Genomic DNA, 247,212 nt, shown 5'->3' on the forward strand with positions numbered 1-247,212 from the left:
ATGACAGTTGGTCTCCTAAAAGAGGAAACCAACGCCAGCTTCCATTTGTTTAAAACAACCATAGCAGAACCAGAAAGTTATTTAGAGCTCAAATGCTTTCACCCCTTTCCTCCTGGTTTAGCTGTTCCACGTGCAGGGTGAGGAGGAACCTATGATACAGTGAGATGAGTCCAGATTTTAGAAGCAGGGGCCTGTCCTATAACTCTACCACCACACCAGCAGTTACCTGGAGCGAGTCACTTAACGTCTCTGGTTCTCTCATCTCTGAAATGAGGCTGCCTGGAGCTAACCCATGAGCTCTGCTTCTCCTACAGCGAGTCCCTCAACCTCAGTCTCCTCATCTGTAAAATGGGTACAGTGCCTTCTTCACACAGCACGATGCTGGCCTGGAGCAGGCACACAGTTGTCTGTTTCCCTTTCCCACTTCCCGTCCCTGCTTTTCCCAGTGTGACGGTGCTCCTGACGCTGGTGTCCATTCCCTCCCTCCTCTTCCTGCCTGTCGGGAGCCTCCAAATGGAAACTCTGCAGGGGGTAGAAAAATACTGAGGAAAACTACACGCAAGCCTCCCCCCACCCTGCATTCCCAGAGGCTAGGATTCAGGAGAAAAGTCCCTGGGGACCTATTCATAGAGACACCCACCCCCCAGTGAGCTCCTTCCGCAGCCCCCGGCTGCATCATCGAAGCCCCATGACAGCCTCATACTCCAGACGGATGCTTTTCCCTCTCCTGTGGGTTCAGGGAGGTTGCGCAAGCCTTCAGTTATGGGGGCCGGATTCTGACCCAGGCGTGCTTGACTCCAAAGCCCACGTTCTTTCTTTGGCTCCCCAGCTACACAGCAAAGGTGGCTCTGCCTTTAAGCCAGGCCCCCAAATAAAAAAGCCCCCTCCGCCACTGAGCCGGCTGCTGGAAGGTGCGCTCTGACCCTGTGCGGGTCCCGTGGGGATGGCCAGCCCCCACCCCCGGCGGCCTCTCTGTCTCCCAAACACCCGGCAGGGGCAGCAGCGTCACGTGGGAACCGGTTGGAAATGCAGATTCTCAGCCCCATCCCAGACCTGCCGAATCAGAACCTCTGGGGTAGGCCCCAATCTGTCTTCACAACCCCCCAGGGGGCTCTGAGGGGCTCAGGTCTGAGAACCACGGGTGCATGACACCAGGCCCTGTGTAACTTAGCGCCAGGCTGTCGGAACAGGGACTTGAGCTCAGAAGCCTGACATTCTGAAACACCTCGGACCACCCACCTTGGTGGGGAGCCCTGACCATCGGCCTACGGTATGCATGGGGTTAGCAGGGCACAGGGGCCTGAGGACAAGCTTCTGTTCCCAGCAAGAAAAGACGTTGCCTCCCCCAGAATCAGTGCCCAGCCAGAGGGACCAGCCAAGCGAGGCCTGGTCCCTGGGGGAGGGTCAAACATGGGGAACTCATGGGCAAACACCAAATGCAGAGGACCAGAGAGGGTCAAGGTGAGAGCCACGGGCCATGAGAGCAGAGTGGAGGGGTCTAGAGGGGCCACGAGCACAGCTGGAGAGAGACCCCGGCCACCTGCTGCTTAGGAGGTGGACGCACGGCACACGGAGTGTCCGGAGCTGAGGTGGACCCCAGCTAGGCAGGCAGGACGCTTGCCAAGCTGGCTCAAGGCAGGAATGAGTGGCCAGGTGTCTCCTTGATTATTCTCCTGTCCAGTCCTTCCCTGGTCCAAGGTCAGCACACAGGTGGGGAGGGGCAGCGCTGGGCGGGGGAGTGGAGGTGGAGGTGAGGGATGAGTCCCTTTGTCAGAATTCCTCAAACCGGGATGATAATCAGAAATGTCACTTTCAGTGGACATAGCTGCTGGGATAATGAAACGCATGATATTTGCCGTGAGATGTAACGTTCAGATCAAACAATAAAACACACACGAGCATTTTTATTTCTCAGCATAACGCAGTGAAAGAAACCGTATTTTCAGCCGATGCTCATCATAAGCCAGAGGTCAACCAACCCCTTTCTATGCTTTTCTGGAATCACGTGATTCAGTCCACATCTCAGGCCAAGACAGGGGAGAGAGTGGTGACAGCCCTGGGATTAGGAGAGGAGGACGGTGCCGAAACCAACCGGAAAGCTTTTATCTGGGACTACCAATTCTTTGTCATTTCCCCCTTACAAAATGTGTCACCACGCAACGTGAGATTAGAGCAAAATTACAGATTACAATGAGAACATGGTCCAGGCAAGGAGTTTCTCACTGGCAATACTCTTCTTTTTCATTTTATGAAAAATAAAAATTTTTCATAAAATGAAAAAAAAGCCCTATATTAAGAAATTAAATTATTTTAATATTTGGTACCTCATTGCTATGTTAAATATCATTTATTAAAATGCTTTTAACTCAGGAAATGTTAAAATGAAACGTGAGCCCCCGTGCAAATCAAATTTAGATCATTAATTCTGACGTTAGTGGAGAAGCATTGCCAGGGAGACGGCGCTGCGGAATGCTTTTATCACAATAAGCGCAGCATCTGCGGGTGGAGGCAAGGAGGCCAAGAGAAGAGGCAGAAGACGGTCGGTAGAGGGGACACAAGGGGGTGGCCTCCGGGCACAGGGAAAGCGGGAGGGCTGACTGGAGTGAGGAAGCCAGTGGTGGAAGGTCTGAAGCCCCTTAGCGTCCCGAGTGACTCAAGGATGGTCCTGGGTGCCTAGAATGTTCCTTGGGGGGGCACTGCAGGGGACGAGGCTGGATGAGCAGAGAGCTGGAGGCCGAGCTGGTCTCCTCCCTCCTCCGAAGTGCTGCCCCCCAAACCACTCTCCACCCTCAGCCAGACCATCCTTCATCCCTACGTCCCTCCTCATGTCACGTCGAGGGTGACATCCTTCACGAGGCTGAATGGCCACTGACCTGGTCCAGACCTCTCTCCAGCCCCGTCTCCACCCACCCACTCCTCGGCTGCAGCCTCCCCGACTTCTCGAAGGACCACAGACCGTCCGCAGGCCTCCTGCCCCGGGAGCGCCTGGCCTGCAGCCTCCCTCCTCCCTTCCCCCTGTGCACTCTTCCTCCTCCGCAGCGGTCCGCTCAGACGCCCGCCCCTCCTCTAGAAAGCAGCTCCTCAGCGTGGGTCACACGCCCCCTGCCCTGTGCCCCGCTCCTCACGATTAGGGCGTGAAGTCCGTGTCTGTGGACCGAGGGCAGGAACCCGCCCCCGCCTTGCACCCCCTCACCCCCCAGGGTCCCAGCAGGTGCTCCATCTGTGGTGAAGGAAGCGGGGGAGGAACAGCGGAAGCCCCTTTGGTCCAGTCCCGGGATCTCCATCCTTCCACCCCCCAACCGGCCCATTACCACAGCCTCTCCTTCTGAGGCAGGTGCCGCCTCCATGACGAGCTCTGCTTCTGGGGTCAGAAGCCCGAGATTCAGACCGTCTGGCCCCACCTGCTACCAGGTGGCCTTGGGCTGGTAAATGAGTTCCTTCCAAACTCATCTCGCCATCTGTAAAATGGGCTCGCAACCCCTCCTCACTCACCCAGCTGTGGGGATTCTGTGAAGTGCGCTCCACCACGTGGACAGAAAATACTGACATTTATTGAGAATTTGCTATTTGCCAGGAACTATTGTGAGTTTTCTGCATGTATCGTCCCATTTAATTCCCACGGCAGCCTAACTTCCCCGGTGGGGAAACTGAGGCTCACAGTCACGGCAGCACGCGGGGGACAAGCACGACCCCAGCGGCCATTCTGCCCTCGGAGTCCTGAGCCCACGCGCTGTTTACAGAGTCAGGGAACTTCTTAGAATAACCACAAAATATGAAGATCAGCAACGCCCAGAGGAGTTTCCCGCTTCACTTCTCACGTCAAGGCGCCAGCTCCCTGGACGCCCGAATGACTGTGGGCACAGCTCCCGGGGGCTCCGAGAACAAGCGCTCCCCCTAAGAGGTGAGGAGACAGCCGTGGCTTCCCCACGCTCTAACCAGCCTCGGGGAACTGGTGTGCTCCTCAGAAAAGGCCAAGGAGGAACTCGGCCAGGCCAGCAGGAATGCCTTCCAAGGGAGGCTGTCCTAGTGCTTTTCTGGGACCTGCCTCTTCCCAGCAAGAGGGCCCAGACTTCATCCCACCATGTCCCTGCTGAGTGTCCGTGTGGGTGGCTGGGAGTGAGAGGCTCTGGAGGGACAAAGTAATTGGCGTATAGAAATCTATTCTTCAGCAATACTTGCTGGAGAATGAAAGAATGAACGGTCAGTCAGCTGAGAGCTGATCAGGGGACCATTTTTAACACGATGGAAACAACGAGATCGGATGCCTGTCCTGCTGCTGCATTTGGACGAGGCTCACAAGCACGTGAGTCTTTTCCACTTTCCTTTGTCTTTCTTTCTCCAGAGTTTCTTTTCAATACATCTAGACTGACCCAAATGTCACCTGTAAGCCAAATTCTAGTGACAATTTTTCTTATTTGCTTTATAGTTTATTATGATATTTCAACCCAGCATCACCAAGTGTATCAAGAGGAGAGCAGGCTTTTATTAAATAAGAATCTGTGTTGCCTATGGACACTTCGGTTACTTCCATGTCTTGACTACTGTAAACAGTGCTGCAATGAACATTGGGGCGCATGTATCTTTTCAAATTAGAGCTTCCATCCTTTCCAGAATATGCCCAGGAGTGGGATTGCTGGGTCATATGGTAACTCTATTTTTAGTTTTTAAAGGAACCTCCATACTGTTCTCCATAGTGGCTGCACCAGTTTACATTCCCACCAACAGTGTATCGACAGATGAGTGGATAAAGAAGATGTGGTACATATACACAATGGAATATTACTCAGACATAAAAAAGAATGAGATAATGTCATTTGCAGCAACATGGATGGACCTAGAGATGACCATACTAAGTAAGTCAGACAAAGACAAATATCATATGATATCGCTTATATGTGGAATCTAAAAGAAATGATACAAATGAACTTATTTACAAAACAGAAATAGAGTCACAGATGTAGAAAACAAACTTATGGTTACCAGGGGGGAAGGGAGGGAGGGATAAACTGGGAGATTGGGACTGACTTATACACACTACTACATATAAAATAGGTAACTAATAAGGACCTGCTATGTAGCACAGGGAACTCTACTCAGTATTCTGTAATGACCTATATGGGAAAAGAATCTAAAAAAGGGTGGATATAGGTATGCGTATTACTGATTCACTTTGCTATACAGCAGAAACTAACACAACATTGTAAATCAACTATACTCCAAAAAAAACTTTTTTAAATATGATACAAATGAACTTATTCACAAAACAGAAACAGACTCACAGACATAGAAAAAAAATTTATGGCTACCGAAGGGGAAAGGGGGCGATAAATTGGGAGTTTGGGATTAAAATATACACACTATTATATACAAAATAGGTAAACAACAAGGACCGACTGTATAGCACAGGGAACTATACTCAGTATTTTGTACTAACCTATAATGGAAGAGAATGTAAAAAGAATATATATATTTATATACATATGTATAACTGAATCACTTTGCTGTACATCTGAAACTAACACAACATTGTAAATCAACTATATTTCAATAAAATTTTTTAAAAAGGAATTTGTATTGCTCAGACTTGTCTTTTAAGCCTATTCTGGGAGGTAAAGTATGAATCAAGTAGAAGAAAGGTCAGTGTATTGTCATCTTTTCTAAAACATTAAATACTGAGACCTCATTTACCAAAAGTTATCCTTGCATATATAACTCCCAGTCATTTCTCATATAAAGTTTTATTAAACTCTATAATTCAGTGCCATTTTCTCTTGAAGGAAGATTTATATTTTTGTAGGCTGTGATGGATAAGGTAGTAGTTAAGAGACCCCGACGTCGCACGGTGCATTTATGACCTCAGGCAAGTTACTTTACTCCCTTAGTCTTGGGTCTCCATCACCATGAAATAAGGAAGAAAAATGAGTCCACCTCACAGCACAGTGTAGGGCATATTAGAAGCACACAATAAATGGTAGCTGCCATTATTTTTACTTCAACTTTATTTTTCTGTAAATTGGAAAACAGTGTGAAAAATGATGGGGAAGTTTTTATACCAAAATTTTTTTATACCTAAAAATACTTTTTTCTTCTGGTCTTGGGAATTAAGAACTCATGGAGAACAAATAAGTTAGGAGAGGAGACAACTTCTTCCTTCAAGTCTATAAATAAACAAATCCTTATTTAACGGCTGTTGAATTTAGATTTTTCATTCTTCCCAAGGAGTCCAACTTCAGTTTTCTGAGAATACAAAAGGCAAGGACTCACTATAAATCCATGTGGAATGACATGAGATGTAAATGTGAGGGTTATTCTCTGATGATGCCTTATCTTTCTGATGGTTTTTGAACAGAATCAGTGTCTATTATGGTTGTTAGGGAGGAAATAATCAGCTAGAGCCCATCTAGATCTTCCCCCAAACATTTAATTGTGTTCTATTTAGGCTCAAGCCTTACCTCATTAATATAAATGAAAACCATTGAAAAAATCAGAAAAATATTCTGCAGGATTTATTATGCTCATTAGGAAATATTTCTGATCATGCCTCATCCTCAGGAGTATTTTAATTCCAGCTTCTGTTGAGCGTCCAGCATCTGTCACCCACAGACCTCTCTGGGTACCTCCTACCTGAACAGACCTGTGCCACATACTGGGCATGAAAGGACGAGTATGAATCAGCCCCTCAGAGCAGGGTCATGGCAGTCAGGCTCCGAGGTGACCCCCCATGAAGCTGCCTCCTGGCATTCACATCCTTGTGTGCTCCTTCCCACACTCTGGCAGGGTTGGTCTGTGTGACCAAAAGTACAGAAGTGACGGTGAGTCCCCCAGAGTCCAGGGTATTAAAGTCATTGGCTCTGCCTTGCTCTCGTGGACCCTTCACTCACAGAAGGGGCTGCACGTTGTGCTGTGGAGACCCCCCACTCCGTCAGGAACGGGGAGGATCTGAGGCCGTGGCATCTCCCGACACAGCCCAGGGACTGAGCTTGGAAGCAGCTTCTCCAGCCTCAGTCATGCCTTCAGATGAGACAGTCTTGCTGACGGCTTGACTGCAACCTCGTGAGAGACCCTGGGCCAGACTCTCTTTGGAAAGAGAGAGAACTTTAAGTACTGATAACTTTCCTTCCCCAGAGCAGATCCCATGGGTTTCTTTTTGCGAATACATTTTAAGGCATCCTTTACTGGCCCTGCCTCCACGGCATATAGAATTAGACCGTGATTATAAACCTGAGAAACAAAAACTGTTTAAAAATGAGTGCTTAAAAACAAAACAAAACAACATCTGTCCCTCTGCCCGTCCCCCGTGGGGAAGGAGGGTGGATACAGGGTCACAATAGCACAGTTATGAAAATTTTGCTTTTTTACTGAAGGAAAGTTTGACCATGGAAAACAAATTACAAATTTCATCCCAAATCATTAAAACTATTAACTCTGAGCAATTAAAAACATTTTTTTAATTAAAAAGAAAAACACCTGCCCAAGGAGGACCACGTTGAGTTGCCTTCTCAAGAACTCCAATCCGAGTCCTAATCCTGATGCTCTCCGAGGTCCCTCTAAACAGCAGAGAATAGTAGGTTCTCATGAGCTGCCCGCAGCTCGGGTTGAGAAGGATGCCGAGACCACTTGTGGTTCATGGTCTCTGCGGTGGCAGAATAGCTCCTCCACCGAGAGGCAGAGGCTGCCGTAAGGACACCTGCTTGGGCTGCTCTGGCAGCATCACCCCTGCCTCATGTGACCTACAGCTTCTAACCTGCCATGGGAAACGGAATGACCATGTTTGCAACTAAAATGAGGGCAGGCAGGCTCTGGGTGAGGCCCTCCCATGGGTGAAATTCTTCGGTGCTTCCACATCTGTACTCTCTGGCCCCCAGAAATCCAGACAGGATTCCCACTTGTGCCAGAGCAGCCTTGACAGTGACCTTCCCACAGGCGGGGCCGTTTGTACACACGGCAGCCGGTCCCTGAGACCTCAGACAGTCTTCTCTGCACTGGTGACCAATCCTTCCCCCCACCTGCCTGCCCACCTGCTGTTCGATACATGGGAAGGTGATGCCAGGACCTCAGCCACGGAAGTCTACGACATGCTGGCGTTAGCAGTGAGATCTGGTAAGATCTAGGCCTGCCTCGGCATCACATTGTACAAAGTTATTTAATAAAAAGGCAGGGCTTCCCTGGTGGCGCAGTGGTTGAGAATCTGCCTGCTAATGCAGGGGACACGGGTTCGGGCCCTGGTCTGGGAAGATCCCACATGCCGCGGAGCGGCTGGGCCCGTGAGCCACAACTACTGAGCGTGCGCGTCTGGAGCCTGTGCTCCGCAACAAGAGAGGCCGCGACAGTGAGAGGCCCGTGCACCGTGATGAAGAGTGGCCCCCGCTCGCCGCAACTGGAGAAAGCCCTCGCACAGAAACGAAGACCCAACACAGCCAAAAATAAATATAAATAAATAAATAAATTTATTAAAAAAAAATAAATAAATAAAAAGGCAAAATTTCGCATTCATTCATTTGACAAATATCTGGTGACCACCTACTGTGTACAAATGCTTGAAGAGTAGGGACAAAATGAACCTGGAGCCCTTCCCAGAAAAACGACAAGATCAGCGTGAACTCCAATATTAGAACTGAAAAAATAAACGAGATAAAAGCAGATGAGACTCTGTTCCTTACACAGCCACACTCCGCCTGTCCTGGTCTTCGGTCGCTAACACAGACGTTGTGTCTATGTGCCCTGGGGGCCTTAGTCTCCTCCAAACCCACCTGCAGGAGCGAGGCGAGAGGCACCAGCCCCCGCTGTCAGGAGCCGGGAGTGCTCACTTGCTTCTTTTTAGACTTCAGGGTTTGTTTTATGAAACACACACGTACATACACACACTCACCACTTCTCTGAATAGCAGCTAAATCTATAGTCTGCTCCATTTGGGAAAAACAAGAAAATGCCAGGTTCGCTGGAGTTTGCAGATTACAGAGCAGGGCTAAAATAGCTGCTTTCACCACTAGAGCAAAGCTCGATGGGCCACCTGTGCTGTTCCCACAATGGAAGCCTTTAGCTTTCCAACAGCATGTGAAGCCTAGCGCCTGCAAGCTTAAAGTGTGTTGCCAGCAGCTGCAAGCTACCTTCAAGGCTGGGAAATATCTCTAAATACGGTTACCTGTGCTCTGCTGAGCAGGGAACGGTCACAGACAGAGGGACTGTGGAATTCAACATCAACATGTTTTTAAGGATGAGGATAAAGCAGACCACATTACAGGGAACAGGAGAGGCCTGCAAATTTCAGTACCGTGGAAATTAGATACCACAAAAATATAGGATTAAGAGCTAGAGCATAATGAGAGGAGACGGGCTTTCTCAAAACATAGCAAGAGGAGATGGGCTTTGAAATTTGCATGTGTCACCTTCCCTCCCCCGATTAATATTGATGGAGGAGTTTGTGAGGGAGAACCACGGGTCTAGATGGTACCAGTTGCAAGGGAGGTGCAGATTCTAGAGCTGTGTGGACAGCGTGGGAATCCTGACGCCACTACTTACTAACTGGGTGACATTCAAAAATGACATACATTCTCCATGACTCACGGTCCCCTGTAAAATGGGCATACTCGTCGTGTTATACTATTAGAGCGTTGGGAGAAGTAAATAATGCAGCTTCTGGCAAGCACAGTACTGTTTTGTCTCCTATGGTAGAATCAGAATCCTCCCCATTCTCCCAGGTCCTTCCCCTCACCTGGAAAGACCCTGCAGAAGATTGTGTTTCCAAAGACAGCTACACCATGTCTCCCCTTCCAAATGCTCTTTTGCACTGTGACCACATTACTAATTATTCCAGACAACCAAATCGCTCTTTCTAAACATTGTTTTGCAAAGCTACTATCATTCCAACTTGGGATGCCAGGAATACACTCACCCTGGTGCAGCCTCGGCAATAAATCCAGGACTCCCGCTGCCCGCCCGGGAACCCAGAGTGTGGGGAGGTAAGGGTAGAGGGGTGACCAGGTGTCCTAGGAGTTGCAAGAGGGGAGGGGATTTGCACGGCTTGGGCAGCTGTTCCCAGGTGGCAGGAATTTGTTCCGAGTGCCTCTAGAGGATTTGCGGGAGTCGATATGAAGTAAGTACTGTAACCAAATGTAGGGTAGAAAAACCATAGCAGGAAAAATTAAGATGTGTATACTTTCGAGATGGTGTCTGACAATCCATCAGGACTGTGTACCTAGTCACGTGGCTTATTTCTAACAGTAACCACAGTGTATCCCAATATGTGATGGCTGCAGGTCCGTGTCGAGGAAGGCGAAATCATCTTACTCCGTATTAGTAATGCCATCCTTGCTGTGGGTGTTCCCTAGACAAGCCCATGCCTTGACTGGATCACCCACCCTGCCCCGGCACGACTCCACCTTGAGTGTCCCAGCCTCCACCTGAGACGCAGGGAACTGCTGAGCTGGCCCTGCTTGGAATGATTGTTCCTGTTGCGTAATTGGAAATACATTTACATACAAATTAGCTTCTGAAGGCCATGTGTTACCTGTGGGAATCTGCATCACGATTGCCAGTGGCCATTTCTAACTCAAGAGCCATTGACTGGAAGAGCTTTGTGATGCAATTGCCAGCAACCAGGCGAAGCTGGGAGGGGCGCTGGCAGCAGTATCCCAGAGGTGGCTGGGGAGGGGACGGTGTCGTCACTCAGCTCATGTAGGGAGTAGTGAGCCGGCTGCCATTACTTTCCAATGGCGCTGTTTGGACCGGCCAGCAACTTAATTTAAATGGCCGTTGTGCCTTTAAATTTAAATATCATACTTGTGATGAATTATTAAGCAGGAATTCTTTCCAGTTACTGGTTTTCCTGGTCCTCCTCCACCCGCTCTTCCTCCTTCTCCTCCTTTTCCTCTTCTTCTTCTTTTAGTATTTTATTTTTATATTTGTGTGCATAGTTCCATATCTGGCTATGGATCCCTGTTGAATGAAGGAACGAGTAATCTTGGTGGGATGCAAGGTGTTTGAATAATCTACCTTCATTTAACAGATAAGAAAATTGAAACCGATTTCATGATTTCATGATTTCAGTCATTAAAAGGTATTTAAATATACAGAAAAGTACATTTAGTCTGTTAAAAATTTTGGGGAAACTTCTGAGAATGATAATGATATTGCCTATGATTTTAAAAAAAGAAAAGAAAAAAACCTCCCCAAAGGAATCTTAAGAGTTATAACTACACTGGAACTGAGGAAATCTTCTGTGTCATTTTTCCCAACTTGAAGAACTATCAGCGGGATTGAACACAGTTTGGGTTGAATTAAATGCCATCCTGATTCACTGAAAGACAACGATGTAATACGTTGAATGAATCTGCTGGGGGATGGGCTGGGGAGGGGGCCGGGAGCCATTGGGACCCCTCAAAGTCTCTCAAGCAAAGCAGCTGGTTGCCCTCCTCGATTCCAGAACATTCTCCGGTTAGCACCTTCCCTGGGTGGGAGCAGAAGTACAGACCAGCATGCTCTACTTTGGGATCGGGAATTACACATTAACCCATCCTAGACGCTGAGGGTGCCCTACCAGCCCCGACTGTAACTTATAAATACGATCACACAAAGGCAACTCACTAGACTCTGGAGGAAGATGAGGAATAGCACGAATGGCTCCCAATTAAAAAGATGCAGGAAACAGAAGAGAATCTTTTGTAGATTCTGATTCGTGTTCACAGTGACGTCCAAGAGGATAAAACCACCACCAAAGGCTCCCGTGGAAAAGAACACCCTAGAGACATGGAAAATAGTTGTAGAAAGAAAACAATAATTAAAGAAGTACAATATTTAATCCAGGAACCAAGCCGCAGAAAGAACACTGTTGAAAATACAATTCTGGAGTTGATCGAGGAACTGAAGAAGGTGCCCCCCAGGATAAAGAGGCAAAGGGGTAGAAACTGTGAGGGGGAGACAGGAAAAGAGCTCCGAGGATACGTCTCACAGAGTCAGCGTCCATCTCTTTGAAAGCAGCTGCAGAAACAAAAAGTATACACAACGAGCAAAGCCAGTATTCAGAAATACTGAACGATCGACAGTAAAAACTTTTATTTCCTTTGAGATGGCCCTACCCAACCCAAAACTTTATGTTCCATGCTCACGGGCCAGTGAAGACAATCCGAATTACCCACAGGGCTTTCTCCTGAACACCTGGGCATTCCACCCTAAAGAAACGTGTTGCGACAGCTCTGCTCCAAAACAGTTAGCTCTGTGTGCCAGGCCCAGTCACTCCTTCCATGTGACATGGAAAGGAAATCAGCGTCGCCCAAAACCCAAGCCATAGACCAACCGCGCCCTGAGCAAGCAGCCTGTAGGAAGAAGTCCGCATCCCCTGAGAACAAGCACTGGTCTCACCACGGGTCAGCCTTTATCCAGATTCACAAAAATTCACTATACTGAGCAAGACCCTTGACATCAGTCCGAAGCAGCTGCACTTGGGTTACTTTCCCCAGGTAGATGAGTAGATGCTTTTCTTACATGACAAAAGTGTTCACCGAAACGTACTTTCAAATAAAGAGCGGTGCACCCTCCCAAATCCTTTTCTTCTCCTTCCTAAAACATTGAAACTGCGGCAACTGCCAGTCTTCACCTTTACATGTAATGTTCACAATTAATGAGTTTGAAACTATTTTTGGATCTGTCTCTTTTTCAAATTTCTTTGGAAGTATAGTTGATTTACAATGTTGTGAGTTTTAAAGTATTTTTAAAGGAAAGAATGGGAGAGGGAGAAATGTGAAGAAAATTCCAGATTACTTAACAAAAACCAGGCGATAAGAGAGGGAAAAGGGAAGTAAATGCATGTTCAAAATCTTGACTATGTGAAGGCTGGTGGTTATGAATAATGTCAAATTCTTGGCTTTGAGAGAAGAAAGTAGGATAAAATATGTTTGTAATAATTTAAGGGTAACCACTATTGGGATAACATTTAGATGTAATTTTTCACACCACTAGAGGAGAAAAAAAGACATAAAATGATCAAACAAGGAAGAGGCAGGAAAGGTGGAAAAAAAGGAGGCAACACGACATCACAATGAACATAAAACATAAAATAAGATGGCAGGAGAAAGATTGAATGTATCATTAACACAGTAAATAATATGCATGGATAAAATTATTCTCCTTGCTCTGTCTTACATTTGAGAAGAAAAGAACAGATTAAGTGAAAGAGAAGAAAATCAGCTAGCTGCTATTTTTAAGGTGCATACCGACAACAAATGATAAAGGAAAAAGGTAGAAATAAAGAAGTGAGCAAGACTATATCAAGAAAATGCTAACAATGACAAATGGCAAAAATATTAACATGATACAAAGTACACTTTAAGGTCAAAACATCAAATAAGGCACAGAGGAATTTTAGTGATGAAAGATATTATCCCTAAAGAAATTGTAACAGCCATAAACATTTACACACTAAACTACATTGCATGGAAATACTTGAAACAAAAAAAATTTTAGGAATTCAAGAGTATTTTGACAAGATCACGATGAGCTTTAAGATTTTATATCAAAATTTAACAAATCTAGTAGAAAAAGGCTTAACATGATTAGAGTACTTGAATTACATAAGCTTTATTTAATACAAATACTATGTTTGTATAAAACAGAAAATCTTTTTTAAATGCTCCTGGACTGTTTATGAAAATTGTTTAGAGACTGTGTCATAAAGAAAATCTTGACAAATTCATGTTTTGTCCCCCTTTCCAGAATTCATGTTGACGTCCTAACCTTCAGTACCTCGAAATGTGACTGTGTTTGGATACAGGGCCTTTAGGAGTTAATTAAAGTTAAATGATGTCGTTAGGGTGGGTTTTAATCCATTCTGACTGGTGTCCCTAGAAGAAGAGGAGATTTATACACATGAAGAGTCTCCAGAGGGATGACCCTGTGAGGACACAGGCAGGAGGTGGTGTCCACAGCCCAGGAGAGAGGCCTCAGGAGAACCAGCCCCGTGACACCTTGATCTGGGACGTCCAGTCCCAGGGGCAGGGTCTTGGGTGACGTGAGGCTCTCCCTGAACCAGTGGGGTCTGATGTAAGGATGCATGTAGTTCACATGACTCTGCCCCCATAGAAGGCCATCCACTCCCCAGCACCCAAGCGGAAGCAAAGAGATGAGATCCAGCGACGGAAGAAAACGGTCTGTGTGGAGCTCACGGAGCCCAGCGCTCTGCACAGAGCACTTCATGGTCCAGTTCAGGCATTTTCTCCAGCAAGTTTGTCTACGCGCCATTTGAGCCCAAAAGGCTACTTTAGAGCTTAATCTTTACCTCAGCTGTTGCTCGACAGGACAGCCGGGGCGTCAGGTTTGGAGCTGACAGAGAAATGCACAGAAAGGTCCCCAGAAACAGAAATGAACGTGCGTGTGCGTGTGCGTGTGTGCGTGCACGTGTTCACTTTGTGGACTGAGAGTTCCCAGCCCCACAGCTCAGCCCTCCTACTTGGAGATTCCTCCCCCGACCCCCTAACTTACATCCAACAGCAAAAGAAGCAACAAAAAATTGCCATCAGTAATTGAGCAGGACGGGAGCTGGCCCTGCTGCCGGGGCTGTGCTGTCCGTGGAGTCTGCCTGACGGGTCCACACGGCCAGGGTCTACACGGCCGGGGTCCACACAGCCAGGGTCCGCACGGCTGGTGTCCACACGGCCAGGGTCTACACAGCCAGGGTCCGCACGGCTGGTGTCCACACGGCCAGGGTCTACACAGCCAGGGTCTACACGACCAGGGTCTACACAGCCAGGGTCTACACAGCCAGGGTCCACACAGCCAGGGTCCACACGGCCGGTGTCCACACAGCCAGGGTCTACACAGCCAGGGTCTACACGGCCGGGGTCCACACAGCCAGGGTCTACATGGCCGGGGTCTACACGGCCGGGGTCTACACAGCCAGGGTCTACACAGCCAGGGTCCACACGGCTGGTGTCCACACGGCCAGGGTCCACACGGCCAGGGTCCACACAGCCGGCGTCCACACAGCCAGGGTCTACACGACCAGGGTCTACACAGCCAGGGTCTACACTGCCAGGGTCCACACGGCCAGGGTCCACCTTAGCCAGGGTCTACACAGCCAGGGTCCACACGGCCGGGGTCCACACAGCTGGTGTCCACACAGCCAGGGTCCCCACGGTCGGCGTCCATACAGCCAGGGTCCACCTCAGCCAGGGTCCACACGGCCGGGGTCCACACAGCCGGGGTCCGCCTCAGCGACACGCAGACCTGGCCCCTGAGGGCCACCTGTGGGCTCTTGCCCCTCCCCGAGGATGCTGACCGACAGGGAGGCGAGGAGACGAGAGATGGGTCAGGAGCCCAGGAGGGAAGGGACAGGAGTGTCACCTACATGGCAGCGAGCCAAGGGATTGGCTTGAAGGAGGACCTTCTGCTGTTCCTGTCCCCTCAGAGCTGTCTTGCGTTGTGCAGAAGAGGCGCCTTTGCTTTCCCCCTACAGGGCCGAGCCCTGGGTTCGCTGGTGGGATGGGTGTGATGTGGGGGGGTGGCTTCGGCCCAGAGAAGACGAGGTGCTTTGGGTAAAGGAGGGAACACAGAGCACGGTGGGCTCTTGTTTCTGCTGCCTATCATCTCAGTCTCCGAAAAGCACTCCCGGCCTCGCTGCCACGGCCCACCTCGGGGTGGCCACCTCTACCTGCGGGACAGCCGGGCAGGGCAGAGGCGGCCCTGGGTGGCCGCCGTGTCAGAGGGGCGCGGACCCTGCATGCACGGACACCCTCGGGCCAGCCACAGGCCTGTCGTGGCCACTTGCAAGGACCCCACAGCAGAGCCCAGGGGAGCAGGTGAGGGGCCTGGATGCAGAGAGGGCTCTGGGGCCTGCAGCCGTGGCAGGCGAGGCTCCAGGGGGACACCAGTGGGAGGAGACCGACCCCAGCACAGCGTCCACTGCAAATGCCAGAGGACAGCGCCAGTGGGGGCGTGGGACGTCCCCCGGCAGATGACGCGGCCCAGGAGGGCCAGGTGGAGGGCCAAGGTCATTGACAGCCCCCATTTTCTACCTGTTGGACGAGGAGAGAGGCAGGAAGGGGGAGGGAAGTCAGTCTGAAAGTCTGGGCATACCTGCCCAGAGAAAGAGAATTATCCCAAGAAATCGTTTACATTTTCAGATCAAAACTGGAATCACACTGGACATTAATTTACATTTTTAATTTTAAAATATAGCTTAATTTTAAATGTTTCCCCTGCTAACCAGTGGGTAGGGCTCAGAAGGAAGACCAAATTAGATGTAGATAAAGACATGAACCTAATTTTCTCAGCACCACTGAGCCTCAGCGTGAGGTAAAGGTCTAATAAGATACCCAGACCTTTACCTCTGGGAAGCAGGCTGGGTCCCAGGGAATGGAGGCCCGAGGGCACGTGGGCTGAGGGATGTTTTTCCTCCTACTTTGTACACCCTTTACTCTTAAAATAATTGTTCAGATCTGGAGAGGCATAAAAAGAAACACCTGACAAATGCTTGGAAAGGCAATTTCTCTCTTTTGTACGTTTTCCTCATTCCACACTTCCTGGGGTCCCACCACCGTTTCCTTTCACAGGCCCTATAATTAACAACCAATGTTCAGTTTCTAACTTTTCTCTCAATAATCAGTCCAACAAGAAACTGAAACTTCAGTTTTCTTTTCTTTCTTTTTAATCTTTAAAGTCTCTTTTTTTTGAAAGTTTGTTTCTTTTAAAGTTCCTTTTGCACAAGGAACTCCCAGTTTTCCCTTCTTTTCCACCGCATTTCCTAAGATCTACCCATCGCTCTTCACCGGCAGCAAGTGACCACAAAGAAAAGCAGGGGAGTATTCCTGTGTTTGCTCCACTCAGCATTTTGCTCCTGGCAATTGTTTACTAGGAGGGAAATCTTATTTAAAAGATATTTGGGGTAAAGGGGCTTCCCTGGTGGCACAGTGGTTAAGAATCCCCCTGCCAGTGCAGGGGACATGGGTTCGAGCCCTGGTCTGGGAAGATTCCCACATGCCGTGGAGCAACTGAGCCCGTGCGCCACAACTACTGAGCCTGCACTCTAGAGCCTGCGAGCCACAACTACTGAGCCCACGTGCCACAACTACTGAGCCCATGCGCCACAACTATTGAGCCCATGTGCCACAACTACTGAAGCCCACGCACCTAGAGCCCCGTGCTCCACAACAAGAGAAGCCACCGCAATGAGAGGCACGCACACCACGACGAAGAGTGGCCCCCGCTCGCCGCAACTAGAGAAAGCCCGCGCGCAGCAGTGAAGACCCAACGCAGCCGAAAATAAAATAAATAAATAAATATTGGGGGTAAAGGACAAAAATAAACAAGCAGGCTCCCTGCGCCCCCCGCCCGCCTCGCCCTCCTGTCTTGGGTTTGGGCTTTGAGCCTGTGCACTGCTCACCACTTGCCCCGGGGGTCGGGTCTGGGAATCGCTGGGAATCACACAAGTCAGGGTGAACATGCGCCACCCTCCACACCTTGGGCTGCTGAGGGGCTAGGGAACCCGTGTCCCTCTGGGGAGGGCGTGGGGAGGGAGCGGAGGGAAGGCGAGGGGAAGGAGGAGAAGGAGATCTTCATTTAGCGCCGTCTACCTTGTACGTGCATGCCAGGTGTCACCCCAGGTAAGTGTTTTCACACAATGTATCTCAATTAATTTTTTAAGGTGGATTTTATTTTTTTATTTATTCCTTAGCAGCTCTACTGAGGTTTATCCCAAACGTTTACATCCCATCCCCAGAGCAGATAAATAAATGAGGTTCCAATTTTTTTAAAAAAGGAAATGAGGTTCAGAGAAGTTGAGCAACTTCCCCACTGTCACACAGCTTTTAACCCAGGAGCAGGGATTTGATGCAGTTCCCTGACTCCACCACTTCCGCCACCAGAGAGGGAAGGAAATGTGTTCCCAGCTGGATCCGAATGGCTTCTGTGGGAAAACCATTAACAGGAATGTGAGTAGGGCTCAGGCACACTGCTGCCTCCTTTTGATCAAAAACATAGTCAAACCATGTGATTTCCCTTCACACTGGATTAAAATCCTACCCCGCCTGACAGCTGCCTGCTTGGAACCCTTGTCCATAATCCGAACACTTTACTTCCTGAAAACAGTGGCCTGAAATAGCAAAGATCAAAGGGCACTCCTTCCGCCCTGTGTGTCCCCTGCATGTGCATTTCCCGTCTGACTGTACTGTCCCAGCAGCCCCCAGCCAGCATTCGTTTGGGGGCCTGCCCTGCTTTGGGGTCCCCTTCAGCAATCATGGCTTTGCGGCCACTTGCCTGGAGAACGTGAAACAAACACCCTTACCCTCTGCATCCACGTGGTCATGAATGCCCACGTCCCGCCACTGCCAGCCCGTGGGCTTGGACCCTCGGCACACCCTCGGGCGGGGTCCTGGAGACCCTCTGGACCATGGGATTTCCCACTCTTGTCTGGAAACTCATGGACACCTTTGGGGGACCATGTCACCCACCGGTCGTTCAGATGGCGGTTTGGGGTGATTCCACCTCCGTCCGAATGCCTCACTGATTCATTTATTCACCCACCCAGCACTTTAAACCCTTTATTCATCCAGCACAGATTCCTGGAGCCCCCATAATACACCTAGGTGCTCGTATCGATCTCTGCTCTCCGTAGATACTGCTCCAAGGCCAAGGGTTAGACGTCAAGGAGACGACAGATATAGAAAAATATAAAACAAAGTATTTCCTCGAAGAGTCCAGAAAAGACTTATACTGTAATAATTTGTACACACTCTGTAGTGAGAGTGAGGGGTGTTTTTCTTGCTCCTGCCTTTGAAACAAGGACCACAAAGGAGTGCAGACCGAGACTCGAGGTCAGAACGAGGTCGCCAGTCCAGCCCCCCGGTGCAGGCCGTGCCAGCTCCCCCGCGGCCGATGAGAACTGGGGATCTGGAGTCCCCAGGGGCACCTAAAATGGTAGTCTTCAGCATGGCCCCTGTTCTGAAGCCTCCACTAAATAGCACCTGTCACCCTCCACAGCGACAAGCAGAGCTCAGGAGCCCTGCTTTTTACAACAGTTGTGAAAACCACACATTGAAAATAAGAAAAGGTAATTCGCATGACCCCTGAGCTCAAAGGCTGAGTCTCTTTCTACAACTATTGTCTGGATCAGGGGCTGATACTGTAACCAACTCCCCTGATCCTGGGATATGCCGCCCCCCGCCCCGGGGTGGGTGGGAAATAGTAACAACAGCTAACTTTGTGGGTGCCCTACCGTGTACCGGTCCCTGAGTCCTCAGCATCCGATCCCTCGCTCACGACTCTGAGCTAGAAGCCACCGCTATTCCCGTGTCAGACAGGAGGCGCCTGAGGCACGGAGACGTGTGTTATCTTGCCTGCGGTCCCATAGCAGAGCCAGGATTCTAACCCAGGCTGCCGAGCACCGGAATCTATGTGCCTCTAAGAAAGAAAAACAGAGCACTGAATTCCCAGCTTTAGGCCCCTGAGAGATGCTCGTGTGCCCCAGCGACCTGTGAAGGTAGGTTAATGATAGAATAAGGGGGTTTATTCTGCAATTCAACCCATCTTCCTGACCTAAGAACTCAAAGAGTAGTCACTTTTCTTTAAATTTGTTTCCAAACTCAAATAGGGCCATCTTCTTTTGATATTAAACTTTGATCTTTTGTTCTGAATAATAAATTATAATCTCTTAGAATCATACAACCTGAGATATGGTTTCATCCTCCCACCCCCAAGGAATACCATGTGGTTACTGATTATTCAGATTCTGCTGCCTGCGTCCTCTCTTGGGTCTTGGAGGGCCGGGCAGTTTCTGGAGACAGTGGCGGGCATACATTTTGGGATATTCCACACTAAAGTGAAGAGGAGAAACTCTTTGGAATACTTGATAACTCCCTTCAAGGCTCTCTTGAATGTCTATTTTTTAATTGTATCTGAAAAGAAACATGATGATGAAGGTAGTAAATACACAGCCTAATCCTCCCAGATGGGAAACAGAGCTGAGCCCCGCCCTCCCTCAGTGGCCTGGCTTCCCCAGAGGCCACACTCCCACCACAGGTGCGCCCTCAGTGACTGCAGAAAGCAAAGGTGGACCCGGGGGACCCGACTCACCAGATCCCAGCAAGTGCAGCTTCCTGGAGAACCCAGCCCAAAGCCTGACCCCTTACACTAGAAATGGCTGTTTGGCTTTTCTTCCAGGATTGGAAGAAATTGCAAGAAATTGTCCACTCTGAGCTCCACGTTCACTCCTGGGAAATCAAAGCTGAAAAAGCCCTTTTCTGCACTTAGGGGTTGGTCAGAATGATGCTGTCATCACTTCGGGATGACTGATAAGACCCCGACAGATGATTAACGTTCAGCAAAGCCAGCTTGCCTCCTAGTTTTGGGCGGGGGGACCCATTGCGTTGCCGCCGTGGGAACCCTGGTGGCCTCCGCTACGACGCGCACCTTAGGGAGGGGAACAGGGCACAGGGACGTTAACACACCTCCACCAAGCTAATTGCCTCCCTAATCCTTGTTGCAATGCGGAAGTTCAGACAGATGGTATGAAGTCTAGGTATTTCTAACTAAAACGAAATGAAGACTGTAAATTTTAGGTCACTAAGTGTGGAGTCTGCTGGTAGAATTGGGACCTGACGTGACAGAGGGACACAAACCCACCAAGTTCACAGACACAGAGCAGGATGCAGGGCCGTGAGCCTTGTCTCTGGGCCTCTGCCAGCCTCCCGTCCCCGCAAGTATTGAAGATAAAATGACTTAACTCTGGACGTTCCTAAGCCGTGGCTGCTTTGGAGCTGGGCTACTGTTGGGAACTTGCCATTTGACGGGAAGGACCGATTCTCGGGCCTCAGATTCATAACCTTTGTCATCTGAATCCCCCCGACGACAGAGGCACGCATTTTCCCGGGTGGCCCTTGGCTGAGTCCCCTCCAGGAATTGCCCACCACCAAAGAGAGTCACTTGACTGAGGTCACACCACCGTCCTAGGGCGGCCACAGGCCACGGCTGGCCACACGTGCCACAGCTCCCGAGAGCCATCGGCTCCAGAGTCCCACGTGGCAACTGAGCGTCCTGTGGTGATGGACACTCCTTACCAAAGTCTGCCAGACTCCTCAGAGCCCTCTTCCCAGCCTGGCCTCGGCCTTGGCCTGAAAACACGTGAACAAACAGTGACATCATTTCTAACAGCTCAAGGCTGCATCCCCAGGGGACATGAGGCCCCCTCCAAGTGCCTGCCTCAGAAAACTCAAGTCCGCCAAAGAACTGACCCTTTGTTCCAGCCACACCTGAAGATGCATCCTGTCTCCCGGCCTCTGCGGGAACCTAACTTCTATAAGCGCCAATTAGCGACCCCAGGTGGTGTCACTTGGACCCACCCTCCCCTTGTAGATTTTCACTCCCCGACTCTGCTGAGCCCTATCACCCCTCCTTGTCCCCTACCTCTCCACGTGAAGCGCCACCCCCTCTGTCCACCTCTGTACAAAGTCGTGTTCATGCTGGACCCTTCTCCCTACGGCAATACTTATTCCTGATTAAAGGCCGTCCTTCCCACTTGAACTCGAGCCCGACTCTGTGTATCTTTGACAGTCACTGTGGCATCTCAGTTCAGCCTCCCCTGAACTGCCAGCCTCCCCGCTCTTGCCTGAGTACGTAATCATCAGCACCCTTCCATCACGGTCACCACCCCATCTCTCCACCCGGAATTCTCCAGGGTCCCTTTGAGCCTAAATCCAAGTTTAGCTCCAGGCCAACTCTTGTCGCCTCCCCGGCCTCAAACCCACATATTCCTCATCTAAGAAATAGCTGATCATCCATGTAGACTCCCTAGCGTCCACTATTTCAGCTCCTAAGTAACTAAAGTGCAGGTGCCTATCCCCACCTGCTCTGCAGCACTGCTCTGGTTGAGCTGCCATCCTCTCCGCTTGCCCCACGTCCTCCCTGGTGCTTTCTCTGCAGCGTTAGTGGACAGAGTCTTCTTTACAGGCAAATCTGATGATGTCACTTCTCCCTGTAGCCCTGGGGACAAAGTTCAGCCTCGGTTCCCTGGCTCCTGAGACCCTGTGTGGTTCACCCCCCACTTCTCTCCCGCTCACCCCTCACCCCTGGCCCCAGAATCTGATGCTTCAGGAATCAATGCTTCTTTTCTGTTGCTCAGATTCACACCGTTTCCTCTTCACTGGGATGGCCCCTTTCCTCCTCTGCAGCTCTCCTCCCTGGACAGCCTGGCCAATGTGTGCTTATCCTTCCAGCCACAGCTCTGAGGCCACTTCCTCCAGGAAGTCTTCCCTGATCTCTCAAGTCTGGGTGGAGAGTCCTCTGCTCTTGTCACCCCTTAGATGACCCCACTCAGGGCTTTTCATACAGGGTGTCCTGGCCTGTTCATTTCCCTGTATCCTCCACTAGACATGCCTGTAAACTACATGAAGAGAGGATTTGACTTTGATTCACTATGATACGTCCATGAAAACCTCAGTAATAGGCACTCAATAAAAATCTGCCAAATGAATCTGCCCATTGGGAGGACTCAATCAGGCAATTCAAAAAGAGAGTGTGTCTGAAAGAACCTGCCCCCACTTAAGACCCTGCAGGCCAAATCCGGCCCACGGCTTGTGTTTGTAAATAAAGTTTTATTGGCACATGGCCATACGCATAGGTTTACTATTGTCTGTGGCTGCTTTCCTGCTACAACGGCAGAGTTGAGCTGTTGTGACAGAGGCCATCTGGCCCATGAAGACTAAAATATTTACTATCAAGCCCTTCATGGAAAAAACTTGCCTCTCCCTGGTCTAGATCTCAGCGTAAATAAGCCTGATTCCAGAATGAGAAAAAATGTTTATTAGCCAGGGCTCTGCGTGGGGATCGAAGCACAATCCAGTTAATTCACCACCCTAACACGGGCTTCCTTTATCTGTATTATCCAGATAATCTTATCAACCACCCCCTTCTTAAGATCCTTGGCAATAAATCTCTCCCCTATGAAGAGTTAATTAACTCTTTCAGGCTCTGCAATGGCATTGAGAAGCCCCTTGTCTGGGGTCTAATTGCTCTCTGGGGGCCATAAAAGGTTTCATTCACCATTAAAAAGTAGAAAATTTTGACCTATTTCATTGTCAGCAGGTTCTGAATCACCAGGCCAGCTGTGTGGACTCACAGATTCAAAGCTAGTTCCTTAACTAGTGGCCCCTGGAGGCCTCTGGAACCTGTGGTGAACTCACAGCTGAGGGCGGGTTAAGAGCAGTTAACCTCATACCTGGGGCCCCAGGACCAGGTGCCCCAGGTGCGTCCTGTTTCTAGATTCACACTCACCCCTGCCATAGAACCACAAGGAGGGCGCATGTTCCCAGCCAGAGCCCTGGGTAGGTGTCCAAGTTTCCCTCCCGAGAAGTCCTGCCCTCGGGAAGTTTTGCTTTGTAATGTGAGCAAGTCCTCTTCAGCTGGGCAGTGACCTCTGAGTCCAGAAGGATTGCTTAGCAAATAGCCTCTGAAGTGAGGTCAGTAAATGTCACAGGCAAAGAGGAGCAAACGACGGTCCCCCATCGAGGCTTTGAGGAGCACGCATCCCGTTGATGCAAAGATAAAGGAGACCCCATGTGACCCCTGTGAGAAAAAGGACACACACCGAGGTGCAATTTCACTGTTACTGACACTCGGGAAGACAGGGTTTCCCAAGCCTGAGGGACGAGCATCACCCCTCACAGCAGAGCAGGTTACGTCCGGGTTCTAGGTGGGGAGGGAGAATTAACGTCCAAGTGCCAGCTCATTCCCGTAAGGATGCTTTTTGTTTGTTTGTTTGTTTTACTATTTGTCTGTTTCGTATTTCCCAAGACTATTCTTATTTTTTTGCAGTTGGTGTTTTTTCCCATGGATGGGCTCAGATAATCAAAATAGTGATTAAGGTACTGTTTCTGGGAATAACAAAATGTTAGGTGGCAGGAAAGCATATGTGGTCCCTTTAGCAAGTAGACAGCATCCTCTCAGTCAAATGGAAAGAAATGCTCGGTTAGGGCCCCCGCTGCGCGAAATGTGTTATAGGTGTCACCTCCTGGGGTCCTGTGAGCTGCCTGATGGTGACACACACACCCATAAAACAGATGAGAAAACCAAGGCCCAGGTAAGTGAGGTGCACAAGGTAACTTCCTTAGACTGGGCTCCCTCCCAAGCAGAGCCTGAGACAGACTTGGGTGCAAGTAGGTGACTTCGGCATCGGAGCCCAGGAATTCAGGCAGGGGACTGGGTAGGGAAGGAGGAAGTGAACGGAAGCTCATGTTGTTAACTGTTGAAATGCAGGCAGGATGCCTCCCAGAACCGAGCGGGGGGAAGTGTGACCTCTCCAGGGCAGAGAGCAAGCAGGCCTGCAGGACATGCCCAAGGCAAAACTTATCAGATGGTCCTGAGCTGTGATCAGGGGGCTAAGGGTGGGATTTGAGACCACAGGTGCCTGTTCTCGTAGCAAGCCAGGAAGAATCCACGTCTGGCGTCTCTGTCTGGAGATCACCCTCCACACCATCTTCCCACGCTGCAGGCCCTGGTCAGCAGAGTATCACCTGGGCTGTCAGGAGGACAGGGGCCTTGCCTGGCGTGGGCTGGCTGGCCACCTACCTCCTTGGTACCTCACTTCCCTGTGTCGTGAGGAAAGAGGCACACGGCCCTGCTGGCCTGCTGAAGGCATCCCGCCTGGATGAAACCAGACACACAGCAGCCCGAAGCCACGTGGGGTCCTGCGGGCTGAGCCCTGCGAGGCCCTGGAGAGCACGATTCCCGTGCGGCCTGAGCGCCTGGTGCCCCCGCTGGCGTGCAGAGGGAACCGGGTAATTGCGCTCAGCGGCCTGCACCCAGCACTTCCAGTGTCACCTGCTGTCAGGTGCTCTGGGCTACCCGCTCTCCAATGGGCCCGTTAGCCAGCTGACCACACACTTGCACCTTTGAGATCCTCAGCGCGTCCCTGCATCTCGTTGGCCCCGCTCCCCTTAGAGGCCGGTGCCCCCGTTCACCCCCCATGTGCTGAGGAGACCTGGTCACTTCTGAATGAAGGCCAAGTGACCACCTAACGCAGACGGGGACCCTCCGCTGAGGACCGTGAGGGTTTCCAGGCCCGGCAGGGTTGAGTCAGCTTCTCATGGGGAGGAGCCGCTGCCCCCTCCTCACTGCCAGCATTGGAAATGGGCTCCATTGTCGCAAAGCAGGGAGGGGGCGGGGAGGAGTCAGGGGACAGAACCCTGCTCTCCAGCGGCTGCACTTTCCTGCAACCCTGGTCTGAGACCACAGACCATCTGCCCTCTTCTGTCAGAAACACGATCAAGATGGTCCAGGACCCGTCCAGGGTTTCATAGGAACCTGAAAATTGCGCCCTGAATGCCAAGTTTTGTACTTTGAGTAAAAGACGTTCCTAAGAGATTTTTCTGAAAGAGAAAATTAAAAGCTCCTGCTAAAAACACTTCTGTGCTTTTTCTTTTTTCCTGCAAAATTGCAACTGAGCAATCTATGTGAGCTCGCTGGTAGGGAACAAATGTGCACTTCATGGAAGCCTAGAATTTGTGGGACTCGACTCTGCAGTCCATACAAACCTTCTCCTGGACACTCATGCCTCACAGATTAGCTGATCATCCTAAAAATATTCAGAGAAACTGTGGATATTCATTTTCATGTAAAAGGATATTCACTCGCCATTCCTCGAAGGCCTGGCACTGCCCTGATGCAAAGGTGAAGAGACCCAAGCCCTACCTTTAGGGGCTCACACCTGAGGGGCAGGGGGACGGGGGACAAACAGTATATAATAGTTACAACACAGTGGGGCAAGTACTATAACTGAAGAGAGTTTTGTTTTAAGTGAAGCACAGAGGAAGGGCCGTGCTAATCCCACCTGGGAAAAATCAGGAAAAGAATGAGTTACAGAGGGGACATTTCAGTTGGGTCTTGAAGGATGAGTATGAGTTTTCCAACAGGTGGGGTGGAAGGGGGCATGCCAAGCAGAGCAGGAAGTAGAGGCAAAAGTTTAGAGGTTTAAAGCATTGTGGCATATTCGGAGGGTTTAAATAGTTTTCTGTGACTGGAGTATGGGGTACAGGAGGCGAGGGATGAGAAATCAGGCTGCTGCATGAGCTGAGGCTGGAAAAGTCTGCTGGGACCCCACTACGATGATAGCTTTGGGATGCTTCTCCCAGGGATACTGCCGGCTGTGTTAATTATTATATGGAGACCAGGATTAAACTAAAGGAAGTGTTTAGATTAACCAAAAATGCAGTTTCTACCTCACCTCCCTAACAATAAAAGGAGGCAGAGATTTAAAAAGCAAGGGACTCTTTGCCCCAAATATCTTCTCTACCAACCTGACCCAAGACCGGAAATGTCACCATCTGAAGCCAACCCTTTGCGTCAGAAAGCTTTTTGGTTTTTGATATCCTTAATAAAAATGCAAGTATCCTGGAGGAGAAAGTACCTGAATCTTTGTGGTTTATTCTGCGTTTCCCTGATCACTGATCTGGGAGCATCTTGTTTTGTTATTGGCCATTCATGGTTCCACTTCTGAGAAATGCCTCTTCAGTGCACTTCCTAATTTTTCTGTTGGGTTGTTTCTCATTGATCTGAAGTCATTCTTTGTGTCCTCTGGTTGCTAATCCTTAACAGTTACACGAGTGGCCAGTATCTTCCCCCAGACCGGTGGCTCATCTTTCATGAACACCTGTATCTCTCCATTAACACCTCACCTGGGATCATGGACTTTTGTGCCTGACCGATGCTCAAAAGCTAGCTTAGGGCTCAAGACAGAGTCCCTGGCCTGGAGGGGAAGGCAGGCCTGGCAGAGAGAGGATAAAGCCCGGGAGCCTGATGCAGCCCTGCTCGCCACTTTGGGGCCTGGCATCTGCTCGCTCTCTGCCAGGCTCGGCTCCTGCGCCCGGAGGCTCAAGCCTCGGGAGCCTTTTCTGATCTCTGAATGCACCGCGCTCTCGCTGCCCCAGGGTTTCCCATGCTGTTCCCTTGCCAGAGCCCCTGTCCAACTCCGTCTCCAGCCCACTCTGCCGGAAGGTCCCACTGGTCCATCACTCCTCCCCCCGAGTCTCACCCCAACCCGGTTAGGGTCCCTCCCGTGGGCCCCTGGAGGAAACTGACTCACCCCTGCAGAGACTCTCACTTTTATTCCCTGCACGTTGATCTCCCCACATGGATTCTTCACTTCCGTGGGCAACGCCTTCTACCTCTTCTGCATCTCACACCATCTAGCACAGGACTCCGCAGGTGATAACTAGTTAATACATTTCTTTAAAGAACAGAATGACTCGATAAAGGTAATTTAGAATGTAATAATACTTTTTCATTAGGCTTCTCTGATCACTGCTTTAAATCAACGTTTGCATTGTAAGTCTAACATTTTTTATAAAGACCCAAGATAGTTTCAGTGGAAGTTGGAACTTTCATCATCCCTGTTTGACCCTGGAGGTGGCCTTCCGTCAGGGATGACCTGGGTGGTGCAGTGACAGAAGCAGCCCAGACCGAGTCGCCATTGGAAGAGAGCCACCCAGGACCCACACTGGACTTGGATGTGATTGCAAGACGAACCATTGTGGTGTTAAGCCTTTACGGCAGCCAGGGCTCACTTAATTTCCCTGGCCAAAGAAAATCTCGTTTTGGAATTGCCTTTGAAATTTACTTGGAATATTGTCACTGCTATCAAATCATCATCCTTTGAATATGAATGAATTCATTGATACAAGTCAGTTCAGCAAGTATGTACTGAGCACCTCATGTGTTTGGGAGAGAATGACGGGGCCAGAAAGACACCTCTGCAGCAGCTACACCTGGAAGGCCAGTGGAGGGCGTGGCCAGAAAGACATGGAGGAGAGGGCTGGAGTTTTAAGCCCTAAAGCTGTTTCCTTGGAAAACACCGTATGGAAATGAGAGCCATTCAAATCACAATGTCGAATAGCCTTATTCCCTGCTCGAGGGGTCCTGCTCCCCTGGCTTTGGGTGGGCGCCCACCCGACAGGCCGTGCAGCCTGCAAGGGAACTTGATGGCTTGAGACCCTTCCCATCCCAGGAGGGACATCTGCAGGTTGAGTTGTTCAGACATGCCGTTGTTGGGTGGCCACTGACCACTGTTGTGCCTCTGTTTCCCCACGGACGACCCAAAGAAGAGGATAGACCGCTTTCTGCTGTATCATCAGGCCACGTGAGGATAAGGAGGGAATGTCAGACGAGGGCTCTGGGCTCGGAAGGCTTGTTGTGATGAATAAATCATGGCAGGTATCGACGCGTGACTGATGATGGCCGGGCTCCCAACCCTTCCCAAACGGCTTTTTCAAAAACTTCCTCCCCCAAAGGTCGTATTTAGTAAGAGCGAAAGATAAAATTCATGGAGAAATGGGGGGATATGAAGACTGCTTCACAGGGGTAAATAAAACAGTTTACACAAATAGAATAACCCAACGATGAGTGACCTGAGATCCTCAGATCCTGGCAGCACGGCCGGCCCTGATAACTAGGGTCACTTGAGGAGGCCGTGCGGACTGGCCCAGCTCTCTGTCTCACAAAGTACCCTGCACGGTGGTGAGATCTATAACTTTGCTATAACAGATCTCATAATTCCATTCTGGACACACGCACAAATGCTATTACCCTACCCTCTCCTTGGAGGCGGGTAGGCTGAGCTTTTCTGGGATCCAGTTTCATTGTTCCATCTAATATATAAGAAAGGATCCGACTGACTCTGAGATACCTTCCAGCTCAAGCCTTCTAAAATTCCAGTCATAAAGCTCATAACTTTCACTTATTATCTCCTTTCAACCTCACAACTAGCCCTGGTGCTAGTTCTTTTCATTCCCATCTTACAGATGAGGAAACTATGGCACAGAGAGGTTAAGTAAGCTAAGAGAAGGCCACACAGCATGTGAATAGCAGAGCCAAAAATTCAAACCTGTGTCTTTCTGACCCCGGGATCTAAATTCTTAGCTATTCTGCTGAATACTGGCTGTCATGGTTCATCTGATGCGTCAACTTGACTGGGTTACAAGTCGCCCAGGTACCTGGTTAAATGTTATTCTGGGTATTTCTGTGAGGGTGTTTCCAGAAGAGGTTGGCATTTGAATCCATAAACTGAGTAAAGCAGATTGTCCTCCTCGGTGTGGGTGGGCCACATCCAATCCACTGAAGGCCTGAAGAGAAAAAATGGGGGGAAGGGGGAGTTCTCTATCTCTCTCTCTGCCTGACTGTTGAGCTGGGACATGGATCTTCTCCTGTCTTGGGCCTCAGAATGGGATTCACACCATTGATTTCTCTGGTTCTTGGGTCTTTGAGTTTATGGGACTTCTTGGCCTCCACCATCAGATGAGCTAATTTCTCATAATAAACCTCTCTGTAGGTGATAGAAAGAAGGAAGGAAGGAGGGAGGGAGGGAAGGAAGGAAGGGAGGCAGGGAGGGAGGAAGGAAAGAAAGAGAGAGAAAGAAAAAGAGACAAGGAAAGAAAGAAAGGAAGGAAGGAAGGAGGAAAAAGGTATAGAGAAAAATAGACAAATAGATATAGGTATAGATATGGATAAAGATATAGATACAGAGATATAGATATATAGACATAGATCCTATTGGTTCTGTTTCTCTGGAGAGCCCTAATATACTGCCTCTCAAACAAAAATCATCCCTGGTGGTCCTTTTCCTCTTCGCCAAGTCCCTAGGATAAGGATGATGGGATTAGAAGTGTGAGTAACCATACCTTCATCCATCTACCCAGTCAGCATTAGTTGCTGTTATTATTATATTAGCTGCTATTATGTCAAACATCAGTTCAATGTAAGTTCACTATTAAAAATGAGATGGCTTTACAGAATTTCCCATCCCAATTTTCAATAAAAATAAGAAAAAAAAATTTAAGCTGGCAAAAAAAAAAAAAAATAGAGAATTTCCCAGCAGCACCAAGGAGGAAAAGAGTATAACCAAAAAAGTACATTTAAAAAACTGGAAGCCAAGGAAGGGCGGCTTCCGGAGTGGAGCACAGGGCATAGACCCAGCGGGGCCATCGTCACAGCCCCCGTCCTGGAAGCCACACTGGAGGGTCCACCAAGCTGAGAGGAGGGCTGTCTCTCTCCTCTGAGCGGGTGGAATCAGTTGTGAGAGAGAAACGGGTAAAATAGGGAGGAGGGTGAGCGAGGGCTGCAGTCAGGCTGCAGGAGAGCACGCTGCCCGAGGGAAATGCCCTGAATCCTGGGGTGTTTCCCTATGGGAACAGGGCGTACTCTGCTGTGAGGTAGAGCAGGTCCCCTGGTTCATGAAGGAAAGTCCAGATAGTCCAACAAATATACCCGATCATGTCAATTCAAGCCCTTCCCTCCACCCATGCAATTCTCCAAGGCAACAGAAAGAGAAACAGACTTCAAACTGCTTGTAGAGAAAAACAACCTAGTCTCAGAGAAGGAAGGAGTCATGTCAAGTCACTGCTTTAATTCGGGGCAAACAGAATGTCTGGAGGGAGCTCCTCAAGCAGGTGTCAGATGAAAAGGACCCGCTGAGCAGCTATGCCAGCATCCAGCACAGAGGGAGGGAGGGAAGGGGGAGAGGGAGGGGGAGGATGGAAGGGGAGAGGGGGGACAGGGAGGGGGGAGGAAGCGGGGGGGGGGGGAAGGGAGGAGGGGAGGCAGGGGGAAGGAATTCACCAAGAGTCCAAAGATGAGGAGATAACTGCGGAGAGAAAAGGGAGAGCGCGCAGCTAAAGGCACAGGTGGTGAACAGTGAATCTGTCTAAAGATGTCACACACCATAAGAACTACCGTTACCAAACAGGCTGTGATTAATGTAAACCTGGACAATGTGAAAATGACTGTATTAGTCTCCCGGGGCTGCCATAGCAAAGTACCACGAACTGGGTACAACAGAAATTTCTTGTGTCACAGTCCTGGGTGCTAGAAGTCCAAGATCAAGGTGATGGCAGGGTTTGCTCCTTCTGGGGGCTCCAGGGGGATCTGTTCCAGGCCCCTCTCCCCGCTTCTGGTGGCTTCCTGCAGCCCCTGGCGTTCCAAGGCTTGTAAACGTCCTGCTGCGACCTCAGCGTCTGTCTCCACGCAGCTTTCTTTCCTCTGTGTCAAAATGTCCCTCTCGTTGTAAGGACACCAATCACTGGATTAGAGCCCACTACTTACAATCCAATATGACCTCATTTTAACGTGATTACATCTGCAAATACCCTATTTCCAAAGGAAATCACATTCACAGGTACCAGGGGTTAGGACTCAGACATGTCTTTTGGGGGAACTCAATTCAACCAACAATAATAATATATAATATATAATATAATAAATAATATTTATTATTTTCTTCAATAAAATGAAGAGGAAGAAGAGAGAAAATGGAAGCAGCATTTGGAAGGAGACGATCGATACTTCCTAAAGTCGAGACATACAGTATAGACCACTATAGATGTGTGTGCACGTGTGCTCAGTTTTCTGTAATCTCTTATACTAAGAGGAATAATCTCTTTTGTGGTAAAGAAACATTTAAGTCTCAACAATTTTAATTTATTTTTGTCCTTTTATAAAATAAATAAATTTTAAATATAATGATTCGTATTCTTTTAAAGACCCCAGTGACTGCGTAAGTGACTGCGTACGTCTTCTAGCCTTTACTCTCATCCTTGCATGCAGTTCTCAGAAGTCAGATTATTACACTGCTGTGACACAGTTCGGAGACTCGTGTGTGTTCGTGTGTGTGTGTGTGTGTGTGTGCGTGCGCACGGGGAGGGGGAACTCCCACATCGTTTAGACATATAATCTTGGCAATCCTGGAGAAGTAGCAAGCAAGCCAGTGATTTATTCAGTTAGAGGCTATCAATGACTAATTGTAAATCGTTTCACAGTCTATTTGAACTTACAAATCCTGAATTTCACACCAGGGAAACAAGCTCTTCCAACGTTTCAACGCTAACATTGGAAACACTAAAATCAGCCTCAGAAGAGCGAGTCACACCTGTGTGGATTGTCCTCTGCTCAGACACGAGCTCGGCTACATAATAGTGTGTTTGCTGAACTCTTTAGTTGAACGTCATTTATCCTGTTAATTCGCTCTTGATACAGAAGTCCCACCAGGGCTTCCCTGGTGGCGCAGTGGTTAGGAATCCGCCTGCCAATGCAGGGGACACGGGTTCGAGCCCTGGTCTGGGAAGATCCCACATGCCGCGGAGCCACTAAGCCCGTGAGCCACAATTACTGAGCCTGCGCATCTGGAGCCTGTGCTCCACAACAAGAGAGGCTGCGATAGTGAGAGGCCCGCGCACCGCGATGAAGAGTGGCCCCCGCTCGCCCCAACTAGAGAAAGCCCTCGCACAGAAACGAAGACCCAACACACCCAAAAATAAATAAATAAATAAATTAATTAAAAAAAAAAAAAAAAGAAGTCCCACCAGAGCTCAGACTTAAGATGCAGGGAGGACGGGGCTGACGTGAGAGGGCCCGGCTCCTGTGTCAACCTTGTAAAGAACATTCTGGTGCTCCTCAGACCTACAGAGCCCAGGCCATTGCCAGGACAGCGCCAGACTCCCAGCTGTGACTTGTCCCACATGGTCGCGGAGCACCACCGTCACGTCCGGCTCCACTGTCTGACGCTCAGGACGTGAGGACAGGGACCAGCACCTCCGCCAGCCACGCCCCTCTCCGTCCTGGCAGCCTCTGCCCTTCCTGGCTGCTCTTCAGAGGGCACAGCAGAAAGCCCTCCTCTTTCTCACCGGGAAGCAGGGTCAGCTGGAGGCTCCTGTGGGCCCCGAGACAGCTGACATTTCAGTGAAATTGAATATGATTCCCCGTCTATTCCGAGGCAGAGCTGAGTGCCGCTTCCAGCCCCCCTCCCAGCCGCCCCTCCAGGCGAAGCTCGAACTCGACACCAGCTCTCCTGGAACTGTTGAAAGGAGGCTGGTAGAGCAGAGTCTTACCCAGGATGCTCAGCTGGGCACGGACCTCTGCAAGGTGACTCCCAGAAGGCGTTGTCTCTGATTCTAAAACACGTGGAAACCGCCGAGTGGCCGGATCCGAGGACCTGGCTAAGTAAACCGATGACTTTCCCAACCCGGTGGAATCGCCTGTCCCTGTGAGAAGGAATGAGGAAGCTCCCTGAGAACTAAAATCATAATATTTCCCGGACACATCGCTGAGTAATGACAGAATAAGTGCAAAGTATGGTATAATTTGGTGTGCCGACTTTGGGGTAAGAAAGTAGGAAACAAGAACACGCATTTCTAAGTTCCTGTTTTTGCAAAGAGAAAGCAGCCCAAAGGCAGCAGGAAGCAGGGTTAAGGAGCGTGGTGTCAGGCGGGTAGGAGGGAGACATCTCAACGCCGGCCCTCCCTTCTGCTTCCCTCTATGACTGCGGTGCTTGCTCCAAAGGAGGGAGAATAAAAGATACGAGGATGAAGGGGAGGCAGAGAAATGGACCATGCTGCTGAGCCCGAGGGCACAGCGAGCCCTCCTCCGTACGGGTGTCCAGGTCGCAGCCTCGGCAGCCAGGGGCAAAGAGCACGGGGTTCGCCATAAAGCAGACCTCGGATTGAACCTCGGTGTTTCTGCCTTCCCGCTGGACAATGACCTGACCTCTCTGAGCCTCAGGGGGCATGCCAGGGGAACGGGGGTCTTCTCAGCACTGATGTCACCGTGTTATGAGGATGGATTAGGTCACTGCCATCCTTAGAAAGTGCTGGCTCATAGGAAAGACAAGACATGGCTGTTCGCATAGCTTTCAGGCAGGTACGTTGAAAGGTAAGAATTTAATGGCCCACGTCAACTCTTGGTACCGAAAATTCTCCCTGGAAAATGAAATTACTGTCTTTGAAATAAATACCGAGACTTCTGTTTTGAGATGCGGGCTCTTTGCTCAGCTGTGGCCCTGTCATTTAACAAGCGCGGCCACGAGGCGGGAGGGGGCACACGCCACGCTGCCCGCCCCCCGCCGCCCCGGGGTCCCCTCCTCACTCACCCTCTCCTCGTCTCTCGTGTCCCTTCCCCCCCATCGGCCTCCTTTCCCCTTGGCCTCGGCAGTCACAAACGACCCGAAAGCTAAAACCAGGGGTGACCTCCGGAGACCATCCGTTGAATCCACTCAGGTCGCAGACGCACAAACCAAGGTCCAGCAAGTCGGGGTCTGCCCCCGGGCCACACCCGCCAGGGTCGCAGACCAGGACCGGAGCCAGCTTCCCGTAACGGGCCCTCTGCGCTCGGCTCCCGGACGCCAGCTGACCCCAGAGACCCCAGGCCCTATATGGGAGGGAAGCGTCATCTCTTCACTTCTCATCCGCGTTCAGAAAGCAACCGGGTCCGGAATCATGTCGTCACTTGGGGTTTAAGCGAGATCAGTGCCCCACGCCTGCGACTCAGTGGCCACCTGACCGTCAGCGGTAGAGACGGAGCCCATCACGGAGAGGCCCTGGGGTCCTGCCCGCACGTGGGAGGGTGTGCGCGGCGGGGGCCCCCCGGGACCCCCCGGCGTGTGGCCCAGCCAACCGACGTCTTCCTCCAGGTACCGTCTCCCCTCCGGAGAGGCCTGGCAGCCGCGGAACAAGAACCGAGCTCTAGAGCGGACAGAGCGAAGCCCAGGCAGGGCGGCCACCCCTCCGCCCGGGGGGACGGAGACCCCCTTCCAGCTGCTGTGCGGGGGCGAGGGGCCCACAAACAGACGGAACTGCGGCAGCGCACGGAGCTCAGGCGCACAGGAGGGGCCGCACGGTCCTCTTCCTCAGTCTCGTCTCTCCCTCGAGTCTCCGCTCTGCTTGGAGGCCGAAACCTCCGCTCCCAGGACCTCATTCCACAGGAAACGCAGTCCGCGCTGGGGGCCCCGCGGCCTCCTCTGCAAGCGGGCCTCTCGGGCGCTGGCGGGCTGGGGGTCTGCCTGAGGCCACACTGCCCGCTCCCAAGCGCACCGCCTCTCCCTGCGGGCCCTGGGCGTCGGGCTCAACCCCAGCGGCCCCTCCCGCTCAATCCGAGGGCCCTGCGCCCCCTCCCCGCCTCGGCCACACACTCTGTTTTCCTTCCCCAGCGCTGAGGCCCCTGGGGCTTCAGTAACTCTCTCGGGCTTCTTTCCTCTTGGGGCTCGTGAAGAGACGGCACTTCCCGGCCCCTGGACGCTGGGAGACCCTGGGGCATGTCGATGAAATGCGAGCAGACCTGCCGTCCGTCACTTCCAGGTGGAGACCTAGAAGAGCCCGGGAGCCGGTCACCCCCTCGCTGTACCTCGGTCGTCAGAAATGCGTCACGCGGCGGCCTTTCCATCCCTCCGGGTCTTGGGGTGATGACCAGGTGAAGCAGACACACCCCCTCTCAGGAGGGACGTGCAGCCTGAGCAAGAAATGAAACTTCATCACTTTAAGCCATTGGGATGCGGGGTGTTACCATCACACACCTAGCCATCCTGACTAACACAGGGGGAATGGAGGTTCAGGGCCAGGAGGTAAGGGAGGTGCTCGGGGGCCCCGTGCAGCCAGCACGCTTGGCTGTCACCTGCCCTCTGCTGCTGCCACAGTCCACACCAGAATGGGCTGGGGTCTTCTCTACAAGGCTTGCTGTGACCCCAGATTTCTCCTGGGAGTGGGGCACGAGGCCCTCCTACTCTCAAATTCCCAAACTTTTTGGAGGCGTCTATTGTCATTTCCCATCAGAGGTCTGGCCCACAGAGTGGAAAGTCGAGCGTAGTGCTGCCTCTAGCGAGCCCGCCCTCCCCGGGCCCTGCCCTGGACGCTGGTCTAGTTCCGAGGCCAGGGCGCTGCTGGCCGTCCGCCACTCCGAGGCACTGTTCGCGGCCTTCGCTTCACGCCTGGATGCTTCAGCGCCTAAACTTTTCAGTTCTGCAGCACACGCTCTTGCAGACCAAAAGCTCTTTTCTCAACAAGACCATCGCCTCTGAGTTTCCTTTTTCTTTTTAAAAATTATCAAAGCAATACATCTACACAATTAAAATCAAACAGAACCACAAGTCTCGTGATGAAACACGGCAACTCTAACGTTTCTATTCCACTGTTTACGGCAGTAATTCTAAATGTTATCATTAGACCATTACTTTCTGATGTATTGATCTTACACATTATCCACTGACTTCCTGTCATGAAAAATGCGGGGTTTGTCCCCGCCATCACCTGGCCTGCAGTGCCTCCCATCATGGGACAGATCACCTTATGAAAACCAGGAACACGTGATTTAATTCATTCCTTACACATCTTTTTAACTCTTGCCCCTGGATCTAATAATAGTTGTCATTTTGGGGTTAATCATTTTTGTTTGCTTTGTTAATTCCGCCTCCAACAGCATCATGAAAGTCCTCTGAATACTATTGTTTGCCTACGTGGCCAAACACAGCAGACATCTAACTGACCAGCTCCAGTTTTCCTAGGATCCGTTCCTCCTAAACCCTCCCTCCCGGTCCTCCACCGCAATCCACACGGGATCACGCTCGGCCTCCGCGGCCCTGCCAGCCTCAGCCTGGACTCTCTCGGCCTCTGTCTGGTTTTAGGTGCTTTGTTCTCTGGAGCCCATGCCTTCCTCATTCTCTGTTTTGGTAGCACAACCTCTAATAACTCACAAGAAAGGATGCATGAGATGTCAATATTTTTAGACCATGAATATCTGATAAATGCCTTTACTCTACCCTCCCTCTGGATGGATGCTTGGGTACACTGAGAATCATGTCTCCCTGGTCCTCTGGCTTCCATTACGGCTTTGAGAAACCCTACTAAAATTTGCATACTCTTGTCTTTGTATGTGACCTTTTTTTTTTTTTCCCCTCTCTGGAAGATTTTAGGGTCTTCTCTTCCTCCCGGTGTTTTAATATCTCAGCAAGGTGCCTTAGTAAGGGGGTCTTTCCATTCATTGTGTGGGTCACTCTTCGGACCTTTCAGTTTAGAAATGTGTGTATTTCGTGGTTGAGCTGTACACTTACAATTTGTGTACTTTGTTACATCTCAATAAAAATTTTAAGAACAGGAAAAGAAGAGTCCGTTTTGGAGCTCAGAAGCTGAGACGGGGACGCTTCAGCATCTGTGTTCCCTCCCCGTGTCAATTCGTGCCTCTGGAGGCGAGGACCCAGGCCGTGAGGAATTACGTTCACCAAGGGGCATGTGTGTGGGAGAAACGGCCCCATGTCCCAGAACTTGGTCTCGCCTCTCTGTCCTGGCTCATAGAGGCCTTACGGTTGCCTGCAAGGTAGGTGTGATTATCCCCATTTTACTGATGAGAACATTTAAGTAACTTCCCTGAGATCCCACAAACTCAGACTTGAACCTGATGTGGAGTCTTGCTGACCCCACCGCTCACCTTCTTAATCGTGATGCTCGAGGACCTCCCTGGGGAATTATCCAAGGGCAGGGAGGAAAGAAGGGAGAACAGACCAGCTGCTGCCAGGAAACGCCTGCGCACCTCCATCAAGCCTGGACTCCGGATCGTCTGCTTTTTATTTTCTCTCTTTCTCTCCCTTAGGGAGATGGTGAGTGTCCCAGGTAGACTCAAATAAAAACCCAAGCTCCCTGAGGCCAGAGAACAGGATTTCCGGATGCTTTGTTTCCTCCGTAGAATCCAGCAAAGATGAGTGATGTGTAGAATGTATTCTGCGATACATTCTTAGGGGACTAAACAGTCTAATCATTCTCCTTCCCACGTGATTCTTAGGTTAGGGTTCATGGGCTCTGAGCACATTCCCATAAACTCGGAGGCAGAGAATACCCTGTTGGCCCCTTTCCTGTTTAAAGATAGGTTTCTTTTTTTTAAATTGCAGTATAGTTGATTTACAACGTTGTGCCTATCTCTGCTGTACAGCAAAGTGACTCAATTATACACATACGTACATTCTTTTTTTTTTATATTCTTTTCCATTATGGTTTATCACAGGATATCGAATATAGTTCCCTGTGCTCTACAGTAGGTCCTTGTAGTTCATCCATTGTAAATGTTACTTTGCATCTACCAACCCCAAACTCGGAGTCCCTCCCTCTCCCTCCCCTGCTTCCCCTTGGCAACCACAAATCTGTTCTCTATGTCTGTGAGTCTGTTTCAAAAACAGATTTCTTTTGAGGGTGACCTGGGCTTCCTTCATAGAAACATGAAGTGTAAGAAACAAACAACTGGGTCCCTGTGGGTTTTCCCCATCAGACTGGGAATCTTTCTAGCTGATCCCAGCTAATCTGCCCATTTCTTCTCCAGTTCAATGTTGCAAAGGTAAATGAAGCACTTTGGTTTCTCTGGTGACACAAAGTCTCAATGAAGAGGACCACTCACTGCTGGAATAGAAATCTGCAGAGAACGGAGGTAAATATTTCCCTGATAAATGAAATCTTCAACTGGATTTTCTTTCCGCAGTTATATTTGCTAGCTTTGCAACATAGTGATTAAGACATTAAACCAATTAAACTCTGGGTAACTATTCACATTTGCTTGCATATGTTTTTTAGAAGCGCACACACAGAATTAGTCTGAACCAAAGGTGTAATTTATTTGTCTGCCATCTGAGTCACCAAGTTCCCTCAGGGTATCTTTGAACTTGTTCTTTCTAAATCTCTTTGGAAACACAACAATGTAAAGCAATTATACTCCAATAAAGATGTTTTAAAAAAAAATCTCTGTGGAGTATTTTTTTTTCAAAACATGTGATTTATTCAGACATAGAAAACAAACTTGTGGTTACCAAAGCTGAAAAGGGGGGGGGGGGGATAAATTAGGAGTTTGGGAGTAACAGATACAAACTACTATATATAAAATAGATAAACAGCAAGGACCTACTGTATAGCACAGGGAACTATATTCAATATCCTGTAATAAACCATAATGGAAAAGAATCTGAAAAAATACATATATATGCACATATATATGTATAACTGAATCACTTTTGCTGTATACCTGAAACACTGTAAATTAAATGTACTTTAATAAAAATAAATAATTAAAAGACAAAATACCCATGTGGTTTTCTAGAAACAGGCTGCCCAACCCAGAACCCAACCTGTTCCATATTCTCTATTTCAGAATTTGCTCACATGACTTAAGAAACGTTCAGACCACGTGCTCTGTGCCTTTACGGCTCCGAGTCAGTGCGCAGCAGTGACTTGTTAGCATGGCTGCTTTATCACAGAAATCCGAAACGGCCACCCTCCCTAGAAGTGCCTGTCGATACTGGACGGCTGAAGCCAGGAGACTGGATAGACTGTTTCCACACACCTTTCAAAGCTCTTAAATTCTATGGCTTTTACAGCAATGGGCAATATTTTACCTACAGTTCAAAAGAAGTTTTCTTCTTCAACGTTTATGCAGCTTTCAGCCTTGAGCTGAAAGAGCAGCAGAGACGGACACAATTATTAGAACCCAGGTACGAGACCACAGTTTTCTTCCACACCAACAACCTTTCTGGAATATTCGTGAAGCTCTATGTTGTGTGGCCAAGAAGACAGCAGAACTGAAGCTGCGGGTGGGCTACCACTGAGCACGTGATGGGGGGTGAGTTACCCCACCTGGGCCTCAGCTGCTGCAGGTGTGAGACGGGGAAACACCTGTTTGGCCCTCAGGAAGCTGTGTTTGGTTTCGAGTGATGGCATGCCTGGTGGAAGCCTTTGTAGGGTGTGAGGCTGTCCGGACACAGAACGCTGTCATGTGACCTTTTATTACTGCTCTTGCCTGGTCTCCACAGAGAGGTCTGCGAAGGGACCCATCGTGGTGCAGGAAGAGAATGTCAGCGCGCCTGGAATGCTTTACTCCCACGCTTTACGTTTCATTTCTTCTTTGGGCGCATTTGTGGAGCGGGGCGCTGTGCGTCTGAGGCGACCCTGTCTGGCTCTGTTCCAACCTCCTGGCTTGACTTCCTTACCTGCCGAGGCTGGAAAGCTCCAAATCCACACCTCCCGGGCCCCTGTGCTGCCAGCAGCAACGTCTGTGCATCAGCCGCGTTTCAAGCTGCTGTCAACTGGACGCTGTCACGTCTGTCCTACACACGTGTCCCAGACACGCACCCGGTGACAGGCCTGAGTCACCCAGCCCGGGCCTCCTGCCTTCCTTGTCACCCTTGCCCCGCCCCCCCACCCCCAGAGTGCACACCCCAGCCCTCCTCTGTGGGCTCTCACAGTCCGGCCACTGGGAAAGTCACCAGAGGGAGGGCTCCACCCACCAGCGCTGGGGACGTTTCCCTCGGGCAGCCAGGCCGTCGGTGGAGGGGCAACGGCCCTGGGTCCAGGGAGAGAAGGCCCTTCATCTTGCAAAGGGCAACGGCCCTGGGTCCAGGGAGAGAAGGCCCTTCGTCTTGCAAAGGGCAATGGCCCTGGGTCCAGGGAGAGAAGCCCCTTCGTCTTGCAAAGGGCATCACTCTGGTCCAATCAGGAGGGAGAACCACACAGCAATTGGAAACAGGCGAACTTTCATAAACAGAACTATTAACTGTAACGGGAAGGGAGTAACGAGGGATTGGCTAGGAAGAAGTAAAGGGAGCTCCAGAAAGTACAGGAAAAGCAGATACAAAGAGCGGCGATGACCCCCAGGGCTGACACGGGGCCAGGAAGCAGCTCATACCCCACCCCGGGCTGAGACCTGCTCCGCGCTGGCCAGGTCCCGGCCGTGGCTCGGCCAGTGGCCAAGAAGGTGCTGGGGTGCTTCACCGGTGGAACTTGCTGGTAGTCTGTCCTCGAAGGTGCCCCAGAAAGCTGATCATGGGGCTGTCTCACTGGAGTTACTCCATGTGAAACCTCCAGGAGTGGTGTTGGGGACTTGCTGACCTTCGGTGCTGCTGGCTGCAGGACCAGCCCAAGCTCCCGGTCACAGAGCAGCTCCAAGGAGGGAGGCTTTGGTGCAACAATTCGGTCTCGGTAACAGTCCACCCCTTTGGCCCTTTGGCTTCCGTATTCCCTCTCACACACACTTGAACTTGTGTAGAACTCTGTTTCCACCTAGCGAGACACGGCTGTCCTTCATGCGAGTGAGGAAGCCCTCACTCCCCCCAGCAAACGAGGAGGTACATGGCCCCGGGAGCCATTGTACCCATGGCCAGACAAGCTCATTACTACTCAAGTCACAATCCCGCTGACTATTGTGTCACCTGAAGCCTAAACAGTAAAGTTAATCTGTATATGAAATAATAATAAGGGAAAGAGGGGAAGAAAATGGTTGTGTAAAGGCACACACATCCAAGCAAGGAGAATGTAGGCAAGGCTCTCAGTCCTCCTGTAACTGGCCAGGGTGGGGATTGAGCCAAGAGACCCAGTGGGAGCTTCCTGACCCTATGACCTCTTGTCTGCGGCGGGGCCGGAAGCTCCTTCGCCTGGCCGTCCTGCGGTGTTTTTCTAGAAGTCATCCCTCGGACTCTGCAGCTTGTTCTTCCAGATCTTTGTGAGCATCTAATTTCTCGTATTAAATCCCTTCTGTTGAACTTTCTTTCACCTGCAACTAAACCCTGTGCATCACATTTTGTAATTAACATATTTGTACAATAGGGTAAATATAAATATATTTGAGACACCTGCTTATTTTCTTTCAACTGATGGATATATATGATTTAAGAGTTGTTAGAGACTTGTGCTAGAGAGCGTGCAATGGTTCCTGGTTGGCATAACAAGTTTTGTGGAACTCCTGGAGCATGGTAATGGTCATCAAAAAATGACCCAAGCTCAAATTTGCCGTAGGCTGATGAAGCGTGTATCACAGCCCTCTGCCACAGCCATGAGTGATGGGTCAGATCCATAGGTGTGACCAGGTGTTTGAAGAAGTTGCCCTCATAGGGAAAAATACCTTGAAGTGGCTTTTTTTCTTTCAATTCTCCCCTGGATCAAATCTCTCTTTCCCATGCCGAGATTATACATCTCAGACATGTCTTAACCTTTTTGATTTCAGTGAATGGTCTTCTGGTACAAAAAGTCTGGTGGGATCTAAATCAAGTCTTTTGTGTCAATTTCAGTCTTTTGCAGGAGGAAGGAAGGAAGAAAAGAAGGAAGGAGGAAAGGAAAGGGAAAAGGAAAAGAGAGAGAGGGAAAAGGAAAAGAGAGAGAGAGAAAAGAAAAAGAAAACAGAGACACAAGGCACCTGGCACTTGAGCAGGCCAGCTTCCTAGAGTTTCACCACCTCACCACCCAGAGCCCTTTTTTCTCTCCCACAAACATGGCCTCCATCCAGGAAGCCTTTTCCAGCAGAGATCTATTGCTTTCAGGCTAGCTTTGTGTGGAAAACAAATAATTTAAGGGCACCATAAAAGCTTATTGATTATCAATGGTCCACTCTGTGGTAGGTACTTAGACAAGGGGAAAAATGAAAAATAAAAATAAGCCCCAAGTTTACTTCTGCAGAAAGAAATGGACCAAATACCAATACGGCAACTTCCCAGCCCAGACCTTTTCTTGCGCTCATTAAAATTCAAAAGCAGTGACCCAGGTGTGTCCTGGAGGGGACATCCCAGACTCCCCTGACCTCTCTAGCCTCCTCTCGACCTCCAGCAAGGGGCCTCCAGGGGAAGAAGGGAAAGGAAGGCAGTGGTTCTAAGCGTGAGCATCAGAACTCGCTGGAGGGCTTGCAGGGTCCACCCCAGAAGATCTGGACCAGCATCAATGCCCTGCGTCTGGAACCAGCTCCCAGGTGACGCGGAGTTGCTGGTCCAGGGACCACTCTTGGAGAACCAGTGGTTTTCAGGCAGTAAAGCAGAGCAGTGAAGAACACAGACTCTGAAAGACTGCCTCGGTCCAAATTCTCGCTCCACCCTCACTGTGGGACCCGGGACAATTACTTACTGAGCCTCAGTTTCCCCATCTCTAAAACAGGCATCATGGCAGTATGTGCTTCACAGGGTCATCAGGAGAACTGAGTTAATAGAGACAAAGCACTTAGCACGGCACCTGACCCGGGCACAAGTAGGAGCTCATACAAACTTTTAATTTAGACGATCACTGTTTGTCCTATGACCCCAGTCTGGCCCCAAGGGTCCTGTGTGTGAGCCCTCACCCTCCTCAGCCCCGCCAGTGTCTGGGCCCCAGTTTACTCTCCCATAAAATGGGAGGGTGGGTTAGTTGACTTTCAAGGTTCCTTTTCACAGAAAGACAAGGCAACTTCTGAAGCTTACAGGAAGCCCTCTGAATGTTCCCACACTCTGACTACACCGGCCATACCTTCTTGTTTAATTTTCATACGTAACAAGCACGTGAGTCCTGCTCAGCTTAGTGTGACAGAGCTGATTGTGTGTGAACTTGCCCTTGTGTGTTTCTTCTCTTTCTCGGGGTGTCACCGGCCTCCCTGCTCAGTCACGGCCGAGGGGAAGGGAGGGAGCTGAGCCGGGGGCTGCACCCCTGCTCATGTGTTCCTTGGGGCAGCCCTGCAAGGTGGTGGCCTTGTGCCATTTTCCAGATGAGGAAACCAAGCTCAGGAAGGCAATGAAACCTGCCCAAGGTGACCCAGCTGGCGGGAGACGACGCTGGGACCTGAGCCCCACTCAGAGGCGGGTGTGAGGCGCTGGGGCTGGAGAGGTGGGAGTGCAGACACACATAGACCAATAAACCAGAGCCCCAGGGGGTCCAAGGAAACAGAGTGGGCCTCTCGGCGCGGCTGCCCGACCGGGTCCCAGGTCTACCTGACACGGCCCCAGCATCACCCGTTCTGGGCGGGGTAACGGCACCCTCATCTCTGCCCCAGAGCTGCACGGGAGGGCAGGGCAGGGGTGACCAGCTGCCCCTCCCTGCTCTTCCCTCCGCCCAGCTACTCCCTGGCTCGAGGCTGGGAAGCTCCTCCGCCTCTCCCACCCGCCCCTCTGCCCGCAGGTGAGGTTCCTCACCTCTGAAGGGCTGGCCGTCACCTCTGCGGGGCCCCTGAGACCTGCGCCCACCCTGCAGTGACCACCATCCCAGCGCCCACAGGTTTCTACCTTGGCCCCCGGGACTTAAAGCACCGTTTCCCTCCACTACCTGAGCCCCTATCGTGGGCTGAATTGTGTCCCCCTGCCCCCAGATTCACATGTTGAAGCCCTAACCCCAGGAGGTAATTAAGGTTAGATGAGGTCATATGGGTGGGCCCTAGTCTACCACGATAGGTGTCTTTATAAGAAGAAGAGATGAAGACACAGACCCATCTACCAGCCAAAGAGAGAGCCCTCAGGAGAAACCACCCTCTGACACCTTGATCTTGCACTTCCGGCCTCCAGACTGCGAGGGAATGAACTGTCGTTTAAGCCCCTAGCCAGTGGTCTTCATTACAGCAGCCCTAGCAGACAAGGTACCTCGGCAACCCCGCCCCCCAACAAAGGCAATGAACACCTTGGCATCTTGGGGATTGGCTGCTGGTCATCCCAGAACTCCTCACACCTGGGGAGGCCCCAGTTCTTAGGAGGCCTTGGTGGACAGGCGTGCCCTAATCAATGGATGAGTGTCAGATACGAGCTGCCTGATACCTTGTCCTAAAGCCCCTCTGCCTGCCCCTCACCCGATACACGAGATGCCCTGCCCAGAGCCGTGCTTAAAAAACAACAGGAAAAGGGACTGCCTGGAAACCCACAGGTGTGTCTTGCGCTGAAAAATGCTTTGACGAGCTGACCCTGCCACCAGTGGCTGGCCTGGCTGTGCTGTTCTATTGGATACCAATCCCTGATGTCACGGTAAAATGAAACGAAGCAAGGCCACTTCGTAATTTCACCTAAGCACAGACAAAAACAAGGTCACTGTGACAACCACAGAAACCCTTTGTCGGCTAAAGCGAGTAACTGCTACTTTGCCAATTACAGCATTATCTTCAGTCTCCCCTCCTTAGGAAGGCTGATTGAGATGCCTGGACAAAGAAATGCTCCCACTCTTGCGACAGCATCTAACCTCCAGTCTAGACCAGTGGCAGCCTCCTAGACGCCCCCAATCACCCACCTCCTGCAGCGGGTCCCTTCCAGCCCCCTCCCCAAGATACCCGCTGTTCCCGTGGTGATGGTCCCCCTCGGGGCAGCTGGTCACGACCCCTCCTGTCCGAGCACAGATGTGCCCAGGGGTCTCGGCCTGCAGCTCCTGGACAGTGCCGTCCCCTGGCTGTAGTTCGATGGGATAGAATATGCTAACTGCCAGATCTGGGGGAAGGGGTGTCGAGAGGAAGGTACGGTGCGGAGCTAAAGACTGAGAAGAGGTTTGGCAGTTTCCTGAGGGGAGAGGAGTCTGCAGACTCCGGTCGGCTGCCGCTCTGCGGGCATCACTAGCCTCTCCTCCACCTCCCAAGAAAAGCTTCGGGAACATCCATGTTATTTGTCGAGCTCTTCAAGTTGGGTTTGTGTTCGGGGCCAAGCGGGGCTGGTCTCTCAGTAACTGGCTGGAGAGACTGGGCTGTGAGGGACCCTCAGGAGAGGCAGGGCGAGCCCAAGGGGAATTGCTGACCATCCTCTGTGGTTCCTTGAGTCCCGGGAACGCAAGGCAGTGGTTCTCAACCCTCCCAGCGCCTTAGAATCACACAGGGAGCTCAAGAAAGGTCCTCACGGCGCCACCTCTAGGCCCAGGTGAGCTGGCCTAGGCTGGGCCTCCCAGCTGTTTCCACCCTCACCTTCGGGAATCCTCTCCGCGGGTCCTGGACCCACATTTCTACAGGTGCGCTTGTTTAAAAAGAGGCCTTAATTGCGAGGATTTCAACCACTAGTTTCAACGGTGGGAAAATATTTGTGGACAGACGTGTGTCTTTTGTTCTCTAAATAACAACAGAATGAGGTCATTTTGGGGCTTTGCAAGATCTTACCAGAAAGTACGGGGGGTGGAGCCGTGGGCCGCGGTGTCTGTTCCCTTATTTAGGACAGAGAAATGCATCAAGTTGTGTTCCAGGTGAGACCTGGCTCCCACCCCGTGCACGACCTGTAGCACCCTCAGGGGGCAGCAGAGAGGCATTCTGGCGTCGCTGGCACTTTAGCAGAGCAAGGGGGCCCGGAGGGGGGCCTTCCACCCCCGGTCCTTTGGGCACAAGACCCGCTAGGACATTCCCAAGGCCCGGTGCTTGAAAATCCTCAGCTACATCCACTTGAGCACCAGCCTCTGAGGGCCTCCCGTGCTGGCAGTGAGGGCAAGAAGCCTGGGATCCGGTAAATGGGAGAATGGCATTTCCACGATTCTGTAAAGAGTGTTTTTTTAATCAGATAGGATTTGAAAAAACAAAGCAAAGATGAAACGTGCCCCCATCAAACAGTTTTACTTTCGTCTCTGTCGAGGTGTGACAGGTGAGCACAGGGCCTGAGCGCCTTGCTGCTGGGAACGCGCGTCACACGCCGCCTTGGACCTGCCTGCCGACTGCGATCCCTCCCTCCACCGTGAGCCAGCGTGCGTGTCCATCAGAGCGTCTCAGGGTCTAGCACCAGGCCTGGCACATGGCAGCATCTCGGCTGTGAGACGAGGTATAAGCCCCCGGGAGGGCTGGGCGTCTGGTCTGTAGGATCCGCTCTCTCCCAGCACCTGGCACAGAGGAGCTAAGCCACAGGTGACGGAGGAACACCAGGGCACTGAGGACACCAAAGTCAGGTTCTCACCACCGAGAGGCGCACCCGTGATTTTCCATTTACCCAGATTGATGCAGCTTTAGCAGGAGGGGGGATGGGGAGGAACGGGGAATGTGGGAGGATGGCAGTGGGGAGAGAGTGAGGGAGGATGGGAAGGGCGAGTGGTGGTGGCCATGGGAGACTGGGCAGCTTCGACCTGGACCTTCACTCTCCCCTGGAGACAGACCGGCCCCGGCAGCCCCTGCACCACTGAGGTCTGAGAGTCGCAATCCGAGCTGCCCTCCTGCGGAGGCTGCTTCTCCAGGGATGACTGACGCGTCCTCTTGGCAGCTCCTCTGTCTCACGCATTTCGGCTCCTTCCCACGCAGTCCCCTGATGCTCCCAGCCTTGCCCTCAGGTGACCTGAGAGCCGCCTTCTCCCTAACCAGGAGCCCCAGCTCATTGTTGCCACCGGCAGACACCCCGGGCCAGGACTGCACATCCTAAATAGCTTTAAAATAGCGGAGCTGATATTCTGGAAACTGATTAATAACCTGCTGTTTGCTCAGCTCAGCTGCCTAAGTTGAAATCTACTCTTCTCAATCGACTGGTGCCTGTGGAACACCTGCTGGGAGTTTGGGGCAAAAGAAGCACAAAGTGGTCCACGTCGGGAAGCAGCTTCCTCCCTACCTGGGGAGGCTCCAGGGACGCTGAGGACGGCAGCTAGGGCTTCAGGGTGTCACGTGGATGCTGAAGGTGACAGCAGTGGAGGGGTGGGGGGATGACTGGGGGCAGGCATCAGGTGGGGGAAGGTAGGTGGAGCACAGAAAGGGAGGCACAGGGGCAGGGGTGACTGTGGGAGCAGAAGATGGAGGGCAAAGGGTCTGGACAGGGGCGCGTGCTGGGACCACTGGTGGGCAGGGTAACCAGCTGCCAGCGGACGTGGAGAGGCAGGTGATTAGAGAAATCAACCTGCTCAGCAGGCAGAATAGAGTCCAGACCAGAGGCTGCAGGGACACTGAGCAGAGAGGAGCAGGGCAGGCACGAGGCGGTGCAGGCTGGGCGGGGGCAGCAGGACGAGGACGTGAGAGAAGGACAACTCGCAGGGAAGACAACAGGACGTGGTAACAGGCTGCATGCAGAGGGTGAAGAAATGAGAGCCTTTCAGGCCCCAGGAGGTGAGCGATGTAAAAGGGTCAGGGCACATTTTAGTGGCATGAGAGTTCGCTGGAGAGTTTTCTTCTTTCTTTGTTTTAAAAATATTTTTATTAGTTTTAAAAACTGTGAAACATACGTAACATAAAATTTACCATTTTAACCATTTATGTGTCCAGGGCAGCACATCACATTCACAAGCACATTCACAGTGATGTATAACTGTCACCGCCATCCATCTCCCACAATGATGCTCTGTCCCCATTAAACACTGACTCCCCATTCCCGCCCTCTCAGCCCCTGGCGCCCCCCCATTCCGCGTTCTGTCTTTGTGAATCTGACGACTGCTGGAACCTCATATAAGTGGAATCATCCAGTATTTGTCCTTCTGTATCTGGCTTATTTCACTGGACATAATGTCCTCAAGGTCCATCCATATTGTGGCCTGTGTCAGAATTTCCTTCCTTCTTTTGGCTGGATCATATTCCATTGTGTGTATGGACCACATTTGTTTATCCATCATGCATCAATGGACACCTGGGTTGCTTCTACCTCTGGGCTATCGTGAAGGATGCTGGTATGAACATGGGTGTGCAAATATCTGTTCCAGCCCCTGCTTTTAATTTCTCTCTCTCCTCTCAAATTTTACTCTAAGCGAACCAAGCCACCCCTTCACTCAGCTTAGAAATCTCCTCAGCTAAACATCCAAATTCATCACTTGCAAGTTCCACCTTCCACTCAACCCTAGAACACAGGCCAGCCAAGCTCCTTGTCACTTTAACCAGTTGCCAATACCACACTCCTCGTTTCTATGTGAGCCTCCTGAGAATGGCCTTTAACATCCGCGTTTCTACCAATATTCTGAACAAATGAAGTGTGTTCCCCGGTTCCATCCAGGCGGCGTGTCCCACAGCCCTCGCTGTGGGTGGCTGTGACTTCCTGGAATGAGCGCCTGACTCAGTCTGGCCACCTCTGCTCCCATCCTGGCCCTGCCTGCTCGGGAAGCCGTTTAACCACGATGGGTCTCAGTGTTGCCGTTGGGGCTTGGGGATGGCGGGACGTGACCTTTTCCCAGGCTTGTCGCAAGGGTGAAACCAGCCACGAGTGTGGAGGCATTTCAGTGCCCGCACACCTAAGGGGTTTCTAGTCACGCTTCCGGGCCCCTACGTGGCCGGACAGTCAAACCAGCAAAGCCCACGTCTGTGCTCAGCCATACTGGCCTCTTGCCTGATAGTAAGTGAGGGACGAGTGGCATTCTCTTTCGGGGCGGGGGGATCTTTTTTAGAACAGAGACCAAGGATGGCAAATACTGGGTTCCAAAGGAGTCTCGGCTGTGTCCGGTCTCCGCCTGAGAGGGTGATGGTGTCCACCAAGGACATCGGGGGGAAGAGGCCAGACTTAGGCCAGATCCCCCGGGGCTCCGCTGGCCAGTCACCGGGCTCTTGTATTTCAATTTTCTAGGCTCTCAGTGACCCCACCACCACCCTCCAGTGCGGGGGTTTGTCGTCCAAAGGTACAGAATCATGGTGGCACAAGGTGGTAACTACCGCTTAATGATTAAACCAAAGCCGACCGCCGTGTCCGTCCTCAGTATCCGCAGAAACGAGCAGAGAGCCTCACGTCAGGCGAGTGTTTGATGAGTGAATTCCCGCTAACAGGCGCGAAGCACCGCCAGCCTTCACACCACCAGCATCCGTGCCCTGAGTTACAAAGCAAAGAGCACAGGAGACCGCCACACCTCAGCCAAGACAAAGGCCAAGATCGTTAAACCCATAACCAGTTACAAGCAGACTTCCCTGTGTTCCTCACTGCTCTGTGCCCTAACGGCCCTTCTTCACCCGTGCTGAGCACTCCCTACGTAGCACGGTAATGACATAATTCTGCTTTGTCCCTCTCCCTAGACAGGGAAGCCCTTGTGGCCCAGGAGCCCTTATTAGTCTGCGTTGCCAAAGCCTGGCGCACCCTCTCCAGACCTTAGAGGAACAAGGAGGGTGTTGTCAAGCTTCCAGAGCGGGAGAGGCCAGCGACATCTTCCTCTTCTCATTCCTTCCCCCCGAGTCTCATCACCTAAGGGTACCAAAGCTGCCCTGCTTGATTTATTTTGGTCTTTGTGTCTGCAAATGCATACATTAGCTGGCTTTTGAAAAAGAGGTGGCTATTCCAGAGGCTGGAATTAGATGTTGCTTTAGATGTTTGCAGAGCGAATTGTGGGATTAGAAAAATGCCTTTATCCGGAACAGGAATTGTGATGCTTCCTATTTTTTAATGTAAAACATGAAGTAAACATAATTCACAGTCATTTTTAATGTCCTGGTGCATTTCAGAGCCCCATTTAAGATAAATGATTTTCAAATGCCTGATGAGTCTGGTTTGAAAGCCTCTGTGGAATTGATGTACTATAATGTACTCAGATCATTTTAAATCCAGGCCCTGCTTTGATATTTGCCTCTCGTTGCCATCATGGATGGAAAACGTAGACACCAGGACCAGAAGAGGGTTCTGCTGAGGAGGGGTGTGGGTGGGATGAGGGAGAAGCGGGAAGGGAGAGCGTATCTTTACAAAGCCACGAGGCACATACGTCAACATTTGTAAAATCATGGTGGTACAGGCTTATATTATTCCCTGTACTTTTCTGAATGTTTGAAACATTTCAGAGACAGAGAGAGAGACTCTTCCAGGGGTCTGGAGCAAGGCCACCCTGAGCCCCTCTCCGAGCCCCAGACAGCCAGAGCTACTCAAAGTGGGGTCGGCCAGCAGCTTTGCAGAAATGCAGATTCTTAGGTCCCGCCCAGCCCCAAAGATTCAGAGTCTGCATTTTAACCAGCCCCAGATGACTCCTAGACACGTGAAAGTGCTCCTGTTGCCTTTTCTCTCCTGCCCTGCCCATCACCTCCCAAACTCCTAAAGCTCGGAAGTAGTTCAAGGATATTTTAAGATTTCCTTGAACCCCTGCCTAGGTCAGGAGTTCTGTGATGCCCTACACCTGCTTTTCTCAAAACATCTGGCACTATGCCCAGCTGCTACCCGGACCGTGAACTCCCCAGCGGTCCCTTCAGCCTTTGGGCAGTTGTCCTGTCACAGCATATAGCACATGGCGTTCGGTTCAACGAGTGCTTTATGAATGAACAAGAATACACAGTTTTAGATACACCCGTCAGGCCATCCACCAAACTGCAAACGGTTCATCCAGGGAAGGGAAGTGCCTGGTCCTAGAGCACATTAATGCATGGAATTCATTTCTTACCATCTTTTTTGGTGCTAAATCTAAAATAAATTAACTCACTTTAAAATTACCCGCATTTTTTTTAAAGTGCACGGTTAAAATTTTGTAGCAAAGTGCGATTTTTTCATAGCACATCTCAGTAAACTGACATTCAAAAGACCTCCACTTCGCGGACTCAATCTTTCAAGATGTCTTGGCCCCATTTGAAAGCCTGAGGAAAGATGGGAACGTCTCCCCAGATAAATGCGCACAATTGGCATATAATTCCGGGTCCACCGACCCCAAGTAAAGAGCTCTTGCCCTAAGTCGACAAGGCCAGGTCCGCCGCCCTCACCTGGAGTCGTCCTGGAGTTTCCCACTGTCATTGGAACAAGACGTGTCCGTGGACATCCCCCCGCGTGACACTCTGGGCAGACACCTCGTTTCTCTGGCTGGGAAAATAACACGGGCAACACACTGCAAATCATGACCACCTTAAACGCTCTTCCCATCGCTGGCTGATAAAGGGATGCTTTGAAGGGTTTTACGTCTGGTTTAATCCCACAGTTTCCCCCCGTAGGTCTAGGAAACAGGAAGTTGCCACGGGAATCAACATTTACTGGACAGAGGCCACCACGGGGACCAGACGGTATTTTATCAAGTGGCTTTTTTTCTTTAGAGACATCAAAAGGGGCTTTGAAGCCGTCAGCAAGGCAGTGGAAATATTTGATTCTATTCACAAGCACCATCTAACAGCACGTGGTTTATGCATAATAAACAAGTAACACCCAAAGGAATGGAGAGATGGGAGGAGCCATCGCTGAGACTCTGATGATGTAAGGAGCCCAGATCCTAAGGTCTCACCACTCCAAGCTGTGCTCATTGCCGCAAAGAAAAGTCCAATGCCGCCCTGCTTAGCAAGAAACCGCCAGTTCCTTCAGAAAGTCATTTCCTCTGACATTCAGTCATTGCACCTGTACTTTAGTAGAATAAGAATAACATTGAACAGTTGAATGATAATTCAGTAATAATTGCCTAGTATTGAATAAGAATAATAACATCGCATGGAGAAACCTGAACGAACTTTTTGGCCAACCCAACAATATCATGGGTATTTGCACCGCATTTAACTTTGCAAAGCTCTTTCACTTTGTGTCGGTCCAGCAATTTAATTATGTTGCCAGAAAGAAAGAGGAACTTCTTCTTCCCCTCAGGCCCACAGCCCCTGACATGTCCACACAGCCCCCGACAAGCGCCCACAGAAACCAAGACCCGCGCGGCTGTGAGCTGGTGTTGAGCCTCAGAGCCTGTTTATTGCCTTACTAGCGTCTCCGATGTTTGTGACAGAAGTCAGCTCTCCCAGGACTCTGAGTGCTGAGGTCAGAGGTTGATTGAAAAAGACTCAGAAGCTTTGAAAAGGTTTAGAAATCTCAAGCAGGGCAGAGTTCATAAGAGAGGCTGGCCTTTCCAGAAGAATTGCCTTTCTTTGGGGGCTTTGTATAATTAAGCTCAGGAGATAAAGTGAAACGTTGGGTGAGTAGCATTTTTATTTTGGTTTTTAATTTAAGTATTGCACTGATGTTTTTAAAAGAAGCCAACTTCCTCAAAATATCAGGGGGAAAGGTTGTGGCAGTTACTTAATGGCTGGTTAACCAAACTCACTGGCATTACCAGGAGAGCCGCGGGGATCCTGGTTGGGACAGCTGATTTGCCTGGTTTTATTCATCCCTTCATTCCCCATTTACTGAGCCCCTACTAGGTTCAAACGATGAAGGATACACCGTCGAATCTTCAGAGAGCTTCAAGTTTCAGGGAGCAACTCAGAGAGAACTTATTTTAATACATTCAAGCTATCTGTTTCCAGAGAAATGAGGTTGGAGGGAGATCAGGGAAAGTGCCCGATTGATTGTGTGTCAGTCGTTTTACAATTGACCCCGGTCGTCTTACACAAACTCAGTTTCTAAGGAGCAGCGCCCAGGATGTGTTCACTGGGAATCAGACCTGAGCCCTAGTCCCGGGTTGGCCTCCGATGGAATCTTCGGTTTGGTCAAAGGAGTTGATTTCCCTGGGCCTCAGTTTCCTCTCCCAGAAATCGAGAGGCTTAGAGTCAGAAGGCTGGAGGGTCCGCTTAGCTTCCTCGTGTGTTATCATCCAAAACTATATCCCTCGCCCAGGATGGGGAGAAGGTATTGATTTTTTTGTTTTCTTGGAAGAAAACCAGCCACGATGCACGGGCAAACACATTAACCAGCTCGCCCCTGAAAGAGCTGCTTCTTCCTTCTTCCCTCTTCCGTTTGCTGGGGGCAGGGGCATGGGCGGCTATTTGCAAAGCTTCTGAGAGGCCTTAATTGGTGAGCTCACACTTGGGTTTAATGCAAAAGAGCCTCTCTTGGCAACAGAGAGCTTCAAACAGTGAGGTCCAGCGCCAGTGTAGATGCTGCTGGGATCAGCATTGAGCCCAGAACCCACGGGGCTTGGGTGGTGAGAAGTGGGCTGGAAACACCTGAGTCACCCTCCCGCCTGGCCTGAACGGCGACCAGCAGGTGAACCTGAAGCTATTGAAGATCCCTAGCAGACTCTCTCAATGAAGGTGCTTTGTGCGGAAACTTGCCAGGCAGGATCGGCAGGACCTCACACCCTGAGATCTCATTAGTTGGGGACATGGACGGTGCCCATCACATGTGTTCTCCTTTGAAAGGGAAAAAACTGAAAATCGGAGAAGAGAGACCCCAGAGGAATCCTTTCATCTGCCCAGTTGGAAAGCTGGGCTGAGTGAGAGCAACTAAGAAACTGCCTTTTTGTGGAGGACACAAAACTGCCTTTTTGTGCTCGAGGGATGATTTAAATTCTTCTCCACTTCCTCCCGGGGTTTGGACACGGTGTCACCCTCATTAAATAAAAATGTGAGGGATAAACGCTCAGCAAAGATCAAAAGGGAGTGTGGTGCTTTCGAGTGAGGATGGAGCAGACGGGAAGGCCTTCAGTGGCACGGCCAAGCCTGTCACCGTCACCATCACCGTCGCTGGGGAAAGGCCTCCCCTCCCTGACAGCCTCCTGGGCCTCAGAAGAAATTCACGACCCTCAGAGCCACGTAGGACCACACAGGAAACCCCCTCCTTACTTCATAGTCAAAGTCATTTCAAGCTCCACAGGATGCTTCTCAGGTTAATCACTCTACTTGGTTTCAATGGACTTTCAGCCACTTAAAATCAAGAGTGTAAAAAATTTTTTCACAATTGAGAAAATTCAAAGAATGTGCTGCTCCAAATGCAATTTCAGGAAATGAGGCGGAAAGTTTCGAACAATAGCAGCACCTTCCTCACAGGTCCATTGTTCTCTGGGAAGAGGAGAGACTCGTGTGCTCATGTTCTGATCATTTAAAAACATGTTTCTAAATGGGACCTAATTAAATTCAAAAGCTTTTGCACAGCAAAGGAAACCGTAAACAAAACGAAAAGACAACCCACAGAACGGGAGAAAATACGATGTGACCTACAAGGGATTAATCTCCAAAATTTACAAACAGCTTATGTGGCTCGATACCAAAATAACAAAAAACCCAATCAAAAAATGGGCAGAAGACCTAAACAGACATTTCTCAAAAGAAGACATACAGATGGCCAAGAGGCACATGAAAAGATGCTCAACATCACTAATTATTAGAGACACGTAAATCAAAACTACAGTGAGATATCACCTCACACCAATCAGAATGGCCATTATCAAAAAGTCCACAAACAATAAATGCTGGAGAGGGTGTGGAGAAAAGGGAACCCTCCTACACTGTTGGTGGGAATGTAAGTTGGTGTAGCCACTATGGAAAACAGATGGAAGTTCTTTAAAAAAACTAAAAATAGAGCTACCATATGACCCAGCAATCCTACTCCTGGGCATATATCTGGAGAAAAACTTGCTTCGAAAGGATACGGGCACCCCAGTGTTCATTGCAGCACTATTTACAATAGCCAAGTCATGGAAGCAACCTAAATGTCTACTGACAGAGGAATGGATAAAGAAGATGTGGCACACACACACACACACACACACACACACACACACACAAAATGGAATATTACTCAGCCATAAAAAAGAATGAAATAATGCCATTTGCAGCAACATGGGTGGACCTGGAGATTATCATACTAAATGAAGTAAGTCAGACAGAGAATAACAAATATCATATGATATCGCTTATATGTGGAATCAATAAAAAATGATACAAATGAACTTATTTACAAAACAGAAATAGACTCACAGACTTAGAGAATGAATTTATGGTTACTGGGGGAAGGGTGTGGGGGGAGGGATAGACTGGGAGATTGGGATTGACATGTACACACTGCTATATTTAAAATAGATAACCAATAAAGACCTACTGTATAGCACAGGGAACTCTGCTCAGTACTCTGTAATAACCTAAATAGGAAAAGAATTTGAAAAAGAATAGATACATATATATGTTTAACCGAATCACTTTGCTGTATACCTGAAACTAACACATTATTAATCAACTATACTACAATATAAAATGAAAAAATTTTTAAATAAAATAAAAATATCTATTTCTATATGTAAAAGTCTCATCTGATGCAAGGCATTAAGGTCATTTTAAAAAATGAACTAGGTGGGGAAAAAGGTAAAAACATAAAATAGAATTGTAGGCAATGGAGTTTAGATTCTCATTTTTTGGATCTTTTCTGCAGAAAGAGTCCTCCAGCATCTTGAGGGCGATACCCGGTTCCCTTGACCACTCAGCCCAGCTCAGGCTCCAGCCCAAGAGGGCAAATCCCTCCAGAGCCTCCAGGGAAGGGTGAGGGATTGAAGGAGTTCACCTGTGCTTCTGTTTAGTTCCGTGTCCAACAGCGGGATTTTCTGAGCATCTCACACACAGAAGATGGAGGGGAAGACACAAAATTTTGTACTCCAGAGCCTTTTCAGCGGGAGAATGTTTCTGAACCCAAAACAAGGGGGAATCAGGCACGTTTCTGAGAAGGCTTCACCGTCTAGGGCTCTATTTTGTTCGTTCACTGACTAAGGGTTGATGCTGAAATGACTAGATAAATGATTCCTGAGAGATTAAGGGCTCGGAGATGTCCCCTAGGGAGGGCAGTGGGTGACAGTGCTGGCCTGAGGAGCTATACTTACTACAGGGCATTTTCCTGTAGGGGAGCAATTTGGGGTTTCCCAAGGTCACCAGTACTGGGGCAGAGAGGAAGCCGGCTCCAGGAACAAAGGCAGGGGTCAAGGAGGCCCCTGGCATGACTTTCTGTTGAGAGGACAGGAGCGGAGCAGGGCAGGTGCTGAGCGCAGTGGGCTGGCATCCTGAGTCTGGCAGGAGAACAGTCTGAGTTTTGGAGTCCTGGTTTGCGTACCACGTGACCTCAGGCAAGTTACTCAACACGTTTGAAGCCTGCTGCCCTCACCTCCACAGTGGCCTTCACAGGTGTGCAGGTGCTTCAAGTGAGGCAGCACACGGGGAAGGGTGGCAGTGACTGGGGTGGCTCTTGAGTTTGTTAGGAGCATGTCCTATCTCTGGTTCTGTCAAAGATGCAGAGCGACAGGGCAGGCAGGGTGCAGCGGGGCCAGGGCCAGGCTTTAGCTCCACCAGGCGATAAAATCGGGACCAGGGAAGCCTGGCCGGGGTTGCTCCTGGGCAGGGTGGGGAGGTGGACGCGACCCTGGACGGCGGGGTGTGGCGGTCCTCCACATGTGGTGATGTGGATTTAGCCCCATCGACAAGATAGAGGATCGGGTGGCCTGCCCCTGGGCAAAGAGGCCACCGGAGATTTGGGCCTTTACCCAGAGGTCAGGCCCAGAGTCATCCGCTACCAGGAAGTCTGACCGCAGGCAGCAAACTCCAGCTCCGTGTCTATCAGGCCCGGCTGCAGAATTATTTAGCAGAGCTAATGGAATGAACTGTCCTGGGGATTCCAACCTCTTTTCTCTGTTTGACTGATGTTGGATCCAACCCCAGTTTGTGGGGATGCACAGATAAGCTCCTTCTGGATCTCTCGAGGGGCTGGGGTCAAGATGACCACTTCTGACGGCACCTAAATAATCCTGGATATTGTACAATTGTTCACTCGTCCAAGTTCCCCGCTCACATGATCACATGTGTCCCTTGCAACAGCCCCATGTGACAGGTGATTGGTAGGTAAGGCAGGTGTTATGATTATTCCCACTTTACTGATGAGGAAAGTAAGGCTCACAGAGGTGATGAGACCAGTTCAGGGTCACACAGCCGGAAGGTGTGAGGTCCGGAGAAAACGTCAGGAGGTCTGACTTCAGATGCTCTGCTTTTTCCATGACGGGATCCTGCCAAGCGTTTGTGGGGCTTGAAACTTTTATGCTCCTTGACTTAGGCTTTGACGCCTGGAAGCAGACCCTGGAATGAGGACGCAGGCAAGGGGGCGGGGGCCTCACTGCCCCCCACTCACCTGTCCCAGGTTAAGGGGAACTGAATTCCCAGGGCTTCCTGCTGACTTGGGCCATGGGTTCCAGGCGTCCAAGAGAAACGCCTTGAGGAAAAGTCTCCACTGGGGTTATGGGGATATATGTATATGTATAGCTGATTCACTTTGTTATAAAGCAGAAACTAACACACCATTGTAAAGCAATTATACTCCAATAAAGATGTTAAAAAAAAGAAAAAGTCTCCACTGGGGGCTGATGGGATGAACATCCGTTAAAGCCGGCCTCCTTTCCCCAACCCCAAGCCCTCCCAACAAAACTAGTTACAAGGGCCCTGTGGGGTCTGGGCAAAGCACCCCTCTAGCCAGGAGGCCTTGGAAGGTCCTGCATCCCAATCACGTGATGCCGGCCACGTGAGTAGCACTCCCCCACATGCTTTAGGGGAAAGTGGAGTTTAGTACCTGGGAGTCACTGGTGCTCTGTGGGTGGTAGTTCCCTCTAATTTATTTGATGAGTTATCCCGAAAAGTGGAGGATTCTCTCCTGACAACTTGTAACTAATGTCTCATCCATTTTCTTTCTCAGATTAAGGAGCCTGAGTGACATCAATATATTTAAAAGTCTAGAGTTTGCACAACGTTTCTAACAAGCACAGAAATGGCCATCGTTGTTTCTGCTTCTGGTAACTGCGCCTGGGAATCCTGTTACTCCCCCCATCAGGCCTGCGGTTCAGACCAGGCTAAGGCCACCTCCACGCATGTGACCAAGCCTGGCCAGAGCATCACAGCCTGGGTGCCATGGTGATGGGCTCAGAAAGAGCACGGGACCCGCCAGCAACAGTCAGAGCTGACAAGAACAGCTGGGATGTTGTTGGGATGTTTCAGAGAAGAGCTGCCTCTTTCTGTGGGAGCTGCCAGGGTGAGTGAGCAGGGGACACGCCACGTGGAGCCTGAGAATGAAGGTGACAGAGAAGAAAGCAACCCAGAGGTGGAGACAGAGCAGGATTCAGCCATGTCTAAAGCCATGTCACCCTTGATCTTTTTGGTTACATAAGCTAGTAAAGTCTCTTTTTTTGCATAAGTCAGTTTGCCTTGGGTGTATAGTTTTCATATGAAAAAAATACTAATGCACTCGCAGTATTGGTCATTTCCTGTCGATGTCTTGCTATGTAAGCAAGTATGAGACCCTGATATGCTGCCTAAAATGAGTCCACTTCCAGATACTGACGTGTAAAGTATTCACTTCAGCTCAGACGTACCGACCAGCATATTCAGTGCCATCTCCCCATTTGTCACTTGTGTCCTCAAAGAATACGAGCATTATTCTAATCTAAGGACGTAAGCCGTTCCATGCCAGCTCGGATGATGCTCTATCCAGCCTGGGTTCTTTGTTCAAATAGTGGCTATAAGGACACTGTTTGTGAGTTAATGACCCAAAAGGTATCATTTTCAAAAGTAAAATATGACTTATCATATAACCCAACCCACCAATGCTGCTCCTAGATACTTACCCAAGAGAAATGAAAACATGTGTCTACACAAAGAACTGTATCTGAGGGTTCAGAGCAGCTTTATTCCAAGTGGCCCCAACTGGACACAACCCAAACGCCCATGAACAGAGCAATGGATAACAAGTCCTGCGGTATTCATACAATGGAACACCACTCAGCAGTAAATACAAAGGAATAAAGTACCGATACGGGCAACATGGGTGAGTCTCCTAAGTGTTATGCTGAGTGAAAGAAGCCGGACACAGGACAGCCTGTGCCTGGTTCGAAGCTGAGAATAGGAAAGACTCACCTGCAGTGAGAGAAGCGGGCCAGTCACTGTCTAGGGAGGTGAGGGGGCTGGGGATTGTCTGCAAAGAGGCTCAGCAGAACTTTTCTGGGTGACGTCTGTATCTTGATGGGGGTGAGGGCTTCACAGGCTTATACATCCCTGGACTGTACATTTAAAATGTGTGTATGTAAAGTGTACCTCAATAAAGCCATTTTCTAAAGTGAGGTGTTTCCCTAGGATTTTCTTAATGTCCTTTCAAAACTCCTAATGTTGATATTTAAAAGTCTTTTTTTTTTAAATAAAATTTTATGTATTTATTTTTGGCTGTGTTGAGTCTTCATTGCTGTGTGCGGGCTTTCTCTAGTTGCGGCGAGCGGGGGCTACTCTTCCTTGTGGTGCGTGGGCTTCTCATTGTGGTGGCTTCTCTTGTTGTGGAGCGCAGGCTCTAGGCACACGGGCTCAGTAGTTGTGGCACATGGGCTTCAGTAGTTGTGGCTTGCGGGCTTAGTTGCTCCGCGGTATGTGGGATCTTCCCCGACCAGGGCTCAAACCCGTGACCCCTGCATTGGCAGATGGATTCTTAACCACTGCACCACCAGGGAAGCCCCTAAAATAGTCTTTTGGAAAGTGCAGTTTTTTCCTCCCCACGCCCTTCCCTACTGTGTCTTTCTCGCCTGTGAGTCTCCTCTGCTGCTCACGGAAAACACTTCACCTCTGGTCACCACGCGTGGGAGGTTTTCTCCCACATCAAGCAAGTCTCTGCGACACCAGCTGGGGGTGCTACACTTTAATTCAATTCATACACTATTGACCCAGAGTTATCTTCGGATCCCACCGATTAGGGCTCCGTCCCACAAGACGGCACCCCTCCCCACACTGCAGATGCCAGCTAGCAGCCCAGGCCGCCCGCCACCTGTGCTTCTGACCCACCAGCTACAGCAGGGGCCCCCAACCCCCGGGCCACGGGCTGGTTGTTAGGAACCGAACCGGGCCGCACAGCAGGAGGTGAGCGGAGGGGGAGCGGGCGAAGCTTCATCTGCGGCTCCTCGTCGCACCCCATCGCTCGTGTTACCGCCTGAACCATCCCCCACCCCCGACCCCCCCGTCCGTGGAAAAACTGTCTTCCACGAAACCGGTCCTTGGTGCCAAAAAGGGTGGGGACCGCTGAGCTACAGAGCGGAGGTGGCAATGACCTCCTTCTTGAGTTTAACTTGCTAGAGGGGCTCACAGATGTGGAAACGCTTACTTACCTTTACCAGTTTATTAAAGGATATAGTAAAGGATACTGATGAACAGCCAGATGAAGAGATGCACAGGGCGAGGTCTGGGAGGGTCCTGAGTGCAGGAGCCTCTGTCCCCCTGGAGTTGGGGTGTGTCACCCTCCCCGTGTGGCTGTGCTCACCCACCTGGAAGCTCTCTGAACCCCACACTAGTGGGATTTTACCTACAGAGGCTTCCGCACGTGGGCATGATGGGTCATTAACTCCACTTCCGGCCCCTTTTCCCTCTAGAGAAACGCGGAGGGTGGCTTGACATTCCAAGCTTCTCATCATGGCTCGGTGTTTCTGGAGACCAGCCGCTTCCAGGAGCCCACCCAGTCACCTCATCAGAACAAGAGATGCTCCCAGGGTTCTCGTCACTTAGGAAATTGCAAGGGTTTTAGGAGTCCTGTGCCGGGAACCAGGGGCAGAGACCCACAGCTATATTTCTTATTATTTCACAAAGAGTATCATCAAATTTTATTCTATAAATGCCATAATTAAATCATAAGATGGAAATGCCATGAGGTCCCTACACCTTCACAAACGTATAATTCTCCCTGTACCTCGGTGCCTTCCTTCCTGCTGTTCCTTCGGCTGTTCCCTCTTCTCTTTCGGGCAAAATCCCATCTATCACCCCACTCTTCATCCATTCCAAAAATATTTACTGAGTGCCAGGCCCTGTGACAGGCAGGGGGGCTCCTGAGGCATATACATCAGGGCTCTGTCCTTCAGGGGCATACACTAGAAAATGCAGTTTTACTTGAATGCCCTTAGGTATATATTCCCAGCATTTTCTGGTTGATGGAAACACTCTTGTCAAAGACCATTAACCTGGAGGCTACGGCCGCTCTATTCTGTTCTCTAAAAGCGGCTGCTTATTCCACACCCATGAATTTTGCAGCCTCCCTGAAGGCTCTATGTTAACTTTAAAGAAACGGAATCTTTGAGGTTAACAAGGCAGCAGGAAAAAATACTGAAAAATTAAAGGAAAACTTGGATGTAAGTGCATTTCTGGGTCAATGATCAAAACTTGATAAAAGATGGAAATGTAAACTAGAATGAAAACAGGAGAATTTGAGCAGTTAGTCGTCATGACCCTCAGACTGGGCTCAAGGCTCATCCTCTACGCCGCTGGCCTTGCAGACAGACCAGAGACTGGACCACAGCAGGCACGTTTAGTGCTGTTGGTGTCTTTTTAACATTTTGGAGTCATTTAAAAAATCACTTACTAAAACAAGCTTTTTATTAAAATTTATTTTTCTTTTTTTTTTTTTCTTCTGCTCCCCCATCGACTTTGAGTTCCGAACCATGAAATCTTTGATTAAAAATATCATCACAAATTGTAAATCAACTATATGTCAATAAAATTTTTAAAAATGTATTATCGCAAAGATAGAACCTATTCAGAGGGAAATTACTGATTTAGAGCTTAAAATGAAATCGTGTTTGGAAAGAGTATTAAATCACCGTTTTTAAAACACTAAAATTTTTATTTTAGAATATTTTTAGGCTTATAGAAAAAGATTACAAGGATAGTACAGAGAGGGTCCATATACCCTAGGCCTAATGTCCCCGTTATTAACATCTTACATTAGTCTGGTATATTGGCCACAACGAATGAGCCAATACTGATACATTTTTATTCATTAAAGTCTATAGTTCACTCGGATTTTCTTACTGTTGACAGAATGTCCTTTTTCTCTTCCAGGATCCCATCCCACTTGATCTTCACGTCTCCTTGGGCTCCTCTGGGCTGTAACGGTTTCTCACACTTGCCTTGTTTTTGGTGAGCTGGGCAGTTTTCAGTTCTGGTCAGGTATTTTGTAGAACCTCTCAGCTGGGATTCGCCTGGTGTTTTCCTCCTGCTTAGAGTGGGGTTACGGGTTTGGGGGAGGAAGACCCCAGAGGTAAAGGCCCTTCTCATCACACCAGGTCAAGGCTACACGCTCTCAAGATGACTTGTCCCTGCCGATGTTGTCCTCTTTGGACGGAAACACTGTGGGCAGCCCACACTTCATGAGTGTTGAGTCAATGCTCCACCTTCTTGAGGGTCATGTGCGTACACACAGTATCTACAGTTCTTCCACGGGGGAGATTTCTCTCTTCTTCCCCATTTCTTTCATTCTTTATTCAATCATTTGTTTATATCAGCATGGATCTGGGGATAGTTCTTTTATACTTTGGGTTATTAACCAACACGACTTTATTTTGTTGCTCAAATCAGGAGCTTATCCCTTTGACACAGCCCCATGGTTGTTGTGTTAATTTCTCCTGTACAGCGAAGTGACTCTTACACACACACACACGCACACACACATTCTTTTTCATATTCTTTTCCATTATGGTTATCACAGGATATTGAATATAGTTCCCTGTGCTCTACAGTAGGACCTTGTTGTTTATTCATCCTGTGTATACTAGTTTGCCTCTGCTACTCCCAAACTCCCATTCCTTCCCTCCCCATCCCCTCCCCCTTGGCAACCACAAGTCTGTTCTCTATATCTGTGAGTCTGTTTTTGCTTCATAGATATGTTGATTTGTATCATATTTCAGATTCTACATATAAGTGATATCACAGTGAACATTCTTAACCACGATAAGGCAAACGTGACATCTGTGATTTTTAGCAAACAAAAGCCAGCCTCCAATTCTAGATCAATTTGTTATACTAATTGTTTTTAAACTCAATAAAAGCATTCAAAATTAAATTTTAACCAAGCTTTTAATTCGGCCCTATCAATCACATTTACAATTGAATAGCTTTTTGCATCAAAGTCTTATCTTCACTTTGTTAATTCTTTTCACTTGGTCTTTCGATCAGGAAGAGTGAATTGGCTTGTACTCCACGAGTAAGTAGTTTTTCTCAAGATATTACCTGTAGTTCTTTTTTTGGGGGGGGGGTAGATTTTGTGACATTTTTATTACTTCTTCGACAAAACAAAAATAGCTTTTGCATTTTCATTTATGATAGGTTTTGTAAATGTCAAATTCCTTGTTAGTCAAAGTTAACATTCCAAAAGTCAAAGAATGATGTAAATAACGTTCAAGTGTACACGAGTTTGAAGTAATTTCATATCACTTTCTCCCATCCTCCAAAAATCAAGATAACCTACTTTTCAAATAGCTATTTGAAAGAAATCAAACTGCAGTAAAAAAAAAGAAAAAGGACATGATATTTTTAAATATATCTATCCATATTTCAAATATAAAGAAAAAACATGAGCATACAGGTAAAAAAACCAATGTGAAATCCATTTGCTTTGATTGCTTTGTACATTTTAAGTTAATTAACCCTGACACCAATTCCTTGAAACTAACTCTTACAGAATTATGGAGGATTTAAAATTAGATTTCTGTCAACTTTAGAAGTAAGCTACATATTTTTTTTCCTCCTGCTATCTCCAAGGAAATAAAATTGTTCAAGTGCATCAGTGATTTGGTTGTATCTTTTATTTCTTCTTGTTACTTTCTCAATTTTAAGAAAATTACAAACAGACAGATTATTTAACATGCTTTCAAAGGGAGAGAAATGGAGATCAGTGAGTTCGGGATACTAACATAAATTTAGGGTCACAGTCTCAGACGTTCTCCGGGGCCAGACAAATGACGTGTACTCACATCCCTGTGTGCCCAGCAGAAACAAGGCGAGCTGGAGAACTCCTGTCCTTCCATTGCCTTCCAAGAAAACAGGGCATGACAAGGGCCAGGACTTCTGCGATGTACTTAAAAAATGTTCAATCTCCCGATTTTCAAATGTTGGCTGTTATTTTTCTGGAAGCATCGTGTGTAGTCTGTGAGCTGCTTTTGGCCTACAAACCGTCCATCTGCAGACTGATAACTGCCCACAAGAACTTCACATTGGGAGCTAATCCACCAACCACAATAACTTCCACTAAGACATAGAATTGTCAAGATCATGTGAATTCTCCTGCTGGCTGATCTGAGCACTATATTTGAGAGACTAAACAAACATGAAAAGGTTGCTTGGTGACTTAAGAAGCAAAGTAAACAGAGATGGAGGATCCCAACAGATAATATCACTCGGTGATAGTAACTGGATATACTCATTTATTCAGCAAATACATATTGCCTTGCGTGTGCCAGGCCCCAGAAATACAGCTGAGTACAGGAACAGTCTAGAGGTAGGAGGCAGTAGATAAATAAGTAAACAAGAAAACTAGCACTTGGTGAAAACTACAGTGCAGGAAAGTAGACTAGGGTAATGTGATAGCAGGTGCCTGAGTGGCTGCCGTATAGGAGCCAGTGAACCTGGCGGCCATCAGAGTTTCCAGTTCTTTCTCTTTGCTCTTTTGGTTCTAGGTCCCTCCGTGAGGTCACTTTTTGTGGTATATCTTAATAAATTAAAGGCCAGTTTAACTGCTACCTTTTAATCTTCCTGACTAGATTTGGGGGGCATATTGATCCAAGAGGGATTTAGGGAAACCCCTAATCTAATCAGCAATTTAATTACGATGCCTGGGTCAGTGCTGCAGCTGTCTAATTCCAAACATCTTATGTGGCTTCCTTTTAGTTTGAGTTTTAAAGGGTACCATTTCGAGTGTGTCCCCAAATCTTAGGAATGTACCATTTGAGGATTTTTATCACCTTTTTGAGACAAGAACTAATAACAGCTTGGCAATGAAACTCCCCCCCAGGGCTAGGGCTTCTCCCACCTAAAAATGCATATTGACAAATGTCTTTTAAAACTCTTTCCTATGATTTTTTCGCTGTTTTTTTTCTTGCTTTGTTGAGGTTTTGTTGTTGTTGTTGTTCACCCTGCCTTTTGAAACGGAGAAATCCTGGAGTGTAAAGTCAGAAGATCTGGTTCCAAGCCAGAAGTTTGGCTCTGCTGTGGGCAACGCCCTAACCCTACAGCTTCCTCTTGAAGACCCACCTCTTGGGGGGTCCCATGAGGACTGAGTGAGCGCTGTGTATCAGAAAGCCAACCCTGCAAAGTTCAATCTTTACTGAAATACTGAACGCTAACAAGTGCTTACTGTTAAAATACGTGCAGGTTTTGAGACCCATCTCTCGGAGGTTTGGTGTTTCCTGCGCCCCTGCCCCTGCGTATCTAATCTCCCCTTCTCAGCCACACCCGAGTCCACGACCTCCCCCGCCCCCAAGGCCCGGGGCGCTAGAAGGCTTTTAAAGAATTCTCTCTCTGGTGTGCAAGTATTTTAAATTATAAGTACGTGTTGCCCATAACAAAAAAGAACTGCAGGTTAAAAATGTAAGCAAATAATGGAAATGCAAGAGTACGTTCAGTATATGCAGCTTAGAGTGTATTCTTTTGGAAAGCAAAAGCATCTCTCCCACTTCCCCCCCCCCCACCCCGCCCCAAACAAGGCTGGAAATGGATTGCTCTATCGGAGACACCCATTAATAAACTTCTCAGAACGTCAAGGGTCCTATCACTGGGCACGCCTGGTGAAGGGGCCCGCCAGCCCGGGCGCGGGAGGAAACATGCGAACGCGGCCGCTTGCCGCAGGGCTGTGTTGTTTACACGGCGCTGCCCAGCGCGGTCTGCGCGGGAGTGCGGGCGAGGAGGCGAGTCCGGCCGCCGCGTGTGCGCCTGTGCGCTCCGCCGGAGACCGGAATGCATCTTGGGGAGGGGGTGGGGAACACCGTTCACGGTCATGTACATATAACTCGGTGTTGGCAATATATCCTTCCGGCCTCGTGCTTACATAGCATTCCTTTGGGAGTGGGGCGAGAAATGGCGATTTGGGAGTGGGTGCTGCGGTCGGTCGCGGGTGACCCGACGCTGCGGGTCACCCACGACCTGAAATTGGCAAATGCGCCCCCTCGACTCGAAAATCAACCGTGTCGGCACCTCGAAACAGCGCAAGAGGGTTGCTCCCGAACGCTGGCGACCCTTGGCCTCGGGACCTGGCGTGGGGTGCGGGCAGCTGGTGGCGGGCACTTGGGAAGAGAACAGAGGTCACCGAGAGCCGGCGCCGCGGGAGCTGAGCCTGAGGACCACCCGGTCACCCGCTCAGCGCGCGCCGCCCCCTCCGGGCCCCCAGCCTCACGAGCCCGCGGTCGTGGCGCCTCCTCCTCTCCCTGCCGGGGGCGGAGCGGAGCCTGGCGGGGATCCTCGCGCCCTGCGGCCGGGCATCCCGTGTCCCCGCCCCTCCCCGGCTGCTGCGGCGGCGGCGGCGGCGCGGCGGGCCGGAGGGGGCGCTCGCGCGCAGGAGCCGGCGCAGCAGGTGCCGCGTTACCTCCACCGCGCGGGGGGAGAGGGGGCGGGCCGGGGCGCGGGAGGCGGAGGGAGGCCGGGGAGCCGAGCCGGGGAGCGCGGCCGGCGCGGCAGGCTGGCATCGAGCTCGCGGCTTCCGGGAGGCGCCGGGGTCGGCTAAATACATCCCGGGCGCGCGGGGAGCGCGGAGCCGCCCGCGCCACGCTCCGCAGGGCTCCCGCCGGCACAGGCACAGGCACAGGCGCGGCGCCGCTCCTCCTCCTCCTCGCGTGCCGGGCGCGGAGCCGCGGAGAGCGGCGGGCTCGGCCGCCGGCGCCCGGGCCTCTGAGCCGATGAGCGGCGGCGGCTGAGGGCCGCGGCCTCTGCCCGCCCTCCGCCCGGCGCCCGCCGGGGCCGCAGCCGGGGCGCGGGTGGCCGGCCATGGGGGCGCAGTGACGCGCGCGGCGGCCGAGCGTCCCTGCGAGCGGCGGGCCCTCCTCGGCGGCGGCGGCGGCGGCGGCGGCGGCGCCGGGCCCGCGCGCTCTGCCCGGGGCCCCGCGGGAGCCTCCGCCGCGCTCTATGAGCCTCTGCGGGCGCCGCGGACCCGGGCCATGGCGATAGACCGGCGGCGCGAGGCGGCGGGCGGCGTCCCTGGGCGGCTGCCGCCCGCGGCCGAGGAGAACGGCGCCCTGCCGCCCGGGGACGCGGCGGCCTCGGCGCCCCTCGGGGGGCGCGCGGGCCCGGGCGGCGGCGGCGACATCCAGCCGCTGCCCGCCCCGCATGCCGCCGGCGGCCCGCACCCGAGCCTCCTGTTGCTAGACTATGACGGGTCGGTGCTGCCCTTCCTCGGGGGCCTGGGCGGCGGCTACCAGAAGACCCTTGTGCTGCTCACCTGGATCCCGGCGCTCTTCATCGGCTTCAGCCAGTTCTCGGACTCCTTCCTCTTGGACCAGCCCAACTTCTGGTGCCGCGGGGACAGCAAGGGCGCCGAGCCGGCGGGGGTCACGGCCACGGGCCGGTGGGGCGGCGGCGACCTGGCCAACTGGACCAGCCCCCCGACCACCCCCTTCTCCACCGCCGCCTGGGGGACGGCGGGCCCCCTCGGCAACGGCAGCGGCGCGGAAGGGGGCGACGCGCCGCCCCTGCCGTCCCCTCCGGACAAGGGGGACAACGCCTCCAACTGTGATTGCCACGCGTGGAACTACGGCATCCGCACAGGCCTGGTCCAAAACGTGGTCAGCAAGGTGAGAGCCGCGACCGCCCCGGCCCCGCGTCCCCCTCCCGAGCGCTGTGCCCTCCGCGGTCCTCGCGCCCTTCCCCGCGCCCTCGTGCAGACCCGGGTCCCCGCAGTGGTGCGAGCCCGCGTGTCCTCGCACCTCACGTGGGCTTGCTCTCCTTCCATCCCCCAAACAGATGTGTTTGCCCGGGTGTGAAGCCGGGCTCCGGCAGCCCTCTGCGGTGGCCCTGCCTACCTACGCCAAGGGGCACCTTAGCCTTCCGAGTTGGCACCCAAACTCCTGTCCCAAAGCACACACGAAAGGGGCGCCTCTCTCTGTGCAAAGGCTGGAGCTTCCCTCCCCCACCCTCGAGCTGTCACTTCACTCAGGCCGGGGTGGCCCGCAGAGGGCAAGGCCTGATGTGTCACCAGCTGGCCCTGGAGGATGCACCTCTCAAGGTCTGCCCGCTGGAGCCCGGCCCCGGGCTCTGCCCTTTGCCGGGCCAGCTGTCCGCAAGTCTCCCACAAAGAAGTAGCCTCTGCCAGAATAGTCCCTATTCCCAGGTGTTCTTCCGGGCACACCTCAGCCATCCAGCGCTGGCTTTGGAAACAGACTAAAGCTGACTAAAGAGCTCAAATTGTAGCCAGAGAAGCAAACAGCTTTTGAAGATTCCCTTTCCGTTTCCCCAAGCTCAGTCCTCCCCAGAGGTCGGCGTATTTCACGTTGGACTTTGCCACCCCAGTGTTCCCTCAGGTGTCTTCTCGGGACTGTAGCAAACACCATTGGAGTATAGGAAGGATGCTAAGAATTTGTGGCGTTTCGGGACCACCCCTGCTGTCACACAGCAGCCCTTTTGTCCAGGCGTTGAGGTCAGATCCTGGCCAGCTTTACCTGGACATCTGACTTGCTCCAGCCCAGGGGGGCCCTCTAGCCGAGGTGCTGCATCCTGGGAAATGGAGTAGGAGTGTTTGCGAGAGATATGTGGCCATCATAAAGGTGGAGAAGGGGCAGTGCTAGAAAATCAATGCCTAAGACAGCTACAGTTTTCTGGATTTCTTAACATACAAGAGAGATTGTATGCCAGTGTGTCAAACAACTTGTGTTATTGTGCTCCTTCTGTGTTTTAAATAACTAATTTGCCTTTCAAAGTAAATGTAGACCTTTCTCCCACTTCTGGGCAGTTCTGGGCAGAGTTTGAAATGCTTTGTTTAAATGCCAGACTGAAATTTGACAGTTTATAATAATCTATGTGCATGTATCTCCCCCCCCCCCGCCCCAAACGTGTGTTAGTAAACAGCTGTGCCTCATGGATATGTAAGATGAAACTCTTACATCATCATGACCCTTGTCTTCAGCTTGTACCAGCCTGGCGAGAAATGAGCTGGCCTCCGGGAACTCTCTGGATTAGCTGTTAATGGGGAGATGCTTCTAGCTTGGTTCACCTTGATCCCGTCAGTCAGCCTGTCCTTTGCCAAGGCGTTTCTGTGACTGTTTCCCATCGATGGAGGTCAATGTCTGGTTGTTGTTTACCAGCACGGAAAACTTAAGAACAGTGCCTATCTTAATACTGTTTGTATGTCTGTGAAAGTAAGGATTTGCAACGTGTCAAATACTTTGAGCCTCTTTCTAAAGTACAGGAGGAATGATGTAGATCGAAGCAGATGTGTGTAGAGTGGTACCCTGTTCTGGGGTCACAGGGGAGGCCAACTTGGAAGTTAGGAGGTGGGTCAGAGCATCATTGTCCCAGTGGTGGGGACCCTGCCGTGGATGGTGGGAGGAGAAAGCTAGAACGGTTCTTGAAAGCAGGCTATGGAGGCGCCTTGGAGAGCTGGACAGGTGTTCCAAGTAAGCACTCGAGGGGGTCAGAAATGGCACGAGGGTGTGCAGCGTGGTTTGGGGTGCGTCCGTTATGTACAGCTGACAAGGCAGTCCGGGAGGTGAACACTTGGGGGCAATAGGTAGAGACGCATTTTCCTGTAAGATAAAGACTAAAAAGGACATATTGATTCTCACGCACAAATAAGATCTAAATAAAGGACTGTTCTGTTCCGTAACCAATGCTTTCAAAAGCTTTTTAAGCACATTTTGGCAGGTACTGAGGCCAGCTTTCTCCTCTGATGGCGGTGCCCGCTGGATCCTGTATCAGATGTACAGACGTGGAATGCATATTGTGATGGGTGCTGATTCCAGAGGTCAGGTGCCTGTCAGCTTGGCTTGCAAGTGGAAGCAGAAGTGGCAGGCTTCTCCTTCTGTCCGTGGATGAAAGTTCAGGGTCTGAGAAGTTGCCTTTTGTACCCTCTTTCCCCACTGAGCGCCGCGATCTTCCCACTCACAAGGAAGCCCCGTGCAATATCTTTATCATCAGACTTCCTCCAGCAGGTGGGTGCCTCCCTGCGATAGAGGGCCTGTTCTCTCCCTGGATACAGAAGAACCACCAGGCACATATTACATTATATTAAATATATGTTCTAGATATATATCATTAATATCTATATCATATATTGTATAGTCTAGTATACAGGCTACAATAGCACTTACACACATGAAACTGCCAAGGCAGATAGAGTCCCAGGTCGTTATAGTTAAAAGGGGTCTTGGAACTGACAAGAGTCTCTCCCCTCCTGGGTGGCATCCCTGGCGTGGCTGTGCCTTGCACGGAACCCCATTAGCTGGTCAGTCTTCCTTGCAGAGAGTCGTGCTTTTTGGTGGACATAACTCGGGTCATCTCATGCCTGTTTGTGCAGCTCTCTCCTCCGAATGATTCTTTTTCCTTCATATAATACACGCTCAGATATCTGAGGATACCCAAGAACTGGTTTCTTCCCTGGCTAAGAAATCGCCAGCTCCTTCAGTCCTTCCATACGGGACAGAATTGGCCATTCTGATGGTTCCACGTGGCATCTCTTAAGCATGGCACCCAGAACACAATAGGCACGGCCTGTGTGTTCTGATCAGAAGAGAAGACATTGGTCACTTCACTAATGAAGCTTACAGTCGATCTTTAAGGCTTTCCGTAGACGTGTCATCTGTCTACCTCGGGGCCTCGATGGGATCCCGTTATGTCAGGGCTTTCTCAGCCTGTGCTCGTGTGACGTGGGGTACCATGTAGGTTTCATCTTGCTAGTTTTGGGTTGTTAGATCTCTCCTGTTAGGATCTTTTTTATTTCTATTTTTTGCCTTGGTCCCTGGTATTTGTTAATCAGAATTTGCAATGCCTTCGAAATAGTAATAACGATGATGACGCCACCTTTCTTTTGTGCTGCCCTGTAAAGTTTTCAAAACATTTTCACCTGTTATTTCCTTTGATTAAGAATGTTGAGCCGTCCAAGGCAGTCTTAACACTGAGTGTTGTCTTGATTTTAAGTCCGTTCACCAGCCTTGAGTGGACCAGAAAGTTGGTCCTCAACTTCCAAATGCCGTTCATTGTTCTGCGTTTTATCCCCAGCTGCGTAGAAAGATCGTCAGTGCTTAACATAACTCTGCTGACTTTAAAATACTCCTCCCAGTAATATGCATGGTTTATCCTGCATTGTTCAGAGTGAACCCTTGTTGGTTTCTAATGCTCTCCACTTCCTTGAATAACCCCTAGAATTTTGCCTACCGTCAATGTTAGCAACACTCTCTTTCTGTACGTGAAATTTAAGATGTTTGTTTATCTCCAGTCTTCTAATATTTTTTCTGTTCGCCAAGAATTCTCACAGATTGCTGGCCTTTATCCTGTAAGTAACCTGAGAGTTGTTTAAATACCCCAGGAAGTAATTTGAATTCTTTTTCTGGGGCTCAAGATTAGAAGTTATTTACAGTGACTCAGTACGATTTAATTAGGGTGAAAAATAATTACAATGTCATCGCAATAGGAATATCTTTAGAAAGAACTCACCCAGTAGGTCATCCTAGTGTGGTTTTATTTCGTGTGCCTACTATATGCAACACAACAGTGAACATCTTTGTGCAGTGACTGTGTTTAGAAACTGACTGAAATAGACAATGCATCACATGGGACCAAAAGCAAACAGTAAAAGTAACATTTCTCGCCATCTCTGCCTCCAGTTTCCCTCTTTGGAAGCAGCCATGGTTACCAGTTCCTTATGTATCCTTCCAGAAATATTCCAAGTATATTTTCATTTATATATTTTTCTCTCACAAGCTGTTCGTATACACTGTTTCAGGCCTTTTGTTCACCTGTGTTGGGGATGGGTGCGTATCAGTACAGGGAGCCCCTCACTCTTTTCTGTGTAATAATTTAACAAGTCACCTTCCAAGCGGGCATTTCGGTTGTTTCCAGTCTTTGTTATTACATGATATATAATGAAACTCCCGCACACATGAAACTTTTATTTTTTTTTTATAGATTTTTTAAAAAATTTATTTATTTCTTTTTAGCTGTGTTGGGTCTTCGTTTCTGTGCAAGGGCTTTCTCTAGTTGCGGCGAGCGGGGGCCACTCTTCATCGCGGTGCGTGGGCCTCTCACTATCACGGCCTCTCTTGTTGCGGAGCACAGGCTCCAGATGCGCAGGCTCAGTAGTTGTGGCTCACGGGCCCAGTTGCTCCGCGGCATGTGGGATCTTCCCAGACCAGGGCTCGAACCTGTGTCCCCTGCATTGGCAGGCAGATTCTCAACCACTGCGCCACCAGGGAAGCCCCGTGAAACTTTTAGAAGTGGAGGGTCAAACTGGGCTGCATTTTAATTCTGACCGATGTTGTCAAAGTGCTCTCCATAGAGATCTTATTGCCCTTTCACGCTTCCATCCATAATGTGTGAGGCCCCACTCCCACACCCTCCCTGACCCAGGGGGTTGTCATACTTTTAAATGTCTCCTGGTTTGACATGTGAGAAATTGTATTTGGTTGTTGTTGTCATTTGCATTCTCTTGTTAGGAGGGAGGTTAAATATCTCTGAAATTTTTTGAGCCACTTGTGTTTCCTTTTCTTTGAACTGTCTCTTCGCATCCTTTGCCTTCTTGTGTGTATATTTAGGGGGGGCATTATTTTCTTACTGATTTATAGGAGTACTTTATGCATAAAGTAAATTAAGCATTTTGGATGTTTTGTAAATGTTTTTCCCTGGTTTGTTGTTTGTTGTCTTTTGATTTTGTTTATGGTATTTTTGTCATGCAGAGACTTTTGGTTTGGATAGAGTCAAGTGAATCTTTTATGGTTTCTGGGTTTTGTGGTAGATTTAGGGCTTCTATAATCCTGGAATATTAGGGGAAAACCACATTTTCTTTGAATATTTTTAGGATCTCAGTACCTTTTTGATTTGGTGTTGTAGGTGTCAGATTTGCTTCTATTGAGGTATTAGGATGAATTGCTAGGAAGGGAAATAAATGTTAGGTCAGTGGGCATAACAGCATTTCTCACAGGCTTTGACTTGCTCACGACGAGCTCCTAAGCATAGAATCTGGTGTGGTCCTCACTGATGGAGACACCGGAAGTTGCACAGTTGCTAAGCAGCTCTTCCATCTTTTGGGGGACAGTGTTCGTCCCCAGGTCTCACTTTCGCTTCATCTTCTTGCTCTGGACCAGCTGCAAAACCTCTTGTCTTTAGCATTGTTTTGCAAGTCTCAGTTCATTCTGGCCTTCAGTCCCAGGCAGGATCGAGTCAAAAGTTGATGTCACTTAACACGTTGGGCACCAAATGTCAGTCCTGGTGCGGGAGCCGGCTCGGCCACACGTTCAGGATGCAGGGCTGGCGGCTGGGAGCCGGCCAAGGTGAGAGCATTTACACCATGGAAATCTGCAAACACCGCACACCTGGGTCTGTTTTTCTTCCGAGAAACAGTTGTTAGGCAATCATCACGCCACTGAGTGTGACCCTGGGCCACTCCTCTGTTTTTTCCTAACCTCTCCTCCCCTCCCTCCCTCCTCCCTTTCTCAGACGTGAGTGCGGATTCTGGGCCAGACCTTGTGCTTCGTGTTGGGAATGCAGCGCTAGGCGGAGACAGCGCAGCACCCACCGAGCTGATGGACTAACAAGCGAGGCACACCTTAACTAATCATCATCACTTTTTAATTACAAACTGAATTAAGTGAGTGGAAAGAATGGGAAATGAGAGAGAACAGAGAGCCTGGCCCAGACAGACTGGCCTCAGTGATGAGACTGAGGCCTGAGCAGGAGAGAGGCAGAGGAGGGGGTGGGGGGGTGTGTCTTTCCCTCCGAGGGGGAGTGGCATCTGCAGGGCCTTGTGGCCTGCGGGAGCCTGGGGTTGAAGCGTGCAGTGTGGCTGGGAGCACAGGGATGGGGTGACTCATAGCCATGAGACGATGAACTCAGCCAGCCGAGGGATGGGTAGGGAGCGGGGGCACCCAGGGAGAGCCTGTGGGGTGAGGATGGGGCTGGCACTGACCCTGCTTGGGGCCCCACAGACGGGCACGGGGGAAGCCGGGCCTGCTTCTGCCGGAAGGAGGCCGCTGGCCCGAGGGGGGGGGGCGGCCTGAGGAGGAGCCGTGGAGAAGCCCACTGGCCGGCAGGTTCGGACCAGGTCTGACCCTGTTCCCGGGCTGTTGATTGGAGAAGCACCGGCCGTGGAGGGTTCTAGCATCTTCTCTTGCCCTCTGGCTCAAAAGGGGAGGGTGCTAATTAAATTTCCATGGGGCCAGAGGACCCTGAAATGGGAAGCCATCGGCTAGAACTGACTTCATTCAACCAGCTTCACCTGTGCCCAGCACCCAGTGTAGGTAAAAAGTGTGCGCTGGGCACAGCGAGCTGTGGTGTTATCTTCGAGTCCAAAGTTCAGTTCAGGGAGGAGAACGAGGCTGGGGGTCACTGACGTGTCCAGAGCCGCAGCTATAGGGTTAGAATTGCTCACCTGCTCACCCTGCAGGGTGTTCTTGCCTCCGCCCCAGGGGCCCCGCCCAGGGGAGGGGGGATGGGGGGACCTGCCCTTTCTCTTCATCTTTACTGGCCAATCAGAGATGGTCCTGCTCCTGCCTGAGGATGGGCGTGGCCGTGTGCTGTTACCTGCGGCTTCCGTGGTGGGCTGTGCAGACCTCTCGGGCAGATTCCCTAATCTTTGCTCCTCTGCCTCTGAGCCCACTTCCTGGAACCCTCTTCTCCTTCCTTCTACTTGCTGGTCCCTGTTCATCCTTCAGGTCCGCACGCAGTGCCCCCAGCGCTGGCTGTGTGCCTTTTACCCACCGAGTCGTCGCTAGAAGTGTCTGAGCTCACCTGCGTTGATGTCATGAGACGAGCGGAGCTCTTTAGCTTGGCAGGTGTGGGTTATGACCCGTTCATCTGCAGGCACCTCGCGGGTAAAGTGGGCTCAGGGCTCCCCTCCCCTCCAGGGCGGCTGTGGGGCGGAATGGGAGCGCGCACCCCCCTCCAGGAGACACCTGGAAATCTCAGATTCTTTTCTTCCTCTTCTGTGGGGTAAGGACTGGCTGAACGAGTCAGGTCAGAAATGCTTAGATGGGGAGGACCTGATAGGCCACACCTGGAAGGGTGGTTAATTCCATGGCCGTTCCGAGGTGTCTCTCGCCTTCGCCCAGAAACTGATGACCTGGGAAACCAGGCGTGCCCTTCAGACGGGACGCTGCAATGCAGGTGGCCTGAGGGGTCCCGCCAAGGTTGACCTCCAGGGGGTTTGTCTGAAAGACCCTTGAAGGGGTTGGCTGGTTTTCAGAGTTCTCCTGTGAAAACAGAGCAGGTCTCTGGCCGCAGGGCTCAGGGATCTGAAAAGGAAAGGGGCTTCCTGGCCGGCGGGGCCCAGGATGAGGTGGGGTACTCTGTCAGTTGCTCCTCCACCTCCACCGAGGTCGTGGGCCAGACATCTGAGTCCGTGCCCTTCGATGAAGGACCGTCTACCGAGTTAGAAGTGTGGATTAGCTGTGCTGGGGGGAAGCGGATCGGAGAGAAAGTGGAATTGTAAAGGGGGGCAGAGGGTAACCCGAGCCTTGACCGCAGGCATCAGGGAGCTGCCTTCAGGGCAGGTACAAACGGGGGAAGGGCCAGGCTCTGTAGAGAGGCCTCTGCCCACCTGGAGTGTTGTCCCTGCTGGGTCTGTAGGAGGCATTGACCCTGACCTCCGTGGTCCACAGACTTGGCTCTGTGGTCTCTGCTTCTCTCAACGTTTACCCAGCGCTGGTCATTACATACGGGCTGACCACCCCTGAGACAAGTGGCCTCGAGATTCACAAGCCTGCATTTCTGGGAAAGGGGGCAGGGTTATGGGCTGATTTAAGTGGATTTCCCCTACAACAAGTCGTTGTGAAATAGAACACCGCCAGCGGGCTCTCAGGTCATCACTTGCACTGTATGACATGCTGTCAAACCCTCTCTTCTCAGGACTCGTTTGGTTGCAAGTAATGAAAACAAATTCCAAATTACATTAATTAACAAAAATAGAAAAGAAATTGACTGGAAAGATGCAGGGATGGCTCAGGAAACCTAGGCTGGGATCTGAGACCAGAAAGCGGGACAGGGGTTCTTTCAGAGCCCTTTTGGAAGCCCCATCAGTTTCTCCTGAGATCAGCTTCCCTACCCGCCTCCAGACTGGCTTTTGCTCACCTGGTCCCTGGTCAGGCAGAGGCCAGCACCCCTCTGTCCAACACCAGATTCCTGGGCGCAATTCCGATGTCCAGCTGGGGCAGGGCAGGCGGGTTTCAGAGCAGAGGGTACAGTTACCCAGGGCGGGGGGAACCCTGCAGACCATGGGGTGGGGGGCAGCAGTAGCTGTTTTTCATTGGGGGGTGGAAGAGACTAGAGATGGATCTTTTTGGCAGTTAATGGAGGATAAATGAATATTGATGATTTAACCCTTAAATGCTTTAGACAAAGTACTCTTTTTCTTCTCAAAGACTCAGGGTGGAACTTACCCGGCTCCTTAAGCTCAGTGTGGAATTGGCAGGAACACCCCTCCTGAGGCTTCTGTTCTGCAAATAGGTATAGATGCCCTCAGCTATTAGCTCCAGATCAGAGGGGGCTTGGAGCGAGCCCCTGGGCAGACGCTGAAACATGCAGCAAAGCGTTGCCCCACCCCCTGCCCCACTCAGGGCGGGTCTCCTGGTCTCTCCAAACCTTTCTTGTAGTCAGGACCAGCCACGAAACTTGTGGGGCCCCAGTGCAAGATGAAAATGCAGGGCCCCTTGTTCGTAAACGATCCCCAAGATCGAGACGGCAGCCGCAGAGCATTAAGCCACATGCGGCCCTTCTGAGCTGGGCCCTGCTCCTGGGGACCGCCCCCCACCGCCTGTCACTGTTCACAGAGCCAGTGTCACCACCGCAAAGCTCAGCAAGTGTTCCCCGCGCCTTTCTGCGTCTTCTTCCCGATTTCACGTCCTTCTGCTTCTCCACTCCTTTGCTGTGTCTTTTTCTCGGTTCCTTGCAGTGAAAGTATAAGTCACTTTTGCACGGCCTGTTTTGCAGAGGCACAGCCCTAACCGGTTTAGTTCTGGGTGTATAGTTAGATTAGGGCCTGCAGTGGCACCAAGGAGCCAGGAGGCTTCTTACATTGGACACCCTGCTCCAGAAATGAGACAGTTTTCTTATCTGAGCAGTGAACCCATAGCTGAGTCACAGGAGCCTGTGGGAAGGAATGTCAAGTCATAAGAATGCTGGTTAAGTGTTTATCAGCCTTTTTTTTTTTTTTTTTTTTAAGTGGGGAAGAGGGTCAGTCTTTGTGTAACTTAATCCTGCTAGCGTGATAGTCACACTTTATTTCTTAGCATAATTTAAAGAATAAGTGTCGGGCTTCCCTGGTGGCACAGTGGTTGGGAATCCGCCTGCCAATGCAGGGGACACGGGTTCGAGCCCTGGTCTGGGAAGATCCCACATGCCACAGAGCAACTAAGCCCGTGAGCCACAACTACTGAGCCTGTGTGCCACAACTACTGAGCCTGTGCTCTAGAGCCTGCGAGCCACAGGCAGAGCATTAAGCCACATGCCGCCCTTCTGAGCTGGGCCCTGCTCCTGGGGACCGCCACCCACTGCCTGTCACTACTCCTTCAGTAGTTGTGAGCCCACGTGCCACAACTACTGAAGCCCAGGCACCTAGAGCCCGTGCTCCGCAACAAGAGAAGCCACCGCGATGAGAAGCCCACACACCGCAACGAAGAGTAGCCCTCGCTCGCCGCAACTAGAGAAAGCCCGCGCGCAGCAATGAAGACCCAATGCAGCCAAAACTAAAAATTAAAAAAAATAAAGAATAAGTGCAAAGGAGACAGTGTGCTGTAAACCAGCCACAAGCCTCCCAGGGGTCATATTAAATTATGGATGCTTAGGCACTCAGCCCCATAATTTGCACTACAGACTGTTTCCTCCCGGATTAGATTAAAAGCTGCTTTTCCTGTGTGTTTAAAAGATGCTTTACAAATTGGGCACCCTTGATTGCTTCATCCTGAGGAACTCCACTGTTCCCGAATGGATATACGTGAGCATTTGCAGCAAACACAAAGTTTCTGTCCAACTTAAAAAAATGTTTGTGTAACTGTGGTAAAGTATACATAACATGAAACTGACCATTTTAAGCATTTGTAAGTGCACAGCTCAGCAGGATTAAGTACATTCTCAGCGTTGTGCAACCATCACCTCCATCCTTTCCAGAACTTTTCCATCTTCCCAAACTGAACCTCTGTCCCCATTAAACACTAACTCCCCTTCTCCCCCACCCCGGCCCCCAGCCCCCATCATCTAGTTTCTGTCTCTGTGAGTTTGACTACTTTCAGCCCCTCCTATAAGTGAAACCATTTTTTGTCCTTTTGTGACCGGCTTAGTTCACTGAGCCTCATGTGGTTCATCCACGCTGTAGCCCGTGTCTGGATTTCCTTCCTTTTTACGGCTGAACAGTAATATTCCATTGTGCTTATACCACTTTTGTTTGTCCGTCATCCGTCAGTGGACACTTCGGTGGCTCCCTCCTTGAGGTTCTTGTGACACACGGCCCCTCCCCATCGGGCAGCCCCGCTTTGAGGACAGTGACACGCGGCCCCTCCCCATCGGGCAGCCCCGCTTTGAGGACAGTGACACGCGGCCCCTCCCCATCGGGCAGCCCCGCTTTGAGGACAGTGACACGCGGCCCCTCCCCATCGGGCAGCCCCGCTTTGAGGACAGTGACACGCGGCCCCTCCCCATCGGGCAGCCCCGCTTTGAGGACAGTGACACACAGCCCCTCCCCATCGGGCGACCCCGCACCGCCTGTGTTGAGCCTGCCCTGCTTCCGCTCTCGGGACATCTGCTCCGTGGCAGGCCTTGCTCCGGCCCGGGTAGTGACCCAGGTGGATGGAAGCTCGTCTGTGCCCAGAGAAGGAGCTCCTGGTACAGCCGAGACCAGTGTCAGATGGAGGGCTCTGGGCGTGCTGTGGGGCGGGAGCTGAGGCATGGGGCACAGAGGTGAACACACCCAGGGAGGCCTGTGCTCACCGTGCGGGGGGCAGGGGAGCAGTGCCGCCCAGCTATCCACGCCGTGTCCTCGGGGTCCCCCAGCCATTCCATCCGTCCTCCGCCCTCAAAAACCATGGCCGTGGCCCTCCCCAGGGCTTCTGACCAAGGGCCTGTCCCTCTCGACGTGTCTGCCCTCGGGAGGTGCCGGCTCTGCCTGGTCCCCGCCTCGCCCGGGCCTCGGGGTCTCGGTGCCGCAGCCGAGGCAGGCTGGTGATACCAGATCTGCAGACGGCTTCAGGGATGTCAGGCGGCCTGTCTGTGGCCTTAGCGGTGACCATTCAGTCCTCAGCTGTATCAGGACAGGTGCGCTGCCTGGACTTCCCATCTGTCTCCTAGCGGCTCTCCTCCTGGTCTCCTGCAAGAATCCTTTTCATCACTCACCCATTAAGGTCGTTCCTCGGTGTCTTAGCTCCTTATGGGCCGAGAAACAAGCCCCACAGACGGGGCGGCTAAAGCAACACACATTTATCCCCACAGTCTGGGGGCTGGACGATCAAGATCAAGGCAGCAGCAGGGCTGGTTCCTCCGAGGCCCCTCTCCTGGGCTTGTAGACACCACCTCTTCCCTGTGTCCTCACACGGTCGTCTCTCTGTGTCTGTGTCCTCATCCCCTCCTTACAAGGACAGCCCTGTTCAATCAGGGTCCACCTCAGTGACCTCATTTTGAGTGAATTACCCCTGGAAGGGCCCATCTCCAAATAGTCACATCTGAGGTGCTGGGGGTCAGAACTTCAACACAGGAGAGTCTCTTGGGGGGTGAGGGGACACAGTTCAGCCCGTTAACAGCTGAGTTCCAGCACACAGCCTGAGGAGGGCGGCCCCAGAGCTCTGCCTGTTCCTGGATATCTCCGCAAGGCTCCAGGCCTGCGTGTTTCATCACCAGCAAGACTGGCCGTGTCCTCTGGTCTCTGATCTCCTCTACCCCCCTTGCCTCAAACCCCAGCACTTTTGTCCTAAGTCGTAGCTGATTGGCTCTTTCGACCCCCCTGCTCAGTCTTCGCTGCGCTCCCTGGCCTTTAGGGCGGAGTTGGGCCTGGTTGGCGGGTTTTCGCGCCCGCCGCCTGCCTCTCCGGCCACTGTCCCCACCGCCCAGCACTGGGACCCTGCGCTCTGGCCCCGACCCTTCCTCAGGCAGCCTCAGCCTTTGCACACGGTGTTCTCCACCCCGGAGTCCGCCTCCTGGTCACCCCGCCCCTTCTCCAGGCCTTTCCCTATGCCTGGGTACCTGGCCCTGGTAGGTGCTCGCCGCGGCGAAGGTGGCCGGGGGCTGTGGCCCTGCCGGTGTGGGGTGTTAGCCGATTTAATTCTAGGACGGCAAGAATAGAAAGAGGACAGAATCACAGGTCAACTCAGGCCTGAAGTCCAGGTTCAAGGAGCTGCTGAGGACCATGAAGGGTGGTGTGGTGTATCTCAAGCAGCAGCTCTTCAAACTGGAATTCATCCTGGGCTCTGGAGCACATTATGTCTTTAAGCCAGTGTTTTTCAGAACTTTTAGTCACAGAGTCTTTTTTTCTAACGAAAGCTGTGTATCGACAGAATTGGTCTTTCTGGATCTAGGACTGGGGGCGGGGGTGGTGTCTGGAAAACCTAGACTCGCTTGGGGAACTCTGGGAAATACCTGTAGGACCCAGGCACTAGCTGTTTAAAAAAGTTCTAGGATATCCCCACGTGGTGCGGTTCTTCCCCAGCGGACACGTGGCCGTGTCTGGAAACATTGTGGTTGTCACGCGGAGGAAGGGGTGCTGCTGATGTCTGGTGAGCAGGGACCAGGGATCCTGCCGTACGTGCTACGATGCATGGGACCGCCACCCCCCGCGGCAAAGGGTGATCCAGCCCCAAATGTCCGGAGCGCCAGGTCTGAGACGTCCTGGTCTGAGCTAGTGTAGACGTTCGTTGTGTTTCCTGACCCCACCCAACAGATGGCCAGGGCTCAGCCCGTCTGAGACCGAGGCTCCCCTGTAAGCCGGGCAGGGGCTGCAGAGTTGCCAGGAATGACCACTCAGCTGGGCGCTCTGCCCCATGGAGGAAGGGTCTGCGGAGCGCATGAGCGCCGTCAGCCGAGCCTCAGCCCGCCCGCGGCCAGGCACGTCCTGAAGCACCAATCCGTGCGGTCTACCTGCAAATGGATGTTGCTGATGACCCCGTCACTTGTTAAATAGGCTCTTTGAACCTCTGCTTAGAATAATGGTTCATTACTTGAAAGGGAAGCATTTATTTGCAAGTGAAAGGTATTTATTTTCTAAATGGCTCTAATTCGGACTAGCCTTTTCCATAATTCCCATTAAGGTGGTTTGATAGTGTTTTCAGGGGCAGGCAACGAGAGCTGCCCTGTGGGACACAGACGCCGAGCGCTGGGGCCGGAACGGAGCGCGAGCGCTGTTTACGGTATCAGAGTAACTGATCAGGGCGACCCCCCTCGGCGCAGACGGTGAACCTGCAGTGGTCCTAGTGTGACATCCCCCATGACACGTGTGCCTCCGAAAGTCAGCCTGTTGGGGGGCGGTCACTGCAACTGCTGGCCTGGGGCCTGTCCAGTCACTGGAGCCGACCCTGGGCCCCATCTGCCCGTCTTCCCCAACCAGCGAGATCTTTCCCTCCTTAGATGCTCACAGCGCCGTCTGTCTGTCTGTCCCACTCGCTGTCCTCCTCCTCAGGGGTCTGTGCTCGGCGTCCTTGGTGTCCCTAGGAAAGAACCATCCAAGGCTGCGGGCGGGGAGACCTCGCCGAGTGTTCTGGGGCTGCGGAGTGTCTTAGCTGGCTCTCAGAAGTAACGTTCAAATGGGAAATAAAGGTGCCTCAACCAGCGGTCACCCAGTGAGAGGCAGAGAAAAGTTAGAAGGTGATGCGTCTTGTTGGGGCCTGTGCACAGCTTGGAAGCTTCTGGAGCTGTCGCATGGTGGGCCAGTTGTCAAAGCTTCTAGGTTCCAGGGTAGGGTTTTGTAGTATTTCATTGTAAAAGAAGATTTATTTTTAAACTTTTTTTCTGGGAAGTCCCAGAAGAAGCTGCTTTTCAAAAATGGATATCATCAAGGTTATGAGAGTATTTTGGGGGTTTTTTGGTTTTTGTGTGTCTGCTGATAACAGGTTTGAATTGAATTGAATTGTGGTTTAAGTATAAGCAGTGGTTTCTCTCCTTAGTTTCTCACCTGCCATCTTGTTTTTCCCCATTTGTAACTGTAGTCCTCTTTTGACTAGAGTTTTGACTAGGGTCTCAGACAAGTGATTAAAGGGAGGGTGGCGAAAAAAGAAAAACTAGAGCCTTGGTTGTGGGTCTCGCTCCAGCAGCAGTTTGGGGGAAGCTGAAATGACCTGAGCAGGCAGAGGGTGACCAGAATTTAAAGGCTCAGTTTATTATACCAAGAGTAGGTTTTTCAGTCTCCAAAAGGCAATTTCTCCTGTCGAGGGGGAGGCCGTGATCTACAGTCTGATGGAATCTGTGCGTAGAGCGGAGGTGGTGGCCTAACTCATCTGGTTCCCATTCACGTGGGGAGGAGACCACAGGAGCAAAGTCCAGAGGGTATGTCGTTCACATGTTTGCTGGGCAGCTCTGTTTGCAGAGTGCTGTGTTGAGAGCCTCTGAGTCACGCCCTGAGGATCGGGTGGTCCCGGGAGACCGAGGAGAAGGAGAGCAGTGTGGGCAGGGGGGAGCCTGAGCAGGGGGTGGCAGTGGGGAGGGGTGGAGTGTGTGTGTCGGGGGTCAGTCCTGGGTGGCAGGAAGTGGGAAGGAGCTCTTGTTTAAACCAGGAGGAGATAAGGCGCAGAGCTGTGAAGGTTTGAAACCTTGGGCATCAGTAGGCATGCTGTCCGCTGCAAACAGCAGAAAACCTCAGATCACACTGAGTTCTGAAATACGCAGGAAAACTTAAGACATTTCCGGAAGTCAGGGATGGGCCAGGCCCCAGTCCACAGTCTTTTCTGCGTCTCTTCCTGGCCTTCGTCAGTGCTGGTTCATCCTAACACTGTGTAGTGAGAGGCTAATACTACTTGGGCTGCCGTAACAGAGCACCACAGACTGGGGCTGAAACAGCAGGATTTCTTCCGTCACAGTCTGGGGGCTGGAGGGCCAAGATCAAGGTGTTGGCAGGGTGGTTTCTCCTGAGGCCTCTCTCGGCTTGTAGATGCCGCCTCCTGCCTGTGTCCTCACAGGGTCATCTCTCTGTGTGTCTGTGTCCTGATCTCCTCTTCTTCTAAAGACGCTGGTCGTATTGGGTTGTGTCCCACCCTAACGACCCGTTTTAACTTAATCACCTCTTGAAAGCCTTGTGTCCAAATTCAGCCACATCTGAGGTGCTGGAGGTCAGGGCTTCAATAGACAGGATCCAGCCTGTGGCCAAGTGCCGAGGTCCTCGTGTTGGCAAGGTGACGCCCCCTGATGGTGGCTCTCTGAGGCCCCAGCCCCCTCCTGGCCTGGGAAAGAGGAAATGACAGCGTCTCCTTGCAGCCTGGAGCGTGGGTCCTCCTCTCTTACCTGCACCCCCTCAGGTTGCATACCTGCCCTGGACCAACAGCACTCACCGGGGGTGCTCTGTGCGCGCCGGGGATGCCCCTTCCCCGAGTCACGTGGGGCGGGCACCTGCACAAAACTGGGTTCAAGAGGAGTGGGATCGAGGAGAAGAGGGGCTGTGTGCAGAGGACCCCAGACCGTCTCTGGTGGGTGAGCAGAGGGTGGAAGGTTTCTGAGCCAGGTCGTGGCAACGTTTCCCAGCCGTGGGCTGGCCACTCACTTCTCCCTCCTGTTATCAGCGTCTGATAGGTGAGGGACCCCAGGCTTAGAGGCCAAGGGGCTTGGCCAGGGGCGCGGCGTTCCTAATCCACGAAGCCGGCATCCCAGACACGTCAGTCCCGCTCCGCCACCTGTGCTCCCTCCACAACACCAGCACCCCCCCCCCCCCGCCCCCCCCTGTTTCCAGAAGACAGACCGTGTGCCGGCGGAGAGGAGGGCCGGGGCCACCGGCGTCTGTGCTGTGGGTGATGGCGTCCGGCCACACGGGGTGGGCAAGGGGCAGACCAGGCTCACTCGCGTATCAGGTGACAGGAGGGGGCCGGCCCGGAGCCTCGGAAAGTCCGGGGCGTCAGCAGGCTTGGCTCCCCCCGGGGGCTCTGAGGGAGGGTCCGTCCAGGCCTCTGGAGCGGCCTCGGTCCCTGGCGTCCTGGGCGGGGAGGCACCAGTCCAGTCCTCCGTCTCCACCTGGTCTCCCCGTGTGTCTTCACGTCATCGTTCCTCTACCTGTGTCTCTGCGTCCACGTTTCCCCGTTTTCCAAGGGCACCAGCCGTGCTGGATGAGGACCCACGCTGATGACGTCCTTTAGCTTCATCTTCTCTGTGAGGACCCTTCCTCCCACACTCACGTCCTGAGCCGCCGGGGTGAGGAGTCACTTCGCCAGCTCTTACTGGGGGGACGCAGCTCGGCCCACGATGGAGTCCTTGCAGGAAGACAGAGCTTCTTATCCCTGCAACACGGGTGATTCTGTCCTTCACGTTAGTTTTGCAAGAAGAGTGCTTTCCGGCCCATTGGGTCTGTTGTCGAGTGATGGATCTGTAAGCAGGTGGCTGCAGATGGTGGCGGGAGTGCCTGTGGGCGCTGTTCACGCTAAGGGAGAAGGGGGAGGGGCCCTGGAAGAAACAGCACCTGTGCGAGTCGCTCACTCTCTGCCCCGAGCTCTTGGCCTGGAGATCCTCTCCTTGAGCAGAAGGGAAGGTACAAACAAACGCCTTCGCTCCGGGAGGGTCATCCGACCCTCTGGGCTCTGTCACAGCCCCTGCATCTCCTTCCCCTTCGCCGCCTGTCACCAGAGAGCCGCCGGAGGGGGGAGGAGACGGAAGCCCCGTCAGCTCTGGGTGCTGCTTCCTCATCTTTGGGGACCCGTTTAAAACAGTTTCCCAGATTTTTTAAAATGGAGATACAAGTAACATACAGTAAAATCGGCAGATTTTAAGTGTATAGTTCAGTGGGTTTGGACCCATTTATCTGCCCCTTAACCACCACCTAAATTAAGCCGCAGCGCGTTCCCCCGCCATGGAGAACTTGACCCTGCGCGCCTCCCATCGCCTCCGCCAAGCGTCCGGCGTGCTACTTTCCCCCAGCACAGCCGGTGCCGCCTGGTGCAGAACGTGGCAGGCACGGACCCGTGCAGGACGGGGCCTGGGCGTCTGCCGCTCGCACCTGGCGTCACCTGTGAGGTTTGTCCACGTTCCCACCTGCGTCAGTAGTCGCTCCTCCTCGTGCGGCTGGTCCGCCCTCCATGGCTCATGTGCCCCGCGTTCGGGTTCTCCCCTCACCTGTCGGTGGACTTCGGGGCGTTTCCTGTTTGGGGCCGTTACGCGTAGATTGCCATGACAGTGAAATTCAGTACTTCGTAAGCCCTTCCGACTCCTCGTTACCTTTCAGTTCTAAGACGTCCAAGCGGACAGAATCGGAGCAGCTAGTGGGAGGTCTTGACTTACTTGTAATCTGGGTAGGTTTCCCTCTTTCCCTTTTCTTCCTGGGGGTCGGAAGCAGGAGCGACGGGGTGCCTGTGGGGGAGGAGCTGTGGCCTCCGAGACGCAGGAATCCAGATGCAGTTTCCAGGGCCAGAGAGTGATGAGGACGCCGGAGGAGTGGGGCCGGGGGCGGGACGCACGTGGGCGGGGACGCACGTGGGCGGGAGGAGCCACACCTGGACCGGCCGCGGCCAGGACCCCAGGGCGGGTACCAGGAGTGCTGTGGTTTTTCACCCCGTCCCCAGGGGGCTTGGAGCAGCAGGGCCTCCTGCCGCATGTGGGAACCGAGCTGGGAGCCCCGCACCCCTCCTGGCTCAGGAGGACCTGGGTAAGCCTGGTGAGGGCCAACGGCTCCGGGGTTAAAGAAGCTTGGGAGCAAGAGGCCAAACAAAACAGCCGGTGTGTCCGCCATCTCCCGGCCACGGCTGAACACAGAGCGGCGGCCCCGTGTGCAGGGACACTCGTAGGGAAGGGCAAGGGGAGTTCTCTTCCGATGGACCTGCCCGGCAGGATCCTGCTTCAGGGGAAGGAGGGGGCTAGGGGAGTGTTTCCCAGCCGGGCTGGGGCGTGGGAGGGGAATCATCCCTCCCAATCTCTCCCCTCTGCGTACGGACCTTAAAAGAAGCAACGAAGTGCAGGCAGACGGTTCCCACCATTTTTGAACCTCAAAAAACGTGGCGTTTTCCCCAGGGTTTTCACGTTTGTCCGTGTTCGCGTGTCGCTGGGCATTTTGTCGGGCAGAGTGTTTGCGTCCGTGCCTGCGCGTCGTCCAAGGTGATCTGCACTCGTGTTGAAGCAGGTGAAGGCACCACTGATGCACTTGTGTTGAGGCAGCAGTTTAGGGACTGGAGGCCCCGCCGTGTTCAGCAGAGAGAATGCGTTTATCCCGATGGCTGTGAAAGTTACTGAGCCGAAGGGGAAAGCGAGAGGCGGCTTTCCTGGGCTTGGGTAGGTGGCGTTCTGAACGGCACTTGTGCACAGTAGCCAGGAAGCTCGGTTCCTTTAGGTTTTGTAAACGCAGCCCCATGATTTGAAAAAAAAACAAAAGACCTTGTGAAAAATGATTTTACACGTGGCTTTTTCACAGTCTCGACTTGACCCCAAGCACCGCGTGGTTGTGAGAACCGGGGCTGGTCCAGCAGTGACACGGTCCCGTGCTCGGGGGCTGTGCTGAGTGCAGCAGGGCGGGGGGAAGGCCCTAGGCTCGGGCAGGAGACCTGGGTCTCCATCCTGGGCTCTTCACCACTTTTCCACTCAGACCTCCAGCTCCTGGAGTTACTTGGCCTCCTGGACCCCAATTTCCGAGGTGGAGATGCCGCTCATTGCGTAGGCTTTGCAGGCATGAAAGGAAACGACCCACATGCAGGCTCCTTCTCCACAGGGTGTGAGCTCTGAGACCCCTGCTTCCTCCGAGCCCTTTTCTCGAGGAGCCCCCATTGGGGCTGGGAGGGCAGCTGCTCTGACGCGTCGTACGAAGCGCCGCAGTTTCCCAGCCGTTAACTCAACACGTTTAAAACAAGACGTCTGGAAGGTCTCAGGACGAAATTACGATCAGCCCTGGCAAATGAGCCTTCATGGCACGTGGCAGCTACCTGAGCCGCGGCCGCGCGTGGGGACCCTGCCTCTCACCTTAAGAAAACGTCTGGGCAGCTGGTCTCGGCTAAGAGGTAAAGCAGCTCACACCAAGGTACATGCGATGATAGAGCTCATCCTTCTCCTCGGGGCTCATCCGTATCCTGCAGCCTGTTCGTCAGTGGCGGATGTGTGGCCTGCACCCTCGTGCCCTCCCATCGGTGCGTCTGTAGACAGGCTGGAGCCTGCTTCGTCCGCGCCCCACCTCCTGGTCACTCTCTCCCTTTCTCTCCTCCCCCGTCCCCTGAACAGCGGGCTTGGGGATTTGGTCCCCTTCCTCTGAAAGGCTGCCAGGCTGGATCAGGGTGTTTCTAACAAGAGCAGCATCAAGCAAGAGCCAACATGAGGTTTGATTTCAGTTGACATTTGAAGTCCATTTAAAGGTTGGTTTTGATGCGTTTCTCCTCTGTAATGTGGGGTGCAGGGCCTTCGGGTCTGCCCCTGCCCCGCCTTCTCCGCTCACCTCCTGACCCCCTGCCCGGCCAAGAGGGAGAGTCCTAACTAAACAGAGCCCCAGGCCCTCTGATGTGCTCGCACAGCGCCTTAAGTTCAGCTGTATTTCATTTCTTACTCACGGCCTGTTTTCCACTCTTAGACCGTCGACAGCAAGGACAGCACTTTGCACTGTTATTTCCTGGGGTCTGGCACACAGTAGTGACCAGTAAACAGCCATTAAATATGGAAGCTGTGCCGCCCTCTGAATACGCGGACGAGTCCCCGATGGGCCTGGACCGGGGTGCTGGCCCCGGGCAGGGACGCAAAGGGAGGAACCTGATTGCATGAGGACAGAGCCTAAGCGCCAGGAGCCTGGCTTGAGCATCGTGGGAAGTGAAGCCCAGGGGAGGAAGCAGGCGAGTGTGAGTGCTGGGAGGACTGTCATGCTTCCTTTGCTCACGTCTCCCTGCAGGGAATGGTCTGGGCCTTGGAGAAGGTTGTCCTGAGACTCTAACGCGTAGGACTGAGGATCTGCAAGCAGGAAGTGGCTGTCCCGGTGCTTCCTGCTCTTCGAGGGGGCATCCTCCGTGTGTAAGCCAAACAGAACCCTGACTAGTCGCACCTTGGATTTGTCATTGTTAGAACAGGAATGCAATTTTATCTCACTTTTTTTTTTTTGGTAAGATATATACATATCTTAAAATAAAATAAAATAAAACTTAGCATTTTAACCATTTTTAAGTATATAGTTTACTAGCATTAGGTACCTTCACAGTATGGTGCAACCATCACCACCATCCATTTCCAGAACTTTTTCATCGTCCCAAACTGAAACTCTGTCCCCATTAAACACCAACTGCCCCTCCCCCCTCCCTCTGCCCCAGCATCCACCCTTCTACTTTCTGTCTCTGTGAATCTGACGGCTCCAGTGACCTCATATAAGTGGAATCAGACAGTACTTTGTCCTTTTGTGACTGGCTCATTTCTTTGAGTGTAATGTCCTCAAGCTCATCCATGGTGTAGCCTGTGTCAGAATTTCCTTCCTTTTTAGGGCTGAATAGTATTCCATTCTGTGTATACACCACATTTTGTGTAGACATTCATGTGTCTATGGACCCTTGGGTTGCTTCAACACTTTGGCTATTGTGAATAATGCTGCTTTGCACATGGACGTACACATATCTGTTTGTGTCCCTGCTTTCACTTCTGTTGGGTACGTAGACTACGTCTTAAAGGGTCCGTAAGCACCACTGGACTTGGGCTGACTGAGCGTCCTCCTGCAAGAGAGGCGGCAGCGTCCAGTGCAGGTACGTGTCCTTTCGAGGAGGGTGAATTGTACACGGTGAGTGCTTTTTGCTGTCATTGACCTACATATCGTTTCCTAAGAGTATTGAATGTTTGTCCGTCTGTTACCAATTAGCCTTTATAATCTCTTGCAAAGACAGAGAAACATAGTTATCGTTTTTATTTTCTCTGATCAAAGGTAGAAAACAAATTCCTCTGCTTACTTCGAATATCCTTTGACACATATGAATAGCAGCCCTCCTCCCCTCATGTAGATGCAGGCGTAACCAAAGTGTCTTACCCCAGGCTCAGAATCCCAGAATTGTCATATTATAATTGGCGTTGTGATCGTCTGTTAGGTCGTAGGGCAAACAAAATATGCATGGCAACATCTCTTATTCTGCAGTTCAAAAATATGCCCTTCAAAGTGTGTGGGGGGGGGGGTGTCCAAGGCCGCCTGAGTTTGGGAAGCGCAGCCGCAGAGCCCCCTGTGCAGGACCCATGGTGCGCAGTAACGGTGAAGGCTCTGAGAAGTCCTGCAGGGGAGACTCCATCTTCCCTCTGACTGACTGTTACTGCAGACGAACACCTGTTGGTGCCCTTTCAAGCACCTTCAGAAAACGCCTCAGCTGCTGACTAAGAAGTGAATGTGTCTTAAAGATGCAGCCCCACAGGGGAGCACAGCCCAGTTGAAGGTTTCGTTTATGGACCGTTCCCTCCTCTTCTGCTTCCCGTGTGCCTTAGAGAGAGGGGAAGGAGTGGAGAGTGCCCAGTGGGTAGCCTTGATGGCCCTGCGACAAGCTTTGTAAAATCCGCTCTTGAGTCAGTGGTTGATGGAGGGTTTTCACTTGGCAGTCTGTGAAGGGCACCTTTCCAGAGCGTGCCTTAGGCTGGGATGGAATTCAGCTGCCCTGGCTTAATCAGCAAGGCCACGCCCACCAAGCCCTGAACGCGATGCAGTTAATACCGTTGCAAGAAAGAGCCTGGTTTCCAAAGGTTCACGGAAGGGGCTGCCGCACAAGTTCCTGCGTGCTGTACTTCCAAACGCATCCATAGCAGAAGACACCGTCCCAGGTCCGTCCCCAGTATGAAAGCCCATGTGGTTCTGACCGGGCTGGCGGGTGAGGAGGGTGAGAACATCCACACAGCCGTGGGGGGCCTGTGAGGGAGGCCACCTGAGGCCCAGTCTGGCCACTCGCAGCCGCTTCGGCCCGAGGGGTCTCTGCCCCCTCCTTCCCCTTCCAGCTGAGTCTGTTATCCACTTCCCTCTCCCACCCGGCCGAGCCCCATGTGGGTCCCTGGAGTCTGCCCTCGGGAGAACTGGCTCACGGCAGTGCGTGGTACCCCTCGAGGAGCTGATTCTGGCTTTGGCTTAAGGATGCTTTGAGTTTTATTCGAGGAAAATCTTGGAGAACTGTCTGTCCTGTGTTAACTTGTCCCTCGGGATGTCAGAGGCCTCTGGAGTGGGTGGCAGGGGTCCTTCCTCGGGCCTGTATCTGCACATCCATGTCCCGCTGAGCCCCGGGCAGCCGGAAACAAACTGCACTGTCACCTTTGGCTGTCACATTGCCAATTCTGCTCAATGTTCTGGGGAGATTAATAGTTGGCTCAAGGGAAAAAAACGTAAACACCCTTTTGGGTGTAATAGTGTCGCTAGCTGTTGAGAACCAACCTCCTTTTTCTCCTTTGGGTCAGAGAAACAGTATATTTAATGACTGTTTGTAGGACATCTGGGACTTGGGGCTGATGTTGTCCCGTCTGCAGCTGATGAGATCGAAGCGAAGGGCGTCGCATCCGAGCTCTGGGGAAGGACGTGGAAGGCGTGTAGACCCCGTGTGGAAGGGTGCCGGCTCCCGGTCCAGTCCCTCCCCACTGTGGACACAGCTGTGCCCCGGGGGCATCTTCTGTGCTTGCCTCTCCCACTTTCTGTTCTGGTGCCTGCTCTGCAGACAACATGTACAGCTAGGAAATACCCCTTCGTTTGGATCAGTTAGGGTCAGCCTCGGTGAATAACGCAGACTCTCAGCATCAAAACCCTTTTTGAAAGTAGTTTTATTAGCTCTCCTTCAAGTGTTACCAACAGACATAAGCCCCGAAGGAGCTGCTTAAATGACAGACAGAATTAATGAGTAATAATCACCAGGCACATGCTTTATATTAGTTTTGACTCATAAAAAACCTATATTGCAAGTTTTATGACTCCTATATCATAGACGTTGCAACTGAGGCCCCAAGGGGTGAGGTAACTCACCCGGGTCACGTGACTAGAATCGAAACTCGGGTCCATCAGCTGGAAATCTGTGCTCTCACCTCGGTGCCCGGCTGCTCCCGGCTGCTCCTGGCCCAGCCCCCGTGGTGGTCTCTGAATTCCAGGCCTCCTGCAGGCTCTTGTTTATCTGATGATGCGCTTCTGCGGAGACCCTGGTAAACTACAGCCCGGCCCAAGAACAACGGAGGAAAAGGCCAAATTGGTAAAAATTCCCCAACTAGTGTTCTACTAGACCTTTCGTGAGTTCAGCAGCTGAGGGTTCTGTGCACCTTGTTTTAGCAGGTTGGTGTCAGCTGTCTTTGTGGAAAAGGTGACCATTTAGATTCACATTTGTACTGGCTTTTTTTTTTTTAATTTTATTTATTTATTTATTTATTTTTGGCTGTGTTGGGTCTTCGTTTCTGTGCGAGGGCTTTCTCTAGTTGCGGCGAGCGGGGGCCACTCTTCATCGCAGTGCACAGGCCTCTCACTGTCGCAGCCTCTCTTGCTGCGGAGCACAGGCTCCAGATGCGCAGGCTCAGTAGTTGTGGCTCATGGGCCTAGTTGCTCCGCGGCATGTGGGATCTTCCCAGACCAGGGCTCGAACCCGTGTCCCCTGCATTGGCAGGCAGATTCTCAACCACTGCGCCACCAGGGAAGCCCCTGTACTGGCTTTTAATTTGAGTCAGACACAGCAAACAACATCCTTGTTTGAAGAGGCCGTTTCGCCTAATATTATTCATGTCCTTTCAAGATGGTGAGACCGATGTTGAAACAGGGAGAAAACTGGTTTAGCTTCTCAACTGCTCTGATTTATTATTTAAAAAAAAAAAAAGTGACTGTTGGACAAGAAGCTCAAGAGTTGGTCTCAATTAGAATGTTGAGATAATTTTTAAAAATCCTTTATGTTGTAAGGGCTTTGGACTAGAGTGAACATGGTGCCGACAGATGACCGTGAGGTTGGGAGCTGGACCACACACCTCTGTCCTGCTCGGCAGTGATGGACTTGGGCGGTTTGCATCAGGGCCACCTATGAGGAAGTGAGATCTTCCACAGCAGCCTGGGCTGGGGTCCAGCAGCCCCAGGCTTTTTTTTTTTTTTGCCGCGCCGCGCGGCATGCAAGATCCTAGGTCCCAGACCAGGGATCGAACCCGTGCCCTCTGCAGTGGAAGCAAGGAGTGCTCTGGACCGCCAGGGAAGTCCCCAAGATTTTTTTATTTTGAGCAAGTTACGTCATTTCTCTGGGCTTCAGGCTTTTCATTTCTAAAATTAGGAGGTTGACCTTGACTTTTCCCAGTATTTTGATACTAAAATTCTATGAAAAATAAGATACTGGGATATTATTTTTAATAGATGCCTTTGAGTACATACCAGCTATTCACAGGGACTTTACCAGCTATTTTTGTTTAGTCATTGTAACAATAAAGTAACAGCAAAGGTTGTCCTGCTTCCACAGTCATGCTTTGCTTCCTTGTACCTGAGGTCTTCTGAATACCGGGCAAGACAAATGCTGCAACCGATAACAATTTAATATAAACCACAGAATTGTTTATATTTGCATGAACAAGGGCTGTTTCTTTGAGTTTATTGGGGTGGGGGAAGAACATGAGTTTTAATCAGACATGGATTGATAATCTTCTACTGAAAAACCATTTGACTTTGGACTAGTTGATTCCCCTTTGCCTCAATTTCCTCATCTGTAAAATGGACTCACTGGTCATAAGCCCGTGTTATAGGGCTGTTTCGATGCCTGAATAAGATGCTTAGTCAAAGCAGCCAGCAGAGCCCCAAGACCATGGCAGGTGCTTAACAAATGTTGAGACAATATTTAATTTATATAACAGATTTGTTCTGTTAAGAGAGAAATTATTCATTGTTTTAAATAAATTTCTCATACCCTGTATTCTGTGGGCTTTTATAATAAAACTAGAATTCTCTTTCCCTTGCGGAAAATTACTAATGGTGAAAAGTATGGCAGAAACACTTAAAACTATATTGCCTGTAGAAATGTTGTATAATACGTAATTATGTATTAATTATTTAAATCCTGTTTGAAGAAATAATCACGGAGAGAAAGAGGGTTGAGAAGATGCATGGCACAGTGAACACAGGCGCAAACAGAGCACGTCCACTTCCGGAGTGGCAGCTCCACGTGCTGTCCTGCCCCGTCCCAGACATCAGCTTAGAGACTGAGGACGTGGTCCCTTTCTTCAGGGACTCACGGTCGAGTGCCGGGGTCGGCAGACGTGCCCTGTGAAGGGCTGAATAGTAGACGTTTTCTGCTTTGCAGGCCGTGTGTTCTGTGTTGTCACCCCTGTGCTCGGCACACGCACTTGTGCACCAGCAGAGACGGGTCCCCATCAAACTCGACGTGCAGAACAGGGGGCAGGGCCACATCGGGCCTGCGGGGTGTAGTTTGCCAACCCCTGAGCTGGTGAAAGAAAGAGTTGTAAGCAGCAGGCAGTTATGATATGTTCTGATAAATAGTCTGGGTGTTTATCCTGAGTACAGGTTGTTATAGGAGTACAGAACAGGGGCACTAGGAAGAGGAGAGCTTCTCAATTGACTTGATTAAATATGTGGAAATGTATTCTTTGTATCTTTCTAATTTTCTTTCTACCCCTTGTAATTAATTGTGTGCTTACAAAGCTACTATATGCCCATTGAAAGGAATAATGCCAGGAGTACAGAAAGGATGCCATTCTCCAACCCGCAGGTGATCTACAATGTTAAATAATTTTGGTTGAAATGAGTTTTATCCATTGAGCCAGGAAAATCGGGGTGTGCATGGATATTGTAGGACAGGCAAAGGGCCCTGCGGCTTTTGGGGAGCTGGGGGTTCCCTGGCGTGGCTGGACCCTGGCAGGGCAGGGAGGTGAGGAATGGCTTGGCCCAGAGGCACTTCACGGGGCTGAGAGAAGTCAGGGTCACAGCTGCCAGGCAGTGGGGAGGGACGAGGCATTTGTTTCCGCAGGTAAAAGATAATTTTCCTTCTGCCTCTGAGTTCTTCCCGATTGATCACCTGGTCATCACATTCTTCTCGTTCCAAGGATTCCCTGACCCTGCTGTCCAAAGGTCTCCACACTTCGCTCCTTTCCAGAATTAGTGCGGCTCTTTTAAATGTTGGAGTCCAGTTTTGTTCCTGCGCAATACTAAAAGATCTCTTCTAGTAACACATGTAGCAACTGTGTAATTTCTCGCTAAGAATCTTTCAGTTACTTAATATCAATTACGTGGGAGAAGCCGGTGTGTTGAATTCACTTAAGGCGTGAATAGTTCCCTGGGGTTGAATGTTTAGGGCGGTGGAGTTTTTTGTTTTTTTTTCTTTCTTTCTGGTTTTGCAATAGTCCTCTTTAATGTATAGGGTTTACTATCAATTTCCCTTCTTAGAGGTAGTAAAATAGGCATTGCAGGATTTGGAAAGACTCTCCAAGGTTTTGGTTGATAGAAGGTCGTTGCTTATTCACCATCTCTGCTGCCTGTGGAATATAGATTCAGCACCCCCCAGTGCCATAGTGGGCATGTAGCACATTCATAAGGACGTTTACTAACGTAAACCTCTGCTCAGAACTGTACAGTGTTCCTTGTTTCCTTTCAGAAAAAGTAAAGGAAAATTGAGTGCCTCGTGTTACCTCGCAGGGATGATCCTACATCCACTACTCAGGGCCTGTTTAGGTGGTTAATTTTCTGTTTCCTTTTTAAGTTAGCTTTTAAATTTTTTATCTATTTATTTTTAAGATTGAAGTGTAGTTGATTTACAATGTTGTGTTAGTTTCAGGTGTACGGCATAGTGATTCAGTTATACATAATATATATGTATATATCATTATATTCTTTCTTTCATTCTTCTCCATTATAGTTTTTTACAAGATATTGAATATAGTTCCCTGTGCTATAAGTAAGAGGTTTTATACTTCCAGCCCTTTAAAAATGGTCAAATTCAGTAAGAACCGGGAAAGCCCCCGAAGGCGACAGTTTGAAGCAGTTGTCACGTCCGTCTCTCTTCCTCCACACCAAGGTGGTACTACAGCCAAAGGGCAGCAGGCGTAAGAGTCGTCACTGGAAGAAAAACAGAACAAGACCGATCACTGAGTAAGGGTTAGGGTGAGTCTAAAATTACTACACTAGTCCAGAACGGGGCTACGTGAGGTTGAAGAAGGTCACCAGCTTTGACACTGTGGTTTTGGACCGGTTTCCTTTGCACGAGGAGAGAGCGGGTTTGCTGGTCTCTTCCATGGAGCACCAACAGGCTTGCAGTAGATTTTTGGTTCAACTGTTTCCCTCAACGTGCCGTGTTTGGGTTTTTGGCACCAAGTTGGTTGGGGAAAAAGAAAGTGGAGGAGCCATTTGAGCAGCAGTTAATGAAAAACAGGGAAACACAACTAAAAAGAAACCCAAAAACCTCCCAGAGTATCTGGCAAGGTCGTTCATTATGTCATTTAAGGAAGCTCGAGAGAGTGCCAGCCCTAATTGGCAGTTATGTTGGCTGCTGTGAATCTCCTAAAATTGGAGGATGAACTTAGAGGCAAAAAGCAGAGAATAATTTGGGGTTTTCAAAATATGCAGTATTTCTTGAATTTTGATAACGTCTTTAGCAAAAAAAATCCAAATACTACTAGATTAAACAAAACAAAAACAGGGCTTCCCTGGTGGTACAGTGGTTAAGAATCCGCCTGCCAATGCAGGGGACATGCGTTCGAGCCCTGGTCCAGGAAGATCCCACATGCCGCGGAGTAACTAAGCCTGTGCGCCACAACTACTGAGCCTGCGCTCCAGAGCCTGCGAGCCACAACTACTGAGCCTGCGAGCCACAACTCCTGAAGCCCAGGCGCCTAGAGCCTGTGCTCCGCAACAAGGGAAGCCACCACAATGAGAAGCCCGCGCACCGCAATGAAGAGTATCCCCCGCTCGCCGCAACCAGAGAAAGCCCGTGCGCAGCTACGAAGACCCAACGCAGCCAAAAATAAATAAATTAAATAAATCCATTAAAAAAAAAAAAAAGAACCACTGAATAACACAGACCCGCATAGGCTGCCTCAGTGTTGAGCAGCTGATTGTAGCTAATGTGCTTCATGGGTCCAGCTTATGTGGCCAGCCTTCCAGGGTGTGTGTGTGTGTGTGTCGGGGGGGGGTATTCTTGCCACTTCTACTGTCTCCAGTTAAGAAACACAGAGCAGGGCAAATCCTCGGTGTATCAAACAGTGGTTCATGAGGGTCTGCTGAAATACCACTTCAGGGGGAAAAAAAGGTTGCGGAAGAATGCTGGCCCTGCATTTCTGTAAATTCCTCCACCTCAGTCAGGAATTTTGTTTTATTTAAGCTTTTGAAGCTTTAAGCAGTGTTATCCCCTTTGCAGTCTGAGCAGAAACTTTTCCGTTTACCTCTACTGACTCCTCAGGGTTAGAACAGATGTGCGTTGTGACTGGTAAAACCCTCGTGGCTTCTAATGGAACAGCCTCAGATGGGGATCTCCGGCACAAAAGATGAAACTTGGGGGAAATTTTTCACTTAGTTTCCTAAAAAATGTTTTTGGCTTTAGTCAATGAATATTAACATCATCAATAATCTTCAGGCTCCAAAGATGTAGTTTGTTTCTAGTCATTTTCCAAACAGGCTTCCGCTAGGCCTGAGTGTTTAGATTGTGTTAAAATGCATATTCCTGAAAAGGTGAAAAGGTTTTTTTTTTTTTTAATGATTTGGTCTCACCCTAACTACGATCACTTCCACCTACCACTGTGGGTGGGAGTCTACATTACTTTTACCTCTACTTTTTTTCTTTCATTATAAGGCTTATAGATTAACTGTAGAAAGTTTGGAAAAGTCAAGAAAAGTATAAAATCGAAAATAAAACTCAACTCTCCAGAGATAGTCACTTTAAATATTTTGGAATATCTTCTTCTAATTTCCCCTGTGTACACAAATATCTCCTCTATTCATGGTTTTTTATTCTGAGCCTTTCTCGTACCGTTATATCATGAGCATTTTTCTCAATCATTTGCTTTCAAAAGCAAACATTTGGGGCTTCCCTGGTGGCGCAGTGGTTGAGAATCTGCCTGCCAATGCAGGGGACACGGGTTCGAGCCCTGGTCTGGGAAGATCCCACATGCCGCGGAGCAGCTAAGCCCGTGTGCCACAACTACTGAGCCTGCGCGTCTGGAGCCTGTGCTCTGCAACAAGAGAGGCCGCGATAGTGAGAGGCCCGCGCACCGCGATGAAGAGTGGCCCCTGCTTGCTGCAACTAGAGAAAGCCCTTGCACAGAAACAAAGACCCAACGCAGCCAAAAGCAAACATTTTCATGCTGTATAGTCTTGCTGGATGTCAGGCAGGTTCCCATTTCTTACAAGTTACAAACACTGAGCACCGTTGCACCAGGACATCTGTGGGCATCAGTCATAGTCTCCTTGGGAAAAACTTCCAAGAAAGGGAATTGCTGGGATAAAGAGTGTTCACGATTTCAAGTCACGGGACGCATGTTGCCAGATGGCCTTGCAGAAATGCAGTGCTTCGTTTACACGCCCAGCACAGATTTGGTCCTCTTGGTTTCTCCTGTGTATTTGGGAAACTAAAAAAAAAAATTTTTTTGAAAATAAAATATTGAGCTTTGATTTTAATTAGTGGAATTGAGCATTTCCCAGGTGTTTTTTTTAAACCATTTGTTTCATATTTTGTTAATTTGCCTGGTGCTTTACCCATTTCTAGTAGGAGTATCAGTCTATATTGTTATGGAAATACTTACTAAGGATAGTAACCCTTTGGCTGTTGTAGGGGAGGAGAAAACCTTTTTCCTCTCCCCTCCTAGGTTCTGTGGCTGGGGCCCTGGGAACTAGACTGAAGGCAGCTGAACAAGAGGGAACCAGGGTTCATTGCCAAGTGCAGCTGGGCACACAGGAGCGCTTGGTGACCAGTAACTCAAAGGGGTGGTCGGAACTTGGGCTCACATCTTAACAGAAGGACAGTCCGTTTGTACAGAAGTGAGGAGACAGAGGAAAAGGGGTTGAGGCTTTTAGGGGTGGCAAACTTGGGAAGGAAATATATGGGGGGAACTAACGGAAGATGAGGGTTGTTTCAGTGAGGTGGTTTTTAATTTTTATCTTATATTGGAGTACAGTTGATTTACAATGTTGTGTTAGTTTCAGGTGTACAGCAAAGTGATTCAGTTATACATATTTTTCAAATTCTTTTCCCATTTAGGTTATTACAGAATATTGAGTAGAGTTTTCTGTGCTTTATAGTAGGTCCTTGTTGATGATCTATTTTATATATAGTAGTGTGTACATGTTAATCCCAAACTCCTAATTTGTCAGTGAGGCTGTTTGCAGACGCATCTTGGTGCCGACTTTGTCTTCACGGCCATAGGACTCCCCCGGGAGAGGGGGTTTTATGGCCTTCTTCAATTCTCAGAAGCCTCTGCTTTTAGGCAGGTAGGGACGCTCTGAGAAGGCTTCTTTCTGAATCTGCTGATTCTCATTTGCTCCAGCTCAAAATCATCCTTAGGCCAAAGTGGCATTTTTTGGGGGTGACTCATTCTGATCCCCCTTCCAATGTATTTTACAAATTTATCTCTTTATAATTTTGTTTATGGTATTTTTGATGCATGGAGGTTTTAAATAATAAGTAGAATGATAATTAAGGAGTAACAGATAAACTGTTATAAAATCCATCATCTTTTCCTTAGGTAGTTTTTTTTCTCTGAGTTTTTATGCTTAGGGAGTCCCTCTCCACATCAGAATTGGATAAGTAATCTGTTTTCTTCCAATTTTTTTATGTTCTTGTTTTGCATTTTACTTTATCATAGTATTCATTATTGATGAAAATAAGATTATCTTCCTCATCTCCCATTTATTTTCCATCTTCTTTAGAAACTTCATTAGTTTGCTTGATGAATATTTCTCCCCTCTGGCAAGTCAAGCAATTAGATTATTCCTTTGAAAATAATATAAATTTTATGTCTTTTAGCTTATCTTTAAAATATATAGGTAGGAAAACAGTCTACCAGATTTTCTGTAACCACTGCCTTTTTTTAAAAAACAGAACGTGTGCAGCTAAGATTGAGATCACATTCTAGGGTCAGTTCCCTCAGCATGAATCATCACAGTGGACTGTCCCCGGTCCTGGAACAACGGCAAGGGAGGCCGGCATCAGACTATGAAATGGGGCCATGACTTCTCCGCTTTTGCCATCTTGTTAAACCTGCTGACGAAGTGCTTGACTAGAGGGCTGTTCTCATTGTTGTGAAGGGAATGGATTTGAGGGGTTAATGCATGGAGACCCCTGTGTTAGTTCAGTGGGGAGGCCCCCTCTCCTCTTGCCCTGCACACTCCTTCCCAGGGAGATCTGGTCATAAAATCAGCGCTCGCCGAATTGCAGGAGCGGCTGAGGGCTGAGCCTCCTGAAGGGTGCCTGGAGCAGCTCCCGAGAACTGGCCGGTCCCGGGACTGGGTCACAGTTAGGAGGCAGGGGATTCAGGAGGTCACTGTCCAACCCAAGCTCTGGGATCACACCTGGGCCACCTGCAGACCAAGCCCTGCCTGATGTGACCACCAAATGGATGTCCCACCTATTCCCGGCTTAAGGCTCTTCCTAATTCAAGTCACCCTGGAAATTAGATAGAGGCTGTGCGCTGGAAGTTAAGTGCAGACGACGGGCAGAACCTCAGTCATGTGTGAGAGCTTAGCAGTAAGGGAGCCCGGAAGTGGTGTTTTCCAGCCCACACTGCAGGAACCCACACGAAAAGGGTGATGAGTGAACCCCTACGCGTCTCCATAAATCAGGCCGTCCGTGGCAGAGGTGGAGTGGGGGATGGGTGCCGGGTACGCTAGGAAGGTACCCTCTGGCGTCGGTGGTTGATGGGTGTGAGAAGAGGGAGGTGACAGGTGATGATGTCAGAGACAGAACCTGTGCCGCTGAGCCCTGGCTGTGCACAGGTTAGGTTTCTTAACGCCCCTTCGCCTTTGCTTAGTGAAATGACCGATTGCCGTGTCTTATCGATAGTGGGACAGGTTTCGACAGCGAGGTGATCTCAAAGCGTCCTCATACTTCTGAAATTCTTCTGGAGGTTGTACGACATCTGAGCATATTTTATGTTCATCAGAAGTGGGGCGATCGGACAAGGGCTGCTGTCCCCGTGGATTCCCAGCCCTACCTCACCTTGTTTATGGAGTGGACCTCAGGGGGCCTCCAGGCTTTAGGGGTGTCCAGCAGGCCCCGAGCAGGAGGAACTTTATCTTGGGGAGCCTGCTGGGGTCTGGAGTGGTTTTCTTGTTGACTCAGAGATGCTGTCTGCTCCGGCGCCTGATTGAAGGGTTAAGGCGCCAGGTGGCTGCTTTGTCCTGGATCCGCCCCCCACCCCGCCCCCCAGGCTGGGGACCGCGGGGCCAGCAGACACTGCTCACCGGGCTGCCTTTCCCCCCTGGCCGTGGGAGCGGTTCTGTCTCCCTCAGCTGTTTCAGTTTTCCACTCCCGCCTTGTTAATTGATAGAGGTTGCCCTGAACATCTGACTAGGTAGCAGCTGAATTGGGTCGTGGCTGCCCAAGGCCAGGGCGAGTTATCGTTCAGGGGCCTGAACTCACAGCAGTGTGGGCAAGCCGCTCCCCCCCAGATGCCTTTATGAAAATCTCTTCTGTCTCCTGGCCATCTCGTATAAGCAGAATGTGCTCCTTGGCCTCACTTAACCAACCTCAAGTAAGCTCATCAGTGAGAAGTCTGGGTGGAGACAGGAGTGACTGATTCTTGGGCCACAGAGCCAGCCGCTGGTCCCCCTTCCTCCCCTCTCCCTTCCCCCTCCCCCTGGCAGCAACCTGGGACCGGGCGTGTCCTTCTCCTGCCTGGAACGTGCCAGGCTGAGGTGCAGGAAGGTGTGATGTGATTGGGATTGTAACGATTATAGGTGTTGTAAAGCACCTCCTCGACCGGAGGAACCAGATAGGCTGGTAGATGTAGCTCTTAGCCTTGGAATCAGTTACTTTGTGGGCAGAGTCCTGTGCTAGGCAGAGTGGAGAGAAAACAATTCAGGAACAGCCTCAGAATGTACAAACCAGGCTGGAGAGACAGAATATGCACACACTGGTACTTCCGTGAGTGCTGGTTTTCCAGGCTGGCCTCCAAAAGGCCCCTTAGCTCACACTCTAGTTTCTGAGCCGGCATTTGCCGCACGAAGCGCTGACCCAGCCCTGCTGTGCATGTTTCATGCGGCCTTTGGCCTCACCCTGCTCTTGGGGGTTGACTGTTTGAGCCTGGGCCCAGGCATGGGAAGCTCATTCACTGTATTCAAAACAGCAGGGAAATGGCAGGCCAGGGCGGCGGTGTTGTCACCTGGACGGCTTGTTAAACCACTTGCTGTGCTTCCTCCAGAACTTCCCGTTCGGGGTCTGGCGTGGGCCCGAGAATGTGCATTTCTGACGCCTTCCCAGGTGATGCTGGTGCCGCCGGTCCCTGGGCAGACATAGGGGGGTGTCACCCCTGTAAAGAACTCCTGTATCTGAATTGTTAATGATGAGGTTACGTGCAGTCAGCAGTGCCGGCCCTGGATGTGTCCCAGGGAGTCCAGGGAATGACGTGGCGGGCGGCTGCCTTCCTGCTCTGTCCAGGCCGGCCCCTCCGTCCGCAGTGGCTGGTGCAGAAGCTCGGCTTGTCCCAAAGCCCGTGGAAGCCGAGACCCCATTTGTTTGCCCCTCGGACCCAGACGTCAGTTGCTTGTGGATTGAGGGCCGTGTCTTCACGTGTGCTCCACTTGGACACACGTCACTTCGAGGGAACAGACGTGCATTTCTCTCTCACTTCTGCAAAAGGAGGAAGGAAAAACTGGAGGGTTATTTTTATTTATTTTTCTAAATAATAAAGCTTAATTGTAAAAATAGTCTAAATGTTGTATTCACCGATTGATTGGCTTTCTCTCCAAGTGGAGCAGGTAGCTTTAGGATGTAATGTGGGAAAACACAAGGGACATTGATGAGGAAAACAAGTAAGAATGCTTAGTTAAAGTTGATATTTCAGTATTTACTGCTAACCCTCTTATTTTAAGACGACTTATAAAGTTTGGGGAGTTTTTTGGGATGGAAACACAGAGGTTGCTTTTAATTTCCTCGTGTTACTGTGATACCCCGTGCAAAAAGCTGGCAGGGGCTTTCCACCTGCAGAGCCGCGTGATAGCTGTGCCAGTGATGGGGGATGCCCGGCCTGTGGTGGCAGGATGGAGGAAAGACTCATCCGCAGATGTCATGGGGGGTGTGAGACCCTGCAGACTTTTATCCTCTGTCCCAAGCTAAAACATTACACCGCCTTCTGTGGGCAGATTATATTTCTCATTGTTGGATTTTCAAAAACATTGAAGAGACTCTTAGCGGTATGTGTGACACAGCCTGTAAAGGGTGTCATGACCCTGAGCGCAGTTATGTGTTGCCCTTATGATTGACAAGTGGCCTCTGTGTGTGTTTCTCTCTGATCTGTTTTCTGTTTGCCCCTCTCTAGTGGGATCTTGTGTGTGATAATGCCTGGAAGGTCCATGTCGCTAAGTTCTCCTTACTGGTTGGATTAATCTTTGGCTACCTGATAACTGGATGCATTGCTGACTGGTAAGTACCCACACGCCCGCCGCACAAACCCGGGAGTCGCAGCGAGCCTCTGCTGCCTCGCGGGGCACGGTCGGTGTGAGCTCACCGTGACCGAGGCTCTCCTCTGCCCTGGTGCTGGTGCCAGAGCAGAAGCCTGTAGCTGCCACCTGCAGAATTCAGAATGAAAAGAATTGGCCGGTGCGCAGAGCAGACCCTTTTGAAGTGAGAATTTAAATTCATTGCAATTCCCCGGCTGCTAGAATCTAGCAAAACCAGCTCGCAGCCTGCAAGCCCATCTCCTCCTGACCGTCAGAGTGCGGTTAGGAAGAGCCTGGGGACGTGGCTTCGAGGCTTTATGGGCTGGGCCCTGAGCGGGTGGGTATAAAAGAGGCGTCAAAAGATGGGGAGAGGACATGCCGGACTCTCTTCACCCCTGAGAACTGGACGGTGGGGCTGTGCCCGTGAGCGCCCTGAATGCCGCACAGATCTTAGAGAGGGACAGTCCTTGTGGTCGGCTTGGCCAGCAGATGCCTGTGCGGGTCCACAGGGAGCCGGACCTTGAAAAGTGGGCAGCATGTGGGTAATGGCTGGGTGGTGCAGGCAGAGGGGCGGTGACCAGAGGCGAGAATGAATACACTTTACTTGGGTGGGTCAGGGGCCAGGTGTGTGGTTCAGGGTGAAGTGACAGGTTGGTCGGAGGGCGATGGGGGGTAGTCATGGTAATAATAACAGCGACAGTGGTAGCACCCCTCACTTACTGACTGCCTGCCGTTGCCGGGCACTGTGCTGAGTGTCTCCGTGGATTAGGACATCCCATCCTCACAGCACCCCGTTAGGAAGGTACTGTTATTACCCCTGTCTCACGGTGGAGAAACGGAAGCACGGACGTTTAAGTAAAATCCCCAGGTTCACTCGGCTTTTAGGTCGGAGAGCCAGGGATTTGAGACTAAGCTGGTGGTGGCCCCAGAGCCTGGCTCCACGGGTGTAGACAGCTGGCTGGTGCTCCAGAGAGCGCCTGCGGGGACAGAGCGGCGGGGGAGTCCACGGAGGCCCCTTTCAGGTTCTAGAACTTTCTTCCCCAAAGCTAGCGCCTATTTGGGAGTTCCTTGCATTAACATGAAGTGTGATTTCCTGAGTGTTCAGAATTTGCTTAATCATCGTTTGGAAGTGCTTCTTAAGGACATACTCCCTGGAGATGGTAACAGACGCTGTCAGTGATCTCCGGAAACCCACAGCCCGCCCTCGCATGGGGTTTGGTGGTGGCTTTTCTTGGGGGGTGGAGGCGGGGAAAGGGTGAGGGTTTGGGGTTTGTTTTTTTTTTAAACCAAATACTTGAGCTTAAAGGTCTTCAGAGTGAGCTATACTGACCTAAAAGATACTCTAATCCCAGTGTTTTAACCACAAGGACTTTTGTTTCCTAGAAACCTGCATTGAAATAGGTGGGGAAAGCTATAGTAATATAACCATGTCACTTCTTTCTAAAAACACGGACTTGACGGAGGTTTTAGTGTCCTGATTCCTGAGAGATTTAATAGGGGAAGTAAATATGGACTTCGACCAACAGATCTGTGATGGTTTAAATTGTTTAGACGTGGTTTTGTGGTTTCTTACTTCTTGCCCATCCATGCCGTTTGGCCTCCCTGACCGCACGCCAGGCCTGGGGACAGAAGACAGGAGAGTTTGGGGTCTTCCTTGGCGAGCAGCCAGAGTCTGATTCCGTGGCCGCTTCACCAAGGTCGCGGTGGGTGGGCAAGGGGCACCGGGGAGTCAGGGCAGGCAGCTTGTGCTGGGGCTTTCTGCACATGTTGAGTGGGCCTCAGTTCCAGTTTGAAAGTTTGGTGTTTTCCACCCTTGCCTGATTTATTTTTGGCATTTTACTCCCTGCTAGAGCCTTGCTTCAAAGGAGATAAACACATGTAGAGGGAAGTCCAGATTTCACAGCCCTTGGCACCGTTTCACGGCCGTGTAGGGAAGTTGATCAAGTCGTAGGTTAAGCTAAGACCGCAGTCAGCGTCTAAGAAAACTTTATAAAGTGACTGTTTTCCGCACACGTTCTATCTGGGACTGGACAGTAGATACTGTTACGTCACGCGATAGTTTAGATGGAAGAGGGGGACCGGCCCGGTCAGCGGCTCTCGCCCGATGACCTCGTCCCCCCTCCTTACTGGGTCTTTTGCTGGACATCCTGCATTTCTCGTCCAGCCGGTCCCGGGAGGCTGCCTTTATGGGCTGCACCGCAGGCCTTCTTGCCCTCTGGCAAGAGCCTCTGGCTGAGCCTGGCCAGCGGGGCGGGGGTGGGGGTGGGGTGCGGAGGGCCGGTGGGGGGAGCGCCGACTGGAGATCTGAGGGAGGGGACAGCGAGGGGGCGGCATTTCCCTCCCCTGCTTGGTCTCTGTAGAGTTGCCATCAGTCAGGGGCCCCCTGCACCCCGTCTCTGAGCTCCAGACTGTCCTTCCCCCCACTGCCTGCTGACAGTAGCCCCAGCTTTCTCTCCCAGCTTGCCCACCCTTTTGTGAATAATCCCTCCATTAAAATCTCCTTGGAGTTCTCCATTTGAGCGGGACACCTGTGTCCCGTTGAGACCCCGTCGTATTTCTCTGGGGCTGCTGTCACAGTTACCAGGCACTTGGTGGCTTGGCTGAGCTAACTTACGGTCCTGTAGTTCGCGCCAGGCTGAACTCAGGGTGCCCGCAGGGCTGCAGTACCCCTCTGGGGGTGCTAGGAGAGAATTCACTTCCTTGCTTTCTCCACCTTCTCGCGTTCCTTGGCTCCCGGCCCACTTCTAGTTTCCGAGCCCGAGGTGGCTGGTCAGGTGCTTCTCACAAGGTCATCTCTCTGGCTCCCTGCAAGGACAGGCTCTCCGGGTCCTTAGATTGGACCCACCTGGACAGTCACCTCACCTCAGGCCCTTCACCTTCGTCACGTCTGTGCAGCCCCTTTTGCCGTGAGAGGTGACACAGTCACAGGGTCTGAGGATTAGGACCGGGGCACCCCCGAGGCCGTTATTCTGCGCATCACAGATCCTGACTGCAAAGGCTCTGCATCACAGATTTGGGGGTGAGATTTTACCGGTCATCTGGTAGGGGAGGGCCCCAGCTCTGGGGAAGCCGGTGCGCACTTGAACTCCAGTGCTTTCTAAATCACTTGCACGTGTCTGTACCCATCGGCCCTTCCTGAAGAGAGCACAAGGCTCGTTTGACAGAGGCTGGTCTTCCTCAAGATTCCATCCTTCCTCAGGGAGCCTGGATTCGGGGCCGGGGGCTCTGGCTCTGAGGACCATGTTTGTCCCACAGTTCCTAATACTAATTTTCGCTTAATGATTTTAGCAACCATTTGGGAGAGAAAGATTTAGAATCATTTCTACAAGTTAAAAAAAAAAATCCAGGATCTTTCCTAAAGTGTCAGGACAGGGCAGACCATGTCTGGTGGGCGACAGGGACGCAGGACGCGGGAAGGGGACCCACGAGCTGCTTGGTGCCCTGTCCGTCATCCCTGTTAGTGATCCCAACACACTGTGATGCAGGATGTTATCCCATGTTACAGAGAAGGGAAGTCGAGGTAAACAAGAACGGGTAAGTTAGACTTTGTTTTCCTTCATTTCAGGAGACCCAACTAAGCCATGCTTAAATTTATTTCTGTAAACGGGTTGGGTTTGGACCAAACTATCTATAGAGTCTTTGCTGATAAGGGCTTAGTGACCCCAGCACAAGTCAAGGGAGGTAATGGCTAAAATCTCGATAAGAAGGTTGACTTAACGTTGCGTTGAGCTCGCAGCCTTGGCCCCCTTTCTCTAAACCAAAGTGACTGATGCAGGTGCCCAGAAGCCTAAGGGATTCTGAATGAAATTGGGTCCTGTAGTTCCCGCCCCCAGAGTTTCTAGAAATTACATCCATCTCCTGCACAGGGCAAGGCCGTGCACTGCTGAGTATTGCTTTTTTCAAAAGCAGCTTTATTGAGAGATAATTTACATACCATAAAGCTCCCCCATTTTAAGTCCCCAATTCAGTGAGTTTTAGTATATTTACAGGGTTCTGCAGTCACACCACATGCTGAGTCTACAACATTTCCATCTCCTGCCCATTTGTCGTCACCGCCATTCTCACCCCAGCCCTAGACAACCACGAATCTACTCTCCATTTCTCTCCATTTGCCCTTTCTGGGCATTTTGCTCTTAGGTAGGTGCCTTGTCCTAAGTCTAGGTGTTTGGGGTACCAGGCGTGGACTTTGTTCCCTTGGCAAATGGGGTCCAGTTGCTCTGTGAGCTTTCCTTCCAGTTCACTCTGGCTGTGTCACATTCATCTGTGTGGTGGAGGGTTCTGCTTTATTTGGGACACGTGGCAGGTTAGCTTGGGAGGGATGGAGAACAAGGGCCTCCCCATCCCAATGGGCCACCGCTCCCCGCTCCCCCCCCCCGGGCCACGCCTAGAAGCACATCGCCCCTAGTGGTCACCGAGCTCTCACCAGCTGGCGCTGCGGCCCACCAGCCCAGGGTGCGCGCTGCCCTTTCCCGAGGTGCAGAGGATGGGCCCCTGGGGGCTTCACTTTCGGGTCCACACCCCTTGTGTACAGGTCAGGCTACCTTAGTTTAAGCCTGTGATCCCTTAAATTTTCTTCTCATCATATAGTTGAAACCAGTCGGCAGCCGGCTTGGCCCTTGGCTCCACCAGGCCACGGGTAAGGTCGGGCCAGACTAGTTAACAGCCCAGAGAAACGGCTTGAAGCCGCTTGCCCGGGGTCTGTGTTGACCCTGGAGCCAGTTCCAAAGGTCAGCAGCTTCTCAAGACATTGAATGTTGGGCGTGTCAAGGTTGGTGTGTGGGGAAGGTATTATTGATTGTGTTGAATTATCTCCCATGTACTTGGGAACAGACTCGACAACAGGACGTGGTTCCCGTCTCTCGTCTGTTGTTGTGCGGTACTCTTGACCTGTGTTCCCTAATCGACAAGTCGAGCGGGTGCGTGCATATCCCCCGGGGACCTTCTACCCCTGGGCCTCCCCGGGTGGGTCCAGGAGGGATACAGACTCGGTGCGGTGCTCATCCAGCACCCAGCGAGAGCCGGCGGTCCCAGGGATGCCGTGGCGTCCGCCCCGCGGCCCCACCCGGCGGTGACGGCTAACCGTGTCCCTGTCCGCGTGCAGGTTCGGCCGGCGGCCCGTGCTGCTCTTCTCCGTCATCTTCATCCTCGTCTTTGGACTGACCGTGGCGCTGTCTGTGAACGTGACCATGTTCAGCACACTCAGGTTCTTTGAAGGATTCTGCCTGGCTGGTGTGATTCTCACCCTGTACGCACTACGTAAGTAGGAGCCTTCACGGCGGGTCTTGAAGAAATGAGGGGACGTGTGGCCGCTGCGTGCTGCGATGCGGGGAGGCGGGGGGCGGGCTGTGGAGGCAGCAGCTTCTGGAGGTTCGGACCACAGGCCTCATCTGCTGTGAAAACACTTGTTCCCGCGTTGCGTCTCTAACCCTCCCTTCAGCCCGAGCTCCAGCTCAGGCTCAGGGCCCGTCGGAGGACGTGGGGGGCTGCATCGTGGCCCGGAGAAGTGGGGATCGGCCCGCAGTGGGCGTGGACGGGCTTCTGCTTTCCCCCGGGATGTTCTGTGCTCACGTTCCGTGCACTGCCAAACCTGGACGTATCCGGGCATCCCTGCGCTGGGTTCCAGAAGAGCATACCAAGTGCCTGCTCCAGTTTGGTCCGGGCTCAGTGTTCTGAGGGACTCCTCAAGAGTGTTTCTTGTCTTTTTTTCTTTAAGACTGCGCCAGGTCCAGGCTTCCCACCTCCACATGTGGCTTAAGTGGTCTGGACCTGAACCCTAAACACTGGTGCTGGGAGAGCAAACGCCAGTCTCTTTAGGGTGAAGAAAATTTCCATCGTGTTTGTGGCCCTTTTAACTCTCCTGTCAAGGATGGTTGTCTCACTTCTTTGTAGTTGGTGGTTCCTAGCACAGGGCCACAAGCCCACAAGAAGAAGGAAGGTTTTAGGTGTTTACTTATTTTCTAGTTTTATACTTTTTAATCACAGTGTGGAAAGAACTGTTAGGACTAATGTAAGATGATTTATGACATGTTTTCTTTTTCTTTCTCTTTGACAACATAGGCAGGATAGACTAAGTAGCAGTTTCCAGTGGGGTCAATAAGGATAGCTCTGATTATCTTAAAGTACGCCTCTCTTAGTTTAGTCTATGATCCCTTTAAATAACACTTTTAGATAGCCTGGATTTTGTTCCCTTACTGTAGAGAACAGAACTATAGTCGATTATAACGTAGCTTTATAACCACGGAAAATAAAAGGGCTACAGACGTGTTCTCCTAAAGTCACTGTTGACAGTTCTGTTATCTTCTTCTGACACTGAATTGAATTGTGGTTTCTTAGAAATCACCGTTTCCCGGTTATTTGCATTTATTTTGGAACCCTTGCTCTTGGGGGTTCTTAAGGAATGTACGTGTTCCAGGGCAGTGGGTCGAGGTGATGTCTGTTCGGACGGTTTGTTTCTTTGAACAGACATCATGGGCGGGGTGGGCCTGAGCGCTTCCACTCAAGGTGCCTGGGCCGTTCTCCATCCCTGCCCACCCGTCCGTCTGTGCAGAGCAGCGGCTCTCGCGCTCGTTCTGGAGGAGGCTCCGGGCCCTGCTCTCAAGCCCCCTGGCCCCATGTTGGCTCAGGCGCGTGGGCGTCTGCTCTCCAGGCCGCCATCCCCGCGGGGCTCCGGTTCCCCCAGGAGGACATCCGTCCTTTGCTTCCTCAAGGACGCTGTTCCCGGGGACGGCTCTGCACGCTGGCAGAATGGGACAGCCGCGCTTCAGACACTTAGCAGAGAAATAACCTCCATCTCACCACCCCGGTGCTTAACCACATTCCGTGGAGAGAATGTTCACGGAAAAGAGCCTTAAAGCAAAGCTGACATATCGGTTTTATCTTGCATGCCAACTGCTGGCAGAGACCTCAGAGGACCTGGGGGGACCCTTGGGGCCCAGCGGGAGAGGAGCCTGACCTGTTAGCCCTGCCGGCCTGTGATAAGGAAGGAGGGCAGGGGGTGGCCGGCCCTGGCCATCTCTGCAGACTCCCCTGAACGCAGCCAGACCTGGAGAGAATTTCCCCCAAACGGCATCATTTCAGCCTCACGTAGAATCGCCATTGTCCCTGTGAAATCTGTTGCTGTATGTACTGTGAAAAATGAAGCTAAGGCTGTTTTTTCATGAGTTTACACAGTGAGCTCTTTATAGTAGAACGTTCTCTGACATACTTCAGAACCATACGAAGAGCGTGCTTATCCCGGGAGACGGCTTTGCTGTTATCTTACCAGCACAGATCATGTAACCCAGGCATCTGCAAACTTTTTTCTGTAAAGGGACAGGTAGTAAATATTTTATTCTGTTGCAGCTAGTCAGATCTGCCATCGTATCCTGAAAGCAGCCATAAATAATATGTAAATGATTAGATGTGGCCGTGTTCCAGTAGGACTTTGTTTAGAGGCAGATGGTGGCCAGATTTGACCAGTGGGCCGTCATATTTTAGCCACTGATAAGTGATTCTCTCTCTTTCCACTGACGCTGGGAAGCTTGGAAAGCTTAGACTCTGATCTAGCATGTGTGTGGGCTTGACAAGCTGAGCTTTAAATGCTGGCCTCTCTCCTAGTTTTATTTGAAATTTTCTGTTTTCATTTCTCCTTTGTCCCATTTTCCTATCTCCATAATTTAAGTATTATTTTATTATATGGATTTCTGCACACAGTCTTAAGTTTTCTTGGAAATGAAGCAAGGCATAAATAAATAGTTATGTTTTCTTAGATTGGGATTATGAGTCAAACGTCATGACAAATACCATTGCAATGAAAATTTCCAAATATCCACCAGTGGCCCGTTGTCCGAGTTAATACGATATCTGATATAGCAAAATTTAAAAAAAGCAAAACGATATAAATGATTACTTGGAGTTCATTGAGATAATATTTAAACAGCGTAAATCAGGAAAGCTAAGTTTGGGAAAGGAGACTCAAAAAAGGAAATAGAGTTGTAACGGGCAGACAGCATTGGAGTGGGTGTGCTGCGTGCTGGGCTGGGGTAGCCCCTCTCTCTGGCAATCTTGGGAGAAGACAGGCTGGTGACGAGAATTTAAGAGACCAGCTCTCAGTCCGTAGGGCAGGTGACTCTGAATTTCCTAATTAGTGTGCTTGCTAACATGTTATACACTAGTATATATGCTTAGTGAATGCTCGGGAATTTGTTTTGCTTAAAGGAAATTCTTCATAACCCTGGTCACAGGGTCGAAGTATTTCTTGACTCTAAAGAAAAGTTTTTACATTGGGGAGGTTGATTATTTGGAAGATACATTTTTTACGGTCCTGACATTTTCTCCCCCTTCAACTGGCAGGTTTTTAGCTTACTTACTGCATCTGCTGGAAAGGTCTGAATTTTCTCAGAAGAGACCTGGATATCATTCTTTTTTCAGCCTTGCAGGTTCTTGGCATTGTAAGAAGGGAGAGTCATGATTTTTGCCGACTTCGTTTCTTGCGGAGCTTGCCATGAAGGTGGACTCTTCATTTTGAGACATGATACTGACATGTGAAAGTTTTGTGCTTTTACGTGCAAGGCTGCTTAAGGTTTTTCCTGTTTTGGAATTTGTCTAAGGTACATTCCAGTTAAAGACTCTCTCCTTGAAACTTTAGTTTCCTTCGGCTCACCAGAAGGAGATGTGGTTGTGTAATTAGGACATAAACTAGAGACGGTTGGCATCTTCCCAGGAGTCTGTACCTGTAAGCATGTTGGCAGGAGCCAGAGACAGCGAGCCATGCTGAATGGTTAGTGGCAGCTACAGCCGAGCTTCCTGCCGCCTCTGAGGCCCCACGAGACACTGAAATAATTAAACACACTTGGGCCACCCTGGTGGCTTCATTGTAGCCCTTTAGCTCTGGACCCGAAAAAAAAAAAAAAAAGGTATAAAGTCTTGACTTAGCTGGGCCAGCAGCAGGGAACCACAGACAGAGAAAAGAAGCGAGCATCACATTTCCTTATTCGTTTATGAAAAATAAAGTCTTGTCAGAGACTAAAGAAACAGACTCTTTTCAACACGGGCAGATGTGATTTGTTGTGGTGTGAATTCTTTTTCCAACAAGGATTCGTAACCTCACAGACACGGTGATGCAGCTTTTGTAAAGATGTGTCCTTGTTTAAAAGAAGCCCTGAGAGGTTATAGCTTTTTGAGTTGACTTGATATCAGATGTAAAAAGTCCTGGGGGAGAGGAATGATTTTAGCATACTTTTTTGAGTTTCTCTCCTCGTTTGATCTCTGTCTTCCCCGCCCCACTTTTAGCAACCTCCCCCGACCCTGAGCGCAAGTAATGAGCCCTGCTTTTTGCCAGCAGAGACCATGCCTTACTGACGGTGGGTGAATGAACATTACTTTTTTGTTTTTGTTTTTTGGCCTAACAACAGTTAGGCCAAAAAACAAAACAATTGTTTTGTTTTGTTTGAACAATTTCCTTGAAAAATTAAAAGCTTCGTGTTCTCATTATAATAACCCTCCTCAAACCCAGACAGCATACATAATTGGACGAATTTTACACATAATCAAGGAGTGACTAGAAATTTCACAGGTGACTAAGTTACTGATTACTGTGCAAAATGAGGAGCCAAGTCTTAACCGGTAAATAATCTCTGAAGAACCTTGAGTTTGCTCTGGGTGGGGTGATGTTCTGTTCTCACTAGCTCGTGAGATAGATGATGGATCTGGACTCAGGCTGCGTAATTTCCATCGTGCTGCGTGACTTTCTTCCTCGCGATTGCCTGTGTTTCTATAATTTGATGTTCTTCTGAACTAATATTCCTTAGGACGTATCTCAGTCGACAGGGTTTCTGAGCATCAGAGCTGTGCTGTACGTAAAGAAGACAGTCCCCTGAACCGTGCCACCAGGGAGTGAGTCACTGAGCTGTGTGGTCACGTATAGGCGACCCCAGCTGGCTGATGAGCAAATATTGGCACTGCGTTGGGGTGAAGGGACAGTTTCAGTATAAGTGACCCCAGCTGGCTGATGAGCAAATATTGGCACTGCATTGGGGTGAAGGGACAGTTTCAGTGTAAGTGACCCCAGCTGGCTGATGAGCAGATATTGGCACTGCGTTGGGGTGAAGGGACAGTTTCAGTGTAAGTGACCCCAGCTGGTTGATGAGCAAATATTTGCACTGAGTTTGGGTGAAGGGACAGTTTCAGTTAAGTGACCCCAGCTGGCTGAGGAGCAAATATTTGCACTGAGTTTGGGTGAAGGGACAGTTTCAGTATAAGTGACCCCAGCTGGCTGATGAGCAAATATTTGCAGTGCGTTTGGGTGAAGGGACAGTTTCAGTATAAGTAACCTCAGCTGGCTGATGAGCAAATATTGGCACTGCGTTGGGGTGAAGGGACAGTTTCAGTGTAAGTGACCTCAGCTGGCTGAGGAGCAAATATTTGCACTGAGTTTGGGTGAAGGGACAGTTTCACTATAAGTGACCTCAGCTGGCTGAGGAGCAAATATTTGCACTGAGTTTGGGTGAAGGGACAGTTTCAGTATAAGTGACCCCAGCTGGCTGATGAGCAAATATTTGCAGTGCGTTTGGGTGAAGGGACAGTTTCAGTATAAGTGACCCCAGCTGGCTGATGAGCAGATATTGGCACTGCGTTGGGGTGAAGGGACAGTTTCAGTGTAAGTGACCCCAGCTGGTTGATGAGCAAATATTTGCACTGAGTTTGGGTGAAGGGACAGTTTCAGTTAAGTGACCCCAGCTGGCTGAGGAGCAAATATTTGCACTGAGTTTGGGTGAAGGGACAGTTTCAGTATAAGTGACCCCAGCTGGCTGATGAGCAAATATTTGCAGTGCGTTGGGGTGAAGGGACAGTTTCAGTATAAGTAACCTCAGCTGGCTGATGAGCAAATATTGGCACTGCGTTGGGGTGAAGGGACAGTTTCAGTGTAAGTGACCCCAGCTGGATGATAAGCTAATATTTGCAGTGCGTTTGGGTGAAGGGACAGTTTCAGTGTAAGTGACCCCAGCTGGCTGATGAGCTAATATTTGCACTGCGTTGGGGTGAAGGGACAGTTTCAGTGTAAGTGACCCCAGCTGGCTGATGAGCAAATATTTGCACTGCGTTGGGGTGAAGGGACAGTTTCAGTATAAGTGACCTCAGCTGGCTGATGAGCTAATATTTGCACTGTGTTGGGGTGAAGGGACAGTTTCAGTGTAAGTGACCCCGGCTGGCTGATGAGCTAATATTTGCACTGCGTTGAGGTGAAGGGACAGTTTCAGTATAAGTGACCCCAGCTGGCTGATGAGCAAATATTGGCACTGCGTTTGGGTGAAGGGACAGTTTCAGTGTAAGTGACCCCAGCTGGCTGATGAGCAAATATTTGTAGTGCCTTTGGGTGAAGGGACAGTTTCAGTGTAAGTGCCCCCAGCTGGCTGATGAGCAAATATTGGCACTGCGTTGGGGTGAAGGGACAGTTTCAGTGTAAGTGACCCCAGCTGGCTGATGAGCAAATATTTGCAGTGCGTTTGGGTGAAGGGACAGTTTCAGTATAAGTGACCCCAGCTGGCTGATGAGCAAATATTGGCACTGCGTTTGGGTGAAGGGACAGTTTCAGTATAAGTGACCCCAGCTGGCTGATGAGCAAATATTTGCACTGCGTTGCGGTGAAGGGACATTTTCAGTGTAAGTGACCCCAGCTGGCTGATGAGCAAATATTGGCACTGCGTTGGGGTGAAGGGACAGTTTCAGTGTAAGTGACCCCAGCTGGCTGATGAGCAAATATTAGCCCTGAGTTTGGGTGAAGGGACAGTTTCCGTGTAAGTGACCCCAGCTGGCTGATGAGCAAATATTGGCACTGCGTTGGGGTGAAGGGACAGTTTCAGTGTAAGTGACCCCAGCTGGCTGATGAGCAAATATTTGCACTGAGTTTGGGTGAAGGGACAGTTTCAGTGTAAGTGACCCCAGCTGGCTGATGAGCAAATATTGACCCTGCGTTGGGGTGAAGGGACAGTTTCAGTGTAAGTGACCCCAGCTGGCTGATGAGCAAATATTTGCACTGAGTTTGGGTGAAGGGACAGTTTCAGTGTAAGTGACCCCAGCTGGCTGATGAGCAAATATTTGCACTGCGTTTGGGTGAAGGGACAGTTTCAGTGTAAGTGACCCCAGCTGGCTGATGAGCAAATATTGACCCTGCCTTGGGGTGAAGGGACAGTTTCAGTGTAAGTGACCCCAGCTGGCTGATGAGCAAATATTTGCAGTGCGTTGGGGTGAAGGGACAGTATCAGTATAAGTGACCCCAGCTGGCTGATGAGCAAATATTGGCACTGCGGGGTGAAGGGACAGTTTCTCGTGAATGTGTGCCTGGCCATCGTCATCTGTTGCCTCTTTCTTCCCCCACCTGCCCCGTCTTCGGATGCCTGGGTCTTCCCTGCCGCCACCCTGGGAGCCAGCGCCCCGTTCTGGTGGGACCAGCTCTACCTACAGGGCTCTGTCCACCAAGGAAGTGAGTCAGAGTTTACCCAGCGCCTTTGACAAACATTTATTTTTAAACTTCAGAAGAGTTTTGGTTCGATCCAGGTTCAAAACGGCATGGTTGGGAAATCAGAACGGACTTAGGTTTCCCCATCTGTCTTTTTCTTCACGGGAAACACTTTCCTAAACCACAGGCAGACTGTGACGAGGGAGGGAGCAGATGTATAAGAGAAAGGTAACGAGGCCTTGGTCCCCTCGCCTGCCTTCCCCGTCACGCCCCCCAGGATCCCCAGCGCTCTCGGGATGCTGCCGTGGGGCGGGGGTTCCGGCGGTTGGTCCCGCCCTCCCGAGGGGTTGAGGTGGCGCACAGCTTGGGGCCCTGTGGCTGGTCTGAGACTGGAGGGCCGAGTCGTCCAGCAGGGAACCAGGAAGCGCTGCCGAGGACGGTGTTTCTCGGAGTAGTGGCAGTTCTGCAAATAAAAATGATGAAACCTCTCTCCCGCTTCTCACGTACTAGCTGCAACTTGGATTTATATGGAGACTTTTCTCTGAAGAAAGTGCAAATGTCTGTGTGTCTCTAGGGCATGTGAGGATATGTTGTGTCACCTGCACGTCAAAGGTGGAAATACGAGGGCAGAGGAAGGGTACGCGGCTGGTGGCATCACTGAGGCCCGGATGCCCAGTCTTCTGCTGGAAGTTGGGACAGAGGTTCGTGTGAGTGGGCGTCAAGTGCATATTCCTTTGGGTGTTTCGAATTTGGTGAAGAGCGTCCTGTCTCAAAATCAGCGGAAAAAATAGAAAATATTTAGATATCTGGCATTCTAAAATGAGAGTATTTGGATGCCTTTCCCCCCCCCCACCCCCCCCACCCCCCGCAGTGGAGGATGTTATTAACGCTGAGTCCATCCCTGAGGACTGGGTGTTTCCCAGGCTGGGATTCTAGTGGTGCGTGACGGCTTCCTTTGAAACAAGCTGCTCACACACTAAAAGGGGAAGGAGAGAGACGTGGAGATCAGGAGATCCAGGTGTAGCGTGAGCTCCATGGTGGACCAACCGTGTGCCTGCAGCAAACTGCTTTATCTCGAAGCTTCTGTCTCCCTCTCTCTCAAGTCAGGGCACAGGTTTCAAAGTGTGTCCCGTGGAACCATTTGTGGAGAAAATGGGTAGAAAACAAAAACAAATGGATTCTAGGTGTTAACATTGACTACCGCTGTCAAGATACGGCAACGACAAAACCAAGTGAAAACCACCGCTGCCCCCGTGCTTTCCTGTTTAAGCATTCCATGGCTTTTCATTCTAAGCTCAGCCAGGAGCCCCTCCCGGTGCTGAGGGTTTCATAGCCCTCAACAGGGGCCACGAAGGACAGGAACCCGGCGATGCTAGGCCCTGAATGGTGTCCTTCTCCGGCCCGCGCTGGCAGCCTGAGTCGCTGCTCTCTGGATGCTGCAGCGCTGAGGGGCTGAGGTCAGAGATGACGTGGGAGGTGAGTGGGGGGCAGGCTTAGCAGTTGACTGCTTCCCTGTCCCTGTGGTTCTCGGGCCTGCCTTCTAGGCCGCAGCTCCACCACCACCCCCGCCACTTGTGGGAAAGCCTTTCTCGCCCACTGCACCCTCCTTTCTCGCCACACGTTTGCCAGGTGGGCTCACAGGTCTGTTCCAGGGGTCCCGTTAGACGCCACAGGGTTTTCTTCTCTCGTCTGGAAAGACAGGAAGGGACACAGTGCTGGAAGCTGTGCCGACTGGAAGAGGGGGTTGAGGAGAAGTAAGAGAGCGGTGTTAGACGGACTTTGTTTTGTTTTTCACTCTTGAAACAAAAGAGAGGAAATGAACGTCACCTGGAAAGCAAGTGAAAAAGACCAGGCTTCTTTAAAAACATCCAAACGGATCTGTGGGAGATGAAATCGTGACTGGTTTGCCCAGACTCCTGTTGGCAAAAAAAACCCCATAATCTTGGCTGAGAGAATAGAGAGAAATGCAACTCCCGTGACGCAGAGCCCTTGAAGGCTTGCTCTCAGCGACCATGTGGCTCTGTGTCACGCCAGAGCAACTCGGCTTCAGGGAGTCTCGGTTTTGTTTTTGGTGGCTCTCGTGAAAACAGGACTGCTTTCTCCTTCACTCATGCACTCAGCAAGCATTCGAGGGCTTACTAGGTGCCAGGGGACCGTGATTAACTTGAGCACTTACCGGGTACCTAAGTCAGGGGCTGAGCACGCAAAGGCAGACACACCTTCCTGCCCACCGGGACTCAGAGTTTAGTGAGGGAGATGCAGGGCCAGGCCCCGGCTGCACTGAGAGTGTCGGAAAGCAAGCCCGAGCTGTGAATTTGCTAGGGTCAGGGGGAGTAGGTGTTAGCTATTTGCAGTGGATACTCAGAGGCCAGAGGAGCCTAGAGCATTCTGGGTACTGTGGGTGATCAGGGACCAGCTGGAGCCTAGTGCATTCTGGGTACTGTGGGTGATCAGGGACCAGCTGGAGTCTAGTGCATCCTGGCAAATGTAAGTGATTAGGGGCCGGGTGGAGCCTAGTGCATCCTGGTAATGTGAATGGTTAGGGACCAGCTGGAGCCTAGAGCATCCTGGATGATGTGGGTTATTAGGGGCTGGGTGTAGCCCAGAGGCTGAATCATGAATAGTAAAGCCTGGGAAGGAGGCTGGAACAATGCACAAAAAGACTGTCCTCCGTGACCTTGGGACAGTGCCAGGCTACTGCAGGGTCTCAAGCAGAAAGGTACCGTTTTAGATGCACGTTTTGGGGGGATTGCTCAGGCTGGGGCGGTGGAGAGCAGACCAAGGAAGCAGGCCAAGCTGAAAGCTGCAGGCGGTTGCAGCATCTGGGTGAGGAAGGAGAGCCTGGATGAAGGCTGTGGCCACGGGGAAGGAGAGACTTTGAGGAGGTGGGACCTGAGCTTAGGTGATTGGAGAAGGGAGCGCAGAGGACCTGGTGACCAGCTTGGGCACCTGGGTAGGTTTTCCTCCAAATGGTGGGGTGAGGAATAAAACCCAGGCTTTCAGATTCCTAATCCTATAGATTTCAAAGCCACTGGCCCCTCCCCTCCTCTGGCAGGTTTGCTGGGGAAAGATGACAGCTTCAGTTTCAGATATGACGAGTCGGGGGTGCCTTAGGGGCATCTGGGGTGATTGATTTAGCAGGTGACTGGCTGTTTGGAAGTTCAGGGGCAAGGTCCGCATGTCCTCAGCATCAAGGTAGCAGTTACAGGCCCCGGCATAGCTGAGTTTGCCCAGAGCCTGTGTAACATGAGAAATAAATGGGTGGAGGAAGAGGAACCAGTGAGGGAGGTGGGAAGGAGTAGCCTGAGTGGTCAGTGGAAAGTCAGAATAGCCTGATAACCAGGGCGCTAAGGAGGGGCCAATGAGAGTGTCCAGTGATGCAAGAAGAGGATTGAGAAACAGCCCTGGGCTGGAGCAATGGTCGCCCAGTAGGTCAGAGGTAACCGGGGCAAAAGCAACTTCCATTTAGTGATTAATGTAATCTAAATCATTTCAAGCATAGGTTTTAATTTCTGTCTTCCCCAGAGGGATACATCTTGTCCTCATGTCAAGTATTTTAGAAAGAAAGTAACTTTTTTTTGGTAAAATGTATGTAACATAAAATTTACCATCGCAACCGTTTTTAAGCGTACAAGTCAGTGGCTTAAGTGCATCCACATTGCTGTGCAAGAAAATAACAAGTAAGTGTTGATTATAATTGGGTAGAAAAAATTGAGTTTAGAAGGCAAATCAGTAATGAGTCTTTTCTTGAAGTCACCTGAAACAGTGCATTCTCTTGGCTCAATAGCTGGGAATTCAGAACTGCAGTTGAACTAGAGATGCAGTTTTGTCTTCCAAGGGATGTCATGTTGCTCACGCCGGAAGCAGGGTCTGCACACTCGCTGTGCGCCCACGCTCCTTCTTGTCCACACGCACGCATGTGTGTGTCACACGTCAGCAGCTGGGAAGATGCTGGGGACGGATTGGTGTTGGATGTAAGCCAAGCCCCACCGCTCGCCCAGTGTGATCTTGGGCGAGGTGCTTAAAGACTAAATCCGTTTCTCACCATGAAGGGTGGTGCAGAGAGTTGAGAGGATGAACGTAATCGCCGTCAGTAAACCACGAAGATCCAGAGAAGTGTGGGTGGGCGTGAGTGTTCGTGCACGTGCTTCTGTGCGTGTGACGGCCACCGCTCTGCTGAAAGCAGGAATCCTGTGCTGGGATCATCAAGCCTTTCCTCTTCCAAAGGGCCTCATCCGAGGGCTTCCCTGAGCTCACAGCAGACTCGGAGCACTTAGCTGGAGGGGAACGTTGGACTGGGGCTGGCTAGTCGCTGGGGGTCACGGAGGAGAGTCACTGTGGTGGGGACAGGCGGGGTAAAAATCCGCTTCATAACCGTTTCTCCAGCAGCTGGCTTAATAAACCACCTCTCCTGCGACATCCATCCAGAGCCCCACCGGCTGCGTTTTTAAACTCCGAACCACTTCAGGGGCAGGAGAAGATAATAAACTAAAGGAAAGGTTCTCCTGGACAAATCATACGAGGGGCCCTCGGCTCTTCTGTTGGACCCCAGTACCTGGGTACCCGTCACACCCAGAACACTCCATTCCTCGCTGAGAAAGACACAAGGAAATGGAACACTGGCAGCTGTTTTCAAGATCTCACACACATATTTTTTAAATTTCATACTAACTGTATAAGGTAGCTCCTACTAAGACCCCCATTTTACAGATAAGGAAACTGAGACCTCTAATCCCTGGGCGAGTGGGGCCTTTCAGGAGGAGCTAGCACTGACTGGACTTTACAGTGTGTCTTGATGCTGTGCTGAGTGCAGTATCAATAGTTCAGTTACTCCACCCCTTAACCCTATGATTTGGGCACCACTGTTATCCCCACTTTACAAATGGGGACCTGAGGTGTAGGTGAGTTAACTGGCCCAGGACCACAAACCCAGAGATGGAGGAGCCAAGACTGGACCCCAGGTCTCGGTGGCCCCAGTGCCCATGTTGGTAACTGCCATGTCATTCCTAACAGCCCTAATATCATTTTAAATGTGTACAAATATCCCATAAGGAGTTTGCATTAGTTCTTACAACTTCTAAATGACTATAACACCAAAGTGTTAACGACCTCCAATTCCAAAACCAGTACGATCCAAATTAATGGCACTTGAATGTGATGGGTGAGGGTCTTTTCCTGAAACAGAATCGCCCGTTCAGCCTTGTTGGGTTAAGCAGCAGAAAGACATGGCTGCAGATTCAGTCTCACATTTAATCTATTTTGGCATTTGGACTTGAAAAATCCCAGCGTCCGGGATGCCTGTTCACGTAACTTTGCTGTCTACGATGGTGTTAACAGCTTTGGGGCTTTGCCCGCATGGAACACTCATCCTTCATACCCACCGCGCCTCAGCCCCTCGACGGCCCTGCTGACTTGTCTGCTTCTCTTGACCATAAAGTGAGATTTGTGGCATTATTAAAACATGAACTAAACAGGCGCTTAGTCCAGTGCTGACCGGGGCTGAGCCGGGAAGCCATCACTACGTCCCGTGTCCTGGCGCTCCTGTGCTGATGAGCACGGCCTTTCCAGGGACGGCCTCAGCCTGGTCACGTCCTGGGGTGCTGGGCACCGTGGCGGCTCCCGTCTCCTGCTGCTTTGTTCAAACCACGCTTAAGCCTGCCTCTGTGCAGCCAGCCATGGTGACCTTCGGCCTTTGGACTGTAAATCTAGACACGAACGTGGTCTGAAATCTCAGGTCCCTGCTGGGTTCCGGGCTGCTCAGCCAGACAATCAAGGTGATGCTTGTGTGAATGTAAATGGATTTCCATTGACATGAGAACACAAAATTTAAAGGTTCCTGCAGACCGCCAAGAACGTGTCCTCAGGTGGCCAGAGACGGGCCTCCCCCAACTCAGGAACCCGCGTTCTAGAGTCCAGCCCCAGCCGGTGACCCTCTCCCTGTCCTCGTTCCTGCCGCCCTCAGCTCCTCCCACCCCCATCACTGGCTGGATGGCTTGGTTCCGGCCTGCCCCCCCGCTCCCCGTCCCTTTCCCCGGTCAGCTGCCTCTCTGGCCTCATCCTGCATCCTGAGGACCAGGCATCTTCCCAAGAGATACCTCTGTCCTCTCACCCAGGAGCCTGGCCGGCGAGTGGGACCTCTCCACAGGGAGTCACCGTGGGGGGCTGGGAAGATTTTCCCAAAGGGCTGGGGCCTCTGAGGGCCGTGGGTGCCGGGTGCGGTGTCCCGGCGTCACTCTGTAGGCGGAGGACAGCCATCGCCGGCTTTTTGCAAAAGTGTTTGCTCCGTTCCGTGTTCCGGGGAGATAGTTCTGGGGGCCTTGCCCTTTCATCCCATCGTGGCTGGCAGGTAGCAAGAGTTTGTGCTGTTCTAGTTCTCGCTAGTTCTAACCAGTTTGAACCAGAATGTCCTCTTGTCACGGAAGGCGTTCCTGCAGGAAGTTCAGTGGAGAGCCCATCGTTCAGATCTCTCTTTCCCATGAAAGAAATTTACCAAGGCCATTCCTCTTCTTGGCGCTCTTGTCACGGAAAAGGTGGTCTCCTCCGGAATCATCCTTCAGCATCCGTCCTCGTGTTTCACCCTGCTCCCGGCGGCGCGGGCTCCCAGCCACGGCCGGGGATTGCTGTTGCAACTTTGATGTGAGCCTGGAGTCGTCGGGGTGTCGGCTTGCTCTGGGGTACTCGGATCTCTCTCTTTAAGAGGGTGTAATTGAATCACAGAACACGCCGCCCCCGGGGTTTTAAGGCTGACATCCTGGGAGGGGATCGCGGTGCCCAAACCTTGTTTTTCCTTTGTGATCGTCACCCAAAAACCTGGTGCTGGTCTCTGACCCGTTCGTTTATTTTCTGTTTCCCTTGTGGGGTCACTGTAGGGTCTTATTTCACGTTCTCTCCAGGGGATAATTGTTTTTTGCTGTTTTTCCAGGCTCTTTTTTTTGGCATTTTCCCATCCACCTTGTGACAGTAGAAGCAAGTGTTTGCACAGTTGGCTTTTCTGTCTCATCACCGCTGCTTTGGCATCTCTGTGGGGCTGGGGGGCCAGCAGGGCGGGAGGGGCTGCTGTCTGCTTTCAGCGAATGAGAGAGCATCGCTTAAGGCTCCCATCCTTCTTCAGGGCTGATAAGGCAGCTGAGAATAAAAGAAGAGTTGAAACCTCAGGATAGTTACCTTCTGAAAAGTTACACAGACCTCTGATCTCTTCAAATATTGGGAATTATTGTGAACAGTTTATAAACATGAACCTGAAGGATTTGGGTGAAGGAGTGTGGTGGTTACACGTCTAAGTTATAGAAGAAGAAATAAAATGGGAAAACACACGCCTTTATTTTCTCTCCCATTCTCTCTCACACGTCAGGCTGTGAGACAGAGCAAATCCATCATCATAAACTCTCTCTAAAGAGGTTTAGACCAGAGCTTTCCGAGAGACCTGGCAGCAGGGCTGGGAGTGTGCTCTGTCTACGTTGCCCGGTGCTCTGACCCCACCACATGTGGCAGCTGAGCAGTGACATGTGGCCGGGGACTGGGGCACTGAATCTGTAAATTTAGTTACTTTTCATTAATTAACTATAAGTAACCGCATGTGGCTAGCAGCTGCTGCTTTGGTCAGCGCTGCTGGAAGCTTGGTGTTGAATCATCTCGGGATGGTTTATTTCGCCAGCCCTGACCTCCCTACCAGGTTCCACAGCCCTCCACGCAGCTGCCTGGTGGGAGTCCCGCTTGGCCCTTGAAAGCGTCTCGGGGTTAGTGTGGCTGAGACAGAGCCCTCGTCCGCCCTCAGCCTCACGGCCACGGCCGCCCCGTCTTCCCAACCTCAGTCCAGACCCTCAGCCTCACAGCCACGGCCCCCGCGTCTTCCCAACCTCAGTCCAGACCACCGACCACGCGGCGGCTCCGGCCGAGGGTCTGAGTCGCTTTCTCCCCTCTCCCCCTTGATCAGCAAGTCCCTCTGATCACCTGCTGAGGCCCTCGATTCCCTCCACCCCACCGCAGCCCCCGAGGCAAAGCCTTTCCATTTCTTGCCCTCAGTAGCTTCCAGAGCCGTCTTCCTGCTTCCTGCTCATGCCGTGCAGCTAATTCTTCACTTACAACCAGGGTGATACCTATGCATCCGGAACCAGGCCTCGTGCGCATCTACTTCAAACCCTCTGGGTTAGTTAGCCGTGGCTTCACTGCGGAAGTCTGAAAACCAGAATGACAGGGGTTTAAACAAAGTAGCTGTTTATTTCTACCGTCACCGTAGTCATCCAGGCGGGCATGGACGGTCTCCTGAGCCTGGGGCCCGGACCCTCCCTGTCTGCTAATCCTGCCGTCACGTCCACATTCCAGCCAGCACGGGGGTGGAAAAGAGGAGGCGGGAACGCCCTTCCCATTAAGGTCACTGCTCAGAGGTCGTGGGTACCACGTCTTACATCCCCATAGTAACCTGCCCACACCCAGCTGTAAGGGGTCTGGGAAATACCATCTCATCTTGGACAGCCGCAAGCCTGCAGGAGACGGGGTGGGGTGCTGGGGGATGACCCGTGGTCCTTGCCACACCCTCCAGTGGCTTTCACCGTGCAGCCCAAGGTCCTCACTGCAGCCTGTGAGGTCCCATGACCTCACTCCGTATTCTAGCCAACCTGACCTCCTTTCCATCCTCTACGTGCCAGGCTCTCACTGCTTCCTCGGGTCACTCTTAGGTGCCTCTCTCTCTGCCTGAGATGCTCCATCCCAGACCTCTGCAGACCTGGCCATGTTCTGTCGCCGTGATTCTGCTCATGTGACGTCTGCAAAACTTCCTCAGACCCTCCATCTAACCATCAGCCAAATTATTCCTTTAGGACCACCTGCCTTTTTTTTAAGCATCTACCACCCCCTTCAAAGATATTTATTTATCTGAATCTCCATGAATACCCCCCCCCCCCCCACCCCCGGCTCTGGAGTAGACTCCGCAGAGCACGACCTTCCCATTCTTCTCCCCTGTATCTCCGGCACCTGGGGCTGTACCTGGCACAGAAAGGGTGTCTAAACGTGAGTTGGGTGAATGAATGAATTCATGGAACGTGATGAAAATCTGTGCAGCTCTGTCACAGGGTAGAAGTATGTGTGTGGCTGTAAAACATGAAAGCTGGAAAGGCTGGAGTTCTCTTGGTCCCATTCCCGCCTATTAAAGATGAGGGAAAAGGACGCGTGCTGTCACGTAGGTGGTTATGAAGAGGAAAGGTAATAGCTGGGATTTCTCAGGAAGCCTCGTGAGCTAGACGGCTGTGGGCTGGATACCAGAAGAGTTGGCTGGGCTCAGAACTGACGGCTCAGCCCTGCACTCCCACGGCTGATTGATACGGGCTGCTAGCAGAACAAGGTCTCAGTGACCCTGTGTGCAGACGACGTCTGACTGAGCACAAAACGCGGGGCTGGCCAGCAGGAGCGAGGACGCAGGTCCCCATCCTCCTTGTCTTCACCACGATTGGTTGCCTGCCCGCAAGTCACTGCTGTCGCCTTCACCGTAGCTCCGTGGCAGGGAGGGGGGATCGCAGCCCGTCCTGTACCCTCTGCCCGTGGTAGGTGCTCAGGAAGAGCTAAGAGATGGGAAGCGATCTCATGGGGGGTTTTGGTGAGTCTGTAAAGAGTCAGGGTGTCGCTTCTCCATCCACACAGCTCACCAGATGCACTTAAAGAGCGGACCCAGCATCCGCAGTAAACGGTCTGCTTCCCTCGCGTTGGGCGAGCAGGGCCCTTAGTCCGGACTCCAGCGTCGGTGTCAGGGTCCTTGGCTCTGCTGCTGTCCGGCCGTGGTTTCACAGGTAGCCAGCGTTTTATTTAAGCTCTCAGGACCTGAAACTAATGTTTACGAAATAAAGCAGAGCTGCCTAGACTCTGTACCTTCCCTTAGGGTCTAGCAATGCACACCAGGCTCGGGAGTGCCAAGGGTCCTACGCGGGATGCAGGGCGGCCCCCAGTTTCCACCCCGTCTTTCATAGATGAGACAGATGGATAGTGAAATGGGGCCAGGGTGGCCGCAGGGGATACGCTTAGCCCAGGCCCCTCCTAGGAGGTCGTAAACCTGCAGGGAACGCTGAGTGTGCCCAGAGCTCTGGGCCCCTCGGAGCATTAGGTTTACTTCCGGCTCCCAGCTCCTCCCATGGGAGAGCCTGCCGGGGAGGTCATTGCACACGTGGGTAGAATTCTTGGCCCGCACGTGAAGGGTTTGCACTAGGACTCGACTAGGCTCTGGGCAGGAGGAGGAGGAGGCGGCAGGTAGGGGACCCAGGGTGTGCCTGGATCGCTCTGCATTCTTACGTTGTGGGTGAATCTTTAAAACTCGGATCAGTGCGCTCTGTGATTTGAGGCGAGTTACTTGAGAGGCTGAATGTATGTAAAATGTCCAGGTGTTCATGCCTTTTTCTTCTTCGGGATCATTGGATGAGAGGTTTAGCTTAGGCCAGGAGGCGTGAAAAGAGCCCCATTCCCTATGCCTGACGTGACTCCCAGCTGGCGGCTGTTCCAGATGACGCAGTGGACAGATGATGGCAGCTGGCCTGGTGACACCGTGCCAGGAGGGGGGCTCTTCATTTCATCCAAAACGGGGCCTTTTTTGAAACACAGCATTGTGATGTCCCTTTGGTCTATGGCCCACCAAAGCTGGCTGAATATTACTTTTTTTAGGACAAATGACATCAGGGTTGCGAGTTAGTAAAAAAAGGCACATGCTGAGGGCAAATCTTTAAAACTGGCTCCAGCAAGGCAAACCCCTGCCGGCAGGCATGGGGTGGGTTTCGAGCAGCTGGTGACAACCTGAAATGCACGCGTCCGCACCGTCTCCCCTCGTGCCGAGGGACTTGATTGAGATGCCTTCACAAGTCAGGAAGAACCACCTGGCCCTGGGTGTCTGCTGCACAGGCCCCCGGCCAGGTGGCCGTGCAGGGTCTCCATCCCCCCGATGAGTTGAGACCTTTGTGAGCCTGGACGAGGCTGAGATTGCAGGAAAACAGCCTGAAAAGGGGGAGGAGGGGACGGTCGGGGAGCGGCGGATGAAAGACGGCAGCCGGCTCTGTCTAGACATTTACCCTGCCCTCCACCTCCTGTCCCTCCTCAGAGACGCTTCCCTGACAGTTCACGCAGAATCCGCCAGCTTATTTCTCTTACCACACCCTGATTCTTGGCATTCACTTTTTAAAAAAAATTTTTAATTGTGTTATAAAGCACATAATATAAAACTTACCATCTTAGCCATTTCTAAGTCACTGTGTTGTGTTAAGTACACTCACGTCGCTGTGCAGCGGTCACCACCATCCGTCTCCCGCTGGCACTCTGTCCCTATTAAACGCTGTCTCCCCCCCCCCCCAGGTCCCCGCCACCCACTTTCTACTCTCTGTCTCCGTGCATCTGTCCCCTCTAGGGACCCCACATCAGTGGCATCACACAATACTTGTCCTTTTGTGTCTGGCTTATTTCACTGAGCATCATGTCCTCAAGGTTTATCCGTGTGGTGATATGTGTCTGAGTTTCCTTTGTAAGCCTGAGGAGTAGTCCGTCGTCTGTCTAGACTGCGTGCAGTGTATCCATCCATGGACACTTGGGTCGCTGGCACCTTCTGGCTTCTGTGAAGTGTGCTGCAGGGAACGTGGGTGTGCAAGTATCTCTTCGAGACCCTGCTTTCAGTTCTTTTGGGGGTGTGCCCAGAAGTGGGATCGCTGCATCATATGGACTCACTGTTTTCATCCGCAAGACCAAAGTGTTGGCTCTGGCCCGCTCTGAGCCCCGGGTTGTCTCCAGCATTGCGTGGCCTGGCCACCGAGGAGCAGACCCCGCGGGGTGGGTGTGACCAGCGGTGCCCGTCTCCTCTGGGCATGAAGAACAGGCTGTCTCGGAAGAACCACCAGCCTCCCGTGGCCACTTTATTTGGAGCCCCTCCCCCGACTCTCCAAACAAGCAAACTTTTTAAGGGGGGGACGGGGAAGAAGGAGTCACAAATGCCCGCTTGACCAAGTTCGTAGCTGTGGGCTTTGTTTACGGTTCCCGTGGAACAAGTGGGTTTTTCTTCTTCCTTCTCTGTGTCTGGGGCTGAGGCTCGTCTGCCGTCCTGCAGGGCCTCCCTGGGGCCGCCACCCCACAGCATCCCTTCCTGCTTCCCTCTCATCTTCCCTCTGGTCCACTTCTGAATGAACGCCTGGGGAGCTCTCCGAGCCCTGGTGGCATCGGTGGTGTTTGTTGCTAATGTCGAGCCAGGTCATTTAATAAATCCATTTGCCAGGTAATTAAAGACCTAGGGGGAGTGTGGAAAGATGCTATTTTTTAAGCCTATTGAGATCTCCTCTTTGTGTCCAGCAGGGACTGATGTTTAATGGGGAGTTTGAGACCCGCGTCATTCAGAGTGCGATGCACTTAACGTGGCAGCCTCCTGCTTGAATTCAGAGCTGGGGCGCTTGTCGCGGTGTCTCGGTGGCCGAATGGATTATTCTGTGGATGTTCTTTGGAGAAGGTGAGCTGAAAATAATCGGTGACCTAGTCTGCCCTCATGACATCCCAGCTGTAATGCATCTCTCTGTCCTGGTAACAAAGGGTTCTCTGAGGAATACTTTGTTTTGAGGACAGGGGTTTTTGGTTGGGGGCCAGTAGCAGGCACGTGTGTTTGGTACCATAATGGGAGGACACAGGTGCCCTAGTCTCTGGTCAGCACTTGTACCCTCAGAGGACATCCCTGAGGAACCCAGAGACTTTTAAGGGACCAAGATGATTAGGGCCACAGTGAGGGGCCGGTTGAGTCTGTAATATTAAATCAGCAGTTGTGCAGTTCAGTTAAGACGTCCATGTTTTGGAACTTTTTGTTTTACTGTGGTAAAATATATGTAATGTAACATTTACCGTTTCAAACCTTTTTAAGTGTACATGTAACTCAGTGGCATTAAGTATATTCCTATTACTGGCATCACCACCATCCATCTCGGAATAGTTTTCATCTTGCAGAACAGAAACTCTGTCCCCATTTAGCACGAACTCGCCATCCGCCTCCTCCCAGACCCTCACACCCACGTTCTGCCTCCTGTCTCTATGAATCTGACAACCGTAGGGGCGCATAGCAGTGGAATCATCTAGCTTTTGTCTTTGGGGGCTTATTTCACTGAGCATAATGTTGTCAGGGTTCATCCATGTTGTAGCCTGGGTCAGAATTACCTTCCTTTTTAAGGCTGAATCATATTCCATCGTATGGATGCAGCACATTTTGTTTATCCATTCATCTGTCGATGGTCACTTGGGTTGCTTCCACTTCTGGACTGTTGTGAATAATGCTGCTGTGAACATGTGTGCACTAATGTCTGTTCAAATTCCTGCTTCTAGTTCTTTTAGTTATATACTCTGAAGTGGAGTTGCTGGATCATATAATTTTGAGGACTTTTAAAGTCGCTATCTTCTTTGGAGACTATCTGGTCTAAATTCCTACAAGCATAATAAGAGTTTATGTTGACATTTTTCCAGATAGAATTAACAGGAGGCAAAAAATACGGTCATTATTTAGTAATTAAGTTACAAGTTTGAAGTAGGTGGTGAGGTGATGAAACCAGAGAGAGTGCTGTTTTTATGTTTTATTTTCTTTGTAGCATTTAATAATAATAATAATAATTATTATTATTATTATATATGCATGTTTCTTCTTGCCACTAGAGAAATGTGCTTTTGAACTGATTTTCCTACTGATATGATTTTAAAATATTTACAGCATTCATAGTTCCACTTATCTGTTCTCTTAAAGAATTAAGAAGCGTTTAGATAGAATGCTTGTTTAAAATGGGTTTGGTAGATTAAAATCTGTTTTCGTAAAGTTGACATGTGTTAGGAGAGTCTTTGTTTTAGAGAAGGAGCATCTGCTTTGCAAAGCGTCGCCGCTGGAACATCTTTATCGCTGTATTCTCTACTGGTGCACTGATACTTCATTCAGCGTGCAAAATATTGGTTTACACAGTGTGTTCCTGCTCGTAACGGTCCATAGTTGATACCCTTCAGCTGTGTTACGAAGGGCCGTGTGGTTTTGGCCTGACACCTTAGTTTTGTTTGTGTAGCTGGTGGTGCTGTCAGTGACAGGCAGGGACCAGCATTGCTGTCAACCCAGCAGAAACCCAAGGGGACGTCAGGACAGCAGAATAAACTGACGTTGCCACAGCAAGAAGAGTCTTCTTAGAAGACGGCTCTGACCGTGTCTTTTCACTCCATGGCTTCAGTCTTCCAAAGGCTCACGTTGCTTTGGGAACAAAGTGCCCGTTTTTCACAGTGGCCTGTGAGGCTTCTCAGTGGGGCCTGGGGACACCCCCAGCCCTGCTTGCCCGCTGCCCCCTCATCTGCTGCTTCAGTTCCTTGAAAACTTTGTCGTCTGTAGCACCTCTGGACTTCTGCACGGGTGCTCTTTGCTAGAACAGCCTTCTGCGACTTCTTCTCAGGGTGAAATTTGCTCAAGTCCTCGGGAGACAGATACGCCATTTCTTCCAGAGATTTCTCCCGGCATCCCCCTCCCATCTGAGTTGGGGGCCTTCCTCGCTCATCACAGTGAGTCTGCTTTCAAAAGTCAGTTTGATTAAATACTGAACAGACATAAACATGCCAGCAAGTCAGATATGAAGGCTTCTGACACCAGGCACGTTGGAGGATTGTGACCATCGCTTTGAAATGCCCCGTGTGTCCCTTCCCAGCCACCCAGGTCACTCCTGCCCTCCCGGTCACCACGAGCCTAGCTTTTGTGTTTCTCCTTCCTTTGCTTTTCTTCATAATTTTGCCTCATCTGCTGGGATCCGCGAACAGTATATCATTTAGCTTTGCATGCTTTTCAACTTTTGGTAAGTGGAATCTTGCAGCATGTGTTCTTCTGGACGTTTTTGTTTTCACTCGGCCTTTTTTCCCAGGTGCGTGTGTGTGTGGCTCTTTGCAGCTGTAATGCGCTCATTTCACTGCTGTGTGAATAGCCCACCGCTGTGTGACCCCCTAATTGATTTTTCATGGACCTCTGTTCGTCTCTTTCCGTTATGCCCCGTCTTTATCCCAACACACAACTTTAAACTCCCACAGGGCAGAGATTGCGTTTATCTCGCTCACTGTTATGTCCCAGTATCCAGCACGTAAGAAAGTATTTAGTAAAGGAAAGCCACGCCCTTGGTCAGAGGGTCTGCCAGGGACGGTCACGGGCCACCATACCATCCTTGTGGGTCCAAAGCTCTTTCCTCCCTGCCCCTTCTCCTGCCGCAAACCCTAGACCAGGGCTCAGCGCGATTTCTGTAAAGGGCCAGATGGGAACTATTTTAGGCTCTCTGGGCCGTAGGGTTTCCCGCGTGACTACTCTGCCGTCGTGGCACAAAGCAGCCACAGACGATGCGTAAACGGTGGGTGTTCCAATAAAACCTTATTCACAAAAACAGCCATTGGGCTGAATTGGCCCCCCGGCTATTTGCTGACCGCTGCTCTGGAGGACTTTCCTGGTTGGAGAGGAAGACAGTGAGAGGAAGCCCACCCCCCGATCACACCGTGCCGTCTGGGGGACCCTCCCCTCTGGTCCAGACGAGGACAAGCAGAGTGGGCCGCGGCCAGAGGGTGAGGTGATGGGTTCCCGTCCGGGGGGAGAGACAGCGGTTTCCAGGCCGGGACCGTAGCGCACCTTCCAATCAGCCCGCTGTGTGTGCGTGTGGAGCCTTGAAGACAAAGGCTGCTGGGCCTCTGAGGTGCAGGAGGGGGGACAGGGTTTGGACGGCCACCTCCCCGTCCTTCCCGCGACCCTTCCTTTCCCGATTCACCGCCAGCATCTGCGGCGGGAGCCTGGCTGGCTGTGCGTGCAGACAGCGGAGGGTCAAGCGTGCAGAATGCATTCGGGGGGGAAGGCATCGCCTTATCGTTGTTGAATTGAGCAGAGCGGCTTCTTTGAAGCGTTCCAGGTACAAGTGGGGGATCGACCTTGACCATGCTGTTTTCCTGACCCTGACCTGGCCCCTTGTGTTCACGACATCAGGGCAAACCTGGGAGAACGTTGCAGGGAAAGAGGGCCGGCTCGGATAGACAGATTCTAATCCTGGGTCAGTCTCGGTCTTTTCCTTATTTAATGGGGGTGCTTACACCCACCTCCCAGGTTACGTTAGGAATGTGACTTGCTCTTTGTGGAACAAATTTGCTTGAAACTAATGTGGCCAAAGGGGGTCAGGCGATGAGGAGAAGAAAAAGAACAGTGGCACCAGTGCCTGCTGGACGCGCCCCTTCACCCCTCATTCCACAGCACAGCGACCGGGGTCGGGGTGGGGAAGGAGCCGTCACCCTCTCCGCTTGCGAGACGGTCGCTTGGCCAGAGAGGGAAGGACTGAGGCCGAGACGCAGTGAGTCTGGCTGGGGAGCCCGTGCCCTTCACCGCGACGCTGCCCCTCCTGGCATCGAGGTGACGCCGTGCGCTGGGCTGCTGTCGCGCTGCTGAGGTCCTGAAGCCGCCGCGGGGCCCACCTGCTCTCCTGCCGTCCGTGGCGCCCAGCCTCTGGCAGAGTAGACAGAAGCCGCCCTAGTGAGAGATGCTGGGAAAGAGCGGGGTGTGAAACTGAAGGGGCTGAGCCCCCGCGGTGAACCCGGGGCTCAGGTTAGTGGCCGGGTCGGCACTGCTAAGCCACCTCCCACGACGCAGTGGCAACCACGGCAGGGACTCGAGTCAGTCCCCGTCATGGTCCTGGGGCTGTGACAAGGCGGGGCGAGGAGTCTAGACACATCTCAGGACATAAAGCGCCCAGGAAGTCGGGCCAGCCTCTTCACGTGTGATGTGTATTTGAAGCATTTTCAAACAATCAGCTCCACACAACAAGGTGTGGACGTCGTTGGTGCCTTTGGCCGATATTTCCCTTGAGGTTGGGCAGGTCCCCGTGTCTGGTTCTGGCCCGTGAGCTGTGAGCAGAAGTGACGTGTCCCTCCTGGGCCAGAGCATTTAATTACCTGCGAGAGACCTGGGGGCCTCTAACTCATAACCGCGCTTTCCACCTGACCCCCAAGTGACAGTGACGATCTGAGCCCTCCGCCAGCCCTCACTGGGCACGTAGTGTACGCAGGAGATGGCCTTCTGATCTTTTAAGCGTCTGAAATTATTCAGAGCTTTTTGTTCCTGCAGCATGATGTGGCCCATGACTAACACACCACCCACTGCGGGTTTCTCTCCGTGCAGACACCCTGCTTGTGCCACATTTTTTTTTGGTTTTTATTTTTTTTATGTCAGTGAGTTAGGACAAGCAGGAAAGAACATTAGTGTTGAATTTGGGTACAGTTGTGTAAAGAATAGATAAGACGTTCCAAAAATAGGGTCCAGTTCCACAGGACTTGGTATGTGTTGGTAAAGCTACCAAAACGTCTCGTGTAGTGATGATGTCAGAACACGTTTGCTTCATCGGTCAGGCTGTTGTCAGGGGCCCAGAGGTACAGAAATACTCTACACTGATTGGCCCCTGCCTTGCGTATTCTTCTTACCAATTCCCGTTACTGTGGTTGGAACTGGTTCCTCATAGGAAGACCCTCTCCTCACTTCTTGCCCAGCGACGTCAGGCGTTCCAGGAGGGCAGGTGTGGGTGTCGTGCTGAAGAGTGTCGTCCCTGTGTCCCCGTCCACCTGAGACTCGTCTATAAACATCTCCAAAACCTGCTTAACTTGCTGAGTTTGGACAACACGTTCGCCCTGTCGGCCTGTACGCTTTGTGCATTCGCCGTCAGTTGCTGCTCCGGCCAGGACGTGTTTTCTGTTAAGTGTCTTCAACAGCCAGCGTTGGGGTTCTGTTCTCTTCACCCTCCCCTTCCCCCTCATCGTGTGCTTCACGTTTTCTCTTGCTCACACATAGGTGTCCCCTCTGTCTCTGTCCCTCCACCAGCCCCCCCCCCGCCCCCAGACAAGCATTTAAACGGATCTTGTTCTAAGATCCCTGACCCTGGGGAGACACGCGTTTTTCATCATCCCTGGTGAACAGAACTGCGGGAACGCTTTGAAGCGCTCCAGCGGGGCACGGAGGGGGTCGGGGCCCTGAACCCACCCAGCCGCCGTCTTCAGTTTGAATCGCATAGTCTCTTCTTTCAGCTCCATGGGTGTCGGTTTTCAGCTTGTGTTCAGGCTGACACGGAGCAGGGGCAGAATTAGTGGGAGAAATTTAGTCCCGAGGGAAAGGAAAGACGGCAGCATTCCAGTCCCCACAGGTGTGTTTGCCTCTGTGTCACGTAAGCTGGAATTTCCAACGCCAGGTGGAAACGCGGTCCACCCTCCCCTCCCCTCCCGCCATCCCCAGGCCCTGCAGGTACAACACCTCGGACTTGCTGCGCGGTGTTCTTCAGTTCACCAGCAGCGTCCCACAGCATGAAAAATAAATTTCATCCTTGACAATGGGAAACGTGCCCTGAACTTTCTCAGGGAGCATTTGGTGATTTTTAACATTTATAGATTATCATTAGCAAGGTGGGCCTTTCTCTCCAGGAGCTTCCCATCTGGTCGGTTGTAAGACTTTTGCAAGAAGAAGGCGCGCGTTTAGGGCACAGGGACTGCGTCCCTGCGGCAGAGAAGAGGTGCATCTCGATTCCGGCTCTTGTCTGCTCTGCGCGCAGAGCACGGGGCTCGTGTCTGGGCAGGCCGGGTGCAGGGGGGCTCTCCAGGGAGCTTGTGAGGGAGACCCACATCCCGGAGAAAACGGGGCTGCCCCAGACCAGCCGGTCCTACGAAGACAGGCCTGCTTGAGCTGCATCTGAGCGCACAGACCCCAGTCCAGCTCATCCAACGTATGAAAATCTACACTGTGAGAGGTTAAAACACCCAAGGCCAGGCAGGTGGTGTCTGAACCAGAGTCAGAACTCACACCTCGTGAGTCGCAGTCGAACCCCCTCAGACAGGGAGGGGCTTGTGTTTGTCGGGGAATATCCAGGAAAGACAGGAAAGGGCGGCTTTTCTTTTTTTTTAATATAAATTTATTTTATTTATTTATTTTGGCTGCGCGTGGGCTTTCTCTAGCCGCGTCATTGCGGTGCGCGGGCTTCTCATTGCGGTGGCTTCTCTTGTTGTGGAGCACAGGCTCTAGGCGCGTGGGCTTCAGTAGTTGTGGCACGCGGGCTCTAGAGCGCAGGCTCAGTAGTTGTGGCTCACGGGCCCAGTTGCTCTGCGGCATGTGGGATCTTCCCAGACCAGGGCTCGAACCCGTGTCCCCTGCATTGGCAGGCGGATTCTTAACCACTGCGCCACCAGGGAAGCCCCTGGAAAGGGTGGGTTTTCAAGGGAAGTCGAGGCCTACGGCCTGAGTAGGAATAACAGCAGGGGTCACTGTGCATCAGCTCGGCAGGAGTTGTGCTGATACCCGGGCCGAGGTTTTCGTGTCCCCTCTGCCTTTACTGCCTGAGAAACCCCTCCAGGCCCTCACTGCCACGCTTGCCGGACTTTTGGCCCTGGAACTTCTGACCTCTGGCACCTGCCAAGCGTGGACCCCGCTAGAGGCGCGGGCAGCAGAGCAGGAAGTGGGGCGTCTCCGGAGCCGTGGGCGCCCCTGATGCTGGGGGAGCCGGGCGCACGCGGGGCTGGTACCACGTGTCGGCCGCGGGCCGTCGCGGTGCCGGGGGAGCGGACCCCCTCGCAGGTGCGCGTCTGGCCGTGGTGGGGCCGCTCACAGGAGCCGCCTGACAGCTTGTCCCCAGCCGGGCAGACTGTGGCTCTGGGGGTGCGCGGGGGCCGCCAGGCCGTGGGGACCGGGCATCGCCGTCAGGAGCACCTGGAGAAGACAGGCCTCCCGCCCAGGGGCCACCTGCGCCTGCCCGAGGGTCTCGGCGGCCTCCTGCCCGGCGGCCCTCCCCAGGCGCCCCTCTCCGGGTGCTGCTCCCGCCGCCCACCAGGCATCTTTCCAGAGCGCAGCTCGGATTCTGGGCAGCGTGGCTTCACCCGTGGGTCACTGCGCAGTGCCCTAGAGGTGACCGGCCCGAAAGCCAGGGAAGGGGCGGCGGCCCCCCTCGTGTTGCCCACAGACCTGAGAGGGAGACGCACCCCAGGGGCAGCTGCCCAGCCGAGAGGGTCCGAGGGGCGGGGCGAGGCAGGGTCGGGGCGGGGGGGTGTCTCTCTCAGCATCATTCCCCTTGTCCCCTTCCCAGCCCCTCCTCCAGGCTCTGCACCCGGCCCTCTCTCAAGCCTAGTCCGCACCGTCCTTACACCTGGAGTGCCCTCTTCCTCCTCCATTTGCATCTCCAGATTCCCCGGGGCCAATCAGAGGCCCTCCTTCCTGTCTCTGTTTTTACATGTGGAAGCCTTTGCAGATGTGCCCGTCATCCTCCCAGGGGCCGCACGGATCTTCTCTGTGTCGTTCAGTTAAAGGACACGTGCTGCCTGTGAACACAAAGGGCAGATCTTCCCGCCCCCCCCCCATCCCCCCAGGCTGGGCAGGGCCCGGCTGGCTCTTCTGAACTTCCTGCCCGACTCTACCTTCGCCTCCTTACGGTCAGCGTCCTTCTCTCTCTTGCTGGCCCACACGGCTCATGTGTGTCCCGTTGGTTTTTGTCTAAATGACCCAACACAACATGCATACCGTGACCTGCACCTACATGCGCTGAACTGTATCTAACAGACACCAAGGTATTTGTGATGCAAGTGAATGAGTTAAGGATGGATGCAGGTGGCTGAAAGTCACCGGAAATTCGGGAGAAAGGAGAGCAGCGTGTGCATTGAGAGGCGGGGGATCTTCCTGTGGGAGGGGGGCCTGAGACAGAGTATTTAGTGCCAGGGAGACAAGAGGGCACGTTCTATAGCGAGAGGATGTGGCGTGACCGAATTGGGGCTGCGAGGGACGAGGAGGGGTGGCAGAGAGTGGCGGGGCTGGGAGGGTCTCTAACCCGGCTGGAGAGGTGGGCTTCAGCGGAGAGCCATGGCAGGGTTCTCTTGGCACCGTGATGTGGTCTTGGCCTTGCCGTGGTTCAGTGACTTGCTCGAATCACACAGTGAAATGAAGAGGGGGAGGGGGAGGAGGCGCCGGGAGTCCAGTCTCTGGTCCGGCCTCTCACTAGCCTCTCGCTCTGAAATGACGGCACAATGAGCGTTTGTGTTCTGAAGCCCGCATTAGCATTTACTGCTGCGCTCTTACTGGCACAATTATTTAATAAAATCTGCAGGATCTTTATTACCCCAAATGCAATGTGTTTTCTAAAGAATTATATACCGCTACAAAATATTCAGAGATGAAATATTCTAATGCCTGCTAGAAAGGGAACGGAAATACGCGTGGCACCAAATGAATTTACTTCTACTATTAAAATTCCTAGTGTATCAGCCACTTTAAAGGCAAATCCAAGTAAACAGATGAGGCGTGTGTTTTCCTCTAAGGGGAATATTTTAATGAGAATAGGGACAGTTGATAGACATTTGTATCTGCATCTCTTCTTTCTGCCCCATTAAACCAGAAATTGGTCTTTGCCAGTAGTGACCCAATATATGTGTACAAGGCACGATAATTAACCGGAAGGGGCCAATTGCAGAATTGCTTACCCTGTCATATTTGCTACCAGCCTTGTATATTCAGTATACAACCGTATAATATACACATTAGAGGCTAAAGTCTCCCTCCCTGGATAGAGAGACTGTGCACAAAGCAGTAAATCACATCTGCAGAAAATAGGTTCTACAGTAGGACTGATCAGCTTCTCCCCAGAACTTCTCTCTCTTGCCCACGGTCGTGGCCTTGGCACTTGCCGTGGGCTCACGTTGGTCCCCGGGCAGTAAAGCTCACTGTAGGGCACAGCCACCTGGCAGGTGAATGGTTTAGTTAGACGCACAACTGTGCTCAAAAATGGAAAAGCAATTAGCTCCCCGAGGGTCAGTGGCTGATACTCTATTTCAAAACACAGAATGTGCTCAGATACAATCCTGAGACTTAATCAGCTTTGACCGCAGTTGTAGAAGCAGTATTTTGACGGGTGGTTTGTTTGAAGCTGGGGGGTGCTGGAGGGTTAACTGGTGACCAGGGTGGATAAAGCAGCCGTCAGCAAGTCTGTCTTCTCTTGGGCTTGCTTCTCGTTCTTTCCTGCTTTTTTTTCCGTGTAGCTTATTGTCATTTAGAGTCTCACCTCTAGTAGCTGCTAAGGTTATTTTTTCCTTTAAACATACTTTCCTGTGTGAAGTAAAGAATGTCTTTGATTTTCTCTCTTGACTTCCTTACCCCCATCAGTATCACCGTCATTCACCCAGCTTTCTGCACTCGCTCTCGGGCCATCATGAATACCTCACCGATGTTAGTCAGATACCAGAGTCCATCAATCCTCTCTTTAGAAATGGTGCTTAAAACCCACAGCTACCACCAATTCCAGTCCAAGTCTATTAGGATCCTAAAGGTTCAAGTGGGAAAGGCTGAGACTCTCAACACCGCCCGTCAGCTCAGAGAAGTCGCACTGGCCGAGGTCTTACACGTCTAAGCAGCACATCTGCTGTGGAACCCGCCTCTGGTCTTGGGCTCCGGCTGCATTTCTCGCATGTTCACATTGCGTTGAGATTCTTTCTGCAGCTTCTCGACTCCTCCGCCTCCCCAAAGCTCTGGCCCATCCCTCCCTCTGCCCCCAGATAACTCTTACCGAATCTCACTGGCTGCCCTCCGCTGTTTAACCCGAGCTTTCCATTGAAGGGTCGTCACAGTTTGATTTCACCCAGTTTCACCTGGACGCATCCTTTATTCTGGCCAGTCGTCTCTCAGGCCTCTCACCTTCTCATGGTCATTGCCGGGTCCACCTCTTTGCCTGCTTTGCTGCTGCCCCGTGAACGCCCACTTTCCCTTCTGACTGTTGGGAACTGACCATTTGAGATCCGAATGTCGGCGTGTTCCCGGAAACCTAGATCACAGTTCCAGTCTGCGCTGACCCCCAGTCCCAAATGGTGACTCCCTCCCGTCCGTCTGCATCTGAATGTTTGCCGGGTGCAAAGCGTGGTGCCCTGGTGGGACCCAGAGTCACACCAGGCACGGACTGCCCACACGGCTCAGAGGGTAGCGCAGGCAGTAGAACATGCACACAGGTCATTCTGAGGCTGGGTGGAACATAATAAATACTGTATTTTTTAAAGGGGTGGGTGAAGTTGGGCCAGGTGATACCGGTTCAGATTTATGTCCACGTCCAGAGAGAGGCAGTTTGTGTCGTGGTGAGAACCTGGATTCTGAAGCCAGAGGACGTGTTGCCGGTGACCAGTGTGCGACCCAGGGCGGCTCTCAGCAATTTTGTGGCCAGCTTCCTCACTGTAAAGATGGAGATAATAAAGGCGCCTGCCCCCTGGGGTTGCTGAGGATGGACTGAGTGTACATGGGAAGTGGTCATGGCAGGTCCCAGTAAGTGCAGGCTGTTGTCACCTCTGTCATCACCGTCCCCGTCACCATCTCCTGGGCCATCTCCTACCCGAAGGACAGAAATCACGAGGTCACCTCTCCCAGAGAAGCGTGGAAGGGGTGCTTGATCAATGGAGCAGAACACGGATACTCTCTACCTGGCTTCTCACGACCTTTGCTTCAGGGCCGGCACAGGCAGCGGCCTCCGTCCAGCACCTGGTACGGCGCCGTTTCAGAAGGATGGGGTTTTGAAATGAAACAGCTGAGAGTGGCTGTGCTGGAAGCCCCAGCCCACCCCCGGGACTGAGGATTTACAGAACTCAGCGTCTCGGCTTCTAGTTTGGCTGTGATTCACTGCAGGAAAGGATACAGAGCAAAATCAGCACGGGGCAAAGTCCAGGAGAGGCCAGGCCCGAGCTCCAGCATCCGCTTCCAGTGGAGTCACGCAGCCGGTACTTCATTCCCCCGCTGTGGGCTGTGACCACACGTGTGCGATGGCGTCACCAGGAGCTCATCTGAGACCCAGCGCCCAGGGATTTGATTGGAGCTGCTCACATCGGCCCCCTCTGCCTGGCACGGACCAGCCTCCAGGCTCTCAGAAGGAAGCAGGTGCTCAGCGTGAACCACCCTGAATGCACAGTGTAGGTCCCAAGGGCCATGCTTGTCGGTCAGGAAACCAAGGGACAACTCCTGAAGTCCCAGGTCCCGGACATCATGTCACATCCTCTTAGCATTGCGCCCACCCTCCCCTGAACTGGGCAGGGTTCCCAGTGCAGCTGTCAGGAGGGTCCTGCAGCCGTGATGCTGGTGCCCCTTGCCATTTTTATTCTACATCTGAGGCTCCCGTTTCCTGTTACTTCCTGCTGCAATCATGCCCTGCATTGAAGTACCAGAGGGACAGAATGGCTGGCCTGTTGTCCTCTGACCGAGGACAAGGTGCATCTGTGCCCGACTCCCGGACCTTGCTGTTTCCTACTCAAAATTCCAGCTGTTTCAGCTTCTGCTGGGCATTTGTGCCCAAGAGGCAGAGCTCAGACTCTGGACTGGGCTGCCCGTGTTCAGGCCCAGCTGTGTGAGCACAGGCTAGGACCTCTCCTCAGTTTCCTCTTCTGTAAAATGGGGATAGGAGTACCTGCCTCTGAGGATGGCTGTGGGCTTAAAGGAGATACCACATTTCATTGGTTCTAAAATGCAGTCGTCCCCCCCCAACACCACCGCTGCACACACGTTTTAGCATTTGTGAAATCAAGACGCATCTTACAGTCGATGCTGTGTCAGAGGTTAACTGGCAGCTTTTTCTGTCTCGGTGGTCCGTTCAGTAATGGTGCGTCTTAAAATCGATGGCCTCGTAGATTAGATAAAATACTATAAAAAGCACGCAGCACTTAACACCGTGCTGGCAGGAAGCTTAGCCGTTATTTCTGTGATCAACAAGGCCACCTCTCCAGGCAGGAGATCACCTGGCATTCGTCTAGTGCTTTCTATGTTTAGGCATCTAATTGTTAGAACCCACGAGACAAAGATTCTCATCCCCATTTGAAAGATGAGGAAAGCAAGGCTTGCGACATCCAGGCAACTCACCTTCCCTCACAGATCAAGGAGGGGGCAGACCCAGGAGTCTAGCCCAGGAGTCTGCAAGCCACGGCCACTGGCCACGCTCGGCCAGCTGTCCATTTTATATGGTTGGTGAGCTGTGAGTGTTTTTTCTATTTTTTAGAAGTCATAAAACATCAGAAGAAGATGCATATTGGGTGGCGTGTGAAAACCGTAAGAAGTTGAAGTTTCTGTGTCCATCAGAAGGGTTCTGTTGGGCCCGGCCCTGCCCACACGGTTCTGTGCAGGCTGGTGGCTTCTGCACTGTGGTACCAGCATTGGGTGGTCCTGACAGATACCATGTGGCCCGCAGCACCTAAAGCACTCGCCATTTGGCTTTTGACGGGAAAAGCTGCCGACGCCTGGTCTGGTTCTCGGCCCGCCGACCTGTGTCTGTTGGAGGAGAATCTTGTTCATCTTTGTCTTCCACGCTTGGCAGCCACTCAGCCGGCGGCGGCTAAATCGAATTTCTGTAATCGCTCCTGAGTCTTGAGCGTAGATCTTCAGTCGCGCTGGTAACCGGGGCACCAGATAAACCTCAGAATAAAATGCTCATCGGCTCAAGGAGAGAAAACCAGTTATGGAAACTCTCCAAGACACTTTTCCAAATAAGTTCATTTTTGTGTTGCAGCATCTCTTAGAGAGTAAATGCAATAAAGCGATTCCCTTCTAATAAGGCCACGTTCCCGGGAGCCGCGGAATGGGTAAAAAAGCCCCAGGGAGGACCTGTTTTCAGAAAATCGAACACTTGGTTCTGTGCTGTCAGCCCTTGGAAGGCCTGCCACGTGGCTGTAGGACTGAGTGCAGGTGGTGGGGTGTCAGGGGTCAGGAGACCCTTCAGCAGGTGGGCAGAGAAGTGAGTCCACGATGTCCTGCTTTGAAGGCCCTGCTGGTTTCAAGAGGTCGATGGAGTTACTGACACTCAAGCAGGATCGATGTTCCCTCCCCATTAAATGTGTACAAGGCAGGCACGAGGAGGCACCATCAAGGTCATTGGGGAACTTGCTCAACGTGGAGTTAGAGCCCGAGGTCGGGCAGGTGGGCCCACGGCCCGGTGAGCGAGGAGCTCCACGGCCTCGACCCCAGGAAGGAGCCTCCTGTGACTGCAGGGGCCGCAGGTCTGGACCAGCACGGCTGGCTGACGCCCTGGGCGGCGTGCCCACCCCGACGCGGCTTCCTCGCAAGTCAGGGTCCCGTGGAGAGAGCCCACTCTTTACGTCGTGCAGAGAAAGCCTCATGAAATCAGAACCAAGAGCGGGGCCCCCTGCCCTCGGGCGTCCGCACCCACCCCCTCTGCCCCTTGTAAGACCCTGGGTTCCTCAAGGACCAACTCGGGATTCTTCAAAATGTGTTTAAGCATTTAAATTGTCTTACTAAATGATTTCCATTAAAGTCACTTCCCAAAAGAGCTTAATTTTAAAAAGACTTGTTGCATTCCTAGATGTGGTTAACAACCTTTAGTTTTGTAAAGAAAGTCAGTGGAGAAGTTTAGGGGAAATAATCCCCAAGCAAGGCATCCTTAAAAATGGAAGCATAGATCCCATAAAATGAAGTTCAGTGGAGTACACTAGTCCAAGCCCTAATCGTCATCCTAATCAAATTGGAGCTATTTTCTCATAATTTGCCTCTTCCTCCTGAAACAAAAGTGTGATGTTAACAAATATTAATTGTTCATATTATTTATATTAATATTAATATTAATTGTATACCGTAGACTGAGTTTTTCTTTTTTTCTCTTGAATTTGGAGGTGTACCTGTATGTGATGGAAATTTTCACGAGAAAAAAAGTTATGTTTAGAATATAATATTTTAAAAACAATTTCTAATATCGAAGCAATAGTGTTTCAACACACAGATATTTTAAGTATGAAGCATTTCAACAGTCTTTGGGTTAAAATGCTTGTGTAGACTGGCCCAAGGCCCCTAAAAAATGTGGCCTCAAATTGAGAACCTAAACATGTTTACACCATTATTTCTTTTTTTTTAATTTTTTTTTTATTGGGGTATAGTTGTTTTACAATGTTGTGTTAGTTTCTACTGTACAGCAAAGTGAAGTAGAGTTCCCTGTGCTCTACAGCAGGTTCTTATTAGTTATCTATTTTATACATATTAATGTATATATGTCAATCATTATTTCTTTTTTTAAGTGAAGTACAGTTGATTTACAATGTTGTGTTAATTTCTGCTATACAGCAAAGTGATTCAGTTATACACACATATATATTCTTTTTTATATTCTTTTCCATTACGGTTTATCACAGGGTATTGAATATAGTTCCCTGTGCTATACAGTAGGACCTTATTGTTTATCCATTCTATATGTAATAGTTTGCATCTGCTAATCCCAAACTCCCCCTCCATCCCTCTCCCACCGTCCTCCCCCTGGGCAGCCAGAAGTCTGTTCTCCATGTCTGTGAGTCTGTTTCTGTTTCATAGATACATTCATTTGTTTACACCGTTATTCCTAATAAGCAAGTTACACATGAACGTTCATGAGGTGGATCTATCACTTTGAAGACAGAGTTGCAGGAAAATTACAGGGAGATGATAGTGATTTTCAGAGTGCTTGGGCTATAGTCCCTTTCATCTTTTTGTGTTGTGGTTCTTTTATTTTTAATTAGGGTCCCTGCAGGGTGCGAAGCAGGGATTCACATGTTTTTTCAGTTCTCTTCTGCCTGGAATGTCCCCATCTGTCTTCAGAAGAAATGCTTGAAGGAGACTGGAGGAATTATCAGCTAGGCTGAATTATTCATGGGAATATTAAGAAGGAAAAGGTATTTTCCTACCAAAAAAAAAAAAAATATGTAAACCTCCCACTTTAAGTGACAGTCAGAATTAGGTTAAAAATAGAGCATCTCTGGGAAAGACCACAGGATTTTAATTAGCTCATCTCTCTGAACAGCTCTGACGTGTCAGCAGGTTGGTCCCAGGGGGAGGCCAGGATTTCTGTGCTGCACACATGGTTTTCCAGTAGGTTTAAGTAAAAATAGGGACCGGTGTGCAAGCTAACAAGCCAGCTGCCTGCGGAGCCCACCTCGGGAACAGCGCACGGGGCGATGGAAGGGGCCCCTCGTCCACTCCGCGTTTCCGACGGCTCTTGTTCTCCCTCCTGACGCACCCCTTCCACGACCAGTAAGCCCCCATTCTATTGCAGTCCTTTCGCATAACGTATTCCGTTGGAGGATGTTTTAATTTCCCTGAAATCTTACAGATGAAATTGCCCATCCTTGCCTTTCTTCCACTTGTAATCGCTCTGACCCACTTTATGTTGAAATGTGGCCAATTTGACAGAAATGAAAGCTCCTTTTAAAAGCAGTGCTTCTGAGTCATCTGAATCTTTTTTGGGTCAGAGACCCCTTCGAGAATCTGATGAAAACTGTGGGTTCTTCCCCTGGAAAAATGCATATTTTACACCCACACACCCATACAATCTTACAAAACTACAGAACATTCACGGCTACCCCCAAACACATCTGTGCCTCGCAGGCTGAAGATTACACGGTTCTGGTTGGGCGTGAGGGACAGGGGCCCTGGGGGGGAGCCTGACTTGTGTCGCCAGCGCTGGGATTGTATGGCAGACGCATCACGGGAAGGGCCAGGGCAGAAAGCGTATTCCCACGGTGTGGGTCTAGCAAGCGCTTTGTCATAGAGAACCAAGGATTCAATTTTTGGTCAAAACCCCCTGTTTCCAGAAAATACTTTGTGTCCAAATGGCAGGGGCGTTAAGTGGTTGCGACTTTTGACCCCAGGAGGCCTCCCGCCTCTGCCCTTCACCTTCGGTCACCTTGACCTTGCTGGAGCCCCAGGAGGACCGTCCACCTGTTCTGGGTGATGGGCCTCTCGGGGTGTCCGTGACACGGCAGGGAGCTAGAAGCGTCTGGATGAGGCCAAGACAGCATCGTAGGACTTGGCGTCAGAACAGACGTGACCAGCCCAGGGAGAGAGGTCCTCAGCAGGAGGAAAGGGGGTCGCTCGTTTGAGCCCCACTCGAGGTCACTGGGACACGGGGTGGGCGAGGGTTTCTGATCTCCTTCACGTCACGTGACTAATCTTTAACGGTTAACAAACAGGAGTCGCCCGACGCTAGCAGACGTCCGCCTGGACTCACTCTCAGCCCATCTGTCCCCGCAGCCTGTGACTTTGGGTGACCTGGTTTGCCTCCCGGGCCCCGCCCTCCTCTCCTGGGAGGTGCTGACGTGCGGGTTTCCTCTCGGAGCTGTTGTGAGCCCGGTGGTAAAGGCGTGCGGTGAGCGCCGGGCCCCTCTCTCCGCTCTCTGAGCCCTGGCTGGGGTGGCCAGAGGGTGCACTGCCTTCTGGGGGCCGTTGGGGTGAGATGGCCACGGAGCCGTCGGCAGGCGCTGCAGAGGCCTGGCCGGCCTGGCCCCGGAGGACAGCCCTGCAGGTGCCGTCGAGCCTGGCTCGCTGATGCCAGAGGTGACGGTGGGCAGAGACAGCCGCCTTCAGAGACCACCGGCGAGCCACGCCTGCCTGACCCTCGCCTATCTCAGGACGGTTTAGGACACTTCCTCCGAGCACTGCGTGCGCTTTCTCTGAAGCTCCGCTCTCATCAGGAGTTCACGGGGTGGTTGAACGACGGCCACGCTCGCCTGTGCATGGGGTCCACACACCTGCTCCTGCCTGAGACTCGGGATCAGCCCCCGCCCCTTCCTTGCAGGGCGATGGCTGCATCGTTGGAAAGTCTCGGCGAAGTTTTATTTTTGCGCAGAGGACGGGGTGGGAGACAGAGGCCGCTGGATTCTCCTAGATTTCCCCTCCCATCGCTAGGACCTTCAGCCGGAGGTCCACGGTGGCTTCTGCCGGGAGGAGCCCTGTAACTTAGTGATAAAACTGATATTTGGGCCGGCTGTTTCGCTTGGGAAAGGTCGGAGTGAGTTCTGTGGACTTCAGCAGTTGTATAGATCCTGTGCAAGGATTCTTCCACGTGAGATATCCTGAGTACCAAACAACTCAGGAAAAGTTACTCTTTATGTATTACTGGTGGTAGTAATAACAAAATAATAAGTTATTTGCTGAGGCAGGAACTGCACTAGACAGTTAACACACATTAACCCTTCCTCCCATGATACTGTGAGTTAAACATTTACCACCACTTAGCAGAAGTTCCCAGAACAACTGGGATGGAAGACCCAAACCCCAGAGTTTTGGAAATGGAACCAATGACAGGCAGGGTCACCACCCCCTCTCGGGACCTTGGCCTGTGTGACCTCAGCCGCTGACCTTCAGACGCCTGCATCACTGTGACATGCGGGTCCTCACCTGGCCATTAGGTTGCTGGTTGGGGTGACCCAAGGGGTGTGAGCTTAGGAGAGAGGACAGGATTCGGGATGAAGTAGCCATTGGCACAGACTTGACTCGTCCAGCCTTTTAAAAAGATAAAAGATGACGTAGGAACCTTCAAGCTCCTTACAAAGGGAGAGCTTGGGGGACCCCACACCCCTCCCTCAGAGCACCATCTGACACCTTGTTTTGGTAGAAGATGTGTTTGGTCAGAGGGTGTGTTTTGCGAGATGCAGTCACCAGGCTTCTTTGGGAGGAAGCCCTGATCTAGATTGCAGCTGGTTCAGGCTGAAGTCGCTTGAGCAGTTTAACTTGGGGTAAGTGTAAGATGCATAGAAGTAGGAAGTCCATGAACTATGGAAATGTGGGACGTGGGATGCCGTCCATGGGCTGGATGGAGGGCCCAGCCTCGTGCTCCTCTGCTGCCCACCTGCACTCCCTCTTACTGACCCGCTGCTTCTGCCCACACCCGGCTCACGACGCCCCCTCCCTCCATCCCAGGGAAGCCTGTGGTCTCCGCTAGAGGATGCACCTCGTAGGGGTCCCTGCACCTCTGTCCCGTGTCGCCATGGAGGGCTCAGCTCCTTTCCTTAGGAACTGGGGTGGTGTCTGGGCTTCGGTGGCGGTGGACACAGGGATAAGTGGAAACGTGGAGATGGGTGTGCAGAATGAGATGGTCAGGGTTGACCTGAGGAGGTGAAAAGGCCCTGAAGTGACCTCTGCCTGCTGCTGAGCAGGCGCCTGATGACATCTGGCCATCAGGATGCAGTTCTCTATTTTAAGCCACACGGGATCCTTGCCCTGAGGATGGTAACGCAACAAGCTCCCGGAGTCACTTCTGCCTTGTGGTGACGTAGTTTATCTGATCCCCCTGAAGGGAAAGGGGACGGCGGGGACCCTGGTGGGTGGGGCAGCTGGGCACAGACCGCGTCAGAGCTCCAAAGGCAAATATGCCTACTGTCCATTTTTTTTGTTTGTTTGGAAAGGGATTTTTTTATTGTGGTGAAAGACAGTAATGTAAAATTTACCATTTTAACTGTTTTTAAGTGTACAGTTCATTAGCAGTAAGTACGTTGATGTTGTTATACTACTGTCCACCTCCAGAAGCTTTTCATCTTGCAAAACTGAAACTCTGTCCCATTAAATACCAAATTCCCCATCCCCTTCCTTCCAGCCCCTGGCAGCTACCCCTCTACTTTCTGTCTCTGTGAATTTGATGGCTCCAGGGACCTCATTTGAGTGGAATCATACAGGATTTGTCCTTTTGTGACTGGCATAATGTCCTCAAGGTTCCTCCATGTTGGAACATGTGTCAGAATCTCCTCTCTTCTTAAGATTGAATAATATTCCGTTGCACGTGTAGACCACATTTTGTTTATCCATTTCATCCATCAGTGGGAATTTGGATCATTTCCACCTTCTGGCTATTGTGAATAATACTGCTGTGAACGTGAGTATACAGGTAGCTTTTTGAGTCTCAACTTGCAGTTATTTTGGGTGTACATCCAAACGTGGCCCAGGGATTCTGGGTCATATGGTAATTCTGTGTTTAACTTTTTGAGGAACCTCCCTACTGTTTTCCACAGCGGCTGCACCATTTTACGTTCGCACAAGCAGTGCACAGGGTTCCTGTTTCTCCACGTTCTTGCCGTCCTAGTGGGTGTGATGTGGTATCTCATGGTCGTTTGTATCAACGTTTCCCTAACGATTGGTGACGTGACGCATCTTTAACCTGCCTGTTGGCCACCTGTAGGTCGTCTTTGGTTTTCATTTTGTTTTAAACTTGCACTCAGGATCCTTATTCAGATGGATGTTTATGTGTGTGGCCTGAGAAGAACCATTTGGTGATGAGGGATGAAGACGCCAGCACCAGCCGGCTGGCTCAGCAGTATCTGTGTCTGCCTGGTGGTGGCGGGTCCTCCGCAGGTGTGCCTTCCAGCTTGTCCCCAGGTCAGGTGGGTCTCAGTTGGCGCGTTCCTCACCTCCCGTTCTCGGCGCCCAGCCTTTTCTCAGTTGAGACAGTCAGTGATTCTGGAGGCAGCCTGTCCGGCCTCTGACCCGTCTCTGCGGCACTGAATGAGTAAGAGTTTCCCTCTTGGCAGTCGTGCAATTTGCACTCCCGGTCCTCCCGTGGGCGCACAGGGGTGGGCGTGGGGAGGAGGGGTAGCAAACCCACTGTGGAAACGGGACAGGTGGTAGAGACCTGGCCAGGGGGACGGAGAGCAGAGGCCCCCCAGGACGCGTGGCCCAAGGGCAGCCAGGGCCTCCGGTGACTCGGCACCGTCCCCCAGACAGACGCCTGCCTGTCTCCGGGGCTCCGCCCTGCAGCGCCTTCCCCGCAGAGCCCTGGCTCCTTCTGGTGGTGGTGGTGGTGATGAAACAGACCCTCCTGGGGACTTCGGATCCTGATGTCCAAGCTGGCCCTCGGCCTCTCCTGCGCAAACCCTCTTTCCGGGAGTGAGCTGCCTCTGCCGGACCCTCCTCTCAGCCCCTCCTCCTCCCCGTCACCCACAAGGCGGGACAGTCCTGCTTACTTTCCGCTGTGTACCAAGGTCTCCCCAGGGCTCCCTCCCCCATACACCCAGCTGCCTGATCTCATAGTCTCGTGCCTCCTTGGTCAGCCTGTCGGCCCCCTAAGGCCGACTTACCCATCCCGCATCTCCCTCGGCAGAGCGCTTCTGCGTGGTCTCTACTGAATAAGCAGACGGGGTGCGTTCATTGTGCGCTGCTAGCCTTCTGTTTTCCGTGATTCACCATTATTCACGGTTTTCTCCAGGTCAAGAGCTGGGCATGGGGCTTTGAATAAGACCACAGTCCCTAATCTCAAGGAGCTTTTAATGTGATAACCAGAAAGGTTGACTCTGAATTTTTATTTATGATTCACGTTTTTTGATATCTAGAAAGAGGTAAACAGCACAGCGTATGGAGTTCAGTTTTTGAAGTAGTTAAAGATCCGTGACTGATGCCGAGCCTATAGGGAGCTGGGAACCCACTCTGGGGGGGGGGTCACCTCCTCACGCTGCCTGATCGGGGGAGTGGTCCCCGTGCTGTCACCGGGCCGCCTGCCTGCTTGACCTAAGAAAGCCGTCTGGATAATCATTAGCCCAGACTTTCTGAGGAGGCCGAGGAGGGCCCTCCAGCTGGTTGTTTGCACTGGGGGTTTTGCCGTGCTTTTGACCTTTGCCTAAGGTAAGGAGGGGTTTGTTTGGCAAAACCAATGATAAATATTCCCCTGGGCTTTAAATACCACTGGACTTCTGAGACTCGGGGAATGTGGTGTGACTCTGCACGAGGTGTGAGCGTTTCGTGCGGTGCCTGCCTCGCTTCTCGTTTGTTGTCTCCTCCAGGCTGTACTGCTGGGTCGTCTGCTTGCAGGCTGTGTGTGGTCCAGGCTGCTGTAGCCTCCGGGCTGGCCCCGGGGGTGGGAATCTAGAAGCCTGTACTTCTGGTCCATCCCTGTGTCGATGAACCAACCTTTGAAGATGCCATTTCCCATCTCAGAAATGGATGGAATACCCAACATCCTTAGTTATAGGATGGACTGAGGGCTTATGAGGTCGCTCCTCTCCAAATGCTCTGAAGGGCCCAGGTGTAACCGTGCACCTTCCTGTGGGTGGCTGTTGATATCACGGGCCCGATTTCAACACCCAGCGGTCCTAGCCAGCTGGTCCTCGCTGCTGAGCAGAGGAGGGCGGAGACGACACGGTTACAACGCAGCTCCAGACCGGGGGAGAAGCGTCCTACGCGGACGGGGTCCCTGCCGGCGGGTTCGGTTCTCAGATAAACACTCTGCCTCTTGGCTGAAGTGTGCCCAGTGGAATGGAGACGCCGACGGAGGGCAGAGCATGGTGCCTCCTGTTAGGGTAGGCTGTATTTGCAGCAGCAGGTGAGGAAGTGAGAGGCTGCCAGGACCCCTCCTCCGAGGTTTCCCTTCCTGAGAAGGCTGCTGGCGTCTCCAGGACGGGGCCGTGACCCTTGACCTTCCTGCGGGTCGACTAAAGCTCTGCCTTAGGACCCAGCTCCGTCGGCCGCTGCGTTGCTCACCGTTGCCTTCTGAACGTTCCAGGAGCCCGAGGTCCCGCTCCCGAGGGCTGGCACGCGTGGGAGAGGCACTCAGAGGAGGGTGTGTGCTTCGATTTCTTTTATCCGTGGTCACTGGGAAATATTCCTGACGTCACACAGGTACGCACCCCCTTCCCAGACTCAGCAACAAAGCACCATCGTGCAAACTAGTATGAATAGGATGGAGAGCAGCAGTGACCTACTGTAGAGCACAGGGCACTCTATGCAATGTCCTGGGATAAGCCCTAGTGGAAACGAAGGTGAGAAAGAATGTTTGTGTGTAACTGAGTCACTTCGCTGTACGGCAGAGATTAACACAACATTGTGAAGCAACTACACTTCAATTTGTAAAAATAAATAATTTTTAAATATAGATGACCAACAAGGTCCTACTGTAGAGCACAGGGCACTATATGCAATGTCCTGGCATAAGCCGTAATGGGAACGACTATGAGAAAGAATGTATACACGTGTGTAACTGAGTCGCTGTGCTGTGCGGCAGAGGTGAACCCAGCACTGGGAACCAGCTCCACCTCCAGTACAGTTTTTCTGAGAAAAGTACTCTAGCCCCCCCGCCCCGCGACTTCCTTCCCCCACTCATCTGGAACCCCCGTCGCTCTGTCACCCCGTGAACTTCCTTTGATCTTAGCCCATCTATATGCGTCCCTAAGCTGTATCTAGAATGCTGTGTGGTACCGTTTTGCCTTTAAAAAGAACACTCTAAATAAGTGGTATCCTATGTATTTGTTCTTCTGAACTTCCTTTTTTCCTCTTTTAAAACTCAGCACTGTGTTAGGGAGGTTCCCCCCGCATTGACAGGGTGGAGGGAACGAACCGGAGCCATGTCGGCTTTGATGGTCGGGTCGCTGAGGATTGAACTTGGGCCTTGACTTAAGAAATAGCAATTGGGGCTTCCCTGGTGGCGCAGTGGTTGAGAATCCACCTGCCAATGCACGGGACACGGGTTCGAGCCCTGGTCCGGGAAGATCCCACATGCCGCAGAGCAACTAAGCCCGTGAGCCACAACTACTGAGCCTGCACTCTAGAGCCCGCGAGCCACAACTGCTGAAGCCCACGTGCCTGGAGTCTGTGCTCCTCAACAGGAGAGGCCACCGCAGTGAGAAGCCTGCGCACCGCAACGAGGAGTGGCCCCCGCTCGCCGCAACTAGGGAAAGCCTGCACGCAGCAAAGAAGACCCAACTCAGCCAAAAATAAATAAATAAAAAGAAATAGCAATTGGATGCGGTGGTAGAGCCACAAAATCCTGTGCTTCTGTTTCTTACGCATTGAAATGAAATTCTGGAAGGCACGGCAAGGCTGGACGGGGCAGCTAGCGACCGAGCCTGCAGCCTGGGAGCGGGGCTGAGGACGGGAGTGGAGTTGCGAGGGCCCAGATCAGACCCCATCCGTAATGTCACCGACGTGACCTCGCTCGGGCCTCTGCCTTCCCTCGGCCTGCGGCTCCTGCCCCCTTTCTTTCTGTTGTACAAATGGTGAGAAGGAAAGATGGTCATGTTGCCAAGAATAAGTCATGAAGCATCTATGAACAGGAAACTTGGCTTCCCCTTATTTTTTTTTTTAAGTTCAAAGGCATCTTACCAGGCACAGTAAGTTCATCTCTTTCCTCTGAAACTCTTATTTCTGATTTTCAGTTTGAAGGTGAGGAAATTGATGGTATTGTGGCCTCTATTCATCTTGTTTTATTTCCACGATGTAAAGGTGAAGAGATGCGAGTCAGGATTTGCGGGGAGATCCCTTTTTTGATTGGTGAGGGCAGTAACCGTGCAGGGAGGGTGGAGGACGGGGGCCACAGACAAGGATGTGGATACTCCCATGTCCTACAGGTGGAGGCGCTATTTTTTTTCTTGTTTTAAACTCAATAATAGAAGAAGCCTCAGTATTTTTCCTGTTTCCTATTTAAAGGAAAAGGGTGCAGCACAAAGGCATCCAAATGCATCATGCTTTTAGGGACAGAATCAGTGCTGTGACCTGTGACCCTCAGCTTATTACTCTTCTATGATCCCATCTTACCCGTGGACTGACACAGCTACCTTCTGTGTGACGTGGGAGGACATGACATTGAATTATGAGACTCAGCGACCATGGTGACTTAGCCCAGGGCGGCCCCTTCCCACTGTAGACGTGCACTAATGACTTGAGTGGTTGGTGGGATGTCAGCAACGGTGCAGATGACGGAAAGCTGGGCAACCCCTCCCACTCCTCCTCTCGCCCCGACACTCGTAATGGGGCATCTGCTGAAAAACACAGACCGAGTTTCCGTTCCTCCACTAACGAATGGTCCATCCCTCACTTAGTGAGTGCTTGCTGGATGCGGGGCTCTAAAGATGAGAGGACGGTGTATGGCCGTCGAGGCTCAGGGTCTCGGGAGTGACCGTGGTGTCTGGCCACACGCGGGACTCGCATGATGGAGACATGGGGGTGCAGGACAGGCAAACTCCCAGCCTCTCCGGAATTTTCTTCCCTCCCCCGACCCGCCCTCATGTGAAGGCAGGAGAAGGGGGTCTCTGAGGGCCTCACTTGCCAGCTTCCAGGCAAATGTGTGTCTCTCATTGAATTTACCATGAAGGATCTTGGGAGCAGTGTCTGCCATCTGGTGCCCTGACTGCCGCTGGGGGAGGGTCTGGTCCGTGCGGCAGGCTGAGTGGTCTGTGTGTCTCTGGCCTGGAATTCTCCCTGAGCCTTTCATGCAGCTCGTCTTGGCTGTGCCGACTGTAAGGGAGAACTACCTGTGATCGTCATCGAAATCCCCACGAACCACCCAAGTGTGCCAGGGAGGTTTACCTTGGCACTGGAAGGTGGCTTTGCTCCCTGTCACCCCAGACAACACAGCAGCACATCCAGTGAGGCTGCCTCAGGAATGGTGTGTTCCCCAGTGTCTCCCTCGAAAAAGCAAAGCAGCCAACCCGCGGGAGATCGGGAAAAATCCATGGCTGGGGCTTGGAGCCTCTGCATGTGTCACGTTCAGGGGTGAGCTGGGGTCCCAGGAAACGTCCGCCAGTGGAGGAGAGGGTCTGCTCTGCTGAGAAGGGCCTGGGGCTCCCTGAGCCAGGGCCCTCGGGAACCTTCACGTTTGGGTGGCTGCAGCAGGGACAGAGAACCGTGTCAGAGCTTCCGTAAAGGGTAAAGGGGTACAGCCTTTCCCCCCGAACCCCGGGAAGGCAGCGCTTGACCAATTTGGTGATTTAGGGACAAAAATCCCAGCCGCTCTAGCCTTCTGTTTTCAGTTGAACCTTCTTCCTGATGTTTGACTCTACGTGATATTCTAGAGGGTGGTAAACCCCTAATCAGAGGAGTGTGATGTTTTCAAGCCCAGCACAGAGGGTCTCTGTCGGGCGTGATCCAGGCCCTGAGGCCGGATGATGAGAGATCTCAAGAGACGCCGGAGGTGGTATAAACTGGTCCGCTCCGGGGGAGGGTGGAATTGGGAACTGGGAGAAGTGGAGGCAGAGACATCTCCTAGTCGGGGTTCTGGGTGCGGTAGGGGCGCTGGAAGACGGCGATTCTCTTTCGTGTTCAGGCGCTGGAGGCCAGGTGAGGACCCCAGTTCTCTGCCTGCTGTAGCCTCTGCCGTCGAGTCTCCAGGAAGATGGAAGCGTGTTCTTTTCAACAGTAGCAGTTTCTCTGTGTAGATTAAGCAGAGCGGTGGCGAGACCTCACATCACCTGACGTCTTCTGGGACCAGTCCATATTTGTACACTGATTATATTTACTTTCCACCTTCATTTTTAAGTAAGACATTCTGCCCTGCTCCTCGGCCGCCGAGTTCCGTTGGAACAAAGCTACTCGCCAGCGCTGGTTCTGTTGGCAGGAAGGTGGGGCGTCTCCCCGACGTCTGCCGCCCTCAGCCGGTCACAGGCCAGGCCCGAGTGCCCCCAGACTGTCGGTCAGGCTCAGTCTCAGCAAGCCACCCCCTCAGAATTCTAGTTTTTGTAAGTACTTGTTAGCACACTAATCGTTCTCGGAGCATAAACTTGCTGCTTAGACCTCTGCAGTTTTCACACGATGTGGGAATATGATGAAAGCACCCAGGGGGTTTCCTTTTCCATGATGCAGGCGAGTCCCCGTAGAGGTTTCTTATGTAAAGGTGGAGAAATGAGAACGAGATGGAGGCAAAGACCAGAGCCTCTGGAAGTTAAATCCTCAGAGCAGCTTTTCTTTCCCTTCTGTTGTCAACCATTGTTATAGCTGAAGCATGGCGCTCTCACGCTGTGTGAGTGTGTGGTGTGTGTGGTGTGTGCGTGACCCTGCTGTGTATTTGTATTTTTGTGTGTGGCGTCGTAAGTGTATGTGGTGTGTGTGTGTAGTATGTGACTGCGTGTAGTGTGTGTATGTGGTGTGTCACGTGTGTGAGCGTGGGCTGTGGTGTGTATGTGGTGTGCTTCGTGTGTGAGTGTGGGCTGTGTGTGGTGTGTATGTGGTGTGTCCCGTGTGTGTGTGCTGTGTGTATGGTGTGTCGCGTGTGTGAGTGTGTGCTGTGTGTCTGTATCTGTGTGAGTGTGGGCTGTGTGTGCTGTGTCTATGGTGTGTCACGTGTGTGAGCATGGGCTGTGTGTGGTGTGTATGTGGTGTGTCGCGTGTGTGAGCGTGGGCTGTGTGGTGTGTCTATGGTGTGTCGCATGTGTGAGTGTGTGCTGTGTGTCTGTATCTGTGTGAGTGTGGGCTGTGTGTGGTGTGTCTGTGGTGTGTCGCGTGTGTGAGTGTGTGCTGTGTGTATGGTGTGTCACGGGTGTGAGTGTGTGCTGTGTGCCTGTATCTGTGTGAGTGTGGGCTGTGTGTGCTGTGTCCGTGGTGTATCGCGTGTGTGAGTGTGTGCTGTGTGTATGGTGTGTCACGTGTGTGAGTGTGTGCTGTGTGCCTGTATCTGTGTGAGTGTGGGCTGTGTGTGCTGTGCATATGGTGTGTGTATATGTACGTGTGTGTGCTGTGTGCGAGTGAGGCTCCCACCCTCCCGTCCCCACCTGCCCTCTCCGTGGTCCCCCAGGCCCGGCCCTGCCCTCTGCTCCGGTCGCCCACCTGCCAGCAACCCTGCCCGGCGCGGGGGAGGCCTGAGATGCCTTTGTTGTGACTCGGTTTCAGAGTCGGGCGCTGCCAGCCCGGCCTGGGACGCCACAGCCCTGAGCGCCCCTCCCTGCCCTCTCGCGGGCCACGGCCACAGGGAGCCGGGCAGCGCGGGGGCCCCGCCGTGCGCAGGTGCCCACCGGCCTCGGCACCTTGGACCCCGCCCGGGTGGCACGCGTGGCTGGTGAACAGCCCTTCGAGCCTGGGTCTCTGGCTCCTTTGCACGGAAGTATCGAGTCCCCTTGGCCACTGGTTTGGTTCCAAATGGCAGCAGCGTGGCCTCCCCAAGGCCAGCTGCTGTGGGCAGTGGCGGGGTACGAGAGGGGCTGCCGAGCCTTCAAGGGGGCCAGTGGCACATTCCTAGGCCAAGGCCAGCAGGGGCACAGGGGAGAGGCTTCTGGAGCTTCTGGGTTGGGGGATGGGGGCAGCAGTAGGAGCCACAAAGGGACCCTTTGTTCGGCTGAAGTGACTCCCCCCCGCCTCTGACTGTGCAGACATGGCCGAGTGCCCCTTGCGGCCACGTCCTCAGACGAAGCCCAGGGTCGTAGCTCAGCAGCCCCCCAAGCCCTCCCCGCCCCACACCGTCAGCCAGGATCAGGCCCCTCTTCCTCTTACTTTTCCTTCTCCCTCCTTTGTGCACCCCGAGCGGCTAAATCCCCAGGCGTTTCCGCGTCCTCGGATGATGCTGGACAAAGGCCCACAGGCTGCAGGGCTGGCGGGAACTTTCTTTCCTCTCCAGTGTGGGCCTCACAAAAGCTGGGGCCTCCCCGCGCTCACTCTTTCCTGCGATTCTATGCACATGGCGTCAGCCTTGGCCACGTCTTTGTTGGCAGCCGTTCCAAGGGAACTTTCTATCCACAGTGGTTTCTTGAATGTTAAGAGAAATTGGTTCTCATCAGCCTGGTGTATCCTCTTGTGGAGGAAATACAGGCTCGTGATTTAAGTTCCAAAAGGGATGGTTTTTAAAACAATCCTTTCTCCCACCACAAATTAAATACCTCAGTAAGAGAAGAGCATTAAAAATTAAAATGCCCTCGGATGACTAGCTCACTGCCCTCGGAGTACGTGGTGAAGGGCCCTCCTCCGACACCCAGAGAAACTCCACTGCTGCTTCTCTGAGGTGACAGTAGCTCAGCCTTCTTAAGGACTCTGTTCTCGTAATAAAAATCACTGCGCTCTTCAAGCGATATTACTGATCATCCTGTTGCAAACGGAAGTAAAAGTAAAATATCCTGTGACCCTGGCAACACACTTGACAGATCGATCTGACGGTCCAGTCTGCACCTATCAAAGCTTCAGAGCACAGGCCGGCAAACTTTTTCTATAAAGGGTCAGAGACTCAGTCTTCAGGGCCCTGCGGGCCAGCAGTCTGTGCACTAGCGCGAGAGCAGCCAGACAGGCTGGGAGTGAGCGCACACGGCTGTGTTCCAGCCCAGCGCTGTCAGCAGACTCTCAGATTCAAGTTTCACATACATTCCACACGAGACATATCCTGCTTCCTCTGGTTGTTTTGAACCCTTTGAAAATGTAAAAACCGATTCTAGTTCACAGGCTAAATACAAACAGGTGGCGGGTTGTACAAAGCCAGGCAGCGGGCCGGATGCGGCCCGGGGTCACAGTTCTCGGAGGCCCTTGTGCACTTGTTTCTAAAGCGATCTGAACCCTACCCTAAAGCAGCATTTGGAAAACTGCAGTTCATAACGCATTAGGGGGGTTACCAAGTCCATTGGGTGGATCCTTCCCAGCATTTTAAAAGGAAAAGAGTAGAATTGAGTGCAACACACATAATAAGGGTTAAGTACTGTGTCGTGAACCTTTTGTCGTGTGTGTGTGTGTGTGTACGGGGTCACAATGCTGCTGAGTACTTGGACAGAATTTTATATCGACCGTGGCCCTCCCCACCCCCCAGACCTTTGCGTACCCCAAGGGATGCAAAGACTCGGAATCAGTGGAGTGCTGATGTCAGGGGGGACGGAGGGGAGTGGTCCCCCTCCTTCCTGTATCCCAGGAATCAGGATGTCCAGCATACATCTCTCTCCTAGGTCTGTAGCCTGAGAGACAGAAGCAACGAGCAAATATCCATCCTTAATTTACTAGGTTGTTTGGGGCACTGACCGCTAAACGTGAATTTCCTGCTTTCGTGTTTTGCTTATTTCAGTAATCCGTATTCATCTCTCTGCTCTTCTGTCTCCCCAGACTGAGTGATATTCAAAGCATTGGTCGGGTATTCAGTATTCTTCGCCAAACAGAAACACAATCCTGCGTGGGAAGAGGGGTGATACATTTTAATCTGATAAAAACAAGTCATGCCAACCATGGCTGTTTGCCAGGCCGTGAGGAGGTGGAGGTGGAGAAAGGAAGGAATATTGGGCGCTATAATAATTCAGGGCCCACAGGGGATGCCCTGTGGGTGATCCACAGCCTGGAGAAGGTTCCAGAAACTCCAGGGCCGCGGGGCTGCCCTGGGCCTCTGGCTTTGCCTGTTGCTGGTCAGTTGGGCTGAAAAGTCTTCGGGAGGTGTTGATAGTGATGGGGCCGGGGGAGAGACAGACCCTTAGGTTCCTGCCCTGGACCAGTTCTAGAACCTGGGGGGGGGGGGGGGGAGGGGGAGGGGGAGGTGGGGATGGAAAGACGCTGGGGTTCCCATGGAACAGCCCTGTGCTTCCCGGTGGTTGAAGGCCGGCTCCCTGGAGGGCCGGCGATCTCCCAGCTCTGAGGCCGTAGGGTGCCCCTGGCCCCGTGAGTGGGCTGCTCCCACGCTGAGCTGTCGGAAGAAAGGCTCACCGTCATGCCCTTGTTCTCCTGCTCACATGGTGCTTTGTGGCTTCCTTGTTTACCCAGAGGGAGAAGCGTTCACTCTCCTGAAGAGATCATGAAAGATTAGCTTCTATTTCCAAGGTGGTGATGAAGGCTGAGGTGACGGGGGAGGGGAGGGGACTCGGTCACTTCCTGCCTGGAACAGAGAGTCTGAATTTCGCAAGCATCCTCTGCCTGGCCTCAAGGGGCAGCTCCAGGAGGTCGGCTGGGGGTTGTCCCCTCATGGCTGTAAGGTCCAGTGAGTCTGTGCAGGTGGAGGGTCTGAACCGTTCTCTCCCTGGACAGTCTCCCAGTGGGTCTGAGGGAGTGACCATGGCCGTGCTGAGGGGCTGACCTCAGGTGTGGGGAGCAGGAGAGGGCATCACGCCCAGCTCGGTATCCGGAACAGGGTGGACGCCCAGTGGCGATGGCTGAGTTACTCTGGGCAGGACGGCAGGATGCGGCATGCCGTCACCAGGGCCTACGTCCCACGTGCGCACACGGAGACGCACAGGCAGGGCCAGGAACCGGGCAGTGGCCTCGCTAGATCAAGAACCCGGAGAGAGAGGAAGATGCGAATGTGCAGGCTGCAGTGGTCACTTCAAGCAGTGGCCACAGACCAGCCGAAGCACATCCCTGCCTGTGGGAGAAGATGAAACGGCAGCTCATAGGGAATAGAACCTCTGCCCTGGGGACGGTGGCAGGTGGGCTTTGGTTCGGGGTCAGGGCCCCGCAAGCTGGGGTCGTTGTACTAGGCGGTGGTCAGAAGCCAGCTCACGCCCTGCCTTGCCCACTTCCCTCCTCCCATGGCACAGAGAACCTGTCACGTGCAGGCCCTGAGGAGGGGACACGGTATTAAAGACGACAGAGGTATGGGCTCCTTCCCCCTGGAGCCTCCGGTCCAGGCACGTATCGTACAGACGATCAGATTTGTGTGTCCCCACTTGAGACAGTGCTGTGAAGGGGGCATCAGGTGGCATGAAAGAGCCGGGAGCCTTGATGTACATGAGGGAGCAGGGAGAGCACGGCCTGAGGACACGTCACGCGTGCGGGACCGGGAGGCTTCGCCAGGGAAGGACGGGAGAGCGGCCAGGCAGAGGCCCCGGGCTGGGGAGGGCTGGCCTGTCAGGGACGGACAGAAGGGCTGGTGGCCGCGGCCTGAGCGGGGCAGTACAGGCGCCGCAGGCCCTCCTGGGCCATCTCCTGGGTACAGCAGGAGCCCCAGGTGGAGATGAGAGGAATAACGAGATCATCCCAGACTTGGTCCTAAAGAGGCGCCTTTGGCTGAAGTGCAGCTGGGAAACTTGGAGGTGGGGGGGTCCCGGGGAGGCCCCTGTGGCAGCCCAGGGGGAGAGGGGGAAGGGACGGACTGGGGTAGGGGGCGGTGGAGAGACGGTGGCCCGGCTGGGAGAGTGAGGCTGGGGTCGAGAAGAATCACCAGGTTCCCATCCTGAGCCTGCGTGAGAGCAGATTGCGCCGGTGAGAAGGAGGTGCTGGGAGGGAAGCAGCTTGGGAGACGCAGAGGCCGGAGACCCGAGGAGCGTAGGGATTCCTGCAGGGCTGGGTGCTGCCTCTGGGGGAGGGGAGTCCGGGGCAGCGCAGCCTTTAGGGGGACGGCACGCAGATCAGTCAGTCCACCGGGGTCATCCAGGGCTGCTCTGGGTCGGGGACACGAGAAGGGACCGGGCCCTCGAGACCATTCATGTCCCTTTGAGGGGGGGGCAGTGTAACTGCACAAAGTGAGAAGCAACTAGAGAGTGGACAGGTACATGAATTAATGGGGTCAAACCTCATGCAGCCTCAAAACCTCTCGTTTGGGGGACTATTTAACGACTTGAGGAAATGTTTACAATGTTCTACAAAATAAGGAAAGCAAGCAGATAGCCAATTCTGTTTTTTAAATTAATTCTTTAAAAGATTGGGAGGAAATACATTGGAATCTGAACGCCGGGCATTTGGATTATCGGTGATTCACTTAATGTATGCTTTTCTATGTTTTCAAAATTTCCCCCAGTGTCTGTGTCTTTAAGGTTGAAGGTTAAGATGTGCTAGTCCCCCCCAGGTCCCGGGACTCCAGGCTGGATCGTGGAAGGCTGGCTGGGTTCGTCCTGGGCATCAGCAAGGGCAGAATATTTCCAGTGGGAGGGTTGGGGGAAGCAGGGGATGTTCTTGTGAGCCGTGTGGTGGGAGATGGGAGAGGGTGATGGAGGGGACCCTGCCTGAGCTGGAGCAGGAGGGATGGAAGAGGGTAGGACAGGACAGTTGGATCTCAGAGGGTCTGCAGGAAGGAAGCTTCCCGGACCCACAGACTGAGTCCAGGTAGGGGGACCCTCAGCCGGGGTGGGGGTGGGGTCAAGGGATGCGTAATTAACAGACGTAAGAAGTCAGGGGCACGGCTGACTTTGGGGTGGGGAGGCCCGTGGTGAGTTTAGCTCCAGATGAACCGTAGTGGGTTTTAGATGTGGCAGAAACTGGCCAGCAGGGAAGCAGAGGTGGGACTTAGCTGGGAGGGCAGTGCTGGCGGTTCAGGTGGCATCCTTCACGCACAGGAGGGGGGCCGTGTCCTGTAACGAAGGGGAGCCCGTCTCTGGCCCTGCGCACCTGGAGCAGGAGAAAGTTTCAGTGGTTCCAGGCTGAACAGCCCGTGAGTTGTAAGTGGAACAGTTTAAATGCTGAAGGAGAAGCCAGCTTCATTACCCAGCTCCTGGGGGCAGAACGGTTTGTACACAACAGTAGAAACGTAGTCTGTGTTCAGCTGCTCTGACCTGGGAGCTCGCGCCTCACCCCTGGATACTCACACGTCCCGCGTCTCGTCCTGCAAAAGGCACCGTGTTTATAGAACGGTAGGCTATGTGTACTTTCCTTATAACTTAAAAGTGGGTCCTTCCCCTCTGAGAACTGTTTTCTTTGGCTGAATGAAGGTGGGCTGTACGAAAAAACACACGTCTTGGCATTCGAAACTCCCTAGCCACTGAACACCTCTGTGTGCTAATTCCCCAAGTGTCGGAGCCCGGAGTCCCCTGGACTTGAGGATATAACAGAAGTGACGCTAAGTGAAAGTGTGTACGGCATCCTGGTGCAGCCGGATGTCCTTCGTGCTGGGACACACGCGCATATTTATTACAGGCTTAGCAGTGGACCTTTTGTCAAATACTGGCTGATAAACAGCTGTTTTCTTTGTATAAAGGAAGCTTGCTCGGTGTGGGTTTGCTCATTTCCTGATATTAAGGTTTATTGAATGATTTACCCAGGGCGGTGGCTATTTCTGCCTAGCTCCCGAACTGCCAAGGGCACAGCGTTTCTGTGGGTTTACGTCTCGGTTTCAAGGCCTCAGCAGGGGAGAGTTGTAAGAAGCTTGTCTCTGCAGTTACAAGCGCTGAAAGGGGATATTGAAGGGTTTCGTTGGAGGCATTTGTGCCTAAGGATCACGAATTTTAACATGCTCGAAGTTTGAAATTGGTTCTTTCGAGACATGCTCTCCACTTCTACCTCCAGGAAAAGGATCTTTATGCATCTGTCTGTACATTCAAATTAGTTTCCTTTAACCTTCAGCAGATCTCCAGACGTCCTGGAGTTGCTCTTAGCTGTCCCGGAAGCGTAGAACCCATGCCGTCTGGTCCAGAGCGCAGGGTCCTCACCGCGTGGTTGCCAGACACCGACGTGGGGCTCCTTTTTAACTTTCAGTAGAGCGTTCACTGGGCTCGTTGAAGGGGCCCACTGGGGCTTCCACTGTGTCTGTTATGCTTTCTTATCTTCACTCAAAAAGAAGTGGAGAAATACAGTAAATGTAAAGATTTCACCAAGCCAAGTGTTTGGGCACACAAGTGTTTTCTAGTATTTCTTATACTTTCCCAATATACTTGAAATATTTCACAATTTAAAAATAATCTTTTAAGTTCAGTTTCCCCCTCCTTCCTACTTACATATTCTTGAGAATGTTGGCAAAGTGTCTTTATTTCGACACTTGGACATCAGATTCTAGATCTGTGCTGTCCAATAGAACACGTGAAATGTGGCTAGCCTAACTCAACAACTGAATTTTTTATTTTATTTAACTTTAATTAAGTTTAAATTTAAAAAGCCTTAGGTGGTTACCGTTTTGGTCAGGTACAATTCTGGAAGAAAAAGCTGTAGAAACCAGAATATTCCTCGAATGCTGTCAGAGACTGGGCTGAACACTCCAATTTGTGTTCCATTTCTTAGCAAAAATCTTCTTTAAAGTTAATGAATCCAGCATAAAATTTAGTGAAGGAAATAATATCCTGAATATTTATAGAATGTAGTTTTCTTCTTCTGCCATCTCGTACCCTCCACTTGTCCTTTTCCAAATAAAATGTTTTTCTTCCTTCTCGCGTGGGAGAGCTGCTGGCTGGTCGGCACAAGTGTTTGACAATGATGAGCTCTTTGCTGGGCCTGACTCCACGCCGGTCCCCAAGGTCATCCATCAGTGTCGTGATGTTTGGAAGCAGATGGACCATTCAGGAGCAAGCTATGGGCCCTTAGACATTTGGCTGGTTGCTGAGTGTTTCATTATGTCTCAGCAAACACGGGAGTGGGCCCTCGTGGATAAGCTTAGCCGGTCTGGTTAGCGGTCATGGTGGTAAATTGAGCAAGTCTTATTGAAAAGAGACGACTAATAGGCAGACAGTGTCTAAATGGGACTTTGCGTGTTTGGAGGGCAGGGTTGTCTGCTTTGTTCTTAAAGGATACATGTGATGTTTAGAATCCAAAAGGTCTGGATTCAAGGTCTAGGTACTGTAAACCACATGACCCGAGACCTGTTTGGTCACCAGCCTCTTGGGGCCACCCTGTAAAATGGGAATAGGACAAGAACGTGGTTAGGAATAAAGGCCGTGATGCAGGTGACTGTGTTTCCTAGGGAAAGAGTCCAGAATGTGCCACGTTGGCATAAGGAGTACTTGGGGCTGAAGACGTTTGAGAGTTGGCAGAAGCAGGAAGAGGCTTTCTCTGCACTCCCCTTACTGCCTAAAAGCAGATCTTCTGAAAGAATTCAACTCCCATACAACCCCCTTTATGGGAAGCTTCCTATCCCGGGGGCGGGGGGTGCGGGTAGTGACTCTTGTCACCAGAGATGAGAAATTGCATAAACAGACTTTACTAAAGCAAACCTTACTTTCCAATAGTTTCTTTCATCTACGTAGTTGGCATTCATTTCTCACTATTTATTGTCCCTTGAAATCCTAACTCCTTCCTCATGTTGAGATGGTGTATGAGCCCCAAATTCTAACTGCTTCTCTGAGCCACTTTCTTTGTGAGCCCCCGAGTCCATAGTCAGCAGTGAACTTTGTCTTTTCTCTTGCTAATCTGCCGTTTGTCAGTTTAATTCACAGGCCCCCAGGAATTGCACCTAAAAGGGTAGGGAAGAGGTTTCCCCTCCCCTGCAACAGTAACAGGTGAAGGTGTTATTTGTCTGATGGTAGTCTGAGACCAATGAAGAACCCCATCAGTTTTGCTGAAACTTGATGACAGAGGTAATCTCCTGGGCGCCCTGCTAAACTTTGGCTTCTACCAAGGAAGTGTCTGATTCCATAGGTTTGGGCAGGGGATCCCGGGGGGGGCGGTGATGCAGAGGGTTAAGGGAGCCATCCTCTGAGGAGCACTGCTTTGGGGGAACCTCTGCGTTTAGGAGGACCACAGGTGCGGGGGTGACCCCGCATGGCCTCGTTCATAGTTCCTGGGGCTCTACTTCATTCTGCATTTCAGTTTTAGTAGTTGGTTGCCTAAATGAATTGAGGTGTTCTTTTCAGTTTTGCTTTATGTCAATGTATGAGCCATACAACGACTTTCCGGAGGAGTTGAACGATGTTAAGGAGATTCATATCCTTAAAATATCACGCTGTAATGGGTTTAATTTGAAATTCAGGGTCCCATCTTAAAATGGTGATTGAACGTAAGTTTTCACACAGACATACCCAGCATTTAAACCCATATTATTTACCTAGAGGAATAAAATCCTAGGTTAGGTGTTACGAAACTTGGGTTACCTTCTTAACTCTCTTGGGCAGGTTGCTTCCTCTGTCCATGAATCAAAATACATTTAATCACTTGGACCCTAGAATTTGTTCAGGAAATGAGAGAAGTATGTGGAGATTTAAGTTATATGATTTTTTAAAATCTATTAACTTTTCTTTTAAGGAATTTACATTATTTGTTCTGTGTAAAGCCCGTCACTCGAATTTTGATTTTTCCCAAACCAGATAGAGTCATTCCCCACTAGTAATTAATTCCAAGTACAGCCCCACCCTGGCAGGAAAGCTTTGGTCGTGATAGATGATAAGTGAATAGTTTGTTTGTCTTCTGCCCCTGTGCCTCTTTCTCGTCTGTCAACTTTGTCAAAGGTGGCCCAGCATGTCTCAGAGGTGCTGGCTGAACACGTACCCCAGACTCGGGGGTTGTTTTGTGTGACAGCATTTACATTTGATTGTCGCCTGATACCACAGCGGTGACTACCGGTGACTGCAGCATCACATCCAAAGTGGGGTGACTTCTGTGCTTTTATGTTCTGGACCAAAGAAGGGGGGAGAGAGGGAGAGAGCAAACAAAACAAACCCACCTTGGAAGTTTCCTGGAGGTCTGACAGTCATTATACTAACAATGAGCTTCAGGTGTGTCCTCAAAGCTTGGCCTTGAAACAGACTCTTACACCATATGAAAAGTAGGCTTTTGGAATCAAATTTTTTTTTTTAATAAGCTTATTTATTTATTTTTGACTGTGTTGGGTCTTCGTTTCTGTGCGAGGGCTTTCTCCAGTTGTGGCGAGCGGGGGCCACTCTTCATCGCGGTGCGCTGGCCTCTCACTGTCGCGGCCTCTCCTGTTGTGGAGCTCAGGCTCCAGGCGCGCAGGCTCAGTAGTTGTGGCTCACGGGCCTAGCCGCTCCGCGACATGTGGGATCTTCCCGGACCGGGGCACGAACCCGTGTCCCCTGCATTGGCAGGCGGATTCTTAACCACTGCGCCACCAGGGAAGCCCAGAATCAAATCTTTTAAACAAACAAACAAAAATTATAATTCAGTGGCAGAACTTTTCCAAACTTTAAATCCCTTGTAGCTGACAAGCCTCCTCTCAACTTGAGAGGAGGGATGCTTTCTGGGAAGCTCTTCCCACTGCAGCTCACAAGGGCACCCGGGGCAGGTCGGCCTCTAGAGAGCCTCACTGTGAGGGTCCTGCGCTTTATAAAGCGCTGTGTGTCCTGAACACGCCTCCTTTAGAAGCAAGAACTAAAGCGAGCCGTACAATCCCTGACTTCAGGCCGTTTTGAACGGTATGAAACGGTCGTGTGTGTGTGTGTGTGTGTGATGTGAACGCCTGCGTTCACGGGGGGCGTGAAAGATGGGGCTCCCGGCCGTTCACCGTTACCCTTCAAGAAGGAGCGTAGTGTGAAGACACTGCTCTTTTAAATACAATTACTTAGAACCTATAGTGCCTCCAGGGCCGCTTTTCCAAATGCTAAGTGTGTCCCTTCCAAATGGAGCCCATCAAAACCCACAGACAAATCTCTTGGGACCTCTCCCATCCTCGCCTTCCGGGGCTGTCCTTTCCCCGTGGCCCATCCATTTCCACGCGACCTGTGCTCTGTTGCTTGCACATTTGCTGCGACAGTTGTCTTCTCCCTTTTCACGTGGGGCCTGGAAAATCCTTGCTCACCTTTACACAGTGGATCACGTAGAAAGGCCCTTCCTCTGTATACTGTGGTTAGCATTCCCGGCACTTTGGAGGTTGCCATTCTCATGCAGAAAGTCCCCAACTTTCACAAGAGTTATAAACTTCTACAGAAGTTCGTTTGTTTCGTGGTTACCTGGAACTAAAGGGGTGTTTTGCGAGAGCCCCTGCGGTGGCCGTGAACGTCTCCCGCAGCCCCGGGGCCGTTGGACCGAGTCCCTGAGCTGGTACTCGGATGGGCTGTGTCAGGCGCTGGGGCACACCAGCCCGGCAGCTCACCCCCTGTCACCGGTCCTTCCAGCGGGGACCTGTCACCCTCTCCCGCGACCGCATGAGCGTGTTAAGTACTCAGCTGAAGACCACGTGGCCGGTACTTGGCAAATGGAAAAGTCCAGCCCATTTCAGCGCTTCTGCTCTCCCCGTTGCCGCCTCCGGGCTACCTGTCTTGCATGATGCTGTTTCCGTGGGAAAGGAGCGGCCGGCAGGTGGATTCTTGCGGACACAGTCCTTTTTAATTTCGTACATCTGCAGAGGGAGGCTGGCCTCGGGGCAGATATTCCTCAAGGTCATGAGCTGGAAAGCCGAGATTTCGCCCCAGGAGGGACGGGGCCAGGGCTTGGGAACCCGGCTGCACCTGGCGAGTGATGGTCAGTGTCTGTCCCTGTCAAAGCCCGTGAGTGTGGTGCCAGGTTGTCACACTGGGGGGGAGGCAGGGGGAGGGGAGGGCTGGGGAAGGAATGCCGGTTTCATTTTTATCGAAATTGGGGCAGTTTTAAAGGCTACGAACCCCAGTTGGCAGGAGGCTGACTTGCATTCTAGTCGTGGTGGGAATGAGAGCCACACAGCTGTCCTGTCACCTGAGGAGTGACTGACCACTCTCCCCCCTGACCCCTCCGTCCCCTCTGCCAGCACGTCCTCTCCCACCTGGTCATCTGTGCCCTCCACCACATAGATCAGGCTTCAGTCTGGGGGTTGCTTCCTCTATCGAGCCCCCTGGACCCACAAGCCCTCCTCCTGGAACCCCTTCCTGGGGTCTCTCTCGCCCCCTCCACTCCATGCAGTCACTCTCTCGATGGAATAGTGACTCTGGGCTAGAAAGGTCCAGCGTTCTCAGAAGAAGAAAACCCAAAAGCCTACATACATCTCCCTGTGGGATTGAGCTCATCTTAATGCCTCCACTTTAAATTCTCTACAGACTTTTCCTTTTCTAACAGCATTGTTCTCTTTTGATAATTATGACAAAGATGATCACACACTTAGGAAATGTTACAATTTTGAGGATGCAACTGGAGGGGAGGAAAAAACTTTTTTCTCTGCCCTCTTAGGTATAGTGCCTGGGGCCCTGCAAATTAATCTGACAGAAGACAGATTCACAGGAGGAAAGGCATACGAATTTTGTTTGATGTTAATATTTTAATTTTTATGTGTACACAGTTCTCACAGAAAAAGAAGTGAAAACCCAAGGAATCAATTAGGCTTGAAAGCTTATACACAGTTTTAACAAAGGGTGTAGAAGTGACAGGACAAAGGGATAGGGTCTGGGCTTCTAGGGGGAGGTGAATTGTGCAGAGGTACGTACACGGGGGACACTCGTGGAAGAGGAGGGCTCTCCCAGGGAGGCGTGTGAAGTGGGCTCAGATGGGCCCCGTCCCCAGTAATGAGTCGTCCAGTCTCCTCTTCCTGGTACAGGGGCAGGGGGGCCTGCACAGAGGAGGCTGTGCCCTGCCTCCCGGCGGGAGGGAGGAAAGCAGAGAGCTTTTCCTGCCTCTGCTGGTTTTCCGTTGCCTTCGGCTCAAAACCAACCTTCCGCCAAAGCGTCACGTTCTGATCCCCTGCACAGCTTTGTAATCTTCTCCAACGTTCCTTCTACAGAAGACAGAACTCAGTAGCAGAGGGAACACTGCGGGGCCACTGGGGCAGAGCCGAGCCCGGGGCCTTGCTGGGCCCTCGCCGGTTGCTTACCCTCCCTGGAGCCTTTACCGGGTCCCGTCCCTTTCCCTCCTGTGACCTTCCCTCCTGTGACCTTCCCTCCAGGCTCCCCAGAATCAGCCGCCTCCCTGCCCAGCTGTGTGTACACGGAAGACTGTTAACACCCGCGAGGAGGGGGTCCTGCGGATGCGGTTTGGGGGCGTGTGTAAGGCGCCTGGCCCGGCGATGTGAGAACCCAGGGCAGTTCCGAAGCTCCCCTGGCCCGTCCATCCCATTCGAAAAAAAAGATAACAACTACCTACCTCGTAGGTTCCTTCCAAGAGTAAAAAGAAAAGGAAAGGAAAGGAAAAGAACAGACGCCACGCGCGTGCTGGCGGAGCAGGCCGGGCTCAGCGGTGACAGCTGCCCCCCCAGCACCCAGGCAGCAGCCCCTGAACGCGCTGCCACAGGTGCCGATTCCACTGGGAGCGGCGCGGGCAGGCGGGCGTGGCCCTGACCAGTAGGCTGCCAGCTCTTCTGTGGTTGGCAGCTCCGAGGGGCTCCTTGCATCTGAGACCCACCTGCCCGGCTGGGGAGGTGCTGTAGAAGCTGCAGTTCCTCACGTACCCAGCCCCTGGGCTCCCGGGGAAATGTGCGCCTCCCTTGTTTCTGTCATTTTAGTGCGGCATTTTCTGAGCGTCTGCTGGGTGCTGGATGCAGCGCTGGACCTTGAAGAGACAGGGAGACGCAGGCTTGGTTGCTTGCAGCAGCCTCTGCGACCTTTCTCTCCCCGTGAGTGAAGCCAGCGGGCCGGCAGCACGTGGCGGACCCTGGCCCCCGCCGGGTTCCGTGCGACCCAGACCGAGGTTTTCTTATAATTGCATTTGAAGGGCTTTACACAGAGCCAGCGAGCCGTGATTCGCTGCAGGCTCACCCTTCATCCCAGGCCGGTTTGGCACGTTTCTTACCTGCCTGGCATTGGACTCTGCCAGCCCCGGTGGGTGTTCTCTGAGTTTCCTCTCATCTGAATTAGGCTGAGAGTTGAACTTATTTGCAACTCCAGGTCTTTTAAGCCTCTGCCTGCCTTGCCCTGGGGCCACTGGAAGAGCTATTTTCTTCAGTGGGAAAGAAAGTCACACATATGGTGATGGGGAAAAAAGCAAGCATGTAGTGTCCCCAAGGCCTGCAGGCCAACAGGTGTTCGAAGCTGCAGTGTAGCCTTGAGCTGTGTTAGTTTTAATACGCTAATGCTGCAAAGGGGACATTGATATGGGATCTCAGGGCTAAGATGTGTAGAACTCTCCCTGCGGTGTTCACAGCGCTGGGTTTCAGAGCGTGGTCCCTTGAACGCGCAGCACCTGCATGGCCTGGGAGCTTGTTAGAAGCACAGATTCCGGGACCCTGACCCAGACCCCCCGAATCAGCGTCTCGAGGCTGGGGCCCAGGAATCTGTGTTCTGTTATCTTTAAAATTTAATGATAAATCAGTGCTACCTCCTAGGGTTATTAGAAGGATTGAATGATGTGATATTTGTCAGGTCCGCTGTAGGGCTTGTTAACACGGGTTGCCGGATGCAGCCCCAGGTACGGATTCAGCAGGTCTGGAGCAGGGCCCTAGAATTTGTGTTTCCAGCACGGTCCCAGGTGCCACTGCTGCTGGTTTGGGACTACACTTGAGAACCACTGTCCAGAGACACTGTCCCCTGTGTGGTGAGTCATCAGGAAGAACTTGGGGAGCTGAGACAGGGTAGGGATGGCTGTTTTGTGTGGGGTGGTCGGACAGAGCTTCCCTGATCCGGTGACACGTGGGCGGAGGGAGCGTGGGACACTCTTGGGCGGGGGGGGGGGGGGGTGTTCCAGGCACAGGGACCAACAGCAGGTGCGGCAAGGAGGCCAGTGGGTGATGGGAAGGGGAAGTGGCAGATGAGGTCCGAGGGGGAAGGGGCTGGAGAACACGTCAGGCCTCAGGTCACTGTGAAGGCCTGCTTTTGCTCTGAGCACAGTGGGAGCTCTCAGAGGTGACGTGACCTGTGAAATTACCCATTGCCTGGTGTGACTGTGGTTCTGTAGTGCTGCCTCTTCTGAATGGCCCTCCCTGGTGAATAAAAGTTCTTCTGTACAAATACAACTCAAGGCGCAAAACAACACGCAATGAACGACAGAATTAGAAAATCTTGCACCCCTGATGGAATCACTGATGTGGGCCTTGCCCGTCGGGGGATGTTGAAGCCAGGAGGAAGGTGTTGGTGAGCGGCTCCGGATGGGAGGCTGAGACACCACCACGTGAGTCTGTTGGTCAAGCTCAGCATCTTCCAAAGTAGGTGCCCCCTCCTGGGGGGCTGCAGCAGGAAGCACAGGCCCACCGCGAGCCGTTCTTACCGAAAATGTTGCACCTGAGTCCAGCTGGACCTTCAGGTCTAACTTACTGTTCAGAGATTAAAACAGCAAATGAAGGAACAAGTCAGCACCCCCCGGGAAGTAGGTATTCAGACAAAACCAGAGCCCATCTGGCCTCTTCAACAAGAGGGCGCCCTGGGAAAGGGGATGGGGTGGGGCTTTTCTAGATTGAAGGAGACTTAGAGCCGAGCATATGAATTTCGTTTGGACCTGGTGTTTTAAACATACACCCATGAAGAGATTTTGGGGGTAATTGAATAATTGGAGCATAGACTGGAGAATAAATAACATTAAAGAATTATCATAGATTTTGTTAGATGTGATGATGGTATTGGTCTTTACGTAAGAAAATATCCTTTTTATAGAGAGACGTCTGTGGGCTTAGAAGTGAAATGACATGATTTCAAGAATTTGATTTAAAATATTACAGGAAACAGTGAAAGGAAAGTGGCAGAAGAACCAAGAGAAGCAAAATATTGATCATTGCTGACCCCACACGTGGTCTTTGGGGATTCGTTACACGATTCTCTCTTCTTGGTGAATGTATGAACTTTCAAAGTTTTTAAAAATGCAGACATAAGAGAAATGGGAAGGTACGAAGAAGAGGCACGTGAGAAAAAAGGAAGACCTTGTTTAGAAAGACTAATTGCTAAGAATTCCTCCCTGTTTAGGAAGAATATGCTAAAGAGTGAAGTACATTTACCATTACCAGGTATTATACAGTAATGATACTGTGACCTCATGTCGAGATATATTGTTTACCAAAACCCAACCCCTACTTTCCTGACTGCTTGTCAAGCTCATAAAACAACGTCGACAGTGCTGTTGAAGAGAAATAAGAGTTGGGTGATCCTGCCTGCCCTCCGACACCTGGGGAGCTGCGTGCCGCTGATGTGAGGCAGAGTTGGAAGTAACTTAGGACTGTTCTCTTGGGCCACCTTCCCCTGAGCGTTCACATCTGCCGTCTATGAGACACTGCTTGGATGTGTAATCTAATGATGCAAACATGATTGGTCAGTAAGTGTGATTTTGACCCGTAGGATGGATGGTACCAAAGAAAATGAGGATTTTCACTTTGGAACTGGCAGCTGGAAACCTGTGTTCTGGACCCGAAAATCACCCACTCTCTGTAACTGCTCCTTCACTCAGCTTGAAGGTGCTCAGCAGACGCAAAATGCAAGGATTTCAGTGGGCTTGAGGCTGTTCTGACGTATCAAGTCCCTTCTCTCGCTGGATTTTTCCTCTCTCACTAAATGCTGCGAGACTGGAAGTGCTATTAATTTAAATTCTTAAGCGTGTACTGCTGAACATCAGTCACTGTTTTTAAACAGAAGGGATTGCTAAGCGGAAACATTAGTGAGCATTTAAATCCTTTTTCCTCATTTTGAGTAATTATAATGCTCGTTTAAAAGAAACATAAGGTGATAGAAAGAATTCGTTATCTGGAAAGGACACTGGGCTCCGTGGCTCGTACTGCGTCGCTGGGCTTTGTGGGCAGTGTTCCCCCCAAGAGCGATCAGCGTGTGAATCTGTGAACCACGATGAGCTCCCGTGTAAGACCAGCTTCTGCAGACTTAACTAACCAATCTCAGCTACCGTGACCCTAATTGATTCCATCATAGAAATCCAAGGAAAGAGGAGCACAGGTAAAGCCACTGAACTAGACTGGAAGAGTCCATCACGAGGTTCTTCAGGTGACAGATACCTGAGTCCCTGCTGTGTGCCAGGCACCATGCCAGGCTCTGAGGAAGGGCAGTGAGCAAAGCCGAGGAGGCCTGACCTCCAGGACCTTAGATTCCGGTGGGCGCAGCAAAGAGGCCAGACCCACCACCAGGGACTCCTGTTGGAGACCTGCCTGCAGCCAGGCCGGGGCTGGGGGGGCACCAGGGGGCCGGGGGACCTAGCTTCAGTTCCTACTCGGTTCTCTCCTTAGCTGTGTGATCTTGGACAAGTCACTTAATCACTCCGAGCTTTAGGGTCCTCTTGTGTAAAACGAGCATTAAAAACAGTACCTACACCAGAGAGTTGTGCAGACCGAGTGAGTTTAACGGATGAAAAATGCCCACCGACGTGTTTAGCCACAGCGAGGGGGAGCTGTGCCTTAGCCCAGCGCTGCAGACCTGATGGGTAACCCAGCAGGTAGGTCATGTGGTTCTTCTGCATTTGAGCATTCAATGTTTGAGTCTGTGTGTCTGGCAGGCACTGGAATGTGATTTGTAGGAGATATTTACGTTTCGGTATTTTTTTATCTTTTTTTCTCTAAACGGAGGGGATTTTAACCGTTCCGCTGGCTTGGCAGGTCCTAAATGGAGAGGAAGAGGAAGTTTTCCACGGGGACGGGAAGACTTGGAGCTGTTGTGATGATAGCAGCCTTTTACAGTCACGCCCTCAGATGCTATTTGAGTCTTCATGACTGGCGATTTCAGGCGCTCTTGCTATAATAAGGAATTCCAGAATCACATGTCACAGGTCTATTTTCCGGGGTTCTGGGGGCCCCGTGTCCTCAGCCAGGGCAGTAATTAGAGAGTGGTGTGTCCCCTTCCGGGCCAGCTTGGTGAGGGCAGGAAGCAGGGAAGAGGAGAGAGGCCGGCGGGTGTCGGGGCAGCGGCCAGTGAGCGCACCCCCCTTGCTGGGGAGGAGCCCGGGCCCGGGGGGGCATCAGCAGCTCGGAGGCTGGGCCGGGCCAGGCTGGAGGGAGCCGGTGCCCAAGGTGGGGGGCGGCGATGCCACCCCCTTCCATTTGGCGGGGCCCCCTTCCTTCTCCTTCGGGCGGTTTCTCCCCAGCGGCCCCTCAGCTACTCGGCTGATGACAGAGGTGGTTGGGAGGATGGGAAGGGGGCTCCACGTGGAAGGACGTGAGTCTGGCCCAGTGGCCCCTGAGTGGCCTGTGCTGCTGCCACGGGGCTGCGAGGGGCCCGGCGGCCCTTGGTGGGCTTGCCCCTTCGTGGGGATGGCCGAGCCGCTCAGCGGTGCCCTGGGCTTTGATGGATTTCTCACTCCCCGGCGGATCCAGAAGCATGTTTAGATCTGGTGCTTGAACACAGTTTGGGGGTGCCTGTCCTTTCCTGAGCCCGTCTCCCTCCTCCAGCGAGCTGAGTCCCCCCAACCCCCGTCCCAGGTGGGGTGACGTCTGGGTCCAGCCACAGTGACCCGGGTGGCGCCCCAGGGAAACCGCAGGGGCTGGTGCTTCTCGAGACGTCGTGGGGACAGGAGCAGGGCTTGAAATCCTGCTGGGCTGGCTGGGAGCGTGTGCTGGTGCCTGTGTGCAGGCTGGTTTCTTGCCAGTCCAGACTCCCTGTTTCTTTCCTGGGGACCTGGTGCAGGAGTTCGTGAGGGTGGGGGGAGGTGGGTGTGGGCCTCACAGCCAGAAGGGGAGGCGGAGGCGGCGAGAGCGGGACCGTCACCCGGAGGAGACAGTTCTCTCCACTCAGCCCCGTCAGCATCCCCTGGAGAGCAGAGGCTACTGACGTCCAGGAGTCCTGTCACAGGGGCTTGCACGCGTATCGTTTTGTCAGTTCCCACTGAGTTTTGCCTAAAACCCAGGATCGTTCAGGTCCCGCGTGGGAGCACTTACTTTACTGGCGTTAGTCTCTGGGGGACATGAGCCCACCCGGAGCCAGACCCAGATGGTCTGAGCCTGAGGTCTGTAGGGACGACAGCCTTGAATGGCGGTTGGATGTGCGTCACCTCGTGGCCGAGGAACGTTATCTACTTCGTAGGCCAGGAAGGAGCAGCACAGAGAGGCTGGGCGACTTCACCCGGACGGGAAGAGGCAGGGAAGGGGTCCCACGCCTGCCGTGCGCCCACACTGGCGCCCCAGCCTCTCCCCTGCAGGGCCCACTTCCTCCTCGTTCTGTGCGGATGCCCTCAGCCAGATGCACGTGTGCCCTCCTTACGGCCGGCTGCCATCCAGAAAATCCCTGGAGACTCATTTCAGAGCAGCTGGGAGCACTTCGAGATTCCCAAGAAAACGTAGACTCCCAGACCTGCAACAACATACACAGCTTTTTAAAAATGCATTTAAGGGGCTTCCCTGGTGGCGCAGTGGTTGAGAATCCGCCTGCTAATGCAGGGGACACGGGTGCGAGCCCTGGTCTGGGAGGATCCCACATGCCGCGGAGCAGCTGGGCCCGTGAGCCACAACTACTGAGCCTGCGCATCTGGAGCCTGTGCTCCGCAACGAGAGAGGCCGCGACAGTGAGAGGCCCGCGCACCGCAATGAAGAGTGGCCCCCGCTTGCCACAACTGGAGAAAGCCCTCGCACAGAAACGAAGACCCAACACAGCCAAAAATAAATAAAATAAATAAATAAATTTAAAAAAAAAAAAGAAAGGATAAGGGTTGAGTGCTCCTGTGTGCAGAGCCGGGATCAGACCTTCCTCCGGTAGAGCCATCTACCTGCGGTCTCCACCCACTCCCAGATGCGGGGACTTAGGACGTTCACGCTCTGATGTATTCCTGCCTCTCCTCACTTCAGAAAAGCTGACTTCTCATCATCCAAAAGGAGCATGTGATTAACGGCAAACCCAAAGTGCCTGAGGTTCTTTGATAATTGCTTTTTCTTTTTTGAACATCTTTACAGCCACCTTCAGAACACAGTTGATTTCAGGCAGTTTGGAACGAATTCCTGGTGAGTCAAGGCAAAAGGGTCATTGTAAGTGTCATACCCGTGTCCTTACATCAAACGGCTGTGTTTTTCCATTGCCTCGGCAGGAATACTAAAATACTGTAGATCTGCTGGAATGCTCTATGTTTTTCTACCTGATGAGATAAAGCAAAATCTCTGCTAGGATTCCTAGCCAAACAGAAGCCCTGGAGAGGTCGGGAAATGATTTTACTTATTCCGCTCTCATAGACGTGTGCCTGGGAGACAAAAGCATTTCTCCTGCTGTGGGTGATGCCCACGGTTAGGGAGAAGCCAAGTGAGCCAGTGCTTGTCAGGGAGGCGTCTGGGGCTCTCGTTAGAACGCGGGTGTGATGCTGGGGGCCTGGGCGGGGCCTGAGGCTCTGTGTGCCTAACAAGCTCCCAGGTGACGCTGATGCGTCCGTCCGGGTAGCTGGGAGTTGGAGGATCGCTCGGGCCACTCGCGGGCGAGGCAGGAGAGACCCTGTAGGAGGAGAGCCATGACAGGGTAATCATCGTCTGAGCAGTGGTAGCAGGGAGGGTAGAGGGAGGAGGGGCCAGACTGGAATCATCTGCCTGTCGTGGGGCGATGCTCCTTTGTCGCCCACAGACCTCGACCCGGGTTTGGGACGTTGCCTGTGATCCTCGGTGTGACAGCACGTGGTGTAGACTGATGTGTGGGATTAGACGTCCCAAAGGGGGCCTGGGGGAACAGAACGATAGCTGCAGATATTTTCATACTTACCGCATTGCGAAATCAAAGAGCCACGTAGGGAAGAGGAGAGCCGCCAGCCCCGCGCAGGGCCTGTCGAAACAGCGAACCCGAGGACGTGAAGCCATTATGCTGTCTTGACGTCACCTCTCGGAGTGGCCAAGTGCTGAATTTTCTCATCCGACCCTGACCTGTGCCAGGCCTCAGACCATCACACTCGCCCTGGCTGATGCCGAGTTCTGGTTTCCATAGCAGCACATCCACTGCTTGTGGTTATTTAATACGTGGAAACTGGAACCTGCAACTGTTAGTCTTCTCTAAAAGACCCTGATCTCTTTATTATTTTTAAGAGCAGAAATGCCAGATGGGCAGGGGGAAGGGATAGTTAGGGAGTTTGGGGTCGACTGTATTTAAAATGGATAACCAACAAGGACCTACTGTATAGCACAGGGAGCTCTGCTCAATGTTATGTGGCAGCCTGGATGGGAGGGAAGTTTGAGGGAGAATGGATACATGTGTATGTATGGCTGAGTCCCTTTGCTGTGCGCCTGAAACTATCACAACATTGTTAATCGGCTATACTCCAAAATAAAATAAAAAGTTAAAAAAAAAAAAAGGAACGCCAGATGTGGGGTAAATACCTGAGCCCCGCTAGGAAGTAATCCTTTATGTGAACCTGGCCTGGGCGCTGAAAGGAACAGCAGCACAGTAAATGGCCAGGAGAGAGCTGTTTGATCCTATTTTCTTAATTAAATAGCAAAAGTTCTCTATTAGCAAGGCCAGGTTTCTCTCTCGCTCACAGGTGGCTGTAATGCTGACCTGTTTGTCTGTGGCAGGGCAAGAATGGAGATTCTGGTGACCATTATTCCTTACTGATGAGCTGCTGTAGGTATTGGCTGGCATAGTGCATGATCCTTGTTAACGCCGATTCCATCCTGTGGCCAAATGTAATTTGCCTGTTCCGCCCCCTCTCATCCGCTTCCCTTCTTACTGCCTTTTGACCTCTGACCTGTGCTCTGGCCTCTGGACAACCAGCAGATGGGCTGTAGCCACTGATCTATGAACAGTCTCTGGATACAGAGACGTGAGAAGTATTCTCTCCTGAGGGTCTGTCTTCTTCTTTTTTAAAAAATCATTTTAACTATGCTTTTTTAGAAAAAAAAGCAAGCTTTAGGGAATCCTGCAAATTGTTGAGAAAGAATAGCAAACAAATTACAGGCTCTATAGGGGGAAAATATATAAAACCCAGCTGCATTTTCTAGTATTGGGGACTTTTATTACAGGAATTCATGTAGTGGGTATGCACCGTTTGTCACTTGGGTGCTACAATTTCAGGTTTTGTGACCATCTTTTTTTGCGCGAGGTCAAATTAAGAGCATAGATTCTTGCAAACAGGAGGGACCGTGCTGTCCTTGACATTTATTGAAGGCAGACACTGGTGTTTTGGGAGCCATGAAGGTGAATCAGACCTGCCCCTGCTGGCAGAGCCGTCATCTGAGGAGGGTGCGTGGGATGCCCAGGTCACGGGGGGCAGCAGAATTCTGAGAGGGAGGGGGAGCTTGGGTGAGATCCGCCCTACGTGATCCCGTCTGCTTCACGGTTTGGCTCCTGTCTTGTTCAGATTGGTTGGGTGCGACTGACCTGTCTTGGTCCCACGTGTGAGTGGGTTGCCCGGAACTCGGAGTTCCCGGAGCACTGGGGCGGAAGGAGGGCTGGCGAGGCGGGGGGAGCTGGGCTGGGCTTCCTGTGCCCCGTGCGGAGGTTGGGAGGGCCACGTGGTCCAGCAGCGGAGACGGAAGGAAGGGCGGCAGGGGGGGCTCAGAGACGCCAGGAGAGCAGAGATACGGGGGCCGCGTGTGACGCACACGCTCGGTCTCCCCGCGAGGCAGCATCTCCCAGTTCCTGGGCCGGCCGCTCTCCATCACGGCGTTCTTCGGCCACGACTTGCTCTGGGGCCCTGAGCAACGCTCTCGCTCCCTTGATAGGGGGAGCCTCGGCTCGTGCAGCTGTCAAAGCGAGCATCTCAGCCTTGACGTACCACCTTGCGGTCCTTGGCCAGATGGGAAGCGTGCTGGCCGGCGCTCATGGCTCTCCTGTCCCTTCTGTGTTGCAGGCATAGAGCTCTGCCCCCCGGGAAGACGGTTCCTGATCACGATGGTGGCGAGCTTCGTGGCCACGGCGGGGCAGCTCCTCATGCCCGGGCTGGCCGCCCTGTGCCGGGACTGGCAGGTGCTGCAGGCCCTCATCATCTGCCCCTTCCTGCTCATGCTGCTCTACTGGTCGTGAGTACCCTCCCTGCCACCCCCAGCCGCCTGCATCGCACCCCAGGGCCGCGCCCCGGGCTTGGGCCCCGCGGTCCCCAGACGTCCCGCCAGTCTCAGCTTGTGGTTTTTTTAATGAGGGAATTTTCCTCTCTTTTTAAAAAAATTTCCCCTTGTAAACGTTTCATCTTGGAAGACGTTCTAACATACGCAGAAGTAGACGGAGGAGCGGAGCGAGGCCTAGGCGCCCCTGCCCGGCTCCAGCGACCTACCCGCCACGCTCTGGCTGAACACACGCTTGCTGGGTGTTCCATGAAAAGGGCGGGGTCTCGCGTTGGGAGGGGAGACGTGTTTGGAGGTGCTCAGGAGAGATTTAGCTGAGCCGCTGTCCCCTATCTCCTCTGGGCTAGGGATGGGCAAACGCCGGCCCGCGGGCCAAGTCTGGCCCGCTGTCTGTTTCTGTAAATAAAGTTTTATTGGAACACGGCTGTGCTCACGTGTTTCCACATGTGTCATCCGTGACCACTTTCATGCCACGGTGGCAGAGCTGAGCAGGTACGACCAAGACGATGTGGCCCTACAAAGCCGAAAACATTTAGTCTCTGGTCTTTCGCGGAAGAAGTTTGTCCACCCCTGCTCTGGACGAGCCCACTAGGCCTTTTAGAACCGTGTGTAACTTTTAGTGTTTGGCTTGCTGACTTTAGGGAAGAAACAACTGAACACACTGGCCTGGCCTGGGGGTATGACCTGGGCAACTAGATGCTTTTAAACTCCTCAGGGGATTAATGTTTAGCCAAGGTTGAAAAACACCGCTCTCAGATAGAGAGATGTTTACCCGAAAAATGAGCGTTGTACCCTTTCTGTAAAAACCTCTTTTCTTTCTTTCCTTCCCTCCCATCCGCATTCTGTGCCAAACTCTCCCGCCGGCTCACACCGGGTACAAGGTACTGGAGAGGAGATTTTACCCACTACACTGTGTTTCTATTATTTAGTCACTAATGAAAACCCGATTTGTGGCCAGAAGTCAGTTGTGTCTTAGCTTTAAGTGCTCGCCGTAGTGGACACGGCTATTAATTGGGCTTCCTTTCCTGAGATGCGGGGGAGGGGAAGAAAGCACAACGTTGCAGCTTAACAGGCTGGCCCCGCCCTCACCCCGGCAGCAGAACCCCCAGCAGAGAAATCACATGAGCCAGACTCACGTGTCTTTTCCTCAAGAGCCGGGTTCTCACTCACAGTGTCCTCAGAGCCTCGGCAGTGGTGGGGAGGCGACAAGGACAGATGAGAAAAAGGCCACCTGCCAGGAAAAGCGTCCCCCACCCGAGACTGGACGGCACCCGTCCCGCAGGAGCCCGCGTGTTTTGGGACATCCTGCTGTTTCCTGCAGGGTCTTAAGAGGCAAAGAACGAAGTCGTTCCCCAAAGCAGGATGGAGTGGGCAGCCCTTCCTTATATCCCTGAGGAGGCTCTTCCTGGTCCTCTCCTTGCTGCGTCCAGAGCTGGGCTTTGCTTCGTTTGGAATTTCAGGACATTTCCTGATTTAACACTTGTTTGTATCGTGTTTGTGCCAGATGCAAATGGCAAGCACTGTATAAATAGTAGATCGTTCAGTCTGGGCATTTCATGGCCCCATTGTACAGATGACAAAGCTGAGGACACCCAGCTGACCCTTGAGCCCGGAGTTGTGCTGCCTCCCGCTCTGTAGTCGGGAATCCCCCCACCCGCCTCCTCTGGCTTCCTGGGCTCCACTGCGCCCAAGGGCAGTGGTGCTGTCTGCCGGCCCCTGGAGACCAGCCTCTTGGAGACTCACACACTGTTAGGATAGGCAGCGTTCTCTCCATCACCTCCAGCCTTTGAGGCTCAGCCCAGGCTCTGCTCCCACCTGTCCCAGGTAGGAGGACACCTGACAGAGAGAAAAGGCAGAGAAGGGTTTCCTAGAGCAGGTCTGGGGGCCTGGCCCACGTGGGAAAGCATTAGGGGTTTTGTTTATCTTATTTTTTTATTTTAAATTTTAAAAATATATCAAGGTTTAGTGTTAGGCAAGGTAAAAATGTTCATTTATTTATTAAATCCATTGTAAAACATAAAAAATAATTCTTTGACACACACAAATGTAAAAATATGACTTTATGGTGAAAAGGGCACCCAGGGTACTTTGATAAGTGAGATGTGTGTGTGGACAGACAGATGGACAGGGTCCGGAGGCACCAGGCACCCCAGTACGGGGTGGACCCGCTCCACCCACCCGTGTACTTGTCCCTTGTGGTATTACGTAAGGCCCCTGACGCATGTCCGGCCCGCAGTAGCGCTTGCAGAGATCAGCTACTGCTCTTACTGTTACTATACCCCGCCTTCCCAGTGTGGAAGCCTGGGTGTATCCGGGGCCAGTCGAGGGAATCGCGGTGAGAGGTGTGTCCCACCTCTGCCCGCAGCCGTGAGCGGCTCCAGGGGCGTCACTGGCTTTTAAAGGCCATTGAGGTGCCCCCTCTTTCTCGCCCCCTAATGACCACCCTTCCTCCCCTCTGCTGCGGGAGAAGATTCGTCACAGAAGGCTCTCTGGTTTGACAGGATGAACTGGCCTCTGGGGAGGGCAGTGAGCTGCAGTGGCCAGCACGGCCGGCTGTTGGTGACAGAATGTTGAAAGTCACTCTTTCCTTTAAGAGCAAGTATTTATTGCATGTGCCCTGGGTGCCCGGCGGCCTGCTTGGTGCTTTGGAGCAGCCCTAAGGAGCAGGTGTGTTAACAGGGCCATAACGCAGAGCATGTGACATAAAGTCCCCGGCACGCAGGGTCAGGTCAGGAGCAAAAAGGAAAGGGTGCAGATGAGGGATCTTCTGGTCCAGGTGGAAGCTGGGAGCATCCGGACACACCAGGTAAGAGGTGACATTAGGTCCAGGTGGAAGCTGGGAGCATCCGGACACACCAGGTAAGAGGTGACATTAACCAAATGTGGACACAACGCTGACCTCCAGCTTAGGAAAGGGGGTGCTGGGGCAAAGCCCCAGGACAGCATTCAAGCTGGAGTGACACAGAGGCCACCGCCGGACAGCTGAACCAGAAAGGGGCCCAGGGGCCTGGGTTAACCCCTGCACGGGGCCCGGGGCTGAGATCTCAGGCCCCTTCTGCACTTAGAACTGAGCCCCCGGGACGAAGCCGGGCCCCAGAGCATCAGTGATGACAGATCTCTGCGCAGCACAGGGCCTCAGCGCCAAAGCTGGCCAACTGCCCCCGGCCGTGGGCGGGAACGATTCACCCTCAAGACATTGGCGCCTTGGAGTCTGCACCGCACGTGGCTGCATGTTCCGTTCCAAATTCCAGCTGCTCTCCAAGGCTGACAGAAGAACCGGGGGGGCTCACCGGATCCTCAGGGTCAGAAATGAAACCTCCGTGGGGAATCGCTGGAGCCGAGACTCACGTGGAAGAGAATTCTCACCAAGGATGAGCTCACCGAGCCCAGGGGACCCATTACCGAGGCCAAAAACTATACTTCAGGGAGTTTGCATCTCAGGAATTCTGCAAAACAGACCAATCTGAAAGAGAAGTTAATTCACCTCATTTATTATAAGTAGTTACCACTTACGCACACCGCGTGCCGTTCTAGACACGAGGGATTCTGGATACTGCCGTGCACGTCACCAAACCTCTGCCCACTGAGACGTACTTGATGGGGTGATGGGGGGCCCACAGCCCATAAATCATAAGTCAGCCAATAACATGCTTTCAAATAACCAGCACTAGGAAGAAATGGAATAAAGCAGTGGGATGAAGAGGAACGAGTTGGGGTCAGGAGCAGCCTCTCTGAGGAAGTGACCTTTGGGCTGAGACTAAATGCCCGGCACATGGTGACAGCCAGGGCAAAAGCTGGCTCCACTTGGCCTTTTGTGGAAGAGGAAGGCGGTGGTCGGTGTGGCCAGAGCCCGAGTGGCCAGTTGGGGCGGAAGATGACCTTGGACACAGAGGTGGGTCAGACGTGGGGGGCCTTGGGTGCTGAGGTTCCTCTGCCACCTGAAAACACGCCAGCGGTGGAAGCGGGGCAGGGCTGTGCCCTGAGAGCCTCGCTCTGTCTGCTGTGGGAGGGGCCACAGGGCAGGACGGGTGCTGATGCTGTGCTGGCTGCGGGGGGGACGGTGGCGCCTGCGCTAGAGTGGGCATGGCAGTCACCTGACGGGGTCTGGTTCCAGGTCTGTTCTGCAGGCAGCCCTGGGAGGTCTCGTTTGTGGATCTGCTGGGGCACAGGTACCCGGGCTTGGACCGGCTCCCGAAATGGGAGACTGGGGGCCCCTGAAACGTGGAGCCCCGCTGGGGAGCAGAGCATAAAGCCCCGAGGGAAGAGTCTGAAGGGCAACCAAAGTGAGAGCGGAGCCGAGGGAGGACCTGGCAAGGGAGGGTTTTGATCTCGAGGGAGACAGAGGAGCCGCCGAAGGGAACAGCTTATCGACTTGGTTGAAACCACGCCCATGCTGAAATGTAGGCTGTATCATTATCCAGGGGTGGGGAGAAGACAGCTCCCAAGAGGAGGGGGCTCCCCACGCCATGGCGGGGGCACACGGGGAAGCACCAGGGTCTCAGGAGGCCGAGGGAGAGAGAGGAGGTAGGCAAGAGCCGTCCTTGTGGTTTCTGGGGAGAAGGAGGGGTGAGGCAGGTGTGCAGGCTTGGGCTCTGCTAGTCTGAATCATTTCAGTGGAATCGGGGGTGTAGGGCTGTCTGAGTTTTCTGGTACCCGGCCCTGGCTGATGAGGGCAGGTGGGCGGTGGCCAGGGTGGCAGAGCCCACAGAGGAGGGGGCTCGGGATGCATCGGTTTTGCATCTGAAAGGTGCTGTCACGGGGCAAGTTGTTTGCTATCTCTAGGAATCAGCTAACCCTGGGAGGAGCAGCCCTCCCTCCCAGAAACATCAGAAAATACAGAAAACAAAAAGGCATGATTAATACACAGCCCTAGGGCGGCTACAGGGTTACAGAATGCTCTGGAATGAAGTGAGCCTAGGGCTGGAGAGGCAGCTGGGAGAGGTGGCAGCAGCAGAGGTACAGGTGCCTGGGGACTGGAGGGGCTTGGCAGGGGCTGTAGTGAGCACAGGCGGGGTCTGGAGATGGGGGTGTGATGTGCAGATGACTTGTGCCCCGGCAAGTGGAGCTGCCCGGGAGGTGTGAGTTACTGTCGTCCTGTGGGCTTTAGGTGGAGGGATAGCTTCGGAAGCTGAGTGCTGCAATGCTGTGCTCCACACGGCTTCTCAGAGTCAAGTTTAAGCGCCTTGTCGTGAAGCAGGAGCAGAAGAGAGGGAGCCCTGGGCATATTTCCTGCCTGGACGTAAACCCCGTCCCAGCTCCTGGTGCTTCCACCACAGATGCCGTGTCGGAAGTTAGACCCACACAGCCTGCGCGCTCCAGACCCCAGCACCGGACAGAAATGCTGGTTCCTGCTTGGGCATTTGCTGTCACTTGAGAAAGGGCAGCAGAGGTTCACTGCTAACCTGGAAGGAGGTCATACTGATCGATCTTTTTTCCGGAATAAATGTAGAATTCTTCCAGGGCCGCAGAATACAAGAATGATGGAGACTTCAGGAAAAGCTCTGTGTAGACACACTGCGGGTAGCAGTAACGCCAGGATGGAGAGAGGCTGGCTGGCTGGGCTGCGGCTTCCGAGTGTGCAGGGCATACAACAGGAGTCCCTCGGGGGCCGGGCCTGCTCCAGGGCACGTGCTTGGAGCCAGAGGGCCTCCCTCAGCCCGGAGCCCCATGGGCACAGCCTGTATTCGGGCTGTGTTCGGGGGTCCAGGCGTGTGTGCAGTGAGAGCATCAGGGAAACTGCAGGGTGGGCGATCAGGAAGGTGTACACAGAAGACGTGACCTCGGCTTTCCTGGGTGGGACTCACTGTTGAGGAGTGAGACGGGGGCGGAGGTGGTGGAGGGGGCCGCCCACGTGGCATCTGCCTGTGGCGTTTGGGAGGGCAGCCTGGGAAGAGGCGTTCCGGGACGTGGTGGAGATGCTCCGGCTGCTCTCCCAGAACGCCGGTGCGTGCCGTCACCGCCTCAGAGCGTCGCTGTGGGTGCCGAGTACCTGTGACGCTCTGTGAGAACGAGCATGTGCACGTCTGCTTTGGACCTGGCGTGTGCTGGGCACGGTCGTGACACCAAGGCAGCGAGGCCTCTCCTCAGGCAGCACCTGCCAGGTGTCGGTGCCACGCGCCCATGCCCCTGCCTGGTGGAGCAGCTCATGAAGGAGGGCAACCTCATGCACCTCCTTCGAGGCAGGTGCACCGTCAGGTATGGCGACTTGAGCACATCTTAAAGTTCTCAGGACACGCTTTTCCCGAGATCAGCTGCAGGTTTCTACGTGCGAGGCTGTGTCAACCTGATATTTTCGGATTAGGTACAAGCTGGTGGTTGGTGGGATTATTCCTGTTTTTAGCTGGGGAAACCAGGACATCAAAAAGCTGCACCAAAGACACTCACACGTGTGGCGAGTCTTTAAAAACTGGTTTCTGAATGTCAGTGGTTCTCCGAGTGTGGCCACCGGGCCAGCGTCACCGCCACCACCTGGGAACTTGTTAGCAGCACCAGTGCGCAGACCCCGCCCCAGGCTGAGGGAGTCACAGTGTCTGCGGGTGGTTTGAGGAGCCCTGCAGGGGTGCTGGTGATGGCTGAAGTCCCAGAGGGCTGCTGTACACCAGGCTGCCCAGTGAGAAGGAAAAGCCAGGCGTCTGCTTACGGGGTAAGGGACCTGGTCCACTTCCAGTAAAGTGAAAGATGTTGTCAAGGAGTGAAAGGAGATGTGGGTTGGCTGGGGTAACACACCCTTCTTCTAAGAAGCGGTTCTTGGTTCTGCAAGGACGTGAAACAGTTGCCGTCCTTGAGGGTCTGTGAGATGCCACACAGGACCCAGCTGCCCAATCCAGCTCCACTGTGAGTCATCTCAGACGGCAGACGATGTCATAGGCATTCCTGGAAGTGACAGACGAAGACAGAAAACCCTCAGTACTGAATCCAGTGATTTTTATCTGCGCTGTGAGAACGTAAACCCACATGCCTGGGAGTCTTCAGCTGTGGCCCGTGGTGGAAAATGCTGGGAGGGAAAGGTCCTACCTTGCTTACCTGTCCTGGAGCCTGAGTGTCCCTCACCCCTGCAGGGAGCCTGGGTGCGGTTTTCCTTCACACTCCCCAGACTCCCAGCCACGTCCCTGGGTAGGACAGGGTCTCACCTGAGACTCACCTGATGTGTGTGTTGTGTGAACTGCCTCGAAGTTTCGAGACGTGTGAAGATGCTGAATTATTTACCAAGTGCTGTTGGCAGTCAGCGTGATCGTGGGAAACGTTCGGGAGAATGAGAAGAAGAAAATGAGAGCTGTGGGAATAATGAGGAAGTTAGAGAAAGATCAAGCTGCGCTGGTGACATTGGAGAATAAGCAATAGTATCCATTCCTCAAATGCAAGATAAACCTTGAAACCCAGGACGTTCGAGTGGGCTGACCTCGGGACTCACTGGTAGAGGAAAAAATTAAAACCCTCGGGAAAAAGGTATGTGCTAAAAGCGATCTTAATTTTTAAAAATTTCAAGAAACAAGCCATTGGGTTGGCCAAAAAGTCCGTTCGGTTTTTTTCCTGTTAGAATGTTATGGAAAAACCCAAACGAACTTTTTGGCCAAGCCAATGAAACATTTAAGGGGCCTCATGTTAGATAAATATCCAGAAAAAAAAAAAAATTACTAACAATTCCAATAGATAAGCGCTCCTATATATTACTTGGCTCTTTTAAATAGCATCGGAAATATTCTGGCCAAAGTAAGACTAATTTTTAATGTTTCTTGAGGGTTTGCTCTGAGTCAGACCCTCTGAAGGAGGCTCCATGGCGCATGGAGAAATCAAGGCACAGAGACTGGTACCAGCACTGGTCCGAGGTCAGAGCCGCTAGGCCACTCCAGAGCCAGCATGAGGGTCGGTATATACATGCACCCCAGCGGCTGCCAGCCTTTTTCTCTTGCCTGTACACTTGAGGGACAAAACACCTTCCTCCATCGAAAAGTTTTATTTCAATAGGGGGTCAAAATAACACTATGCAAGCAGGCAAAACAAGTGCCTCAGGGCGCCCCGCACACCAGCAGGGAGACTGGAATCAGTTACACCATCACCAAAGGTTAAGCCTCACAGGACGATGTTTTCCTTCCAGGAACGCGGAAGAAGTGAGTCATAAAAGGCATGTAGCCTCTGGGAGCTTGAATGAATCTGCAGTAATTATTAGTACAGGTTATCAGATAGTTCATTTTGGGAAAGTTTCAGGAAACTTAGAGCAAACAAAATTTTTTTAGCCAAATCCTGTTTGTCTACAAATTATCTAGATGTGGGAAGACTAGGTAATACTGACAAAGGCAAACAGAGACATAAAAATGATAGCCTGTATGTCAATCATAAGCATAGGATGAGCAATTAAAAGTGAGAACAAAATGTTCTCTAAATTGGCGTTTGGGGGATTTGCTGATGGTGTGGAATTTTCAGGAGCCCTCAGGCCAGAGGCAACCCCATTTTTGCCTTCTGAGTGGGCAGAGATTCTGTAAAATACTAGGAACCCCTGCAGTCAACTGAAATGCAGAGGTGCTACCACAGGGTCTGGCCTCTGCTCTGAAGGCCAGCGTCACTGACCCCAGAGCCACACCGTGGTCCACGCGGACCCCGTGCCTGGCACATGCTCCAATGTTCCATCCCGCTCCCCTGCCCACCCCTAGGAGGCTGGGGGTCGCTTAAGGCCAGCTTGAGGATCTCTGAGCCTCGAGACCAGGCAGGGTTCAGGCAGCGTGCGTGCGAGCCTGTGTGTTCAAATGTGCGCGCGCGTGTGCGTGTGCGTGTGGTGGGAGCAGTGAGGTCGAGCTGTTGGCCGCTGGCAGAAATTGAGGAAATGGCCCTCTGGTGACAGGTGTCTAGTGAGAGCTGCCAGGTGTTTGCCCGGCTGGCAGCTGGCAAAAGTCCACGTGGACGGATAAAGAGAGAGGGGCCAGGTTCCAGCCCCCGTCGGCGGGCCGCAGGGACTCTGGCAAAGTGCACGTCCAGCCCCACAAGGAGGGGGCGTCCTGGCCGGGAGTTGGGGTGGCCTGGCCTGTCCTCGTGACTGTTCCTTCGGAGTCAGGCGAGGTGAGTGTGGTAACGCAAGAGGCCACCTTCCAGAGCCGGGTCCGAGGTCAGGGCAGAACCAGCAGGGGCCCCCCAATGGTGAGTGGCGTTTGTGGCCTCGGTTATCATCCTGTCGGGACGAGACTGCAGCCGTAGGTAGGGGGAGGCTGGGCCCCCGGGGGGGGGGGTCTGTGGAGCCCCCCGTAACCGGTTGCTGATGCAGAGGTGCCGACAAAACTCCAGTTGGAAGCAGAACCACACAAAGCCTCGGTTCCTTCTCCACTTACCTCCTCGAATTGTTTTTCAACATCTCATTTTATTTGTATCATTTGCAAAAATGCCCAATTAACTCCCCTACCGTCTTAGTTTTAAATGCCCCGTGTGCCCTACGCTGTCTTCGGCCTGACCATCGTGCACGTGGGCAAGTTAGTGAAAGGAGCAGGAGGAAGAGAGTCGAAGGAGAGAGAAAGTGGAAAGAACCACCCCAGATGAATTCCGGGTGTTCCCGTTGCTAGTGGGAACCGAGGAACATTTTAAATGTATCGCAGCCGTTATACACTGTTGTACATTCCGAGTGGCTTAGCCTTTAAAAGGCCAGCTCCGAAGGCGTTTTAGGAGCCAGCTCCATTCGTCCTGGCAACACCTAAAGCAGCGTTAGGATATTTGTTCAAGTGCACTGCGTGAGCAGCATTTTTTAACTTTCAGAAGGGGTCACGGTTACCATCAGCCCCTTGAAATAAACTAGGGAGAGGATGTTGGAGCTGGGGGGAGGCCTTGGTGTGACTCCACTCACCCCACGCCCACCCCATTCTACAGATGGCGAAACAGAGGCCCGGAGGTTTAGGTGACTTGCCCAAGGTCACGAAACTGGTCTGTAAACCGGCCTCCTGATATAGTCCCTCCACAATTTTGCTGTAGTGGAAGAACTCTAGAGCTTATCATTTTGAAAAACAAGAGATGCAATGTTCCAAATTTATGTGACAGATAAGCTAGTGGGGTGGCCATTTAATTATGAAAGAATTCCTTGTTCTACAAAGATTTACAACAAGAGTTGATTTGCCTTAGGAAGACTTTAGGGTTTAACCATCCTAAGAGCCAAATTTTCTTTAATTTCATACTTGTCCCTTCTCCCTAATTTACTAAATTTAACTCAAGTCATGAACTTGACTGTTTTTAAAGAGCTAATTCATATCCATTTGCTCTACCCTGAACTGAACCTACTTACCTTTTTTTTTTTTTTTTTCACACCAAACAGAACTAAAGTTTAAAAAAAAATTCAACTGAAAGCTTATCTACCGGAACCGAGTGTATATTTTTGTAAGAGCTTTGAATCAGAAACTTAGGATATTCCCCCCAACTGGTGTTTAATTCAGTTCTAGTCTCTGAATTTTTTCATTTTGAAAATCTTTACAGAATGTCATAAGTTTGATACTTGGTAATACCCCAAAGCATTAACAGCTAGAATCACCTCTTTAAATCAAAGCACCCTTAGAACAACTGTCTAAGACTCTTTTCACACACACGTTCAGGGAAACTTCATCTCTGCAAAGCCTTTCACGGCTGTGCTCCTCCAACTTCACTTACGTGCTTCCCTCTATGTTTTCTAACCTGTTTGATAGAAGCCCCTCCCTGTGAGGCCTTTATTAATTTACATGTTTTCCCCCCCGGCAGGCTGATCGTGTTCAGTACACATTTATCCCATGAGTGCGGTGATGTCATATCACCAGTATGAGAGCATACCTGTCGACAGGTGTGTCACCCAAAACTAACTACATCAGAAACACAGACAAAACAACTTGAGGGTAAAATTAATTTCAAAGAGCGTTAGCAGTTAGCCTTACTTCCTGTGCATACTTTCTTTGTGAGTAAATGTTCCAGTTCGGTGATTTGAAGAGAGAGACACACTTTGACTGTAGAGCATTGGCAAGCGCAGGTGTTAAATGGGTTAGCTGGAAGGCAGCCTGCGTGGAATCGTCGTCTGTGTCAGGTCCTCCAGTGGGGTAGAAGGAATACTTGCTTTTATTGTTAAATGTTAAGGAAAAAATGTCAACTTCATAGTATTATGAAAGGATCACAGTATTGCATTTTAATTTCTGATTCTTCTAAGAGACCATACAATGCAAGTAAAACAGATCCAGGAATGCAGGTCAGACACACTTGAGACAGAGCCAGATAACAGAAAAGGCAGGAAGGAAGACAAAGATGGGAAAGCAGATCAGAAGCAACACGTTACTATTAAATCATAAAGCATCGAGGTCTGAAAAGCATGTGGTGAATCAGAGGCCTAAAGAGGGGAAGCCGGCAGGGTCCTCCCGTTGGAATGGCTTCTGATGCTCAGCTTGGAGGAACAACCCAAGGGCATCGATCAGAAAACAGGGAAAGGACTTCCCTGGTGGCGCAGTGGTTAGGAATCCGCCTGCCAATGCAGGGGACACGAGTTTGAGCCCTGGTCCGGGAAGATCCCACATGCTGCAGAGCAACTAAGCCCGTGCGCCACAACTACTGAGCCTGTGCTCTAGAGCCCGCGAGCCACAACTACTGAGCCTGCGTGCCACAACTACTGAAGCCCGCGTGGCTAGAGTCCGTGCTCCGCAACAAGAGAAGCCACCGCAATGAGAAGACCATGCCCTGCAACAAAGAATAGCCCCAGCTCGCTGCAACTAGAGAAAGACCGCACACAGCAAAGACCCAACACAGCCAAAAATAAATAAATTAATTATTTTTAAAAAAGGTTCTTCTTTTAAAGAGAAAAAAAGAAAGGAAACAGGGAAAGCTTTCTCTCTTGATACAGTAACATCATTTACATTGGTACCATTGGAAAAGTAGTTCCACATAAATAAATTTTCCATATAATTCTTTAAGAATCGATACTTTATTGTAGCTATTTAGGGTGGGCATCTTTCTAAAATATTTTTTCCTGCTTTTTAAGTAGTACTGTAGGCCTGAAGTGGGAAAAGTGACGCTGCCCTAGGGATTCAAAGGCCAGGTCCCAGACCTTTGAATCAGTGCCACCGGGGAAAGGCTAAGTGCAAATCAGAGACCCCCTCGGGCTTCAAGTTCAGATGTGTGACTCTGCCTTCTTCTGTGAGTGATTCAAGGGTTTTCATCATGCCAATAGACATGCGTGTGCTGCAGAAGTGTGATCCTGCAGCAAGGTCTGTGGTGTGGGGTGCAGTCTGGTGCCCCCGGGCAAGGTCGGGAAGCCCGTGCCTCCCCACTTGGGGGTTTCCTGCTGCCCCCGCCCAGCCTCTCTGCCCCTCACCGCCTCCCCGACCCCCGTCGCCGCCTGGGGCTTCCTGACCCAGGACTCGGTTGTCTGAGTGAGGCCTGGGGGTTCTCCTCTGAAGAAAGCCTGGGTTTGCAGCGCGCCCTCTGTAAACTCCCTGGCGTTCAGTCAAAGGCCTCTTCCTTAAATTTCTGGTTCTTGGCTTTCGTGGAATAACTGAGGCCGCGGGGTTCATGGCCTGTAGATCCAGGCGGAGGTTGGATGTTCTCGGGATGCGCTGGGAAACGAGGTGGCTCAGGTAGGACTGACCTGCGTTGGTATCCCCAGTGCACAGGTCGGAGGTGAGCGTGGCTTCTTCCCAGGATCTCGGGATGGACACCACCGTGCACACCCCTGGGGTGACAGTCTCCGGACCACCACGGGGGCAGTTGTGTGCCCATCTGGAAGGAAGGGGATTTTGGAGAGCGTAACTGGCATTTTCCACTGAAGGTGGGGGCAGCGTGACAGCGGAGGGAGCACCTCGAGATAAACGGGGCTCCAGTGGTTGGAAGGATGTGCACCCGCGGGGCAGGGGTCAGCTCGGGGCGGGGAGGGCAGTGCACGGGTGCCAGGACTGGGGCAGGCGGTCGGCGGAGGGGGGCGGAGCTCTCTGGAATATTTTATTTTTTAGGTAGAGAATGGGTTTATCTGTGATTCGCTTAATTAAAAATTAACTTCATGGCTGAAGTCTTGAAGCACAGCTTCCTCACCTGTGACTCATGCCTGCTGCCGGGAAGACCTGGCAGGTGACGCGGGCAAGGCAGGGGTGGGGGCACCGTCCACCTGCAGCCCTGCCACCGCCCGTGGGGATGCTGACGTGTCCATCGGATGCTCACATTTCTGCAGGGAAGTGTCTGCGTCTCAGGAGGGCGATGCCCGAGGCCGACGCGCATACCCAGTAGGTCCCGTTCTGCCTCAGCGAGTTCAGGTCTTTTCCCAAGTGAGTTAAATGAAGAGGGTTTAGATTTCAGAATCTTCTGGATTCCGGAATTGTGAATGAGGGATCCTGGACCTTCTAACCATCCTGAACATATTTCGGAGCCCTCAGGACCACGTGCCTTGGGGCGAGAGGTCCATCAACCTGTGACCATCCTCAGGGAGGGGATGGGACTTCTGCCCAGGGCTCTGCATTTGCCCTTCCTGTGCCCCTCGCTTCCCGCCAGGGACTTAGGACTTGAACTGGACGAGAAGAGACTTTTAGTTTTGCCCACATCCTCTCGCAGAAGCCCTGGAGCCATTGAAGCCCTGGCTTGGAGGGATCACAGCCTGAAAGTCTCCTGAGTTCAAATCCAGCTCTGCCCCTTGAACCTGCTCTGCCTCAGTTTTCCCATCTGTGGAAGAGGAGTGATAATAGTTCTGCCACACAATGCGCTTGAGAGAACCAGATACTTCCAGCTTTCAAACACTCCTGTCTCTCCACCCACTCGGGGGACCACTGCCTGTCCCCGTAGCCATCGCCCCTTCTGGCAGCAACGGCAAAGCTCCCTCCTGGAGGTGCCGCTCTGGCTTTTATGCACATTACTGTGTTTGCAGAGGTCATCCTCAAGGTCGCTTTTTCTTACTATCCACACGTGAGGGTCCACCAGCAGACGTGGGCTCCAGCTGCCTACCGTGCTCTTTTATTTTTGTTGAAAATGTTGGGTGTTTCTGAGGCTCAGCTACACTCCTGCCAGATCCTGGGCCACTGGCCAGTTTTTTAATTTTCATGGTGTTGCTACATTATGTGCCTGTCAGCAGACATTTCATTAAATTCCCATAATGTGACCACACTGCACATTATCCAAGCTAGAACCGCCATCTCTGGGCTTCCTCATAGGCTGACAATTAAGCGAGTTGTTTATGACTTTGCAGCGGACTTAAATACCCAGAGGGCACCGTGGCATCTGGAAGGGCTGAGGAGGTGGCGGGGGAACAGTATCTCCCAAACCCCAGTCATGGGAGCGACGTCTCCGCACGCGGGGTTGGTTTCTTTGCTGCATCCCCCGAGGTTAAGGATGTGGGGTCCTGGGTCAGACTCCCTGGGGTCAAATCCAGCTCTGCATTTCACCGCCCTGGAATCTGGAACACGTCCTTGAGTGCTTTGCCTGAGTTTCCCCATCTGTGAATTGGGGATAATGTTACTACAGCATAATGAGCTGGAAAGACGTAAATTCATGGGAAACGTGTAGAAGGGTGAGTGTAGGCCAGGCAGGCGTGGAGGCGGCGGCTTGCAGTGCCATCTGCCACCAGAGACGGGGCGTGTGGCTGGCAGGGTCGTCCTGGTCCCTGTGCCCAGGCCTCCTGGGGGAGCCCTGTTTCTGTGCTCGGGTTCATTCCGGTCCGAGGGCTGCTGTTCCTCCATAACCTCGGGTCCTCCCCTCCCTGGGCCCTGCCTCTCTGCTCTCCTCCTCTTTCCTCCTCTTGGAGCCAGGATTCTGGTTGTACCAGTTTGCAGTAACACAGACTGTGTTTTCTCAAAATGATTGAATAAAATTAGAAGTCAGTGAAACAAGATTACAACCCCGCCACTACCCTCTCTCAAAACCGGTATGTTTGGAAATGTTATGTATATATATGAGATATGTCTGTCTGTCTGTCTGTCTGTCTGTCTATCATAGGTAAGGAAAAATCCTGATAAAAATCACAAAATATTTATAATCAAATCACAGCAAGAACTACTTATCAAAACTTGTGAAATGTTGCTAAAGTGATACTTAGGTGAAGTTTTGAAGTCTGAAATGCATATATTAGAAAAGAAGAATTAAAGTTAATGATCTATGTGTCTATCTTAAGAAATGAGAAAGTGACACTAAACCCAAATAAATCAGAAAGATGGATGGAGATAACATAGGTGAGAGCTATAGGAGTAGGCATTTGTGTTAGGTTATCATTATAAAGAAAAGATCTGATAAAATATGGCAAGATGTTAATATCTATATAATATTGATGTCTGTTATGTTATATTCTGAGTGTTTGTTTGCTTGTATTCAAAATTAATTTGTAAAAACTAGAGGCTAGTAAAGCAAACATTAACTTTTATTATTTAAAAAAAAAAAATCAGTGCTTACAGTTTGAAACCTGTGTTTTATCAGCTTTCCAATATGGGCTCCTGGGCGAAAAGACATGAGACTTTCGGAGCCCGTCTTAACGCTCCGGCCGCACCTCACCAGGGGCGGCCCCCAGCTCGCCTGCACCTTTGTGCAGCCACGTGGGACGGTGGCTTTTTGACTCTTGGTGACAACCCAGGTCTCCCAGCGTAGATTAACACTCTGATCAGACCATCCCAGTGTACCACTGAAGTCAGCTGTTTCTGCAAAATACATCGTGAACATTTAGAAACTTGATTTTTATTCAAACAGGTAAGGGAGTGACAGCCGTTACATCATTAGTGATGTGACTCTGAAATAAAAATTTACCACTGATAGCTTTGGCAGCTTCTGGCTTACTTTGATTAGCGGCGCCCCCGAGCTGGTAGGACAGGTGTTGGGTAGTAGCAAAGATAACTTCTTATCAGCATCAGTCATGATTCCTTGACACTCTGTAGCTGACATGAACCACAGGGACGCCTGGAGCGCTGGGCCCACAGAGGCTGTGCTGTCGTCCCCCACCTTGACGTCCAGCTTTTGCTTCTTCCACGCAGGGGTGCCACCTGCTTCAAATCAAGTCCTGCGGGGACACAGCCTCCATCCCTGGGCATGTGGCAGTGGCTGGTTTCTCAAGAGACCTTGTGGCCTGCAAAGTCTAAAATATTCACTATTTGGACTTGTACAGAAAAAGCAAGCTGACCCCCTGCTCCATCCAAACAGGCACATGGTTCTCCTTGACGGACTCGCAAATCTCGTTATAAACGTAAAATTACAAATCGCATTGATGAGACAGTAGTTTGGTTTGTTTGTTATTTTTCTGATGGGACTCCTCACCAGATTTCATGCTAAACACGAACAAACCGGCAAGGAGTCTGTTGCTAATTACACTTGAAACCATCACCCACCTCAGGGAGGCGTTCTGGGCAGTTAGCAGCAAGATGAAAATAATTCTACAGTTGAGCCCTGGGAAAGCCTCCAAATGTTCAAAACGGAAAGTGCCTGTCAGGTTGCTAGGATGGGGGGGCATTTTTTTTAAACTTAAAATCATTCTATGAACATTTGGTTTTGTTTTTTTTATAAATTTATTTTTATTTATTTATTTATTTATTTTTGCTGTGTTGGGTCTTCGTTTCTGTGCGAGGGCTTTCTCTAGTTGCAGCGAGTGGGGGCCACTCTTCATCGCGGTGCACGGGCCTCTCACTGTCGCGGCCTCTCTCGTTGCGGAGCACAGGCTCCAGATGCGCAGGCTCAGTAGTTGTGGCTCACGGGCCCAGTTGCTCTGCGGCATGTGGGATCTTCCCAGACCAGGGCTCGAACCCGTGTCCCCTGTGTTGGCAGGCAGATTCTCAACCACCGTGCCACCAGGGAAGCCCTGAACATTTGTTTTTTGAGACAAAATATCACAAAAGCAGCCCTTCAATGAATTGCTGGAACGTGCTTTAGTAACCCAGCGCTCTGGTGAAAAGTATACACAGATTTCTTGACACAGCTGGGAGGATACTGCTCCTTTCTGCCTCATTTTAAAAACTGCAACTTTTACACTTTCTAAGAGAAAACCAGGAACATCCGGGGCCACGGTCTTCTCTCGTCTGCTTGGGCCAAGAGAGAGTCCTGAGCCCCCGCTGGCCTCCACCGCTCACAGACGGATACCCGGTCCCGCCCGGCTGGACGCTCCCAGCCCCCGACAGAGCTGCGCCGTCGCGCCTCACCCGATGGGAAGACCCTCACCCGCCCCCCGTCTCTTTGCAGGATCTTCCCAGAGTCCCTGCGGTGGCTCGTGGCCACCCACCAGTTTGCGTCGGCAAAGAAGCTGATCCTGCGCTTCACACAGAAGAACCGCATGAACCCCGAGAGCGACATCAAAGGCGTGATGCCTGGTGAGCATGTGTTCCCTTCAAACCCGCAGCCCCGCCAGACTTGGGGGACCCGCCACCCATCCCGCCGGGACCGGGAGTCACCCCACATCACCCCTGGTGCCTTCGTTGCCCAGCCAGCTGTCCAGCTTCCTGTGACGGTCGGTCCTCAGATAGACCAGGAACATGGCCAAGTCCAAATCCAGAGGGAGGCATGACCTTGCGTGCCCCTGCTCCTCGGGGGAACCTTGAGGGCTGAACCGCGCCTGGCACACAGCCTTGCCTGCCTGCGGTTTGGTGCCGGCAGTCCTGGCCGGGGGGCGCTGGCCTTCGCTCCCTCTCTCTCCCAAGCAGGACCTTCAGAGAGCTGCTGTGTTGTCTGTATCTGTCAGGACCTATTGGTTGGGCTTCTGAGGAAGCGGAAAAGTTCATATCCATAGAATCCCTGTTTATCAGGAACATCAGCACGAGCTAGATCAGATTCATGAGAGCACCTGGAGGGTGTTAAAATCCAGACTCCTGGGCCCTTCCCGGCAACCAGAGATTCTGATCCAGTAGATCTTGGCACGAACCCTGAACATTGTGTGTTTAATAAGCACTAGAAGTGATTTATTGTGACCTGCAAAGTCTAAAATATTGACTATTTGGACTTTTACAGAAAAAGCAAGCTTCTAACATCAATATTAGAAGTGTATTGATATTACCTTAAATCTTTTCACAGCAGTTCTGTGCAAGGTACTGTAATTATCCCCATTTGCAGACGAGGAAACTGAGGCACAGAGAGGTTGAGTATCTTGCCAGAGGTCACACAGCTAGTGAGTAGTAGCGCTGGGACTTGAGCCCAGGAAGCCCAGCAGAAGCAGCTTCCCTGTGCTGCTTCCGAGAGAGAGGGAGATGGACGTGCTGGCGTGGCGGGCAGGGGGAGGGAGGGGTGAGTGGACCTCGCTCCTTTCAGGCCACGTTTGCTCCTTTTGGAGTGTCTGGCTCTTGTCCCCAAACTTGTCCAGGCCCATCCATTAGCAGGTCAGCGCTCTTAAGTCAGAGTGCCTTGTTTCTGGCATTTCCTTAATTAAATCACCACACTCCGCTTCTTTCAGGTTAAAATATTGTCTGGGAGAAGCTTGTTTTCTCCATCCTAATTACGCTGATTCATTCCCTCCTGTTTTGAGAAAGTGGTATCCTCGCTCAGGAGCTGGGCTGGTGCTGGTCTCTGTGCTGGGGGGCAGGCAGCAGCACGCGTGAGGCCCCCGACTCGGGGCTGGGGTGGCATGCGCTCACGCCCCGGGGCACGCGGCTCTCACCCGCCTCTGGGTCTCTGCTCCCTCCCAGCTGTCAGGCACACGGTGCTGGTGACGTGAAGGCACCAGGGCAAAGCTGGAGGAAGGCGGGTGTGTTTCCTCGAAAGTGGCCCCTTGCACCTCCCTAGGCTGGACCGGTTTGCCTGCTTGAATGCTCTGTCCCAGCATCTTAACTAGGCCACCGACCAGCATCCCATCCCCAACCCAGGCTCTCACCCACCTTGACTCTATCCTCCCTGTTGCCCCGCCCTCAGCCCTGCCTCGGGGGCTGAGACGCCATACAGGCGTTTGACCCTCATCAGAACCTTTCCGATGGATCAGATCGTCCCTGCTTTACATACGGGAAAGGGGCCCCAGGAGGCTGAGGGTTCGAGGCACGGCTTCCCCGCTCCCGGCATTCCCTCCACATGGAAGGAGCCCCCGAGAAAGAGTGAACCGGCTCCCCTTTTCCTCCTTGGACGTGAGCCAGGTGCAGGGAGGGGGTCCCCAGCGTCAGGCCCTCTCCAGGCAGGCTGACCCGCGGGGAAGCAGCCGAGTCCGGCGTCACCAGGTCAGGCAGCGAGTCTGGGGGATACGAGGCCCCCCGATCAGGCCCGCAGGGGCTTTACCCGAGCCCTTCTCGGTAACCGAGCTGGGATCCCGCCCCACGTGCCTCACTCTGTCTTGTCCGTCTGTCCTGAACCCGAGGTGAGGAGCGGGTCCCTGTATCGGGCCACCTCATGGTCCCCAGCGTCAGGTGACTTGCACCAGTCACTCCCCAGCAGGAGATGAAGCCAAGGCGGCCCCAGGCAGCCGAGCCCGGCGCCCTGCCTCGGACCCTCCGCGCCTACTTCCTGCTCCCGCGCCAGCTCCTGCAAGAGGCCTCGGCCGGCTGGAGCCTCGCGCATTGAGAGGGAATTTCTGGGGTCAGCAGGTGTCCCCGCAGGCCCAGGAAGGAGTCTCCGCAGCGGGTGGGGACAGGCCAGGACGGTCTGGGTCGGCCGGAGCGCGGGGCCAGGAAGGCCTCACGGCTTCTTGCGTCCAGTCCTCATCACGTCCATCCACTGACCAGAGGAGAAACTGAGGCACAGAGCGAGGAGCCTCAGCAAGGGGCTGAAAGCTGGGGTACCGCTCGCGGCCCCCCAGCTCGGGAAAGCGGTCACTCACCCGGCCAGCCGCAGGCTCCTGGCTGCACGTCACGGGAACAGCTGAGACGCAGGGAGCGGGGCGCGGAGGGGGCGCGGGTGGAGCAGGAGAGGCCTGGCTTCGGAATCAAAGAGGCTCGCCTTGGCTTCTGTCTTGGAATCTCTCTTCTGGCTCCAAGTCGAGAGGTTGGGAAGAGGCCCAGAGAGAGGAGATGCTTTTAGCTGTCATTTCCTTGGTGCTCAGAGTCTGATCTGCTCTCAGTGCCCCCGTTCACTCCCATTATTCCCACACGTGAGGACCTTCGAAAGTCCTGAGATTTCTGGAGAGAGAGAACTGGAGAGACAGGAAGGGCTCTCGTGCTCACCCCAAGGGTCTCAGAAGTCACGTCGTGCTTTGTGTGCTGAGAGCTGGTGGGGTTTCCTCCCAGAGCAGACACGGTGCTGGGGAAGTTCTGTGGTGGTGTCGAGAGGCTGGGGATGCATGTGACAGAGACAGCATGCCAACAGCCCCGGAGCGGTTAGTATAATTCCGCTTAGAATAATGCAGTTACCTCTGTAGACTACAGTCAGCTTGGGCTCCAGGGTTTAATGCTTTAAAAAAAGAAAGAAAAAAGGTCATAATGACAGTTACTACAGCTTCTTAACATCTATTTCATACACTAGAAAGTATCAGGAATTAAGTTTGAGCTGCATTACAAAAAAAAAAAAATTTAAACCTATATAGCCATGCGAATGGACATTTAGTTTTTCTTCCTGGAAGATTTCCATGGTGGGCGAGTGTGGCTGTGATAAATAGGTTCCTGACCAGTTTCACAACAGTGAAGATACTCAGATCGTTGGATCAACGCTATGTGTTAACCATGTTTCCATGCTCTTTAAAAGTTTTCTAGTGTTTTGACCATGGGGAAAGTATGTCTGTGAATCAAACGAGCCTGTTTTGCAGAGGGGATGATAAAGGTCAGGAGGAACTCAGGAGCTGAGCGTCCATGGACGGATGGCCGAAAGGCCAGCCGTTCTGGCTGGTGCACAGGCCTCCAGCTCTGTGCCTGAATATTGACACGGAAGAAAGTTCTGGAAACTGAGGGAGCATGGTCTCCTTCGGACGTAGGACAGGTGTCCCCTTCTCCCTTCTGTGCCCCAGCTGGTGACACTGATCCAAACATTTTTTTAAATAAAAAACTCCTAAACCGTTATGGTTAAGCAACCTGTTTTTCCTTCCAGCTGTAACTAGTGAGGTTGGTGACCCTCTCACCATTGGATGGCAGGGAAGAGGTAGGACGTCCAGGGGTGAGAGTGCCCCTAAGAAGTACAGGGAGGGGGACACACCTCAGAGACCCCCCGAGGGGGCTGCAGCTCCCGGGCCCCTCTTGAGGCAACCCCACTTCCTCCGGGCCTTCCCACCCCACTGCATGCTTTATTTTTAGTAAACTTGTTTTGGATTCATCTTAGGTTTATAGTGAAGTTACACAGAGAGCACAGAATTTTGCAAAACCCCTAGTCAGTCTCCCTGTTGTAACATCTCACATCCCCCGCACCTGTTACGACTGGGAAACTGCCATCGCCGCACTGCTGTCAGCCCAGCTGCAGCCTGGACCGGACGTCACCCCCAGTGACCCCGCCATAGGATCCCACCCAGGGCTGCCTGCTCCTCTCACCTCCCAGCCGCCTATGGTCGGTGCGCTGTCAGTCTTTCCTTGCTTCCCCTGACCTCGGCAGTCTTGATTGGTTAAGTCTCCTTTTTCTTCTCTGGGCCCTGAGAAGGGGTCCCCTCCCCCGAGGGCACGCCCGGCCAGGGGAGCAGGGACAGACTCGGGGGCTGAATGTGCGGCATTTCTGCTCACAGATGCCGGGAGATGGGGCGGCTGGGGCGTTTCCTCGTTGCATCTTCCCTGTTGAACTGTCAGCCCCAGGACGGCAGCAAACCCCTCGACCTCGCTGACGTGGGCCTGGCGTCTGCTCAGAGCTGGTCTGAGCCTCCCGAGCAGCTGGGTCTCGTGACCAAGCTGTAGTTGGTCACGTCACCTGAGCAGAGACGCCTTCTGTCTGGCCCCAGCGCGCACATATGTGCACGGGCCACGCCTCTGCACGCGTACGCACACGTGTTCATCCAGTCACTCGTTTCTCCTCCTAACACGCGGGCCATGCAGGGGCAGGTGCAGAGGAAGCAGCCTCAGCCTGTTTGGCCCACGGGGTTGGTTTGGGGACCAGAGCAGTGCGTGCATCTCCTGGTCCCTGAGCGGAGGGATCAGACTCCGTAGGAAGAGGACCCCTGCCCAAGGCCAACCAGGGCCTCCGCGCCCGCCAGCGGCCTCCGCAGCCCTTACCGGCGGACAGAGCCCACGCGGTGGCTGCTTTGTGTGTCCCGCCGCCTCCCTGCGGGCCCCGTGGGCAGCTGCACCTGCCGAGTCAGTGTCTCTGTGGCGAGTTTTCTACCCTGAGAGCCAGGCCCTACCCCTGCCTTAAAGAAAAACACTCTCCTTCTCCGCGCATTGGGCTGTCGGTGGGGCTGCCGGCCCGGGCCTGGCCGAGCGTGGCTCACGGGTCCCCTCTCCCTGCAGAGCTGGAGAAGGAGCTTTCCCGGAGGCCCAAGAAGGTCTGCATCGTGAAAGTGGTGGGAACCCGGAACCTGTGGAAGAACATCGTGGTGCTGTGCGTGAACTCGTGAGTCACGGGCGCGGGGCCGGGGGAGACGTGGCGGGGCCGGGGGAGAGGCAGCGGGGCCGGGGAGACGCGGCGGGGCCGGGGTGAGCCTGAGCAGCCCCGTCAGAGCTTCTGAACAGCTGTCTGAAGGGCTACGCGTGCCGGCAGACACGGACCCCCAGCCTCGGGGCAGCCCAGCATCTCCCCCTGCGTGCCACTCGGGCCACACAGACGTGTCCTAGGGGGACGGGGCTGCCGGAGAGCAGGCTCACGTCCAGGGACGTCCTGGGAGCGGGGCTGTCTGGCCGTGCGCCTCCCGGGATGCACCCCCCCCGAGGCACAGTGGGGGGGGCTGGGGGGGGGACGGGACCCCCACGTGGGGGCCTCCAGGCACCGTCACGGGCGAGGGGACCAGGCTGCTGAGTGTCCTTGCTCCCTGCGTGGAGCCAGCGCCTGCAGAGGCCCCGACCCCAGGGCGCCGCGGGTGGTGATGGGCCAGCCCGGCCCTGGGTATGACCTCCACACCTGGCCAGAGGCCCTCCCGCCTTGCCGACCACATCCAGCCCGGCGCCCCGGGTTTGGACCTGCACCCCCGTGGCTCACACCGTTTCCTGCCAGCCCGGTCCCGGGTTCAGTGTGCACCTGCAAGCCTGTGCTGCTGACTCACAGCTCAGGAACCCTGCCCTTCCCTGCTGCCCACGTGGGGCCTCGTTCAGGGTCACAGGTCATCTAGGCAGTAGGGGGTTAGAGGTCACTGGGGGAGGGGAGCTTGCACCCTTCTGTGCACAGTCTCAGGACTGCCGTCGTCAGTAGAGAGCAAGGCCCGGGGGCGGGCCTCTGGCCCTCCGTCCCCCAACTGCTCCTATCACAGCAGCTCCATTTAATCAGCTCTCAGGATTGGGGTCCCAGGTTAAATAATTTGGGGGAGGATATGAAACATGCCAGCACCAAAGCAGTGGCAGAGCCCGGATCTGACTGACACCTCGTCCTGCAGCCGAGTGGCCGAGCGGCCGAGGCCCAGGCCGGGGAAGGGCAGCGGCGCCGCACGCCGGGTCGGGGCCGAGCCCTCAGGCCTGTGTCTGCACAGAGTCGGCTCCAGCCCGGCCTCCCGCTGCCCAGTCTCAGGCAGACGCCGGCTGGGCTAGTGGGACCGTGTACAGTGGGGTCACCTCTCCAACGTCTATTTTGGAAAAAACACAGATGTCGACATAGACAAGATGGGGAGTTTCCACCCTAATGATCCTTGTTTTGGGGGAGGGGGAGCCCGTCTCTCCGGCTTTGTTGTGGCCGGAGGACGTCCTTCCACCAGAACAACAAGGTGGGAGGCCCGCCCTGAGACCAGGAGCCCCGCCGAACTCACACCTGTTAGGCTGTCCAGCGTGGCCCGGGGGAGCGGGGTCTGCCTGTCCCCAAGGGGAAACGCATGGGTTTGGCGGAGGGCGGCTCCCTCCGGCAGGGCCGGGTCTGTAGTTGACCTTGGTGCGTCCTCAAGGTCTGCTGAAAGCAGGGAGGGAGGCTGGGAGAGAAGGGCGTTCAGCTCAGGGACGGATGCAGGCGCTCGCAGGGAACACGACACATCTTTATTCCCGTTCCCAGAGTGCACATCCGTCTTGGCGGCTGGGACACACGTTTCCCTGCAGGTTTTTGTGACCCTGTGGGGCAGGAGGGGGCTGAACCCAGGGCCGGGGGTTGGGAAACGGTAAATTAAGCGTTGAACAGCCTCCAAGACCAGGTGTCCTCACCGGCCTGACCCCTCCTGCTCCTCCAGGCCTCGTGCGCCGCGAGTAGCAGCGAGAGGGGCTTGAGGAGCCAGTGCTCGGGGCAGATCCCCGAGTTTCCAGAGCCCCGGCAGAGGCAGAGGAGGGGTAGACGGGCGGTGCGTCTTAGAGCTCGTGCTCACCCGCTGCGCTGTCAGCCTGTCTGCCCGCCTGGAAAGTGGGTCTGACGGGCCCCCTCGGTGCCCACGCTGCGGGGTCAAACGCAGGGACCCTGGGGGTGTCTGCCTCACACCCGGATCCCGTGAGAGACGGCGTTTGAGCAGAGGGTCTCCCTGCGTTTACGCCCACGCCCTGCGTACGGCCACGGCAGGCAGGTGACCACGCGCATCCCTCCCCCGAAGTCCTCTCTGACGTGCGTTCCCCGCCACCTTCCGAGTGGCTGCTCTGCCCCTGGACGCGGCGCGGTGTGCCCCGCCCCCGCTGGGAGGTGGTGGCCTCAGGCACTGTGTCCCCGCAGGCTGACCGGCTTCGGGATCCACCACTGCTTCGCACGCAGCATGATGGGCCACGAGGTGAAGGTGCCGCTGCTCGAGAACTTCTACGCCGACTACTACACGGCGGCCGGCATCGCCCTGGCCTCCTGCCTGGCCGTGTGCCCGGCGGTGCGGGTCCTGGGGCGCCGCGGGGGCCTGCTGCTCTTCATGATCCTCACGGCCCTGGCCTCGCTCCTGCAGCTCGGGCTGCTCAACCGTGAGTGGGCCCGGCGCCCTGGGCGGGCGGGGGCAGGGCCTGGCGTGCCGGAGCGGCACCCCAGAGCCCTGGGTGCGTGGGCAGCCCGAGGTGTCCTCCCGCTTCGGGAAGGACGAGCTTTCACTGGAACGCGTGCGTGGGGTCCCCCCTCCTCCCGCCCGACCCCAAGGCCTCCCGGGGCCCTCACGGTCCTGCTGGACGTGATGACCCCACTGGGGGCCAGGCTCTCCCGCTGTGATCCGTCACATGAGAAGGAACGAAGGACTTTTTCCTCATGTGAAGTCAAGGGCGAGATAAATACATTTTGACACCCTTTCACTGGGTCACTGCTCTTGAGCACGTGTTTCCAAGTTCCTCAGCTGCTCTCGGGGCCAGAGAGTTTCTCACTAAGCGTTAGAAGTAATTTAAAGAAAAGCTAGCCAATCGTGTAGCCCACCCAACTCTACGAGGCAAGCTCAGTGCAGCTCCTGGTGAATGAAAGCCCTCGCCACGGGGACGAGCCGCAGGGCATCTGACCGCCTGGGGCGAGGCGGGAGTGAGCCGGGCGGCTGAGCCTTCTCGCCCAGGACCGTGCCCCGCAGTGGACTCAGGCGCCGCGGGGAACACATGGCTCTGAGGGCTGCCCTCCCCCTTGAGCTGTCAGAGCTCGATCAGCGCTGCTGAGAAAGTCAGAAGCCTGCAGTAGTCTTTCAGGTCTGCGTGACGTCCCGGTGGGGAGGGAGTATCCAGAACAGAAAGAAGAGAAAGAGAAAACTGAGGACTTTCTCAGCCTTGTTGTGCAAACTGGATTCTAGAATAGCCAGTGTCAGACTCAGGAGCAGTTTTCTGACTTGGGCAAGTTCACGTGCGTTCCACACCTTGCTGGGAGACTGGTCTCATTTTCAGCCGTGACGACATGGGGTGTGTCCCCTCGTGGGGCCGCCCAAGCTGCCCTTCGGGGAGTCTTCTGCAGCTCCCGCCGGTTGGGCAGACGTGCAGGGCCACGGCAGCCCCGGGGCTCACAGCCGCCCTCTTAGTCCCTGAGCCGGGACGCCCAGGAGACCAGGCACCGTGGGGACCAGGCTGGGAGGGCATAGTGATGCTGTCTGCCGGGTCTGCCCACAGCACTTGGTGCCCCGAGCACAGACCAGCAGTGACTTGAGTAACTTTGGACATGGCGAGATTCCCCCTTTGGCTTGAGGGTGGGCGCTGCGCGAGGGCCCCTGCTCTCAGGAGCTGGCGTCCTTCCCAGGTTACGAGGCCAGAGGGGCCCAGCCCTCCCTTCCGAACAGAAGGAGCTCCGTTTGGTCAAATGCCAGCCCTGATGCCCTGGACCCTCCCCCACGTCTGCGCCACGTCCCTCCTGCTCTCTGGCCCCTGGCGGTGTCAGCTGGGGTCCCCGAGTGGGCCTGGCGGGCTGGCTGCAAGGCCACCCCCACTGGTCCCGGAGGGGGCTTGCTTAGAAACCAGTCACGTGGAAGCACGCGGTGGTAACTTCCGTCCGACCTGCTCTCTTTCTCCCCTCCCTGCCCGCCTTCCTCCTCATCTGCCGCCGTTTCTGCGGTCCAGTGATCGGAAAATACAGCCAGCATCCAGACTCAGGTGAGCCGGAACGCACGTGCAGCACCGTTGTCTTTTTTATTGCACCTGCAGGGCGTTCTCACAAAGACTCACAGACCTGTGGTTTCCCTTTCCTCTCTCTCCCCTCCCCCTTTCACCCCAAGAGTTGCAGCTGAAGTTGGCCGTAGGTTGGACACTACACGCATCCACTTGTCCTCTCTGCCTGTTGCGCCTCTAGAAAGTCGGGCCGCCCCCCCGCCCCCTTTGTGCCCGGCTTGCACGCTGCCCTCGCCCTTGCCCCTTGCACCAGTGGCCAGCACAGCCCAGCAGCCTCCACGGTGATGCAGGGCCTTGGGGACAGGCCTGGGCTGGGCCACACGGCCCTGGGGGTCTGGCTGACCACGCTGCCAGGGGAAGCAGCCGTCCCTGCCTGTGAGCGACACAAGCCCGCTGCTCTCGGCCTCTGGGACGGCATAGCCGCTGCCCCACACGCGACCCTGCTGCGCACATGTGCCTGGCCTGACCGAGCCCATGCCACCAGGGCTCCCAGTGCAGCCTTGTGGGGAACTGGGCTGCGCCCCAAATGTGGGACCCCAGCGGCTTGCTGTGCCCTCCTAGCGCCACCTGGGGGTGAGGTCAGACCCGGTGCCACTGGCAAGGTGCTCAAGTTGGTCCAGCTCGTTCCCTCCAGGCCCATAAGTTCTCCTCTTGGGGTTGAGTTCTCGTTCCCCTCAGTCAAGCCTGGGCTGCCCTGTCCCTTGTATTGGACTGGTCAGGCCTGAGGCCAGGATGGCCAGGCTCTCTGGAACCAGAGACCTTTCTCTGGAGCCGAGCCGGAAGGCTGGATAGGAGGGCGTTGCCGTAGCATCGGGGAGACCACCAGCCTCCCTCCCTGCCGGCCGCTCGAGGCTACGGCGTCCGGCAGAGTCAGCCTGAGCCCCACGTTTTAGACCCGCAGGGACTCCCGGGGGACCCGACAAAGGCTCCTGCCAGAAGGGCTCTGACCTCCCACCCCAGGACATGCTGCTGCACCCCCCGGGTCTGCACCTCAAACCGGGCAGAGGGGAGGAGGGAAGACCCTTCGTCGGCCCCAGGCCGCCCTCCGCCCCGCTCCCCTGCTCCCTCCGCCCCCAGCTGCCTCCCTCCCCTCCGCCCCCCTCACCACCCCCTGGTTCTCCCCCAGGAATGAGCGACAGTGTCAAGGACAAGTTCTCCATCACCTTCTCCATCGTGGGCATGTTCGCCTCCCATGCAGTGGGGAACCTCAGCGTGTTCTTCTGTGCAGAGATCACTCCCACAGTAATAAGGTGCGTGGCGGGCCGCCGTGCAGGGGCGTGTTTCTTCTGAGGACACGGGGGGCGGGGCTTCCCGTCTGGCAGGGCTCCCGGCGAATGAACCACCAGCTCTGCTCTGGCCTCCGGACGAGCTGCGGCCCGTGCTGGGCGTCAGCTCCCAGACCGCTGTTCCGCCCTGGCCCCCAGGGAACCCGGAGTCAGGTGAGGGCTGGACCCGGGGTCCCGTCCAGGCAGCTGGAGGGAGGGGGAGCGTTGAGCGTTGCACAAGCAGCACGGCAGGGCCTGGAAAAGGAGTGGAGTGGGAGGCCACTGGATTTACGCCTGTGTTCCAACCCAAACGCCGTCCACTCTCCTCGGAGGACTCAGGAAACTCTGTTTCACATACAAAGCAGAGTAGAAAGGGCCTTGGTTTTCTACTGGCCTGAGAGGCCAATGTCTCAAGTCCAAAGAAAGGCGCCGCAGAGAAAGCCCAGCAAGTTACATCACTGATTTGTTTGACAAATATTTGTTAAGAACCCCCCGTGTGTCCGGCAGAGGCCGAGTGTGCAGCCCGGCCCCCAGGAGTCCGTGGTGGGTCCGGTGTCTGAAAGGCAGGGTGACCCGCACTCAGCTGCCTTTGCTCTCCGGGTGGGGGGGGTCTGCTCCGTCCGGCGCCGTCCGGACAGCGGTACGCGGGCGGGCACCCCCTCTGGTGCTGTCGAGGTTACGGCGGCACGGAAGGGTTTCCTTTTGTAAAGGGCATCCCCTCCCTGCCGTCTCGCTGTCTTCCCGGTAGCAACTGTTGTGACTTTCGGTCGAGCTCCTGAGCTTGGTGTGGGAACGCCATGAGCTTGCCCAGTGCGCACGCTCTATTAAAGCGTAACTGGGAGTGTGGCAGTTAATCGGCTGTGGGCTACCGCCCAGAAGCCAGCACGACGGCACCGTTCCCTCCTCCCTTTCCCACGTGGGCGACAAGCAGGGGCCAGTCCCATCCCGGCAGGACGCCCGGACTGACCACCTGGCCTCGGTGCCGGGCTCCGGGAGGAGGCCACGTCTGCAGGCGTCACGCTGACGCAGCATTTTCACTGGCCTCGCTCTGATTCATCCTCCTGGATTCTTACATACGCACGCCACGCCTCAAGGCTGCCCCATACCCGGGGAATAAAATGCCAGGGAATTGTGCATTTAAGAAGAAGCAAGCCAATGCAAGTAATTCACCCGGGTTCAACCCTCTGACATGGGAAGTGAGCCTGGAGCTCATTTCATGCGGGGACGTTGCAAAGCGCCCCAGGCGGACAGCAGCCCCTCGGTGTCTTTCTTTACCCGGTTAATGTCCTTCCTTTACCAAGGAGCCCAGCAAGGAGGACTCTTTCAGGAGACCAGAAGTCGAGGTCAGACCTTTGCGTGGTGTATCTTTTTCTGGGGGTGGCCATCCTCCCCTCCAGCAGTCGGCAGACCTCGTTAATCATCGTTAGATTTTGCTGAAAAAAGCTAAACAAGCTAAACTGAAGGAAATGCAGTATCCTTTTCCTCTCTGAGGCAAACCTGAAAAGATTAATTTGGGGATAGAAAATGTTCTCGGGGTCAGCTTGCCAGGATGACAAACTAGAAAACATGTTCACTTGACCCTAGGTGATGCGTTTCTAGTTGCAGAGGAAGGAGATGAGGTCCGGGGGGGTCTCCTGCTGGGGACAGAAGGCTCTCTGGTGTTGCCGGCGAGTCACTCCCTGCGGGACACCCCTCGTCCCGGCCCTTCCTTCCATGTCCGCCCAGGGACAGTCCCGCGGAGTCGCTGGGAGGAAGTGGACTTCCTGCCCTCCCCCGACTTCTCACGGGTGAGCCAGCAGGAGCTGGGAGGGCCGCCCAGGTCTGCGAGCTTCACGTTGCCTAGTGCAAAACTAGCCTTTTCTACAACACGGTGTTAAAAACACACCCTCTGAACAAGGACAGTAGCGAAGGTTAGGGGTTAGCTAACAAGAAGCAAAGAGGAGGGTAAGAACTCCTTTGCACAGAGCCCGGGGGACGTCGGCTGTCCACGCATGACAGCGGTCCGGCGCGCCCACCCAGATGCTGACAGCGCCCTCCCCGTGGCCTGCAGCTACAGCAGGTGCTTCTCGGCACCCTCCCCTTGGGCCTCGGCGGTAACGGGGGGCCCGGCTGGTGTAGGGGCAGCTGGTGGCTTTGGTGTGGCAGGCCCAGTGTCACCTGGAAGCTGCAGGCGGGTCCCTGAGGCCTCGCTGTCTCCGTGTGCCCTCACAAAGCGGGGAGGGGGGGGGGCAGGCGCTGGTGGCAGGGACGCATCCCTCACCTCCCGACACCTCCTCAGGCTCCCTGAGCGCCGGGGCCCAGCTGCGGGGTATTTCTTCCTTTTTTATTGAGATATAGTTGATATACAGTATATGTTTCAGGTGTACAACATAATGATTCACAATTTTTGAAGGTTATTATATATTAACGGTAAATTATAAAATACTGGCTATAGTCCCCATGTTGTACAATACATCCTCGTAGCTTGTTTCATACCTAATAGTTCGTACCTCTCACCCTCTACCCCTATATCGCCCCTCCCTGCTTCCCACTCCCCACTGGTAACCACTAACTAGTTTGTTCTCTGTATCTGTGAGTCTGTTTCCTTTTTGTTGTTCCCTAGTTTGTTGTATTTTTTAGATTCCAAATATAAGTGGTATCATACAGTATTTGTCTTTCCCTGACTTGTTTCATTTAGCATAATGCCCTCCAAGTCTATCCATGTTGCAAATGGCAAAATTTCATTCTTTTTGATGGCTGAGTAATATTCCACTACATATGTATACCACATCTTCTTTGTCAATAGACCTTTAGGTTGCTTCCATGTCTTGGCTATTGTAAATAATACTGCTACGAACACAGAGGTGCATGTATCTTTTTGAATTAGTATCTTCAGTTTTTTTGGATGTATGCCCAAAAGTGGAATTACTGGATCATATGGTAGTTCTATTTTTAGTTTTTTGAGAAACCTCCATACTGGTTTCCATAGTGGCTGCACCATTTCACATTCCCACCAACAGTGTACGAGGGTTCTCTTTTCTCCATATCCTCGTCAACATGTGTTACCTGTGTTCTTTTTGATGACGGCCATTCTGACAGGTATGAGGTGATACCTCATTGTGGTTTTGATTTGCATCCCTGATGACTAGCAGTGTTGAACATCTTTTCATGTGCCTATTGCCCACCTGCATTTCTTCTTTGGAAAAACGCCTATTCAGTTCTTCTGCCGTTGTTTCAGTCGGGGTTTTGTTTGTTTTTGATGTTGAGTTGTATGAGCTGTTTATATATTTTGGATGTCAACCCCTTATTGGTCACATCATTTGCAAATAGGGTCTGCCATTCAGTAGGTTGTCTTTTCATTTTGTCGATGGTTTCCTTTACTGTGCAAAATCTTTAACTTTAAAAAGTTAATGAGGTCCCATTTGTTTATTTTTGCTTTTGTTTTCTTTGCCTGAGGAGACGAGCCACTTCACCTCCTGACCCCTCCTCACCCGCTCCCTGGCTGCGCACCCCCTTCTCTGGCTGAGCTCTTCCCTCCCCTCAGGTGCCCACCCCTTCCTCCAAGCATCTTCCTTCCGGAGACCTTCCTTCTGGCTCCTCTCTGTGCCCACCCCCAATGGACCCCACCCGCTGTCACTGCTCCAGACACGCCTCAGGAACGGGCACCAGGGACAAAGATGGCCTGTGTGTCACGTGACACGAGGGGTCGTTTAGCTCGTTTTAAAATTTGCATCATATATATATATATAAATGTTTATAACACACACTCAATGAGTGACCACAGGCCGAGGAGATGATGGGTAGGCCTCACCGTCAAACAGCAGGAGGGGGACAGACAGGACAGGGGACAGCCAAAGCACACAGGACGCATCCCCCCACAGCCCCAGACTCGGGCCTTTAGCAGGCAGGGAACCTGCGTTCCTGGGTGGCCTTGGGCACGTCCTTCAGCTGGGCTCATCTCTGCCCCAAAACAAGACAAGTCATGACGGCCTTCTCGTGGGGGGACCGGTGGGGGACAGACTGTACACAGAGGGTCTGGCCGCAGTAAGTGACAACTGGTGGTGTTAATTATTCCTACCTGAATATTTTTGGCAGTGACATTTATTTCTGTAAAGATCAGCAGAAATATTTGTTCATCCTTGACTTCACAGAAAGGTAGTCAAGACAAATTAAGTAATACAGAGAAGGAAGTGGAAAACAGGACATTTGTTTTCTGTGTTCAAGACGCTGGTATTAACATGGTTAAAAGAATGATTTGAAGATTCTTTTTTTTGTTGTTTTTGGTTTTTTGTTGTTTATTTTTCTTTTTTTTTTTTCCTTCATTCTTTTTATTTTTTTCTGAAGATTCCAGAATTTTTAAGTCAAGCTTGCTACTTCTAAGAAGTCTGCCTGTATACCTATCTTTCTATCCTCAAAGTAACTTAGGTATTATTACTAGTAAAATAAAGACAACCAGTAAAAGCCTTTGAGCTCCGAAAGCACAAGAAGGCAACCTTGCTCCAGGTTCTCCTTTATCTGCAAATCGAGGCGGCTGTTCTCCTGTTTAAACCTAAGCGTGTGCTGCCCTCTCGTGACAACCTGGAGAAAAGCAGAAAATGTACAGAGTCAGCATTTGCGGGGAGAAAGATGAAGTTAGCACCTGAGAACCAAGCACGCAATGATCCCATGCTCTAAACTGAGATTTCTAAAAGAAACACAGATCAAAAAATGGAATACCAGATTCTGCCACAGTTGTTCCTAATCTTATTAATTTCAAGGTCTCCTTGATAGAAAACCAACAGAAAATTGCTTTTGTGGAAAAAAATACATAAGGCTATATTGCATATTACATATGCATGTGTACATGTATTGCATGTTATATATATGCATCTGTAGATATGTCGGTACTTTTTAAAAACAAGTCATCGAACCCTACCATAAATCAAATACGTCCCATCTCATTTGACGTGACTTGCTACCATGACATAGTTCACCTGGACTCTGAGGGGATGCCAGCTCCTTGCTCAGGAATTCCTCGTGGGCTGTGCACTCACGTCCCTGTGCACTAACCACGTGAGCACTTTACTGCTCTGAGCGGGGAAGCCTCTCTCATGCTCATCAGCGCCACCCCACTCAAGTCACAGGAAGGTCAGGCAGACACGTGGGCAGTTTTGTTTTGGTTTTTTTTTTTAATAAATTTTATTTATTTATTTATTTATTTTTGGCTGTGTTGGGTCTTCGTTGCTGCAAGCGGGCTTTCTCTAGTTGCAGTGAGCAGGGGCTGCTCTTCATTGCAGTGCACAGGCTTCTCATTGTGGTGGCTTCTCTTGTTGCTGAGCTCGGGATCTAGGCACACAGGCTTCAGTAGTTGTGGCACGAGGGCTCAGTAGTTGTGGCTCGCGGGCTCTAGAGCGCAGGCTCAGTAGTTGTGGTGCACGGGCTTAGTTGCTCCGCGGCATGTGGGATCTTCCCGGACCAGGGCTCGAACCTGTGTCCCCTGCGTTGGCAGGCGGATTCTTAGCCACTGCGCCACCAGGGAAGTCCCATGTGGGCAGTTTTAGAGGAAATGATGTCTCACTGGTATCAAAGGCCCGTGAAACACATCCTTTATTTCCGGTGCCCCATATAATTCCTTGCAGCCTCCTGTGGCTTCCTGGAGTGGCCAGACTCACAAGGACTGAAGAGCTATTTCAGGTGCTCGTTTATTCACCTTCCAGGTGGAGTCAGTCACACTGCTCTTTGTAAGGGTCATCATATTCACTCTGCCCCATTCACTGGGACAGTGGCCCTCTTGCCGAGGAACCAGGGTGATCTGATCTGCAGCATCTCAACATTTATGAAGCACAGTGTATGCCATGGATGTTCCAGAAAAGAATCCTTGACTGTCTTTTCTCCATTGTACATTCTTGGCTCGTTTGTCAGAGATTAATTGACCATAAGAGCGTGGGTTTATTTCTGGGCTCTCTATTCTGTTTCACTGATCTATGTGTCTGTTTTTGTGCCAGTACCATACTGTTTTGATTACTGTAGCCTTGTAGTATAGTCTGAAGTCAGGGAGTGTGGTTCTTCCAGCTCTGTTCTTCTTCCTCAAGATTGTTTTGGCTATTTAGGGTCTCCTGCGTTTCCATTAAATTTTTTAAATTATTTGTTCTAGTTCTGTGAAAAATGTCATGGGTATTTTGATAGGCATTGCATTGAATCTGTAGATTGTCTTGGATAGTATGGTCATTTTGACAATATTAATTCTCCCAATCCAAGAACACGATATATCTTTCCGTCTCTTTTTGTCATTTTCAATTTCTTTCATCAGTGACTTAGTTTTCTGAGTAGGTTTATTCCTAAGTATTTTATTCTCTTTGTTGCAATGGTATATGAGATTGTTTCCTTAATTTCTCTTTCTGATAGTTCATTGTTAATGTATAGAAATGCAACATATTTCTGTATATTATATATCTTGCAACTTTACCAAATTCATTGATGAGCTCCATAGTTTTCTAGTGACATCTTTAGGATTTTCTATATATATTTATAGTATCATGTCATCCACAAACAGTGACAGTTTTACTTCTTCCTTTCCAATTTGGATTCTTTTTATTTCTTTTTCTTCTCTGAGTGCTGTGGCTAGGATTTCCAAAACTATATTGAATAAAAGTGGCAAGACTGGGTATCTTTGTCTTGTTCCTGATCTTACAGGAAATGCTTTCAGCTTTTCATTGTTGTGTATGATGCTAGCTGTGGGTTTGTCATATATGGCCTTTACTATGTTGAGGTTGGTTCCCTCTGTGCCCACTTTCTGGAGAGTTTTTATCATAAATCAGTGTTGAGTTTTGTCAAAAGCTTTTTCTGCATCTATGGAGATAATCATGTGGTTTTTATTCTTCAGTTTGTCAATGTGGTGTATCACACTGACTTGCAGATATGGAAAACCCTTGCATCCCTGGGATAAATCCCACTTGATTGTGGTGTATGATCCTTTTAATGTATTGTTCGATTTGGTTTGTTAACGTTTTGCTGAGGATTTTTGCATCTATGTTAATCAGCAGCCTATAACTTTGTGATATTTTTGTCTGGTTTTGGTATCAGGGTGATGGTGGCCTCACAGAATGAATTTGGAAGTGTTCCTTCCTCTGCAATTTTTTTGAAATAGTTTGAGGAGGATGGGGGTTAGCTCTTCTCTAAATGTTTGGTAGAAATCACCTGTGAAGCCATCTAGTCCTGCACTTGTTTGTGTTTTGGGAGGGTTTTTTTTTGTTTTTTTTTAAATTAATTTATTTATTTATGGCTGTGTTGGGTCTTCGTTTCTGTGCGAGGGCTTTCTCCAGTTGCGGCAAGCAGGGACCACTCTTCATCGCGGTGCGCGGGCCTCTCGCTATCGCGGCCTCTCTTGTTGCGGAGCACAGGCTCCAGATGCGCAGGCTCAGTAATTGTGGCTCACGGGCCTAGTTGCTCCGCGGCATGTGGGATCTTCCCAGACCAGGGCTCGAACCCGTGTCCCCTGCATTGGCAGGCAGATTCTCAACCACTGCGCCACCAGGGAAGCCCCGGGAGTTTTTAAATTACTGATTCAGTTTCATTACTGGTAACTGATCTGTTCATATTTTCTATTTCTTCCTGGTTCAGTCTTGGGAGATTGTACCTAAGAATTTGCCCATTTCTTCTAGCTTGACTATTATTATTGGCATATAGTTGTTCACAGCAGTCTCTTATGGTCCTTTGTATGTCTATGGTGTTGGCTGAAACTTCTTTATCATTTATGATTTTATTGATTTGGGCCCTCTCCCTTTTTTTCTTGATGAGTCTGGCTAAAGGTTTATCAATTTTGTTTATCTTTTCAAAGAACCAGCTTTTAGTTTCGTTGATCTTTTCTATTGTTTTTTTAGTCTATTTCATTTATTTCTGCTCTGATTTTTATGATTTCATTCCTTCTACTAACTTTGGGTTTTGTTTGTTCTTCTTTCTCTAGTTCCTTTAGGAGTACAGTTAGGTTGTTCATTTGAAATTTTTCTTATTTCCTGAGGTAAGCTTGTATCACTGTAAACTTACCTCTTAGAACTGCTTTTGCTGTGTCCCATAGGTTTTGAATTGTTTTCATTTTTATTTGTGTCTAGGTATGTTTTTGTTTCCTCTTTAATTTCTTCAGTGATCCATTGGTTTAGTTGCATATTGTTTAGCCTCCATGTGCTTGTGTTTTCTGCAGTTCTTTTCTTGTAGTTGATTTCTAGTATCATAGTTTTGTGGTCAGAAAAGCTGCTGGATATGATTTCAATTGTATTAAATTTCCTGAGGCTTGTTTTATGGCCTAGCATGTGATCTGTCCTGGACAATGTTCCATATGCACTTGGAAAGAATGTGTGTTCTGCTGCTTTCAGATGGAATGCTCTCTTTATATATATCAATTAAGTGCATCTGGTCTCGTGTGTCATTCAGGGTCAGTGTTTTTTTTTATTGATTTTCTGTCTGGATGATCTGTCCATTGATGTGAGTGGGCTGTTAAAGTCCCCTATTATTGTGTTACTGTCAATTTCTCCCTTTATGTCTGTTAACATATGCCTTATATATTGAGGTGCTCCTGTGTTGGGTGCATATATACTTACAATGGTTATATCTTCTTTTTGGATTGATAATTTTATCCATAATGTGGTGTCCTTCCTTGTCTTTTGTAACAGTTTATTTTAAAGTCTATTTTGTCTGATACGAGTATTGCTACTCCAGCTTTCTTTTGATGTCCATTTGCATGGAATAGCTTTTCCATCCCCCCACTTTCAGTCTGTGTGTGTCCCTAGGTCTGAAGTGGGTCTCTTGTAGACAGCATATATACGGGTCTTGTTTTTGTATCCATTCAGTGAGCCTGTCTTTTGGTTGGAGCACTTAGTCCATTTACATTCAAGGTAATTATAGATATGTATGTTCCAACTGCCATTTTGTTCATTGTTTTGGATTTGTTTTTGGAGGTCTTTATCCCCCTTTCTTCTTTTGTTTTTTCTCTTGTGATTTGATGATTATCTATCTATCTTTAGTGTTATGTTTGGATTCCTTTTTCTTCTTTATGTGTGTATCTATTACAGATTTTTGACTCGTGGTTGCCATGAGGCTTTTATATAGCAGTCTGTATATATGTGTGACTGTTTCAAGGTGCTGATCTCTTAATTTCAAATGTACTTTTAAAACTCTGCATTTGGGACTTCCCTGGTGGCGCAGTGGTCACGGGTTTGAGCCCTGGTCCAGGAAGATCCCACATGCCACGGAGCAACTAAGCCTGTGCGCCACAACTACTGAGCCTGCGAGCCTAGAGCCTGTGCTCCGCAACAAGAGAAGCCACCACGAGCCTGTGCACCGCAACGAAGAATAGCCCCTGCTCACTGCAACTAGAGAAAGCCTGCGTGCAGCAACGAAGACCCAATGCAGCCAAAAATAAATTTTTAAAAAACAAACAAAAACAAAACAAAAACCCTGCATTTGTACTCTTCTCCCCTCACAATGACTGTTTTTGACATCATATTTACATCTGATTGTTTTGTGCATCCCTTAACTGCTTATTGTGGATATAGATGATTTTACTACTTCTATCTTTTAACCTCCCTACTAGCTTTGTTTGTGGATGACTTCCTACCTTTACTATATGTTTGCCCTTACCACTTAGTTTTTTCATTTCATAGTTTTCTTGTTTCTAGTTGTGGCTGCTTATTTTTCTTCTAGAGAAGTCCCTTTAACATTTGTTGTAAAGCTGGTTTGGTGGTGCTGAACTCTTAGTTTTTGCTTGTCTGTAAAGCTTTGATCTCTCCATCAAATCTGAACGAGAGCCTTGCTGGGTATTCTTGGTTGTAGGTTTTGTCCCTTCATCATTTAAAATACATCATGCCATTCCCTTCTGGCCTGCAGTTTCCACTGGAAAAACCAGCTGATAGCCTTATGGGAGTTCCCTTGTATGTTATTTGTTGCTTTTCTCTTGCTGCTTTTAATATTCTATTTTTATTTTTTGGTATTTCAATTGCAGTGTGTCTTGGTGTGGTCCTCTTTGGGTTGATCCTGTTTGGGACTCTCTGTGCTTCCTGGACCTTGATGTCTGTTTCCTTTCCCAGGTTAAATAAGTCTTAAGTGGTTCTGTCTTCAAATATGTTCTGTGCCCCTTTCTCTCTCTCCTCCTTCTGGGACCCCTATAACACAAATATTAAGTGCGCTTGGTGTTGTCCCAGAGGTCTCTTACACTGCCCTCACTTCTTTTCATTCTTTCTTCTGTTCAGCAGTAGCAGTGACTCCCACTACCCTGTCTTCCAGCTCACTGATCCATTCCTCTGTATCACTTAGTCTACTGTTGACTCCTTCATTTCAATTACTGTCATCTTCATCTCTGTCTGGTTGTTCTTTATATTTTCTGACTCTTTGTTAAAAGCTCTTAACTCCTCGCTCTGTGCATCCATTCTTCTCCCGAGTTCTTTGATCATCTTTACGATCATTATTCTGGACTCTTTCTTGGGTAGACTATCTCCACTTCACTTGGTTGTTCTCCTGGGGTTTTATTTTGTTCCTTCATCTGCAGCATGTTCCTCTGCCACCTCATCTTGTCTGAGTTGCTATTTGTATATTACGTATGTGGTGGGTTACGTTTCTCGACCTCAGCGAGGTGGCCCTGTGTAGGAGACATCTTATGCATCCCAGCAGCACGCTCCCCCTCATCACCCAAGCTGTACGCTCTAGGGATGCCCCCATGAGGGCTGCGTGGCTCCCTCTGTTCTGGAGGGCTGACTGTGTGGGTGGTCTGGTGGGCTTAGTTGGCACCCGGTCTGGTTGACTGCCAAGCTCTGCCTTGTGCGGAGGCCACTGGTTGGTGGGGCCTGGTCAGGAGGCGGCTGACTGCAGAATCCCCGGGGGCCCTAGGGCTAGTGCCGGGTCACTGATGGGTGAAGTCAGGGTCCAGGCGACTCTGGAGCTGTTGACCCCCTCCTGGTGGGTGAAGCCAGGTCCTGGGGTTAGTGCCAGACTGCTGGCAGGCAGAGCTGGGTCCTGGAGTCTGGCTGCAGGGCCCAGGGATCTCAGAGCTGGTGTAGGATCGCCGGTGGCTGGGGCCAGTTCCTAACACAGTTGGGTATGGGGTCTGAGGTGTCCAGAAGCTTGCATTGGCCTGCTGTGAGCAGCCGAGGTCTGCAAGCTACAGGATTGTGGTTTTCTTGCTTCTGGTTTCTGCCCCGTGGTGGGTGAGACTGGTCTAGAGGCTCGTGCAGGCTTCCTAGCAGCAGAGGCCGGCACCTGTCAGCTGGTGTGTGGAGCTGAATCTTGGCCCTCTGGTGGGCAGGGCCGTGTCCAGAGGTGGCTGTGTGCTTAGGAAGTCTCTAAGCAGCCTGTCCGCCGAGGGGTGGGGCTGTGTTCCCACCCTGCTGGTTGGCTCAAGGCGTCCCAGCACTGGCACCTACAAGCGGTTGGGTGGTACCAGGTCTTGGAGCTCATGAGCCAAGACGGTGGTCGCCAGCACCAGTGTCCCCGTGGTAGAAAGCTCCCAAGTATGTCTGCCACCAGCATCTATGTCCCCAGGGTGAGCTGCAGCTGCCCCCTTGCCTGTCCGAGAGACTCTCCAAGTCCAGCAGGTATGTCTGGCCCAGGCTCGTATCAAGTTACTGCTCTGCCCTTGGTCCCAGTGCACGTGGGATTTTGTGTACTCCCTGTAACAGTGGAGTCTCTGTTTCCCCCATCCCCAGCCTTCAAAGCCACACGCCCTGGGGGCCCATTTTCCTGGTACAGGACCCGCAGGCTACAGAGCCCGACGTGCGGCTCAGAACTGTCTCCCGTGGGAGAACCTCCGTGATGTAATCGCTCTCCAGTGTGTGGGTCGCCCACCCGCTGGGGGTCATGAGCCTTGATCATCTCGCACGTCTGCTCCTCCTGCCCGTCTCTTTGTGGCTCCTGCTTTATGTCTTCAGTTGTAGATCTTTTCTGGCAGGCTCTGGTCCTTTTCATCGATGGTTGCTCTGCGCGCAGCTGTGAGCCCGGCGTGCCCGTGGGAAGAGGCGAGCTGGGGGGGTCTTTCGGCTCCACCACCTCGACAGCTCTCCTGTTGACACGTCCTTAATGCCTTCTTTAACCCCCGGCCGCCTTCCCCGCTTCTAAATGAAGAGCAAGCCTCGGAAAAACAGTGTAAATTGATACAGGGTTGAGAAACAAAATGTTATGTTATTCACGGCGAGTGAGGCCGGTTGTCCCCTTACAGTGGTATTTATTACAGTCACCTTTCAAACTAAATGAAGTAAGAAGTTTTGGGCTGGCGAGGAAAACATTCACTGAATAGCGGTGGCAGCAGATGCAGGAGGCGAAGGGGGTTGGGGGGAGCCGGCCGTGCGCTGGTGCTGGGGCCCCGTGCCTGTGGGTCCGACCCGCTGCCGACCTGTGCGCTCCCCGCAGGTGCGGCGGCCTGGGGCTGGTGCTGGCCAGCGCGGGCTTCGGCATGCTGACGGCACCCATCATCGAGCTGCACAACCAGAAGGGCTACTTCCTGCACCACATCATCTTCGCCTGCTGCACGCTCATCTGCATCATCTGCCTCCTGCTGCTTCCCGAGAGCCGGGACCAGAACCTGCCCGAGAGCATCCCCGACGGCGAGCACTACACGCGCCAGCCCCTGCTGCCGCCCAGGCGAGGGGAGCAGCCGCTCTTGCTCACCAACGCCGAGCTCAAGGACTACTCGGGGCTGCACGACGCGGCCGCCGTGGGCGACGGGCTGCCGGACGGCACCACGGCCAACGGCGGGCGGCCCATGTAGCGGTGCCCTGGGGGTGGGCCGGGCTAAGCGTGGCCACAGGCGGGCCCACTCTGCTGAGGCCGGCGTGGGGACCCCCGAGGAGCCCATGTCTGAGGAAGCAGACTTTGCAAACGACCCTTCGAAGACTTTCCTCTCTGCCATTAAACGTTTGTATTTATTTTGGTCATTTTTACCAGAAGCACTTTATTCCCTTCCCTCCACGGATCTCGAAATGGAGCTGCCTCCTCGGGAAGAGGGACGCGGTGGCCGAGGACACGCTGTAAGGACCGCGCAGCCCAGGCTCCCCGGGAGGTCGGCTGTGCCCTCAGAGCCAGCTGTCCCCGCAGCCGCGCGCAGAGACCGACCAGCCACCGTCTGGAGCACTCCCACGGCTGCGCTTTATTCAGACTGAAGTGTCAATGGTTAGGGTTTCGCTAGAGTCTGTATGGTTTCTAAAGGTTTTTTCTGTAAGGTAAGAGCTTCTACTCCATGTGCTGGGGGAAAGCAGCTCACAGTATCATTAAAACCAGCTTAGTCTTTCCTGCAAGATCAGCCTTTTATACTTGATGCTGGAAGCCCTTTGGGGGAAAAGCTTAACCATTTCACCAGAAACCCTGATTAGTGGCGGCATCGCCCCAGTCTTCCAGGCAGGTCTGCCCAGCTCAGCTCCCGAGCAGCAGATGCAACGAGTCGGAGACAAGTTACTGTCACCACCCCTCCTCCCAGTTCAGCTCCAGCAGGAAAGTCCCCTCTTGCAGTCAGCTTTTCTGCCAGCATGACTTGAACACACGGCTACTTCCTCAACTAAAACCAATAGGAAAATAACTAACCAGGCAACTAAGGCAGCCCCCCAGGAGGGAGGGGTGCTCCCGCAAATATGGCCCGTCAGCCGCGTCCTGAGCACATACCGCGCAGAAATCACCAGCTTGGAGGCCTCGGCTCCGCTGGCCGCCGGCAGAGACCCCAGAGCCTGCGGGGGATGGCCCCGTGCCCTCTGCTTCCGTCAGCACGGAGCTGGGCCTGGGGCGAGGAGCGGGCCCCTCACTGGGGAGCCCGGCTGACCGCAGCCTCCGAGAGCATCAAGAGCAACTGAGAGAAGCAATAACTCACCAAAGCTCGAGCCCCACCCCGTCCCCGGTGTCCGAGGGTTTTCGTCGTGTTCCTCACTTCGTCTCCCTGCCTTTCCAGGTCAGGCTCTCTGCACCTGTCTGGAGCCGTTTCACAGGAAACACGGGAGATGCTGAGAAACAGCCCTCACTGGCCGGGCAGGCACTGCCTTGTGGCAGCGCCGGGACAGCCTGGGTTCTTCCTGGAAGGGTCCACCTCCCCACGGTGCCTCTGCCGTGGGCTCTTCTTCCAGGGAAGGCGTGGCCCCGGGTCCGTGGGAAGCAGCGAGGGGCCTCCCAGCCCACGGCGGCTCGGACCCCGAGGCCCAGGCGTCCCCGCTCGCCTCCCGTCCCCTCCAGTCTGTCCTACCACCCCCCACGGCGCCCCTACAAGCTGGCGGCCACTGGGAGGCGCCGCCGGCTCGGCGACAACGTCGGGAGGAGGCGAGCAGACCCGCAGGCCTGCGCGGCACCAGCAACTGAACCGCACGGAGCCGGGGGCCCCGCCCGGTGTCGAGTCACGTCTGTCCTGTGTTTCGGCGTCCGCCCGCGTTCACCTTAATCTACAAGGCCTTTCTTCACACCTGTGCAGCTCGAGTGCCAAACCTGCGAAGTACCTCAGCTTCTCTCAGCGCGCCGGCCGCAGGGCCCCCGGTCCAGGGCGGGACGTGCAGCGCGGGGCCAGCGGGGTCCCTGGGCCACACCTGCCAGGTGTGTCTGCACCCAGCACCCCAGCGCCAGGGCACCGTGCAACCAGGCTGCTCGCCGGACCCCAGGCCGCGCGTGCCCTCCCGCTGGCCGTGTAGACCTTTAGGGGTCGTGCTCAAGCCGCAGGGGGTGGCCGGCACCTCCAGGAAGGTGGGCACAGCACTCCCAGACCCCCGTTCAGAGGTGCATCTTAAGTGACAACAGTAGACGCTGGTCCCACGGAGCCCAGCACCGTGTCCGCAGCGGTCAGGCCAGCTCGTGGACTAGGAGAGAAGCTGGCTGCGAGGCCGGGGCTCCCGGGACCAAAGTTCGGCAGGTGTGAGGGAGGGGATGTCGCGGCAGGTGTGAGGAGGGGAGGTTCCCGGCTCCCCCGCGCCCCCTCCCGCGGCCCCGGGTCAGGCTGGTCCCCTGAGGGACAGCTGTGAGCGTGGCCAAAGCAGAAAAGCTTCCTGTGGGCCGAGCCCCGTGAGACCCCACACCACGTGGGCGAGGCAGCCCCAAGCCCAGCCGGGGCCGGTCCTGCCTTGCTCCGTGAGACCCCCGTGGTCACGCGTGGACCCCTCGGCCCAGGTCCCTCCGTGCTGAGTGGAGAGACGCTTCTCAGGCGCCTGCTGCTGCACGTCCGCCGCCCGGGAAGGTCCAGCTCGTCCTCCGGCATCACGCCGCACCCCCCGTCCCAGCCAGCCGCGACCCCCTTCCAGCGAGTCGGGCACAAACGTGACCCTCCTGCCTTCGGTTCCTGTCTGGAAGTCGGTGACAACGCACCCGATACCCTGCCTACTAGCACCCAAGACACAGAGTAAATGTTTTAAATGTTGCGTTTTCTGAAAGACTGTATGACCACTTGCGACTAGGGGCAGGGGGGCTGGCAAGCTGGTCCGGCCGCAGAACAGCAGGAGAAGGAAACCGCCCAGAGGAAGTACTGCCCGCAAATAGCACTTCCTCGCGCCGCACAAGGGCGGCTGAGGTGCCGCCGAAGGACAAGCCCCTGGGCCGCGGGGTGCTGGGGACGCGGTGCGGCCTGCGTGCCGCTGGGGGTGCCCTGGTGGCCCAGCAGCCCCGGGCCGGAGGTTTCAGCGTGAGAACCGTGTGGCCCGCGGACGGACGGGACGCCTGGAGGTGCCCGCTCCCAGCACAAACCCGCTCCCAGTCCTGCCCTGCCCTCCCACGGTCCTGTCTGCATGACGTCACAGCTGTTGTACCCCGGGGGGAGATTTGTATGTAAACGTACAGAAATAAAAATGTTGCCCCATTAACAAACTTCCTCTGGAATGTCTTCCCTATCTCATCTGACGATATCCAGTGAAGGGCATCTCATGACCACTGGCTACGAGTAATAAACTCTGTTGATTCAGGTCTCGCTATGTCCCTACTTCAGCGCCTGTGTAAACCCAGCCTCAGCTCTGCCCCCGGGGGACCGCAGGTGGCTTCTCTGCCTGCAGATTCCCCGTCGTAAAGGCGGGCAGAGGCAGAGGAAAGATCCAACTGCCGTTCGTAGACCCCGAGAAATGGGGGGCAACAGCAGATTTCAGAGTTCTTTTCTCTTGTGTGTGGATGTCCTGCTAATCTAATCCGTGGCCTGAAGGTTCCTAGACAGGAAAGGATTCTGACACTGTGATTCGGTCAGGAGAGACTGAGAACCCAGAGCTCTCTTTAATGTAGTATTTTTTAACAAGAAAGCAATATTTCTTTAATAAAGTATTTATACCAAACTCTCCTCTCCATAGCCCTGATTGTGCGTTACTTGCTCTTCCTAGAAAGGTGCCCGCTGTGCTTCCAAACCATGACCGGCTGGGGCCTTGCAGGTTAGCGTCCTGAGCCCCAGACCTGGTCCCCGGAAGGGCCTTCCCGTCCCGGCCAAAGTGTCACCACTCTGGCTGCCTGCACCGGCTTGACACGGGACTTGCCACCCATCGCGTGAACCGTGTCACAGGGCCCGAAACCGTCCGCCTCTCATGACAGAAGGGGTCCACGTGGACCCCAAAGCTCAGAGAGTCCTTTGCCTGTAGTCCTCGGCCTTGCCTGCGCCGAGAAGCACGTGGGGGGCTTTCCAACCCCACAAAACCTGGGCCTCCGGCCGCCTGAGTCTGCGGAGGGGAACCTGTAAAAGCTCCGCCAGCAATTCGACCGGAAGTCAAGTTAAGAGCCACTGACCTGAGAAACACTGGCTTCTGGAAAGGAGCACACGTTCCAGAAAGACTGGACTCCTCCACCTGAAGCGGCAGGAAAAGGCCAAGGATTAAGACGACGCAGCAGGGGCCTGGGACCTGGAGGAAAGAGGGGACGGAAGGACAGACAGGGTAGCAGGAAGCCCAGGGAGGGGCCGACACACTCGGATCCGTTCAACAAAGAGGGTAAAACCGTGACCCAGGTCCTAGGGGCCACGGCACCGGGGTTTGCGAAGCATTTCCAGCAATAACCCAGCCAGGTGAGACCGTCCCACTTCACAGGTGAGGAAATGGGGCCCAGAGAAGTGAGACTCGGGGAGCGGCGGGACGCGGGGACACACGACAGAAGGACCTCACAGACCTCGGGCCTCGGGCCTGACGGAGTCGTGACTGATTTCCCCTCCGGGGACAGAGAGCAGCCCCTCCGTCCCACAACGGCCCCGAATCTCTCCCCCCAGGACCGCGAGGAACCTTCCCTGCCCTTCGCCTGCCTCCTCCTGCAGGTGCAGCCCTGGGGCCCAACTCCAGTGACGGCGGGAAGACCGACCCTTTACAAACAAACGTCACGCGTGACCCTGCTGACGGCTGGCGAGACCCCATGCGTTTATTCAGACGTCCGTCCGGGTGCGCACATCCGCGTCCTTGCTGCTGCCTCGGCTAGAACTTCTCGGGAAAGGCCTCCATTTCCTCCTTGATCCTGTTTTCTACCAGCAACGTGAAGCTGCTGTCGGTGTTTGGAAGGTTATAGCTGACAAACACCTGTTTGCTGGTCTTCCTGGCTGAAACGAGAGAAAGCACACGGACGCGTGCGACCCACTGCGGGGAAAGGCCTGGAAGAGGAAGGCGGGCTTCCAGGGAGAGAAGCGAGCTCTGACACCTGCGGCGTCACGGGCAGCTGCTGCACACCAGACTACAGGCACCGAACAGCGGTTCTGAAGGCCCGGTCCCCATGGCCACGGCGCCGGGACCGCGTGAGAGATACAGACCCTCGGCCCCACCCAGACCCACCGAGTCTGTTCTCAGCCTCTACCGTCTGAGACCCACCGCTCTGCACACGGGGCTGGCTGGTTGTGCTGCTTTTTAAAAAGCGCAAATAATGTGCAAGTATTTAAAACACTAAGGTCCTGGGACTTCCCTGGCGGTCCAGTGGTTAGGACTCCACGCCTCCACCGCCGAGGGCCTGGGCTCAATCCCCGGTCGGGGAGCTAAGATCCCGCGAGCAGCGGGGCACGGCCCAAAAAATCTGTCTATACTTCAGCACCGCCCCCTCCAGCAACTCCCCCCGCCCACAGAGGGGAGCCGGCGTTCCTACACATACGCACGTGCAGGCGCACACGTACGATTGCTCAACGCGATGCGAGAGACGCGTTTTAGCTCCTTTCTACGGCACCGTTCACGGCTGACGTGAGCTGCTCCAACCGCCAAAAGCACACGCGGCTGCACACCCATAACCTGAAGGCAGGACAGGTCCCGAGGACGAGCCAGGCAGTACCGGCACCGGTCCCCTCTTCCTCTTCCGGTGAAATAGCTCCTCCCTGGGCCCCATCCCACAGGGGGCGGGTGCAAGCCCCTCCTCCGCCCACCGAAGTCAGGGGCTACGTCAGTCCCATCGGCAAAGGCAAAGAGGTGGGGACGGGGGAGAGCGGGGCAGTCGAGCCACGGCCGCTCAGCCTGCCCGCATTCAGCGGCAGGAAAGTCTCCGGCCCCGGGGGCCACTGATTCCAGTCCCTCCGCGAGCCAAGAACCATCCCGCCTGCATGGGCCACCCGGCAGACCCCCCCCGCCCCCCAGAGCCACACAGGGCAAGGGGTCCCCGGCCACACCGAAGCCCCCCGCGCCCCCAGGCCGTTCACCTCTTCCACACAAGACACTGTCTCGGGGCACCTGTCTCTTCTCAGCACCCTCTAGACAACCAACAGCGGTTAATAACGCATTTTCAACTGCAGGTGACCTCCCTGCGGAACAGTCCCCTGTGGCCTCAGCACACGCGTCGCCTGTCCCCCTGGGGTGCTGGCATCTCACCACGTGTGCCCGTCCCTGCTGGGCGGTGGCCGAGGGCTGCAGGGTTTGCCGATACAGGCAGGTGGGAGCCTCCATTACCGTCTGACTTCAGTTAAGTTAGAAAGAATGTATTTTTTGGTCTGTGTTGTTTCAAATTATGCAGATTATAAATCGACGTAAGCCACGTGAAAGAATGTTAAAAGAGCCCCAACGTTTGCACAAAATGCCCCAAAAAAGAAAAAGAACCCTAGTTTTCGCACACAAACTGCTTCCAGGCCTCATCTCAAGGACACCGGGAGCCCATCTCACTTCACTGGAATAACCAGCTGATTCGTGGCTCATCAAACGAGCTCCCGCCGCCCTCCTCTCCCGGACTCTCCACACTGGGGGGACCCACTGGTCCCAGCTCCACAAACCAGCAGCCTCCCTCCCTCCTCCACCAGGCCCGGCACACGGGGCCTGCCTGCTGGGGGTGCGTCACCCCGAAACGCTGGCAAGTACGCAGTGAAGCAAAGGGGCATCAGGCCTTCCACCTGCTCTCACGTGGTTCACAAAAAACTAGCAGCTCGAACGTAGAGCAGGAATGATAGCGCCTGGGAGTCTGGGCGAAGGCTAGGCAGGAATCCTTTATATCTGTCCTGTGGCTTTTCTGTAAATTGTAAATTGCTTCCTCATAAACAGTTACCAAAATAACTTACTAGCCAGGCTGCTCTAGCTTCAGGCTAAAGGACAAGCGCGGTGGACGTCCCCGAGACGCAGCCGCCAGGTCTCTGCCACATCTCGCGCGACCTGTGGGCCACCTGTGACAGCCCCGCTCTCGACGCACTAGCAGTGCCTCCACCGCGTGGCCGCGCTGTCCACACGCGTGCGTCCCGGAGCGACTGACACACACATCCCCACTCCCCCGAAATCAGGCTAACAGGACTGTCAACACAACTACAAAATAAGCTCCTCAAAATCAGGGCCCGGGCCTCATTGCCACACCCCAGCCGGGACCCGGGGCTCCGCACGTGGCTGGGACACTGTGAACACGAAGGCCAGACAGGGGACAAGCCTGCCCTGCCGGTCAAGGTCCCCGGGCGCCTGGGACCACCCGGCGGTCATGGGTACCAGCTGGGGGCATCTTTACCTGAACCACCTGGGCATCTGCAGGATGCGTGTTTGGGGTGCAGGGGGGCTGGAGCCCTCAACCTCGGGGCCCTGCTTGACGCCCTTTCACGCCACCCTCAGGCCAGGCCGTCACCCTTCTGAGCTCTAAGCGACATCACCTGCGGCGAAGGGCGGTCCCTCCTGCTCCGCGGGGCCCCACCGAACCCCGGGAGGCTACCTGGGGCCGCTGCCCACTAGGCACTGTGGGCATCACTCGCCCTCTCCTCCCACGAGGAGGAGCAAATCACCTGTCACCGGTCGGCCTGGACGGTAGCCAGGGCGACACGGGAGCCCGTGGGGAGCACAAGCCCCGAGCGGTGCTGGTACCAGGTCAGCTCCCGAGGAGCCCAGTGTATGAGGCCTTCCTTCCCGCAGAGACCGGGGGTCCGCCTCCCAGAGAGAGCCTTCCTCCTCCGTGACTTGCCTCCCGGCTCCGCTGAACAACGAGGTTCCCCCCCCAGGCACTCAGGCAGCTAAGCTGCAGGACCTACCTAAGCGCTGGGCGAGGCCGGTGGACGTCGTGTCGGACATGTCCCCAAGGAGGGCAGTGGACACTGGGATGGGGTCCTGCAAGGAAAACAAAGGGTAGTGCTGCCCCACCTGCAAGGCCCAACGCTCCTGGGTCACCTGAGCACCCAGGGTCCCACGGCCCCCTTCCTGTCCCAGGCTGGCCTCCCCCTGCAGTGGGCCTGTGCCGTCCTAGTTCTGCAGCCTCTCCTGGCAGCAGGCAGGCCTGCCCGGTGAAGGGCTGGAGCAGCCCAGAGGGGCAGGGGCGCCCCAGCAGCTGACAGGGCCTGGAGGTCAGTGCAGGCTCTGGACTCTCGTAAGGTCTGAGCAGAGGAATGACGATACTGACTGCAGCCCATGGAGAACTGGCCGTAAGGCAGCGCCGAAGGCTGAACCACGACCTCCAAAAGGTACGTCCAGGTCCTAACCCCTGGCACCTGAGCAGGTGACTTTATTTGGAAATAGGGCCTTTGCAGGTGTAACTGAGATGTAAGTTAAGGTGAGAAGGATCCTTCATCTAGTAGGACTGGTGTCTTCAGAAGAAAGGAAGACACAGAGGCACACGGGGGAGAAGGCGTGTGACACTGGCGGCAGGACTGGGGGTGACCAGGCTGCCAGCAAGGAGCACCAAGGTGCCAGCAGCACCAGAAGCCCATACACAGGGGACGACTTCTCCCCCAGAGCCTCCAGGAGGAACCAGCCCTGCTGACACCTTGATTCAGACTTCTGGCCTCCAGATCTGGGAGGGAATCAGCCTCCGTTGTTTTCAGCCACCCAGTCTGTGGCACTTTGCAACAGTAGCTCTGAGAAACCTATAACGTGGCAAAGGGGGCCTCAGCCGCGGGGAGGGATGCAGGCTTGGCCCAGGCAGCAGGTGAGAAGAGGCTGGATTCTGCAAGGTCTGCTGACAGCAGTGCCTGCTGCTTCACTGACATTGGGCACGTGGAGCGTGGGAGAGGGGATCCAAAGATGACCCCAAGGTTGGGACGGAGCTGCTGTAACAGAGAGGGGCTGGCTGCCGGAGGAGCAGGGGCGGAGACTGGAACGCCAAGCGAGAGATGCCTATTACATTCGCCACCGAGACACGGGAGGGGAGGGGAAGGGCGGGAAACAGGTCTGGGCCGGAAATGTAAATAAATACGGTCAACACGGAGCCGGTAAGAAAAACAGGGGCAGATGCCACCCCCCAGGGCGAGTGTGAGCGGAGAGCAGAGGTCCCACGAGGGAGCCCTGACACTCCAACCAGAGATGGAGGAGGAGGACCAGCCGAGCGGCGGGACGCAGCTCTCCCCGGGTGGGTAGCGCAGCCCTCCCCGACCCCGGTCCCGGGGAGCCCCAAGCGCCCCTCCCCGGCCCGGGACAGCCCTGGGGGCCACCGAATCCGCGGTCTCCCCGGCGGGCCCCTGGTGGGCACGGGGCGCGCGCCTGAGGCCCTCGGTCACCGTCTGGCCCCCACCGGCCCGGCCTCCGGGACCCCATCCCTCCCCCGCATCCCTAGCCCCCTCGTCCCCCTCCCCGCCTGCCCCTTCCCTCCCCCCCGGCCCCTCTCCCCACCCACGGCCCTCCCGCCGCACTCACGTAGCGGGTGCACATGGCCACGGAGAGGTTGCGCAGGTGCGGCGTGGCCCCCACCCACAGGAAGAGCGAGTCCGTCAGCCGCATGACGTGGAAGTGGACGAGCTGCTCCCACAGCCTCGCGCTGAAGTTGTGCAGGGAGACGTTCCCCCGCGCAGCAGCCCCCGGCCCCTCCATGCCGCCCGGAGGCCTCGCCGCACGCGCCGGACCCGGTCTAGCCTCGCCGCCGCCGCCAGACCCGAGCAGGCGAGCGCCGAGAGGTCGAGCGCGCCTTCGTTTCGATTCCGGGGGGCGGGGCCTGGGGCGGGGGCTCGGGAGTGGGCGGGGCGGATCCCGGTGTGGGCGGGGCTTTCCGGGGAAGGACGGGGCCCAGGTGGGACGCCGGAGGGACGGGTCCCGGGAGTGGGCGGGTCCCGGAGTGGGCGGGGCGGGGCGGGTCCCGGGAGGGGGCGGGGCGGGGCGGGGGCGGGCCGGCGTCCTTGCGGACAGCAGTGTACACTTGTGGGAGCGTCTTACTTGGTGGAGACGCGCCGCCCAACAGAGGGCAGCGCTGTTCAGTCGGTGCCGCAAGCACTCAAAGCAGCTTCCTCCGTCCCTCGTGCTCTGTTAGATTTTCCAAAATCTGCTCCCAGCAGCCCCGTAACAGCAGGAAGCCTTGAATGCAGCTAGCCGTGAGGATGGCAGCGATATGGGAAAAGCTCTAGAAAGGAAAATTGCATGGACTGAGTTAGGGGGGTGGGTTGGCACGCCTTCGGACCCAGACCCCCCGAGCTGATGTCCTGTACAAGCGTGGGCCTTGGCTAACCGTTCAACCCCTGAGACTCAGTCTCCCCATCTGCAAAGTGGAAGTAAGAACGGGTGCCTCTCAGAGGCGTGGGAAGCAGGTGAAAGGGGGCCACTGTCATCCCTGCTGGGGACCTTGACTTGTAGTCACTCTGGGACACTCGGAGTTGACATAGGAAGGCTTCAGTGTGTTGAGAGAGAGTGTTTGTGGTAAACGCACACAGCGCCCATTTTTGTCAGATTCTGTTACAACTGACTGTTGGGTTTTATGTCAGAACTATCAGAGTTGTGCTTTTTAAATCTCTAATAGATCTAAGTTGACTAAATTGACATTTAAGAGTATTGTTAAAAGTTTGGGGCTTCCCTGGTGGCGCAGTGGTTGAGAATCTGCCTGCCAATGCAGGGGACACGGGTTCGAGCCCTGGTCTGGGAAGATCCCACATGCCACGGAGCAACTGGGCCCGTGAGCCACAACTACTGAGCCTGAGCGTCTGGAGCCTCTGCTCCGCAACAAGAGAGGCCGCGATAGTGAGAGGCCCGCGCACCGCGATGAAGAGTGGCCCCCACTCGCCGTAACTGGAGAAAGCCCTCACACAGAAACGAAGACCCAACACAGCCAAAAATAAAAAAAAATAATAATAATAAATAAATAATAAATAAAAAATTTAAAAAAAAAAAAGTTTGTTCCCTTCACTAATTATCAATGATTCAATTATGTACTTGATTTTCTGGTCAATAGTTTCTAACAGCTTTATTAAGGTATAATTAACCTACAATAACTGCACTATTTAAAGTATACGAATTGAAGTTGTGACACGTGTGTAACTCATGAAACCATCCCCACAATGAAGAGAATGTACATGTCCATCACCCCCAGAGGCTTCCTCAAGCCCTTTGTAACCCCTCCTGCCTCCCCCAAACACTGTGCTGTACTTGGTCACTAGTTTGCATTTTCTAGAGTTTTATGTAAATAGACTGTACACTAGGTATAATTTTTGGTCTGCCTTTTCACTCATCACTGTTATTTTGATATTCATCCAGGTTGTTGCATGTGTCAGTCGTTCCTTCCTTTGCGTTCTGCTGGGTGGACGCACCACTGCTTGTTTATCCCTCACGTGGTGATGCCTATTTGGGCTGTTTTCAGTTTGGGGATATTGCAGTCAAGCTGCCATGAACACATGTGTACAAGTCTCTATGAACATATGCTTTCATTTCTTGTAGTTAAAGACCTAGGAGTAGAATGGTTGTGCCACGTGTAACTTTTTAAGAACCTGACAAGCTGTTTCCACAGTGACTGTACCCTTGTATGTTCCCATCAGCAGAGTATGAGTTCTGGGTCCTCCACATCCTCATCAAACAGCCAGGACTGTACCAGCTGCTTGGTGTGGTCAGTCTTTTTCATTTTAGCCATTCTAAGGAGTATTTCAACGTGATTTTAATTTGCATTTCCTTAATTATTAATGAACCTCAATTTACACTTCACACCATACACAAGGGTGAACTCAAAATGGTTCAGAGACCTAAACATGAAACCTAAAACTGTAAAACTTCCAGAAGAAAACGTAGGAGAAAACCTTTGTGACCTTTAATCAGACAAAGATTTCACAATAAAACACCAAAAGCATGATCCATAAAAGAATAAATCGATGAACTGGACTGACAGAGCAGGTGATGTCACCCACACATCAACTCTAATACCCTCTAATGCTTTGTCCCCTTAGAAGAAAAACACCATTTTTAAAACAGAGAGTTTCTCTCTAAAGAGTCTTGAAGAGCTAGTTGTCTGGGGAAACTAAGGCAACAAGCTAACACCCTGTTGCCTGCCCCCTGTTCTCCCCCCCCCAAGCGGGAGCGTGCTCTGCCCCGCCGGCAGGCTCAGGTAACCGCTGCGGAAGCCACATGACCCAGCGGGCAGGGCTCACAGCCTCCAGGCCCCCCATCATCAGCTGCCCCTCAACACAGTCTCCTGTGGTCCCCAGATTGCATCCTCTCATTTACCTTGAGGACTTTTCTCCTCAAGTCCTAACGCTACCCAAGCCCATATTCAGCAGATGACCCAGCTTCTGAGTTTACAAAGAAAATAGAGGTCATCGGGCTCGATTTCCCCAACTCCTTGTCCCTCCTCTGAAACCCTTACCTTCATGTGACCCCATTCCTACCTCCTTCTCCCCCTCATTAAGCAGGAGACGCCCCTCCCCTCGTCCCAGGTTGGTCTCTCCCCCTGTGCTCTGACCCTGTCCTCCTCCATGCCCTCAGGAACCCACTCCATCAACCGCACTGGCTTCTCCAAAGACTCTGAGATGTACCACCCAGACCCCTTCCAGGAAGGACGGGCTGTCCCAGCTGCTGGCAACGCCATTAGCAGAGAGCCTCCCACTGGGGCCTCCTGCAGTGTCTGCACGCCCTCCCCAGGGCAGCCCACACCCAGTGACTGGCAGAGGCAGCTGTGTAAAGGCCAGGCCGTTTCGGCCCAATGCAGGACAGCTGTGATGGGCCCTCTTCGCTCCACGGTGCCCACGGCGTCAGCTAAGGGTATAAGGTGCGGGTGATACAAGGCTAGTAGTCACCCTACACCATCACAAAACATTGAGGGCGGATGATCAGCAGTCACCCTGATCTCGTGGTCCCTTGCTCCGTCTCTGGGAACCAAATAACTGAAGAGGTGACCCGGTCCCCTGCAACACACTGTGACCCCCCAGCCCTTCCCCAAAGGGACCAGTGGCCATTTACTCAGGTAACGGTACACTCGGGAAAGAGGGAGACCCAGGCATTTCAAGGGTCAGAGCTGGCGCTGAGATCTGAGGACCAGAAGTGCCATCACTGCCCTCCTGCTAGTGCGGGGGACCTACAGGAACCAGACGATAAACAGAGTGCTGGCCAAGGGTCCACCGGGTCTGCAGACCCATCTGGGGCCATTCGCCTGGTCCCTGAACATGTAATTGGGGTGGACGCACTTGGAAGTTGGCACGCCCCCGTACTGGGTCCTTGGCCTGGGGTAGGAGCTACCATAGTGGAGAACGCCACGGGGGAGCCTGTGATATGGCCCCTCCTCAGCCAAGCAGTCCAAGCATCCAGAGGAGGATGGAGCATTGTGGATCCAAAGGATGCAGTGGCGGTGGTCCTCCTCCCTCTCTACTTCACCAGCTGAGGCTGGAAGACGGCGAAAGACCACCATAAACTCAACCAAGAAGCAGTCCCAATTGCAGCTGCCTCGGCAGCTGTGGTATCTTTGCCAGAGCAGAATAATAAGTCTTCAGGTACACGGTAGGTGGACCAGGATTTGGGAAATGCATTCTTTTCTCTTCCGATCAGAGAAGAGGAGCAGAAACAGTTTGCATTGACATGGATGGATGACAATATTTGTTTATATGAACAGTACTCATAGCCCAAGGCTGTGTGAGCTCTCCACCCTGTGACAAAATGTAGTCTGAAGAGCTCTACACTGTCTATAGACATTCCACATAATATCACACTGATGCATTACATCATTGTCACCTCTGTTTCACCAATGCCCTGTCGTCCTCAGCTCACACTTATGGCTGTACGCAGGATCCCATAAAAATAGCTGAAGAACGGGGTAAAAGCCTGAGCTTGGTTTTTGGATGGGTCAATGCAGGCTACAAATGGATGGCAGTTGCATTACAGATTCTCTCTGGCAGCGCACCTGGTCATCTACTGTGTGTCGACAGAGCAGTAGCCCAAGGTTAGAGTATACATAGACTCATGGGCAACGGCCAGTGACCTGGCTGGGCTGGTCAAGGACCTGGAGGAAGAAAGACTGGAAGATGGAGGACAGGGAAGTCTGGGGAAGAAGCATGTGGATGGACTGTCCCAGAAGTGTGGCGTCACGTGCTATCACCCAGCAGAGAACGTGCACCACAGGCGACAAATTTATCAACTAAGTGACAAAATGACTCCATCACTTGATGTTGGTCGGCCCTGTCTGCCACCACCCAGGGCTGGCACAAAGGGCCAAGAACAAAATAGCCACGGTAGCAGAGATGGAGGTTCTGCAAGAGCCAGCAGCACGGAATCCCACTTCCCAAAGTCGATCCTGCAACTGCTGCCACCGGATGTCCTACTGGCCGGGAGACCCAGGCCGCAGCCGCTGGTCACATCACCCTCTGCCACCCACAAGCTGCCGCCCACCGAAGAAAGAGGTGCTCAGAGACGGTGAGGATGGGAGCATCCCCCAGGACGCCCCACGCAGCTGGAACCGAAGTGCCTCCCGTGGTGCCGTGTCCCCAAGAGGAGGAGCTCAGGAGCCAAGGACGCCAGGGGTGGCAACAGGAGCAACCGCACTCACCATCCCCCCAAAGACCCATCTAGCGGACGGTGCTCCCCAAACCGTCACTCACCGCAGGATCAGAGCCCCCAGGGGACATGGCAGGAGTCCGCGAAGCTGTTGCTGTGCATGGCTGTCGCTAGCACTTTGGGTTCCTTGTGTCCAGAGCCCCGCAAGTCTCGAAGCAGAGGCAGCACCCCAGCAGGGAGGTGCACCCCGATGTCAGGAGGCGGTTAGGGCTGTGGTCACCCCCAGGGGTAGGGAGGAAAATGTCCTGCTCCTGGGTGACCTGCCTGCGAGTCATTTGGTATCCCCTGCCCAGTTGTGACAGTAAGCGGACCAAAAAGCACCTCTGGCCTAAGGGCAGATCCCCCTTCCAGGAAAGAACTGTCACTGGGCCCTGGGGTCTGGGACCTTCAAGTGTCACCCCTCTTGATTACCTCGGCTGCCGAGAGCCTCCTTGCCCAAAGGTTTTTCCTGGGGGCTCTACAGCCATTTTAGCTCCAGAGCCCCCCATGGGGTTGTTGCCAAGCTGGGTCCTTGGACTCTTTAATCTCTTAATCAATAGAAATTGATAAGAGGCCAGATGGGAAATTCAGGCAAGGCTTTATTGGACTCTTGCTACAGCGCAAGTTAAGGAAAACAATAGGCGCCCTTGCTCGCCTCCTAAGTGGGCGAGGGGGCGAGCCGGTCCCTTAAACGGGCTAAAGGGTGGAGGTGGATGAGTGGGTCTGGCCGGAGTGTCTTAGGTGGTGTGCCCACCCGCTTGGTGACGCCGTGTGCAGGGGGCACGCGCAGGACCCTGCCCTTGCTCCCGGCACCGCAGAAATGGCAGCTGGTTTGTGGTCTCTTTGTATCTTGTTGTTCATAATTTGCCCCAGCTGCATATGCGTGCAGTTACCTTTAGTCCCTTATACTTTCTGTTCTGTTGCTCAAGGAGACGTTTGTCCAGGTGCCAGCTCTGCAGCAAAGGGTCCCAGTTCCCAGGGTCAGCTGAGGCTTTGGGGTCTGCACCTTCCTGCTCCCTTTGCCAAGTCCCATCCTCTCCCTCCTTCCATGGGTGTGGCTTCCCAGCGTCCTCTCTCATCAACATTCAGACTCAGCTCTCTGAATCTGCTTTCTGCAGAACCCAGCCCAGGAGAGCTCCTGCTGGGGCCTGCTCTCCTCTCACCTGGCACTTGCCCTGGGCAATTACATCCAGGGACCTGACCTTGCCCATCACCCACTCTCCAGAGTGTGACTCTGCAGGCAGCCTTGCTCTTCTTCGAGCTGCACACATGCCTCCCGGCCAGCACCTCCTAACCGTGCCCAAGCACCTGGACCCACCCTCTCCGCCCTCCGCCGCCCCCGCCCCCAGCCCTCTCCCTCCTGTCGTCCCTACGTGGGTGAATGCACACCTGTCCCACCTTTTCCCCACACAAACTCAGATTTCCTCTCTATTTCTGCAAACAGTGCAGACGTCGCCCACGCCCCACCCCGGCCCTCCCCCTGCACGCCCCGCCCTCCGTCCTAGCACAGACCCTGCCCGTCTGTCGCCTGGGCTGCCGCTGTGGCATTCCGACTGGCTTCCCCGCCGCCTGCTTCACCGGCTCCCAATTTGTCTTTCTCACCAAACGAACGAACGAATGAATGGAGAGATGGACTGAGTGAATAAACCTGCCCACGTTACTTCCCCTAATTGTTCTTCAACGGTGTTCAGACCTAACACCTTTGCAGACATCAAGGCCCCTCACCTCCTGACTTGATGCCCTGCTGACAACAAGCTCCACGAGGCGGCCAGAACCCACCACCTCCGTTTGCCCTGTGCTCCCCTGCACGCCGTGCCCCTGCCCGCCCCAGCTTCCCTGCAGGGGAAACCCGGGAGGTTTGCCCCGACTCTGCCCCTTAAGGAAGCCTTCCCCGCCTCGGGCAGACGGGCTGCAGCTTCTCCTGGCCTGCCTTTTTACCTCCCACAGAGCAATCGTTTCATGCAGTGGCCTTTTTCCTGCCCATCTTCCTTCTCAGGAAGCTCCTTAAGGGCAGCTTACGGGGTCTCTCATCTTCCGGGCGGTAGCCAGCAGGGGCCCTGCATGTCACAGGCAAAGCAAATATTGATTGAGTGGTTGACTGAGTGAGGAAATGCGGGAAGAATAAACAGAAAACTTCTCAAGGCTGCAGGCCCCAGGCCTGGCCCGCCGCTCATTAGCCCTGGGCCCCTCTGCTAGGTCTCCGTTACCTGAGCTGTAAATGGAGAAGATTGGCTTGGATTATCTCTAGGGCGCCTTCTAGGGCTAATACCCTGTGAAGATCAGATAAGAATGCAGAACCGTAACCAGATCCTTCCATTCCAACCCCAGCAGGAGGGTGTAATTCCGCAGGGGACCACAGGGTGGCAGGTGGGAAGGAGGCGGGCTCCACGCAGAGTGGCCTTGGCTTTGCAAAGCGACCGGGAGGGCCTGAGTTCCTACCCTCAACTCGGGGAACTCTGTCAGGGCCAGGCTTTTCTCTAAGCTGTGCAATTTTAGAACACTCAGATCTCCGTCAGGGCCAGTCTTTTCTCTAAACTCTGCAATTTTAGAACACTCAGATGAAACAGCAGGTCCTGTTTCCCAGGTAGCCCACGGCGGCGCACAGATGCAAAGGCCCAGCAGGAGGCTGTGAAAGAGGCCAGCCTACCAGCTGTCTGCTTGAAGAGAGGACGGTGCCCCGGTGTTTCGACTCATCCCTCTCTTCTTTCTGCCACCGGTTTGGGTTGTGAGCTTTGGTGTGAATTTCATTCACCAAGAACCAAGAACCACAGGGTTTAGATGACGGCTAAGAGAACTGCCCACGGGGAGGACAGCTGTCAGCTCCCCACCAAGTGAGGAAAGGTGAGTCCTGGGTTCGTAATGTGCCCACCTGGAGATGCAGCTGCCCCCGGGCACGTGCCCAGTGAGTCACAGGAACGTCGAGGATGTTTACAGCATCACAGGATTCTCTCACGAGATCCTTGCACCTTTAATCCAAAATCAAACCCAAACTCTGTTATATGCCATGGTTGGTAATGTGGTATCTGGGTTAGTAATAGACCAGGTTATGCTGTGGTAACATTTTAGCCCTGAAATGGCAGTGCCGTGATGTAACAAACTCTATCTTCAGCTCAGGATGTATTTCTAGCTTGGGATGCAGGCAAGGGGGTAAGAGGTAGGGTGGGGTCTCTGCTCCACGTGGTCCTTCAAGGACCCAGACTGCTCCTTGGGTCACAGCTGCAGGGTTGGGTCCAGCCTTTCGATGCTCCAACTTAGAAGTGACACATCACACCCTCTCATAGCCCATGAGCCAGAAATAGTCACCTGTCACTGCCTACCTGCCGGGGGTAGAGGGGTTACAAGCTGCGTGGGGCAGATGGAGTGTTTGATGAGCACCAATGTCCCTGCCACAGTGACAAAACAGATCATGACTTACTGAGAGCCTCTGCGTCTGCCAACCAGCGTTGTCCAGATTTTCCAGAGGCCTGAGGTCAGGAGGCGAGGCCCAAAGCTGCGTCTACCACCCCAAGTGCTTGAACTATCTGAGTCATTGTCTAACCCGAGTACATGATAACCCGCATCCTACTCCAGATCTGTTCCCCCACCAAAGCCGACGAACCTTCTCCAACTGAACTTAAGTCCACCTCCGTCCTGTGCCTGTGGATAGAGACAAGCCCTCCTCACACACTGGCCCTGCCTAACCTCCAGGGCACCACCCAGAGGCTTGTATCTCTCTCCTGCATCCTCGATTTCCCCCCCACCCTTCCAGACTATTCCCGTCAGGGTGTAGACACATCCTTCAAACCTATTTTTGTCTCCCCATTGACTCTGATCACCCCCACCCCTGCAATTCCTCACCCTTTCTTTCCTGAACTCACTCCCCTGGGCTGCCCTTCCCGTCCCCGAGCTGCTGCCACTGAGGCCGCCAAAGAGCCCGGCGTGTCAGAGCCGGAGCCCGACACGCCTGGGCTGTCTCCTCCCAGCCTGGGCTGCCGTGGCTTCCAGGCTGTTCCAGGCTGTCTCCCCCTAGTGCTGGGTCACAGTCCCAGCCTCCTCTGTTCTGGGGTCCACCCTCTGCCCTAGCTGCTCTCCCTCTCGCCCCCCAGCCCATAGCTTATGAACCTCCTACACACTGACTTCTCCCAAATTTGTGTCTCTGGGGCCAGCCTCCTTCCTGAGCCCCAACCCTGTAAGGTCAGCTGCCCACCCAGCATCTCCATCTGAATGTGCCTAGAGACCTCTAACTTTACAAGGGTCCCCCAGGAAGCCTGCCCCCCACCCCCGCTGTCTCCCCCCTCGGAACGCGGCCCCTGATTCGTAGGTGTTCAGGCATCTTCCTCTCACACCTGCATCTCCCCCTCACACCTGCATCTCCCCCTCACACCTGCGTCTCCCCCTCACACCTGCGTCTCCCTCACACCTGCGTCTCCCCCTCACACCTGCGTCTCCCTCACACCTGCGTCTCCCCCTCACACCTGCGTCTCCCCCTCACACCTGCGTCTCCCTCTCACACCTGCGTCTCCCTCTCACACCTGCGTCTCCCTCATCAGCAAATCCTACTAGCTCTCTGCATCACCTCCGCCGTCACCTGCCATCTGGACTCAGGCGCTAACCTTCTAAATGGTCCCCCTGCCCCACCCTCATCCCCTTACCATCTACTCTCAACGTAACAGAGTGAGTCCTTTAAAGTGGCTTTCCTCTTACCTCATTTTTGAAATAGGAGGATTAGATTCTCCAACCAAAATTGCCTAATATGAGCAGTCTGTTTCCAGGGATGTCTTCCAGAATGTTCCCCTTCCTGGGGGCTATCAGAACCGTTCCTATTTCTTTTTAAATTTCCTCTGTCAGTCCTCGAATCCCCCAAAAGCTATATTCCCATTGTGTCCACCTCTTCCCTGCCTCCCCCGCCCAGTCTCCACAAGTGCAGACAAAATATTTGTGCTGGCAGCAGCTGTCCCAGAGCTTTCCTTAGCTCGCAAAAGAAACCCCTGCCCAAGTCCTGATGTCATCAGGCTCTGGCACCAAAGGAAAATTAGATAATCCTATCAGTTTGCTCCAGAGGGAAACAAACTTTAAAGTGGGCAGACACAAGTTGTCACTGTGATCACAGAATCATCCGCCCTGAGATTTTTCTGTAACTCTTTGAAAGATGTCAATACAGTTTCTTTATCAACTACGCTTCAGTACAGCCCCGCCTGCCCCCCCCTCCCCCCTCCCCCCCCCCCCCCCCCGCTCCCCGAGGTTAACCTGCTCAGCGCCTGCCGCAGACCGGCCTCCCACGCCCTCACTCCACGCCGGACTCGGCAGGAGCCCCAATTCCACCCTAGGACGGAGCAGGTCTGGTCCCTGCCTCTGGCTGACACATGAGCGACGAATAAAAAGGTTCCCCCCAGTCCGGCTGGCCAGGGGAGCAGCCGCGTGGGTGCCCACAGTCCCCGGGAAGGACGACACGAGCCTAGGATTTAGGGGAGCAAAGCAGGAAAGGGGGTTCCAACAAGGGGCGTGGCTGTGTGTCCTCACGCCGGTGACCCCTGCTTCTCCCAGCAGCTTCTAGGGCACACGGAGCTGGGGGAAGAGCATTTCATCTTGACCCCCAGGCAGACACCAGACGATAATTAACAATGCGGGGTGGGTGCAGGGCCGCACTGTGCGGGGAGCGGGGGGCCAGGTGAGTCCGGGCAGGGCGCCGGGCCTGATGGGGGACAATCAGGCGAACAGGGAGAAGCTTGTGAGCCAGGCCGGGGAGCGTGTGTCCTGCAGGCAGAGAAGCCCAGCCGGCGGGAGGGGGTCACGAGTGGGAGACCCTCACGACAATCCTGTGAGGTGGGTGTTGTGACTCGAGTTTTCAAGCAAGGGAATGAAGCCCAGGATAGACAAGAGGCCCAGAAGGCACTTGGTCACTGCGGGCGGAGCATGGCCTCTATGGGCACCACCGGGGCCCCCTCCCCCGTCAGGGGGCGGGGCTGAACGCCGCGGGGAGCCAGGGTGGAGGGGTGCACAGGCTGCGGGGTGTCGGGGCGGGGGTGGGGGGGGCCTGCTCCACGCCGCCCTCCCACGGCAGCTCCCGCATCTGGACATCTGGTGTGGCCCTGAAGGTGGACAGCGACGCTGGGGCCGTGTCACCAACGTCAGTGGGACCTGCTGTCTCTCCTCCCGGACCGCAGAATTCCCCACAATCCCGGTGTTTCATATTTCAGTGAAGTAAGTGTTGGTCTCAATGTGATTTTACTTTGTGACTCAGCACTTTTCAGATAAGCAAAGTCACACACCTGGAGGGGGACCCTTTTCACGGATGGCGTGTACCCCCTGGGGCGGGGAAATGTGGTCGTCGTGCGTGTGACTGTGTTGGGGGGGGCGACCTGAAGGCTCCGGGGCGCAGGTGGGGTCGGTGGCACTATGAGACTCACAAGGAAGCAGAGACACGGCTGCCGGCGGAAGATGGAGCTTAATCCCTATGCCCAGCGCTGGGCCCGCCTCTGGGCGCAGCCCCTGAGGCTTTCGCAGAATCCTCGCCCACACTTCAGAGCTGAGCCCGCCATCAGCAGACACGGAGGACAGGGAACAAAAGCCTGCGTGTGCGCGCGTGTGTGCGTGTGTGTGTGTGTGTGCGCGCGCGCGTGTGTGTGTGTGCGTGTGTGTCTCCTGCTGAAAGGATCATGTGATGCAGGAATCCATCCGCAGAGGCCCTGCCGTGGGAGGGGCCGATGGGGCTGGCGTTGACGTTGGGGGGTGTCTCAAGAATGTCAAAGCCCCTTCCCCGCCTTGGTGACTGGACGCTGTGTGAGTCACGGCCCGTGGGCCAGCCCCTCGGCCCCGAGCCCCCTCCTAGTGTGTAGACGGGTCTGTTCTTGGCACAAAGGAGACCTCCTTTGCCCGGAACATGGCTGCTGGGCGGGTCCGTTTCTGGTGTTTTCTTCCTGGCCCTGAAGACGAGCCCAGCGACCCAATAAAGGAAGACGCGGCCCATGAAAGCAGCTGTATTTCAAGGAGAGCGGGGAGCAAGCCAAGGGAAAAAATGAAAAGATCCAGAGACAAAACGCCCATTCACGGGTTCACTCGGCAAACATTTACTGAGGCCATCTGTGCTCCAGGCCCCGCGCTGAGTGCCGGGGGCACAAAGATGCCCTTGAGCGCGCGCCCCGCCCCCGGCTGCCCACCCCGCTCCCCCGGCCGCGAGCAGAGGGAGGGCGGCACCCCTCCGTCGCACGCACCGCGTCGCAGGGCCGGGAGCGCGGGCGTGTGAACGCGCATCGCACCGGGATGAATGGACCTCACAGTGAGGGGCGCAGACGCATCCATCGCTGCTGGATTCCTGGTGCCACGGGTCAGGACCGCGGTTACTGTCTGGGGCGAGGGACGGAGGCCACCAAGGGGCTCTGGAAGGTGTGCAGTGTCCGCTAGGACAGTCGTGGAGCCGTGCGCTGTGCTCTGAGCACTTTCTGAATCGATCCTTGAATAACTTAAGAAGCTGTGTGTCTCTACAGATGTTTGTGTGCTGACTCAGACAGCAGGAGGCCTTTAAAGGCAGCTGTTCTACATGCTACCTTTGCGCAGAACCAGATCTAAACGGTACTGGTCCCTTCTGTATTCACCCCAGACTTCATCGCGTCTCCACCAAAAAGGTCTTTATCTCAGTCCATAAAATGCAGCACTTAAGCCCATTGATCCTAATGATGGCCCCTGGCTTGCACAGAGGTGAGTTCCCAAGCAGTTTTTCACTTATTCATGCATATGTTTATCCTACAAACAGTTATTGAACGACTACTGTGTGCCAGGCACCAGGGGAACAAAAAAAAAAAAAAAATGAGGAAGACAAAGCTCTTTCTAGTGAAAGAAATGGAAAAGCAAATAGCTACAACGCAGCTCAGTAAGGGCTGGGCTAAAAGTAAGCAGAGTGACTTGGGCGGTTCACCCAGCGCAGACTGAGCCCTTAGGAGGGCTTCCTGGAAGAGGTGGAGTGGAGTGGGAGGATGCAGAGGAGTCAGGTGGACCAGGTGGGAGGCCTGGGCTGAGCACAGGCACCAAGGGGGGGAAAGTGCAGGGCGCTCAGAAGGTGGAGCAGCACTGAGGACACAGCTGGGGGCATAGGACAGAGCGGGCTCGGAGCCTGTTAAATGGATAGGGAGAGAGATGAGCTGAGAAAGGGCAGCGAGACAGAGGAAAAGGGAGGATTAAATTCAGCCAGATCCCCCCAATGAAAAGCCTCATCTGAGCATCCGGACACCCACTTAGAGTGGTGACCTTGCCTTAAAAAGGGAGGACATTCCGACACAGGCTACAACACGGAGGAACCTTGAGGACATGGTGCTCCAGTGAATAAGCCAGACACAAAAGGACAAATACTTGATGGTTCCACTTCCATGAGGTCCCTAGAGGGGTCAGACTGAGAGAGACAGAAAGTCGATGGTGGGGCAGGGCCCCATGAGCGAGAGGAATGGGGAGTTAGGGTTTAATGGGGACAGAGTCTCGGTTTTGCAAGATGAAAAGAGCCCTGTGGATGGACAGTGGTGATGGTTGCACAACAGTGTGAATGCACTTGATACCACAGACCTGTGTGCTTCAAAATGGTTAAGACGGTAAATTTTACGTTATGTGAGTTTTACCAATATTAAATTTTTTTTTTAAAAAAGAAGGGTGACCCTAGCTCAGAAGGTCAAATACATTCACACGATGTATTTAACCAAGTCTCATCACCCTAAGAAGCCTCCACACACTCTGCTGGCCAAACTATACCAGGTCCTCTTGACACAGCCTGGGACCTGGGACCCTTTGCTGCAGTGCTTGCACCTGAACAAACACCTCCTAGAGCACCAAAATACAAAGACACTCTAAGGGATGAAAAATAACTGCAGGCCTGCGCAGCTGGGGCCAATTATGAACAACAAGGGCAAAACCCAGCTGCCACTTCTGCGGTGCCGGGAGCCAAAGCAGGGTCCTGAGCGTGCCCGCTGCACACGGTGCCACCAGAGGGGTGGGCAGTCCACCTAAGCCACACCGCTGATCCGCCCCATCCGCAGCCCATCTAAGGGACCAGCCTGCCCTCCTCAGGGAGCAAGCAAGGGCACCTGCTACTTGTTTTCGCTCCCTCGTGCTGCAGAGTCCTAATAAAGCCTTGCCTGGAGTTCTCCTCTGGCCTCTTCCCAATTTCTATTGATTAAAGAGTCCAGGGCATCCCTGGTGGCACAGTGGTTAAGAATCCGCCTGCTAATGCAGGGGACACGGGTTCGAGCCCTGGTCCGGGAAGATCCCACATGCTGTGCAGCAACTAAGCCCGTGTGCCACAACTACTGAGCCTGCACGCCACAACTACTGAAGCCCGTGTGCCTAGAGCCCGTGCTCCGCAACAAGAGAAGCCACCGCAATGAGAAGCCCGTGCACCACAACAAAGGGTAGCCCCTCTCTCAGCAACTAGAGAAAACCTGCATGCAGCAGCGAAGACCCAATGCAGCCAAAAGTTAAATAAATCAATAAAAAAAAAAAAAAAGAGTCCAAGGACCCAGGCTGGTAACACTCCGAGAATCCAGAGCAAATCACAAATTGTTACTAACATTGCAGTTCTCCTGTAAACTTCTGCATCAACTTCACTTCCAAGGGCCCCACTGGGTCAGTCGCCCCCTTTCTGGGCACTGCTCTCTGCAAGCTGCTGCTAAGAGCACCCCCTCTCCCCAGCAAGGCTTCCCAGCCCAGAAGTACCGCTGTTCAGCCATCGCCCACCGCTTGCCCAGGCCTGCCCTCCCGCCATCACCAGCTCCACAGCGAGCCCACCTGAAGCCTCAGCACCAGGCTGTGGAGGCCAAGGCTGAAGAGCCACCTCCTTGCCCACAGGATTCCAGGCATGAAGTCTGTGCTTTGCCCACTTCCACCTCACAACTCCTTGTACTTTCCTTCCAGTTGCAGCACGGCGGTGCGATTCTGGGTCCCAGTTCTGACGCTGGGTTCTTCCCAACCATTTTGGCACAAGGTCCTATGCCCTCCCATCCCCTCATCTACCGGTGACAGTCGTTCCCAGGCGGGCACCTACCTACTTGGCACTGGGGGCCGCTGCCTGAGCCTCACATCCACACGTCAGCGACCCGGGGGAGCGTCCGTATTCCCTAGTTTCTCCGTTTAGGTCGCAGTTTGAGCCCAAACTGGACGTTCTTCCCACTCTGCTCTCCCGCTTCGTCTGTGCGACCTGGGCTCCCCTTGGTAGCGTCTTTAAGGCTTCGCTCCAGGTTCAAGAGGACGTCACCACACGTCTAACTGCGTCACCGGCTCCCTGACCCGCGCTTCTCCTGTATCCCGGCCCTGGCCTCCGCACGGCCCAGTCCAGCGACAAGAGCGACAGCAACGCAACCCCTGTGCTCGACGGGCCCGCACCCGCCTGCGGCCCTCCAGGGACCTGCAGGATGGCCGCTGAGGCTGCGGGGCGAGCGCCCCGCCCTCCGAGCGCATCCCTCCTGCGCAGACGCCGCGGACACCCTGCAGCCCGTGGAGGAAGGAGCCCGGGGGGGAGCCGCAGGCCTGCAGCTGCCCGTCTCACCGCTCAGACCCGCGTGGGGCTCGAGGCGAGGAGAACCGGGCTCACCTGCCGGCTTCACAGAGCCCCGTGGGCTCTGGAGACTCTCACAGCTGCTACAGGCCTCAGCTAAGGGGCCGCAGACGGCGGGGGGGCTTCAGCGAATCGCCGTCTCGCGGCTAAAATGAAAACCCTCCACGGGGGTCACGGAGCTCCCCACGCCCAGCCTCCCACCCCCCTGCACCCCGCCCCGTCTGCCGCTCACGCACACTTTCCCAGACAAGGCCCCTCCCTGGCACCCTGGCCGACACCACGGCGGGCTCCTGGCGCGCTCGCCCAGCAGACGCGGAGCCTGGGGCCACGCGGAGTCCCTCTCCCAGGAGTTTGATTGGGGCCCTAGGGAGATTCAGTCTCCCCTTCTCTCTCTCTCCCCCTCTCTCTCTCCCCCTCTCTGTCTCCCCCTCTCTCTCTCTCTCTCTGTCTCTCTCTCTCTCTCTCTCCCCCTGTGGCTGGTCTGTAGCAAAAAGGCTTCAAGGTGACAACGGAAAGTAGGTTCACCTTTGCCTTCGGCCTAGCAGTCACCTTCGTGATGACCCTGTAATGACTAAAGATGCCAATTTTTAGGCGGAGAGTTTGCTTCCTTGTTTTTTATTTTTTTTTTCAACAAAATCCCAGACTCAATCGCTTGTTTTCTCACACCAGGATCTATAATCATTCAGAGGGAAACAGAACAGGGGCAGGGGGGTGGGAGGAGATTGGAGGATGGGTTAGTGTCGTTACCGCGAGTGTCAGCGTGACGCACCTGACCGCACCTCGTCTCACAAGCCGTCCCAGACTCACTGTCACCAGGTGTCTGCAACCTTTAATTACCCGTCTGACCACACACTTGATTTAACAGAGAAAAGAAAGGCTTGGAGAAGCATAAAAACAGGATGAACAAAACCAATGAGGGCAAGGAAATAAGGAAGAAAAAACATCAAAAACCAGGAACCATACTTTTCTAACTTGGCAACTTCGGCTGCAGCTTAGCTCCAGGAGGGCAGGGGTTTCTGCCCGATTCATTCACTGCTGTCTTTCTGGGCCTAGAACAGAGCCTGACACACGGCAAATATTTGTTGGATGAATTCGGTGGCCTCTAAGTCCACTTTAAAGGATCAAGCTGGGTGTGACAGCTGCAAGACAGCACCTCCAGAGGCCGAGACCCTGGCCCTGACCCCACCATGGGGGTCCCAGCTCACCCTCGGGAGGAGGCCAGAGCCGTCCTGCTCTCCCCTCCCCGGGAAAGGCCCACCAGGCCCTTTCCTCTGCCCACCTGGGGAAAACGTCAGAACCGGAGTGGCTTTGGGAAGCAAGCTCTGTTTCCTCACCCTCACCCTCCACTGTGACATAACCCACTCTCCCGTGTCCTTCTGATCATGAAAAAAGCTGGGCCTGAGAAGTCTGTGCACCTTTCAAGTGGCAGAGTGCTAACCCGCTCGGGAACACACCTAATTTCAATCGGTTTCCAGGATGAAGGCAGCGACTAGGACAAAGGAACAGGCCCCTGTGGTCGTTCCAGATCATCTGATTCCCGAGTGAGGAAATTGTTGCGATGCAAAGGTGAGCACCTCGCTACACTTCAAATTACAATGAGGTTTTCTCTTGCTCCCTCTTAAGGTACCTTGACAACATTTTTGAACTTTAAAAATATTTGTTAAAGGTATTTCATTTTCATCGTATTTTCATAATGTTTAAAGTAATTTGCCAACTACTCGAATTATGGTAACCAAAATAAAACAGGCACTGCTGTAGGCGGCTGCATCTGCAGAGTCTTCTTCATTTGTGGCTCAGAAGGCACAACTTCAGGCCAGCCTGGGAAAATAAAGAATTCGATACAAAAGAGAACAATAGAAATGGGTCTGAAGCACAGGGATGTTTCCAGCAGCCCGTTCATCGTCACGACGCCCGTTCATCGTCACGACGAGGGTCTGGGAGAGGCCTGAGAGTCGTCCTGTGAGCAGCCACGAGACAAGGTCACCTCTGGAGCCTGAAGACATTCCTGAATCTTGCAAAAGGTGGAGGCAGGCAGTGCAGGGCTCTGGGAAGGGAGGAGGGCGGGGGAGGCTGCCTGAGGTCAGAGCAGAGCTCTGAGGGCCTGGGATTCTAGAGCGGGGCTCTGCAGGGCCTCCCCCCGTGTGAGAGCCTGCTCCGAGGGGGCAGTGTTCCCTAGGCCTGGAGGAGGAGCCCGGCGGGAGCAAGGGGCGGGAGACGGCGCAGAGGCCGGAAGCCACCCACGGTGAGGAGGTGTCCAAGCAGACCCCGTGGGCACCCTCCGTCCTCCAGTTGAAAGCCGGGGTTCTCTGAGGCCAGCCTCACCTGTGACATCATCACTGTCAAAGGGAAGAGGTTTCTGGGTTTACTGATGATGGCTCCTGGAGCCCGTGGCAGAGGCAAATTTGCTCCAGAAACTGCATATGATCCCCTCGGCCCATCCGCAGATCATTTGGGGCGTATCTCTTCCCTAAGAGAAGAGAAATCCAGAGCTGTGGGTACCGCGTCCTCGTGGGTGTGAGAAGAGCAGCGGGGAGAAAGGGATTTCTCTCCGGAAGTCACAGGTTTGACTGCCTCAATTTCTGTCCTCGGTTGGCATATTTCCCCTCCACTCCAGCGAGAACAGCGGGCCAGCTGTCACGTGCTTCCCCCACGAGGATCAGCCTGGGGTTTTGTGAGATCTCTCTGCTGCCATTCTGCATTCAGTGTTGTCTTCTTCCTCTGCTTGTAAGGTTTCACTTCCTCTGCAGCTGGCGGCTTCTGCGTTTCTTTTCCCATTTATACCAGTCGTGAATCAGCTGCATTTTCAGAACCCTGTATGGTATTTCTTCTGAGAGGTCATTACAGATCTCTGCTTTGTGCTGCAAGGTTTTTTTCTTTCATTTTCCAGCAGAATTTCGGCCAAATGTCGGTCCAACTGACCTCTCAGCAGTCAGCTTATGTTGGAAACAAAGGATTTAGCAAAGATTTGTCTGTGAGCTCTTCATCTTCCTCCTTCTCTGGTTTCTTTAAAAATAATGTCACTCCAGTGACATTGGCCTGTGCTTCCACTGCAAAATGCAATGATTTAAAACTTCAATTTCCTTTTCTCTGCAAGCGAGCCTCCTCACACATCTTTCTAAGAGTTTCCACATAATTTTATTAGTTCACTGAGCTCAGAGCATTTCTCATTCCTCCATCGCTGCTCTGCGCTGCTCTTAAATTTAGTCATTTTCTTCATAAGCCTGGTGGACCGTAGACTTCATCTTTACTAATTTAGCTTCATTACAGCATTTGGGGGGGGCCTCTGTGAGTTTTACTGAATTCCTTATAAAAACTGTGTTATTTCCATAGAATTTTGACTTCCCAATAGCTTGTCCTGTTTCTTTCCATGGCATTTATCCTTAGTCATCAAAATAAGAAGCGGATTTTCTGCTGCAATCTGGTTCCTTTCTTCAAGGCCCCGGCGTGTCTCTAAGCCCACTCACCTCCTCAGACAGACTCTTATTTTGCATCCTGAGTTCTTCAAGAGATACCTTTGTTGCTTTGATCTTCTCTCTAAAATCTTACAATTTGTTGAGAATTTTATATTTTCATGGGACATTTTTCAATGTCTAGGCATCTGTTGTTCCATCACTTGAAATCTTCTACTCTTTGTAGCAGAGAAGCTTCCAGAATAAACTGGCAAACAACCAATTCCCTGTAAGGAGGTAATAATTCCAATTTACAGGGAACTTGATGATGATCCGGCAGCCTCAGGTCCTTGGCCAGGGTCACTACCAGCATCTTGGAAAAGCATTTCCACAGAACTCCTCAACTGAAGAGCTTCTGTATCTGTTTCTGGGCTATATTCAGAGATACCATTATCTCTTAGGTCACGTGCTTTCAAACAGCCAACCTTTCTAAGATTTATTTCTATTTCTACATTCTCTGGATCCTTTTTTTTTTTTTTCTTTCCAAAATGACTCACAGAAACTACATTTCCTCAGTTCTTCTACGTTCAAAAATATTTATTTGTTACCTTTAAAATTAAAAGGCAATGTAACTGGATATACAAATATTTGGGCACACTTTCCTTGAAAATTTTATAGGAATTGTTCTATCATCTTCTAGTATTGAATATTGTTTTAGAAAAGTCTGGACAACTGTGATTTTTTTTCCACCTTTGTAAATGACTTGGTCTCTTTTCTGTCTCTAACCTGCTTCTGTGTGGGTTGGAAATAGCTGGGTTCTCTGGTTGCCGTATATTCGGGGTATTTTCTTTACTGGAGGAATATTTACTGTTTGCCTGCACTTAGTTTCAGACAATGGGGGCAATATAAAGGCTAATAAGGCATGGATGGCTCCTGCCATCAACAGAGGCCTCGATGGGATGAACTCTAATCTCACGCAGAGGTGTTGAGGTGGGACAGGCAGCCTTTGCAGCATGGGAAGAAACTGTGAGAACTCCTCTCTATACTTATTTCCCATAAAAATAAAGAAATGATACTTTAGTTAATGTTCCCAATGATACTGGCGCCTCGCAGGACCCTGCATCCTGTGGTTACGTGTTGTGAATCATTCCCTGGAAAGGAGGAAACAACGATGGGTTTACCAACACGTTACCTAGATTTTGTTCCCCTGACCCTCACAACTGGGCAAGGGAGGGGCTCAAAACACTACAACAAAGAAATTGCAAAGTGAAGATGATATTAGTCATGCAAACATATAAACAAATAAGATGGCAGAGCTGACACTCTGCTCCTTCCATGGGCTCTTAGTCAAGCCCATTGCCAGGTAAGAAAACCATGAGGAGCTCAAGTCTGGCGAGATGTTCGCCAGAATAAAATTAAAAGTTATACAAAAGTGTATTTGAGAGGTTGATTAACTTCTGATATCATTCACAGTACAACTCATACTAAGTATATGGTACCTTGAGATACTGGCTCATAAAAATAAGTATAGGGTACTTCGCTGGTGGCGCAGTGGTTGAGAATCCACCTGCCAATGCAGGGGACACGGGTTTGAGCCCTGATCCAGGAAGATCACATGCCGTGGAGCAGCTAAGTCCATGTGCCACAACTACTGAGCCAGCGCTCTAGAGCCCGCGTGCCACAAGTACTGAGCCCACGCGCCTATAGCCCATGCTCTGCAACAAGAGAAGCCACGGCAATCACCGCAACGAAGAGTAGCCCCTGCTCCCTGCAACTAGAGAAAAGCCTGCGTGCAGCAACAAAGACCCAATGCAGCCAAAAATAAATAAAATAAATGTTTACAATAAATAAATATATACAATTTATGGATAAATAAATATACATATACAGTATTGGGCAATATGCATCCTCAACTCTTTTTTTAATGGGTGGAGGTGTGCAATGAAAAAGCCCAGTGATCACTGCTTTAATGC

The 247,212-nt window shown here is 52.6% G+C and overlaps 2 protein-coding genes across 4 annotated transcripts; one reads left to right on the forward strand and one right to left on the reverse strand.

Moving 5' to 3' along the window:
• Window positions 1–66,400: 66,400 nt before the first annotated feature.
• Window positions 66,401–220,569, forward strand: SLC22A23 (solute carrier family 22 member 23). Of its 3 annotated transcripts, XR_009009551.1 has the most exons (12): window positions 66,401–67,553; window positions 102,451–102,554; window positions 107,673–107,827; window positions 176,551–176,719; window positions 193,871–193,998; window positions 198,955–199,057; window positions 201,272–201,504; window positions 203,053–203,085; window positions 203,208–203,231; window positions 204,227–204,350; window positions 216,714–217,522; window positions 218,239–220,569. XR_009009551.1 is itself a non-coding variant. In XM_057555145.1 (11 exons), exons 1-11 carry the CDS (start codon window positions 66,921–66,923, stop codon window positions 217,069–217,071), a joined length of 2,064 nt encoding a protein of 687 aa, XP_057411128.1. In that variant the 5' UTR covers window positions 66,401–66,920; the 3' UTR covers window positions 217,072–220,569. The 3 variants fall into 3 exon arrangements, 2 of the variants coding, with proteins under 2 accessions (XP_057411128.1, XP_057411129.1); XM_057555145.1 differs by having other exon boundaries at window positions 216,714–220,569; XM_057555146.1 differs by lacking the exon at window positions 203,208–203,231 and having other exon boundaries at window positions 216,714–220,568.
• Window positions 220,570–221,611: 1,042 nt separating this feature from the next.
• On the reverse strand, window positions 221,612–226,537 carry PSMG4 (proteasome assembly chaperone 4). The gene is made up of 3 exons (XM_057555147.1): window positions 226,268–226,537; window positions 224,674–224,749; window positions 221,612–221,811 (listed from the first exon to the last, which is right to left on the reverse strand). The coding sequence occupies exons 1-3, from the start codon at window positions 226,439–226,441 to the stop codon at window positions 221,690–221,692; spliced, it is 372 nt and encodes a 123-aa protein (XP_057411130.1). The 5' UTR covers window positions 226,442–226,537; the 3' UTR covers window positions 221,612–221,689.
• Between the last annotated feature and the right edge of the window lie 20,675 nt (window positions 226,538–247,212).

The sequence above is a fragment of the Balaenoptera acutorostrata genome, chromosome 10 (genome assembly GCF_949987535.1).
Source record: "Balaenoptera acutorostrata chromosome 10, mBalAcu1.1, whole genome shotgun sequence".
Classification (NCBI taxonomy): domain Eukaryota; kingdom Metazoa; phylum Chordata; class Mammalia; order Artiodactyla; family Balaenopteridae; genus Balaenoptera; species Balaenoptera acutorostrata.

Excerpts from the sequence above, each read along its gene's own strand:
- PSMG4 (XM_057555147.1), bottom strand. The coding sequence starts at position 226,441 with ATGGAGGGGCCGGGGGCTGCTGCGCGGGGGAACGTCTCCCTGCACAAC. Across the intron at positions 224,750-226,267 it reads TGGCCATGTGCACCCGCTAC|GACCCCATCCCAGTGTCCAC; the intron begins GTGAGTGCGGCG and ends TTTTCCTTGCAG. Across the intron at positions 221,812-224,673 it reads CGGCCTCGCCCAGCGCTTAG|CCAGGAAGACCAGCAAACAG; the intron begins GTAGGTCCTGCA and ends CTCTCGTTTCAG.
- SLC22A23 (XM_057555145.1), top strand. The coding sequence starts at position 66,921 with ATGGCGATAGACCGGCGGCGCGAGGCGGCGGGCGGCGTCCCTGGGCGG. Across the intron at positions 67,554-102,450 it reads TCCAAAACGTGGTCAGCAAG|TGGGATCTTGTGTGTGATAA; the intron begins GTGAGAGCCGCG and ends GCCCCTCTCTAG. Across the intron at positions 176,720-193,870 it reads CTCATGCTGCTCTACTGGTC|GATCTTCCCAGAGTCCCTGC; the intron begins GTGAGTACCCTC and ends GTCTCTTTGCAG.